The 288,358-nt window shown below is 40.1% G+C and overlaps 9 protein-coding genes and 1 long non-coding RNA gene across 23 annotated transcripts; 5 read left to right on the top strand and 5 right to left on the bottom strand.

The window, feature by feature from the left end:
• Positions 1-7,650: 7,650 nt before the first annotated feature.
• LOC115774822 (structural maintenance of chromosomes protein 6) lies at positions 7,651-23,376 on the bottom strand. 4 transcript variants are annotated; one of them, XM_030722247.1, is made up of 27 exons: positions 23,295-23,376; positions 22,771-22,902; positions 22,470-22,599; positions 21,828-21,933; positions 21,468-21,604; positions 21,196-21,257; positions 20,348-20,428; positions 19,401-19,502; positions 19,156-19,275; positions 18,936-19,034; positions 18,647-18,793; positions 16,397-16,485; positions 16,126-16,290; positions 15,813-15,991; positions 15,353-15,554; positions 14,699-14,813; positions 13,738-13,898; positions 13,414-13,549; positions 12,896-12,976; positions 12,419-12,589; positions 11,176-11,313; positions 10,838-10,983; positions 10,550-10,675; positions 9,450-9,555; positions 9,078-9,230; positions 8,773-8,870; positions 7,651-8,633 (listed from the first exon to the last, which is right to left on the bottom strand). In XM_030722247.1, exons 2-27 carry the CDS (start codon positions 22,882-22,884, stop codon positions 8,537-8,539), a joined length of 3,261 nt encoding a protein of 1,086 aa, XP_030578107.1. In that variant the 5' UTR covers positions 22,885-22,902; positions 23,295-23,376; the 3' UTR covers positions 7,651-8,536. The 4 variants fall into 4 exon arrangements, 3 of the variants coding, with proteins under 3 accessions (XP_030578107.1, XP_030578110.1, XP_030578109.1); XM_030722250.1 differs by lacking the exons at positions 22,470-22,599; positions 22,771-22,902; positions 23,295-23,376 and having other exon boundaries at positions 21,391-21,599; positions 21,828-21,922; XR_004019213.1 differs by lacking the exons at positions 7,651-8,633; positions 8,773-8,870; positions 9,078-9,230 and having other exon boundaries at positions 10,891-10,983.
• Positions 23,377-24,682: 1,306 nt separating this feature from the next.
• LOC115774155 (uncharacterized) lies at positions 24,683-29,611 on the top strand. The gene is made up of 3 exons (XR_004019168.1): positions 24,683-24,819; positions 27,548-27,641; positions 27,771-29,611. It is a non-coding gene; the product is annotated as an uncharacterized LOC115774155 (long non-coding RNA).
• On the bottom strand, positions 25,262-39,218 carry ak9 (adenylate kinase 9). Of its 7 annotated transcripts, none has more exons than XM_030721270.1 (37): positions 38,926-39,218; positions 38,665-38,762; positions 38,182-38,245; positions 38,054-38,106; positions 37,850-37,946; positions 37,568-37,680; positions 37,264-37,425; positions 36,549-36,674; positions 36,088-36,162; positions 35,842-35,943; positions 35,554-35,693; positions 35,146-35,468; positions 34,902-34,922; positions 33,798-33,916; positions 33,350-33,485; positions 33,130-33,226; positions 32,965-33,029; positions 32,819-32,878; positions 31,515-31,709; positions 31,048-31,184; positions 30,691-30,894; positions 30,339-30,608; positions 30,114-30,232; positions 29,674-29,893; positions 29,475-29,528; positions 29,168-29,374; positions 28,796-29,014; positions 28,404-28,620; positions 28,117-28,318; positions 27,764-27,910; positions 27,381-27,598; positions 27,035-27,231; positions 26,714-26,883; positions 26,347-26,445; positions 26,080-26,182; positions 25,866-25,980; positions 25,262-25,644 (listed from the first exon to the last, which is right to left on the bottom strand). In XM_030721270.1, the coding sequence occupies exons 2-37, from the start codon at positions 38,755-38,757 to the stop codon at positions 25,421-25,423; spliced, it is 5,163 nt and encodes a 1,720-aa protein (XP_030577130.1). In that variant the 5' UTR covers positions 38,758-38,762; positions 38,926-39,218; the 3' UTR covers positions 25,262-25,420. The 7 variants fall into 7 exon arrangements, with proteins under 7 accessions (XP_030577130.1, XP_030577132.1, XP_030577129.1 ...); XM_030721272.1 differs by having other exon boundaries at positions 30,333-30,608; positions 38,054-38,064; XM_030721269.1 differs by having other exon boundaries at positions 30,333-30,608; positions 38,926-39,217.
• On the top strand, positions 39,082-98,935 carry fig4a (FIG4 phosphoinositide 5-phosphatase a). Of its 2 annotated transcripts, none has more exons than XM_030721277.1 (24): positions 39,082-39,468; positions 39,569-39,694; positions 42,508-42,606; positions 43,461-43,584; positions 47,185-47,341; positions 48,684-48,734; positions 49,476-49,639; positions 51,096-51,224; positions 52,931-53,031; positions 53,713-53,875; positions 56,183-56,280; positions 59,946-60,079; positions 62,727-62,843; positions 65,398-65,443; positions 65,955-66,103; positions 66,771-66,937; positions 71,702-71,840; positions 73,774-73,832; positions 75,791-75,938; positions 76,079-76,162; positions 79,202-79,397; positions 85,804-85,892; positions 89,528-89,602; positions 97,895-98,935. In XM_030721277.1, exons 2-24 carry the CDS (start codon positions 39,632-39,634, stop codon positions 98,070-98,072), a joined length of 2,730 nt encoding a protein of 909 aa, XP_030577137.1. In that variant the 5' UTR covers positions 39,082-39,468; positions 39,569-39,631; the 3' UTR covers positions 98,073-98,935. The 2 variants fall into 2 exon arrangements, with proteins under 2 accessions (XP_030577137.1, XP_030577136.1); XM_030721276.1 differs by having other exon boundaries at positions 79,199-79,397.
• Positions 98,936-106,940: 8,005 nt separating this feature from the next.
• On the top strand, positions 106,941-109,506 carry gpr6 (G protein-coupled receptor 6). Its single transcript, XM_030722164.1, has 2 exons — positions 106,941-107,122; positions 108,003-109,506. Exon 2 carries the CDS (start codon positions 108,031-108,033, stop codon positions 109,036-109,038), a length of 1,008 nt encoding a protein of 335 aa, XP_030578024.1. The 5' UTR covers positions 106,941-107,122; positions 108,003-108,030; the 3' UTR covers positions 109,039-109,506.
• A 22,892-nt stretch (positions 109,507-132,398) lies between these two features.
• On the bottom strand, positions 132,399-135,423 carry ccdc167 (coiled-coil domain containing 167). The gene is made up of 4 exons (XM_030721570.1): positions 135,252-135,423; positions 134,990-135,084; positions 133,745-133,797; positions 132,399-133,241 (listed from the first exon to the last, which is right to left on the bottom strand). Exons 1-4 carry the CDS (start codon positions 135,300-135,302, stop codon positions 133,123-133,125), a joined length of 318 nt encoding a protein of 105 aa, XP_030577430.1. The 5' UTR covers positions 135,303-135,423; the 3' UTR covers positions 132,399-133,122.
• An 87-nt stretch (positions 135,424-135,510) lies between these two features.
• On the top strand, positions 135,511-148,636 carry kif25 (kinesin family member 25). Of its 2 annotated transcripts, none has more exons than XM_030721568.1 (15): positions 135,511-135,816; positions 135,923-136,024; positions 137,921-138,037; positions 139,222-139,363; positions 140,731-140,834; positions 140,934-141,019; positions 141,100-141,133; positions 141,223-141,290; positions 141,383-141,457; positions 141,633-141,779; positions 141,917-142,090; positions 146,823-146,977; positions 147,066-147,311; positions 147,435-147,590; positions 147,770-148,636. In XM_030721568.1, the coding sequence occupies exons 1-15, from the start codon at positions 135,748-135,750 to the stop codon at positions 147,919-147,921; spliced, it is 1,827 nt and encodes a 608-aa protein (XP_030577428.1). In that variant the 5' UTR covers positions 135,511-135,747; the 3' UTR covers positions 147,922-148,636. The 2 variants fall into 2 exon arrangements, with proteins under 2 accessions (XP_030577428.1, XP_030577429.1); XM_030721569.1 differs by having other exon boundaries at positions 135,923-135,988; positions 147,770-148,635.
• Positions 148,637-150,618: 1,982 nt separating this feature from the next.
• Positions 150,619-221,112, bottom strand: wasf1 (WASP family member 1). 2 transcript variants are annotated; one of them, XM_030721148.1, is made up of 11 exons: positions 220,621-221,112; positions 191,439-191,593; positions 190,296-190,430; positions 178,273-178,426; positions 174,489-174,606; positions 163,773-163,856; positions 160,404-160,460; positions 159,565-159,728; positions 156,655-156,834; positions 153,111-153,676; positions 150,619-152,266 (listed from the first exon to the last, which is right to left on the bottom strand). In XM_030721148.1, the coding sequence occupies exons 2-11, from the start codon at positions 191,569-191,571 to the stop codon at positions 152,109-152,111; spliced, it is 1,749 nt and encodes a 582-aa protein (XP_030577008.1). In that variant the 5' UTR covers positions 191,572-191,593; positions 220,621-221,112; the 3' UTR covers positions 150,619-152,108. The 2 variants fall into 2 exon arrangements, with proteins under 2 accessions (XP_030577008.1, XP_030577007.1); XM_030721147.1 differs by lacking the exon at positions 163,773-163,856 and having other exon boundaries at positions 150,620-152,266; positions 220,621-221,048.
• Positions 221,113-221,132: 20 nt separating this feature from the next.
• Positions 221,133-241,177, top strand: cdc40 (cell division cycle 40 homolog (S. cerevisiae)). 2 transcript variants are annotated; one of them, XM_030721146.1, is made up of 16 exons: positions 221,133-221,236; positions 221,495-221,730; positions 222,178-222,264; positions 223,951-224,080; positions 224,171-224,257; positions 224,373-224,512; positions 224,955-225,051; positions 225,334-225,473; positions 226,389-226,463; positions 226,639-226,684; positions 228,187-228,288; positions 229,260-229,375; positions 230,462-230,595; positions 233,589-233,665; positions 239,840-239,984; positions 240,608-241,177. In XM_030721146.1, the coding sequence occupies exons 2-16, from the start codon at positions 221,539-221,541 to the stop codon at positions 240,783-240,785; spliced, it is 1,746 nt and encodes a 581-aa protein (XP_030577006.1). In that variant the 5' UTR covers positions 221,133-221,236; positions 221,495-221,538; the 3' UTR covers positions 240,786-241,177. The 2 variants fall into 2 exon arrangements, with proteins under 2 accessions (XP_030577006.1, XP_030577005.1); XM_030721145.1 differs by lacking the exon at positions 221,133-221,236 and having other exon boundaries at positions 221,250-221,730.
• Positions 241,178-241,228: 51 nt separating this feature from the next.
• On the bottom strand, positions 241,229-281,830 carry mettl24 (methyltransferase like 24). The gene is made up of 5 exons (XM_030720918.1): positions 281,037-281,830; positions 262,364-262,462; positions 256,253-256,386; positions 248,913-249,138; positions 241,229-242,688 (listed from the first exon to the last, which is right to left on the bottom strand). Exons 1-5 carry the CDS (start codon positions 281,376-281,378, stop codon positions 242,347-242,349), a joined length of 1,143 nt encoding a protein of 380 aa, XP_030576778.1. The 5' UTR covers positions 281,379-281,830; the 3' UTR covers positions 241,229-242,346.
• Between the last annotated feature and the right edge of the window lie 6,528 nt (positions 281,831-288,358).

The following is a 288,358-nucleotide window of genomic DNA, read 5'->3' as shown; positions in this document are numbered from 1 at the left end:
TTATTTCAAGACCAGTCAAGACCACAGCTGTGGAAATATCACTAAATTGCCAGAATACTGTCCAATTTATTTGTTAACATCTTTGCTTTTATTGGATGCAAAACGTACTGATTCAAATCCAACAAAGATTGCGCTCCTCTGCCTCTCAAAGGAGCGCACCTCACAGACTCCGCCCCGGCTAGGTCGCTGCTATTATCGCTGCTTACGCCTGTATCATTTCACCGCAGTTTGCAATCTACCACAGAGCACGGACAGTTTCATTCACAGTGTGTACGTTTGATCTCACTATGGTCACGCGTGTGCTGCATAAATCGAAATAACAACCGGCATGAACACGAAGAGAAGTAAGAGGGAAAATGAAGATCAAAGGAAAATTTCAGGCTTCCGATTCAACAAAAAAATCCCAGCATGAAAGGTAAATACCAACCTTCATGTATTTTGATACACAAACTAAAAATTTATGCAAGTTTTAGGGCTGCAACGATTCTTGGAATAACGCAATTCGATTATTAAAAATCCTCGACACAAATTTGTTGCTTTGATGTTTGGTTTCAGCTCTGCAGCTCAGGTGTCTCCGTGTAAGCGGAGCATTTCCAAAAAAACCAAAAACGACCCTTTAACACGAGTGGATCGCTGAGATGTTTTTTCACGCCCCCACTTCTCTGTGCTGTGAGTGCGCATGTTTGAATGTGCGCGTGTTGTGCAGAGGATGTCAGCTGTTATTTTTTTCTTTACGTCAGCTGTAGCCACCAGAACAGATCAATAACCACAGTGTACTGGGGAAAGGGGGGGCTGCCATTAGCACTAGCAATCGTTCGGTGCCCCCCCCACCCCCTTCAGTACAGAGGGGCTTCGTCAAAATGTTTTTATCAACCACCTGATCAGCAACATGAAGCAAAGAGAACTTTGTAGCTGCTCCATCCACCCTGTTTGTTTCACGCAGAGAAACATCTGCAGTACGGAAGTTAAAATATGCTGATGAATTGTTAAAATGAAAAATTATTTCTTATCCAATTACTTGATTAACTGACGGAGTAATCAACTGAATACTTGTTTACTAAAATAATTGATAGTTGCAGCCCTACTTGTATTCAGAAAGCCATAGTCAAACATTAGTTTTCAGCACCAGTAGAGCTATGAGAGGCCTTCAAGAATAAAATACTACAGTTCCCAGCAAGATGTCACTTCCTATTGTTGCATTAAAAACGTGATAGTTTATGCTCACAATATGGTGGCTGATATTCAAATGTAGGAAATGCTATTAGCAGCCGAGGAATCTGGATTATGTTTTTGTTGTGTATTTTTTTATGTGATTTCTGCAAACACAGTGGAAGGAAACGGCACTCTGGGACACATTAAATGCGTGATGTATAAATGTAACTTTTCTGGATTATATGCAAAAATGATCATTCTATCAATCTAATAAAGCCTGATTTATAGTTCTGCATTGATCCTTTGTGTATAACTGAAAATCCTCTCTGAAGCAAACCTGACATGCACCTCGAGAAATGTAACTACACGTCCAAAAAAACTGATTACTGCTTTCTGGTTATGTCTTAGGCCCCATCACTCAATTAACAAGTGGGAGCGGCATTTGGTGGTTAGTATTAGCTTACTAATTAGCATTAGCGTTAGCGCTGGGGTGAGAAATATTTCTTGCCAGAACCCTGAAGTTACCATGCCCACCACCAATGGTAACAGCAGAGAAGTAAGTAAGTTGTTTCTCCGCCATTAGTACATTGAGCTAGTGGTGGTCAGATTGATCCTGATATCGATAATATGGATGCCAACGTTGGTATTGGTATTGATCAATATCAGTGTGATGAGATCGATACTTTGGCTTCAGTTTCTCTCCTGTATGCAGCGCTGCGGTTTCATCAAAGATGCGAGCTGACTGTCTAAGTGTCGCTCCTGTCACAGCACAGAGCACTTTGCTCCTCCCCTCCCCACAGTGTTTTGTTATACTGTCATGTGATGCATAACATATTTTATTTGGGAAAAAAAAAGGATTTTGCTATGAAACATTTAAATCAAATTTAAATGTAAATTTGTAGAAAATTAGTGAATGAAGGGACATTTTTTATAAAAATTTTTTATTATACTTTCTGAAAAATCTACCTGGAAAAAAGTTTGCATTTGTTCTTGAGTGATGATTTTGTACACTTAATTTATGAAAAAAAATTCCAGACATCAATGTATGGGGAAAATTGTTTTATTCTATTGTTTCAGAACAATAACTTTTATTTTGATAAAGTATTTTCTACTTACATATAAACTTTGCCCAATTCTATCCTGGGTTTTAACTAATTAATGATCCAAAGGAAAAAAATCTCAAACCAGTTAAACTTCATGGAAATTCTTCATAATTATTAAAAAGTATTGGTATCAGTATCGGTGATAATGGCCCTGTGGCATAGGATCGATACCAAATCTTGAAGTGTCGCACACAACTACATTGAGCAGCATACACCAGGAGTGATTGACAGTGCTAAGACCCTCCTCCTGGCTCTGACTGGTTGTTTTTGACTGGGAGATGTTCAGGGAGGAGGTGGAGGAGCTTCATTTTTTTCACAGATTATCGGTCTCATACTGTCTGACATGGTGACAGTTTTAACAAATATGTAAAAACCAGATATTTTATAAAAGTTACATCCTGCAGCTTTAATCTGTATAAGATTAAAGGCTTTAGTTCTTACTGTTGATGAGTGTTTGCCATTTTTTCAGTTTTACACATTTAGCTATGTGGTTTTGAAAAAGCACCCATTTTTACAAAGGTTGTTGGTTTAAAAACAACACAACTTTATGCATAGTTTATGAAAGGCAGAGAATAGTTAAGACTATTGTGATGAACTATGAATAATTGTTTTACATTCTGTGATAAATGATGGAAGTCACCCAGGAGTATTAAATAAAGATGGTTATATTTATTTGAGCTGTGAGTTTTTAATATCAGGGTAATTTTATGGGAATGCGGATCTTTCAGATCAATTTGAGAAGTGATTTTGATCATGTTTCACATTTTATTGTGTCATGTAGTGTCAGGCACTGGTCTTGGTCTTGTCTCGGTCTCGCCCCCCCTCGGTCTTGGTCTCGACTGGTCTCGGACCCTAAAAGTCTTGGTCTTGTCTCGGTCTCGATACCCTCTGGTCTTGGTCTTGTCTCGGTCTCGGGTTAGGTGGTCTTGACTACAACACTAGAGATCGGTCTCGAGACCGCTTCTTGATGGTCTCGGTCTTGTCATGGACTCGGACCTTGCGGATTTTATTTCAAGACCAGTCAAGACCACAGCTCTGAAAATATCACTAAATTGCCAGAATATTGTCCAATTTATTTGTTAACATCTTTGCTTTTATTGGATGCAAACGTACCGATTCCAATCCAACAAAGATTGCGCTCCTCTGCCTCTCAAAGGAGCGCACCTCGCAGACTCCGCCCCGGCACCGCGGTCAAGACGGCTCACTTGACCGCGGTGCCCCGGCTAGGTCGCCGCTATTATCGCTGCTTACGTCTGTATCATTTCACCGCAGTTTGCAATCTACCACAGAGCACCGACAGTTTCATTCACAGTGTGTACGTTTGATCTCACTATTGGTATTTACCAACCTTCATGTATTTTGATACACAAACTAAAAATTTAATGCAAGTTTTAGGGCTGCAACGATTCTTGGAGTACCTCAATTCAATTATTAAAAATCCTCGACACAAATTTGTTGCTTTGATGTTTCGTTTCAACTCTGCAGCTCAGGTGTCTCCGTGTAAGCGGAGCATTTCCTCCACGTTAGTTCTCCATCGCTGTAACGGATTCCCGTCATTTGGAAAAAACAAAACAAAACAAAAACGACCCTTTAACACGAGTGGATCGCTGAGATGTTTTTCCACGCCCCTACTTCTCTGTCATGTGAGTGCGCATGTTTGAATGTGCGTGCGTGTGTTGTGCAGAGGATGTCAGCTGTTATTTTTTCTGTATGTCAGCTGTAACCACCAGAACAGACCTATAACCACAGTGTACTGCGGAAAGTGCCATTAGCACTAGCAATGTTCAGAGAAACATCTGAACGAATATGCTGATGTTAAAATGAAAAATTATTTCTTATCCAATTACTTGATTAATTGACGGAGTAATCAATTGAATACTTGATTACTAAAATAATTGATAGTTGCAGCCCTACTTGTATTCAGAAAGCCATAGTCAAACATTAGTTTTCAGCACCAGTAGAGCTGTGAGAGGCCTTCAAGAATAAAATAACTACAGTTCCCAGCAAGATGTCACTTCCTATTGTTGCATTCAAAAGTGATAGTTTATGCTCACAACATGGTGGCTGATATTCAAATGTAGGAAATGCTTTTAGCAGCTGATTGTTAAAAAATCTGGATTATGTTTTTGTTGTGTATGTTTTTTAATGTGATGATATATAAATATAACTTTTCTGGATTATATGCAAAAATTATCATTCTATCAATCTAATAAGGCCTGATTTAGAGTTCTGCAATTAACAAGTGGGAGCGGCATTTAGCGGTTAGCATTAGCTTACTAATTAGCATTAGCGTTAGCGCTGGGGTGAGAAATATTTCTTGCTAGAACCCTGAAGTTACCATGGCCACCACCAATGGTAACTGCAGAGAAGTAAGTAAGTTGTTTCCGCCATTAGTACATTGAGCTAGTGGTGGGCAGATCGATCCTAATATCGATAATATGGATGCCAACACTGGTATTGGTATTGATCAATATCAGTGTAATGAGATCGATACTTTGGCTTCAGTTTCTCTCCTGTATGCAGCGCTGCGGTTTCATCAAAGATGCGAGCTGACTGTCTAAGTGTCGCTCCTGCCACAGCACAGAGCACTTTGCTCCTCCCCTCCCCACAGTGTTTTGTTATGTGACGCATAACATATTTTATTTAGGGAAAAAAAAAGGATTTTGCTATGAAACATTTAAAGCAAATTTTAATTTAAATTTGTAGAAAATTAGTGAATGAAGGGACATTTTTTATAATACTTTCTGAACGATCTACCTGGAAAAAAAGTTTGCATTTGTTCTTGAGTGATGATTTTGTACACTTAATTTATATAAAAAAAAAATCCAGACATCAATGTATGGGGAAAAATGTTTTGTTAATGTTCTATTGTTTCAGAACAATAACTTTTATTTTGATAAAGTATTTTCTACTTACATATAAACTTTGCCCATTTCTATCCTGGGTTTTAACTAATTAATGATCCAAAGGAAAAAAATCTCAAACCAGTTAAACTTCATGGAAATTCTTCTTAATTATTAAAAAGTATTGGTATCAGTATCGGTGATAATGGCCCTGTGTTTACTTGGCATAGGATCGATACCAAATCTTGAAGTACATTGAGCCCCATACACGAGGAGTGATTGACAGTGCTAAGACCCTCCTCCTGGCTCTGATTGGTTGTTTTTGACTGGGAGCGATTCAGGGAGGAGGTGGAGGAGCTCCATTTTTTTCGCAGATTATCGGTCTCATACTGTCTGACATGGTGACAGTTTTAACAAATATGTAAAAACCAGATTTTTTATAAAAGTTACATCCTGCAGCTTTAATCTGTATAAGATTAAAGGCTTTAGTTCTTACTGTTGATGAGTGTTTGCCATTTTTTTCAGTTTTACACATTTAGCTATGTGGTTTTGAAAAAGCACCCATTTTTACAAAGATTGTTGGTTTAAAAACAACACAACTTTATGCATTGTTTATGAAAGGCAGAGAAAAGTTAAGACTATTGTGATGAACTATGAATAACTGTTTTACATTCTGTGATAAATGATGGAAGTCACCCAGGAGTATTAAATAAAGATGGTTATATTTATTTGAGCTGTGAGTGTTTTGATATCAGGATGATTTTATGGGAATGTGGATCTTTCAGATCAATTTGAGAAGTGATTTTGATCATGTTTCACATTTTATTGGGTCATGTAGCGTCAGGCACTGGTCTTGGTCTTGTCTCGGTCTCGCCCTCCCTCGGTTTTGGTCTCGACTGGTCTTGGACCCTAAAAGTCCTGGTCTTGTCTCGGTCTCGATACACTCTGGTCTTGGTCTTGCCTCGGTCTCGGGTTAGGTGGTCTTGACTACAACACTACCTGTGGAGAAGAAACTGTTCCTGAACCAAGATGTCTGGATTTTGAGGGATCTCTATCCTTTTCCAGTGGGTAGTAGTTGGAAGAAATGTGCGGAAACCTTGATATTTGCCGCTCGGCAATGGCATCGTGAGCTGGCGATAACATTAAGGGAGAGCAGGGGGGTGGCTGATCATTTTTTGCGTGGCCTTGATGACATCCTGTAACACTGTCTGCAGCAGCGCAACCAGCATGCCACACTGTGACTCCCTGAGTGGGGATGCTCTCGATGGCAGCATAGTAAAAGGCCAGCAGCAGTTCACTGTTGAGTTTGTTTTCCTAAGTACTCCCAGCGGCACAAATGTGGCAATAAGAGGAAATAAACAGGCTTTTCCAACAGTAAGGTTTACTGCTAAGAAGCATTTTTACAACAAAGATATAACTGACAAACAGAAATTTCCTTATTTTTTTTGTGCAAAGTATATTGTACTCCCTCTTCTGTGTTTTCTATCAGCCTTGAATTACAATGCACTTGAGTCAGCACCTGACATTTTAAAATATGATTTCTCAATACAGTATAAAAGATGGCATCCAGGTTTAAAAAGTGAAGCCAAAGCAGAAATTACTTAAGCCTGAATTAATATTAACAGCCACAGGGGGGCAATACATCTGATCCCAGAAAGACTTCTGGTCCTCTAAGTCTGAATAAAGGATCTCAGGCTTGACCTCAGTAAACACTTTCTTGATGAGTTTATGAGCTCAGTCACTAATTTCAGGTCATACTGAATGAAACATTCAGTCCATTTTTTTAAGTTTTTGGTGCTTCTGAGTGTCAGAAAGGAGGATCGTTCAGGGTACACTTGCTGGCTAATAACTTGTGATTGTCAGGTTGCCAGTGAGTGTGAGGTTTCACAACCCGCTGGAGAAGGCAGAAGCGTTCAGCTCAAGGATCAAAAAGCAGGACTTCACACATCTACAGTCATCTTTTATAGTCTGTGCTCATAAAACTAGTGCATTGCAAAAAATTTAAATAAATCTGAATATTTTGACAAAATTCAATTTTAGCTCACCCGCCCCAAACGACTTATGAGTTCATACAATTGCAAGCCGTCTGACCATCGCTGCAATTCAAGAATTGCTCCTCCTACAGTTTTGATAAGCTTTGCACACAATGATCCATTTTTTTTTTTTATGACTGTGCTACTGCTGGCTGAAGACAGAGTTAGCAGAGATGCAGAAGGCATGTTTGGAGGCAACAAGAGTGAAGGAAATGTGGGAGTTTGGCATGGGTGAAGGACAGCAGAGGGTTGGTCAAATGGAGGTGGGAGAAAAGGAGGCAAATTATGAACTGTGGCGCCCCCTAAGGGGAGCAGCTGAAAAAAAGATTAATTCTTTAATTACAGCTAAAAATGTGTTACGAGGTCATCGTGACCTTAAAACTTTGTATGTTGACATTTGTGCTAAATTGGAAGAAACTGCCTCAGGGTGTGTCTGCATACTGCGTTCATGAGATAATCATGGACAACTTAAAAAAGTCACAACTGTTGTCTGAAACTGATTTATAAAAATATCTTTAATTATTATATTGATCAACAGGGTACCAGTCCAAGTGTCAGTGGAGGTGAGGGATTATCCCTAAAATATTCAAATAAATCCTGGGAAACCTGTCAGTCAATAGATATTACAATATACATAATATAGGCAAACAACAATGAGTGATGGGCAAACCCATACAGGGTGTACACACCTCTGGCTTTGTGTCAGCTGAAATGGGTTCCAGCCCACCACTCATTACCACACACCCCCCGCAACCTTATGGACAGAGGCAGCATAATATAAATCCAAATGATCATTATTACTTGACACAGCATCAACCATCAAAGAAACCTTTAGGAAGACACTTTTTTTTTTTTTTTTTAAATTATCAAAGAGGTGCTCAAAATTCTGACACTGCCAACTTTGTTTTAGGTTTCTTTAGCAGCACCTTGATACGCTTGCTTGGATCAAGCAAACCTGAGATAGAAAAAGCCTCCATGAAGCTCCATGTGCTTAAGAAAAAAAAAATAATAATGCTCCCATCAAAAAAATAAATAAACCCCTTTTAACTGCATTTAATTAAAAAAAAAATCTCCTGCCATTTACTCCCTCAATGTGCCAATTTTCAAGTCCTTTAAGTTATTTTTGCAGTTGGTATAAAAACACTCCCTCCCTATACAGAGTGAATTGTATTTACATTTTACCATCTGAATTCAGTGTTGGAGAGCAAACATTTGACAAACAGCACAAAATTGAACAATTATTCTTATTTACATGAACAGATCTGAGGCTTCGCAAAACTGAAGCTCAGCTGATAAGTAAGGAAGAGTATGTGACTGAACGCCTTCACTATTAAAAACACTTTCGAAGGTCTCAGCGTTTCAGAGGCACGTGATGGTCCTATTCTGTTAAACAGAGTTAGCAAGATTATTGGTCCTCGTCTTGACTTCTCTGTGAGTTCCTCTGGCCACGATCTGGATCTTTGAGGCGGAGGATGCGAATGATACTACTCTCTGGAAGAGAACTTTAAAAAAAAAAAAAAAAATTTATAATGTGGATGCTGAAACTACAGTGAGCAAGTCAATAAATCACATCTGGGTGGTCTAGCTGCTGTAATATACAAATACTGTATACAAATACACAGCGGTTGTGTCAGTGGTTACCTCATGTTCTGGGGGGTTAGGAAAATGAACTGTCTGTAGCGCTGACTGGCTGCCACCTTCAGCATCATGTCCATAGATATCCTCCTGTTCACCATGTCCTATTTAAACAGAACACCAAAGCACAATGTTATCTTTAAATAAGGCCAAACCCAGCGGGACAGTTTTGCAGTTGTAATGAATTGTTGCATATTATCTGTCTCCTAATCATTTGTTGTTTTTACTGATGATTATCTCAGTTTGCAATATCCACACACCCGTGATCTCAACATAAACAGTATCATATTAAGATGTAAACATTGTATTACCATGTAAACATCAAACTCATCAAGACAGCGGAAAGGCGCCTCTGTGATGGCCCAAAGAGAGAGGACAAAACAAACAGTGGAAAAAGAGCGCTCGCCCCCGGACAGGGAGCGCATGTCACTCAAGTCAGCCTTGTTTCCTTGGCCTGGCTGCACCTATAACATAATCATAAGAATTCTGAGTGAAAAAAAAAAATTTTTAAATTACATTTCATTTACTGAAGATTTCAGTAACAAATACAAATACAATTTGTCTTTTCATTGATAAACTAGTGCCTATAGGATAAATTAATAGTAATCAAAAACCTTTAGACAGCTGAATGCAAATTTGAGGCTGTAGTGTCCTCCTTACTGATAAATGAAAAAAGTGCTTACGGAGATTGAGAGGGTTTCATTCTTGTGGTCAAAGGTCATACTTCCACTGTAGCCTCTCTGGGCAAGCATGCTGTCAAAGTAGTATTTACAGCGGGCTGACAGAAACCTAAAACACCAAGAGAGATAGAGAAAAGCCATCAAATAAGTGCACCTTCAAAAATATAGTACCTTTACACATAGGCGTCCAAAGGACCTGTAGGGGTATTTCACTAATATACGAGGCTGCCTCCTGAAAGTACAAGTTTTGAAGAATCAGTCAAAGTATAGAAACAACTAAGAAAGAAAAAAAGTGAGGAATAATCTTCCGGTGTACCTGTTTCTCTTTCACCCATATGCTTTTCTGTGCATATTTGGGCCATATATTGTACATTAGGGAGGATAGATAAGGCTACCATAATGGCAGGCTCCTCTGCCACCCAACAGCGAAGTAATCAGTTATTAGTGATGCCACAGAGGGACTATGAAGCAAACTGCCCAACCCTACCCTGTGCTTCGTACCTCACATTCACGCTGCGATAAACACATCAGGATCAATTCAGGGTCACTATCTTGCGCAACAATACTGCAGACTGGAACAGCCAGGGATTGAGCCACCAACCTTCCAACAGGTAGATGACCTGCTTTACCTCCTGAGCTACAGCCAACCCTTTTTTTAAGTACATGAACTTGAAGTACTTGAAAGTTTTAAGTTGTACATATGGAAGGGATCATGTATTTTGTAGTGGGCAATGTTGTTAACTTGATTTCAAGGTTTCAGTTATTTAAGTATTCATGTTATTTCAAGTATAAAAAAAAAAAAAAGTATAATTTGAATAGTTCAAATTATGAGATCAAACCAAGTGTTAAACCAAGTCACACGACCGAGGTTAAACCAAGTGTTGGCTTTCACGTGTAAGCAAACACTTGGTTTAAAAAGCAAACAAAAAAGAACAAGTTTCTCTTATTAAACTAGACAAAAAACAATTTCCTAATTCAGAAGCTGTAGTCTTAACATTTTCACTCACTAGAGGTAATTTAATCAACTATTTACTTCCTATCAAGTTGCACAAGTAGTATACCACTGCTAAATGAAAGCAACGAGCTGTAGATTCACCACTTGCCTCCTGAGCTCAGCGTATGCCTGGAGTCTGTGGTTCATAACACTGTCGAGGCTTTTGATGAAGCTGTTGAGGTTCTTCATTTGCTGCGTCATGTTCTTGTAGCTCTCCAGAGCCTCATGGTACTGCCTAAATGTGGGACAGAGACGAGTGAAAAAGGAAAGAGAAGCAGTTGCTTTACAGTGTAGAGGTAGTACGGCAGTTCGAAAACTGTGCACATACAGCAATTTATAGAAGAATCAGTGAAATTATGTCAATAACACATCGTCATCTGAAGTGAGGGTTGAATACTTCACAATCTCCTCGCGGTCCCCCTGCTGTTCCTTCTGGGAAGTGATCTTAACTTTGAGACGGCTGATCTCACTGTCCAGGCTCTTGGCTGACCGGCGGCTTTCCACACGTTCCAGACAGATCTCTTTGGCTTTGGCCACTGAGGTCTGAGTGCGGCACAGTGAAACAAACCAGTATTTTAGCCACTAAATGCACAAGACACAGTTCCTTAATAAACTGTCATTTAACTCCTAAAACCAAAGCACATCCATCTGATGAAAAAAACAATCTTCATTGCACAGCCTAGAACTTGCTTTTAGTGCTTGAACACCTTAACCTTAAGCCGTCTTAACTCATACCTCATACTCCTTCTCTTTGCTTTTAAGGTTGGCTTCAAGAGTCTGGATGCTGCGGAGATGGGCACTGCGTTTCTCATCATAGTGTCTCTTGTGATGCTTGCATTTTATCACCTCCTGGTCAGTTTTACTGAGATCCTCCTGTATCAGGAGAAAGCAAAAAATCAACTATAAACACATGAACAGAGCCAGGAGCCACACATTAGGGATGTAAAGTAATGTACTTGCATTTACATAGTACTTTTCTACTGACCACTCAAAACACACTAGACTACTCACATTAAGGAATACAGAGGAACAAACAGAAAAAAAATTCTTCATGAAGTTCAAGTTTGGTTTCATGCTTCAGGGCTCTAAAAGGGTGTTAATTGTGAGGTAAATTTAAAGTAATCACAATATTGAAAGTACAGGGTTAAAGGAAAAAAACTTGTGGCAAGTCAGGGATCTCATTTAAAGAATTATGTAAAAGGGAATGCAAGACTTCTACAATGAAGCAGCTGTTTAGACTGACAAATACCCTGTATTTCTATACAGCTAATGTATTTAAGGAAGAGTAAAATTTAACTTGACTGTGTGTGCATTGGATGATACAGGACCATGACTAAAACAATTCAGATACTCAGAAAAGCACATTCATACATTTTTGGATTGAATTAAGTCCAGCATTCTCGATATCCTCTTATTTCTCTTATCCACCTTATTTCTTGACTTTACTTTGGACTGTCTCAAACAAAAGCTTTTACAAGAATATATGACTATAAGCAGTACATTTGTATATTAAAATTAAAACCTGAAAGATAGCAAACAGTGTCAACACTCTCACCACCACAACGTAGAATTACAGTAATCCCTCACTTATAGTGGGTGTTACCTTCCAGGACCACCTGCGATAAGTGAAAATCCGCGAAGTAGGGACGCTATATTTATTTTAATACTTATACATTATTTTAGTAGTTATACACTATTTTAAGGTTTTATAAACCCTCCCCACACACTTCTATACCAAATATATACATTATTGTACAACACGTACTACACATGTGAAGAACGAGTACCGCAAAAACCCACGAAACAGCGAAAATACTGCAATAAATATTTTACACTAATATCGCTGCGAAACAGCAAGTCCGCGAAAAGCGAACCGCGAAGTAGCGAGGGATTACTGTAAACCTTTAAGGTTTTATTTTATTTGATTGACCGGATACCTCATGATTCAGGAACTGAAGGGTCTCTTTTCTCTTATTACCTTGACTGAATCAGCTTCCTCTGCGATAGTGTTGATGCGCTCCTTGTGTTGCTTGTATTCCTGCTCTGCCGTTTCATAAGAGGCCTTGAGTTCAGCCATCTGGGCTCGTGCCTCATCGCACTCAGCATGCTTGGATGTGATCTTAGCAATAATCTCCTGGAGATCCTCCTCCTGTTGTGAATTAGAGATAACCATGTGCCATAAGAGTATATCTGGCTGATATAAGATGCAAAGCTACAATATGTACAAACCCAATTCCACAAAAGTTGGGTTGCTCCATTTAAACACTGGATTTATTTTTATGTTCTACTATATATAAAATGTGGGTTCATTAGATTTGCAAATCACATTATATTTTAAATTACATTTTACACAGCATCCCAACTTTTCTGGAACTGGAATTATATATGTACTAATATCAGTACAAGTGAGTATCTTTTCATAGACATGGGAAAACACATGATGTTTTGTACAAACCAGAGGCCTGAGGTCCTCTGACTGAGGCTCTTCAACATTTTGTAGGTCTGTGAGCTCTAGCTGCAAATTTGTAGCCTTTTCCTGGAAGAAATACACAGGCTTTGTTAACAAATTAATTTTGTATTTTAATCAGACAACTTTCTTCTTTTTCTAAAGACTGAACTATCTTGTCCTAAATTAACTGAAATAAGTCAGTCATTCTATAATGCTTTAAACTATAAGATATGATTAAAAATCTTCTTAATTAAAACTGAAAATCCAAAAGAAACCTATAAAATCAAAATGACTGAGTGTATGCATATTTAAATATACATATTTATTTTAATATATATATATATATATATATATATATATATATATATATATATATATATATATATATATATATATATATATAGAGAGAGAGAGAGAGAGAGAGAGAGAGAGAGAGAGAGAGAGAGAGAGAGAGAGAGAGAGAGAGAGAGAGAGAGAGAGAGAGAGAGAGAGAGAGAGAGAGAGAGAGAGAGAGAGAGAGTTACTTTAGTAGTCTTCTGCTCTACATGGGCTCTTCTTAGTAGCCCCTCATTTTGTCTGATGTCTTCATCCAACTTCCTCATCTGTTGCTGGAAGAGCATTGCGTGAGCTTTCTGGTTTTCCAGCTCCCTCTGTAAGTGTCTGAGGGCAAATAAAGGGACCAGGAGAGGCAAAAATGGATTGACACGGACAGAATATATACAGTAAAAGTATAAAGAGGACAAAAGAACAGTTTTCATATGTACAATCTGCCTGTGTTTTAATTTCAGCCAATTAATTTTTCAACTTTTACACTTTTGTTTTTATATTTTTTAACATCAGACACATACCTGATCTCCTCCTCAACATCTCCTGAGAGATAGTTGGCTCTGGTCTGCTCAGCAGCATAATTACGGTTAGTAAAGATCTGATCGCCATCCTTAGAGAAAGCATGGATGCAGTTTGGGGGAGGACTTTTGCCCTGCATCACTCTCCGAGCCTCTGTTCGATTCTACACACAAGGAAAACATGTCAATATAACACAAAGTCCGAACGCCTAAATACTGTTCAGAAGGTAAATTATAAGATCCAAAATCTCTTTTATGGTGTCTAAAGTCTGACTCCACATCAAGAATCTGTCAAATTTTCATATACAACTATAAATAATGGACATAGTGAATATTTAGAGGCTTTCAAATTATATGTCTCTGCAAATTTTAAGCAGTTGAGGTTTAAGCAGATTTGTGGCAATGACCACACTGACTCCACTACACAAAAAGGTCAGATTCCTTGACTTGTATAATTTTCATTGAAACAAAACATTTACATGACACTCGGGAGGTTTAAGTGAATCAACTTGCAGCCATTAACCAACTGTTAACCAGTTATACATACAGCTGTGTGCTTCATTTCCAATAGAACTTTGCTGGAATTGAAGAAAATTGAAATATTTTAACTACTGGCCAACAACTTTTGGACACAACTGTATATACCAGCATAAAAATTAATAAGCTGACTTAATTAATAAGCAGTATAAAACATGAATATGGTCTGGCAATCCAGGTCACAATACAGAGAAGACAAGATCATGGATAAACTTAGAGACCTGCACAGCTGATTCTTTAAGGTGTGATGACATGCTAAAGGTCTTTCAGAGTTTAAATAAAGTAAACGTTATTTAAAGTACAGCTTACCTTATAGTACATCATATACAAAAGACATGTCTAACCACTCTGCTGAATATTTGCATCTATGACTACATTCAGTATTGTGTGTTCTCAGGATTCCTCTTGTGAAAAAGTTGTGCTTTACCTTAATAAGCAGAATGCTCTCTATGCCCTTCTGATCGATCAGGCAGTTGGCCACAACTGGGTCCTCGATTTCTAGAGCCTGAAGCACGGAGGGGTAGTTCGGGTGATTGACAGCTCTGCCACAAAAGACAAAACAAACAAAAACTATTTTTGATTAAAGAGTTTCAGATATAATTGTAATAAAGGAACAATTTACACAAAATAAATCTTTATCATACTGTCACTGTCACTTAAGTAAGGCGATCAAGAACCCCTCATTACTGGATGCACCAACTCATTCTTTATAGAAGGATGCATTCAAACTGAATCTTTTTTGCACAATTAAAAGAGTGATCAAAAAAAAAAATTATACATACATATACATATATTTCTGGAGCCTATCCCAGCTGACATGGGGCGAGAAGCAGGGTACACCCTGTACAGTTCGCTGGCCTATCGCAGGGCCAACACAGAGAGAGACAGACAACCATCCACACTCACATTCACACCTATCGGGAATTAACCTAACCCCAGTAAGTGCATGTCTTTGGAATGTGGGAGGAAACGGGAGTACCCAAAGAAAACCCACGCAGACATGGGAGAACATGCAAACTCCACACAGAGAGAGACCTGAGCCAAGGTGGAATCGAACCCTATATTAAATCTCTATACTCACCTTTTTCGCGTATCATGAACTTGTTGGAGGAAGTTGCTAGTTATGATAGCAGGTCTGCGACCTCCTTGAAGCACTTTGGCCATGAGGCCCTGCAGAACCTTCTCATCTTCATAGTTGTCACAAGTGAAGGCAAGCAGCTGGCCTTTAAGACATACTTCTACAGCAAGGGCGAGCTCTGGGTCCTTCAGGCTAATTAGGAAACCTGTAAAAGAGAAAGAAAGTTAAAAGTTTATTTTTGTCACACATGTTGCACTTGGTTAGGCTTTAGAAACAGGTGCTGGAAAGAAAAAAAAAAAAAAGGAAAAAAAAAAATAGTTTTACAACATGACTGTATGTTCAGCATGCAAGGAATAAAACAACAGGGAAAAGTGTACTGTAATTTGTTTTTCATTATGCCATATGATTAATGGTTCAAATGGCTGATTGCATACACTTTCACCTGTGCATAACTGGCTCTTACCCAAAGGTCCACGAGGCCTGTGCTTGAACAGGCCTTTTCTGTGAGTGTCCTGAATGGCATTAAGCAGCGCAGGCATCTGCTCTCCAAAACGCCGAAGCCGATTGGAGCGGCTGCTCTCCATTGTCTGCAGGTTCCTTTTGTTGACTTCAATGGACTTCTGGAGACCCTCCTGCTCTCGCCTGATAAATGGAGATGTAAAATATATTTTCTAGAGAATAACATTTTCTTCTTTACTATGCAATTAAGCTACCTTAGAAGCAGCAATTATTGGTTATGCATTTACAATTTATTTTACTTTGGAGCATTTCTCTACCTCATCTTTCCTTGTTCTTCTTTGGTGCGACAAATGGCATGCTGATACTGGTCAATCTGCTGGCCCAGAGTAGAGATCTGATGGTTCAGGTTTTCCAGCTCAGCCTGAATCTGCTCAATCCGTTCCGCCCTGGCTTTACTCTCTGCTCCTGTTTTCTGACTGATGCTAGGGGTAAGACAAGAAGAAAAAAAAAATTGATGATGAAAGAGAGCAAAGGAAAATATAATTTCAGCCTGAATGTAATGCAAAAGACAACAAAATGACATGAAACCTCAGCTTGAGATCTTTTATCCTTGACAACAGCTGAATTTTGTCCTTTTCCAGGTCCCTCAGGTTGACTTTGCATCTGTGGACTGTGACCTGATGTGCACACATGAAGAATGAAACATTTACAGAGCTGATCTACAAGCATCACAATCATAACTGTAATTTTAAACAAACTTGCACTTAATTATACAGTATGAGACAGGAAATATGTACTCCCATGCATTCACTGTTGATGACAAAAATACAGATCAGAAGGCAAATCAGAAGATGGAAAGCCACGGTGCCTGTTAAGGATCACAAATGCAATTGCTACTGCACATACTACTCAACACTATAAACTAAGCATCATGCCACTTAACAAAAAACACAAAGCAGCTCACATATCTCCATGACATTTCCACATACTTGCATAAAATCATGAAGTACTTATACAAAAAAAAAAAAAAAAATGAATGAGCCGACTGTCAGAAATCTACCTTATGGTAAGATGAAGAGGAAATGGTGTTTCACTCATTTAGACGTTCTACATTTGGCCTGGAAAAAGAGTTTGCTGCTCTATAAAAAGCCCTCTGTAAAGCTAGGACATTTTACTAGTCATCACTGATTGAAGAAAATAAGAACCTTCAGCACTTTAACCTTAACTAGTAATGACCTCATGAATTTCTTCATTAATAAAATTCTAATCATTAGAAAATATTCATAACCATCTCCCAGACATATCTTTGTATACAGATACTTTCAATATTTCTGATATTTAGACTCTTTCTCTCTGATTTATCTTTATCTAATAGACTTCACTTCTTCACTCACTAAAGTTAATTATGGAGTTCCACAGGGTTCCATGCTAGGACCAATTCTATTTACATCATACATGCTTCGCTTAGGCAGTATTATTAGAAAGCACTGCATATCCAATCTCATTGTACATTCTGTATAATGACAATAAAGGCATTCCATTCTATACATTTTCACTGTTATGCTGATGATACTCAGCTTTATCTATCCTTGAAGCCAGATGACGCACATCAATTAGTTAAACTGCAGGATTGTCTTTAAGACATAAAGGCCTGGATGACCTCTAATTTCCTGCTTCTAAATTCAGATAAAACTGAAGTCAGCCCTACAAATCTTAGAAACACAGTCTAACCGGATATTTACTCCGGATGGCATTACCTTGTTCTCCACTAACACTGTGAGGAATCTTGGAGTAATTTTTATCAGTTTATGTCCTTCAATGTGCATATTAATCAAATGTGTAGGACTATTTTCAAGCATTTGCACAATTCTAAAATTAGAAACATCCTTTCTCAGAGTGATGCTGAAAAGCTAATTCATGCATTTATTACTGGACTACTGTAATTAATTACTATTAGGCTGTCCTAAAAGCCCCCTGAAAAGCCTTCAACTTAGTGAAAATGCTGCAGTGCGAGTACTGACAAGGACTAGAAAGAGAGCATATTTCTCCCATATTGGCTTCTCTTCATTGGCTCCCTGTTAAATCCAGAATTTAATTTAAAGTCCTTCTTCTTACATACAAGGCTTTGAATAGGGCCCCAGGCCCCACCTTATCTTAAATACCTCATAGTAACCCATCACTCCAACAGAGCACTTCGCTCTCAGACTGCTGACTTACTTGCGGTTCCTAGGATACTTAAAAATATAGAATGGAAGGCAGAGCCGTCAGCTTTCAGGCCCCTCTTCTGTGGAACCAGCTCCCAGTCTGGATTCGGGAGACAGACACCCTCTCTAGTTTAAAGACTAAGCTTAAAACTTTCCTTTTTGATTAAGCTCAGTTAGGGCTGGATCAGGTGACCCCCAAACCCTCCCCCTTTGTTACGCTGCAATAGGCCTAGGCTGCTGGGGGGTTCTCATGATGCAGCGATGAGTGTTTTTTTCATTTGCCTCTTTTTTATACACCACTCTGCATTTAATCATCAGTTAATATTAATCTCTGGCTCTCTTCCACACCATGTCTTTTATCTCCTCTCCCTCCTCCCACCCCCAACAGGTCACAGCAGATGACTGCCCCTCTCTGAGCCTGGTTCAGTTGGAGGTTTTTTTCCTGTTAAAGGGAGTTTTTCCTTCCCACTGTCATCAAGTGCTTGCTCATAGGGAGTTGTTTTGATTGTTCGGTTTTCTCTGTAATTATTGTAGGGTCTTTACCTTACAATATAAAGTGCCTTGAGGTGACTATTGGCTCTATATAAATAAAGATTAATTGAAAAATCGGTTAATGCACTGTTTGAACTCTCACCTCACTGGACTTTAAGCGGGTGTTGCATTTCTGTGCCTCAGCCTTGAGCTCAGCACATTTAGGCTGGAGCTCCTGGACTTGCTGGGTGATACCCTCCAGCTGTTCCTGAATCTGTTTGTATTTCTTCTCTGCATCCTCGACCTTATTCTGCATGATCAAAGAGGTTTAGGGTTCAAAGGTTAGAAAATGGACAAAACTGTAGTAGTAATAATTTTCAGTTACCCTAAAAGCACACACCATTATTTAACATCCAAGCTGTGTTATATGGTGATTTCGTGGAGTTTCATACCTTCCATTCATTCACTTTCTCGTCATATTTCTCTGTGGAATGTCTGTCTGCCTGCAGCTTCTCCTTCATTGGCTCTAGTTCCTTCTCCATCTCAGTCACCTGCAACATTCATACAGGCATTAACATTTATACAAGTGATCTTAACTAAGTAGGCAAAAAGGAAATGGTGGAGTAGGTAAAAAAGCTGTGGGAAGTTTCAGTTGGAGGAAAATGATCTCACCAAAGCCCAAGCCATCTGCTTCTGCAACTCCTCCAGCTTGGTGTGCATTTCATCAAGTGAAGCTAAGCTCCTGTAACGGTCCTCTTTCTCCAGGTACTTCCGTTTGAGGTCTTTCAAGCACTGGTACAAATAGAATGAACACAAATTAATATTAAAGATGTGTTAAAATAGAGCTTAGCTGTGCAATGTGAATAAAAGGTTAAAAATCCAATAAATGTGTTAATATCAGCTAAACAAATGCATACTTCACTGTGTTGCTCAACTTTATCCTCTGTGAGATGCTTGGTGGTTTTAATGTAGATAAAGTCTTCTCTCATCTGTTCCAACTGGGTGGCTTTCATAAAAAACTGTGCAAAAGAAATTTTGAGATCAAAGAAAACCTTGGTTCATCTATAGGCAACAGCTAGCAAAACAATACTAAGAAACATATTCAAACCAGAGGGTGGTACTTTAAGATAAGGAGCATGCTAACAAGATAATCAAGCAGGTGTAGGGTTTGCTATCTTACCAATCAAAACAAAACTACAACTTAGGCTGCCAACAGTATAATCAGTTATGCAAGTATGTGATCAGAAATCGAGGTTTGATATGATGCAAAATTACAGAATCCCAAATGTACCACAAGAATGACTGCACCAAATCCCTTACACTCCAAATCTAATCTCTAAGTGATATCAGCACTAGATTAGAATCTTTAGGCAAGGGAAAAGATATTTGGTGCTGGAAGCTACTGACCAATCACATTGGGCAGGCTTTGGATGCATGCAGGTAAGGGAGTCTGTGTGAAAAACAGGAGAGGGACTGCATTTTGGGGGGGGGGGGGGGGGAATCGGAAAACTTTTTTATTAGCCCCCTTTTCCCAAAAAAATTATATGTATTTGAAAATAATGACTAGAAGATGGAACAGGAAGTGTTGGCCTGTTGGTTTATACCAACTGGCTACACCGGAAGCCCTACAAATAGGCCAATCCCACAGAGGCTGAGTAATCAAACCAGCCTATTGTTTTCTAGACTGCTCCAAACCAAAAAAATGTCTACTTCATGGTGGCACCAGAACAGATTTCACTGCCTCGACAGAAATATGTCATAAGTAACTTAAATAAAACTGTACAAATTTCCTGGTAATCTGTGGAGTGGTTTGTGTTCAGTTCAGCTGCTGCATAGCTTAAATATATAATTACTCTGAACTAACCTTATACTTGTCTCCCTCTCCTTTAGAGTGCAGGAAGTATTTGCTCATTTCCTGAGTGAGAACTGACACAGGATTGTTGACCTTTAGGAGAAAACAAATTAATAAGCGTCACAGTAACACAGGTTTAAAAGGTCCTTACATGATCCACTTTTCAACAAGTTGTCCCCAGAATTTGTTGCTCAAGTTTCAGTTCAAAAAATGTGATTTTACAGATAAATACAGCTGAAATCACAGCATAGCCAAAGGTGCAGTTTAACCATTACGTCAATGACACAGCAGCTCATCTTGCTTTTTATGTTTTCTTGTCACTAGTTGGCTGTATGGCACAAGCTAATAAGAATTAAAATGGCACAAGCTAATAAGAATTAAAATCCAATGAGAGCAAAAAAAAGATTGGACCTTGAGCACATTTTGGGTGATGACCTATTGAGGGATCATCATGTCTAAGTTTGATCAAATTCTGCCCAAAGGGAAGAGTAACAATTATTATTAGACATGGACAGACGATGGCATAAACTCCCTGATCCTTCAGCTGGATGAGCTAAAAATCAGGATCGGGGTGTAGGTGGGCAGTGTTGGGCTCAGCACATTTTCTGTGCACAGGCTGTGTGCAATTCTATGTTGATTAAGCATTTTTGTGCTTTGCCAATACTTTATGATTACAAAAAAAAAAGCCCCACAAAACTGCCATTTTGTATTAAAGTATTAAATACTTCTTGGAAGTCTATCTAAATGTCCCATGTGTTACCTGACCCAGCTTTACCCTGTGGTGGGAGGTTGCACAACAGTCTTTGTAAACAGGAGTTATATAATATGATCTTTGTAGGAAGAAGACCTGCATCTCATACCTGAATATTGAAATTGTCCAGAATAGAAATCAGCTCTTCTTTTTTGGTCGAGATTAGCTGACCTGTAAGAGGAAAAAAATTAATTCTGTTCGTGAACTTTATTCTCACTTCAGATTTGCTGAACTGCAAAAAGTGATTCTTTTTCCTTCCTTGTCTTTCTATCTTTATTTTAAATCAGTGGGAAACTATACTTACTTTTGGAAAATTTACTGCAAGTAGTTGCATGAATCTGTAGGAAATTTGCAAACACCTTAGGGTTTTTTTTTTTTTACCTGATCTGCTTCTCAGTTTATATGTTCTAATCCCATCACGAGTTAGCCTTAGATCTACAATAATAGCTGGACCATACACTTCCGGTTTGTAAGCATCCCTTCCTTTGTTACGCAAGGTGATAGAAACATCAGCTGAACTGAGGAGAGAGAAATGCACATTATGAGTCAGATACTTAAAAAAAAAATTACTTTTGAAAGTGACACTTTTACATTTTTGATATACTCCCATCACAAAAGGGGAGAAAACAGATACACTATAGGTTTGAAGAATTAAGAAGAAAATTGGCCCTGATTTTGGAGGCTCTCGCTGGGGATGGAAAGAGTGAAAGAATTTATGCCTAAAGTAACTTATCAGTTCACCTTTCTCCTTCCTTCACGAAACCCCTGAGGGATGATCCTCTGTTTGTAGCCTGGGCATTCCCGCCTAAGGCAACTATGAGAGCTGTAAGAACGGCGCTCTTTCCACCTGTCACAAAACAGTTTGCACAAAAAAATTAAATACACAGGACACTGTAATAAACAAAGGTTTATGGAAGATAACTGCTGACTTTCCACTTCACATTTCAAGCTATAACACAAGCTTTATTGCCACATGAATAATAAATGCAACCATGCATCTTAAAAACATAGATTTGGAAAGCCAAGCATTGATCCTGTCATATAAAGAATGACATTTGCAGACACACCTGTGTTCTTAACAACACTAGAAAAGTATATACTCAACATGTGGCAGAAAGCACCAACGCTAAAAAGAGAGTAAAAGTTTGCTGTGGAAGATCTGTGTAAAGCTCAAAACCAACTATCAAAGAGTTTGTTGAGTTTTTCTGCAAAGACTAAGCATTGATATAAGCCTTTACAGGCGCATTATAGTACACTATTAATACCTTTTGAACAAAATGTAAATTTAACTTCACACTACAGCTAGAGCCTGCACTGGTGGATTTAAAAGCCAGGTTACATCTCCAGTCTGTAATACCCCACCAGTTAAGCTGTTATACTCACTTCCATTGTTGCCCACAACAAAGTTGACATTGGAGCCAAAGGTAAACGGGCCAAGGAGCGAGTGGCACATAAAATTCTTCAGTGTGATGCTTTCTACAATCCCAGCATCGCTCACCACCTCAGCAACACACTGCAAATACAAAAAAGTGATTTCTGTCAGTGACTGCAACAGACACAACACACTATATGACAAATAGGTAGCCACACTGTGGGCTTCTGTCCTTCGCATTCTCAAATAATTAAATAAGAAACATTATAAAGAAATAAACAAGTAGGGATTCACTGCGTGACAGAAACATACATTACTCAGAGACGAATCTTCCTGGTCACTGTCAGCAGCATTTTCACCTTCATTCAGAGATCTGGATCGCTTTTGGGGATTTTCATTGACGGGGGTGCTTTTCCTTTTAGACATCGTAGACACCCCGCGTTGCTTTAAGGGTAAAAAAAGATAGTGAAAGAAAAAACACACACACACACACACACACACACCTACATAAAAGAACTGCTAGCAAAGTTGGGCATCTATTTAAACTGCCAACAGCAGCTCTACAGCGAAATTCCACTGTCACGTCGGTTACTATTTAACGGACGGTCACTTTCAAAGTAATTCCCGCAGGCTAAACCGCGACAGGAATCCCTTATTAACTTGTTAGAAAGTTAGACACGTTACAGAACTAGCTTAGCTGGCTAACTAAGGCTACATGCTAAACAGAAAGTCAACGATTATCTATCCAAACGTCAGTTAAGTTTGCTGAGGTTAGTTTTGCGGCGTCATAAGTAAATCAAAGTGTCAGTATGGTAATTTGCGGAGTGACAGCTTACCTGCTTTGCAATACCCGCACTCACACACAACTGATGGGAACGACCACTAACCCGGCTATCGAATTCGCGCCCGCTATCCGCTTTGAAATCTCGCGTGAATGCGCGAGACAGAGCAATAACAGCAGCTGTTAAAAACTAAAAGTAAAACTGAAAATTAGAAATAATTTTAACAAAAGCGCCCATTAAAATAAAGAAAGCAACATGTGAGAGTAATTTAAATAAAAAGAAAAATAGTTGTAATAATTCGTTACTTTACGTAACGACGTTTTAAAATGAATGACAATCTAATCAGACACACGCTACTGCTTTAGATGAACCCTTTTCGCAGTCGTAGTTCTCATTGCTGTTAATCGATGCAAGCACACTGGAAACTGCTGCAGTTTTCCCAGCATCCTTGGGCGTGGTTTTCCGTCAGATGCTTCGTTCCTGTTTTCAGGTGATTTTCAGGTGCAAATGTCTTTACTTATTTAAACGAAACACACACACACACACACACGCAAAACAGGCAGCTCAACGTTTACTAGAATATAACGCAATGATACTTTCAGGTTATTCTCATTATATATCATTCCTCCCAAATGAATTCATATATATAGGCCTTATTTTTTGTCTCTGCAGTTCTTTGTATTTGCCTGCTTCCAGTCTGGAGTCAGAGTCCGTTGCATTCATGCAGTCACGTGTAACACGTGTAACATGATAACCTCTCAAAACACCCTCTGCAAACAGACTGTGAAAATAGATGTGTGAGTATTCTTCCAGTGTGGGTACTGTTGTTCTTGTATGCATGTACTGCTCAGACAGATGCTCCAAATTTCGTTTAACACCCGTATAATGACAAATAACTGCATTCTATTCTTGACACATTGGCTCCCATGGGGGCAGTGCAACTTGATTTTGGAAAAAAAAAAAAAGGAATTGAAAGATAAAAACTGAAACTGGCATTGAATAAATAAATAAAAAGTGACAAACCTGCACTGGAACATAAAATGCAAAGATTAAACCATGCAAAGCCTTAAATAAAAAAATGTGTTTACAGTTTCTTTTTACTGCTGTGGCACTTTTTGTTTTGGGCGTGTGTGTGAGGAGCTGAGAGGCAGGGCTTCACGAGTACCTCATCGACAATTTGCATATAATTTGCATCCCGAGACCCGTCTTAATTGAACTGCGTTGTAATGGATGTTTAGAGTTCAGGTGGAACTCCTAAACAGCATGTTAGCCCCCCCCCCGGCATCACTTGAAGCTGGACTACTTTAAAGAAGTTCACTCTTAACTAGCTCATTAGTTGCACACACATTTGACTGAAAGCTGCAGGAGCAGGAAGAAATGTTGGCTTTCCTGCGATGCTCTTTCCCCCTAGGAGTCAGGGGCCGGAGCTCCTGCTCTTGCACAAGGCTTTGTAAAAGTGCTGACACAAAATATTCAGCAGCCAAAAATCGCAGGATACCAAAGTCCAATCCAGATTCATGAAGGATTACTTCAACTGACTGCTGGGTTTGAAAAGAGGAGAGATTCCCGATACATAATGGTGAGTCATAACTAGTTACTAATTTTGCTGTATATAAATATGGAGCATCTGACCTAGTTTGTCTCAGTGACACCTTATAGAATTGACTCAATGTGAAGTTTGTTTTTCAATGTCTCTTTTTTCACTTTTAGTTTTTATCTTTCAATGACATTTTTTAATAACAAAATCAAGTATCACTGTTCTGGCCCCACAGGTTCCCTGCCTCCCTTCTTTTTTTTCTTTTATTTTTATTCTTCTTTTTATGCATGTGATCTTCCCAGTATCTACATCCCCTGCTCCCCTTTCTTAAATCAGCAACTATAACTGCTACCTATTCATAACTGTGTGAAGCCCATAGCTGACAAACTAAAATCTGATAAAAGAAAAGACATTGATAATGTATACACACATCACACAAAATCAAATGATCTCTTGTTGAATGTTAAATTTATTTCAACTCAGGAAAAAGTGCCTGCATGGCTGAAGTTCAGGGTGAAAAATCATCTTCAGATAATTAAAGATGCTTTATCAGTAGCATAAACTTTTAAAGAAGTCACTTCAAAATTATTTATAATTTGTTGACAGATCATAACATCATGTAAAGTACAGAGACAGGCTGTAATCAAAAGTGCACATCAGGCTGCACACCATTAGCTCCTGGCACATCTCCTAAGGCCAGGAACCTGTTCAGCTTGAACTCAAAGTCAATTGGGCGTTCACTGGGCGGCCTGTAGTTCCCCCTCATGGCCGTGCTCAGGTAAGGAATGAGCGCACAGTTCTCTTCAAATGAGGCCAGCTTCTTTTTGTACATCTGGCGAACGTGGTCTGTACTCTTGTGGTTGAATGCTATTAAAATGTAAAACTTAAATTATTTCTGAAGTAGAAGAAACACAGTGCTGGAAACATATAGGAAATCTTAATATATGAATGAAGTATATGGTACATAGTAAACCTTGCCTTAGGAAAAAAAAAGGTGCAGAATGCACATAAAATCCTTACCAGTAAACTTAAAGAGCCTAATGATTCATATAAGATATTTTATTAAGGCCTAAGGATAATGTTCTTACCTTTCAAATACAAGGCCACATAGTGGAGAGCTGATCTTTGTAAACTGAGATAAGGGTGCTTTGGTTTGAGACACCCGACAGCTGTCATGGCCTTGATCACTGCTACTGCCACACCCTTAAAAAACACAAACCAGTACGGTCGATATCACGGCAAAACACTGAAACATCTCAGCATACAGGACTATACTGCAATATGTGTGACTGAGTGTCTAACCTGTTCCAGGTAGCCCAGTGTTGGAAGGGAGGTGAGAGGTACAGGCTCACAAAGAGGAGGAACTTTAATGGGGAGCTTTTGGGCCCAGTAGGTTTCAGGAGTCCTTAAATAAATAACACCAAATTTCCAGTAAACAGACCAAAGGTTTACACACCACCACACTGTCTTTATGAGTGCAGCTGAAAGCAAAAGTGATGCAAATGATGATTTTTAAAACAAAAACATAAAAAAAGGCACATAAGTTTCAAATATACAAAGAAATAGCACCTCATGAACTTGTCCCGTTTCTCCTTTGTCTCAAAAATGTAGATTCTTTCTTTGTATTCCACAGCATATTCCATCTTTCCACGAACTAGAGCTTCATACCTAAGGACAAATAAGACTTCCATATGAAAAGTCTAAGTCTTTTCAACATATTGTGATGGAACAAAGTGTTCAATTTTTAAATGCTCCAAAACAGTCTGTTTTGGAGCTTATTTACATCTTTTCTCATCTGACGCCATAGTGATTAATATTGTATCTATCAAAATAACAATATTTGAGTTGTAACTTGAAGAAAACCACAAAGAAGTCTGTTAACTTTTTTTTTTTTTTTAGCATTTTGAAACATACAGTAACTAAATGAATAATGTACCTCTGGTTTCCATCCAGGTAAGTAACAGGACAGAAGCCCTTCATCTCAACTTGCTGTGGGAACCTGTTCTTCACCTGAATCTCAGTCAGCTTCCTTGGTAGGAGGTGGGGTTGTGGAAGGGTGTGCGGGCAGCCAGGTGTCACAAATTGATCAGGTGTCAACAGGAATGTCTGTGATTGCAAAAGCAAGATTAAAAAAAAATAAAAAAATCAGATAATCTTCGAGTTACAGTTTTCAGGGTTGAATGCCTTCCCATACTCCTTACCCGTGAATCTGTATCTGTGTGCAAAAAACTTACAAGTAAAGTTCCAAGAAACTGACCTCTAAATGACTTTCATCACACATCTTGTAGTAGTGTCCCCTGTACTCAGCTGCATGAGTCAATGCTGCAGTTTCTGAGCTGTCCACCAGGTGGTGATGGAGGGCCATGCAGACAGGGCAGTACTGGCCAAACTCTCCAAGCCGGCAATCCAACTCGTTGGGTGTGATGCACAGCCTGTTGATGCAGGCTGCTTGCCCTGGTTAAATCATTGTGCATGGGGTATGCACATATAAAAAGTTTAGCCATTGAGTTTGAGAGCAAATAATCCATTTTATTTGGTCACAACCAGTCTTGCTGAGTTGATTGCTGGGGAAATGTATCATCTTACACTCTTCTAGCACTTACCCCTCTGTATCCTCTCCAGGTAAGTGTGAATATATTTCATGCTGATGCTGACCTCCTTTATCATTCTGTCCCAGATCCACCATTTGCTTTTGAGTCCATCAAGGAGCAACCAGTTCTGATATTGTTGTTGGAAGTAATGCCTTACATGCACCACCTCCTTCTTGTAGCAGGAATTACAAATGTGGAGGATCTCAGAGCTGTCGTGCATCAAGTGAGGCCTACAGTGGAAGAAGAAAGGAGAAAAGAGACACATTTTATTATGTATGTTATGATTATTATGTATGTATTATGATTGATGGATCATAATCAGCTGGCAGACTTATGTTTTCTGCAAAAATAACAGTTAAATTGCCATTATAGTTATTTGTTGTGTGTTCTCTGACTTGTTAGGCCTCATTTTGTCTGCAAGGCCTCTCTTCAGCACCTCCACTATGTCCAGCTCAAGCTCAACTACTATCATGGGGATGATGCTCCGAGACCCCATCAGTTCAGCCTGCTTAAGGGTCATCGGAAACCCATCAAGCACATATCTGAAATGCCAAACATATCATACCATAGTTGATATTGCCTTTACATATATAATCAAACCAACAATAATAGAGTACAAGAACTATGTAAAGTATATAGTTCTTGTCTTGAAACACCAAAATGTATTGCAGAGATTAATTTAGGATCTTATCCAACCTTGAGTTTTGCTAAATATTAACACATAAATGTGACAAACCCTTCGTCTTACCCTCGTGTGCTACAGACTGAGTTCATCAGTGCCACCTCCAGACACTGAATGGCCAGTTCATCAGGCACAACAAGGCCTTGGAAGAGATACCCTCGCATCTGTTTAGCCAGATCAGTGTGCTCCTGTGTGTCCAGCACCGTACGCATAACGCTACCAATGGACAGCCGAGCCAAGCCAAATTTCCGAGCAAACATCTGTGCCACTGGACAAACAGAAACAGAAAAAGCTAAAGAAATGAAGACAGTAAATAAAAGAAAATTTTTGTTTTCAGCTGTCATGTGTCTTACCAGTGGTTTTTCCAGATTTTGGAGGTCCAGTGACTGCTATTTTAACAGGAAGTGACGGGGTGGGCTTGGGCTGCTGAAGGTACTTTAAGGGATTGAGCATAAATGTGTTACAGTTCTCCTTAGATGCAAAGAAGTAGATATACTGATGGAAGATCAGGGGATGTGTTGTACTGAAGGGCCACTGCAGAGGCTGGATCAGGTCTCTTTCTTTGTATAGCTGTAAGTTGGGGAATGTGCAAGGTTAAAAAAAAAATGTTAGTGTATTTTATGAAGGAAATTATATGTTGTTTTTCTGTCAACATGTCTGCACAAAGCGAGAGACAAGGAATACTCATTAAAGCACTTTTTTGGAACTAACAGAAATACAGCTGACATTCCTAAACCTTGCCTACCTTGATGGGGTCCAGACAGCCAAAGGCGCTGAAGAACTTGAAAGAGGAGAGCAGAAGCTTATGTGCCAGGCTGTAGGGGATGGGGTGGCATTTTTGGAAGAGTGACTCCCTGTTGGTCAACAAAGGCTTGATTTTGTTGAGCAGCTGATGCTGAACAATGCAGAGTTTGTGAGAAGCATTGATGTCCATTCTGGGTATATTCTGTTCACCTAGGAGTTCCTAATGATAGAACAGAACAAAGCAGCATTATGTGGGCATACAATACAGCTACTTATATTGTAAAATCAAACTACTTTATAGTACAGGTCTTGTTCTAAATATGAAATACAAATAGAAAGGGCCATGGTGCATGTTTGTTTGGTGTATTTGTACCATCACAGTACTAAGGTTGGTCTCATGTGCCACAAAACGCTCTTGTATTCCTATGGCCAGCCTCTCAGTAGCTAATTCCTCAGTCTCCTCATTGTCCATGCCATCATCCTCTTCTGCAGGAAATTCCTCCTCCAGCAGGGCCTCTATCATCTCTATGTCTGCAGGTTCACCCTCTTTGTCATCTTCTGTGGCATCTTGAAAACTGAACTGTTTTGTTAGCAAATACAAAATAGAAGGGAGAAGTTGAATGCGAATGCAAATGGGATAATCGGGGCGTGATGAATTTGCTTGCTTTTTTAATGGTTGCCTTTGGGTCTTGCTCTGCCATGAGTTCAGCCTTCCTCTTGGAAATAGCCTCCTCCTGAATTAAAAAGATTACTATCAATGTGTCAGATCCTCACATAATTAACATTTGTCAAGACAGACAGCAAGACTGATGCTTCTTGGGAGAAAAATAAACACAATTACTAAAACTGTTGCATAATTGTCTTTTTTTTTTTTTTTACCCGTTTTTTTTTATGCAGGTCATGGAGGAGTTTCAACTGTGATTCACGTTCTTTTTGGCGCTCACGCCAAATCTCCAGGTATTTTGGCAACAGACGGTTCTGAACATCCTCAACATCCACTTCCATGACTACCACAACATCAGGGAAAAGCTGTTGTTTCAACATGTACTGCACCTCCTCCGGATCATGAGGAAAGCCCTCCAAAATAAAACCTGTAGACCTAGAAAGTAGATCATCTTGAGTTAAAGAAAAATAAAAAGCAACACCACCAAATTAAGAATTCAATCTTTTTACACTGTTGATGGATTTTTTTTTTCCAATTGGAAGAAAAACAAAACTAGTTAGCTGTTAGCTGCCCTCCAGCTAACTGGTTTCTAAGGATAGCTCTGAGAGAGACAGCCAATAGGCAGAATACAAGCAACCATTTGTGTAATAAATACTTGTATGGTTCACGTTTCCAGTATGGTGCAACAACCATGTCCAAAATCTTTGGATGCAGAGGATCTCCTTCGGATAGGTAGGCTTTGATGGCCATTTCTTCCTCAGTCAGTGCTTCTTGCTATAGTCAGATAAATATACAGAAAAATACCCAGAAATTCAGAACCTACAAAGAAGTATCGTAACAGACTGTGCTAGAAGGAAATTGTATTGAAGCTGACCTCCACCTCATTGATGTTTGTAGAGGGATCCTCTGGCTCCTTCTTATCTTCTGCCTCAGCTTCTATTATTTTGATCTTCAAGTCTTCAGAATAATCTTCTAAGAACATTAACTCATCAGCATCAAGTATCCGCGTCTTTGTCTTAGCCATGATGAGCATTTGGAGCTGCTCCCTGAACTGAATATGGAAGAGCCCGAGCTGCTGTGCAAGCCACTTCCCATGAGTTGTCTTGCCTGAGCCTCTGCTGCCGAGCAAAAAGATCCGCAGGGCAGGAGGCTTGAATGGAAAAGGAACAAAGAATGTGTAAGGGAAGTTTAGTTCAAAATTTGTTATTTTCTCTTTTAATGCCATCTTGTACCTTGAGAGGTTCAGTCTGCGCAATATATTGTTCAGGATTTTGAAGAAAGGAATCCCTTGCTTCTAAGCTGGAAAAGCAGTAGGTCTTCTCACGATACTTGGCTGCAATTTCATTCGTACAGGGCCATAGGACATTATGGTCTTTTAAGGCAACAGGGCAGAAATGATGTGTGTCACCTAAGAATCTTTTGGCTGTTGTGTTTCCCTGCATTAAGAACATGAGATGGTTTCAAAGGTTTGCTTGCCTTAGTAATACCTGTCAACAAAGCAGTAAGGTCTTTATCTTCAGTCGCTACAATTTTAAATAGCATTTTAAACAAGTAGATTATAAAGTGGAAAGACTCCATAGTTTACAGACTTCATTTTCTTCCTCTGGGGGATAATCTTCATCGCTGCCTTCCTCTGCTCTCTCCAGCTGATCTAAGGCCTCTGTATCCTCTGTGTCTTTTTCCATGTCCTCCTCAGATAACTCCCAGGACACATACTGAAAGGGTTCTGAAGATCACAAATGAGAGCTAAAGATTAGATTGGAATTTTTTAGTAGAATATCTCATGATCTTATGTTCCTCTGTCAGTTAAAAAAATGGGACTTGGGTCACTAAATATCAATTAATTTATTTTTTTTCCTAAAATGAATGTCTAAAAATACTACTGCCCTACTCATTAGTTTGTAGTTCCTTTATTCAACAACACCAAGGATGGTAGTAATGAATGCCATTGTCAGTAACATTAAATATTTGTCTCAGTATTTTTGATTTTTTTTGTTTTCGAGGAGCACACATTTTTAATACAACAGTGATTTGGTCTGCATAGCTTTACACTCACTGTCCATCTGCTGGATCATATCTTGAAGCAGGTTCTCCGGGCTTTTCCTTCCAATCTCCAAAGTACAGTGGGTTACTGTTAAACCAGATTGCATTTTCTCCCATTCACTCACAAACTGTTGCAATTGCAGTTTATACTCATTCATCTCGGGGCCATCTGGATATCCCAACTCCGAATAATCGTGTACTACCACTGCTGCTCGGAGCACACAAAGAGAAATAGGGAGAGAGAGAGAGACAGACAGTGAGAGAAAGAATGCTAATGCTACTTTAGTTGGGTTTGCATACAATGTATATACAGTATATACACTGATCAAGCATAACATTATGACCGCTGACAGATGAAATGAATAACACTGATTACCTCTCCATTGTGCCACCTGTTAGGGAGCAAGCGAACATCCCATCCTCAAAGTTGATGTGTCAGAAGCAGAAAAAATGGACAAGTACAAAGATTTGAGCAAGTTTGACACGGGCCAAATTATGATGGCACCTCCAAAACTGCAGCGCTTGAGGGGTGTTCCCGGTCTGCAATGGTCAGGATTATCAAGTGGTCCAAGGAAGAGGACAGCAAGGTTAGCACTGTGCCTCACAGCGAGGAGGTCTGGGTTTGAGTCCACCTTTGCATATTCTCCCTGTATTTGCATGTGTTTTCTCGATTTCCTCCCACAGTCCAAAGACATGCAGTTACTGGGGTTAGGTTAATTGGTTCTAAATTGCCCATAGGCGTGAATGTGAGTGGTTGTCTGTCTCTCTGTGTTGGCCTTGCGACAGGCTGGTAACCTGTACAGGGTGTACCCTATAACAGCTGGGATAGGCTCCAGGCCCCCTGCAACCCTGAATAAGATAAGTGGAAGAGAATGGATGAATGGATGGATGGACGAATGGATGGTCCAAGTAAGGAACAGTGGTGAACCAGTGAAAGGGTCATGGACAGCCAAGGATCACTGATGCACGTGGGGGAGCAAAGGCTGGCCCATGTGGTCCGAGCTACTGTCACCCAAACTGGCGAAAAAGTCAATGCTGGCGCAGAATACAGAGTGCAGCAAAAAGGGGACAACACAATCCCAAGCAGGCGGTCAATGTTATGGCTGATCGATGTAGTTTGCAAATACAAAAAAACCTGTGATTTTGATAGAAAATTTGCATCTTTATTGTGAAATATACAGTCACAATTTCAATGCGGCAACATTCTTGTCCACTGTAAGCTTGATGGGAAACCACCTGGATCTCATACTCTTTTTCTCTCTTTCGCCAAGTTGTTTTTTTGATTTGACAAACAGCATGTTCTTGTTGTAATGTTACCTTCTTTTTGTATTGTGTTAGGATTTGCAGGGCTGGTGGTTTTAGATTGTTTAGGAGCTTCTGAAAACAAAATACAATAAAAAATTATATTGATTGCATTGGTCATGTTTAAGGAGAATATATAGAAGAGATAAAGGATGTCATACCATTAGTTTCTTCCACAACTGTTTCAAGATTTGATTGCACCTCTGATTCTTGCTCCTTTTGAGTTCTAAAATAGAGAGAACAGAGGCACGAAAACAAATGTTACATGAAAAATCCAACTCAGAGGCAACAAAAAAATTTCACAGCATCATTGGATCTGCACTTACAAGAGTTCTGCCTCGTTCTGAGACCGTTCATCCTCTAATCTCATCCTTACAGCTTTGTTCACACTTTCCTTATTTGTCTCATAAAGTCTCCTCAAAACTGCTCAATGAAAAGTGAATTAATGAGAGTGTAAAAAGCACCAAAGTGTATGCACAAACACTGAAGAAGTCAAAGAGTAAAATGCAAATGTAGGATTTAACTTTATATGTTTGTGCCTCATACCCTGGTGTCCATCACTGTCTGTGAGACAGAAGAAGATTTCTGGCAGGAGTCCAGCTTGCTGTAAAGCACCCATCTGAGAACGGTTCTTGGGAAAGTTGTCAAGCACCCATCCAGTCACCTCCTCCTCCTCTTCGATCTATAACATCAAACTTTTTTTCAGTTAAGTTGGTTTAGCATTATATCACAGTATTTACTATGTGTGTGAATGTCTCAGTGTCATGTTTGTCTCTTTGTATGTTTGATTTAGTGTTGTTTGTTGTACAGTGTAAGTCAACGATTTTCTGCAAATAAAAAAAAAAAAATCTAACAGTCTCAAATAAAGTTGCAGAAACAATTGTTGTGTGCCATTATTAATATAAATACATGAATGCATATGGAAACATGCTAACCGCTCAGGACTGAAAAGTCAGTGTAAATGCTGCCACCTGGTTTTAAATCTTTAACATACCTTTTTTACACGCTTCTCTAGTACATCAGTATACAAGTCAAAAGAAGCTGTACTCGATTGTTTTGCTTTCTCCACAGCACTAAGGACCATGGCTTGCACTTCTGGGTGATCCCCGGTAACTGAAAACAGCAAAAATAATATAATTTTACATACAAATACAATTTAGTCATGTCCAGTATGCTACATTATCCTTCACAGTGAGCCCCAAAATATTAGGACACAACAAGGTATGGTTTCACTGCATACAGTCATGATAAAAGTACACCTTCCAATTCTAAGGTTGTATGTATCAGGACATAATAAAATCACACCCAAACGTACACCCCATGATTTAATAGCTTGTAGAGATATTTTAGCAGCAAAATGAAGCAATAGTTTTCTGTATGACTCACTGCGGTTTGCGAGCATTTGTTTATGTACAGCTCTCTTAAGGACCCACTACAGCACTGAAATCGGGGTTGAGGTCTGGACTTTGACTGGACCCCTGCAGCACTTTGATTCTTCTCGTTTTCTCAAATGTAGCTCTTGGGGTATTTTGCAGTTTCTCTGAGCATTCCACAGTCTGACCTTGTGGTGAATTTGCTGGGTTGTCCACTCCTGGTAAGATTGGCAACTGTCTTGAATGTTTTTCACTTGTGAATAATCTTTCTTACTGTAAATGACAGACTTCAAATTCTTTGGAAGTGTTGTTATAACCCTTTCCCAAACTTTAAGTTGATGTTGATGTCTTTCCTTGTTGGCATTGTGTTAGGGTACACCTGAATGCTCCAGAGTAAAAAACTGCCAAAATTCCCACTTTTATAGAGGTGCTCACACTTGATTTCCATCACCTGGCTGCTACTTATGCTCTTAATTCCTGTGGAAGTAGTAAGGGTGTACTTAATTTCTCACACACTGCTCCTGTAATTTGGCTTAGATTTGGTTAAATAAATAAATAATTAGACAGTATGCCACATTTTGTAGTTAATGTGAGATTGTATTTACCTAATTTTAAGAACTGCTAAGGACCAGAATATTTTTTTATTACGTCCTGATATGTAAAACCGTAATTGACAGAGGGTGTTCTTTCTTTTTCACATGACTGAAAGTATTTTAACATCTTACCTTCTATGGAGCTGGTTTCATCTGATTAAAAAAATTATAGGACATTAATTCTCTGTATGACAATAGCAGTCACTTGTTCAACAGTGGGTACAAATAATGCTCTATGCTATATAGTACGTTGGCCTATTATATACAGAAATAACACACTTAGTAATACTTAGTAATAGTGTATTGTTGTCTATCAGTATATCATATATAGTTCCATCCGTCATAATCCAAAAAATATCAACAAGGCTCAACTTGCCTGAATTTTCTCCACCATCTTCCTTCATCTTCATCTTGATTTTCTCTATTGCAGCCTGTGTTGTCTCTTCTTTAATTTTCTCAGTCCTCTCCTGTTCAACCTTGACCAAAACTGGCTGCAACATTTCCTCCATGTCAATTACCACTGCGTTATAGTGCTGCGCTAGAAGCTTACATAAGGTGCTCTTTCCTGCAAGAGAAGGCCCAATGATGGAAACTCTGCAGGGTAACCTCGGCATTGGAGGTAGCAGGTAAGGGCGAGGGTTTGTGACAAACTTATGGTATGCCTCCTCTGATGAAAGGATGTACAGCTTGTCCTGGAAACTATGCAGTGGTTGAGATAAGAGTTGGTTAACATTGCCATTGGATAGATTTCTCATCTGAAAATAGCTTACAAAAGACCACTTACCCCACACCAAATTCTGGTTTCCCAGGAATGACCTTGCCCTCTTTCAAAGCAACAGGGCAGGTTCTGCCCCAGCGGCTCCTTCTCCACCTAAAGCCAGGAACCACAATCCTGGAGGAGGACATAATTCTCAGTAGGTCCTCCTGAAAAAAAACAGATGGTCTCAATGTTAAAGCAAATCTAGATACTACATTAGGGACTGACTCAGTGAAGGGAGTATTCTTTTCAATGTACTCTATACATTCACATTCACTTATTGTGTATTGAAATTAAACATGAAGAATTCCAGACCGTGCTAACATCCTCTGGCAATTCTTCATCCTCAGCCTGGCGGAGGAGGATTGGAATAGGGACAGGATTTATTGCCAAAGTTTCGAGACGTGACATAACAGACTAGAAGCAAAAAAACTCTAATTAGTTTACAGATTACATGCTCAAACACACACTTTACACAGGTAGCACTTCTGCACCACACTAACATTGCCTTCTAACTGATTTATTTGTTGAAGACGATTCATTTCTTGCTCTTAACTTTACCAAGTGCAACTCTTCTGTTTTATTATTTCCATCCAACTCCAACAGATAGAGGGGGTTGTGGTTTGTCATGTAGTCCTGAAAAAAATACCAATTAATATACCTTTCGATCTGTGTTTTTTTGGAATTAATTCTTATAATAATAATAATAATTATTATTATTATTATTATTACACTCCAACACTTATCTTTAGTGAATATTACCAAATTTCAAAAGCCCTTAAACTCTGCCTTTTGAGTCAGAATAATTTGGTATGTTCACTGTCCTTTGATATAAACTTACAGGTCAAACAGAAGCAGTATCCACCAAATCACTGATTCAAATACAAAGTTTAAAAGGACTATGAAATTTGGCTGACTGCACCATTGTATAATGAGCCTGGTGACACAATAAAACAAATATAACTTTTTAGTATGTCAGTAGGGGGTGACTTTAATGACTGCTCTGGGTCTGGGCAACTCACCTCCAGAGGTCGGAGCATGTTCTCCTTGTACATGTTGATTCGAACAAAAGCATTTCTAGCCAAAAACTCTGGTGTCCACACCAATCTATCAACAGTCTCCCTCGAGAGTTCCTCCTCCTCCTCCACCTGAAAGAAAAAAAAACTAAACAGTTTACTAACAGGGAAATCAAAGCCTGCGGTGATAACAACTTGATCTCCTGGAAAAAGAAGGTTAGCTGAAATAAAAACAGTCCCCTAAAAATTCAAAACCCAAATCCAAAAATTTACCATATGGATAAAAAGAAATGTAACTGCTATTAGCCACTGGAAAAAAAAAATTCAAATGAACATTTAGGACACTTAAGATAGAAACTAGAGCAATAGCCTTATTGACCCAGGCACAAAGTATCTACTGGATAAATATCCCACAGCGTATAATATTTATCCTCCTACCCCAACCCATGTACATGAGTACAAATAATTCTGGGTCTTGATACTTGCAGGCTAGTTTGTTCAGAGCTGCCTTGACAGTAAGGACAGCACTTCTGATTAAATTCATTTTTTGTCATTTTAAAGTCCTGTACCTGCACCCCAACAGAATCAGTGGATTTTGGGGTTGACTGGCATCATTTTCTATTGTAAGCAACAACAAAAGGTGGGGGTAAACTGACAGAGTTATGATTTTGCATATTTCATGATCACTCAGTGACAAGAGTTATTTTCCCTGAAGTCATACCTGCTCCTCCACTTCCTCAACATCTTCTACATCCTGATTCTTGTTCTTCTTCTCCTTGCTGTACACCTCTTCATGCTCCCATTGATCCCTGTTGTAAAACTGCCCTGTCTCTGGGTCCTGCTTCAGACCAGACAGCCTCTGGACAAGGTCCTTGTCTGCACACTGGTGAAGCGTATTTAGTATATAATCAAATCAGTAACATGCTGTCAAATCTTTTTTTATAAATGACTAATTTACAACATTAAACTATGCAAAACAAAAGCCTGAACGGAATGGACAGCTCCAAATAGAGACTGACAGTAACCTTGATGTTGATAATGAAGTCAGGGGCTAGCTTGAGGTTTTTGATCAGTTCAATCTGCTCATTAATCTTCAGACACTCTTCTGACATGAACGGCAGGCAGCTCAGTACATAACCTGTATCAAAACATGTGAATTCTCAAACAGTGCAGACCTTATCATATAAAACATATCACTCATCTTATTTTACATTCAATCACACACTGCAAGGAACATTGACTGTGAAACTTGTTTTGCGTGCATAGTCACTGTATGGAATGTAATTAAATGAAGTCTTATATTTTACCATAGTGCTCCACATCTGGTGAGTTTATTTTGGCAAGAATCAGCTTCAGCACCATATCCTCTGGTACAGTTTTTCCCTCAGACAGTATGTTCAAAAGCTAAAATTAGCAAAGTGCAACTTAAAGTTTCTAATGGATGTAAAGAACATACAAAAACACATCAGAGGAACAAAGGACTGATTTTCAGATAATACAGAATATGTTACCTCCTGGCCCTCTTTTGTTCCATTTTTTATGTGTGTGTTGAGAAGATTGGTATCTGAAAGATTGTAAAAGCAGCTGAGAAATAAGAAAAATCATGTACATACACATCACAGGTTAAAAAGGTACTCACCATCAATCAGGATACACCTCCAGGACTCTGCAATTTTTTTGGCCAAGGTGGATTTGCCAACACCCTGCCACGAAGTGCATATAGAGGAACTGGGTCACATGATTTGGGAAGTATTAAAAAAATTATTTGCTATTGTTTGGGTATGCACTTGTTTTGGTGGAAGCACTCTGCATGATGTCCATGATTGTGGAATGCAGCTTAAGACATAGAACTTTCTCTAAGAGTTGTGTCCAGCAATTATAAGTTTAGCCTAAAGTTGATTTGCTATTAAACTTTATTGTGTGTATGTGTGTGTGTTTAATTGCATGTTATTCATTGCCTTTCCTCTTTTTTGCCATGCACATCTGACTCATTCACACACAGAACTGTGCATACTCTCTTATGGAGGCATACAACTACATAGCTACATACATAACTTAAACAAATAACTACATTTCACTTTGTATTTCTACACTGTGTGGCATGTTAATATAGACGGATTACCGGTCTTCCAACGATGATGAAGCAGGTGGGTTTAGCAAGAAGTCTCTCTCTTTCGGCTTCATTTTCTATCAGGTTGTCCACTAAAGTATCCATTTAACCTACGTGAACACACAGAAATATAAATGTAAACGTTAGAGACATTTTCGAGCTATCAGTTTATTATCGTATTGTCCACAAACTTCGGCAAACTACGGTGCTTAATGTTACCTGGTAAATATGGAAAAGATTAACGTTGTCAAACTTCTATTAAAGTTTACTTACTGTTACTTTTGGGCGTCCCTTTATTCTGTTTTATGTGCTAATAGTTCTTAATGCATTTATTCATTAGCGTTACAATAATCAAGCTAGCCAAAGACAAGTGGTTACCATGACAACTTGCAAACAAAGGGCTAGTTTCTTAAGCGCTAGCTAATGCTGTCGTTAGATTTGAGGATTGACATTGTGTTTGTTTGTTTGTTTTAATAAATTCAGGAGCAGTTATAAACGGTGAAGCCATTGTCGCGTCCAAAACATAACTGCAAAGAGGAAAAGTGATCAATTTAATAATCGCATTTTCAGTCCTTCGAGCTTTTTGACTCTGCGAGGCACCGTATGAGCCTAGCCAAGTCGTTCATGACAGTCACCTGACTAAAACAAATTCAACCAAAATGCTAACGGAGTACGCCGGGCACAATGAGTACAGATGCAGTTTTTAATAGTTGTTAAATGAAATGTTTAAAATACTCGTTTGACAGCTAGAGGAGATGCATATTATCATCAGTGGAGACCATCTGTGGGTAATGATTCTAGCTAGGTAGATTACTGGTGAGTGATGTTTGCTAGGAGGTACTGAGAGAAAAGATAGTCTTTTTGTATCTTATGTGAAGTAATAGATTTAAATGTTGTTTTCACTTTCGCTCTGTAGTTCTCCTGTGGCCTCTTCCAGACTGTGACTGTTGAAGAACACAGGAATTAAAAAAAAACAACAATGCCTCAATCAGCGGCTATCATCAGTGGGATCCAGCGAATGGTTCTGTACGAGACCAGAGCAGTAAGTCCTTACATGAACCCTTATTATCACCATTTCATCATAAAGGCCAATTCACCTGGATAGGTTACACCTACAAGCAGCAAATGCTTTAAACTGCACTACATTTCAATTTTGTTTAGCTTCCTTTTTGGGCCTCCTGATGCTGACTGCTAATGGAGTAAGATTAATTAGTCCATACTGCAGTACTGTGCAAAAGTCTTGAGACACCCCTCATTTCTTTACAGTTTGCTAGGAAAGGCAAAGTCAGTGATTTTGATTTTTACTATTTTAATGAGCTTGAAGTTCCATATCTGGTTTATTCTTCAACAGAGCCTGAACTCTCTTAGGCAAGCTTTCTTATAATTTCTTTCTGTAGTCTTCAGGAATAGTTCTCCAGGATTCTTTAAGGACATTCCATAGCTCTTCTGGATGTTGGTTGCCTGTTGTTGTGTTGTGGTTTGTTGCACTGAGCTTTGATAATGTTGAGGTCCGGGTTCTGGGGAGGTCAACCCATGACTAAGTGTTGTGCGTTCTTTTATCCAGGTATGCGTTTACTGCCTCAGCAGTGTGTTTAGCATCATTATAATGCTGAAAAATAAACCCGTTACAATCAGATGCTTTCCAGATGGATCAAAATTTGGCAGTACTTTTCTGTGTTTATGATTCCATCAATTTTGACAAGATCCCTAACACCACTGGCTGAAATGCAGCCCCAAACCACGACAGAGCCTCTACTGTGTTTTACAGATGGTTGTAGACACTCACTGTTGTACTTGTCTCCTGGTCTCCTGTATGTATTTGAACCAAAATGTTCAAATTTGGATTTATCACGCCATCAGATCTGTTGCCACTGACTTACAGTCCAGTGTGTAATTTGGCATGTCTCTGCCTTTTCTTCCTGTTTCACTTCCGTAAGAATGGCTTCTTGACAGCCACTCTTCCACTGAGACCATTTCTGACGAGGCTGCAGGGAACAGTAAATGGATTAATTGAAGGGCCAGCTGTATCTCTCAGGTCCTTTGTCAGGTGTTAGGGAATTTTTTTCCTATTTCCTAAGGACATGACTTTCAGATACTGTTCATCAGCTATAGATATTTTTTAGGCCTGCCACTTCTTTGTGGTCCAGTTGTCCAGTTTTACTAATTTCTTTTAAGGATACAATGAAATATCCAAGTTTTTGGCTAATAGCTCTTTAGGAATCACTTTGTTAGTGCAAAAATAATATTTTATGCCTGTCAAACTGTCAAACAATCTTTGGCAGTTTTCATATATTCCAGGAGAGAAAAGGGGAACAAATGTGTTTTTGTAACAGGCTCGCAAGTGTCTGTTATATGTAGACACTACACTGGTTCATCCCTTGAGTTAGGTTCCTTTTTATGCTTGAATGTTTTTATAGTTCAATGTTAAGTGCCTTAACAAACAAACAAAAACCCCAAGTTTTGCTCAGTACTGTACTTAAGACAAACATGCTTACTGTTAAAACCCAATAAGGAAAATGCTCAAAGATTCATAAAACTACATTGCTTCATTTTATTTTTTGCCTCTAATACACATTAATGTCACCATGTCTTTCTCATCCTTGGTATAAGTTCCTGTTAAATACACAGTGGCACAACTATTCATTTAAGACAACTAAAATCCATTACCTTTTTTTAAAAAGTGTTATCTAGTCACTCATACCAATAATCCATACATAATCTGTGTTAATATTAAAAATGGTGGGATGTTGGGTGTGTGTGTACACTAGATGGCAGCAAAAGCTGTTAGTGATCAGTTAACTATACCAGACATCAGGACCTGACATCCATGAGGTCAGGTCAATTTGGCAGTCAATTTGATTTTTTTTTTGTTGTTGGTGTTTTTCTGCTAATTTCTTTACTGCGCATATATTGTAATATAATACCTTTTTAATAATCACAGTGGGGATGTGTGACATTTTCAGTTCCTGGTGCATTTCAACAACTATGATCACTCCTATGCTAAAATGTGTGTGCAAACAGTTTTTTGTTGGCTGTGCTCACGAGTCACATACATTTAGACAATAAGGCAAGAAAACATTTGTCACAGTTGAGTTAGAATTTTTTATTGACGGTGGACACACAGGCTTTCTGTGACAGACAAAGAGGGTTAAATTAGATGCTGGGAAGTGTGGAACAGGACAAAAATTGCTCTAATGGTTGCTGACTGTACTGATACAGGATGTTCCAATTTAGCACTCTTTAGTGGACTGAAAATCTTAAGCCATTTTGCAACCCTGAATGAGAAAAGTAATGACCTGAAAGAAACATGTAAGGAAGACACACATCTTGACAAAAGAACATTACAGTGTAACCTGTGATCAAATATGTGCTGTGCCTGCATGTGCTCTGGACTGTATGCACCTTATTCTAATCTCTTTTCTCATGTATTTTTAAGATATTTACTTTAGTTGAATACATACTTGAATGTAATTTCACAAACTTCTGACACATGACACATTGAGTCTTACTTGGGTTATTTGCTGAAGAAGTAAAATGTTTCATTATAGAAAAAAAAAAAAACCTGGTGCTTTAATGCAGGAATCTGGTTTGTCATTGCGTTAATTCTGTGTCTATTAAATACATATCTTCTCCTGGGTGAATTCTAATGTGTTGTTCTCTCAGAATTGGTTAAAGTCTGAACTTAATGTCATCTAGGACAATGCTGCAGTCCACAAATTATGGAGTCTTGCATTCAGTCTTCTGCAGTATATGTACTTATTAACACAAGCTCCTGTGAAAGCTTAATTGCAATGTGTGATAATCAGCACCAAATGCATGAAATCCCTCAGTGTATTTGTCATTTGTCTTTTCCAGAGGTATTTTTTGGTAGGGAGCAACGATGCACAAACCAAATATCGAGTCCTAAAGATTGACCGCACAGAACCCAGGGACCTCGTCATAATTGACGATAAGGTAAGCTCCGAGTCTCAACGAGTGCATTTTTAATGTATATGCTTATGTAATACAGCACAACACGCCTGGGGAGAAATTGTACAATCACTCACCCCGTGCCAAGTGTGCTGCTGATGACGACTTGGCTGATGGGCGCTGGGTGCGCTCCTTTTCTTCTCCACTTCTTATTACCAGGATCTATGAGCTGCTCTTTTTGATTAGTTTGGTTGTATTGTGGGTAATTATCCTTCTGATGTGATTATTATAAAGCATCCATTACTAAATATTCATCACCCCGCAGTCTCATTCCTGAAGATATTGGAGTGTGTTCTTAGAACTCCTTAAATTCTGTTTTTTTTCACAAAGTGAAAGAATAAGAATTGCAGAATAATGCATTGAAAATAAATACATACTCTAGCATGCAGTACACAGTACATTACTGCTCTTCTCTTTGGGGTCTGTGTTAATTGTAAAGTTTATTATGTAAATGAGATGAAGTTTCTTGCAGATAAAGTGCATGCAAAGCTACTTTTTAGTCTTTAAACATTTCAAAAACAATTTGGAATGCAGCAGATCTATTTTTGGACTAATTGGCCTGACTGGCACTCAATCTAATCCCTTTTGTAGAAATTTTGGCCCATTGATTAAACAAGGGCTGGTATTCATTTACCTGTTATTGCACAGAAAGAATCATTAGTCGTCCCCTAGTGACAGATTTAAGTAACTTTTGTTAGAACATAGCTTTACTTACTTTAGATGGAAATCAGATTGGATTTCATGACAAATTAATACATAAACTTTATAAACTCTTCATCAAATGCATATTTAATACAGTACATGCATGCATGTGTATATGTTTTTGTTTTGTTCTGCAGCATGTGTATAATCAGCAAGAGGTGAAGGAGTTGCTGGGCCGCCTGGACCTGGGCAACCGCACTAAGATTGGTCAGAAGGGTTCCTCAGGCCTGTCCAGGGCTGTCACAGCTTTTGGCATCGTGGGTGAGTATACTTCCTCCACTTTGCAAAGCAACCATGATTGCAGTGCAAAATAATGTCAGAATGTACCACACATCCATAGCTGCATGTGTTGGCCTAGTTTTTCCTTTTTAAGTGCCAAAAAAGAACACCTGGCAATCTGTTGCACATCACTGTAATAGTTCAGATTTTTCACGTGTTTTCTGTCATTCTTTTCTTACATGTGCAACATGTTTAGAAAAAAAATGTAATTAATTCAAATTTTTTTCAAAATTGGCTTTATTTTTTCAATATTTTATGTAATAGTGTAGTATGCTGCCTAAAATGAATAACTTTTTAACACCTTTAAGAATGTTTAATTGGGGACAAAACTTAAAGGAAAACTTCTGTGAAATAGCAAAATCATTATTAATCTGCAACAATAAAATCTCATCATCTTTTGTGTTTTGTACCTTGTCCCACAGGCCTGATTACAAATTTAGACAATCGTAATCTCTCTTTTTTTTTTTAAAGCAGTCATAATATATCTTTTCTTTGTGGGATTCCAAACAGTTGAATGCAGATGACTCTCATTTTCTCAAGTCAGCCTAGTTCTGTTTGCCCACGCCACAAAAGACAAGGCACTGTGTGTTAGAAGTTTTGGTCCACAAGTAGCTACTCCATGCTTTATGTTACTTATATTTTGTGTTGACAGAACAGACAGTGGATGGATTTATTCCCATAACAACAGTAATGATTTCCTCAGGGCCCTTTGTTGGGTTACTGAGTCTAAACAATTTGTCTTTCACAGGAGTGCACATTTGTGAGAACGTGTCTGCAGTAGTTACCCTTTAAAATGTTCAGGCCGATCTCTCGTCGTGGTTAAGTCATTTATTACATATTCCAATGTCATACGCAGCACATCATTTTCACAAAAAAGAAGAAAATAAAACACAGCTACAAATTAGTATTTAGTTCAGGTGAAATAGTTTGGTTACAGGCTCAGCAGAGAGATAAGAATATAATTTGTTCCACAAACACACAGTCCCAAGAAATATTGCTGTGACTGCATTTCAAGGGACCTTATTAAACATGTGTATAATGTCACTTATGGTGCAACATGCCTTCTTCTATATTAACTAGAAACAGTGAAAGTGCATCAGTGACCTGTACCAGATATAATCTGTGGTGGTTTATAATTTACTAAAGGCTATGTCTCAGATAATGATGGGAAAGCTCCACTTAGTGCTAACAGTAAAAGCATGCATCATGTACAGTATTTGAACTATTTCTGCAGGACAAAAACTAAAACAACTTCTGGTAAATGTTGAAAAGTAGAAATTCTAATCTTTTTAAAGTATTTTTTTCATTATGCATTGAAAACATTTTCCATATGTTATTTGAGGTAAAGGTCACACCTGCATATGCATATAATAACAAAACTGGACTAAAAGTAAGTTGTTACATTTTTAATTAAGTCAGCCATTAAACAAATATTACAAAGGTCTCAGAGACTGTTACTGAACCCACAGTAACCATGTTGCTTTGCAGTCCTGATTCTTGTTTCTTGTGGATTGCCAGCCCAAAGATTGCTGTGTGTCCATCCTGGTCTTTGCAGCAATGATGCGTACGCTGCTGTGAAGTGATGTGTGTGTGACACAGTTTTCACATGCAAAACCACAGACTAAACTCTGTTGTGGTGACATTGTGTGGTGCTTTCCAAATATAGGAGCATGTAAAAAATATGCACTTTTTAATGGGTTACAGCAGATCAATACCAGGACATGCTCCCTAGTAAAATGGACCGAACAGCACTGGCACTTTTAGTTACGCTATCAAGTCCAAATCTGACCAAATAAACTTGAAGACCTAAATAAGAGTAATAAAAATCTGCAACAATGCATGGAGCTCTGATAAGCTGCCAGTGCTCATGTGCTAGTTTTTAGCAGTTTAGCATGATTGCTAATTATTAGCAGTTAATGAATAGTGCAGCGGAGTTAGTTTTTACAAGTGATTGGCCAATAATCAGTGCTAAAAATTTGCCCTGATGATTTTCGATAGGAAATCGGGAAATTACCAAAGTTATGATTTCTTTTTTTGGTGAGCATTTCCATTTCCTGCTAAGGAAGACAAAAAAAAGTTGCCAGTTGTTGGCCTGAGGTTACGGATTGGTCTGTCATGCTGACACAGACAGATTCTCTGTCATCTGCTTGAATAATCTTCGTTCACAAGCCGTCAATTTGCAATTATGTAATAAAAGTGTGATGCAGCCATGTAGGGTACACTGTGTATTCTAACAGGCCCCTTTCCCGGTAGCTTACTTATTGCAGTATATAATGAATATGATTACTGTAAGTATATTTTTATTTGCAGATTTTGTCAGTCTGACCCATCTGCTCCAGGAAGAAAGACAGTACACTAATACAGGAATACAGGAAATCACTTCTAATACTGGAAGAGAGCTGCACAAGTGTTGTTTGCTCTTACGCAGGGTTATTGCTTCTCAGTCATTATGCAGTTAGAAACAAAACAAAAAACTTAAAATTTGGACACATTAGCTCATCGTTCCATTAAACCTGTCACACGAATGCCTATGAATGAGCTTGGCTTACTTTACAGCCAATTCCACAGTGTGATTAAAGATGACATTAAGTTGTGTAAATGTAATTATATCAAACGTTTTACCTATTTAAATATTTCCTGTGAGATCTTCTCTCTTTTGAGTTGATGAAACTGAATATTTTTGGTTAAAATACTGCAGTATTTTGCAGATTAAGTACACCCCACTTCAAAGTGTAACTTCAGTGTACATACTGTGTTGTTTGTGTCTACTGTATGCTGCGTCCAAAGTGGATGTCGGGCCAAAAATATTTGAGTTGGCTTAATAAGCAATTAGGTGAATGCTAATCAGTTATTACATATAGCGTGTAATCAAAATATTTACACACTGAGGTCACAGCTTTGTGTTTTTGAAAGATCCTTCTGGAACCACAGGAGACATTAAACAACTGTTCTCGAGGCCTGAGTAGCACTCTTGACCTCGTCTCTGTATTTGTAGATTTGTCTTTGTACCTGGAGACAGAATTTGAACCTCATTAGCTTCACAAGCCACCTGACAGGATAATGGCATTGAAGTATCTGTGCTAGTAGTCCAAATGTAAGAGTGCTCTTTAATCAGCTGTAAAATTGCTTCTGTGATTCACAATTCATCCGTTAACCAATTAGTTGTAATAGTAATTTTGTAATAAAAGGGAGGTATAGTTCTAGCAGGCACGCTGACATAAACTGTTTTTCTTTGTAAGACATTAAAAACATACAGACGTTATTTTCTAAATGTCACAGATGGAAAAAAAAAAAAAAAAAAAAGCTCATCTGAAGCTGAAAGCAAATCACTGACTATGTTTAGCACAGTATTTTCTGGGTCAAATTTTCAGAGAGTAAATAGAGCAAATTACATGGTTAACGTTGTGAAATATGACATACATACATTCACGATTCACAACTGCCAGTGGAGCTATTCGCTCGTTTGCACTGTCAAAGCTGCCGCTGATTTGCTGGCAACATTAAAGTTGACCTACAAATCAACTTGTTTTGAGCTCCTAAAATGTATTTAATAAGATTTCAGATTTGCCTTCTTTTTGTTAGGGTTTGTACGATTCCTTGAGGGGTACTACATCGTGTTGATCACGAAGCCCAGAAAGATGGCTGATATTGGTGGCCACTCCATCTACAAAATTGAAGACACCACCATGATCTACATCCCCAATGACTCGGTCAGGGTAACACACCCTGATGAAGCAAGGTATTGTGTTACTCAATGTCCCATCACCCACATTTGCTCTCACTTACACGCATACTTTAATTTTATGCTGAACCTGAACTGAAGTTGTGACATTTTACCTCTTTTAAACTGGACAGAAACCACTAAAAATCACATAAATCTGGCTTTATTTATATATATAAACATCAGTCAGAAAAGGTGCAGTCAGCTCCAGCTTCAATCTGTAGTGATAGACACCCAGATTCCAGGGTAGCAGGACTGAGTACAACCCTGAAATAAGCTAAGCTTAGAAGCAAAAATAACAAACTCAAGGCTGACTCTATTCTGCTGTGTAAGGCTGGCACCCACAGTTGTATTCCAGGCAAAAATAGTACTGCAATACACAATGTGACAAACAAAAATCAAACACAAAGGCAGACTCATCTACTAGAAGTGGAAAAGGACTCAAAAGCTTTTCTAATAGTGTTTTAAAATCCAGCAAATATACACAGGTACACAGTTTTAGTGTGAAAACAATATTTGCCCACTGAACCTTGAATGTGGAAGAAGTATCAGTTATTTATAAACTAAAACAAAATCCACAATTATTTTAAAAGTCTGGCAAATATGAAAAAATAGGAAAATAGCTTAAAGAATATTGATAAATTCATTGTTACATAATGGTATTCCCATTTTTATACTAATCTGGTTGCCACTAGTCAAGTGGCAACAAGAGTTCTCTTTGATTCATGAGTCTAATTTTCATCTGAGACTGGAAAAGTACTACTTAGCAGTCATCTTTAAACACTCTAGAGCCCTTATTTGGGTAGTTATTTTGAACTATTATCAAAGTTAACTTCAAGTATAGCACCATCAGTCAAATCTGATTAAAAAAAAAAAAAAAACACTTAAGAAATTTGCTGACTTTGCCCTAATATAAAGTTTTAAAAGTCTTTTTTCCCCCACCTCCACCTTTGCTGTTGCAGAATTCTCCCATACGTTTCAATTCAGGAGTACCATATGTCTGTCTTAAAATGACAAATCACAAGTCCAGTTTCAGATCAAGAATCTATGCAAACATGATAATGGTGTGTGTGTGTGTGTGTGTGTGTGTGTGTATATATATATATATATATATATATATATATATATATATATATATATATATATATATATATATATATATATATAATAAAACCAATTGGTAATAATTGTTTTATTACAGTGCTGTTTACAGATGAAAAAATCCTACTTTCCATGCAGTGTAGCTAACTGCGAATTGCTGGATTAGCAGATTAAAAATGAATGCCAGTTTGAAACAGTCTGAATCACGTTTTCTGTCTAGTCAGATGCATGTTTGACTGACTGAGATGTCCTCTTACAGGTATGTGAGGATCTTTCAGAATGTGGACCTTTCAAGCAACTTCTACTTCAGGTAAGACAGGTTCTCAGTCCAAAATCTCAATGACAGAAGAAAGTGACTTTTGAGAGCCAGCTTTTTTTTTTTTTTTTTTTTTTTTTTTCCAACCAGTATTGGGACTTTTATTTTCTGTTTTGACTTTTACATTTAATTGTAAGACTGATGTACCCATCAACACATCAACAGTGCACACTTAAGAGTCTTTAAATTTGTATATTGTTTAAAAAAAGCCAGGTTTTCTTTTTCTTTTTTGGTTACATTTTACACACGTGCCACACAACATACAAAAGATGTCACACACCAGAAGGCTGAACACGTGTGGTGATGCTTTGCTTTGCTCGAAGGCTAAAACATCTAAAAACGTTACTGATTTCTTTGACCTTCATTTTCTTCTTTCTTGTCTGGCCAGTGTGGCCTTGGTTGGGATAAGATGTCTGCACATGGCCTGGAGATTTCATTTAAAGTTATGAATCATTTCATCACAGTTTATGCAGAGGTTTTACAGTATGAAATATGACAATGAGGAAAAATATCTCCTGATTTCATTTTGAGTCCAAATGCATATTCAAAACTAAACTTTTTTTAAACACTAATACAGTCGCTGAAAAAATACAGAATATGCTGTCTTCATATTTTACATTAAAAAGTTTACTTTCAAATCATTGCATACTGTTTTATTTACATGTGGAAAAAAGTATTGGAGTCTGCAGCACAGACTGTACTTGTTTCATATGACTTTGCTTTTGTGCTCTGCAGTTACAGCTATGACCTGAGCCACTCGCTGCAGTACAACCTGACTTTGCTGCAGAGACCTTATGAGCAATGGTCTTCAGCAGATTCCTCCACTGAGGAAGAGGTACACACACAGAGCAAGCAGGACAGCTTTGACATCTTTGAAGATGAGGGTTTGCCTACACAAGGTGAGAGGAAGTTTATCAATATTTCTTCCATTTTTTTTGTTCATTGTACCAGCTTGGCAGACAGTTCAGCAGGAGCCCCAAACTGTGCTTTCAGTTAGGAGATAAAACATTGTGTTGTAACTGAATTACACACAGTGACAGCAATAGTTTGTTAGATTTAAAATCCACTGTGATTTTGTACAGAGATAAAATTACATAAATTGCATTCTTGTCCAACAGTCAGTAGGCTGAAAAAGCAAAATAAACCTATTAGAGAGAGACAGCAAAAACTTTAGGAGTGGCCAAGTCAACAATCTAGTACATTCTTAAAAGAATGAATTTACAATACCAAAAGGCCTGAAAGACAATTAAAGTGGATGATGGCAGAATTATTCCATGTTTAAGAAAAACAGCTTCACAACATTTAAAGCCAGGAACACTCTCGAGGAGGTAGACATATCATGTTCAGAGGCTACAATCAAGAGATGCCTTCACGAATGGAAATACAGAGAGTTTACAACAAGGTGCAAATCACCTGTTATACTTAAGAAGAAGTCCAGATTAGACTTTTCCAGAAAACATCTAAAAGATCCTGAGAAGGATACCAAGATTAAACTGTACCAGAGTGATGGGAAGAGAAAAGTATGGAGAAGGAGAGAAAACAGCTCATGACCTGAAGCATACCACATTATCTGTCAAACAGGAGGGAATGTTATGGCATGGGCATGTATGGCTGCCAGTGGAAACAGGCCACTAGTGTTTATTGATGATGCGACTGCTTACAGAAGTAGCAGGATGAATTGTTAAGTGTACAGGGCTATATTCTCTGCTCAGATTCAGCCAAATACTACAAAACTGATTGGATACAGTGCAAATGGATAATGACCCAGTGCATACTACAAAGGCAACCCAAGAGTTTCTGAAGGCAGCAAAATGGGATACTCTTCAATGGCCAAGTTAGTCACCTGATCTCAACCCAATTCACTTATTAAATCCAAAAGACCCACAAGCAAGCAGTAACTAGAGGTGACTGCAGTAAAGACTTTGCAGACCATCGCAAGAGAGGAAACGCAGCATTTGGTGATGTCCATTGGATTTCATCCAAATATTAAAAACTTATAGTCATTTTTTTCCCAATTAGTTTTGAGACTCTAAAAATCAGTGCTTGGTATAAAAATGTACAATTCCTACACAGTTAATGCAAAAGTTTTGCATTGACTGCTCACCATTGTAGAAAACAAGACAATGTCAGCATAATTTAACTTTTTTTTTTTTTTTTAATGCCAATTAAAAGTTAAAAGTCACTGTTATGTTTGAGAAATACTTTTTACTTTCTCTGACAGAAGATTTGTGCCATTTATGATGTGTTTTGTTTTTCAAATTTTTTTTTTTTTTGGTCATTTTCTCCTTTGCAACTGATAAACTTGATGGTTTCCAGTCCAGCAAATGATTCGGTGTTCTTATTTTCTCCCCACAGTGGTTTATGGTCTTCACAACGAGCCGTATTACAAATATGTGTGGAACGGGAAGCTCCTGGAGCAAGTCAAAAATATAGTACATCGTGACTGGCTCATGTATATAATCCATGGCTTTTGTGGTCAGTCCAGTATCCTTTGAGCATCAACTGTTTGGACTTCATAGAATTGTTTGCCTGTTGCTTTTTCAATTGCCATGACCCATTTTCTATGCTTTTTATGAGAAATTTAAAAGAATGCACAAAACGTTACATCATACTGTGTTGAGACTTTGGCTGCATCTGTCAGCACCGATCATTTTAAATAATCAGACACAAGATGAGCATGCAGCTGCACTACGAGCAGTCCGAGGGAGACGGAAACATTGCAAAAATGTCTTTGATTTTCTTTTTCCCCCTTTTTGTCACAATCAAAGGAACAGGGAACTGCAGTCATGTTTTAACAGTAAAGGAGTGCTTATTTGAAAAATTAAGTGAATAGCTGATTACTTGAAGTGTGAATTGTGTGTGTGTGTGTGTGTGTGTCTGGTGGGGGGGTTTAACAACAAAAAAGTTTGTAATGTTTTACACCCAGTGCTACAGTCGGCTCGTGTTTCTTCAGCTCTCACATTGTTATCCTTTGTTGATACTCCTCGTCTCTCAGCCTCAGCCCCACTTGTTGAACTGTGTTCAGCCCCCACCAGATCACGTGGATTGCACTGTGAGAGAGACTGTGTGATTCATCATGAAACTGCAGAAGCAATTATTTTGTTTTTAGGGATTTAACAAAGCAAATATCAGAGTGTATCAGGTATGCAAACACAGGCACTTGCAGAATCTCTCTGCCTGTTATCTCCAGGGAGAAACCACATTGTGCATATTAAATAGATGAGTTACACGTGCTTCTTTTTGGAGACGTGCCTATCTTGTGTATGAATATTTTTTCGGATTTTTTTTTTTTTTGCTTTATGTCTTTCATTTCAGTCCCTCAGTACCATTTTCTTTGAAGTTTTGACTGCAGACCAGGAAATTGTCTCTACATTAATAACTTGTTTTGTTTTTTTGTTTTTTTAGTGATATTGATTCATGGGTAACCGGTGCAGAGGGGCTTTGCGCTTGCCTGCCTCTGATTTATAAGGGTAAAAGTCTGCCTCAGGTTCAGCTTCAGATTTTAGTAATTTACCATTGTGTCTCTTTAAGCAATGTAAAATATGTTTCCTTTTCGCTGTTCATCCAAAAAAAAAAAAAAAGCCCCCTCATTGATATTAATGCATATTCAATACGCACATACTTTCAAAACCAGATTTTGTATTTTATGTATTTGGCTAAGGTCTGCGCGTCTTCTACAGATAAACACAGAAGTGCAATAACCTAATATGCACTTTGCAATCAGGGCTGCCACCAACTGTCGTCTCCCTTTTTAGATGGCGTGCTGCCACCATGACAGCGTGTGGGTGTTTTGAGTTTATAAAATTCCTGGAAATTGTTTGGCATTCAGTCCTCCTTTCTGAGCCGATGAAAGGCCCATTGGGTGCATTGAGAGGAGACTCAGCAGATAGGGAATACGCAAAAGCAAAGCTAAAAAAGAAATGCAGTGGTTTAATCAAGAACTTTACATAAGGTTTCTTAGTCTGTTAATGACAGAATATTGGTACTGATGGGATAATCATAAGATCGGAAATAAATATAATCACAATTTTTTTTTTTTTTTCCTTCTTTCATGTTCAAACTAAAAGTGACTATCATCACTAAGAGCCAATGTGAGAGCACGGCTGGTGTGAAAGAAAAAACTACTCCAAAGATGACAGTGAATTTTGTGTTTGTTTCCACTTTATTCCTCCTTTACCCAACACCTGCAGAACTTCTGATCTACGGCCGACCGGTTCACATCACCCTGATTGCCAGGCGCTCCAGCAAATTTGCTGGGACCCGTTTCCTCAAAAGGGGAGCCAACTGCGAGGTACAGCAGTTGCCAGGGTAACAGGGGAGAGCAGATAGTGGAGAGTGGCCTAAGGGCCACCAGACTCAGGTTGATCCCAGGGGGTTAATTGGACACACTTCCTGTTTTTGGAGTGGGTATGAGTGTCTTTGAGGGCCTCTTGACCAATGTAGTTTTTCTCATTCTCTTTGGACTACAACACTGGGATAAGGTTGTGCATACTATTCAGTGTTCTGCTATTGTGGGAAAAAAATTACAAATACAGTAACATTTATATTTAACATCAAAACAACAAAAATATAGCATTTCCTTGTGATGTTCTTTTGTCTGTGGGAAATGTTTCAATGAGGGTGACATGTTTGGTTTTCCAGATATGTTAAAAAAAATAAAAAATAAGGCAGCAATTTCCAGTATTTACTATTCACATGACTGTAGTAGAAGGTGTTTAAGAATGAGGAAGGTAATTGCAGGCCTAATGTTAGAAATTACACATTCATTTTTGAAATGTTTACCATGTGAAAGGTGAAGTTCCTTTGATCCCAAACATACTGCTGACACCTGAACATATTGAAGCAGTGTGGAATCATCTCGATAGAGCACAGAACAAAAACCAGCCAAACACCCATAAGAAAGCTTGCCTAAGATATTGCTTTTTTAACATTTCTTCTTTGCTTTTTCTCGTTCTTTGCTTTGTTTTTTCAGGGGGATGTGGCTAATGAGGTAGAGACCGAACAGATCGTCCATGATGCCTCAGTTACGTCTTTCACAGCAGGAAGTTACTCCTCATATGTCCAAGTACGAGGCTCCGTCCCGCTCTACTGGTCCCAGGACATTTCCACCATGATGCCAAAACCCCCAATACGATGTAAGAGTTCTTGCTTTACACTTTAAATCTGTCTGTACATCAGCAGCTTTGTTTGTTTTTAGAAATATTAGGCTGAGATGGATAAGTGGGAGAAGATGGATGGATCTGTAATGTGGTGTATTTTATATTGGGTTTGTCTTTTTGCTGCTTTAGAAGAAAGATATTGAAGAAAATCTATATTAAAATAAGAGAATATACATAGAGTATACCCAGGCTATTCTTTTTAACTACTGGCAAGAAGATAGAAAAATAAGAAGTCTGTGAAGGCAGGATGGCCCCTTTTGGCTTTCATCTTTGTATCCACCCTGTTTCATTATAAGCAGGATAAAAACACAAAACCATGGCCAGAGGGAGGTGATTAGGTACCTGAGCCTGTCAGTGAGGACAGCTCTGTGTGTGTGTGTGTGTGTGTGTGTGTGTGTGTGTGTGTGTGTGTGTGTGTGTGTAGACTGGTGTTTGCATGTGTACAATGCCCGTATTAGATTCTAATCTTTTTTTTCCCTTTGGTTTGCCCTTTTAATTCATCCTCAGGTGACATTTACCTGTGTAAGATAGACACAGAGCATGTCCCTGAGATCCCTCAGTGTGTCATCTTCGCTCATCGTCCTGCTTCCACTTTGATCCTTAAAGACGGTCCTTATCTGACATTTCCTAAATGTTGCCCAAACCTTCCACCATCAGTTTAACATTCAGTCTGTTTATGTATGTTAACACAGTTTTCTCTGTGCATGACATACTTTCTACTCTCCATCATATTTTTGCCTCAGCTGACAATAATTTGTCATTAATTATCAGATAATTGATCTGAGTCTAAATCTCACCAGGACACCAGAATGGTTTGGCTCTAGTCAAATCTTGGAAGACTTGAAATGGTCTGGAAAGCTTTCAAATGGACTCCTTATATTGGATAATTTTTCTTATTAAATAAATGACCAGATATGACATTTTTGTCACATATTTTTACTTTAGTTACTTTTAGGACCTGCGTGGAAATCAGTTGATGATTTAGTTTGTATTTATGCAGAAATTCAAAAGCAATCACAAACTTCCGAGCCCCGCTGTGCTAGCTGAATCTAGGTCAGCAATGTAGCTAAGAGACAGACTGAGCTCAGTGTTTGTGCATGCAGAGCACAGACATCCATATTACACAGGTCATCACCCTGTGCCCCATCTCTGATATATGCCAGGACTCATTGTTACATAATTATGTCCTTCTTAAGGAGGTGACCTTAACTGGTGACTTTCCTTCACCGTCACTGCCATTATCCAAACTCCCTTCCCAAGGTGCTTAAGCGCTTTACATAAACTCATCCTCTGAGATGTGAGCACTGGAGAATGTGATTATTATGTGGTTTTAGAGTGAAGCTGAAAAATATGACAATTAATTTTTCAGTTCTGAAATGCAAGCAGCTATGTGGGATGAACTGCAACACAATCTGACCTGTTTCCTTAAGTCTATTTTCTGGCAGCCTCGCTAGTTCAGTTTGGCAACAGGTGTGCAGGTGTGGGGTGCCAATGAGTGGCAAGTGGAGGCAGTAAATGTCTTGTTTTTTTTTTGTTTTTTTAAATAATGACTAGAAAATTGAAAATGCATGAAACACTGAAAAGTGAGCCAGACCAAAGGCTCAGTATGGTGTTAAAGCTTGCAGTCTGTTATGACACTTAGTCATGTGGAAAGGTTTTAAACTCAAAAAGAAAAATAAGGATGCTTTCAAAAATACTCAGAGTACTTTGTTTTTAGGATAAGACTACATGAAAATTGCACTGAAATCTAATCAGTACTCGGTGTGACCACCTCAGGCTTTTAAAGATGCGGTGCTGAACAAATGTATTAGACCACCTGTTATAAAAACAAAAAGAATTTCAAAAACTTGTTTCAAACTAGAAATTCTATTCTTATTTATCAGGCATGTAATAACCTGAATTCACGTTTTTATACCCAAATTTGAGCTGATGCACTGGACTTTTTGGAGATGCCGGAAATTAACCAATCCTAATATTCAACCTCTAAAACTTATTTTCATCATCCCCCTGCAAATGTGATGACACGTTCTCCTTTTGCATCTATTATTAATAATTAATATTTTTATAAACACATGTAGAATTAGGCTTGGTCTTAATTGTTTGTGTCCCTTCTTGTAATTTGTTGCAGGAATACTTCTTAGTATTATTATTTTTAAGTTATTTCTCATGACTTTTGTTGTACTTTTTGGTTTACATTCATGCTGTAGAAGGACTTAAGGGCCAATCAGATGCCTCCATGATACTGTTGCAGGATGGATAAAAAATTTTTTCCTCATTTTGTAGTGGACCAAGCTGACCCATACGCCCATATAGCAGGCCTCCATTTTGACCAGATGCTGCAGCGGTTTGGTTCACCCATCATCATCCTCAACCTTGTCAAGGTAACAGACTTCTAGGAAAAGGGGGAGTCATTTCCAGCGCTGAAATGAGTATTCTAAAATGTGTTTAATGACATGATTATACATTCATTCAGTGATAAACCCACTTGCATGCTATTTACATAAAAACACTCAGAATCTTGTGATATAATTAAAATCACACCACGTTACTGTTATGCAAGTATCTAGACTTAATTATTATTTAAATGACTATTTGATTATAGTTGTGAATTAATTATTAGGCTTTTTCCAGAGTGCTACAATTACTTAACACTTTCCGCCTTCTCTAGGACACATCTGCAGTCTGATGCTTCCAGAAAAGCAATGCAATAAAGAATTGGCCTAATGCCTTACAGGGAGGGAGCTACTTAGATACCCAGCTCTTCTTCTTCTTCTGTTACCCTATCTGCATTCTATTTTCTGTATATATGTTACTAAAAATTGACAGAGACAAAAATGGCATTCTAATGTGGGGATTATATATGCAACAGACAAATGTATTTGCATGAAATATACCTTACCTGTGAGATCACTCAAGAGGGAGCTATTTAAAATTATATAGTGCAATGTACAAATTTCTAATTTGTCAAGCACTCTGATATCAGGGTGTAGGGTGTTGCTGTGGAGCCATTATAGTCACAAGAGATTTTTCTGAGTGCTTGCTGATTACAAGCAGCTGAAAAGCTGCCTTGAATATTGATCTCCTTCTGCATTGTTCTGGAAACACGAGCGCACCTGTGATTAAAGGGAGCATTTCATCACACACCAGCACATTTGCAAAGATCGACCTACTGCAGCTTTCACCATATTATGCCTTCACATTATATTGCTGGGAAATTACCGTAAATCATTTAAACTGCTCGCAAGATGATTACGTTTAATAATAAATTATGAAGATAATAAATGCTTTAGCTTGTTCCGTATTGCATTTTTATCCTTTTGTGCAGCACTGTTAGTTTATGTTGGGCACACTGCCCACTACTCCGCGGCTTGGGTCTCCAGCTCACGTTGTCACTCACAAGGGGAGCTGTGAGATGAGGGACCAATCATAGACCTCAGAGGTGTGCACAAGCTGCAGCCATGTGATATTCGCAGACTGGGGGGAACAAAGGAGGGGACCCCCTGCTAATACAACACCCCCTCGAGATTATCCCAGAGACAGAAAGAGGAAGGAAATGGCATTTAACCATAAAACCCACTGCCATCAATCCCTTAATGGAGGTGACATGGGCCATGCTGGTGCTGCAAACTCTGTAATATGTGCATTATTTTGGCCTGGGCTAATGCATGTATCTCACTGTGTAAGAAAGGAGGAGTAAAGGCGCACATGGCCAAGCATGTGAATGACTTGAATGTTCTGGATAACTTTCACTCTCTACACTTAGATTTAAATATATATATGTTTTATTAATTTTAAAGTAATTTGGACTAGCTCCTTTTTCTTTTCTTTTTTTCTTTTTTTTTTTTTTGGAAATGGGAAAATGAAAAAATGAGAAGAAAGGATGCAGAAGAACATGACACAAACCATTAAACCATTGTTTCCCCTATGGTAAAATATCCATCTATATTATCACAGTGTTCATTTACGTCACTTAAAACGTCACTGAGAAGCCCACGCCTGTACGTTCACGTGTCTGCGTGACTGTTTTTATGTTATCATTCATGATCTGCGGCTGCACTTGTGCACACCTCAACATTATTGTGGCCGCCTTTTTTTTTTTTTTAAAGCTTGTTTATACTTATGAACAATACAAGTCTGCCTTTCTGAGTGTGTGTTCACGTGCGCCGCACTTGTAGAATCTCGTCTGTTTTCAGAAAGTGTGACTGAGAGTGTGTACATGTGTGCCTGTATGACGCTCTCTGCTGAATGGCCGAGGAAATGTGCTGGTAATTTGACTGGTTTGTGAGGTGCTTTGCCACTGCTGGATATTTGAATGGTGATGTGAGCTGCTAAATGATGCGTCCAAGCTGATTATCGCCCCGGGTGATCAGTCATAAAGCCACAGTGGCGTTTATGTGGAAATAGCTTAATGGGTAGTGTGACTGCAGATCACATAGGACTATGAGTTCATGTATTGTAGTTGACAAAGAATAATTACTTTGATTTTTTTTTTTTTAACTTACTCATTAGCGCAACTTTAGATGCAAGGCTTATAATTTTTATAATGTTGCTCCCCCACGTTTGCTCACAAAAAGTAGTTTGACTGAAAATTGTGTGGCTGAACATAAAAAATTGCTTGATGGTCATTTTATTAGGTGTGACTATTCAACTGCTCATTAACAAATATCTAATCAGCCAATCACATGGCAGCAACATGCATTTAGAGACAGTTGGGATGACCTGCTGAAGTTCAAGCATAAAATCAGAAAGGGGAAGAAAGGTGATTTAAATTACTTTGAATGTGACATGTGGCAAAATCTACTGGGATTTTGCCGCACAACCGTCTTTAGGGCTCACAGAGACCTGTCTGGAAAATAAATATCCAGGGAACAGCAGCTCTCTGGGTCAAAATGCCTTTTTCATGCCAGACGTCACAGGAGAATGACCTGACTGCTTCCAGCTAATAGAAGGTAAACAGTTACTTACTAGCAGATTGCTTCAGTTGTCCATAATTTGCATGAAAGTGGCCACTTGTCTGAAAACACTCGACATTTACTTTCCGAGCTGTAGTGAAACTTAAAGTGTGACTAGAGATGGCGAACGTTCAAAGTAAAAGTTGTGCCTTACCAATGCAACCGACACATTTAATTTACTTTGAAGGCAAACGTTCTTTGTTTGCTTCACACTCTTCACAGTTTCTCTTCCGTTTGGCAAGTAGTTTGTGAGTGTCTGCAGACAAGTTAAATATAACATGGCATTTGTTCATGTCAGTGTGCTTTCATGTTCTGTTTAAGCTTGTGCAGCTGTAGTTGAGGTAAAGGGAGAAAATGCTTTTTAAATCTTATTTTGGACAAAATCACTAATCTTTTTTTTTTTTTTTTAAATCAGTTTTATGACCCAATGTTGAAATTAGACGGAAGCTTCAAGATGACTGCCGACTTGCTGCTAGAAGGACTTTGGCTTTTTGTTTTTTCCATTGTGGGCTTATTTCTTACAGTTTATTTTTATTGTTTTAAAAGATTTCGTTTTACGTTGCATCTCCATACACACAGATATTTTTTAAACAGTGATTTTCTACTTTCATTTTGGAAAATATTTCTGTCCACATGAAAATGCAAAAAACAAAGGCAAATGCTGTCAAGAGCAATGTGTGGCGATATATCCCTTACCATGTAGAAATTGTAGCCAACCACAAGCCGACAAAGACGGAATCTTTGTTTTCCTTGTCCACATGTAAACACATAAACAGAATTTCTAAAATTCTTCAGCCTGGTATTTTTAGTGTCCAAAAATGCAGTTTATATGTCAACAAAATGAAAAAGCTACTCTGCTCAGAGCCTGTAAATTATATTTTGCAGCTTTGTTGTCTGTGAGGTCACTGTGTAGAAGACATAACTTGATCTTGATGAATACTTCAAAGAAAAACAGAGTCTGTTACTTGTCTGACTACATCCTTATAGAACCTTTTCAGACAACTGGGATACTATTATAACTGTACATCAAGGCCGCCTTAATGTTTGTTGCTCTTTGATCAGTCATATGTGTACATCTTTTTGTTGTGCTATAGAAACGTGAAAAAAGGAAACATGAGAAGATTCTGAGTGAAGAGCTGTACCGTGCTGTGGGAAATTTGAATCAGTTCCTCCCTCCCGACCACTACATAGACTATATCGCTTGGGACATGGCCCGCTACACCAAGAGGTATTGACAAAAAATTGTGAGCCATAGTTTCTTTAAGATGCAGTTTTGTTGTAATTTTACCATCACAATAACAAGCTTACTTTGTGTAATGTACTTACTCACATCATGGTCAGATGTGAGTAAGTACATTACATGAAGAGAAAATTTACCTTTTTTGTTTCAGTTGGAGAAGAGGCTTTGGACAAGTTTGTATAGTAGTCAAGTGTCAAAGTGACTATAATCACATGTCCATCCTATTCTTGTGAATATGATAGATCAGGAACAGCGCAAGACAATTTCATCATACAGTCATGTGAAAAAGAGTTTTTCACAGAGCTATCTCTGTAGTCCTATAAAAAAACTAAGTACTAAATACACCCTGTAGTATCTTGTAAAACCTGCATTTAATAGCAATAACCTGAAATACCTCTCCACGAGTTGCCACATGGTGGAGGGGTTTGTGTGTATCAGGTATCCCAGGGGCTATATTGTCTGGTGGCTTTTGCCCCCTGGTGCTGTATGGCTCATTTGCAGTGTGTCAAGCGGTGTCCAGGGACGGCGGTTCTGGTGTCTTTTTCCGGCTATTGAAGCTGGCGATTGGGACATGGAACTTCACCTCCCTGGTGAGGAAGCAGCCTCAGCTAGTGCATGAGGTTGAGAGATACTGGCTAGATATAGTTGGGCTGGACCCAGAGTCCGGCCCTTCCTGGAGAGGGGCCGGACTCTGTTCCAGTCTGGAGTTGCCCTCAGTGACAGGCGGCAGGCTAGAGTGGATATCCTTGCTTGTATCCCCTCAGCTTGTTGCCTGTACGTCAGAGTTTTTACCGTTGGACAAGACGGTTGTTTCCCTGTGCTTTCGGGCCAGGGAATGAGTCCTCACTGTCATTTGTGTTTATGTGCCGAATGACAGTTCACACTAGCCAGTCTTCTTGGAGTCACTGGGTGGGGTGCTTGAAACTGGAAAGAGACTGGAAACAAGGGGGACGACTCACCAATCACTAGGGGCTAGCTCACTAAGGTAGTTAAACAACTCCTTGGTGGCAAGGCCCCTGGGGTGGGTGAGATTTGCCCTGGGATTCTAAAGGCTCTTGAATGTTTTAGGGTTGTCTTGGTTGACACACCTGCAGTGGCACATGGAAATCTGGGGCACTGCCTCTGAATTGACAAACTGGGGCATTGGTTCCCAGTTTTAAGAAGGGGTACTGGAAGGTGTACACAGACTATACGGGGATCACACTCCTCAGCCTCCCTGGGGCTGCCCTTTGTCACAGATTGTGTACATAATTTTTATGGACAGAATTTCTAGGCATAGACAGGTGGCAGAAGGCGTCCACCTTGGTAGCCTCAGAATCTCATCTTTGCTTTTCGCGGATGTTGTGGTCTAGTTCGTTTCATCAGGTGGTGGCCTCCAGCTTGCAGTGGAACAGTTAGCAGCCGAGTGTGAAGCAGTGGGTATGGGAATTACCACCTCCAACTCTGAGGCCATGGTTCTCAGCTAGAAATGGGTGGGTTGTCCACTCTGGGTCAAGGATGAGTTGCTGCCCCAAGTGGAGGAGTTTAAGTATGTCAGGGTCTTGTTCACAGGTGATGGGAGAGGGGAGAAAGAGATTAACAGATGGAGTGGGTCCCCAGCTGCAGTGATGTGGATGCTCTCTCAGCATCTCTCAAAATTCCTCTCACATTGATGTGGAGGAATTTTGGCCTACCCTTCTTTGTAATGTTAGTTCACTTCATTGAGCTTTGCAGGCATTCATTTTTATAGAGCTCTCTTTGGGTCTCATTATGTCATTTCAATCAGGCTGAGGTCTGGACTTGCAACACCTCGATTCTTTTTTTTTCCCCGGCCATTCTGTTGTAAATTTGGTGATGTGCTTGGGATCGTTTTCCTTTTGCATGACCTAATTTCGGCCAAACTTTAGCTATCAGACAGATAGCATCACATTTGACTCTAGAATACTTTGGTATACAGAGCAATTAATAGTCAAATCAGTGACTGCAAAGTGACCAGGTCCTGCAGCTGCAAAACAAGCTGTCTCTTTGCTAATTGTACTGTTGTGAACTTTAACATTTAACATGCACACACTCGTCTTTTTCACGTGACTGTATATGGCACGAACATTTACTTAAATCCTAGGAAGCACAGATTCAATTACGGTATTCAAAGATCAAGGTCAGCGTGACCTTCCAAAACATATTTTTTGGGTATAACTTGAGAATTAATTTATTAATTATTCCGATATTGTACACAAAAGTACAAAAGGAGAAAGTGATGATGTTCAATATCTAAAGAGTTAATGGTCAAAACCAGACAGACATGTTGACTGGTAAGCTTGACTGGCACAGGGATATAACCATGATGCAGTAATTCTATTTGTAGGCCTGACGTGTTCCTTATATGTGGGCTGTCTGAAGAATGAAGACCAACATCTAGAATGCTCTGAATCAGCTCTGACTTAAAATACTGATAGTATAAATGTTCTCATTGTTTTTGATATTTTCATATTGGCATTTTAACTTAAGCACTGTTTTGATCAAAGTAGAGAAATTCAAAATTCCAGGGACTTAGATATATAATTGTTAAATGAACTGCTCAGGGTCATCCATTTTTTTAATTAATCATTCTGTATCAAGTTAAACGACATTTCCAATTTGTCTCTTTCTGTCTTAGCAAGTTGTTCAATGTTCTGGACCGTCTGAGTATGATAGCAGAGAATGTGGTCAAGCGAACAGGTTTCTTCATGAATCGCTCTGACTTCTACTGTCACACCCTCAGACCAGATGACAGGTGAGACTTTTCTTATCCTATGCAATTGCTCTATTTTTCCCTTGAAGACAGAGGAGGCTGAAACAAACAATGCTGCTGGGCAAGATTTAAAACTTTCAGTCACCTGCCTTGTCCAAAACAAACACATCTGTTATTGTTTTAGAGTTGAATTTGAAGCAGATCGATAACAAAATGACAGCAGGTAGAATGGTATACATCAGTGATATGACAAAAGCTGTAAGAAAAGGAAACCACAGTACTGTCTTTTCCAGATTTACATATCAGATGTTTTCCAAAACTTAGTGTATTATCAAGTTTTGTATTTTTACATATTCAGATCACGCTTATCGACACTACTTGATTTTGAAAATCTCCACATATGAATTCTTAATGGAAATTATGCCTGATGGCAGTTGTATTTCACTGAAATTTCTGCTAACGAGCTGAGTAGATTGCCATCCATGTACGTAGTGCCCGGCTCTTCTACTGTCTGGATGATTTAATCACTTTTAAACAGCATTTCCATTCGGTTACATAACCCAACGACCATGCCACAGCACATATTTATTACCCTTTCTTTCGTATTACGCAAGCTATCACACTTTCTTTGTTTTATGCACTCATACACACAGCCTCATGCTCCCAAGTACAGACACAAACACAACCCTGACAGGTGTTTTTTTTGTACAAATAATCAGGTATGACACCTATAGCATTCATCACATGCAGGAATTAGGCCATGTATAATGAAGATATCTAGAAAAATTTGATGGCGCGGCCTTGTCCTTGTCAGTACATGTTTGTCTGAAGTCTCAGTCTTGCTGCATTCAGGTGTACTTTGATGTATACTGTAGCTACAGCTCCTTATTGATTTTAAATGGGTCATAGAGTTTATTCAAAGGTGAGATAAATTTGTTTTAAAACTTCCTCATCAGTATCCACAGTTTATAAGGAGAAGTTTGGAATTACCAAGGTTTCTGTATTGATTGATTTCTGCTCACTGTTATACAATTTATTCTGCCTTTCTTCACAGAGTGATTTTTGTTCTTTATTTGCAGTTTTTCACTTTAAAAAGAAAGTGTTGAATGAGAGTGGTGATTTCAATTGAAATGGAAAAAGAAAAAGACAGAACCCAAAGTTAGAAGTTCAGTATATGACTGCTAAAGTTTCACCTAAAATTAAATATTTGTCATACACTTACAGAGAGACAGGTCAGGTTGAGCTGAATTAGAGAGGCAAGGTTGCGATGGTTTGGACATGGTGCAGAGGAGCAATAATGGATATACTGGACAAAGGAAGATGGAGCTGCCAGGCAGGAAAAAAAGAGGAAGATCTCTGAGGAAGTTTATGAATATAATGCAGGACATGCAGAGCGTTGATGTGACAGAAGACAATGCTAGAGATAGAGTGAGATTGAGTTAGATGATCTGCTGTGGCAGAAGGAGGAGAAGAAGAAGAAGGCCAAACAAGTAGATATTAGAATGACCACTTTATTTGGTATACCTACTCAACTGCTCTTTAACACAAATATCTAATCAGCCAATCACATGGCAGCAACTCTATGCATTTAGTCATGTAGACATGGTGAAGATGGCCTGCCAAAGTTCAAACTGAGCATCAGAGTGGGGGAAGAAAGGTGATTTAAATAATTTTGAATGCGCCATGACTGTTGGTGCCAGATGGGATGGTCTGAGTATTTCTGAAACTGCTGATCTACTAGGACCAATAGAGGAAATATCCAGTGAGTGGCAGTTCTCTGGGTGAATGTGCCTGTTTGATGCCAGAGGTCAGAAGAGAATGGCCAGACTTCTTTCAGCTGATAGGAAGGCAACAGTAATTCAAATAACCACTCTTTACAACCAGGGTATGCAGGAGAGCATTTCTGAATGCAGATGATCAGTAGAAGACCATACCTGGTGCCACTCCTGTCAGCTAATTGAGTCTTGATTTTGCTGCGTCATTCAGATGGTAGGGTCAGAATCTGGAATAAACATGAAGGCATGGATCGATCCTGCCTTGTATCAGTGGTTCAGTGGTTACTTTTTTGGCACATGTTGGGACCCTTAGTATCACAGCCTATCTGAATATTCTTGCGGCAGTGTCCATCTCTTTATACTTACAGTATACCTGTCTGCTTTTAGCAGGACAATGCACTATATCATTTCAGTCTAATAGAACACCTTTGTGAGTGGGAGATTTGCATCATGCATGTGCTGCTAACAAATCTGCAGCAACAAAGTGTAAAGTAATAGCCAGCAGCTGGATAGTTCATAGTTTAAATGTGAACATGACTTCCATGTTTCATCTCTGGGTGTCTGCTGAACATTTCTTTCTGTACTTGCACTCCTGATGGGGTTGAAGGGTGGGGTTTATTGTGTCAGGGTGTCTTTGCAGTGTATGCATCCATTCCTTAATGATGACTGCCATTGTGATGACAGTTATAATTGCAATTTCACCATACTGAACATGGAAAAGGTGATAAAATGTTCTTGCAGATGAATAGTATTGAAATATGTAAGCTTGCTTTGTTTCCAGTAGTTTATTGACTTGAGTAAATTAAATTACATTTTTACAGGTGGGGAGATGTAGGTGGACACATAACATCCACTGGGCGACTGCAGGTATGTCTGTTGCAGCTTTTTACATATGAATGTAAAAATGTAGCATAATAAAGGAAACTGTTTATTATCATAATAATGATGACTTTATGTATAGCACAGTTCATGCAGCAAAGCAATTCAAACTGTTTTACAACAATAAAAGTAAACAAATAAGGGGAAATGAAATACAAATAATAGAAAGAGCAAAGAAATGGCTTCTTTTATAATTATTTGTAAAATACTGTGCATTCAAAACTGCTACAAAACAGGGCAGAGTTTTTATGGAAAGCTCACAAACAGTGGTCTTATTTGAATCATACATGTGTTTTCTTAAGAAGAGATCATTAAACTACTAAAGTACCTTAAGTATTTTCCACAGCTGAAATAAGGACAAAATATTTTAAGGCAGGGCAATTTGAAAGGTATTACTTATTCTGTTAACCTAAGATCTGCTCACCTGTAGTCTAACGAAAGGACCCACTTGCTGTAGTTTTTAAAGCCAGATTCTTTCTTCTTGTTGCTCGATATGTAGATTGGTGTGTTGCGGACCAACTGTGTGGATTGTCTTGACCGGACCAATACCGCCCAGTTCATGGTGGGCAAATGCGCTCTGGCCTATCAGCTTTATGCGCTGGGAATGATTGACAAGCCCAAGCTCCAGTTTGATACTGACTGTGTGAGGTAAAGTATAATTTACTCCCAATTATGTATTTTTTTTCACGTGTTTTTGTAGGGTGGGGTGGGGAGCTTCCATAGCAAATGAATTTGTGCTTTTAATTATGCAACAGAAATGATTGAATATGTGCCTGAAAATCTAATATCCATGCTAATGTAAACTTTATCATTTTCATTTATATACATCCCCAATGGCAGAAGCAAATACGACAGTTATTCCAACCCTTTATCCCAGTGTTTGCGGCACTAAATTCAATATTCACAAACACTCCTCAGTGTACTTTCTTTTATTGCATCTGTCCAGTTTTGCTTGAAACTGCTTTTTAAAGCTCTATTTTTCTCTGTCTGAAGACAGCACGAGCTGCAGTCAGTACATCAAGGAGAGCAAGAATCTGTCACATGCTTGACTTGAGGCGTTCTCACAAGCAACGTGAATGCCTCACACTAACACCACTTAATATGACTCATAGCTTTTTAGTAGTTAATCACTGTCACACACATACAAAGAATCAAGCACAAAACAAACATCCAATCATCTGTGGTATTTTTAATTTCTGTTTTTTTTCACCATCTTTGCAAATAACAATCCTTCCAAACTCACTGAAATAATAAAACAATCACAATTTTTTTTTTTGAGTTGATGTGTATTTTTTTTTTCTTTTGTTGGGTTCAGGTTGTTTGAGGAGCTGTACGAGGACCATGGAGACACATTATCCCTGCAGTATGGTGGCTCTCAGCTGGTTCACAGGGTCAAGACTTATCGCAAGATCGCACCCTGGACACAGCACTCAAAGGATATCATGCAAACACTGTCACGTTACTACAGCAATGCTTTCTCAGGTGTGGAAATCTTTTTTCCCTTCCATTTTATCCTCAGCTATACTCTATATTCAACTTAATCTAACCTTATGTCCCAGGTGCCCATAGAAACAAGCTCAAGCTGTACACACATGTATAGATTATACTCATACAGTGCATCCAGGCAGTATGCAGTATGGAGAAACTTGCGCTCTATTATATAAATGTGCAGCTTGTGATAAACCTGAGTTTAAAAAAAGTCTAAATACTAAGAATTCCATTTCTGCCATTACTTGAAAAATTTATGAACTTTTTTGCGTAAACATGTCAGTCAAATTACATTTTATTATTAGAGCATATGATGTGTAATTAAAAAGTTCTGTGTATCCTTCTAGAAAAAATAAAAACACTGAGCTGATTTTAATTTACTGATTTTCCCCTTTAAGATAGTCTCCTTGTGCAGCTCTGGACCACTTCCAGTGCAGCTGATGTTTCTAAATCATTCCATGGAAGTCCCAGTCTGACCAGTTGTACTCATTCATCTGTGACGTGTGCACGTTCCACCTTGAACACTGCAGATTCTTCTACTGAAAAGTGCTTTTTGGTCTCTGGGTACTATTTTTTTTTTTGTTTGTTTTTTTTTAGCCACTGCGGCTTTATTTGCAGTAGAGGAGAGACAGGAAATTAGGGAAAGATACAGGGGAAAACACGTGGGCAAATTGGCGACACCTGCGCTGCCCGCACGCAATGTGGCATATGTATGTGGCCGCCACCCGGGTGGCCCCTATCTGGGTACTATTTGGAGACCAAGTTTGAGGTCCACAGTGAAATCACAGAAGTTGCCCAGAGGCACTTTGAACAGAACATCGGACAAATGTGAATTGGGTCACAAAACTTGCTGATCATACCACGTACACAGTCAGAACAAACAACTTCACCTCAGCACTGTCACCACAAACACATCATACCAACTGCCAAGCACGGTGGTGGAGGAGTGAAGACTTGCGCTTTCTTTGCAGTCACAGGACCTGGGCACCTTGCAGTCATTAAGCTGACCATGAACTCCTCTGTGTACAAGTACTCTAGAGTCAGATGTGAGGCCATCTGTCCCACAACTAAAGCTTGGTTGAAATTGAGTTATGCAACAGGACAATGACCTCAAGCAAATCTATAACAGAATGGCTGAAAAAGAAAAGAATCAGGGAGTTGCAAGGATCCAAAGTCCAGACCTGAACCCCTCTGAAATGTTGTGACAGGATCCTAAGAGAGCTGTCCATAAATAAATGCCTGCAAACTTCAATGAACTGAAACATTGTAAAGAAAAGTGGGCCAAAATTCCTCAGAAAATAGAAAGCAATTAATTCAAGTTACTGCTGCTAGTCCTGAGAAAACCCTATTTTTCACAACTGTATTTTGTAGTTGATTTCTAATATTGTTAATTTGAGATATTTTTTGATTGCTGCCAGTTTGCAGACATGATATAATTACCTAGCAATTACTGATAAAAGTGGCTTTACAATATCAGCAATTCAGATTTTGTAATAATTGACACGCTAGCGTGTAGTTACAAGCAGTGTATCTAAAAATCTTAATGGGTTTACAAAAGCAGTGACTGCCTGACTGAAGAAGATTTTGTACTGTGTCTTTAGCCTTGAGTAACACAACTGCGCTACTTGACCTACGGCGTTGATCTCATCATCGATGCGTTGCTTTTGATTTAATTTTGAAAAATTCAATCAGCAGTTGGTTCCTGAGAAGAGCAGGTTGTTTATTCACAGTCCGAACGAGAGGCTCACGTAATGCAGTACCACAGATAGCCAGAGACCATCACTGGTACAAAATGCATGATCTGCAAACTCAACAATCCCATGACCTGTATCAGGTAATAAGATATGACTCCCTGTTGGGACTTAAGAAGACTAGATAAGGACAAAAAAGCCAAAATGCCTTGTAGTCTGAGGACTGTCTGGATTGTACTGTCAACCTGCCCCTCTAAAAAAGGGCACAACCATTATCACAGATTTACACATGGTTATGCGTTTCCATGTTCTTGCAGACTAGCTTGTGCTAAATTGGTAAAGGGTAATTCTAGCCTTGTGTTCGCAGTCATTTCTAAAGATGTTAACCCTTCAAAAAACAACAGTATCCCTCCATAATAAGTTCTCCAATTAATGGTGCTCACGCAAATAAGTATCTTGTATATATTTCTTTATTATATGTGTGGGAAATACAATTATACTGTAAATGACATATACTTTTATATCATAGGCAAGCACTGTGACACTGTGTTCCCCTTGGCTCACACATACATTTTATACACATTGTCATCTAGTACATATGCAATGCAGCTTTTAAGTGGTTGAAGCAGTATGACCTAATGCTTATTAAGACAAATTAACAGACATGTTTGGCAGAATATGTATCACCTTCCTTTCATTCATAATGCATCCCCGGAAAAAAGGCTTTTTGTGAATGTTGCACGTGTATATTACGTTCACAGATCACTATTAACTCGTATCTTGTGATACATTAGATAAATCTCAGGGCAAAAAATAATTAGAGAATAGTCTTGGTGGCAGGCTTTAATAAAACCCAGTTTAGTTCCTAATTATCCAACGTGCACGTGGCTTCATGGTCGGGGAGGGTGGATTAAATAGCACTAAACTGGGCAATGTACAAAGCACGTGCCACATGCTGAGTACACAAACGCTGACAGAGATTATGTAAGTACACACTTATAGCCAAAATGTTGTAGCATAGTGGTTAGAGTTTCTACTGATATGTCTGTATGAGTCAGCCTTACTTAGATGTTAATTCAGTAACTTCTCAGTGCTGCTCTTTTCTTCTCTCAGTGAAGAGCTGGTGAAGTTTTGTGGTAAATCAGATTTAATTCTAAATCAGGTTCATGTCACATACATTTTTGATCTGTAATCTTCTGTATAGGAACCACAGTAATCTATAAACTAACATTTTATTTTAACCAAAGCACAGTTGACTCAAAACACAAAAGTTAAAATATAGAACACAATACAAGATTGAAAAGGTGACTTGCCACAATAGTCATTTAATCATTAGAACTTCTTCCTGAGCATCTCTTCTCCAGTGTTTGGACTTTGATTGGTTGATTTTGTGATTTGAATAATGATGACTGTATGTACAGTACTGTGCAAAAGTCTTGAGCCACCCTTCTTTTTCTTTTTGATATTTTGTTTATAAGGAGCCAGACTTTCTTATTGTTTCTAAAGTGGTCTTGAGCAATACTTCTCCAGACTTTCTGAAGGCTGTCTAAGTTTTTCTTTGGACACTGGCTGCTTTTTCACTCATCTTTAGTATGTTGTGCCTAGGGCTGGGCAATATGGACCAAAAAGAATATCTCGATAATATTTTTTAGCTGAATGGCGATATACGATATATATCTTGATATTTTTTCTTCCCAAAAGGTATAAACAAAAAGGCACTTCTGACTCAAAGCTACATGTCCCAAATGTCACATGTGGCACTTTTATTAACATTCAGTTAACATGAGAAATTGCTCAAAAAATAAACTATTGGCATATTTAAATAGTAATGCTCCTCAAATTACTGCTTTTTTCCCTCTGTAACAAAAGACTCACAGCTGTGCTATTGAAATGTAAACAGAAAAGATATAGAGCAAAAATAGCAAAAAGGTCACTTATTCTTTAAAAGGCCAGTTTCCAGTGAAGTAGACTTCACCAAAGTGCTTCCTCCTGTGTGTTTATTTTTGTTACTAGCAGCTGTTGCAAAAATGCATAAATAAAAAAACAAATAAAAAAACTGATTCCCAAAGCACTATTAATTGAAAACTTGGCATATCTCATCATGGTGTGCAGTGTGTCCTTAAAAATTTTTAAACTGGACAAGTGAAGGACAAAAGAAGTGGTAGGCCTAAAACAAACTATCTACAGTATCTGAAAGCCATGTCCTTATGGAATAGGAAAAAAATAAAAGATGCATTTTCCACTTCAATTCGATTTCAGTTTCATTTATACAGTGTAAAGCCAAAGCATAACAACTGTCACCTCAAGGCACTTTATATCGTAAGCTAAAGACCCTACAATTATAGAGAGAAAACCCCAACAGTCAGCAACTCGTGATGAACAACTTTGAGACAATGGGAAGCAAAAACTCCCTTTTAACAGGAAGAAACCTCTGGTAGAACCAGGCTCAAGGAGGGGCAGCCATCTGCTTCGACTGGTTGGGGGTGAGTTTAGTTGATCCATCTACTGTTCACTGAAGCCTCATCAGAAATGGTCTCACTGGAAGAGATCACTTAGCTGCACCCTCATTTTAAATCTTTCATTCAAACTTTATTTAAGAATGAAAAAAAAAAAAACGTGTTTCTACATTGATAGTGGATCAGTTGGGTCCTGTGTGTCATGCTTATTTCAGTGCATCCCATTGATACTCATTTGAAATGATGTATATATTTTGGGATGTTAGGAGGTTGGAGAGCCAATCAAAACTTGGGTTTGGGCTCTTTTCCATTTATGAGCAGTGTTTGTGATGTTGTGGTTCTGCTCAGAGAGGCTGATGCCAATAGAAATTGCTATGGAAGGGGGTTAGTTTGGTCTGGAAGTCAGTTTAGGTGGGTGGTACAAATTAAAATATCACCCATAAGAATATCAGGACCTATCGTTTCCCAGCAGAACTTCACCTGTCAGTGGTTTTAATGTCATGGCTGAATGGTGCATAATCCCATCTCTTGACCAAGTGTTGTAATCATCATACCATTTACACTGTTTTACTGTTTCTTTTGCTATTCATGTGTCCATTTCTCTCATCCAGATGCTGACAGACAAGATTCAATCAACTTGTTCCTCCAAGTTTACCAGCCATCAGAGTCAAAGCCACACCTGTGGGAGCTTCCCACAGACTTCTATCTGCATCAGACGAGCACCATGGCCATTCCCCAAGACAGACGGAGGTAACCGATCACCCTAAATGCACCAACCAAAAAAAGTACCATCTACTTTACGCAAACATACAACATGTGAATATATCAAAGCAAACAAAGATGCTTTTGATTATTTTTTAATCTTTGGAAGTTTTTGTGTGTTTGCGGTTTGTGCTGATTGAATAGCTCAGTGGGAAATCTCTCACAAATAATTGCTGTTTTTTTATGTGTTGTTTTTTTAAACACAGGCTTTATTTTCTCTGTCTTGAGTGCTGAGCTTGTTCACATGAATGTGGGTAGATCTTTTTTTGTGGTTGGAGCTTTGACCCACAACAGTTAATTAAATGCAGTTATATGGTACTCTTGAGTTGAGCTTTATGGTTTCCCACCACAGTATCTGCACAGTATCTGTGTGTTTCTACACACTTTACTATTAGTTTGCAGTTGCTTTATTCTTCTTCACTTATATGAGAAATCTGAACTCTTTCTCCCATTTATATTTGACCTTATTATAATAATTGATTCCTGTAAAAAAAAAACAAAAAAAAAAAAAAAACTTTTTTGTAGCATTCACATGTGATGCTCTTTAACAGTACTTTGGTATCAGAAATAGAATATAAGAGACATTACACAAACATTAACAGAGAAATGCTTAAGAACCAGAAAAACAAAAGGCCCCCAAACAGTAAAAAAGACACATGCTTCAAGCTGATGCTTAGGGGGAGTAATCAGTTTGTTATAGATAAGCATCAATATCACAGAGAAAGATGTTCAAAGCTGTTGTAATGCTTATTCTAGCTATTGTACCACTTAATGAAATTTTCATATATTTTCTGTTGACAAATTATCCCTTTTAAATTTTGAATATGTTGCCAGTTTATCCAAATAATTCATATTTTGAAATCTAAAGATTTCTGAGATGTGAGGACCTGCTGGGCGAGGCTGGCTGCTCCACCATCCTCATCCCAGGGAGAACAGCCTTATCTCAGTAATTAGTCTCCTTGTAATTATCCTAGTAGTAATTTAACACTGGCACTGCTGTCTGTAGTGTTTTGAAATGATAGAATTTCTACTGGAAGATAAAATTTGATCTGGCAGATGGAATATTACAGTTCTTCCTGCCAGTTTGTATTGTGGTAATGTTGGGTTTTATATTGTATTGGACAGCATGAGATTGCATCTGTGAAATCTGAGATGTTATACATGTGAGATATTATTGCCTTTAACTTGATATATGATAAAATGATAAAAGGCCTACATACTTAAAGAAAACATTTTCTTTTTTCATGTATTTCTGTTTTTTTTTTTAAATTGTGTTTGCATTTTTATTCTTTATTTTGCTTCCCCTTAGAGCCAACAGACATATGTATGTGCATGCACACGTCTCTATAACCTGTTATTTGTTCATGCAGTGTTGTCTGTCCAAGCTGATGTCCTTCAAATTTCACAATCACTGTCCTACTTATGATCCAGTGATGACTTTATTTCACTTCATGTTTTGGCCCAGAGTGATTTTGTGCTTGTTATTTCTGTGCATATGTGTGAGGGTGTATTCATTCTGGTTGCTTCACATTGTCTTGATGCTTACATAAAAGCAGACCCAATTTTCTTTTTTCAGGCCACGAGTTTATGTGGCTACAATGGGCCAAAGTAGCTCAGTCATTATTCCAAGAAATTAGCATTGATGCTACTAAATTCAATTCAGCTTTCACACTTTGCACTTTTGCTCTCAAAATGGCGTAAGAAGCACATCGCACAGTAAACCAGATCATCGTAAGAGCGCTCGCTCAAATTGCTCACATTGAATAAAAGTTTGATGTATTCAGGAGCCATTCAGTAGGTGGTCCAGCCAAACCAATTTTACAAATGTAGGTTAAGTCCCAGGAGTGACAAGTTCAGACTGAAAAGTACACCTCATCTTCGCGAAGGTTTTAATACTTTTGTGTATCTTATCTGTTTATAGCTACACACTCTGGTGGTCAGAGGGAATCCTGTCCTATCTTCCTGTCCCTTATGATGAAGGTATTGTCAATGTATTTAATAATTTTAGCAGTAAAAAGCAAAACCATTTATGAAGCACATTTAAATCTCCTGTTAGAAGAACAACTGTCACTGTCTTTGTCTGTCAATACTTAGCTTATTCCTCAGCCCATCTTTGATTCTTCCCAAACCCATGGCAACAACTCACAAATAAAAAGGCTTAACAATTTTCTGAACATCATCATTTTGGCAAACATTAATCAAACAGCAGTAATTGTATATTTGCTGGTTATTATTATTGGTCAGAAATAACTGCAAAATACGCTATATTGCCAGAAGTATTTGCTCGTCTGCCTTCACGCGTATGAACTTGAGTGACATCCCATTCTTAATCCATAGGGTTTAACATGATGTCTGCCCACCCTTTGCAGCTATAACAGCTTCAACTCTTCAGGGAAGACTTTCCACAAAGTTTAGGAGTGTTTATGGGAATTTTTGACCATTCTTCCAGAATTGCATTTGTGAAGTCAGACACTGATGCTGGATGAGAAGGCCTGGCTCACAGTCTCCGCTCTAATTCATCCCAAAGATGTTCTGTTGGGTTGAGGTCAGGACTCTGTGCAGGCCAGTCAAGTTCTTCCACACTAAACTTGCTCATCCATGTCTGTAGCCCCTTAACTGGCAAGGGCCCGGTGACGGGCCGTTTGTAGTCCCTTTTATATGGCAGGCTAGACCCTCCCATTTTTATTGACACGTCATTCGGCCAATCATGTAACTGGCTGCACCAAATCACCTGACAAAGCTACGTGACGCCCTCTGAGTATTATTGGCTCTGGGAAACCCATTTCTTAACATGATTGGCCGAATGAGGTGTCAGTCAAAATGGGCGGGTCTAGCCTGCCATATAAATGCACTTCATTCGGCCCGCGGACCAGACGCAGCCAGTTAATAGGCTATGAAATGGGTTGTTCAGAGCCAATAATAACCAGAGGGTGTAATGTAGTTTTTGTCAGGTGATTTTTTTGCTGCCAGTTAAGGGGTTAATGGACCTTGCTTTGTGCATTGTGCACAGTCATGTTGGAACAGGAGGGGGCCATCCCCAAACTGTTCCCACAAAATTGGGAGCATGAAATTGTCCAAAATGTCCTGTTTCTTTCATTGGAACTAAGGGGCCGAGCCCAACTCTTGAAACAGCCCCACAAGATAACCCCCCCACCAAATTTTACACTTGGCACAATGCAGTCAGACAAGTATAGTTCTCCAGGGAACTGCCAAACCGAGACTCATCCATTGGATTGCTTCTCCATCTGGAAATTGCCAGATGGAGAAGCGCAATTTGTCACTCCAGAGAACACATGTCCCCTGCTTTAGAGTCCAGTGGCAGCATACTTTACACCACTGCATCCAACACTTTGCATGGTGCTTGGTGATGTAAGGTTGGATGCAGCTGCCTGGCCATGGAAACCCATTCCATGAAGCTCTATATGTACTGTTCTTGAGCTAATCTGAAAGCCACAAGACGTTTGGAGGTCTGTAGCGATCGACTCTGCAGAAGGTTGCTGACCTCTGCGCACTATGTGCTTCAGCATCCGCTGACCCCACTCTGTGATTTTATGTGGCTTTGCTGTAATTCCCAATCACTTTCAGTTTGTTGTAATATCACTAACAGTTAACTGTGGAGTATTTAGTAGTGTGGAAATTTCATGACTGGACTTGTTGCACAAGTGGCATCTTATCACGGTACCACACTGGAATTCACTGAGCTCCTGAGAGCAACCCATTCTTTGACAAATGTTTGTAGAAGCAGTCTGCATGCCTAGGTGCTTGGTTTTATTTACCTTTGGTCATGGAAGTGATTGAAACACATGAATTCAATGATTTGGATGGGCGAGTGAATACTTTTGGTAAAATAGTTCAGCTCTGCAGACCAGTCTATATATTCCACAAACTACATATCAGTGTTTTGATGTTTTTTTTTCTCCATTCCTCTGTTCATGCAGTGCCCTGTGAGGACAATATGAAGAAGGTTAGAGTGAAGAGAGTAAACGGCTTTGACGAGAGTATTGACATTTACACAGAATTCTTCAAACCGTATGAACTCACCTCTTTCGATGAGATGTTCTGCATCGCCATGACCAAGTCTGCAAGGTGTATATACAAACGTACATAAGACTCTAATTGTGGTGATGAGACATGTCTCTGATGAGCAGTGTAATTTAAATTTATTAGCAGTTACTGTTATACAGGATGTCAACTAATAGCTTTCCTTCTAATTTGTGGTCATATAGGGAATTTATGCCTAAGACTGTGGGAGTGGATCCGAGCCCATTCACAGTCCGGAAGCCAGAGGAAACTGGGAAATCAGTGCTGGGGTGAGTGCAGCTCAACCATGTACATGTCGACCTTTGTGGTGTTTTGGTAGCTTTTTATTTATTTATTTTTATTCATTTATTTTTATGTAATAAATCAATCCCATGTCACTGTGCCCTCATACACACAGCTTTATTTAAACTCTGTGTGGTGTAACCACAAGCAGTGTTCCGTCCTTTCAGCATTTTTTGGTTGGAAAAACATCTTTAAAATTGAACCATTTATGAACCATTTATGTATTAATATATTTTACCAAATAAATATGTATACACACAGCTAGAAAAAAAAAAGACTAATGCAAAACTTCCCCTTATAAACCTCATGTGCTTTTAATTATCTTCACTGGACTGCAGCAAAACCCTCTAGCACGAAATGTTGACAGAAATATCTTTATTTTTGATGTACTGTAATCTATCAATCTAAATTGATTCATTCCTTTTGCATCTTTTACTCTGAAATTTAATTATAGTGCCAATGTTTTTTAATTGTAGCTCTTAATTTTAAGCTAGTCTTCAGCCAATTGCTGAATTAATTTGACTGTGTAGGTTATTTTAGTTTTAGTTCTGTTATATACATATGCATTGCTAAAAACCACTAAAAAACATAAAAATAGAAAAAAACATAAAAACCCTTTAGGTTGCAGAGCTGATAACATCTTGCAATTGTAAGAAATAATAGCCTAAGACGTTTGCCTTACAATCTACATACTTAACCATATCCCAAGTCTGGTTGTGTTCTTCAGATAGTTTTCTATATACACTGCTCAAAAAAATTAAAGGAAAAAAAATCATGCTGGATATCTATACTGATATGGACTGGGTAATTTGTTAAGAAGGAAAGGATGCCACATTGTTTGATGGAAATGAAAATTATCAACCTACAGAGAATTGAAAGACACCCTGAAAATCACAGTGAAAAAATGATGCAGCAGGTTAGTCCATTTTGTTGAAATTTCATTGCAGCAATGCAAAACGGTACTCAGTAGTTTGTATGGCCGCCACATGCTTGTATGCATGCCTGACAATGATGGGGCATGCTCCGAATGAGACAATGGATGGTGTCCTGGGGGATCTCCTCCCAGATCTGGACCAGAGCATCACTGAACTCCTGGACTCTTGGATGATTTAGGGCAGGTGAGCATGGGATCCAGTCAATGGTGTCAATTCCTTCATCTTCCAGGAACTGCCTGCATATTCTTGGCACATGAGAATGGGCATTGTTGTGCAACAGGAGGAACCCAAGACCCACTGCACCAGGGTAGTGTCTGACAATGGGTCCAAGGATTTCATCCCAATATTTAATGGCAGTCAGGGTGCCGTTGCCTAACCACACAGAGTAGAGGTCTGTGTGTTCCTCCATGGATATGGCTCCCCAGTCCATCATTGAATCGCCACCAAACCAGTCATGCTGAACAATGTTACAGGCAGCATAACGTTCTCCACTGCTTTTCTAGACCATTTCATGCCTCTTACATATGCTCAGGGTGAACCTGCATTCATCTGTGAAAAGTACAGGGCACCAGTCGTGAACCTGACAGTTTTAGTATACCAGTCGGGTTCCGCAGTGCTGGGCAGTGAGCACAGGGCCCTCTAGAGGATGTCGGGCCCTCAGGTCACCCTCATGAAGTCTGTTTCTGATTGTCTAGACAAAGACATTCACACCAGTGACCTGTTGGAGGTTATTTTGTAGGGCTCTGGCAGTGCTTAGCAGATACTGGAGCTACTGATGGCTTAAGGACATTCTATGGCATTGTCCAGCTTTCCTAGAGTAACTGCCTGTCTCCTGAAATCTCCTCCATGCTCTTGAGGCTGTGCTGGGAGACGCTGCAAACCTTCTGGCAGTGACACATATTGATGTGCCATCCCGGAGAAGTTTGACTACTTGTGCAACCTCTGCAGGGTCCATGCATCTTTGTGAACTTTGTGTGTTCACTCTCAGAGAGGAGCTTCTACACATGTCTGTGAGTGTGCTTGGGAGTATTTGCCTGCACAGCTGTGCATGTGAAATGGACTGGCTCATACATGAGGCTGACTAGCTGGTCACCAGTCAGGGCCAAAAATGCTGGAAATTAGCTGATTCCGGTCCGTGGTCAGTTTATTTGTGCATCTCTGAAATAATTATCAGAAATTATTCAAGGTTTTTTGTTTTTTTTTTGGTAAATCTGCGACTTAGCAGTGGCTTAACTAAGTCTTAAACTCCTAAGTCTTTCAGGAAATCTCATTTTGCCTTGAGTAAGGTTAGGCATGCTTTGAGGGACAGCTCTCTCTTTGCCATTAACAAATATCTCAACTGTTTTCCTTTGGACTAGAAGAGGAATGAGTCAGCTGACTGGTCAATTAGTTTATCAACATACAAATAATTGCTAACTCAATTTTTTATTATTAAATGCTCTCAAACGTCCGATCTTTTCCATTTCTGCTTAATACCGACATGACAATAATCACCATCAGATGAAAACAAAAGTAAAAAAAAAATCCACAAACGGCATCTACATATAAATTATTTCACTTATTTTCATTAGATGCTGTCCACAACTGTTAATTTAAAAAAAAAGCTGCTTGCAAAAAGAGGCAAACATGGGTTGTGTTTGAACAAGCAAGCCTTTAGGAAACGGGAGAGGGAAGTGTGGACGGATCACGAATTATCTCAGACAGATTCTGAAGTGAGTAACACAAGCTGTTCTTGACAGAGGTAGAAAACACAGAGCCTCAGAAGGACAATAGTTGCAGAATCCTCTTTCTGTAGAAAGATTATGGGCTCAAACTCTTCCTGCTGTTGGGGACCAGAAAGTTTGTTTCAGTTGCATGTTTAGCCACATTCCTTCAGGGAGACATTGTGGAAGAACATGGTGCAGTTTCTGCTCTGATGAGTCATTATGTGTTCCTTAAAATGATCACGGTTCTGCTGCTCGACTAAATTCAGTAAAATTATGCCAGGTGTAATACATACAAATGCAAACTTTGTGTACAAAATATGATAGATACTTGTATGTGTTTGTTCATATGTTGATCTCTGTGCACGTGTGTGGATATTGGCAGCAGCAAGAGCAGTAAAGAGGAGACGGTACTCCAACGGAAGACTGCAGCCAGCGCACCTCCTCCTCCGAGCGAGGAGGCCATCTCTAGCACATCGGAGGATGACTCCGAGGAAGACCGTGATGATGAGGGGTCTGTGTCTCAACGATCCACCCCGATCAAACTGCTAACGGAGTCTGGAGAGAGTGTTCGCACACAGGAGGTATCATCGCGCACACACACACACACACACACACACAATGAGAATTCAGATGCCCAAATAATCTTTATTGAAGCTATCAGATTTGAATTTGTGGATCTTGTCAAACAAATCAAAAATTATTTCACTTCTGAGTACTCTATTAGTGTTTAATAAGAAGTGAAAATAGCATCCTACCAGATAATATCCTCTAGCAATTCAAGGATACATTATGATGTCTAAAGACCTCCCAGCAATTCTCATCTCAGTTTAGGCTGGGTTGCTAACTGCTTATATTTTAGGCCTCAAATGCATTTTGCATTCCAATTTGAGTATGTCACCCTGATTGTATTCTCTCTCGCCCACCTCCCTTAAATCTCCCAGAAGAAATTAGTTCTTTGTTTCGGTTTGCGTCAGATAGAAGAGCAGACGTCACCTTAATCAGTCTCAGTGATAGAGCAGAGGCTCTGAATGGTGTGTGTATTTATGCCAATGCTAGTTGCAATGAATTGTGGTTGTTATACAGTTTCCTCTGTCATCTGGTTGCTTACAAATCTGCTGCTGCTACTATGCTTTTCAAAGGAAACCAATGAATCCTGCATAATTCCACTTGTTTTTATTTTGGTTTGCTTGGTTCTATACATGTGGTTTTTTTGCCCCGGCCTAGGGGAAACCAGAGTGTAACACAAACATGACTCCCCTGCTCCTAAGGAAGGGCCCAGTGCTAAAGCGAGGTTTGCTGTCCCAGATAGAATAGTTTATTTTATCTCTAGAGGTAGAAAATATCAGTGTGGGCACAGCTATGACAATAATAATAATAATAATAATACATTTTATTTGTAAGCACCTTTCATGACACCCAAGGACACTTTACAGGGGTTAAAAAAAAAACAAATCACAAAAAGCACAAACAGAAACTAAAATGACCAAAGGAACTAAAGCAAGTATGCAATCTTGAACAGGTAAGTTTTGAGTCGTGATTTGAAAATATGGAGAGTCAATATTGTGAATGCCAGGTGGAAGAGAGTTCCACAGCTGGGGAGTAGAGTGGGAGAAAGCTCTGTTCCCCATGGTACTGAGGCGGGCAGAGGGCATAGTAAGGCGGATAGAAGAGGAAGACCAGAGGGTGCAGGAGGAGGAGGTGATGTGAAGAAGTTTGGCTAGATAAGGAGGGGCAAGGTTGTGGATGGCCGTGAATGTGTACAGGAGGATTTTGAAATTAATTCTGAATTTAACTGGGAGCCAGTGGAGTTGCTGTAGGACTTGAGTGATGTGGTGGGGGGGGGTTTGCTAATAATGAAATTGGCTGAGTTTTGAACCATTTGAAGCTTCTGGAGGGATTTGTGAGGGAGGCCAAATAAAAGAGCGTTACAGTAATCAGTATGGGAGGTAACAAGACTATGAACAAGGATGGAGGTGGTATACAGGGAGAGGGAGAGGTGGAGACGATTTATGTTTCATAGGTGGAAATATGCAGACCGGGTAATATTATTGACATGAGAGTGGAAAGCTAGAGTGCTGTCAATGATGACACCCAGACTCTTAATCTGAAGGGAGGGGAAAACTGAGGAGCTGTCAATTGAGAGGGAGAAACTGCCAACTTTGGATAAGGTGGATTTTGTTCCGACAAGGAGGAACTCAGTTTTGAGGTGTTTGAGGTGAACCATGATTTGATTTCAGATAAGCATGTGGAGAGGGAGGAGGTAGGTTTGGTGGATAAGTAGAGCTGGGTGTCATCCGCAAAGCAATGGAAATGGATGCTGAATTTGCAGAAGATATTGCCAAGGGGAAGAAGGTAAGTGATAAAAAGGAGGGGTCCCAGGACAGAGCCTTGAGGCACACCTGAAGTTATGGAGGGGAAAGGAAACAAAACTAGCTTACCTAGCACCATGAAAATCCAAAAGAAAATACAGGCCTCTTACCGACCTCCCTAGCTCCCTAGGAGCAAAGGCATTAAAAGAAAAAGGCTTCCCACCCCTACAGCTACAGGGCTATTTTTATAGAGAAAGATATTTACAATAGTTACAAAAATAACTAATCTAGCTCTTCTAGATGCCAAATACTTTAACACACAACAATGTGTACTTATACAGACTTGTTGGAAACAGGAAGTAGGCAGGAGGCCAGCCAGACTTGACTTAATCAAAACACAGAAGAAAAATGAACAGCTCCACCTGCAGATATGGAGGAGCAAGCACAATTCATAACAGTGTAACATGATAGTGTTAAACCTTTGTGAACCTTTTTGAAGTTAGATCCTCAATGGTCCCTTTGGGGGGAGAATGTGGGACATGTGCTGTAGGATTTTGTCTGCTTTTATAACATAATGTGATATGTGGTCGCCTGCAGAGTTTTAGCTTGCTTTAATTTTTTGATGGCTAATTCAGCTATCTCTGTTGGTTTCTTGGTAAGGTTGGTGTTGAGGTCTAAATCAGCTTCTAAAATGTGCTCACACAGTGAAATTCCACTTGAGTCAAAAATAGGAATAATCTGTGTTCAACTGGTGATTGCACTGAATTTCTTTTGCATTAGGCAACCAACTCCAAGTAGTTAGTTGGAGACCAATTAGTCACCCACAGGTTGCGGATGTTGCATTTTTGACTGGAAAGAAACTGCACAGGTTGGAGGCAACGTAACTTCAAATAGTCAAGGTCTGACTCAGACTGACTGCAACCACTTTCAGATAAACTGGCAAAGGTTTGCAAATAACTACCATTCAATTCATAAACACAGTTTGACAACACATTGCCATCAGTCAGTCAGCCTGATGAGTGCAACACGTCTACATCGCATCTCTTTGCAATATGGACTCAACTCAACTGGTTGCCAACAGGTTGATTTCTAGTTATGTTCCTGTATATAATGCAACTACATCCCTATTTGTGGATGAATTTCTTTTTCAGATCCACGAGGTTCTGACTGGACTATGAATTGAAGTAGTTAATGTGAATTTCTGTTTAATATCAATTTTTATTGCGAGTGGTCACAGTCCTGGTCACCGTCATTGAAGCAACCATTTCAAAGACAGTGAGAATGGAAGTTCATTGGACACAATAATTGTGCTTGTGCCACTGTCTCCAACCATTGTTTACCCTAGTGTGACTGTAGCATTAATGCGAAGGATTTTAAGGGATCAATTGATCTGTAAATTATCTCTTGCTATAATAGTTGCATCTTTGGATCTCATTGTGGAAAGGTGCTGCATCTTCTTTCCATGCAGCAGTAGAACTTGGGAGTGAGTGAGGCTTGCAGATACAAATATTTTCATTGAATATTTTCTCAGTGTGATTCTGATGAACAGAAAACTGTTTTTTGCTACTTTCTGAAAGGACACGTGTCTGTATATACTTCATCATATGCAGTAAAGTGTGCATAGTGTGTGTGTAGCAAACTTGTCTATATTGGTATCTGTTTCATGCCCCAAGGGGACTGGTTGCACGTTTTCATCCCCCATTGACCCAGATTCTCTATAACCACAGTGAGACCAAGCACATTAATCAGCACAGGTAGAGTAGGTCAGTGTGCCAACAGGACGGATGAACCAGATCACTACATCCTCTTAGAATCTCTGTTTATAAGAAATCACTTTTATCATGCATAAAGGAGCCACCGGTGACTGTTGGTTTCATAGTCATTATAGTGGCTTTGTTACAGTCACTGTTTACAGTCATCATGAGATCAGCAGGAGTGTGTTGACTGTATGCATTTTAGTCCTCTGTCCTAATTTTTAAAGATGACTGATTGAAGTCACAATCTCGAGTGCTTTGGTGGCTGTTGAATTAACAGCGTGGTGTTCCTGAAGAGACTTTTTTTTTGTTTTGCTATGGTGATAAAGATGTCTCTTCATTTTCATGTTAGCTAGAGGTGTCAGAGATTAATTGTTGATAGTAGAATTTTTCACGTAACCCTCAGTCTGGGCTTACTACTGATTTATAATTCAGTAAAGGTCTTGGCACGTTAGACTGCTTTTGTAAAAAGTCTCAGTTGTCTGCAAGGTCTCATTGCTTACCTCATTATTGTTAGGAGAAGACAGCATTTTTAGTTTGGCTGTTTCAAAGAAAAAGTCGAGGTATTGTCATAGCCTTGGCATCGGAGATGTCGCCAATACTGGCAGAGTCTGCTCCACAAAAAAATTTAACGTTGGCCATAACTCGAGAACAGTGTTCAAATTTACACCATACATGCATGTACTAAAAATCCCGAATCTGGGCAGCTGTGACCTAAAGGTAAAGGTTAGAGGTCAAATTTTTTGAAAATCTTGTGAAAGCCATAACTCCAGAACAATCTCACCTAGAATGTTCAAATTAACACCATAGATCCATAATTAAACTTCACACACTTGTTCATTGACCATCTATAATGGCACTTACTTACTTCACTTACACTTTTACACACACACACACACACACACACACACACACACACACACACACACACACACACACACACACACACACACACACACACACACAAATCCAAAAGAGCCAACCTTTGTGCTCTTGTTTTGGTTAATCATCCTGGCATATGCAATAGAAATATCTGTACCACTCATGATATAGATGCATGTTGGGGGTACCAGAAATAGTTTTTGATACATAGAGAAAATTTGAAGCACTGAATTCACAATACTATTTTACCAAAAAACCAAAACAAACAAAAAAACACCTTTGTGTGATTTAGCTTTGCAGAGGGAATGCACAAGAGAAATATCTTGAAGGCTATTTGGTCTTCAGAGTTGAAAGCAAAAGCACTCCCTCTTTCTCCATCTATTTATCCTCCTGATTTATGATGTATTTTCCCTGGGTTTTCTGCCTGTCTTCTCGTGGCAATGAGCAATGAGCTGGTCATGAATATTTTGGGCTGGACAGCTTGCTCACGTGTTGGGTGCACACAGTCACTCTCATGCATCTCGTGTTGCTGCCTGCGAGCCTGTCCCTGAGAATGGATTGCCAGGGTGCCAGCACAAGACACAACTGTTGAAATATTTAAACATCAGATCATTATTACGTTTACCATGTAATTACACATGCTCATTTAGTATTCCACCTCGATATGAGCGTGCATGTGCTTGATGGATTTACAATGTGTGTTGCTGTTCAAGCAGATATGTGCTTGCACGCCACGCTCTGTGCACTGCATGAAGGTGTGTATGCTGCAGTCGGTGTTTACGAATCCCTTTGTAATCTTTGAACAGGGCTCTGTGTATTATTGTGATCTTGTGTGTGTTCACAGCTGCTGTTTCCTGGACATGGTCCTGGTTACACCCTGGGTAATTCTCCCCTCCCTGCAGCTCGGATCAATACAGTTACTCAGAAAATTGAAAGCTTTATGTTGAGCATATTACTGCAATGCCGGAAAAGAGAGAACAGTGGCATAGCTGACTCTTTTCATGCCAGTCTTGTATATGCTGTTACATAACAGGTCTTTATCTTTTCTATTGAGACTATAGGTAGAATCAAATGTTAAATTCACCCCGACAAATCAGAATTTGCCAACAAAATACTTTTTTCTTTTTTTTTTTTTCCCCTGAGGACATTTTGAATAATCAGGAGGGTGATGCAAACATATGTTAAATCTCATTAAAAATATTGATAAGTTAATCTGAACTGCAACTGTTATATGACTGCAGACAGATATTCAAATTTTGAAAACAGGAAGGATTTTAGACGATATGATAAACTACCTTGTTGTGTTTTCCAGGTTTTAATCATTTATTTATCAAGATTAAAACGTGTCGCACAATTCTGCTGCATCTACCGTTAGGATTGTGTGGGAGGCAATTTTCAGGTTCTTTAATAAAATTAATTAACTTGAGCATAGCCACAAGATTGGGGGTGCTTGGTTACAGTTTAGTTGTATTTATATAGCACCGCTTCACAACAATAGTCATCTAAAGGGGTTTTATATTGTAAAGAAAAGACCCTACAAAAATTGATGATGCGTTCATAACTATATTTTCAGACTTACTCTTCTCTCTGAATTAAGGATACTGTTTTCAGTTGCTGTTTAGTTTTTAAACATTTTATTTATTTATTTAATTTCAGTGTTACATTGCAAACTTGATGCCCTGTTGCCTCTCAGATGAAATCTGCCCTGATCTGTCAGCTTGAACCAGTTTGACCTTTTTATTATGCTCTTCTGTTTATTATGATTATTATATCTCAACAGACTCTGAACACTATGTGACAGATCCCCAGGAGGGCATGTCCCTAAGCATGAAAGAACATGAAAGCGCGTTACCAGACACCAACAATCAAATTACTTTTGAAGTTGCTAAGATTAACCTCCTTTCGCCATTCTAATTACTGAATCAGCTGAGGAGAAGCAGCTGAACCCGATGACCTTGTCTATATGATTTTATAAGTTCAAGTTGAGTTTTCTGTCTTGTTCACATGCATGTGTATGTTTTTTGTGTCTCTTATCTCTTCAGGAGGTCCATCAGCAGCACATGTCAAAAGAGCCTTATGGACTCAATCTGGCTGAGTTTCCTTCTGAGGACGACCTATTCATTTACCAAAGGTAAATCTGAGCTACTAATAACATATAAGGAATGAGAAATATAACAACATCTACTAACATACATTTGGGAGCCAATATAAACCCATCATATCAGCGCAGCCATAAATTATATTTTGATAAAGATACTAATCTTGAGTTTAAACTCACACGGTCTGAGAAATTTTACTAGTAACTTTGAGATGTCCAGCCATTCTTCAAAAACCCATTGGCGTAACTTTAAAACAAACTGGTAATTATCATTTTTCCCAGTCAAGCATCTTTTGCTATACCAAGTAGTATTTGATGCCTAAACCTAACCTCCTCCTTCTTTCAGCTGTTCCCTTTAGGGGTCACAACAGGGTCATCTGCGTCCATCTCACTTTATCTTAGCATCTTCATTTTTCACATATACATCCATTGTCCAATATATCCACTGTCCCTCCTTTGCACATGTCCAAACCATCTCAGCCTTTTCCTCTCTAACTCTCCAAAACACTCAGTCTTGCAACCGGGTGCAGTAAACTCGCAGTGTCATTGACGTCTCACAGTCAGTCGCTGTCTTCAAAGCAGTTTTGGTGCTTTGAAGGCAATAAAACGGCAATAAGACAGAGTCAGTCTTCTTTCAGTTTGCAGTCAAATGGGGTCAAGTTACAGTATATGCAATCTAACTGGTGAAAATCGCCAATCTGTTGTAATGTGTTGCCAATCTGTTGAAGTGTACATACACAGAAGTTCACATTAACTGCTTATATTCAGGGTCCAACTAGGGCCCCACGGATTTGAACAGAAATTCATCCACAAATAATTTTTGCAGGACGGTGATTTAACTGCAAAATGACATAGGTGCTTGGCAACCTTGCTTTTATATAGGACTATAATCAGTTGGCAACCAGTTGAGTCAAATCGCCTATGGCAAAGAGACATGCCCAAACCAGTAGCCCTCATCAGCGCAGACTGGCTCAGACTGACTGCAGTGTGTTGGCAGTCTGTCTGCTTTTATAAAATGCATAATTATTTGCAAACCTTTGCTAATGAGAGTGATTACAGTCAGTCCAAGTTGGAACAAGTCACACAGGTGATGTGTGCAGTCACCTCAACTGAAAATAAGTGTGCAGCACCCTCAACCTCTGATTGTCGCTACCACAGTCAGTGGCCAATTGCATTAAAAAAATTCAGTGCTGTTACCGGGCAACCACCAATTTTTCCTGGTCACAAGGAGGTTGCTGCCCTATTTTTATTCTAGCCATAAGTTGACCTTATGTTGCTAACATGTTAAAGTAAAAATCTTTACCTTTACCTAATTTACTATTTTAGCATCAACATCAGAAGCACAGTTGAGCGTAATGAGAACTTCTTTGCTTCTTCAGAACATATGTCAAAAATATTGAACCATCTGATATTTTCATCTTCAGATACCGCTCAATGAAGATAATAAGATCTTTTGAAGTACAGTTTATCCTGAAGGGGCCACTGAATATTATCAGTCAACCTGACACAACCCGATGAATAGATTTATGGTCTGTTCTACAGTTCGCTTTGTATTGTATATCTAGCAGATTTATTGTGTCACATTGAAGCAAATGCCCGTAAATGAAAAAGCTCCAGCCTTATTTTCTGATGGAAAAAAAAAAGAAAATAAATTCTTTCATTTTATTGTTATTGACAATTCATACAGTGTTCAAGACAGAGGGGCAGAACAGGCAGTCACTCCCTCAGGGTGATATAGGTCATCCTGAAAACAGACATCAACCCTGCTGTGTTTATCACGCCTCTGACCTCACTACTCTTTCTTCACTTTTCCCTTCCCTCTCTTTTCTTTATATCCTATTTCATTTTGTTCTTTCTCCCTGTTTGCTGCCAACGCTGATTAGGACACAGTGAATAGCCATCACCAGGCTTTGAATCTGAACATAACTGTCTGTTCTTAGTAAGCATACAGCATGTTTCATACAGAATGAGCATTTGATTAAGCTTTAATAGCCTTTTCTCTCACACTGCTGTCCTAAACCCACAGAGAATAACTGGTGTAGAACTTTAGTTAGATGGTAGGTGTTTGTTTTTTTTTTTCTTTGAAGGAACCTTTGCTGTTCATAGATTGAGGGTACTTTATAATTTAGAAAAGACAATGTGATTGTAGACCTCAAACATACTTCAAAGCATTGCAAGAACTACTTGAAGAGCATAAAACACCAATGAGAGCTGGTGCTTCACAGACAAATGACCTGAAACCCATTGAAAAAATAGGAATCCACATTTTGAAACTGAGAAAGACAAGAAGAAGATTTTTGGAACATTGTCTAATCATGTTGTCAGATGAGGTTTTGCACAAATTAGTGGAGCCCACATGAGCTCAGATTGAAACTTTAAATTTCTTCCAGTTTATCAAAAATATTTGCTGAACAGTCCTTACCCTTTAAGATACATTACCATCTTTCCTTTCTTTCTTCTCCTTCTGCTGTCTTTGGGAAAGACCTTCAGAAACCCTGGAGAACTACTGCTCAAGACCACTTTAAAAATTAACAAGAAATGAGAGGTGCCTCATGACTGGAAGCGTCACACAGCCCTATGTAAACAAAAGACGGTGACAGTGCAGAGTTTCGCTTTCAGCACTTTGGTAGAGAAATGAAATGCGTTATACATGACAGAAACGAAAACAAAAAAACAGCTTCAACAGATCAGACTGACGTGCAAACATCGGACATTTGCATCTTAAACATCAGGAACGACTCTCATGTTGTGAGTGTATCCTTGTGCTCAATGAAGAGAAAAATATCACCAGATGAAATGAACTGAAAGACTGATATGAGCAGACATGCCAAAATTGATGACTGCATACATTTTAAATAAATATATTACATTTAAATGTAGCTTTGCTCATGGATTTGTGCAAATGTAACAATAAATAAAATATCTAAAAGTGGCTTTTAAAGATAAACCAATGCAAGATTCACATGTCCTGACCTGCCCCCCCTTTTTTTTCTGTAAATGAATGCAGTAAGGTGGTGTAAATAATGAAAGATGTTTTTTTTTTTTTTAATTACTAAATGATTTGTTTTGCTAACATCTTCTGTGACTTAGGTCTGCATTCTATCTCATCTCACTTCGATGGCAGTCACAGTTATATTGGGTGATTGAAGCAGGGGAATAAACCTTTAAAAAAAAATCCAAATTGTGGTGAAGAATGTTGTTCATATCCTTCTACTATAGTGGCACATAATGAGAAAGAAATTGCATTCATTATTGAAGCTGGAAGTTGAAACTGCTCCAAAGATGGTAGCTGCAGCCAGAGCTCTGCTAATCAGTGCATTAATATTAAAAATCATAAGCAACAGCCAGAGGGGGACTCTCAGCGGTTGCATATTATTGAGTCTTTGTGAGAGAAAAATGACCTACAGGGAAATTTGTGATTTGATGATGATGTGATCTAAATATTAGCGATCTCAACAGACATGTTGAACACAGAAGACAATATGAAGCCTTAAATTGAAAGGGTTCTGCACAGCCATAACGACCCTATTACAAATTAGGTTATTTGAATCGTTCTACTCATGATGAAGAGGTAAGAAGCATGTGGAAGAGATACAAACCTACACTCCTGGCTTATTTTGGCGAAATATTATTCATTATCTGTATTATGTTTTCTTTTTTCCCTGCAGGTTTGCTCACTTGGGCGAGAGCCAGCACAGAGTGGAGAGAAGTGAACACATAAACCCGGCAAACATCATCTGTCTGTGAGTAAAACATACAACAAATTAATAGGAAAAAAAAAAAAAAAAGCCACATGTACTCAAACTCAATAAACCTCGCTCACGTGTAATGTAAGGCATTGTAATCTTGGTTCGTGGTTGTAAATTGACCCTTTTATAAAGCACTCAACATTTCCACTAGCCTTGGGACAAAGATTGCACTACTAAGTGGTCTCCAGTGAGGCTTCTAGTTGTGCACTGTTTAATTGTCATGTGCTGTAAGTAATAATTCTTCACGTCTTTGCATCAACGTTATTTCCCAGTCAGTCCACTCTTTACCATAGAAGGTGGTTATTTTTTTATTTTATTTTTTTTCCCCTCAGTCAGATTCAAAGTTTAACCACACGTGTGATGGCAATGTGCAGCCATGGAAATGCACAAGATGTTTAGTCATGCTGGCTTTCTTTTAAACTGTAAGGCAGAGAAGTACACACACACACACACACACACACACACACACAGCAGTTCAGAAACAAATTCCTCCTCTACATGTACTCCAGTATTAATTCAGCACAAAAACTCCTATTCTAAAAATGACCAATTTATCTTTTTAACCATTTTTTATGGATTAAACAAACTGGATTAAACAGACTTGTTAATTTGTGATTATTAGAGATGCTGGCAGGCAGAGTCCATGCTAACTGCCTGCTGGCTGTTCTCTCAGGTATTGAGCTGAACTCTCCAAAGCAAATTTGGGCATTTCCTAATATATTGAAGTAGTTATTTAAAGATTCTTCTTCATGTATTTATGTTTCCTATTTGACACGTCTGGCATCTCACAGGGAAATGTTGCACTTTTTTACTCCACAAGATTAATTTTTTGTATTTAAAATTTTACATATAGTCAGTCAGTCAGTCAGAATACTTTATTGATCCCAAAGGGAAATTACTACTGTTACAGCTGCAACCGTTTCATTTAAACGAGTAAACCTAAAACACAATAACATACACTAAAGGCATAAAAGTATAAAGACTAAAGAGATATTTTGACTATATACACATCTAAATCTATACACATATGAAAATTGTGAGTGCAAAAATTTTTAAATAGGTGTCATTATATATATATGCACAGTCCTTTTTTGTACAATGTATAAGTGTATGTACAATGTACAATGTATATAGTGTATGTACAATGTATATGGAAATTTAAACAATTTTATGTACAATTGAATACTGATAAATGAATGACACTGATGAACCACAATGTCACCTATTAAGGGAGGAGTTATAGAGTCTGATGGCCACAGGTAGAAATGACCTCCTGTGGCGCTCTGTGGTGCATTTTGGTGGGATGAGTCTTGCACTGAATGTGCTCCTGTTTCCCATCACTGTGTTGTAGAGTGGGTGGGAGCCATTGTTCATAATGGCCTGCAGCTTAGACAGCATCCTCCTCTCCGACACTGCCATAAGCGAATCCAGCTCCACTCCCACCACATCACTGGCTTTGTGGATCAGTTTATTGAGTCTGTTGGCGTCTGCCGCCCTCAGTCTGCTGCCCCAGCATGCAACAGCATAGAGGATGGCACTCGCCACCACAGACTCATAGAAGATCCTGAGCATAGTCCGGCAGATGTTGAAGGACCTCAGGCGTCTCAGAAAATAGAGGCGACTTTGGCCCTTCCTGTACAGGGCATCAGTGTTCTTAGCCCAGTCCAGTTTGTTGTCAATGTGTACTCCCAGATATTTGTAGTCCTCAACGGTGTCCACACTGACCCCTCCGATGGACATAGGGGCCACCGGTGCCTTGTCTTTCCTCAAGTCCACCACCAGTTCCTTTGTCTTTGTCACGTTGAGCTCTAGATGGTTCCACTTGCACCATGTGACAAAGTCCTTCACTGTCCTGATAGATGCAGTGTTTGCTTTAAAATTGATGGAGAAGTACAGTGAAGGTCAGAAGAAGTTGCAATATGTCTTTGTGGAGAGAAAACATATTATAGGATACCAAGAGAGGAGCTGTGGTAATGTATGAGGAAGTATGTGATGAAGGACAAGAGAGGAGTCTTCACAAGGGTGGACTTTTGTCTGGGATTGACTCTTCTTGTTGACAGATGAGGTCAGAATGGAGTCTCTGTGGACTATGATGTTTGCAGATGATATGATCTGTGGTGAGAGTAGGGAGCAGGTGGAAGAGGTGGAGGTATTCACTGGAGGGAAGAGGAATAAAAGTCAGTAGAAAAAGACAGAATGCATGTGTGTGAATGAGAGGGAGACGGGTGGAAAGGTGAAGTTGCGAGGAGTAGAGGTAGTGAAGATAGATGAGTTTTAAATACCTGCAGTTTATGGATGGACTGAAAGACATGCAAAGGGTTGGTGTAACAGAAGAGGATGCTGGGGATTGGGTAAAAGGGAGGCAGATCCTTAAAGGGAGTAGCCAGAAGAAGATATCCAAAAGATTTGATGAGTTAATTTAATAAAGATGCACTCCATTAAATTTAATTTGTCAAATAATAACCTAGTTCAGGGGTCGGCAACCTGCGGCTCCGGAGCCGCATGCGGCTCATCCAGGCTTAATCTGGGGCTCTGTGCGGCTCGCGGAAGTAAAGTATCCAGTTGAAGTGCATTTTATTTTTCTCAGTCCGGTTTTTGTTGTAGTTTTAAATTGGAACATTAGTGTGATCTTGAAATATTAAAATAAAATCATTTTATTTATTTATTTTAGTTTCTCAATATATGTGTCACTCGCGGTAACCGGTAGCGGCTACCGGCTTCCGCTAGTATTTGCGGCTTTTCCGTGTAAACGGGGTTTAAATGGCTCTTTCCGGATTATGGGTTGCCGACCCCTGAACTAGTTAAAACTAGATCCACTTATGCCAGTCATAGCAGTCAAATGTGGCCTCCTCTTTGTGCATTGCTACTATAGCATTGCGCAAGTTTCCTTATAATAGTGTCTTCATGTTGCAGTGTTATGAATCTGTAACCTGAACCAGAAGTAGTGGTTGTATTCTTTTGCTATAAAAATACATTTTGATAGCCAGATGGATGGAATGAAGCGAAAAACTGCAGAAGTAGGATACAAATTTCACAAACGAGTTTTCTTTGTCTTGTGCTACGCATTATTGTGTGAATGCATGGGTGGGGGAGGTGAGGAAGATCATGAATGTGACTCATTATCATTGCTAGTAATTTCCTAGAAAACCAGATTGTTTGCTATTCGGGGGAAGAAAGTTTGAAGGTCATGTGGAATTAAAGAGAAAAGAAAAAGGTCACTTACAGAAGAACTTATTCAGGTTAACAAAGATACGGGAGGGGATAGTAAATTAGAAAGAGGAGAGATAGGGAATTGGTATTAGGATAAAAGAGGTGAAAGAAAGTGCATTTATTAGATGCATTCAGTAGACTGAGTCTCAGTACGGTATAATGGAGCTAAACCCTCCAGTCCAGGAGAAGATATGAAAAAAGCTGAACTCCTCCTGGGAAACCATCTTCAGACATTGAAGTACAAAGTTATTTTTTCACTACACATTCTTGTATGTGTTCTGGGTTTTAAGAGTTCTCCAAAATTTGGCAGCAGGAGATTGTAAAAATGTTGCCCAGTCTGATGAATCTCGATTTCTGCTACCACATTCAGATGTCAGAATTTGGAGTTAAGAACGTGAAAGCATGGACCCATTCTGCCTTGTATCAACAGTTCAGGCTGCTGCTGGTGTTGTAATGGTGATAGGGATATTTCCCTTAAATCACTTCAAACTGGTTTCACTGCACTCAAATATCCTCCACAGTCACCTCATCTCAATCAAATAGAGCACCTTTGGGACGTGTTGGAACAGGAGATTCACATCGTGTGTGCAGCCGATAAAACTGAAGTAACTGTGTGTCACTATCATGTCAATATGGACCAAACTCTCTGAGGAGTGTTTCCAGCACTTTGTTGAATCTATGCCATGAAGAATTAGCACAGTCCTGGAGGCAAACGAGGGTCCATCCCTGCACTGGCAAGTTGTACTTAAAATAGTGTCCAGTGAGTGTATATTAGAAAATCTATTAATCCTAGCAAGAAGTTATAATTTCAGTTTAATAGATGGGTGTAGAAGAAAGACTAAGAGTCTGCAGCAATTCCAGGAACTCTGACTGTACCATAGGCTGTAGATGCAAGCATCTATGCTAACCCTATTCACTAAATTATTATAGACATTTCAGTAAAAGTCAATGGATTTAAGATGGTAATGTAACAACAGGCTCAACTTTTGTGGACCTGTTGTGCCATGCTGTCAATGTGAATGAAAAGTGATTATACATACACCTATGTTAAAAATAGTTCCTTTTAAATTAAACTTACAGCAAAACTTGGAGGACCTTTAAAGAAATCTGTATTTTCACGCTTCAGTGTGCGAACTATGGTCTTTTTAGTGTAAAATATTTAAATGTGATAGTTTCTTATACACACAATTTCTTATAGAACACGTGTATTTTGTCTCACAAAGGTGGCAGAAGTATCAACATTTTCTTTTAGGGGAAATCTCTTTCAGCAGGGAGTCAAACCTTGTCATCCTTGTTGTCTTTTTCGCTCTGCCTTTTTCCTCACCCTTCATCTCTCTGGCCTATCAGTAGTCCGTGCAACCATTGTTGTCATCCTCGTGTCAGGTCCACAGGGTGCTACAGGTGTGTCTGTTGTTGTGCAACAGTGCTATTCTAAGATGTTACGGCACCCCAAACGTGTTGTCACTGTTAGGAACCTTTTAGTTTGTCACCTCCCTCTATGTTCCTCCATTGATCCATCAGGCACAGCCAAAGATGACTCAAGTGACAGAGATAAAAATGGAAAAGAAATGAATAGTGTGGCCCATTCCTGTTGAGAAACATCAGTGAGGTGTAGAGATTAATGCCCCTCTTTTCTTTCTCTGCTCTCCTCTCACCCCAGCTGGTCTGGGCCGATGGCTGCCCACCATGAATCTGGTTGTCTGAGGTTTCTTCACATTAAATGGGACTCTTTCTTCCTCACTAAGGCCTAGTGTCACTCAAGAACAGATTGTTGAATTTCTGTCTTCAGTATTGGAAGATCTTGACCTTATGCTTTGATTATACTCCCCTGTAGACATGGACAACTGAAAACCTGTTGGCTGAGTAGTCATTCCTGTTGTACATCTTTGATTATTAGGGCCATTAAATGTTTAAAAAAAGGAGGAGGGGGTCAGAGGAAAACTTTTAGAACATTTTTTTTTTTTACAAAAAAAAAAAATAGAATATTTAAAAAAAAAGGGGGGGGGGTGCAAATTTAAGACACACACACACACACACACACACACACACACACACACACACACACACACACACACACACACACACACACACAGGATGCCCCAAGAGGTGCAGTTACCTTCTCTAGGTCCACAAATGTCTACACGGGTTGGGCAAACACCCATGCAACCTTGCACAGCCTTCAGAGGATAAAAAGCTGGTCCAGTATTTGATGACAGGGACAAAAACCAAATTGTTCCTCCTGGAACTAAGATTCGACTAACGGAAGGACTCTCCTCACCCAGGCAAACTTTCCAGTGGAGCCTGAGGAATGGGATTCCTCTTAAAATGGAGCACACCTCCCACTTCTCCCTTCTTGAAAAGGGGGACCACTGCCCTCTTCTGCCATTCCATTCCTGTCCCTGTCAACCAGGACAACCCTACAACATCCAGAGGCTTAAGGAACTCTGGGTAAATCTCATCTACCCCAAGAGCCTGGCCAACTGGAGAGCTCTTTGTCTATTTTGGTGACCTCAGCCATGGTGATGGACAAGTAATTGCCCTCGTCTTGCTTCCACTACAGAATGCGTGTCTGTGGGATTGATGAGATCCTCGAAATATTTTTTTCACCCACTTGACTATATCCTCAGTTGAGGTCAGCAGCTCTTCATCTCCACTGTATAGAGTGTGAACAGAAAGCTGCTTCCTCTTTCTGAGTTGCCTGATGAATTCCTAGAATTTTCTTGAGGCCGAATGGTAGTCTCACTCCATGGTTTCACCAAACTCCTCCCACACGCAAGATTTTGCTTCAGCTGCTGCCAGAGCTGCATTCCGCTTAGTCTGTCGGTACCTACCAGCCAACTCCAAAGTCCCAAAAGCCAAGCAAGCTCAATAGTACTTCTTCAGCTTGACGGCTTCCCACACCTCCAACATCCATCATCTGGCCAGAGGGTTCCCACCACAATATGCCCGTAGCACCATACAGTTGCTTCGGCAGTGGAGGTGTAGAATGTGGTCCACTCAGATTTAAATATCCCCAGCCACCCTTGGAATGCTGTCAAAGTTCTGCCAGAGGTGGGAATTTTTAGATCACCTCAATAGACATTCCCAGTGCACCCTCATTACAGATTTACCTATACCAGGCCTGTCCAACATCCTCCCCCGGCACCTGATCCAACACACCACCAAGTGGTTATCAGTTGACGAGTCTGCTCCTCTCTTTACTGAAGTATCCAAGACACTTAGGGAAAGGTTATGCTCGAACATGGTGTTTGTTATGGACAGACGTTAGTACAGAAGACCAACAACAAAACATGGCTCGGGTTCAGATTGGGCAGGTTGTTCCTTCCAGTCATACCCTTCCAGGTCACACTGTCATTGCCCATGGGAGCATTGAAATCCCCCAGTAAGATAATGGAGTTCCCAGCAGGTGCACCTTCAAGTCAGACCCGTTCTCTTAATCAAAGGCACAGGGAAGCAACCCTCTCGTCCAGCAGGGAAAACCAAGCTGAGAAGATACAAGTATACCCACCCATGCCTGGTGTTTCTCACTGAGGGTGACACTAGAGTGGGACTGAGTCCAGCCCCTCTCCAGAAGACTGGTTCCAGAGCCCAGGCTGTCTGTTGAGGCGAGCCTGACTATATCTAGCTGGTATTTCTCAGCCTCAGGTTAATTTGTCACCAGAGAGATGATGTTCCACCTCTCAGGTTCTATAGTCAGAATTGTCAGCCTGCGGATTGGACCACCAGGCCTTCCGCCCCAGCCACCACATAATGCACAGAGCACTGGACCTCTACGCCTCCTCCTGCAAGTGGTGGTCCCACAAGTGGGCGGGCCCATGTAGTGCTTTTGGGCTATGCCCATCCAGGTCCCTTGAGCTAAGTCCCAGCCACCAGGTGTTCTCCTGCAAACAACCAACATCAGGCCTGGCTCCAGGATGGGGCCTCGGTAACCCTATCTTGGGCAGAGTAGCAAGGTATTTTGATTGATTGATTGATTGATTTTTTGTGATCCTAGAGACCCTACCAGGGGCAGACTGCTGCTGACAGAATAGCTCTTGGGATCATGCAGGCATGGAAACCTGGAAACAGGCATGGAAACAAATGTTAAAAAAAATGGTCAGACAAAAACTGGTTATGAGGAAATACTATTTAATTTTCACTTTAACAGCAGGACATCATTTAATTCTTCTAATTTAAAAAATGCCCCAAACTAATCATATTTACATTTTTACACAGGATGGCAGTGTCAACATCAACAGGATATTTGCATGTGTTATGTGTTGGGCAATAACCTGTGAATAGCGATGGATTGTGGTTTCTCATACATTAAAAAAAAGCATATATGATTTATGATGAATGAATACTTCAGACATGAGTTATTTTCAACATTTTGCAATCACTTTATCATCAATTTAATTGGGATTGTCTTAGATGTCATCTTCTTTTCAAACAGGAGCACAACATTTTAAGGAGTAGTGTCTAGTCCAAATTTCATAAACAAAATTTGTGATTTGTTTATTAAACTTGGCCTCAAGATCATTTTTACCTCCAGGACTACTGACTATTCTGTATATCAAGGACTCTTACACAGCGGCCTTGGGGAAAAACAAAACAAAACAAAAAAACATTCCCTCTATGGCTACAGACGGCCTCCACAATGATGACTTGAGTTCATAATTTATCTCAAGGCTTTCGAGCGCCTCTGCTGCGGTTTTGAAAACCATCATGAGGCAGGTGCCATTTGAAATGCAGCCATGTGTCTAAACAGCCTCTCACCCGAGCCTCAGCTGCTGCTGCAGTGCCTAACTGAATAGATGACTTGACAAGCACGCAGTTGATAATTTACCCCGAAGATGGTTAGACATGCTTTAAAGTCCAGTTTCTGGAAAATATGAGTAATACTGCTGTAAAAGCACTCGTCTTCACCCTCCTCGTGTTGTTTCCACCTCTCAGCAGCAGTTTACTGTGGTTTGTTGGCTCAAACAAACAGGTTTCTACCTCTTGTTCTTCCGCCTCCACGTGGTTTGTCTAAAGTTAATATTTATGTTGCTCCACCATTCATACACTCTTCTCTCCCATTGTCCTTTTTCTTCTTAGAGAGCCAGTGTCCCGCTTCCCAGAGGACAGCATCTACGCAGTTTCTCCTCCACAGGTGGACAGAGATAGCCGGGATGTGTTTGAGAGCCATGTGATGACCGGTCAGGGCCAGGTGAGGGCATTATGCAGAGAGGACATGTTGATGTACAGGGAGTACATTAAAAACAGATACATGTAAGACACAGATAGCACAGACTGGCTCACTGTTACCAGTATGAATGGCAAGTATGATAAGCTGCTAAAGATGTTTCATCTTCAAGAATCATGTTTTTTGTTGCTCTAAACAAGTGTAAAAGAAATTTTCCTTGTATTAGAAAATTATGTGTATTTTTTTTTCTATGGTAGAGGCTGCCAATAACAAAGATAACAGCACATGAAAAACTTGTATGCCGTATATTTGGACAAAATTATGTCTGAAGAGAGTTTCATATGAAAATCTTCTTCTTTTTTTTAATAGCATACCCTTTATTTTTTTGTTGTTGTTGTAAAACAGTCAATTAAAAATGAAGTATTTTGAGTCTTATATTTGTTATTCCAACCTGTGTACACACCTTAAATATACCTTGTTTTACTCTGGATGGACTTTCTCAAAATTTGGGCTTTAGACAATTTAAACACAAAATCTTCATCACATACTGGAGTTTGGGGGTTTAAAAGATTCAGGCATTTACAGTATAAGCCCGGGAACGATTCTAAGTTTGTTGTCATACTATATAATGTCAGGACCTCTACTCCTTGATATTTGTTTTTATTAGTTATCTTAAGGAATTTCTCCTCCTCAGATGTGCTTTGTTTCTTTTGTTAAACAATTTTTATCACTTGAGCTTTAAAATGTTTAAAATTATTTAAGTTTTTTTTTCTCATGTATTGAAGAGCTCACTGGTTAATTTAAATTAAAATGTTGCTAACTGTATAAAATTACAACGTATAGCTTGATATTTGTTTTGTTTTTTGTTTTTTTTTCAGCTCTCACCACCAGTTTACAAATTTGCACACTAATTTATTTTGCATAAATGCTTAGATCAGGTAATTACTGTGTACACTGGCTCTACAATAAAATTTTATTCAGAAACAAAGTGTGGCAGGTTCGTGTGCTCTTGTCTACAGTACAGATCTCTGCTCGTTTTTTTACTTTCCCACTTTTTCCACTGGATGTCAGAGCTTTTCTTCACATCTTTCTTCACTATTTGTACATGTAAAAACTACAGTACTGTGTAAAAGTGGTCTTGAGCAATAGTTCTCCAGGCTTTCTAAAGGTATTTCAAACTATTTCTTCGGACACTGGCTGCTTTTTAATTTTTTTTCAGTCCAGTCCTTGTACCTGACCATTTTCACAGGAATTTTTCTTTTGTTTGTTAAGCAGCTTAATACTGACCTGTGAATCATTCAAGCTTACAAAAAGGCACCTAACTCAGGGGATGAACCAGTGTCTTCTTCAAAAGAAGAACTGTCAGGCCTTAAAAAAACTACCTACAGCATATGAACAGTATCTGAAAGTCATGTCCTTAAGTAGTAAAAAAAAAATCCGGCAAAGACCTGACACAGGACCTGACAGAGGCATCTGGCCCTTCAGTTATTCCATCTACTGTGCACTGAAGCCTCATCAGAAATGGTCTCAGTGGAAGAATGGCTAGAAGCTCTTCTTAAGGAAAAGTTTAATAGTACAAACTCCTTTTTTGCCTTATATGCATGCATGTTTCAACAAATCTCTGCACCTGTTTCCCATTTTTCTACCAAAACTTTAAAGAAATAATGGGTTGTTCAAGAGTTTTGCACACTACTGCAAATCTTGTTCCATTCATGTGGCCTTTATGAGTGTTCCCACTCTACTGACTTTCTCTGTCCTTTTTCACCCATTATTCTCCACCTTTGCTTTTTTTTTTCCTGTGTCACACTTGGTTTTCTCTCTGCTCACACTCTTTTAGTGCTCAGCCTTTAACTGCAGGGGTCAAAAGATGGCAAATGTGATGAAGACTGATTTCCCAGCAATGCACATACACATTCAGCCAATGTACTGACTGGCCACTGGTCTCCGCATCACTGCCTCGTGAGTCTGTGAATGGGGGAGGAGGTGCTGGCTGTCTCAGCATGTGATGTGGCAAAGAAATCGAAGGAATTAAAGAAGATTTTTTTTTTCTTTTTGCTATATTTAAAAAAAAACTCAGAAGAGGAGGAGGAGAGTAAAAATGTGTCATCCATCTTCAATATCGTCAAACCTTGCACCATTGTGGACTTGTTAAATACTGCAGTACATATATTACAACATACTACAATTATCTCTGATGCAGTCCAATGATGGCACATCCAACCTTCCAGCAGACTCAGGTGGCTCTTCCAATTCATTTCACATTGTTGGTGGTTGCCTTCATGTGACTGCAAGAGGAATGTAAAGGATGCTTTGTCCTTACCTGCAATTCTCCAATGTCAGAGTTTACTAAGAAGTTAGTTATTTCTGATGCCAAACTTATACACTGAACTTTTCTTGTGCTGAGCATTGTGTTCTTCATAAAAGTGCATAAAGATTCTACATTCTCTGAACTTCTTAGTTTTACAAACTTGTAATTCAAGGCCAACAGATATGTGAAGGCTTTATATGTGCAGCAGTACACTTGAGCAAGGAACACATCCTGGGCAGGCATGTTTTTTTTTTTTTTTTTTTAAAGGCTCTTATTTGAATCCATTTAGCTTTTAAAATGAAATTCTTGTTTGTTGCTTTGTTAAAAGTCTGTGAATATAACATGTTTCTCAATTGAGACGTTTTTCAGCTAAATGTCTCCTGCTTCACTGTAAGTTAATCCTAAGTGTACGTGCAGTGCAGGATTTAACTTTCCACATTACACAAGTCCAACATGCCCTTTGGACTATAGACTGTATAAAAAAATGGACATCACAGTTTGACATTTTTGCCGTCGCTATCTTGGCCTTTTTGAGATTCGACATGACCAAATATCTACACAAAAGGGCCATGGGGAGTTGTTAGTAGCAACCTTCAGACCTGGAAAAAATGAAGCCAATGTACAATGCAATTCCTCTAATGGCAACTAGAGGCTGGCTCCAGAAGCATAAATGTGCAATGCACAACTAAACAGTGTTAAAAAGCTTGATATGAGTTTTGGTCTCTTTGGATTATTTCCCTCTCCATAATAACTTTTCAATGGGTAACTTTTAAAACATAAATCATCTCTATTTTGAGTCACTGAGCTGGACTTTTCAGCTGTGTAATAACAACACTGGTCACTTTATTAGGTACACCTTTCTAGTTCCTGGTTGGACCCCCTTTTGACTTCAGAGCTGCTTTAATTCTTCACGGCATGAATTCATAGATCCTCAGAGATGTTTGGTTCATATTGACATTACAGCATAGTATACAGTTGCTGCACATTTATTATTCAAATCTCCTGTTCCACCACATTTCAAAGGCTTTCTTCTGGACTGAGATCATACTGTGGAAGTAATGAGAGGTTATTTGAGTTACTGTTGCCTTTCTATCAGCTTGAAGCAGTCCGGCCATCCTTCTCTGACCTCAACAAGCCATTTTCACCAAGAGAACTGCTACTCACTGGGTATTTCCTCTTTTTTGGACCATTTTCCATAAACTCTAGATATTCTTGTGTGGGAAAACCCCAGTAGATCAGCAGTTTCTCAAAAACTCATACCAGTCTATCTGATACAAACAACTGTGACATGTTCATTGTCACTTAAATCACCTTTCTTCTCCATTGTGTGTTACTCCTTGTAACACACTGACCAGTGGCAGCTGTCACAATTTCATCAAGCACTTGTGTTTGATGACAATAAAGGTTTCTGATTTTGATGGTTTGAACTTGAACAGGTTGCCTTGACCATGTGCCTAAATGCACTGAGCTGCTGCCATGTGATTGGCTGATTAGATATTTGCATTAATGAATGCAAAATGTAATTATGGTTAAAAAAAAAATGAATGCAATGATTTGTAAATCTCACAAAGCTATATTTTATTAATAGTCGGACACAGAAAACATATCAGATATTCAACCAATTTTGAGAAAAAAGAAATAAGTTCCTTTTAAATTTGATGGAACCAACACATCAGCAGTCCTTAAACATCTGGGAACTGAGCAGAGCAGCTGCTGGACTTTTTGTCCCATTCTTGTCTGACAGGATTCTAGCTCAGATTTATTTCTGAGAAACTCTGCCTCTCTAAGATGCTCTTTTTATGCCCAATCATGTCACTGACCTGTTGCCAGTTAACCTAATTAGCTGCAAAATGTTCCTCCAGCTGTTTCTTTTTAGTACCATTTATTTTTCCAGCGTTTTGTTGCTCCCATGTTGCCGCCATCAAATTCAAAATAAACTAATTTTTTTCATGAAATAGTCAAATGTTTCAATTTTAGCACGTAGCATGTTTTCTGTGTTCTATTTTGAATAAAATATATGCTTGTGAGATTGTTAAATCATTGCATTAGGTTTTGTTTACTTTTGACAAAGCAACCCAACTTTGTTGGAATTGGGATTATATTAAAACTGACCCCATTTTCAGCTGTTACAAAGGTGGGAATTATCTGTAGACACAAAAAGCAGCCTCACCAATATTGTGGAGCTGTTCATCACTCCAGCACAAGATAAAATGGTAAAGGTCTGACTTGACTTCTTACCCACAGGACTGGGTGTTTACCTTTAGTTTTCTCATAGCACTTTGCCTTCAATTCTGATTGTAGGTGAGCTCAAAGACTTTAATTATCAGCAGAAGAATATAAAATTTGCCCCCTACTGTTAGAACACTTTAAAAAAAAAAAAAAAAGGAGCAGTCTGACTTATGGTTTAATGCAGTGTTTACAATTCATCTGATTAGGACCATTAGCAACAAGTAATTACCAATACATGAAGGTCACGCTGACACCTTCAGAGAAACAGGTACAGAACAGTGGGTCAGACATATTTATCTGGCATGTGTGTGATTTTGTTTGAGTTAGAGGATGTGAGTAAAGGTTGTATCTGTTTTTCCTTGTCAGAAGTAGGTCAAGTTTATGAGTAAATTGAGGTGTTACATCCCTGCGGCGTCTCCTTTCATCTGTCACAGTTTTATCTCCATTTTCCATCACCGCCTCACCTCCTACCTCCATTTTTCTCCCCCCAAATGAAATCAGCCTTTTAAACCACAACTCATTTAAATTTAAATTTCCTTTGTTATTGACCTTTCCTCATCTTTTCTCTTTCTTTTCCTCAGCTCCCTTCACATGATGTAAATGAATATGATTGTGAGGGTCTTACACTGAGGATTGAGTCACTGCACCTATGTGTTTGTGTATGTACGAGCACGTGAGAGCAGGAGCGTGATCTCTAAAATGACAGTGCGGCTGTTAGTGTCCGGGAGCAGGGGGCTGCCCACAGTTAACATGTTTCCTGAAAGGAGCTGTTTTGAAGGCCTTTTATGTAAAGCCCTGTTTTTCCCCCCGTGTTTTTATGTCCCTAATAGCAGGTGTCTCATTACACTGAAACCTCTCAGCACACACTGGGTGGAGGTGGGGTTGGGGGGGTAGGTGAATAAAAGCATGTAGCCACTGATTTTTTTTTTTGAGAAACCTATTCCTGGTAATTATTCCAAAATAGACCAAAGGTTTAGCTGTTTGATGCCTATATCCATGGCATTTCAATTATTATTATTATTATTGTTTTGGGGGAAGGGGGGGGGGGGGGTTGTAGGCAGAGAAAATAATCCAAAATTATTTTGAGATTTTTTTTTTTTTTTTTGGTCCCATGTGTTGTTGGATATCTGCCTAGGTTTTTGACATGAGTCACTAGGCACTTCATGTGACTGCTTAGCTTATGAATGAGAACAACCCCCCTTCAGCCCCCAGTCCACTGACAAAAGGTGGCCAAACAGCTGTTGCCTGGAAACCAAAACTGGTTACCATATTGCTGTGCTGTGCTGCCATGAATCTTCCCCTGTTTTCCTGTTTGTCTATTGTCATTTGTTTTTTAGTTGAAGTGTAAGACATATATGCATGAATATCTCAGTTGGCTAAAATTCAAAACATTGATTCAGTTTTGTAAAAAACATTGCCAACTGGAAGTCTAATTTCTGTCTCACTGTTTTTTTAAATGTTTTATTCATTTGGATTGCCATGATCCTGGGGTTGACCCACTGTTGTGGGGTTTGGGACTTTTAAGTTTTGGTGTTATATTCATCAGTTTCTTCCTTAGGTTGCTTATGGTGTAGATTCTTTACTGTTGTGTTCCTCTATTTAGTTATTCTCAGTCTAGGACATTTGAGTTTGCTGTGCTGTCCTTTGTTAAATAATTCTTTATTGTGATTTGCTATGTTCTGGAGTTCAGGTTTCCCTGCCCTTTCCTATTTAGTTATTGTCTGGCTCTGTACCCTGCTCAGGTGTCATCTCGGTCTTTATGTGTTTGTATTCCTGTGTGCTTCTCCGTGTTTTGTCAAGTCATGTTTGGTCACTTCCTGTTTTATTTTGACAGTCTCTTGTTCCATGTGCTTTCTGTTCAGTTTTGCTTCTCTTGTGTCATTAGACTAATTTGGCTCACCTGTTCTTCCCTGCTGTTGCCACTCTCCCTAAGGACCTTGTGTGTATTTAAACCCTCAGTCCTTCTCTGTTCGTTGTTGTCCTTGTTACCTGCAAGCTGTGTGCGTCCTTGTTTTACATTTCCCATTTGAGAGCCAAGGTTTTGTGTTTTGAGCTTCATTCCTGCCTTGGAATTGGGGTTTTTGTGTTTTTGGACTTTAAGACTCAGCATTAAAGCTCATTTAAGTTCAGTTACGTCTCACACATCCTGTATTTGGGTCCAACCCTGCCTGCTACACAGTGACACTCTGACATGGATGGTGTTCAGTTTCAACTAGTTCTTTATTTGTTGCTGTTTCAAAATGTAAGAAGTGGAACATTTTAAGATATGATGGGGGGGCAATGTATACAGAAAAATCACAATAACTGTTATTTCTTATCTAAATACTTCTAACAGGCTGCAGAAGCATGTAACCGATGAAATGTTAGAGGTAAATAAATCTATCAAAATAAAACAAAAATGTGAGAAAATTCAAATTTATGAATGATCAAAAAGCACCAAGTAAGAACAGTGCTGTCAGTACCTGTAACAGTACAGTACTGCATAATGTTTCATTCCAACTTTTGCCCAACACACCAAATCACACCCATTGTGTAAAAATGTTGTGTGTCTACAGTATGTGACTTTTAAGCAGGGCACACAGTACTCAGAGAAACTCATCTAACTGAGAAGGATCTGTTTGTGCTATAAACACACATACACGCACACAAGATGCTGAACTGAGATGGTAAATCTACCATCCCTGCACTACAGACCCCAAGAATCTGGCAGAACAACAAAAATAAGGTGGTTTGCCTTCATTTGTTTAAGCTTATAATTGTCAAATTCAAATGTTTTAAGATTTTTGAATTTGCCATATGTAAATGCTGATTATAGTTAAATGAAACAGCTTTTAAGTCAGCTCAAATATTTTCATACGTGCCATGGATTAGTGGAAGAAAAGAAAGACAACTGGCCTGCCTGCAGTCCAGACCTTTCACCAACTGAAAAAACTCAACACATCATGAGATAAAAAATAAAACAAAGAAGACCCAAGAGATGGAAATGAGCATAAGGTGAGCATTTAATGGCTGAATGGTCCAAAAACAGAAATCAAAACCAGGGAATGCAAATACCCAGGAACCACTTGGAATAATTATACAGGGAACTCAGGGAGTGGAAACACATGGCTATGTGGGGCAACTTGAGAAAGGACAAGGGGAAACTGAGACAGTATATACAAAAGATAATGAGAGACAGGGGAGACAGGTGAGGAACACAGCAGGAAGAAATCAAGGATGATGAGACAAGGGAAGTAAACTTAAAATAAACTTAAAGCAAGATGAATAACAATCAAAATAAACCAGGAAGCAACAAGACACCAAACACCAAAAACAGAGACTAACAACATACAGGGAACACAGGAGAGGCAGGAAAAAATGAAATATAAACAATGTCATAATCAGGAACTAAAGACCCAGGAACAAATACACTTAGGAAAAAAATTAAGCAATTGTAAACACAATTATTATTTTTTTATTTACATTTTACACAGCACTCCACGTTTTTCAGAATTGGGTTTATATAGAGGAATAAAAGGTGCAAAATTATCTGCAAAATAGGTCATTTTGACAAACAGATGAGGGTTTTAATCAGTGTCTGGAGAGGAACTTTAAGTCCATTACAATACATTAGCTTGCTAATGGGCAGCAGGAGTTAGCTGGTGAGGTGCTTGTTTTGGCCAATGCCTGGAGCTTACAGCAGAACCTATAGTTGACTTTACCCTGACCACAACTCACATCTACATTGTAGGGCCTGCAGGCTTAATCACTGCCTAGGCAACCAGCTCACAACATAGTCTACGTGGTTTTTTCCTGGGTTACAAAGAATGATTGGATCATATGCTCACAGTTTTTCCAGATTAACATCAAAGTCCCAGAGGCCCAAGGACAGAGGATGCAAAGGATGCTGTGGCCAGAGGGAAAGAGTTCTAATGATGTCAATAAATAAATAGAAGTAAATTTGATTGTAAATCCAGACAAGGTCTCTTAGTTAGGCAAATTTAAATTTAAATTTAAATAAACATTGTTTCATTTGATTAAAAAATATTACAACAACAGATTTTGGATTGGCAGATTTTAAAAGTCAAGGTAATTAAAATTCAACTGAGTAACTTTAATGGCTTATTACAATGATAATTTATAGCAGAAGCCTATTTAGAGGAAATGCAAATATATTTTATATTAGCTTTGAAGTTAGTTACATCTCAGGGAGGTATCACTAAGTTAAGAAGGGTTATCTCAGGTTAGGATAGCATGCAAGAACCTACAGGAGGATGAGAGAAATGCAAAGTCTCTCTCTCTCTCTCTCTCTCGCTCTCTGCCGTGACGTTACTCCGTTTTAAAGCCACCCTCGATCGTCCCCTCCGGTCCTCCTCCTCCTCGCATTCACCTTCCTCACAGAGCTCAACACCAGCCAATGCTTCACAGCACTCATACCCTGCATGTCTATCCCATGCGTGGGAAGCACAGCAAAATCGAGGGATTCACTTGAGAGGGTCCAAAGACGCGATCGAGGAAAACGGGGAAATCGTTTCATCATTATAATATTGTTGAGTTTACCTTTCGGGCGAGCGGCTCCTCCTTTCAGCGAGAATCTCACATCACACTGATTTTTGTCACTGTGGTAAGTGTTCTTTTCAGAAATTGTGTGTGTGGGGGGGGGATTACTATTGCTTAGAGGACACAGCTAGAGCATCACTTTTTATTATTAAAAGGTTAAAGAATTTGTATAATTATGTAGTTATTAAGCACTATAGATAAACTAATTGTCATAAAAGTATAAATGCTCCAAACTTGGAAGTGATTGCATAGATGGCGTTTGTCTGTAGTTTTTTACGGTAAGAGTTGCTGTGATTTCAGCACCACGGAGAGCTCTTAGTGCAGCTTTAGTGTTACTTTAAAAAGAAAAAATTTACCCAAGACAAAGTGTACAGTTACTTTACAGCGTTTAGCATTATTTATTTTAATTTTTTAATTATCAGCTATTTTTTTAACCGATAGACTGGGCATTGGATCATTCAAAATTATCACTGATTTTATATATGATTATTTTTCCCCTTGAATTATGCATTTAATATGTGAAAATAAATAGAAGTCGGCTCCTAGAAGACGGCAAGTCTGTCGATCAAAAAAAATAAAAAAACTGATCACTCTATATACTATCAAGTATCTAGAGGGTGGACTGTCTAACAAATGATCATCCAATCATTTCTAGGATGACCCTAAAATTGCCTTAAGATTTTTTTTTTTCCATTTATTGCAGGTGTTACAGGTTCAAATTACTTTTTTCGTGTGCTGAACATTTGTATATTTCAATAACATAAATTTCACTTAAAGAAGGTTTAAACTTTGTAAGCAAAGTTACTGTTCCATCTCCATTGTGCTGTAATGTAACAAGACCTGTCCTCTGGTCTCCTTAAAAATAACGCCAGCTAAAAGGCACATTCACCTTGAAACATCTCGTTTCCATTAACAAAGCAATCTTCTTGTTCTTCTGTTGCCAGCAGGACAGAGCAACGGCATCGTGGAGCTATGAACAAGTCGCTAGTGGTGAACGACTCTTCTGCAACTCCTTTGGCTGGAGAAGCTCTCCCGTGGATAGAGGCTGAGTCTTTGGACAACAACGGCAGTCTGGAATTCTCCACTGCCGCGTTAGATTTCCCTATCAACCCGTGGGACATCATGCTCTGCATGTCAGGCACTGTCATCGCCTGTGAGAACGCCATAGTGGTAGCAATCATCTTCTACACACCCACGCTGAGGACTCCCATGTTTGTGCTGATCGGGAGCCTGGCCACAGCCGACCTGCTGGCTGGCATGGGATTAATCCTGAACTTTGTGTTTCAGTATGTGATCTCCTCTGAGACTATCAGTCTTATTACTGTAGGCTTTTTAGTGGCCTCTTTCACTGCATCCATTAGCAGCCTTTTAGCCATCACTGTAGACCGTTACTTCTCTCTCTACAATGCCCTGACATACTTCTCAGAGAAGACACTGCAGTACGTTCACCTGATGTTAGTGGGCACCTGGGGGGTGTCACTGTTCCTGGGCTTGCTGCCAGTTCTCGGCTGGAACTGCTTGGACGAGCCGGCCTCCTGCAGCATTGTCCGCCCTCTGACCCGGAGCAACGTCATGCTCTTGGCAACCTCCTTCTTCGCCATCTTTGTACTTATGCTGACCCTTTACTTCAAGATCTGCAAGATTGTGTGCCACCACGCCCACCAGATTGCCCTCCAACAGCACTTTTTTGCCACTTCGCATTACGTCGCCACCAAGAAAGGGGTGTCCACTTTGGCCATCATCTTGGGGACTTTTGGTGCCAGCTGGCTTCCCTTCGCCATCTACTGTCTTGTGGGTGAGAGAGAGTATCCATCAGTGTACACCTATGCCACGCTGCTGCCAGCCACCTACAACTCCATGATCAACCCCATCATCTACGCCTACAGAAACACAGAGATCCAGCGCTCCATCTACATGCTTCTCTGTGGCTGCTTTCAAGCCAATGGGTCCTACCGGTCCAGGTCCCCAAGTGAAGTCTAAAAAGGTGCTACAGCTTAGTGTGTGTGTGTGTGTGTGTGTGTGTGTGTGTGTGTGTGTGTGTGTGTGTGTGTGTGTGTGTGTTTGTGTGTGTGTGTGTGTGTGTGAGAGAGAGAGAGAGAGAGAGAGAGAGAGAAAGAGAGAGAGAAAAAGCGCATGTGTGTGTTAAAGGCCGAGCAAAAAGACAAACCCAGTAATCATCGACAATCTGCTTACAGTTGACAGTGAATGCTTTACAAAAAAAGCAGGTGTGATGCTAGAAATGTGTCTGTCATGCATACTGTATCTGCACTTTACTAGCCTATGTCTCAACACAAGTTAGGGGGAGAGTTTGGAAATGCTGTGAACAAGAACGTTTGTTTTTTTTTTTAAAAAAAGATTAAACAAACCTGTGAATGTACTTAAGTGAAAAAAGGAATGGAAATCTTGCACTTTATTCAGTGTTTTTTCAAATGCCAAAGCAGTATTGTATAGCTCTTAATGTGTTTAAGCATTTGAACCTGTGAGTACCTTGTGCCATTTTTCTATTTTGTATTGTATTGTCTTTGATGTCCATTTTGTACAAGAGGAATAAAGGGATAAAATCAAGTTGTGGCTCCAGTATGTGATCTATATTGCTGCACATGCCCTTGAAGTGTATTACATGTGACTTTTTCTTTTCTTTTGTTTTTTACATCCTAGTACCATCCAAGTACCTTACGCCATGCCTAGACACATATGAACACTTTTTGCTCAGTCTTTGTGTATCATGTAAGTGTGCTTTGGAGACATGAAAACGTGCCATGTAATCAGTGGTACTTAGCAGTTCTGATTGCCTCCCCTTCAGGTTTAGCAGGTGAAATGTAAAGCTGTAGAGGTCAAATTCATGTAATTTACTAGCCTCTGTGTAACAGCCTCTGCTGTCCCTGGTATATGATTGCATTGCAAAGATATGATGCACTCTGTCCTGCAAGTACAGGAAATGAGAAAAGTTGTCTGGGCCTTATCTCGTTTCATTCCATCGACACCTCTGGTAATGATTCAAGAATAAAGCACACGTGTTCGTGTGTGTGACAAAGTGAGAAGAGGAATCATAATGAGTCTGTGTCACCTGTTCTATTAAGACAGAGTGAACCTGGCAGCCTGTGCAGCTGTAAATGCAGCCGTTTATCTGCCAGGCTGTTTAAACAGGTGGTGGTTGAGGCTTTCAGAGTGCCTCACAGGAATGAAGATACCTTTGAAGACCAGGAGACTTAAAGGAGCACTTGAACTTTTCTCCTCTCTTTCACCATCTGTTTTTTTCAACATCCCATTCCTACACAATACTTTACATTCTTTCTCTTTCTTATTTATAAATACAATATATAAATAATATATATATATATATATATATATATATATATATATATATATATATATATATATATATATATATATATATATATATATATATTGTATCATGCAAAACCCTGCTTTAACTTACTGCTTGACAAACTGTATGAAGTTGGTGAAACCTTCTTTAATGATGGTGTCAAATATTAAGGAGAAATCCACATGTACAGTTAAAAGTACTTGAGAAAAGATGAGATGATTAGAAGATTAGAGCTGTGGAACATATGGAACTCTCTTGAGCATTGTAGGTACTAACTCGTACCTGTAGAAGATGCTTGAAATCTCTGAAACTTCATGTCACACTGAGCCTCACCTGCCAGGAGACCTAGGGCACCTCCGCCACATCAGTAGTGCTCAGGTTTCAATGCCTGCAGATAGTTGACACCTTCAGATGGATTCTCAACAAATCCTCTGCAACAATTACTCTTCTTCTCAGAAGCCTCAAGAAGCCCAGACTGTACAACAAGATCTCAGTGAATGTCTACAGGAGCACCATCCTCACATGCTGTATTTCTGTGCCATGTGGCATCATTTATAGTACAAGATGCTATACAATAGCATTTATTATATATGTTTTATTTATTGCTTACATTTACTTCCATAACTCATGAACAAACCATGGTTCCCATTAAGAGTCATACTCATGCACGCATTCTATCTTAGCAGGGGTTTGTCCTCAACACATGTCAGCACAGGTGAATATTTCTCTGTGTGCCTTTCAAGCTTGCTCCTCCTGAAATTGTGCAGAAGATGATGACCTAATGGCAGCAGCTTTACCTGCCTCTAATGCTTTAGTGCTGGTATAGTGCCGGCCTGAGATATGTGAGCAATGTTCAGTGGGGCTGAGGATCTGGAAAACATAGAGTTAGCACATTTACAATGACAGCAGTAATTGGATGCTGACTTTCACACTTCATCTTAAGAGGTACTGCTACATTGAGAAAGATTAAGACTAGAAACATTTTCTGTATGATTACTTTATTTGAATTAGTTTTCTTGATACTTGGTTATAGAGAAAATAACAACTCTGTGCAGTTACTTTTATGCAGTATTTCTTTTGACTGAGAATTGGACTCCCTTGCTGACATTCATAGGTCCTGTATAGTGTGCTTATTTTCACGACTCTTATTTTGTCTCAACTTTAACAGTGACTGCTCTAAAAGCTGTAGAGCCTTCAGTCAGTTTAGGCCTGATCACAAAGTGGGGTAAAGGTGACGGATGCTGAGCGCCACTAATGCGCTGTATGAAGAGGACTGGCCACTTTGAGAGCAGGAGGTGTTTGTTCAACTTGTTTTTTTCTCTACCTTAACAGCTGTTGCTTTTGGTCACCCACCAAATCAGGCAACCACCTGTTTGTTCACAGGGCTCCTAAAGTAAACCTGTGCCAACAGTCTAAAAGCACTCATACACTTTTCAGACCTTACATTTCTAAAATGTCACAATTCTAATGTCTGGCTGGCAGGCAAAGTGAATTCTGATGGAAAGATATTCAGATTTGTTTATTTTAAATTCTCATGTTTCTGTATTAAAGGTCTTTTTTCATGAGACAACAACAACAGCACAAAATAAACTTGTGATGCTCAGAGTTCATTCTTCTTCTTAGAAACAGTGATTAACAAAACAGTCTGAACTTGAAGTCTTTTTAGTAGCTGTTCCAGAGTTTTCTATCATATAATACAGTCCAGGTTTTCCCAGTTAAAGAAGTTTAGATGTTCAAATATTAATGTGTTGAACACTTATTTCATCCATCCATTCACTTCCGCTTATCCTGTTCAGGGTCGCGGGGGGGCTGGAGCCTATCCCAGCTACATAGGGCGAGAGGCAGGGTACACCCTGTATGGGTCGCCAGCTTGTTGCCGGGCCAACACGGAAAGACAGACAACCATCCCGTGGGGGACCGAGTCAAAAACAAGAGGAGTCACAGGAAATATTAGAAAAATAGGGTTTTTTATTTTAACCCCAAAAAATTTAAATTACAAAATACTGAGCTCATAAAAGTGGTCAAAGAAACAAAACTGAACTCAGGCAAACAATATGAACAAAAACCACTCACTGCACAAACAAAAGGGGTACACAGGGGTACAGTATATATGCTGGCTGATCAGACCATTAACACACAATAGGGGTAACTAAACAGAACACACCAAACACCACAATACAGCTAAGTTTGTTAATATACTAAATACAACAACCCCCCCCCCCCCCCCCCCCCCCTCCTCAAAAAGCAAAATCTTAAAGCTCCCAAATACAAATATTCACTTAAATGGAAAAGCTTTATTTAACTAAAGAAACTCTAAGTCCCTCCCCTCTACAGGAACTGGTGGTGCAGTCCAATTTGTCCATCACGTTCAGGTGTGGTCAGCCCTGGCCAACATGTTTTGTCAGGCAACTCCCAAGGATCACAGCAGATAAGTACCGGTAAAAAAACCAAAAATAATTATGAGCATAAACAAAAATAAACCATGGGTTGAGAAAAATACAAGTGAACTAAATGTGTGTGCTTACAAATAGAACAAATGCATTTAAACCAACCAATTTATTGCAAACTAAAATGATGGTGTTTGTATGAATAGTGCATAAGGGAGTTACTGACATTGATGGAGTGTGGCCATAGGTTTGGCCATCACACATCCACACCTATGGGCAATTTAGAGTAGCCAATTAACATAACCCCAGTAAGTGACTTATCTTCATGAGATTAGATGCAACTATGTGAATATTGTTCCTGTCTCACAATGGTAAAGAATCCTTTTAGAAAATCCTGGATTCAGGTTGTGATCCAGATCACCACCACAAAAATGTAATCAATTGTTCCTTGTACCACCCCCAACAACAGCAGTTAAATTTTTTTCTGTCTGCTTATCTTCTACTCCACTGTCCAGCTTGTGTGGTAGTGGACACTTTATTTTAGTTTGTTCCTCCCCTCTTGCCAATGCTCCTGTTAAATGAATCCTCCCTGTGCCAAGGGTTTAATCTTGCCTGCTTGCTGAACTTTATCAGTCCTTCTGCTAGCCTCCCCAGGCTCTGAACTCCTGTCTCTCTACATGCTCTACCTGAGTTAACTCTGTTCCACCACAACTACCTTCAATCACTCCATTTATTGCAAAAGCTCAGCTTTGTCTGCCTTCAATTTTATCTTTTCTCATCTTTCACAGTAAACCCTCAACTTGGCACATTTCTTGACTGTCTCTTTGCAGTTTCTGGGTTTAATTTTTGCAAAGACCAAAATAACCACTGATCCCAGTGTGTTATATATCGTTACTTTGCATTAGTTGTTATATAGATTTATTTTTCTTATCCTGGTGCATGACAGTGCAGTGGTTAGCACTGTTGCTTGCCTCACAGCAAGAAGGGCCTGGGTTAAAATCCACCATCTGGACAAAGACCTGCGGTTAGTGGGGTTAGGTCAATTGGTGATTCTAAGCTGGCTGTAGGTGTGAATGGTTGTCTGTCTCTATGTATTAGCCCTGCAACAGGCTAGCGACCTGTTGGGGTGTAACCTGCCTCGCACCCTATGGCAGCAGGGATAGGCTTATCCTGAAGAGGATAAGTAAAAGGAAATTGATGGATGTCATAGTGTGAAGAATATGTGTTTATCAATGTGTTATTATTTTATCCATCCTGTTCAGGGTCACCGTGCACGGGGGGCTGGAGCCTATCCCAGCTGTCATAGGGCATGGTACACCCTGTACAGCTCACCAGCCTGTCACAGGACTAACACAGAGAGACAGACAACCATTCACACCTATGGGCAATTTAGAATCACCAATTAACCTAACCCCAGTAACTACAAGTCTTTGGAGAGTGGGAGAAAACCAGAATACCCGGAGAAAACCCACATAGACACGGGGAGAACATGCAAACTCCACACAGAAAGGCCTGGGCCAAGGTGGATTTAAACCCAGACCTTCTAGATGTGAGGCAACAGTGCTAACCACCACACCACCATGCTGCCTGTTTCACTTTTTTGTTCCATTTGTAAGAATCTGTTGCTACCGTTTTACACAGTACATTCGAATACACAACTATAAAAGTGAGTCTTTCTTTTTAAAAATATACCAGATTGTTGATTTAGTCACTCCTACAGTTTTTTCTGTCTTTCTCTGACAGGTTTATTTGAGTTTGTCAGCCTAATGATGGCCTCCCTCGCTTGCACTGACATTTACTTGAGCCTTAAAATTACTGTGAAAAGCTATAAAATACAAATTCAACACAATAAGTCAACTACAGAGATCATGTCTGCTTCATTTGTCATGAAATAAGAGACCATGAAACTGCTTGTCAGTCATTTCTCCATTTAATTTTGAGCCTATGGTGGACTGTGTATAAAAATGTCTGTAATTCATCAACAGTTTAAGCCAAATGTCTGTAAAACCCACTGAATTAAAGCAGAAAGTCTGCACTGCAATTCAATCTTAATTGTTTGATTTCCAGTCCATTGTGGTGGTGTACAGAGGCAAAACTATGAAAACTGTGTTTATGGACCTAACTGTAGCTTCTGTCATCACGACAGGTAGCTCATGCAGCATTTTCAGGTAAAATTGTAAATTAAAAGTCATGCAAAACATTTCTCGATATCCAGTACTGTCACCCCTCATCTTTTTTTTTTTTAATATTTTGCTAGGAAAATAAGACATATGTTCAATGATTTACTAAAGCATCTATTTGCATTCAAAAATGTCATCAGTGTCACCACTGACTGAAATGCAGCCCCAAACTATGACAGAGCCTCCATCGTGCTTTACAGATGGCTGTAGACACTCTCTGCTGTACCTGTCTCCTGATATACTCCATGCATACTGACAATGAGTTTCAAATTTGGATTCATCACTAGATCAGACCTGCTGCCAGTGATTCAGTCCAGTTATTGTGTAATGTGGCATACCTCAGGTCACCTTGAGTCAGCTCCCTTTTTATACTTAAATGATCCATAGGTGTTTAAGTAACAAAAATAAAAGGTTACTCAAAATGTTTGCACAGTACTGTAAATGTGCACTCTTTATTGTTTTCAGAGAGTAATACTGATGCACTAAAATTCACCCATGCCCTTTCACTTAAGTATTACATCCATGTGACCCAATACAGGCTGGCAGAAGTGTTTGAATTATGTAATGCTTGATCCCTGCAGACCTGCGCAGCTCTTTGGGCAATTACCAAAGTACACAGTCAACTGATTCCTTCATTAATAATATTAATCACAGTGGTGTAGCAAATGTTCCCCATAGAAACATTGCTATTACTGAGTTAGGCATTAGCTTGATGGAAAATGCTTCAGTTTTATTGACTGTGTAATCACACAAACTGTTTATTTTCCCTTCCCCCTCTGGCTTGTCTTTTCATTTTTATTCTTATGTTATTAAAGATTTTATTATAATTTTTTCATCTCAATACATACATTGAACAAAATAAAACTTCAATGGACAATATACCCAACTTAAAAACAGCTTATACTGTAGCAGGTCAGAGTGAATGAGAGGGACTAACATCAAAGTGAAGAAACATGTTTTAGAACGTGAGCTTTTACATAGTAATATATGAATATATATATTTGCCTGCTTACCCATGTAGCGTTGAACATGTATTCAAAAACCATATGTATATTGAATAACGAAAGGGCAGCAATATCAGTGGGATAATTTGGCATCTGCCTGTACATGGTTGTCTATCTCTTATATGCTGATAATGTAATCCCAGGCCCTTATGGATTCTTCAGTGCAGGCCGAACACACACATCCAATAATAAAAGGGTGCAGGAACAAAAACAGTTACATTAGAAGAAGAAAGTCCGCACACCAGAGTGCTCCTGGTGTGCGGACTTATAGATTCTTCCTCATCATTGTTAATCCTTGCCAGCATACGTTCGTAAGCAGCAACCTCTACCAAAATTTCCAGCAATTTTTTGATGTCTGGAGGCACATTACTCTTCCATATTCTGAGTATTGTCCGAACCGCTGTGATTGTTCCTACTGATAGGATCTTGTGGTAAAATTTAGGCAGTCTTGGTACATCTGTTTGATCCCCTAATACATATAATCTTGGTGATAGGGGAATTACCACACCAAGCCATCTACTCAGATGGTCCAGGACCTTCTCCCAAAATGGGTGAATCAATTTACATTCCCAATTAAGTGTAGGAATGTTCTGGTGTCGGCTCGACACTTCCAGCATATCCCATCTCTCATCAAACCCATTATATGTAGTTTGGAGGGAGTAAAATAAAATCTGTGAATTAACTTATATTGGATAAGTTTCCCTTTTGCCTCTCTTATGAGTTTTCCTGTATTTGATAAGATTTTTCACCAGTCTTCTTTACTGAAATCGCAGCCCAGGTCTTTCTGCCAAACACTCCTCATATTATCAGAGATATTTTCTCGCATACCATTAAATGTTCTGTAAAATGAGGCAGCTCTGTGCAGTGTGTTGGGGCCATCCAGCATTTGCATGAGTGCATTCCCATTGTAATTAAAGTTTCCTTTTGTAAAACAATCTCTCAACTGAAACTACTTCCAAAAATTTTTATATTCCAAACCGAACTCTTGCATAATATGATCAAATCAAGCAAACACTCCCTCCACATAGAGATCACTAATCCTGCGTATTCATTTTGCAAACCATTGATTCCAGCATATTTTTTTTTTTTTCCCAATTTGCACCGCAGTGTTGTGCCAGACAGGAGAGTATGGTTATCTTAAGTGAGAAATGCCATACATCTTATGAATCTCCCCATTCTTTGAGCTATAAGAGATTGCGTCAAGAGGTTCAGATGGGTTGGTCAATTCCCATTCGATCTCAGTCCACCTCAGTTCACTATCCAGTCCCTTCCAGTGTTTTACTAATCTGGACATTTCAAATGATAAATTGTATATGCGTACATTGGGTAATCCCATACCTCCCTCTTCTTTTGGTGACCACATCTTTCTGATATTAATTTAATTTTTAATTTTTTATTTATTTGGGACAATGCACATTAATAAAACAATCAATACTTAGTACAGATTGTAAATGAGCCAGATTATAGCATATTTGCTAATTTGCATCTGTAGTCCCTAGGCAGAAGGACAAACAACAGAAAACATCATGAATATACAATAGTAGTAAAAGACAACACATTGACAAACATTAAAACAATATACAAATGGAAAAAGAAAAAGGAAGAAAAAAAAAAATAAAATAAAATAAAATAAAAATGAAAATCAGTGAAAGTGCGAACATGTCTGGGAACTTTTAATGAACTGCTTAAGGTGCTTTTTAAAAGTACTGTAAGTGGAGCATTCTCTGATGTTAGTCGGTACAGTATTCCAGAAATGACCCCCTCTGACTGACAGAACCGTTTGTCCAAAGGTTGTTTTTCTACGGGGGATCTCAAGGTCTCCTCTGGAAGAGGCTCTGGTGCCAAAACCTCGGTCAGTTCTTGATTTAATGTATGTTGAAAGTGGAAGTGGAGCTAGTCCATGAAGAACTTTATAGATCAAGCAGCTATTTTTAAATTTAATAAAATTTTCAAAATTGAGCATATTGTATTTTTCCAAAATATTACACTGATGATATGATAAGGGCTTTTGATCAAGGATTTTTATAGCCTTTTTAAATAATATTTCTATTGGTTTTAAGAACGTATCTCCAGTGAGTGACCAAGATGTAATGCAATAATCTATATGTGATAATATCATTGAATGTAGAAAAACCTTAGCTGAAATAATTGTCATTGATGGTCTAATTTGTTTGAAGTTATTTACATTAAATTTAATTATGCTTGCTGTAAGTTTTATATGTTTTTTAAAAGACAGTGTGGGATCCAGTGTGACCCCAAGGTACCTGAAATCCTGCACAAGATCAAGCTCTTCGCCCCCCAGGAACACACTAGACCGCTCCAGTTTTATAGGTTTTTTTGTAAACATCATTGTAACTGTTTTTTTCTTATTCAGCAGTAAGGAGGACTGAAGGAGCCAGTGTTGTATATTCTCCAAGGCTAATGTGAGGATTGAAGATGCTTCCTGAGGACTTTTTGCAGGTGTAAAAATAACAGCATCATCAGCATACATTTGGAAGTGGACACTTTGACACACATTTGGCAAATCATTTATATACAAAGAAAACAGGACTGGTCCCAAAATCGAGCCCTGGGGAACCCCTGCTGGACAGTCAAGGTATGACGACATTGTGCCCCTGACAGACACAGACTGTCTCCTGTTGGATAAATAAGATTGAAACCAAGCTAATGCATCTTCGGCAAAGTTAAAATAAGTCAGTTTGGACAGAAGGACCTGATGGTCCACTGTATCAAATGCCTTCTTTAAATCTAGAAAGACTGCACCAACACAGGTGGTTTTATCGAGCAGGGATTTCACTGTTTCTATAAGGACACAATTTGCCGTCTCTGTGGAATGATGCTGGCGAAACCCGAACTGCATGGGGTGCAGAAGAGAATGGTGGCTGAGATGTTTGTTCAGCAGCTTGGCAATCCATTTTTCTGCAACCTTAGAAACAACAGGGAGGATGCTAATGGGACGATAGTTAGAAATATTTGATTTGTCTCCTGATTTAAAAATTGGTGAGACTATGGCAGCCTTCCAACTTGCTGGGACTGTTGCCATTCTGATGGATAAATTTATCAGATGTGTTATTGGACAAACCAGTGCATCTTTGTGTGTTTTTAAAAAGTGTGTGTCAAGCCCGTATGCATCTTTAGTTTTTGAAGCCCTCATTGATTGAATTATACTAGCGACTTCCATATCTGTAATTTGATCTAATCTAAAAAGAGGCTGTCCAGAGTCATTAGAATTGCAAACTGTCTCTGACTGACTAAACATATGTCTTATTTCATCAATAGACTTAATGAAAAAGTTATTGAACTCAGTTGCTAATTCTTTTGGATTAATCAACAACTTGTTATTAACTTTTATTTCCAATCTATCATTGATCATTTTATGTTCCTTACCTATCAGTTTATTTATGTTTTGCCATATGATTTTGACGTTTCCATTAGCACCTTTGATTACATCCAGAAAGAAATTTGCTTTGGCTTTACGTAGTGCATTAGTAGTTTTATTCCTCATGGAAGTAAATCTTTGCCTATCAACAGTCAACCCAGTTTTCAAAGAGGTTTTAAGCAAAATGTCTCTTTCTTTCATAAGTTTTTTACAGTAGTTAATCCTCCGTCTCTTTTTATCCCATAAAAAGTCTTTGACAAATCTATAATATTGTTTAATGAGTGCGGTGCAATAGTAACTGGTAGCATCCTGGATACTGTATGTAATTGAATTGTGGTGCAACCACCATTTTAATAACATTAATTTTACCCCACATTGTGAGCTTCAGTTTTCCCCATTTATCTAGGTTCATCTTTATTTTTTGAAGAAGAGGCTCCATATTCAAAGACATTATATCATCAAGGTTTGTATTCAAATTGATGCCCAGATACTTCATGTTTGACCGTGAGAATTTAAAGCCATATTTAGTGACATCTGTCTTTTCATATTTAGATGAATTTAGATGAAAAAGTGGCCGTAACTTCTGATCTTACTCTCCAATGGGAGCTTGGTGATTGTTAAACACACTTGCAAAGACTATATTACGTGGGAAAGCAAAGACAATCCCCACGCAACTGGAGAAAAGCTTTCTTTAACGTAAATTAATGTCACTTGTGTCTTTGTGTACGTGTGGAAGCACATGCTTGCAGAAGGCTGTACAGTATGAGTGTGCTTGTTAGTAGCCTGGCACCACCCAGAAATTGCCATGGGTAAATTACCAGATTGCCCGTGGGTGAGTGCACATGTGCTGCATGTATGCTGTCTGCATTCTGCGCTGTACATTGTGCATGCATGCTGTGTGAAGGAGCTTAAATGAACAAGAGTGTATTCAGGAAGGAGACACCAGCTCTAAATCTCTGCCTTCTCAGAATAACACTACGTGACGTGTTGAGTGTAACTAAGGGACATTTTTCAAGGTACAATGAGCTTCGTAGTAAGTGTTGTGGACACTCAGCAACTGTTTAACATTTAAGCTTTGTACCTGCAGCACCTAATAATGTTGACTCAAGAAGTTGCACACATAAAAAGTACTAAATGTCCCCTATGAATATATGATCCTTGCAATATTTATAAATAGATGAGATCACATTTCAGAGAATCAAACATTTCCGCTTGACTGAAATATTATCTCATGATCAGTTTTAGGTTTTGATCACAGTTTCTTTTTTTCAGAGTTGAATATTACAGCATCTGTCTGAAACCCATGAACAATAACAAACGTTTCTCTCTACATCAGTGTGCAGCCTCTAAAATGATATGTGTTACGTGGCTGCAAGATCTTTGTTTCAACAAAAAAACAGCCTTTTTTATGCATCAATTAAATGCAGAGACATTCATAGGTCAGAGTATTATCTAACTCATGGGCTACCCCCTGAGTGTCATAAAGTCATAAAGAAATGTCTTTAAATATTTAAAGACACTGAAGACCAATTAGTTGAGCTATCAGCCACGAAAAAAGGACCCTGAAACTGAAACAACAAAAGGAAGAAAGGAATATGGAGCTGCCAAGCAGTAGGAGAAGAGGAAGACCACTGGGAAAATGTAGTGAAGGAGGACATGTGGAAGGTTGGTGTAACAGAGGGGATGCTAGGGATAGGGTGAGATGGAGGCAGATGAGCCGATGTGGCGACCCCTAAATGGAGCAGCCAAAAGATGAAGAAGAAGAAGAACTGACAGTATATGATATAATGTTGTTATCGGAGGGGGCAACATGAAAATACAAGCTTTGCTGTACAACATAGAGATGGAGGAGGCTGTTATCCAACCTGCCTGCTCTGTAAAAGAAGAGAAGCTGGAAAGAAATGATGCTGCATAACATTTGTTTGTGATTTGCTGCTGAGAATGAGGAAACAGAGAAGGAGAAAAATGTGATTGTTTGGTTTAAAAGAGAAAATTACTGTGTGAAGCAACCAATAAAAGATCATGCACCTTTTAGCTATAACTCAACTCCAGGTTTAAGCTTAATTTCCATAGTACGATCAAATTGAACAAAGCATTATCTCAGTTATGCTGCTCAATTATGTAAACATGCCAGGGGCTCAGCTATGTTCTAAACTGGATATGTCCAGCATAAATATGTATTTCTACCCAGTTCATTACAGCGATTCAAGCAAGATGATAAAGTATAATGCGGGGAAAAAAGTCTTTAATACATTCCAGGTCAATTTGTCCTCGAGATATGAGACTAGTTAAGAAGGTAGTTCATACTTCTAAGGCCGAATGTGTGGATTTTGGTTGTGGTGGCAGCCACTTCTCTCTCTGTCGAATACTTCTGTGGATCCAGCTCTCATTTACTCACACCTTTCATCCTGCCCCATTAACCTGCCATCAGCTTACCTTGTCTGACATTCGCATCTTCTCCCTCACACTCAGTGAACCTTCCTACCCCAGAGTAGCCATCATAGCCTTCCAGCTTAATTCTTCAAACACATTTCTGTGACACACTAACTCACCCCATCAACATGATTACACCCATCATCGTCCTGACTTCGCTTTTACTTGCCTCTGCTCTCATCTTCTTTTTCAACATGAACTAATTACTTATTAGGAGATATGTCACCACTATGAGCACAGAGATGATGACTAACAGAAATTAAGTATAGGGGGATATATTTAGCCATGCAGATGTAGATTTCAGGAATATGACATATTATTTTCTGGGCATGATGACTCAGCTCACAGTGATTACCTGCTTTTAAGGATGGTAATTTGCAAGAAATGTGCTTCTAATACTTTTACATGTCACTCAGGAGCAGTGGTGGTGCTAGCCTGTTTGGCACCCTGGGCGAGCAACCCCCCCCATAGCGATCGCTGCAGCAGCGCCTACCACACTACTCCACTTGGGGGGTAATGAGCGCCCTCTGCCTGCTGTGTGGTGCATGTAGCTTTCTGCCATGGTCTGACAGACAGGTTTTAACAGAAGGTACCCCCCACCATCACAGGCACACTCAGAATTTCTTTTAAATTTTTATTTGAAAAAACATGGAAGAAACTGAAATATTATTATAAACAAACATAACAAAAAAACAAAAACAAACTGTAATACCGGGTAAGTTAAAAGTATAACACACAAATAAAAAATAAATAATGTAGAAATATATACAAAAAATATATAAAATAAAAATATTACTGTAAACAAACTGTAATACTTTTTTTTTTTTTTAATTTTAACTTTTTTCTTTTTCCTAAACTGTGCACCTGGTGGCTTTGACCTTTTCCTTTCCATCTTCCGGAATTTGCACTGAAGCGGAATAGGTTATCACCTCCACCCATCCCCAGGGTTGCCAGATCTGGCTGACAGTTGCGAGCCCAACACAACAAAACCTCCACTGAAACTCGTGTTAATAGCATTTAAATATACACAGCTTTTCACCTTTTTCAGGTTTTTAGGAAGTTTTTATTGGAAAATTATATATCTGTATAATTTTATAATTATATAGATATATCTATATAATTTTCCAGCCCAGTGTGTTCACAAGCTGCCCAATCTGGCAACACTGCACCATCCACTAACATTTGTCCAAACCGTCTAGATTTGTATTTGTGTTATTTTTTTCATCAGGATTCAGGTTCACACAAATACTGTGAATTAATGACCATATTTACAGTATTATAAATGAAATGTACTTTATGTTATTGTGTTCATTCTAGATGTTTATTCATTCTAGGTGTTTATTCATTCTAGGCTCAGCAACCGAGACAAGAGAATCCCCCATCTGCCCCTTTCCTTCTGTTACAACCTGTCTGTCAGACCATGGCATAAAGCTACATGCACCACACAGCAGGCAGAGGGCGCCCATTACCCCCCAAGTGGAGTAGTGCGGTAGGTGCTGCTGCGGAGATCGCAATGCGTTGGGGGGAGGGGGGGCGGTCATGCCGCCCTAAATGAGAAGCCGCCCTGGGCGGCTGACCATGTCACCCATATCAGGAACCTCCACTGGTCAGGAGTTGTTCCATCCATCCATCCATCCATCCATCCATCCATCCATCCAGTATTTCAGTTCAGTTTGAGTTGAACCAATCAAATCTCAGAGCAAAAATTTTGGATAAACCTAGAAACACTGAGTCATATTCTTACAATCACCCTTATTTTTATTGACATCTCAGGTTGCATAATCTGTTGAATAAGCTGTTGTTGGAATACTTTTACTTTTTTAAATTTATTTATTTTACCCTGAAAGAAGGTTAAAAAAAAAAACATATAGGTGTGTGTTTCTTCCAGTGGTCCAGCTCACTTGAGATTGAATCGGGCCAGATGTATAGTGTGTAAAATGACCACAAGCTGGCGACACTTCTTAAGGTGATGACAGCTTTGCAAATAAATATTTTATAAGCAAAACATATCAGCTGATAAAACGAGATGCTTTGATACAAATTAAAGAATTCAAACGTCTTTAAAATAGGCTTTGCTTTGCTAAACTGCACAAGAGTGAAATTATGTTCTAATTTTCTCCATTGTTACAATAGCAGATGTTTATACTACACACAGCTAAAAATTCAAATAATGAGGAGTGCATGCACAAATAATCATTGTGAGCCGGGGATTCTTGGTTTCAGACTGTTTTTAGTGTTATGGTGTCATGGAGAGCACATATCCTTGAGTGGTCATCTCAGGCACAAAGGAGCTGCTCCTCCAACCCGCTGTTCAAACCTTCTGTTTGTGAGGGCAGCTATAAAGGTTTGTTTCAAACAGCAGATAAGTGGAGGGGCTGCGTGGCTGCAATAAGGCACAATATAAAATAAATAATGATTATTTTGTATTGTAAATTAATTTGAATGCCTGTTTAGTTATAGGCGTAGATGTGAGTGTGAGTCTGTCTAATAACATAAACTGACTTTAGGTGAACTGGCCAAAAGAGACAGTGAACAAGAAAACTTACGTAATGACATCTGACCTGGGTGTAGACCTGTAGTGGGTTAGCTCAAACATCATACCACTTTAGAAACAAAAGAACTCAAAGTGACGTCTGGCATTTTCATGCTCAAATAGACATATTTGAATTATTTCATTATTTTGTAAGTCATGTACTTCCATGACTTTGAGGCCACTTAATACGCTGTGGCATGAAATAGGGAAGCGAACATAAGGTCACTCGCTGACCGTGCAGGAGGAGTCAACAGGAGCTGAATGTACAGCACACGGTGACAGCTGGTCAAAGGTAAGCCTGTTTCATGGTAAATGCATTTTTGGTTTTTATGTTATTTTTTTTTTCCTAATTCAATAAATTGTTATCTATTTTTTTTTTTTTTAAAAAGCAATAATATCAAACACAACATGAAATTGAATATTCAAAGTTATTCAGGGACCATAATCACCTTTAAACCCCACAGACGTGTTGCATAATGGGCATGTTTACATTTGTTTTATCTGGGGTTGAGAGAATCAGTGTGCGTAGGTCTGGCGAGGACTGAGTCGGTGATAATAGACAGCGTAGGAGGGAGGCCACACACAATTATTTGCTGAGCTGTCCTCCATTTGAAATGAAAGGTCTGCCTTCTGTACCAAAAAGCCATGAGTAAATAATTAATTTCTTGGTTAGGTGTGGTTATCTTTTGTAGTTTTCCTGTCACTAATGCTATGAAGTGACTAATACAAGCAAGTAACAGATCTTAAGTCTTCTCTACATGGAAAAAAGAAAAAACCCAAAAAACAAACAGCACTCAATTTGCTTCCTGACTGGGAAACAAATCCCCCTGTTTTTCCAGAAATACTCACCGGAGCATCAAATTTGTTTTCATCCGTGGCTCAAAATAGCCCCTAACAAAGGCACAATTTACTCCTGTTTGAGCAATGTTTGCTAGAAAACTTTATATAAAGAAAGTATATGGGGCAAATAAGGTGGAAAAGTTGAAGAATACTTTTGGATGGGCTAAGAATTTATTTTTTTTTTTTTTAAATGATGGGACAGGAATAGAAGTGACTACTTCTGATAGATAGGCTTATAAAAAATTATTATAATGATTTAAAAAATCTGGTAAAATAAACAAAAACATTTCACATGTAAACATAATGAAATGCTTTTGCTAAAGTGAAGTGATTTTGCATTTTCACCATAAATATTAAACATGGAGATTATTTCTTTGAGATAAAGACATTGTTACAATCCACAGATAGCTGCTACATATCTAAGAAAGGTCATAATGATTTCCTTTGATCACAGGAGCAAGGCTCCTCCGTGAATCGCCACCTTATCTTGGTGGAGGGGTTTGTGTGTCCCAGTGATCCAGGAGCTATGTTGCCCGGGGGTTTGTCCCCCTGGTAGGATCTCCCATGGCAAACTGATCCTGGGTGAGGGTCCAGACAAAGAGCAGTTCAGAAGACCCCTACGTTTGTAACAACAAAGGAACAGCATGCCCTGGGCTCTGGAACCAGTCTCCTGGAGAAGGGCTGGACTCTGTTCCAGTCTGGAGTTGCCCTCGGTGAGAGGCAGTGAGCTGGGGTGGGTATTCTTGTATCCCCCGGCTTGCTGCCTGTACGTTGGAGTTTTCACCGGTGGACGAGAGGGTTGTTTCCCTGCACCTTCGGGCCGGGGAATGGGTCCTGACTGTTGTTTGCGCTTATGCGCCGAATGTTCAGAGTACCCACCCTTTTTGGAGTAGCTGGGCGGGGTGCTGGAGAGTGCTCCATCTGGTGACTCTATAGTCTTGCTGGGAGACTTCAACGCTCACGTGGGCAATGACAGTGAGACCTGGAGGGGCGTGATTGGGAGGAACGGCCTGCCCGATCTGAACACGAATGGTGTTTTGTTATTGGACTTCTGTACAAACCACAGTTTGTCCATAACGAACACCATGTTCGAACATAAGGATGTTCATAAGTGCACATGGCACCAGGACACCCTAGGTCGCAAGTCAATGATCGATTTTGTAATCGTATCATCAGATCTGCGGCCGTATGTTCTGGACACTCAGGTGAAGAGAGGAGCTGAGCTGTCAACTGATCACCTGGTGGTGAGTTGGATCAGGTGGCAGGGGAAGATGCTGGACAGACCTGGCTCACCTAAACGTATTGTGAGGGTGCGCTGGGAACGCCTGGCAGAAGCCCCAGTCTGGGAGATCTTCAACTCCCACCTCCGGCAGAACTTTGACAGCATTTTGAGGAAGGCTGAGGACATTGAGTCTGAATGGACCATGTTCCGCACCTCCATTGTTGAGGCTGCTGCTCAGAGCTGTGGCTGCAAGGTGGTTGGTGCCTGTCGTGATGGTAACCCCTGAACCAGTTGGTGGTCACCGGAGGTGAAGGGAGCCATCAAGCTGAAGAAAGAGTCCTATCGGGCTTGGTTAGCCTGTGGGACTCCGGAGGCAGCTGACAGGTATCGGTAGGCCATCGGAATGCAGCTCGGGCAGCGGCCGAAGCAAAAACTCGGGTGTGGGAGGAGTTCGGTGAGGCTATGGAAGAAGACTTTCGGTCGGCATCGAAGTGATTCTGGCAAACCGTCAGACGACTCAGGAGGGGAAAGCAGTGCTTCACTCACATGGTTTATAGTGCAGGTGGGGTGCTGCTGACTTCAACTGAGGCTACAGTCGGACGGTGGAAGGAATACTTCGAGGACCTCCTGAATCCCACTGACACTCCTTCTGTAGTGGAAGCAGAGTCTGGGGATGAGGGAGATGACTTGACCATCACTGGGGGTGAGGTCACTGAGGCAGTTAAACAACTCCTTGGTGGCAGGGCCCCTGGGGTGGATGAGATTTACCCTGAGTTCCTGAAGGCTCTGGATGTTGTAGGGCTGTCTTGGTTGACACGCCTCTGCAACATCGCGTGGATATCTGGGGCAGTGCCATTGGATTGGCAGACCGGGGCCGTGGTCCCCATCTTTAAGAAGGGAGACCAGAGGGTGTGCTCCATCTTTCAGGGATCACACTCCTCAGCCTCCCCGGTAAGGTCTATGCCAGGGTGCTGGAAAGGAGGATCCATCCGTTAGTCGAACCTCGGATCCAGGAGGAACAATGCGGTTTTCGTCCTGGTCACAGAACACTGGACCAGCTCTTTATCCTCTCAAGGATATTTGAGTGGGTGTGGGAGTTTGCCCAACCAGTCTACATGTGCTTTGTGGACTTGGAGAAAGCATTCGACTGTGTCCCTCGAGGTATCCTGTGGGAGGTCCTGCGGGAGTATGGGGTGTCTGGCCCGTTGTTGCGTGCCATTCAGTCTCTGTACAACCGCAGTGAGAGTTTGGTCCGTATAGTCGGTAATAAGTCGGATTCATTTCCTGTGGGTGTTGGACTCCGTCAGGGCTGCCCTTTGTCACCGATTCTGTTCATAATTTTTATGGACAGAATTTCTAGGCGTAGCCAGGTGGCGGAGATGATGCGGTCCTGTTGGCTTCATCAGGGGGTGGCCTCCAGCTTGCAGTGGAACGGTTCGAAGCCGAATGTGAAGCGGCTGGCATGAGAATCAGCACCTCTAAGTCTGAGGCCATGGTCCTCAGCCGGAAAAGGGTGGAGTGCCCTCTCCGGCTCAGGAACGAGTTCTTGCCCCAAGTGGAGGAGTTCAAGTATCTTGGGGTCTTGTTCACGAGTGATGGGAGAAGGGAGCGGGAGATCAACAGACAGATCGGGGCTGCTTCTGCATTGATGTGGACGCTGCACCGGTCTGTCATGGTGAAGAGGGAGCTTAGTGTAAAAGCAAAGCTCTCGATTTACCGGTTGATCAACGTTCCTACCCTCACCTATGGTCACGAGCTTTGGGTAGTGACCGAAAGAATAAGATTGCGAATACAAGCGGCAGAAATGAGTTTCTTTCGAAGGGTGGCTGGCCTCTCCCTTAGAGATAAGGTGAGGAGTGCAGCCATCCGGGAGGGGCTCAGAGTAGAGCCGCTGCTCCTCCACATTGAAAGGAGCCAGTTGAGGTGGCTCGGGCATCTGATTAGGATGCCTCCTGGCTGACTCTTGGGTGAGGTGTTCCGCGCATGTCCCACCCCCCGTGGAAGACCCAGGACACGCTGGGGAGATTATATCTCTCGGCTGGCCTGGGAACGCCTTGGGGTCCCTCCGGATGAGCTGGAGGAGGTGGCTGGGGAGAGGGAAGCCTGGGCTTCTCTGCTTAGGCTTCTGCCCCCGCAACCTGGCCCCGGATAAGCGGAAGAGAATGGATGGATGGATGGCACAGGAGCAAGGTGAATCTTATCTCACTTCTTTACTGTACTATAGCAAAGATGGAAAAGCATGCCTATTCCTTACTTAGGTCACACTGATGTAAAATGAACATTCTCCCCAGAGTGCACTGAAAACTACAAGAATTTTGAAGCTGGTGAAATGCGTCCATAAGCGCCTAGAAATAAGCATGTCTCAAAAATACCACACTGTGATTGATCACAGTTGTGTCATAACTGTAAATTAACATTTGGGACATACACCCATCAGGAATAATGTTATGACCATTGACAGATGAGGTGAATCACACTGATTAACTCTTCATCATGGCACCTGTTAGTGGGTGGGATATATTTGGGAGCAAGTGAACATTTTGTCGTCAAAGTTGATGTACCCAGTAAGGGTGCTCATGCTGACCCGTCTGTTGCCGAAAGTGCCAACAGTGGGCACGAGAGCATCTGAACTGGACCACGGAGCAATTGAAGAAGACGGCCTGGTCTGATGAGTTCTGTTTTCTTTTAGATTACGTGGCTGGCCAGGTGTATGATGCATGTGCATCGCTTACCTGGATAACACCTGGCACCAGGATGCACTATTGGAAGAAAGCAAGCTGGCGGAGGCAGTGCAATGCTTTGGCCAATGTTCTGCTGGGAAACCTTGGGTCCTGCCATCTATGTGGATGTTACTTTGACACATACCACCTACCTAAGCATTGTTACAGACCATGTGCAACCATGTTCCCTGATGGCTGTGCCTCTTTCAGCAGGATAAAGCGCCCTGCCACAAAACCAAAGTGATTCAGGAATGGTTTGAGGAGCACAATGAGTTTGAGGTGATGACTTGGCCTCCAAATATGCCTTGACAGTGTAAAGAAATGCTATTTAATGTATAAAACTGAATATTCATTGTGGTTTAATTAGTTCTGCTTACTTTCTTCTTTTTCATCTTTACTATTTTTGCTCTTTTTTAACATAGCCCTCTGTTCAGTGTAGAAATAATATACTGTAATGCAGATAGTGATAGTGATAATAAAAATCACAAACATCTAAACTTCAGCTTAGGACTCTTCAGCTGCCAAAAAGCTTTTTAAAATTTTGACTTTTCCTCAATGATTGAAATCAGTTGTGGAGAGCCTCTGAAAATAACTGTGTGGGCCACAGTGGAAAAAGTATGGAAAGTATTTAGACATCGAATTTGGATGCAAACTTCCCTCAGAGCTATTCTAATAAGCATCGTATCAAACTCTTTGCTGGGCACGACAGAACCTCGGTTGCGTTTGGGCTTTCTTTGGAGTGGACTATCTAAAGTGGTATGCAAAAAATTTGGGCACCCCTGATAATTTTCATGATTTTCATGATTTTTTGGACCATTCTTCTTTACAAAACATCTCCAGTTCAGTCAGGTTTGATGGTTTCCATACAAGGACAGCCTGCTTTAAATCACACCACAGATTTTCAATAATATTCAGGTCTGGGGCCTGAGATGGCCATTTCAGAACGTTGTACTTGTTCCTCTGCATGAATGCCTCAGTAGATTTTGAGCAGTGTTTAGTGTCGTTGTCTGGTTGAAGTATCCAGCCCCGGCGCAACTTCAACTTTGTCACTGATTCTTGAACATTGTTCTTAAGAATCTGCTGATATTGACTGGAATCCATGTAACCCTCAACTTTAACAAGATTCCCAGTACCTGCACTGGCCACACAGCCCCACAGCACGATGGAACCACCACCAAATTTTATTGTGGGTAGCAAGTGTTTGTCTTGGAATGCTGTGTTCCTTTTCCACCATGCATACCGCCCGTTGTTATGTCCAAATAACTCAATTTTAGTTTTGTATACTTATTCCAAAATGAAGCTGGCTTGTCCAAATGTGCTTCAGCAGACCTCAAGCGACTCTGTTTGTGTGCAGAAAAGGCTTCTTCTGCATTACTTTCCCATACAGCCTCTCCTTGTGCAAAGTGCGCTGAATAGTTGAACGATGCACAGAGACACCATCTGCAGCAAGATGATGTTGTGGGTCTTTGGAGCTGGTCTGTGGGTTGACTATGACTGTTCTCACCATCCTTCGCCTCTGCCTATCTGAGATTTTTCTTGGCCTGCCACTTCAAGCCTTAACTAGAACTGTGCCCGTGGTCTTCCATTTCCTCACTATGTTCCTCACAGTGGAAACTGACAGCTGAAATCTCTGAGAGAGCTGTTTGTATCCGTCCCCTAAAACGTGATGTTGAACAATCTTTGTTTTCAGCTCATTTGAGAGTTGTTTTGAGGCTCCCATGTTGCCACTCTTCAGAGAAGATGCAAAGAGGAGAAACACTTGCAACTGGCCAACTTAACCCTTTCTCATAATTGGCTTCGCCTCTGTATGTAGGTCAAGGGTCAATGAGCTTACAAAACAAATTTTGTGTTCCAATAATTAGTGCTAAAGGTATTCAAATCAATAAAATGACAAAGGTGCCCAAACTTATGCACCTGCTTAATTTTGTTTAAATAATTATTGCACAGTTTCTGTAAATCCTATAAACTTCATTTCACTTCTCAAATATCACTGTGTTCGTCTGCTATATGATATATTTAACTGAAATTGCTGATCCGAACAACCAATGATTTATAAAGGAAAATCATAAAAATTATCACGGGTGCCCAAACTTTTGCATACCACTGTATAGTATGTCTTTATAAAGAATGTGTTACTGGTGTTAGTGCTGGTGCAGAACCATTTCACACTTGACCTTGTGTGGATTAGAAAAAAACTGAAATAAATGAAAACTTGTGCATCCCATTCGCATTTTTTAAAGTCATTAAAGATGTATGTTGTACAGTCATTCCACCCTGGAAAAAGTAGTTCAAATAAATCATTAACGCCTAAAATTACCATCAAATTTATGCCTGTGATGATAGTGGTGGCCAGAAGTTTACATACTGTGTGTCTACTTGCTGACTACTATAATGCTCTGATTTCTTCTTGCCACAAAACAAACTACAGACACTACTTTGTTGGTTTTAGTCCCAAATGAGATTATTGCTGAATAATACAGACTTAACAGGTGGCAATAAGGATCAGAAACTGCAGAAACAAGAAGGCTGCTATAATTATTACATTCTCAGAACCAGAGGAAGGACTTAAGACTTTTTAAATCAGACTTCCACCCCTGTGCCACAAAAAGAATGGCTGTGTGAAAAATGTCTATCTCTATCTCCACTAACAATATGTTTCCTGAAAATATAATGCCTTCTGTACCTGTGAAATTAGATAAAAAGTCCTACACAGCATGCTCCCAGAATATGTTAAATCTTCGGTTGCATCATTTTTTTGGTCTAGTCTGTTATTTTCAGGAAGAACAAATAAATTCCAATTATCAAAAAACCAAAAAAAAAAAAAAAAGAAAAAAAAAACCGAGCCTCAAATAAAACTCTCACTAAACGAAAGCTATTTGTTTTAAAATACCCAAGCACTGTAAATAATACATCTAAAAGTAAACGACATGCATCCAAAATTAAGCATTTTAAATATGAATTAAAAACACAAATGGCAAAAAAACCCCAACATATCGATTATATATATATAAAAAAATAATTCTCAGACCATAACTTTGTTCTTTTAAATATAATTATACATTTATGAGCATGTTGGCTTTTTTGAAAGAGCTGTACAATAGGTGTATGACCAGCATGAGTATCGATTAAAAAAAGGGGGGGGGGGGTCTTCAGGCTCTGCCTTTGTGTAAATGACAACGCAAAGAGTACATGCATCAAATATTTTCATGCACCTAACTACACAAACACTCTGTGTACCATGCATCACACACTTACTTAAATGACTGAAAAGCAGACTTGGTTGGCACCAATTGAAGCATCTGACACATACAAAATACAGCAACTCTATGGTGGTTTATTCTGAGCAGGATGGTGCATTTCATGAGTTCCCAGGCAGAATTTTCAACTCCGAACTTCCAACTCGGAAAGTCAGAGCAGCCCCATCAACCCCGACTTGCCAATCCAAGATGGCGGCGGCGCACGTACAAAGTAAAACTTGCAATCTGTCGTACTACCAATGTATATTTATGACTCGCTAAATAAACCACACACGGAGCACTGAACATGCTGCAGCAAACAAAACAAAACAAAAACAAATCCTGTTTTTCCTTGCTTTTCTGACTTTCCCACTGGAACACACTCAACTCGGGACTGACGTCACTCCCAGCTCCTACATCCGAATTCCGAGACAAATGGAAAGCAGCATAAGGCAAACATTATGATGAAAAGTGTTACAAGTGTATAAATGACCAATACATGAAGGTATAATCAGAAGCCTTTTTCTTTGTCAGTCCAGATAAGCCCACGTGAAATGAGAATAAGATTGACAGATATATGATAAGCTGCAAAAATGAAGTTTCAAATAAGAAAATCCAGGTGTGCTGTTAATGAAGCCGGGATAGGTTCTGACCAGAAGACTTCAAAACAACACCATCTGGATGCAGAACAGTGGCATTTCATCCATATAACTGCTGGGTCATTTTCATGTGTTCATAACCATATCCTCGTACCAACATGGCTCTTGAAGAACAATATGTCCCTTTGAGGCTCTGGGTGATTTTATGACTCGTCTGCATTGTAGAAAAACCCATAGTAGAAGAGAGCGCTGACAGCCAGCAGAGCGACTGACAGCAACATGTTCCTCCGGTTTTCGCCTCGTAACATCTCCAGCTCCTTGTCTAGAAAAACAAGAGAGACACTGTGTAAAATGTGTGGCAGCCATCACTTTCTATTTATTTTGAGTCCTCAGGCAGGAGCAAAACCAGCAAATGAGCTCTAATGACATGCTGAAGAAGGCTGGGGCCAGCCTACAACATACTAAAATCATTTCTATTTTTGATGTGGGAAATCTGGCATAGTGAACACAAGTCAGAAGACAAATATTTTATATACTATATTCAAAAAGCATTGCATTCTTCAATTTGTTACATCTTCCATGAATAAATCATTTTAATTTCTCCTGCTACCTGTTTAAAATACATCTCCTGGGGCCACTAATTATGACATGTCCATTAGTATGCTAATCAGTTTGCCTATTAACCCTGTAGTGAAAAATGATTATGTGGTCATGTAGTTCTTTCCTGAGCCTGTTAATTTACTGAGTAAATATTTCAAATACTCAAGACAAGTAATAATACACATTGAATACACATGTATAGGAATGTTAAGTATCTAGGCTCACCTAGCTTTTGCACCCTCTCATTCATGATTGTCATTTCATCCTCCAGGTCTTGTCTGCGGAAAAGAGGAGAAATTAGGGAGAACAGCTAGGGAGATCCCAACAGCACTGTTAGGAAAGTTATTTCTTTATTTATTTTTAATCTCTGCTGAAGTGGCAAAAGATGGGTTTTGTCTCCCTACATAAAGGCTGTCAAAGTTCCCAGAAGAGCCACACAGACATGCAAAACTACCACAAAACAGCCACAAACAGACAAACAAACACAGCAAAGATATGCAAAAGCAAATCCAAAGGACCCCCCCCCCCCCCCACACACACACACACACACACACAAATTTGCCAAGTGAAGAGTCTCAAAGTGATGTAAAATGTCCACACATAACAAAAGTATCAGTGTGGCAGAAAGGCACCGTTGCAGCAACTCAGTTTGTGAAATGTTCTCTCTCCTAGTTATTCCACAATCAACTGTAAGTGGTGCGACTGCAAAGCGGAAGAATTTAGGAACCACAGCAACTCAGCCACAAAGTTGCAGACCACGTAAAGTTACAGAACAAGGTTGCTGAGTGCTGAGGCACATAGTGAGTAAAAGTCACGAACTCTCTGCTGACTCAGTAGCAGCAGAGTTCCAAACCTCCTCTGGCATTAACATCAGCACAAAAACTGTGCACCAGGAGCTTCATGGTATGGGTTTTCATGGCTGAGCAGCTCCCGTAGGTTTGTGTAGGTGGCCCAGTACTTTTGTCTGTGTAGGGTATATGCAAAATGAGCCCCAGACACACTGAGACACAAAGTATCCAACTTTACAGTAAGCCCACTTCTCATGTTGGATACATAGTTAAGAAAACGGAAGGAATACTGTGGGAAGGAGGGCACACTTTGGGCATTTCTTAATTTGTGTTCCCTGCCATAAAATATACAGTACTGAAAAAAGATTTTAGCATGTACCAGTTTTATACAGACACATGCAATCAATGGATCAGAGGTGGGCAAATTATTTAACCAAGGGGCCACATGTGAAACTGGGACTGCTGTGAATAGCTGCACCAATAAGCTTATAAAGACATAAAATTAATATTGAGCAGAATTGAGTTCCTTGAAAACCCAGGGGGAGGTGTAGCAACCACATTTTATATATAGTTTATTACGCAAATGACAACAACAGCAACACAATAAGTCATGACATGAGTGCGCAGTGTCTTTCATGGGGGGTCGTGGGGGTTACAGCGCCATCATCTCATCCAGCCTCACCTCTGCTTCTCAGAGAGCCTCTCCTTCCTGCTCCTGAACTCCGCCCTCTCCAGGTTGTCTTGGCAACGCACCCGCTGCTCCTCCAAGCGGTCAATCTGCAGCATTTTACAGGTGCGACACGCGGAGAGGTCAACATACAAGAGACAGAGGCAGCGAGTACAGGGACTGAATTATAAGAATGTACCCAGGGAAAGCTATAGCACCTATCAGACTAAGCAGAGAGCTAGCTGGGAAATGTGAGAAAACAGCTAAAACGCCGTACCTCTGAGGCGACGCTGATTTTGTCTCGTCTTTTCTCTTTCAGCCTTGCCATGTTGTCACCAAACCCGAGAGCCACAGTGCAGTGAAACCTCTGGCTGACTATGCGGAACTGTTTTTTTTTTTTTCTTCTTCGTAATGTTTACCTCTTCCTTTTGGCGAATCGCTCCACAGAGGGTTTTGCTGCCCTCTGTCGGTGCAATGTGACAAACACATGGCCGCACAAATAAAAGTTACACCTGAAGGGAGATGTAAAACATTTTAAACGAGCTGCCGTGCTTATATCACAATAAAACAGTTATTGTTTTCAAGCCAGTCTGAAGGCAACATACTGTAACCGACACCTTACAAACACAGACAGGTAAGCAGAAATGAGAGAGCTGCCGCTGATCGTTACTAATCCGATTATATGACCTGAGAGGACACGACATGATCAGCTGAGAAAGAAAAGGGACGAGGCCAGACAAGCCGCTCTATACTTGCTTCCTTACTTCTAGAAAATGCCTCTCTTTATAAACCGAGACCAAATATTTGCACATCAGGTACACCTGCTGGAGCACAAATTAAGGGTGAGTCACTGAATTTATTAGGTTTTTAAAATTTTACAGGTTACTTAACATGAGCTGCACAAACTGCATGCAAAATCCATTAGGACACCAATTTTCTGTGTTTCAGAGTAAAGAGGAGAGAATACTTGAACTGGAGACAGAGAATGCCCTTCTTCATTTAAGATTTGCAGAGGTGAGAAGATCATCTTTGCCTAAAGCGGAATTCTTGGTAATTTTTTTCTGTGTTATGGTTTTCACGGACCTCAAGAATAGCTTTTGTGTGTATGATTGGATTTGCATTTTCCTTATTTCTTCTTTTTTGAATGGTTTTTAGTGCCGGTGGGTGTTGGAGTGTGCCTGTGCTTCAGTCACTTGCCTTAAATGCATGAGGTTTATTGCCCCTTATACTTACTCTGTGTGTGGGAACATTTGAATCAATTTCCCTTTGGGTGGTTAACTGCATGTGTGTCTAAAAGGGAAGAAATCTTCTGGTGGATTTTGAAAATCAACATTTAGCCTTAAAATTAAAATAAATCAAATCTAAATCCATATGAGCTGCTGCTGAGTTAGTTGCAAACCAACCCGTCTCTTAAAAAAAATTCTGTTGCAGTGTTGTGTGTATAATGGAGCATAATCTTCCCATCAAGCTGTTCTGTTTGTTACTCATAATTTAGTAACAAATTAGAGGCAAATGACTATCACCCCCTCCACTGTACTTTGCAGATTACTTGCTCTGCCAGGCCTTTACTGCAGCCACCTTCAGTTGCTGCTTGTTTGTGGGGCTTTCTGCCTTCAGTTTTGTATTTAATAACTGAAAAGCATTCTTTGTTGGTTGGGATCAGGTGACCGAGTGACCACTGTGAAGTGCTATCTGATCAGTTTTGTAGTATTTGGCTGAATCTGAGCAGAGACTATAGCCCTGCACACTTGACAATTCATCCTGCTACTTCTATAAGCAGTCTCATCAATAAACACTAGTGACCTAGTTCCGCTGGCAGCCACACGTGCCTATGCAATAACATTGCCTCCTGGTTTCAGCCTAGTGGTAGCCTCCCTCACTTGCATTGACATCTCTTTGAGCCTTATACTTAAAAATACAAAGAAGAGGTATAAAATATAAATGTCTGAATAATTTTAATCAGATATTATGTCTGCTTCATTTGTTATGAAATAATAAGGGAACGGGCCTCACTTGCCAGACAATTACCCAATTAATTTTCACCCTCTGAAAATGGGTGACTGTGTATAAAAAACTGTATAACTGTAATTCCTAACAGTTAATGGAAAAAGCTTTGTAAAACCCCTTGAATTAAAGCTGAAAGCCTGCACTTTGCATTTTAATTATTTGCTTTATAATCCACCATGGTGGTGTGCAGAGGCAAAACTACAAAAATTGTCTTTGTCCAATAAATCACTTTTCTTTAAAGGTCACAGAGAGCAAAAGAGCTCCAGAGCCACAGGGTTGAGACCCCCAGACTGTACTACAAGATAAAATAATTACAAATAAATTTACATTTTAAGATAGTAGTAGCATATAAGTAAGTAGAGTGTGCAAATCAAAAGTAGCAAGTGTGCTATGCATTGCCCCTCTTAGGGTAAGTCTTAGGTGAGTCATGACATATTTTAATTGCAGTGGGTTGGAAAGATTTTCTTTATCTCTCCTTATTACAGCTGAGTTGAAGGAGGCTCTTACTGAAAACATTAGATCATGCAGGGGATGTGATGTGTTGTCTGTTATGTTAAGCAGCTTTTGCAACATTCTCCTTTCAATAACTGACTCTAGGGGCTCCAGTGAAGCCTCCACCACAGACCCACCCTTCTTGATCAGCTCGTTAAGCTTCGTAGTGCCTCTGGCTGTGTTACTGCAAAGAAAGCTGAACTCTAAACAGCAGACTGGTTAAAAAAAAATGTGTACACACAAGATCTAGGTTAAAAATCAAGCAAAAGTAAAATAATGCTGGAAAACCAGAAAAGAAGAATATTACATTCTGGTTTGCTTGCTTTTTTAAATTTTCAAATTAAAGGTCACTGGAAAATATGTTGTCACCAGAATCATTTCATTTCTTTTCTTTTTTCTGTGTCAGATAATATGGTGACTCACATTTGCGTGTTTGATTATTTTCAGTGTTTGGGTAGACAGCGCCATGAAGAGGAAACCAAGGCTCTGCCCCATCATCAGCTCCAGAGTGATACACAGAAGATAACTCAGTCAGCCCTCATCAAGCTCCTCTCAGGGCTTCGGGTAAAAATACATTGAGATGTGTGTTTATACAGTGCATCACAAAAGTGTGTACACCCCTCACATTTCTGCAGATATTTAAATATATCTCTTCATGGGACAACACTGACAAAATGACACTTTGACACAGTGAAAAGTAGCCTGTGTGCAGCTTATATAACAGGCTAAGGCAGAGAGAAGACAAATGCAATGATGGGCTGCAGTGGTATATAAACAGTGAGGAGTGAACAGAGGTGAGTGGATAAGTGCTTAATTAATTACAGTGGTCCAACCCAGAAGTAAAAAAAACAATGTACTTGTCTTTCAGAATCACTCTGAGACAGGATGTTTCTAATATTAGAGATATTGCATAAATGAAAGAAACAGTCATACATATTTGTTTAATGTGCACACTGCAGGACATAACCTGGTCAAAAACACCTCCAGGGTTTCCTACTGTGTTGCTGGAGGTCAAATTAATGTCATCCAGAGTAAGGGTTTGGTTAGGCACCATGTATCTAAGATTTTCAGGACCAATTATAATAACAACTTCAGTTTTGTCTGAATTTAGAAGAAGAAAATTATGGGACATCCAGGCCTTTATGTTTTTAAGACATGCCTGTTTATCTAAACTGTGTGTCATCTGGTTTCAGGTTTAGATATAGCTATGCATCATCTGCATAGCAATGAAAATGTATCCAGTGTTTTTTTGTTTTTTTTTTTAATAATACTGCTTAAGGGAAGCATGTATAATTTAAACAGTATTGGTCCTAGCACAAAACCCTGTGGAACTCCATGACTAACTTTTGTGTGTGAAGAAAACTCCCCATTGAAATGCACACATTGGAGTCTATTAGATAGATGTGTTTTAAACCGCTGCAATGCATTTCCTTTAATACAAACAGTCTATTCTTATCTTTGTATTATATTATTGTGATCAACAGTATCAAACACTGCACTGAGGTCATAAGAAGGTCATTCGTAACCTTCACTATTGCTCAAACACTCCTCAAACAGACCACTCCTCTGCAAATGATCAGTTAGCTGTTTGACAACTATTCTTTTAAGAATTTTTGAAATGAGGAAGACTGGAGATTGGTCTATAATTAGCTAAGGCAGCTGGATCAAGTACAGGATATGTGTATGTATAGTAAGGAAGCCTATATTTAAACACACCCTTCATCTGTCCTCTCTTGTGTTTGTGGCAGGCTGTGAAGCAGGACCTGAGTGAAATATTTTCAGTGTGTGTGAGCTTTGCCACTGAGTTGGAGGAGCAGAGCAAGCAGCTCCTGGAGAAAGTAGAGCAAGCCAGCTCTTGTCTGAATGGCCACAGTGAAGATGAGTTTCAGAGTAAGTATCTGAATGGAACTTCAGGTTAGCATAAATGAAGTATCTTCATCATCTCCTGGAGGTTACAGCGATTAGATTTGGTGTTTTGAATGCATTTTGGGTCAAAATGTGGGGATGTCCTTGGATCCTGGTTTGGTGTAGTGAGCTGAAGCAGTGGAGCCATTAGAGGAGCAGCATCATTAAGCATGTAGATTCTGCCTTTATGACTGAATTTAATGGATTAAAAGTTCACCTAAAATGATTTTTGAGACTGACAATCCCAGGATTCAGAAGTTTAAAATGTTAAAAATTAGTCATCATTATTTATTTATGTTCTTTTGGAAGTTGCAAGTACAAACAAAATATGCAAGAATCTGTCAAATCAGGAATCCTTTGGCATGACTGGTGATAATTGGGTTGAACACAGATGGGAAGAAAAATCCTGGTGCTGTTACACATTTTTAATATCCTGGCTGTGAAAATAATATTTTTGATTAAACATTAGCACCCAGAAGTACATGAATGCCTTTATATTTTTGTCTTAAACTGTACATTAGTGTCAGTTTTCTGAGACAGTATCCTTTAAATTAAAGTTCAGATAGTCAGTTAATTTTCTCAAGGCTTCCACAATGAAGTATTGTTTCAAATACTGTTTAATCACACAGACAAAGTTGTGGCCATTCACAGTTCATTTCATAATAACTGTCTCAGCCTGACGTGTGTGAATGCAGCCGTTTGCTGCCAGGTGTGTGTGTGTGTGTGTGTCCTGGGACTTGGCCTGAATTTAAAGATTTACAGATGACCGTTGCTCCGGAGTTGATAGTTACACAGATGGCCTTTCATTCACGTTACTTAAAATAGTTGTAGTTGCAAGTTTGAGACTGCTTACGGCTGAAGCTGAGTCATACAAATGATCCAAAGCACAGCATCAAATCTACAACACAATGACTGAAAAAAAGACTTAAGGTGTTGCAATGACCAGTCAAAGTCCAGACCTCAACCTGACTGAAATGCTGTGAATGGATCTTAAGAGAGTTGTGCATAAACAAATGCCCACAAACCTCAAATAAAACTGAACTTAAGCAAAAGAAGAGTCAGATTGCTCCACAATGATGTGAGACACTGATAAAATCAGAGATAAAACAGCTTACTTCAAGTTACTATGGCTAAAAGTGACTATAGAAACTATGGTGATTTCATGGGGTCTACTTAGTTTTTTTACACACTGCTTTTGCATTTTGGCTTAAGTTTTATTAAATAAATGACACAGTGTAATGCTGGTGTTGTATATGACTGTATATACTGCTAAAAAGAGAGTAAATATTTGTGTGAAACACTGAACCTCGGTTATGGCAGAAGAATGCTTACTGACAACACTTCGCTCCCAGATTTGCAGGCTCGTGTTGCAGCCCTGGAGCGCTCTCTGGAGGAGGAAAGGGAGAATTGCAGGGCAGAGAGGCAGAAGAGGAAAGAACTTCACAACATGCTGGTGGTAGGGAGAGAGGCTTTTCTGACAGCAGTGTTAAATCACTGAATAAAAAAGAGAGAGCTGTAATAAACCCTTTAATCTCTGATGTTTAATTTACTGCAGGAGCTCAGAGGGAACATTAGGGTTCACTGTAGGGTGCGTCCAGTTCTTCCCTTTGACCACACTGAGTCCTCCACTTCTGGATCAGGGTGGGTCAACACACAATGCAACATGAATGGACATGTTAAAAATAAGAAAAGTTGAGATAACCCAGTGTTTTCTCTATCAGGTCATCAGAGGAAGTAATCCACGCAATCAGTGATGTGAGTTTTGCCGACTCTTGCGAATGATTTTCGTTGATTGCTGCGCACCTGCTTTTGTATCCTCACTTTAACTCCTCCTCTCATTTCAGGACACAGTGATGGTGAATTGCATGAAGGCGGGGATGCTGGTGCAAAATAAAATGTTTGAGTTTGAGAGGTAAAACAAAATGTTGACATTGTAATGCAGTGGCTAGCATTTCTCAGAATTTTTTTAATTTTTTTTTTAACTGTGATGTGCACTCGTTTCAGGGTGCACGGACCGGAGGATTCCCAGGATGCTGTGTTTGAAGAAGTCAAGTCACTTCTCACATCTCTGCTGGATGGGTGAGCATGAAACAATCTGAAAAAAAAAGAACACTATAATGAGTCAAATGTTATTCAGATGAATTAATGTAACTGTCTTCATTTAATACTCTGGTGCATGGAACAAATTGAGCAGCATAATATGACTGCATGGTTTCAGCATTAATTGAATGTCGACTTCCTTCCTGCCTTTCAGCTATAATGTGTGTATCATGGCATATGGGCAAACAGGCAGTGGAAAGACTCACACCATGATGGGATCCCAGTTCCTGGACGAGCTCTCAGGGACACAGCAGGAGGCACAGCAGGGTATTATCCCTAAGGCTGCTGCTGAGCTCTTTTGGTGAGGGGGGGGAAAAAGGGCTTATTTGTATGTGTTTCTCAAAATGTCTGGCATCTAACAATAAGAAATGTTTACGACATCTGTTCAGTAGTTTGATCCATCAGAAAACATGATTTCTGTTACCATGTTATACCCAGGCTGATCTCTGAGAAGCCAGCAGAAAGTCACACAGTAGAAGTGTCAGTTTTGGAAGTGTACAACAATGAGGTGTTTGACCTGCTGGCCAGAGATGAAAGGAACGCCGCTGGCCAGCGCCGGGACGTCATCACCACTGCCTCTGGTGCCAGCCAGGTCCCCTCCCTCACATATGAGTGAGTAGAGCCAGAGCTGAGGTGCAGCAGTTCTTATGTGTGCTTTTGTATGAGTGTTCTACATACTATAAGAGCAACTACACTGCTAGTTTTGTGACCGTGGACTTTGTTTTTAGAGGCCATGGCTTTTGACAAAAGCCCCAAGACCAGTGCAATGTTAAAAGAGGGCATGTGTACTGTTGGGCCCACATGGAATTACCAGTTGTCCTCCTCTGTTTTTTTTTTCAGGCTTTATTTATTTGGTTTCTGATTACGCAGACAGGAATTCTGCTCTCGGCCACGTTTCTGGTTGTAGTGGGCAGAGGAAAGAAGCTCAGCCCACTCTATGCTATTTGCTCTGAACTAATTTACACACACAAGCTTATGAAGCTTTAAAAAGATAAGGAGCCAGAAATTCTGCTCTGAATTGAATAGTGGTGAAAATGGAGCTTAAGGAAAGCAAAAGTGAAAGACAAATGACTCCCGATGAGTGCTGATGTTGCTCCCAACTCTGAAAAGTTTTTAGCTTTAGCAACTTTATAAGGCTGTGAAACAACTTGATTTTTTTTCCATCTGCAGTTGGCAAAAATTGAATAATTTGATCCCAAGAATGCCAATAACTACTTTTTTATTTATTGGCTACATGAAATTCTGTCTAAAATGAGTGATGCTCTAATAGCAGGAGACACAGTGTGGAGGTAAAGAACATCCTAAGGTCAGCCAAAAAGCATTACTGCTTCACAGCAGTTTGCCTTCGCCAACCAAACAAACCCACATTTTCATTTTTCCCATTAATATGAGTTGTACCTCATCTAAACAGACCTTTAGGTTGTTGTTTGTGTTTGTGAGGTCATTTTTAATATGCGACATAGAGATTTGCCCCCTCCCTTATTTAGTTTTTTTTTTTTGCATATTTTTCACACTTACCTGTTTCAGATCATCAAACAATTTTTAATATTAGACAAAGTTAACATGAATAGCTACAAAATGCAGTTTTTAAATTATTATTTAATTTATTTAAAAAAAAAAAAAAAAAAAAAAGCTTTCCAAACCTGCCTGATCCCGTGTGAAAAAATTAACTGCTCCCTGAACCTAATAGCTGACTGTGTCATCCTTGGCAGCAAGAACTGCAATCAAGTGTTTGTGATAACTGGCAGTGAGTCTTTCACGTCACTGTGGAGGAATTTTGGCCCACTCTTCTTTGCAGAATTGTTTTAATTCGGCCACATTGGAGGGTTTTCTAGCATGAATGACCTATTTAAGGTCATGCCAAAACATTTAAATCTGATTTGTGTCCAGACTTTGACGAGGTCGCTCCGAAACCTTCATTTTGTTTTTGTTTTGAGCTGTTGAGCTTCAGGGCATGAACTGATGGACAGACATTCTCCTTCAGGATTTTCTGGTAGAGGCCGAATTCATGATTCATTTACAGCAAGTTGTCCTGAAGCAGCAAAGCAGCCCCAGACCATCACACTACCACCAACATGTTTGACTGTTGATCTGATGTTCTTTTTATGAAATGCTGTTAGTTTTATACCAGATGTAACGGGACTCAGACTTTCCAAAAAGTCCAATTTTTGTCTCATCAGTCCACAGAATATTTTCCCAGAAGTCTTGGGGATCATCAAGCTGTTTTTGGCAAAATTTAATGTGAGATTTGTGTTCTTTTTTGGTCAGCAGTGGTTTTCTCCTTGAACTCTCCCATGGATGTCATTTTTGCCCAGTCTCTTTCTTATTGTTGAATCATGAACTCTGACCTTAACTGAGGCAAGTGAGGCCTGCAGTTCTTTAGATGTTGTTCTGGGTTCTTTTGTGACATCCTGGGTGAGTCACTGTGCTCTTGGAGTAATTTTGGTAGACTGGCCACTTCTGGGAAGGTTTACCACTGTTCCAAGTTTTCTCCATTTGTGGATAATGACTTTCACTGTGGTTCACTGGAGTCCCAAATCGTTAGAAATGGTTTTTAACCCTTTCCAGACTGATAGATATTAGTATTATTTATTTATTTTTTAGATTGTGGCATGATGTGTTGCATTTTGAGATCTTTTAGCCTACTTCACTTTGTCAGACAGGTTCTATTTAAGTGGGTTCTTGATTCAGCAGGTCTGGCAGTAATCAAGCCTGAGTATGGTTAGTGAACTCAGCTTAAAAAAAAATGCGGTACCCTCTCACCCACACTTGGTGTCCAAAGAAGTTCTGTGTGTGTGCGCATGAATGTGTGACAGTCATATGTGTGAGTATGAATATATGATTTGTGTGTGTGTGTGTGGTGCATTTGTGTGTGTGTGTGTGTGGTGCATTTGTGTGTGTGTGTATGGTGCATGTGTGTGCGTGTGTGTGTGTGTGTGTGTGGTGCATGTGTGTGCGTGTGTGTGTGTGTGGTACGTGTGTGTGCGTGTGTGTGCGTATGTATGTGTGTGGTACATGTGTGTGTGTGTGTGTGTGTGTGTGTGTGTGCATGTGTGTGAGTGTATGGACAGCAGGGCCTGGGCCTGTGGTTCACTGAGCCTTGGCACCTGTGGGACATGGTTGCGGAGGTTGGGAGTCCCCCCTCCCTATCACTCCCTATCGCTTCCTGCTGCTTCCTGCTGGTTGCCACTGCTTCCCCTGGAGTGTCGGGTGCCCGTGGGTCCCGGGGTTCGCGGCTGGATGTCTTGGCGTGGTTCTTGGCCCGCTCCCTTGGCGGTTGTGGCCTGGGGGTGGCTCGGGCCTCTTTGGCGTGGGGGGGGCTCTGCTGGGTGTCGGGCGGTTCTCGGGCGCCTGGGGCCCTGGGGCCGCATTCGCGGCTCGTGCGGGGGATGCCGGCCCGCGGCGGGGGTTGGCTGCTCAGTGCCTCTGGCTGTCTGGACTCTTGCCGTTTGGCCGTGGGGGGGTCCGTCTGGGGTCTCCCTCCTTCCTCCTCTGGGGTGTGTGCGCAGTTGCCATCGGGATGTGTGGCCTCTCGTCTTCTGATGTCCTGGTGGGCCGTGGATAGGCCGCGTCCCCTGGGTCCTTTCCCGTTCGCCTCTGGATCACGAGGGGCAGGATTGCAGTTTCTTGCCTCCATTGGTGAGTACGTTCCATGACAGAGGCACATACACACATTACTTGCAAGCAACAGCAGGATTATGTGTGTGTTTGGGTGTATGCGTATGTGTGTGCAGGTGTAGATATGTGGATATCATTCTTTGATTATTCTTTTCTCACCTTTGTTTTGTTTTTGTTTTTCTTTCTCACTCCTTTTTGTACCCTTTCCTTTCTGCCTGTCACGCCTGGTATAAATAAATAAAATAAAATCAAAATACAAACTAAATACATGCTAACAAGAGTAGCCTATTGTAAAACTTAAAGAGCTATTCTTGGAAAAGCAAATATGTTTGGTACACCAGCGTATTCGGATCATATTCTGAGTGCGAAAACTGCCAGACATGACAGGCTAAAAAAAAAAAAAAAAAAAAAAAAATGCGGTTAATCACAGTTAATTCTTGATTTATGAAGGGATGGAAATTACTCTTTCGCACAGGGCCAGGTAGATTTGGAGAGCTTTTTTTCCCCTTAATAAATGAAATCATCATTTAAAAACTGCATTTTGTATTTGCTCGGGTTATCTTTGGGACCAGCTCACTACAGAGGTTGTCTTTGGCTATAATGCAAGAATTCATATGCTATTATGACAACATCCATCTGTCCATCAATTTTCTTAACCCATTATGGGGAGAACATACAGGCTCCACCTAGAAAGGTCCCAGGCACCCAGGAGGTTTGCACTAGGACCCTTCTTTCTTGCTTTGAGGCAGTAGTGTTAACAACCACATCACTGCACCACTCAATTATGACATTTCACACATATTAAGGTAAATACAATATATGCAGACAAAGACCTCCTCTACAGCAAGCTGGCATCTGGCAAGAGAACAGCAGGCAGCCCTCAGCTGTGCTACAGAGATGTCTCCAAGTGGGACACGAAGCCCCTGGGAATCAACAAGCAGAGTCCTGGGAAGACCTCACAGCTGATCACCCAAAGTGGAGAGGCACACTGAAGCAGCACCTCAAGTTCAGAGAGGAAACACTCCAGAAAGGAGCAGCGGACAAGCGAACCGAGATTGCCATTCCCACATTGGCCTCATCAGCCACAAACAACACTGCAAAAACAACAATAACAACAACAGAACTGCAAGGGAAATTGGAGCACCCCTGGTAGAGGCCTACCGTGAGCCAAATCACAGCAAATTTGATCTTTGACCATCAAATTGCAATCAGTTCATTTTTTGAGTCTAAGTGAGCTTTTATGCCAAGAGGAAAAGGGGCCAGCTGAAGCTAATATATTAAGAAAGTGGAACTTTGCAAAGAAGTTTGATTTGATTGCAGACGGCAGTGAAGTTAAATAAAGAGGTCTTTGCTCATCTAGAAGTGTGATGTTTTAAGAGTAAATGAAGCAAAAAAATTTTTTAACAAGCAGAACATTAAGGTCACCTTTTAAAGTCAATCATGACTTTTAGCTGTGGTTTTCTCCACATTACTTCTTCTAGTGTTCCACAATTTAATTAGCTCGATGGAGAGTGTGACTGACTTGTGCTGGGGAGGCATATAATGTGATTTTTCACTTGGTTAAATTTATAAAATGTGATGTGGTTGAAAGCAGCGCTGTGGCGAAAGTCAAAACAGTTAGACTCCACAGAGCAAAGAAGAGCTGCAAATTTGGCTGATAATATATTACAGAAATCTAAAAATATAATTCCTTTTTTTTTAAGTACTGTCCCTGTATGTTTTGCAGGCCTGTGAATAATGCCGCCGAGGTGATGCAGATTATTAGCAGCGTTCAGAAGCTCAGGGCTCACTGTCCCACCCTGGTCCACACCGACTCATCACGCTCTCACCTCATTGTCACCCTCATGGTTTCCTCCAAGAGCCCCAATGCAGTGGCCCTGGGTGAGATGCATTCCTGAGAACTCATCAAGCACCGCTGACTGACCGTTCACACGATCCTGCATTGTAACCCTTTCACTCTTCCATTCAGCCCGCAGGCTACAGAGTGCCAAGATGGACATGCGGCGCTCCACCCAGAAGGAGTGGTGGAGTCCACGTTGTCGCCGTGCCAACCTCACCACCCGCAACTCATCCGACGAACTCTCTGCAAGTCCCGCGTCCTCTCCTTGTTCGACCCCTTCCCTTTCCCCCTGCCCCTCCCCGCGGAACAGCATCTCAGAGACGCCATTCAGGACAAAGCTTCAGCTGGTGGACCTGGCTGGTAGCGAGTGTGTTGGTAGGTGCTCTGTGGTGGAGGATGATTACTTGTTTTAACCTTTATTTAACTCCAGATAGTAAAACCTAACTAATGGGTGGTCACAGAACAGATTAAGTAACCGGTCATGTAAATGTGTGCCAGGTATGTCTGGAGTTTCAGGTGCAGCTCTCTGGGAGTCATCGTGTATAAACCGCAGTCTCTCGGCTCTCTTTGATGTCCTGGGAGCTCTGGCTGAACACAGACCACACGTCCCTTACAGGAACAGCAAACTCACTCATCTGCTGCAGGATGCCATAGGTGAGTCACACCGTTTATTCTTTTTAAGCCCAGTGACTCAAGATTTCCATGTTTGCATCCTCTGGGAAAGATTAACTCAGCTCCACAATAATGTAATCCAGTGCTGGAATCCAGTGCAAGGAAAGGAAAGGAAAAAAAACGTGTCTTCAACCTTTTGCACCTCTCATTTCATCCACCAGGTGGTGATGCCAAGCTGCTAGTGATGCTCTGTGTCTCCCCCACCCAGCGCTTCATCACGGAGTCCCTGCAATCTCTTGGTTTTGGGACGCGGGCACGCCAGGTCCAAAAGGAGCCGCCCCGAAGAAAAAATAACAGCCTCAAAGTTAAGTAAGAAAGCAAAGGAAGAACTGCAGCACAGATCCTTTATGAGTCATTGCAACAGAAAGAAAGGTGAGGATGAGGGTTACAAAAAGAAGCAGATCATCCATGCTCACGATGAGGTATTTTTGTATGATAGTATTAAGAACTTCATACTAGCCTTAACCAGCGTAAGAGGATCTTCATTGCAGTTATTGGATGTTGTGTTACTTTGTGTTGGACGCTCAGATTGCAGATCATGCTTTACCCCTCCCATAATACCAGTTTCCTTAATAACTGTACAAGCATCTTTCAAGTAACATACATATTTATACATTTAAGTAGAATTAAAAGTCTGAATGTTTTCTGAAAGTGCTGATCCTTTGTAATACTGCGTGCAATGAAATTCTTGCAATGCATGTGTAGTTCATGATATACAAACTTAATAACTATGAGAATATTTTATTGGTACTTTATTAATTTTAGTCTACATTGCAGCTAAAGTATAAAAACATAGCAGCAGTAAACAGAACTGTACTGTATGTCACAAAAGCTTCTTGAGTCCTAATATATTCTCATGCTTCACCTTCTCTTTTTTTCCCAGCGTTTATGTTTATACCATATTTATGGGAATCACACGCTTTTTGGTTACATGTTAAAAATCTTTCAGAAGCTACAATAAAATAGAAAAATGTGTCAGTATTAGAAATAAACAGATGATATGCATTTTTTTTGTATTAGTCTTTTCTTGAGAAAAATGTGCTGAAAACATATAAATAAAAAACCAAACAAAAACAAATGTGTCATATACAAATATACAGGTTATGATGGGTAATTTTTCCACTAAGCTCTCACCTCTGTGTGGATAACGGGGAGGAATCCACGCACACACACAGGTAGGAAGCTGTAAAGTTATTAGTCCAGTGTGGCGTAATGCATCATTGTGATAATAAAGTACACACCCTACTGATTATTTGCAAATGCAATTTCAGGTATTTTGACTGCATTCTAATGTTGGGAAGAAAAATCACACAATTCCCTCCAAAGTGAAGCAGTTGGACATCTTCCCAGCTCGAATAGAATACCACACTGTATCTGGTAATTAAATCTCTTTTTCATCAGCTCCCCTTAGTTACACACACACACTCACACTTATTAATAAGGCCTCCTCCTACCAGCATGCTGCAAACTGCGATGTGACGTTCTTGTTTTGATTCTCTAATCCATGCAGTCCCAAAGCTGGCATATTTTGAGGCACATGTGCCACCCTGACAGGAACCCTGAAATGCCTAAAGTGGTTTTTTTTTTTTTGCTGCAGGCTTAGACGATAAAGAGTGACAGAAGAAAAAAATATATAAATATGACTGGAACAGGAGTGAGAAGATAATAAACACAGAAACTATGGGAGCATTTAGGGAGACAACAGAGGAAAGGAGAAGTGGGAATGAGACGAGAGAAATGGCAATGGGAAGTGCATGAAACTGAACTTTAACCTTCTCTCTTTTTCTGCATGTAAGGAAATCAAGGACAGTTTCTAATTGGGATGACTTTTTGTAGAGCATTCCAGATGTGGATAATTTGTGGAAATTCGTGAAAATTCTCCTTAGATAAACTCCTGGGAGGTCATCTTCACACATGGATTAAGGAAATTAGACCTCTCCAGTTAAGGAAAAATGTGTATTCCCCAACCGGTTGGTAAGTGTTTGCTGGAGGTTGCAAGTGGTCACTGTGAAATTTGCTGCTGAATTCCCAGTCATGCTCTTCAGACAGCATACTGTCGGTTCACACGATGCTATTCAGATTTTTTTTAAAAAGTTAACATGGCTCTAACTGCAATCCGCTTCATTTGGTAATCCATCCTCTTCCACTGGAGCCTATCCCAGCTGTCATGGTGTGAGAGGCAGGGTACACGCTGGACAGGTCGCCAGCCTGTCGCAAGGCCAACACAGAGAGACAGACAACCATTCACACCTATGGGCAATTTAGAATCACCAATTAACTCCACTGACTGCATGTCTTTGGACTGTGGGAGGAAGCCGGAGTACCCAGAGGAGAACATGCAAACTCCACACAGAAAGGCCTTGTTCATTTGTTACTGCTGGAGAAAAATAACTCAGTTAATGGTGTGCTTTTATTTTGAAATAAAAGTAAAATGATGGTGGAGAGCTTCAGCTGAAGTTTAGCAATCAGCCTTTTGATTTGGGTCATGTGAACTGGAAATATTTCTTTCAATCCACCTGAACTGGCAGTACCTTCTGCTCACAATATCCCAAATTAAATTTGAGTTGGCTTTTTTTTTTTTTTTTTTTTTAAATGAACAGGTATTTGTAGCTTTTTTCATTATATTAAAGAATTTAATTCATGTCATGTAATTGTAACAGCAAAATTGTGCCAGTGCCCTTAATGAAAAGGGACTGTTCAGCGTTCACTTGGATGTGATCCAGTTGCATGCGAATAAATCTGCACTTTTGCAGGTTTGAGTTTAGGGACTGCTGCTCGTATTATTATCATTTTTAATCTGTTTAGCACATTGTGAAATCCTGGCTTGTGTGCAACCAGTAATCAAATCAAGCTAACTCAGTTATCCTTTTCCAAAGAACAGGGCTCAGATCAGGCAAACTCAACAACAACAACAACAACAAACCCTGAAACATAACATTAGATTTTTATTAATTCAAGCAAACTGTTACAGTCAACAGTTACATAAGTTACATGGTATACAGTATTGATCTAATCTTTATTTTTTTTTCCTTTTTCTTTTCAAACCAGCCCCCCCCCCCCAAACATAGAAACAGCGAATTCATACAAGCGCAGGCAAGTAAGTAGTAACAGCACAATACATTCATCAACTCAACAATACGTTTTGTACGAACAATAAGGCAAATAGAAGGAAAAAAAAATTAAAAATCAAACAAACAGAAAAAGGATGGCAGACATTTTCTTTCAAATGAGCCAAAACAAGGCAGAATGTAAGCTTCTCCTCTACGCCTCAAACGGCAGTACTACGCAGAGCTGTAGTCCCAAACGAGGTAAGGCTTCCCGTTAGTGAGCAGTTACACAGTAAGGGGGGATCTGAGGGAAAAGCTGCCATCCCTGACGTTGACTGGTTTGCATCTGGTGTCAGTCAGATTCCCAAAAACTCAGGTTTCCTCTGTACACTGTATATATATATATATATTTTAAATCAGGAACACTAAGAGAGGCAGGAATTCTGATGTTTATCTACAGCATCAAATTGCTTCCAGTGTCCATTTCTGCGGCAAAGAGCGTGAGAAAATGAAGGGAGCTCAATATAAACAATGGCTTAGTGTTTTTCTTTGACATTGCCTGATGTCAACGATAGCAGACGTGGCTCCTCTGAACTCGGAGCAGGCAGAGAAGCTCAATCTCTAGGCATACATTTCCCTGGGGTAAAGGTTAAATGTAAGTGGATGGATAAGCACACATGTGACCAAAGTAGCCATATGTTTCCCCATCTTCATTTCAACCATACAACAATTATCACATGACACAGCAACACAATCTTTTGCTTGTCCTTAGTGGTAAAGTCATTCCTGATAACAAAACAAAACAAAACAAAAAAAAGGGGGGGGGGGGGGGGACCTAGCTGGTGGTCAGTGTTGGATACTACTGGCCTGTTAACACAAATGTTTCAGTTGTATTAGGTAAATAAAAGATGATTAAAATAAAGCAGCATTCACTCAATGCCATGTTCAGCCACCAGGTGGCAAAACTTTATTGGAGAACTAAAGATAGATGCAACATGCCTTCATTTGTTCTTTTCATCTTTTTTTTTTCTTTTTAAAACATCAAAGCACAGGTAAGAAACGAAAACAAGTGGCTCTTCAAAAACGTTATCTTCATGTAGAACAATAGTAAACATAAGGGATTTCATCACAAGAAATCCAGCAGAAACAAAACTGTGGTAGGTGCAGCAAAGAATGAAATAGACCAAAAAGACCCCCAAAAAACACACCTACTGTTGGAACACTAGAAAGACCGACAAAGGTGACGTGGAGATCCTCCACCGAACACAAACCACAACAAGACAAAGATATGACGAGATATAAACAAAAAAGAAACAAAAAGCATGAGAGGAAAAGTGGTCGGTAACCGTGTTTCACTTTTTGATGTTGAGGTGTGGAGTGCAGGGGTGGGGTACTGCTGGAGGGTGGGGCGCCTCCACCCTCAGAGTATTCCCTCTGTTCTCCCTCGCCACCGTCATTCCATCCAGTCTCCTTCGTCGAACTCGGACTCGTCCTCGGAGTCGGAGTATTCCACGGCGATGCGGCGTGACAGGATGGTGGCCACATCATTACCCACTCGCTCATGCTTAGCCTCTTGTTCTCGCTGCTCCTCCACTTTTCGCAGCTGTATGCCTGCAGCAGGGAAATTGAGAAAGAGGATGTTTGCAATGATCAAATATCACGGCTCCTGAAACTCCTGATAAACTAAGGTTACACAGAACAGCTGTAATGAAGCAAAATGAACCCAACTTAGCCATAGCTGAGCATTCATCTTGCTTAACACGTTAAACACAGGCATCCGATTTAATCCATCTGCATAAAGCTGGATAAATCGCTTTCTATCATACATATAGTGTTACAACATGGGGATGCTCATATTATACAAGGCCAAATAAGGTGGTATTTCTAACAAGGCTTCACACTGTTCTAAACGATCAGTTTCAGACCATTTTTTCTACTCTTGCCTCTGAATGTTGTCAGTGAGGGCAGATATCTTTAATTTGGTCATCTCAGACACACAACTCTGGCTGTGAGCACAGCAGCCCTGCTCTCCTGCTGTTCAAATCTGTTTGCAGGGGAACTCAATCAGAAGAAAGTTGGTTTAAAAGGAGGGGTAAGAGAGCTAAAATGGCTTGTTTCATACAGAAGATGAAACTGAGTGGCTGCACCAAGGTCCAAGGAATACCTAAACTGAATCATGCAAAGCTACTCTAATAAAGACATTTTGGAGCTGGAAATGAGCATAATGGGAGGTAAACAAAAGAGTGAGATCTTCAAATTTCTTTCACGGTCTTCTTTTACGGCTTTACAAAAATCCAGTTCTAATGTACGACAAGAAAAAGCAGCAAATTTTGGAGGGAGTTTTTCTTCAAGAAAGGCATCACAGAATCTTTTCAAGATGTAGAGGCTACTATGAAAATCTGGCCACAACACAATTTAAAATAACTTCTTGCACATGCATTTGCAAACATGTCACCTTTTCTGATAGCCTCCAACAGGACGCTGCGTGCATCGCTGATGGGTGGCAGATTGGCTGGATGGTGCCTCTTGGTCCCCACATCGTGGACGGTGTGGGGAGGAGGGGAGGCCATGGCTCCTGCTGAGGGGAAGGCCGGCACAGGTGGCGGCGCTGATGGACAGGGTGATGAGCTCCGTGCTCCTGGGAGGGGCAGAGGAGGTGGTGGTGGGGGAGGAGGCAGGATGCTGCTGTCTGACTGAGTCCCAGGGCCTGCAGATGGACCTTTGTCCAGGACCTGCTGGAGACGAGCCGGGGATAAGGAGGGGAGGGGAGGCGCCACAGGTGGAGGGGCTGGGTGGAGCACTCCAGGGGCTATCTGGAGGGGAGCAGGGGGAGGTGGGATGGCTGGGGGGTGCTGCTGGACTGGTAGAGGAGGAATAGGAGGAGGAGTGCCCCGCAAGCCTGTGCAGGGTAAGGGTGGAGGAGGAGGAGGCAGAGGAGGAGGCGGAGGAGGAGTGCTGGAGTTGTGCCCTGCTGTCCGGGCTGGAGACTGGGGTCTGCTGTCGGAAAAACCAGAACTGGAGCTGGAGGGGAGAAGAAACACAAATGTGGTTGACAATCTGGCCTTTTTCCACTTAGGTAGACTATCATTATAGGCCTTTTATATAAAATAAATCCTCTCAAAGCACCCACCAAAACACTTTGTGTAGACATATACTTTACTTAAATATACCTGACAGCATTAGTTACTAGTTATTTTTTAAATTAATATTTTGACCTCTAAAATGTATGATAGGCTTCAATTAAATTGTATATAGAGGTAGAGCTAATGGTTTGCAAACATGCCAAAATATTATGGTTTCATGCTTTCCTTTAGTAATGTTGACAATTAAGAGATTTGGGCTTCTGTTCGGATAATACAGACATACACTCACCGGCCACTTATGCCACGGTATACCTGTTCAACTGCTCGTTAACACAAATATATGATCAGCCGATCACATGGCGGAAACTCAGTGCATTTAGGCATGTAAATGTGACCTGCTGAAGTTCAGTCCAAGCATCAAAATAGGGAAGAACGGTAATTTAAACAACTTTGAAGTGGCACCAGATGGGCTGGTCTGAGTATTCCAGAAACTATGGATTTACTGGGATTTTCCCAAAAAACCATCTCTAGGGTTTAAAAAAAAAAAAAAAAAAAAGAGTGAGAGGGAGAGAGAGAGAGAAAATATCGAGTAGCACTTCTCAATGTGAAAATGTTGTCTTGATGTCTGAGGAGAATGGCCCAAAGGAGACTTCTTCAGGCTGATGGGAAGGCAACAGTAACTCAAATGCCACCTGTTACAACCCAAAAACATCTTTGAACACACAACACATTGAACCTTGAAGCAGATGGGCTACAGCAACAGAAGACCACACCGTGTGCCACTCCCGTCAGCTAACAGCAGTAAAGTGAGGCTACAGCTCACTCAAACTCACCAAAATTGGACACTGGAAAACTGAAAAAATGTTGCCTGGTCTGGTGAGTGTCAATTTCTGCCACACCATTCAGAGGGTAGGGTCAAAATTTGGTGGAAATAACACGAAAGCATGGATCCATCCTCCTTTGTATCAATGGTTCAGGCTACTGGTGGTGTAATGGTAAGGGGGATATTTTCTTGGCACACCCCTTGGTACCAACTAAGCATTGTTTAAATGACACAGCCAAAGTGAGTACTGTTGCTGATCATGTCAATCCTTTTATGACCACAGTGTACCCATCTATGATGGATGCTTCCAGCAGGATAACGCCCCATGTCATGAAGCCCAAATCATCAAGCTGGTTTCCTGAGCAAGACAATGAGCTCACTGTACTCAAATGGCCTCCACAGTCACCAGGGCTCGAGCAAAATCTGTGAGGCACCTTGTTGAATCTATGCTTTTCATCACAGATTAAAAAAAAAATAAATTTTTTTTAATTTTTTCAGACATTTGTGAATCTCATTTAGGACATTAGCAGGGATGTAGTTTAACAAAAAGCATTAAACAAGCAGCTCCTTCAAGTCCCAAATTGACCCATTTTGCTCCACCACCTTTTCCGACGCTCACAGTGACATCAGCTGCTTGACAACAAAACAGCAGAATAGAGCGTTCCACTTGACGGACACAATCTACCACCAGGCTTTGTATTTTCCATATTACACTTGCTATGAAGCTAATTAGCTTCACACTGCAATACGAGAACAAAGCTGCTTCTTTATTTCCACGACCTGCACCTTTAGCCTCAGCCTATCAGAACCTCATCATGTGTAATCATCAAGATTTTTGTTTTAAAAAGAGTCAGCTGGAAGAAAAAAATTTCTAAATCTGTCTCCAACAACTGCACGTGTGCCGAGTGAAAATGGAAAGCCTGACAATTGTAACAACAGTAACTCTGTCTAGTCACAAGAGGCGAATGTCAACAACTGAGTTTGTTTTGTTCAACAAAATCAAATTCTTATCTTTTCAATTAAAAATGTGCAGCGGCGCATCAGAAGCAGCTGCTGGGAGTGTGGACGTAACCGTACCTACAGTAGCTTTGTAAAACTGCAGTGCTGTCACAGACGCGTGGATAGAGTGATGAAGCCATTTCTACTTGAATGTCAGCACATTAAATTAGAGGTTAAAGATCCCTGAGCATCACACAGGATGCTGAACCTGCGTGGGTAGGTAAACCACTAACCAGGACAACACAGAGGGCAATGTGTCCACAATCAGTTTTCCTCCTATGGAGAAAACTGCTCTGCAGAGAAAAAAAAAAAGGCACAGCAAGAGACAAGACAAGAGGTAGGAAAAAAAATAAAGTGCGGAGTGCTTCCTCTCAGGACAGCTACTTAATGTGCTGCACTAAAGCAAAGTTTTCAGAGGAGGTGAAGTGAGGAAATGAGATCCTACGGAACATAATGATGAGAACTTGTAAAATGGTTAAAAAAAAAACCAAAAACAAAAAAAACAGCAAGACACCAGAATTAAAGGTCAGAAAAACTAAAAGTAAATACAAGAGCAAGAGGAGAAGACAGATGCAAGGGCAAGTGCGAATAAAAAAAAAATCAATGGGATATTTCTCTGGTGTTTCCTTAATCATTCCCTCTGATCTCTTCATCCTTAAAAAAAAAAAAAAAACAGTTTCATAAGCGGCCAATGTGTGCAGCAGAAAAACAACCTGTAATATGTTCAGTGGCCTTAACACACTACTGATCCTGCCCTTCACCAAGCCTCTTTTCTTTTTACTCAGTCTTTGTTCCACAAACTCTCAAACCATGTAGCACTCCATCACATGTTTTTCTTTTGTGGTCCATCAGCAAGAAAATCTGCAGAATCAGTAATTGAAGGCCACTCTCTATGTGATGAATGTGTATGAGGAAAGGAGATAAACAAGGCAAAGTGTGTGTGCATGTGGAATAGTAGTTATAGTTAATTCTTTAGAATTGTTATAATCTGCTTGAAGCACCTATTTCCTTTTTACATGTAGGTGAGACAGCAAACAGAGCTAGAGTAACAGAGTAAAAACTGAGGCTGTTCAGTATGATGTCTCCTGTCCCACCTGATCACAGAAGGTGGCTTAATCTCTCCCAGTGGGTGCATAGGAGGTGGTGGCGGTGGAGGGTCATGGGGTCGGGAATACATTCTGTCCCCTGTACGGCTGAGCAGCTCGTTCATCTGGGTGTAGGGCAGCGCCGCCAGGGAGAAGGGCCCGTCCAAATGCTCCATGTACAAATGAGTCCTGAGCAGAGAAACAGGTTTTATTTTCACTCATTTAATCACATCATGTTCGGTTCAGCTGGCTTTAATTTGGATTTAGTGACTCTTGTGTCATACAGTGTTGTGGGTTCTCTGCACCTAGAATTCTTACCTGCACGAAGCTGTTTATCTATCAGAACTTAAATCATGTCAAGTAAAAAGAACCTCACATATTCTTGGGCAGTAAAGATGCTTTACATAGAACAGATGCATGTTTCTCAGCCATTTTACCATGTGCTGATACTGTAGGTTAAAAAAAAAGAAGAAAAAAAAAACCCAACTTGTACTAATTTTCTATACAATGGAGTTTTTGATCCAACACACACAGCTCTAAGACCTTTAGCTGTGCAGAAACTTTGAGGTAATTCAAGAGTACTGTGCAAAGGTCTTGAGGCACCCCTGATTTCTTTAAGTGCTGTCTTTAAGGTGCATTGATTTGTTGAAACATACATGGAAAAACAGTATATAAGTCAGGTATATGCAGTATATATGTTTGTATGATTCTAATGAGTTTGAAAGTAATATTTGGTATGACCATCTTCAACACAGCCTGAACTCTCTGAGGCAGCTTTCTTGTCATTTCTTTAAGTAGTCTTTAGGAACAGTTCTCCAGGCTTCTTGAAGGACATTCAGAACTCTTCTTTGGATGTTGGCTGACTTTTGTTCCGTTCTCTGTCACGATGATAACAAACTGCTTTCAGTAATGTTGAGGTCTGGGCTCATGGGAGGCCAATCCATGACTGATACTGTTCCATTGTGTGCTTTTCTATCCAGGTTTTTTTTTACTACATGGGCAGTGTGTTTGGGATCATTGTCATGCTGAAAAATGAAGCCATTGCCAATCAGATGCTATACAGATGGTATTGCATGGTGAATCAAAATCTGACAGTACAATGTGGTGTTCATAATTCCATCAATTTTGAGAAGATCTTCAACACCAGTGGCTGAAATGCAGCCCCAACAGACCACAACAGAGCCTCCACCATGTTTTACAGATGGCTGCAGATCATTTATACAACACATCCTGACCTCCGCTGCACGTGCTGATGACTTGAACCAAAAATGTCAAATTTGGATTCATGACTCTGTAAGACCTGTTGGCACTAATTTTCTCTCCAGTTCTTGTGTAATTTGGCATACTTCAGCCTTTTTTCCCCGTTTCACTTAAGAATGGCTTCTTAACAGCCACCCTCCCACTGAGACCATTTCTGATGAGGCTTCAGGGAACAGCAGATGGACCAACTGAACAGTAAAGATGCATCTCTCAGGTCCCAGCTTTGCTGGATTCCCCTATTTCTTCACAACATGTTTTTCAGCTACTGTTCATCTGCTGTAGATTTTTTTTTTTTTTTTAGGCTTCTTCTTTTGTCCCCCACTTGTCCAGTTTCCTCAATTTTTTTTTAAAAGGGCACATTGCACACCATGCTGAGATATGGCAGGTTTTTGCTAATAGCTCTTTGTGAATCACCTTTTTCGTGCAAAAATTGTATTTTATGCCTGTCAAACCATTTTATGTTTGGCATTTTTCATAGATTCAGCTAAAGAAATGTGAACAAATGCTGTGTTTTTGTGATAGGCTGCTAGTAAAGTGCCTAAAGATACAATTTTCATTGGTTCTTTGGTTCATACTTTGAGTTAGGTGCCTTTTTTCAGCTTGAATGACTCATAGGTCAGTGTTTAAGTGGCTTAACAAACAAAAACACATTTGAAAATGGTCAGGTACAAGAACTGTACTGAAAATGAGTGAAAAAACAAGAAAAACTTTGAAAGACCTTCAGAAAGCCTGGAGAATAATTGTGCAAGACCACTTTAAAAAATTAGAAGAAAGTCTGTCTCATTGGAAGAAAAATCTAAAGAAATGAGAGGTGGCTTGTGACATTTGCACAGTATTGTATGAACTTAAAGGTCATGTGTATGTTTTCTTCTGGCCATCAGAAAGATCTGGTCACACAATATACATCAACTAAATTTAAATTCAAAATATGTAAAACAATATTAATAAAAACAAGAATAGTAAAAGACAGCTCTTTTACTAAAAGGCATGGCACTTTTGATGAAGAGTAAATGCATTCTCACAGGCCACAAAAGTCCATATTTCCATTTCCAAGAATGAATTTCTGCTACAGTAATTCTGTTGATGCTGTTGTCACGGTCTAGGTGAGTGCCCATCAGAAGACACTGTTGCTATTTGTCCACAACATCGTAAATCAAACACTGACAACCACATCTTTGGTCCGACACTGTGGGATCTATTTACTTGAAATCCATTCTCATCAATGCTTGCAGAAAAGATTTTGTGTCAGCCATCCACGATACTGACAGATCCAACAAAACCACCAATTTGCATAAAATCTTTTCTTATTAATCACATTGACTGGCAGGGAAATTACTGAACATGAGTGGCACTCCAGCTTTGAGGCACAATAAAAGCAATCACAACTGTGAAGGACCTTAATCATCCCTTTTGTGGCTGCATTTCCCCAGTGCCAGTGAAGTGTAAATTGCAAGAAGCGATTCTCTGTGGACTGGACGCAATTTATTTTTGTACATACGAGTGATTACATCCTGCTGATGAATCAGTTTTTATCAAGTTTGTTCTTTTAAATTAGATTTTTGGCTCTCAGGATGTAATATGCATGTTACTTCCACCACTTGATACCTGACTAACTAGCACCAGCAAGTCTCGCTTGACGACGCAGCCGCCTTCACTCACCTGTTGTCGTGATAACCTGCAGATCCGTTGGCCTCTCTGTGTTTGTCTTCAGGTAAATCCTGGGCGAGCTCTGCCCCTAGTGCCAGTTTCTGCCACTCCTTCTTGCGATCGTGAGGTGCTCGCGGTACCTTTTCCGGCTCGTGCGGACGGTCTATCGCCTTCAGCTTCAGTAGAGGAGGCGATGATGGTGACGGGGATGGAGGGGGAAGGAATAGTTTAAAGGAATAATGGGAAGTGGTGGATGAATCAATGAGAGGTGTTTTGGGGGTGACAACAAAGATGACAGAGAGAAAGGAAATGAGCGGGAGAGAAAATATAAGATTAGCAATGAAACATAAAACAGATGAAGAACTGTTACACACTTAAACAACAGGTAGAGCTTGAAAATTACAGTCAGATTTATTTTTATAGGAGTAGAAAGACACACACACAAATCCAAAACTTAATACATGTTCCAGAGCGTCAATTTATTTTACAGGTGCCACATAAATATCAACCTACCACACCAGTCTTAACAACATCTGTGATCTTAAACTCAAAAGCAGATTTTTAAAGGAGGAGTGCTTCACAGAAAACACTGCATCATACAAGCTTGGGAACAGGGAGTGCTCATTGACTGACCAAATCAAATCACAGTAAATATCTTTTCTAAAGCTTGAAAGTCAATAAAGAAAGAGGCAATATTTTGTGATAATCTCATGTCCATCATCAAACAGCAATCCCTGACTCCCAGACTTCAGCATGACTGATTTGCAACACAGGAAAGAAACAGCAGCAAGCTGCTGAGGTAGAATTCATTTTTTTTTTTTTAATCAAATAATCGCTGTTTTTTCACATACCTGCCCTGGAAGGTCTAAGTACCTATAGACCTGATCATACATGCGGGGGTCCTGCAACTACAAGAACAAAAACAAAAACCACAAGAGAAGCACCAGGGGTGAGGGGAGGGGGTTCAAAATAATCAACACTGCACAGGATTGAGCACAGCAGCGCTGCACACAGTCAACAGGGACAAAAACAGAGTGGGCGGTGAGAAGTAGGACAAAAGGGAAAGGGGGAAAAAAAAAAAGTGCTGTTAAACAGAAAATGACAACGTGCACAACGCTGGGGACGTCACAATGCAGGGAGGACGCAATGGCACGCACAGTCCAGCGCAACGCTCACAGACACGGTAAAAATAACAGAGCGCTGCTTCATCCCAAACAGACAGACTAAGGTAGAAAGGGAGAGATCTCACTAGAATGGGGGGAGTGAAAGAAAGTGTGTTTGTACATGTGATGCACAGCAACAGCCCACACTAGAGAATGACATGCAAAACACAGAAATGCGCGCACACACACACACGCGCGCATGCGCACACACACGCTAGCCAACTCAAAATAATGAGATAGATTATATTAAAGAAGGGCAATAAAACATAAAGGGGTTTTTCACAGTTCAGCTAAATATAAAGATATGCATGAAAACACTGTACAGTCTTTAGTCAACTTTACCACCTTAAAATATGCATTCATGTAAAAAAAATATTCAATGCTAACATAAACAACTGTAATAAAAGCAAACTTATAAACTTTTTGGACATTTTAAGGCTGAAACTGATTTAGCCTGTATTTTTGTTGATCAGCAGATCCCCCAAAATGTCTTAAGCCAACGGTGAGTTTGATGTGAGACATTATATGTCTGCTTTCTAACTTCCTACGGCACTCAGCCCGTTTGCTTTTATTAAGGACGTGCATGTAAATCTTCACAAATATATTTAGAATCACTTCAAATAAGACAATTTACAACACATGGTGATATTCAGTTTCTATGGTATCAAACAATTATTGTAATACTATATCTAACTGCAGAAATACTAAATAGAGGTGTATGTGTGTGTGTGTGTGTGTGTGTGTGTGTGTGTGTGTGTGTATTCTTTCCAGCCTGCAACACTGATATGCCATTAAAACCAATACTAATCAATTTCTTTTATGTCACACAGATCCTCAAGGCTTGCCTACCCTTCTCAGTCAATAAGTGTGTGTGTGCGCTCAGATGAAACATGTTGGGTGATACGTTGCATGTTGTGGACAGCATCTCCTCTAGTTTGGCTAAATGATACTGATTTTGTCCTTCCACTGCCGCGGCCGGACCGCTGAGAGAATAAATTCCAACTTTAATGCACATCGATTATGTTCTGAATCATCGTGGCCTATTATCCCTGATGAGGTATCGACTGAGGAAAAGCCTCTCCGCTTAAACACACACATTCAGACACACAACCGCCTTCTGCTCTGCTTCAACACATTAATATATCTTCACTAAAAGTTTATTATTTATTAGGTAGTCAAGGCCTTCTACCATGTCCAAACTGCACTGAGCCTCTAAAATTCAGCTGCATTCTCCAATATCAATCCAATGATTAGTTTTCCTCTTCCTAAACTCTGGCTTCCTGAAACATTTTTAGTTTTACTCTCTTGGCATTATATAAAGAAACATTAAAGAACACCTAATATAATAAAAATAAGCTTATGTACTATAAAACTCCTCTTGTGTTTATAGGCTATTATGACAGATTTTTTTTCTTGTTTTAATAATATGAGCACAAGGGGTTACAGGAAAGACAGGTGGCACTCAATTGTATAGTGTCAGACAAACCATCCATCAAATACAGCATCAGAGTGATGGCTTTAATGCTGTCGTGCAGCAATCAGTGTGACAATAAGTTTTTGTTAATGGGAAAGAAGAGATTAAACAGTGTTTGTACAAGAGGAAAATGAGAGAGAGCATTTCTCTGTGTGTGTGTGTGTGTGGGGGGGGGGGGGGGTCACAGCTGTTATATATGTACCGGTAGCTAATTTTCAGCGTGCTGTGTGCCTCCGCTAGGTTGTCATCTTTCATCTGAACGGACTGGTACTGGCAGAGGAAGTGCTGCTGTGTAAGCACAGTGTGTTTATGAGTGTGTGCGCAACACAGCAGTTATAGATTTATTTTATATACAGAATGTGTTCCTGTGTGCGCACCTGTGCTCATATGGGCAGACACACTACAGGTATGTGCTGCCATTCGTGTGTAGAGTTCTGTTTCCATGTTTAAATTGACAGACTCAGCAGAACTGGTGCTATGTAAACACCCCCCCACACGGCGGCCCACAGAGACATTCAACCACTGGGCCATTTCACTGCTGACAATAACACTAACCATTCACAATGTGCACACATAGCTGCTGCTGATAAAATAAACCATTTGACAATTACAAAAATTCAGATTCATTAATAAAATATCTAATACAGAATCACTTGTATTGCAGATCCTTAATGAAGCCTTGTGTAAATATAGAAATAACGTCCTAGCATGTGAAGAAGGCTGAAAAATAGCATGAAACATGAAAGGTTATTGCTACCTTTACTGCAAACATCTTCCCGTATATTACAGTCATATATGTCGTATATGCTATTGTAACAATCCAGGCAGAAGACGTCCCACTTTATATGTGCTTCAGTGTTAGTTTGACCAAACCACAAATCAAAAGACGTGCAGGTGAGCCAAAAGCATTACCAGCTACCAAACAGGTATGTTACTGCTCTGAGTTGTCTTGCTGTTAGTATAGTGTATTCTCTGGGCTCTATCCCAAATTCCTTATTTTCACGGTGTGCGCTGACACACACACACACACACACACACACACACACACACACACACACACACACACACACACACACACACACACACACACACACACACACACACACACGTATGGCTAGAAATTAATATTTAAACTCAAACAATACACATTTTTTTCATGTTGTGCTGAGATTTCCTTGTTTGCTGAGAAACACACTGCAACATCTTTTTTAAAGCTTGCAGTTTGATGTGTTAAAGCCACAAGTGTATGCATTTAAAATACACGTAAACACAGGCTACGTTTAAAATTGAATTTCTGTCTTTGTAACAGAGTAAGACTTTTTTTTTTTTGTTTGTTTTATAGCTTGCTGGTAGAAGGTACTAAACGTCAAGTTTAGGGATAAATCCTTTACCCCTTAAATAGAACTGGGATGCAGGTAAGTGTTAGTGGGTTGTTAGTGACGGGCTGGAGGTGAGCAGCTCACTTGCCCAAAGCAAACCAGAAGGGGAGTGGAAAGTGAGAGGAGAGAGAAGGCTGCAAGCCATTACAATGGGGAGCAGATGCTCTGGTGGGGGTGGAAAAAGGACAAGGGAGAAGTTCTTACCTCTGGGGGAGTAAGGGAGGGAGGAGGGGTTTCAGAGAGGACTCTTATAAGGCTCTTGGGACACACAAGATAAGGCATTTCCAGCTGCACAGAGTTAGATAAAGATTCAGAAAAGAATGTAAAGCAAAGGTAGAGAAGACTGAAGACCGTGGGAGCCAGATCCCAAAGAGGGATTTCTGAAATTTTCTTGGAGACTGACACATAATTCTACTGCGCTGTCACCATCATTTTTACTGTTAAAATATTTCTTTACTGTCTTCATGTGGCTTTCCATAGCATTATCGCTTAAATCAAAATTGAAAGTTGCTATAATTAAACCAAAAAAGCTATCCAAGCTATAAATGGACTGTAGATAAGTTCCTATAAATATAGATTGTGGTATAAGGAAAGAATACTGTACTGTCTGCTGTCCTACCTCTTGCGCATTAGCCATTGTTGCTACTGCACTAACAACAGTAACAAGCCATTAAACCTGAAACAGCTGCACTAGCTTGCAACAAGCCGTAAGAACAACAGAAGGAGCTGTAGTGTTATGAGGCAGGTGGCTGAAATATGTGTTGAGTTAAAGGTGCAGATGTCTTCTATAAATCTACAGGAGTTTGACAGAAATTATATTGGAAATCAGCGGTTTTTCATACTGGTTCCCTAAAGCAAAGCATCCGAAGAGTTACAGCTCTCTAGCATGTATGCAACAGTGACTGCAATGTCATTTCAGAGTTCTTATATTTACTCACGAGGACTTAAACTTCCTGTGAACCTGCTCAAAACAGTCATTAATCTGCGGCTGGTGAGCAAAAAAGTGTAGGCTAGCATTTGAGTACATTTTCAGTGGATATATAAAATTTATACTTCAGGTTTTTTAAAAACTATAAATATATCAAGTCATTTAAAGCATACTTCTCAAATCCTGTAAAAAAAAAAAAAAGAAAAAAAAAGGAGCCATTCCAGGCCCACTCAGAGAGCATGAACAAATGCTAGAACTGCCCACTATTAAATCAACAGACACCCACTGATGGGAGCCATGTGACAATTTCAAAAACAAAAAGCAAAAACATTTATTTCTGCTTAAAGAGAAGTATTTAAAATTGGAGGAAGGAAAAAAAAAATTCATATATTTCTACCGGAGTCATGAGTGCTTTAATAAGACAGGAATAGTAGAGGAAGAGCAAAGGGGATTCAGATGCTAGAGATCTCAATGCCTAGTGGACCCAAACACTGATCTCAAAGAGAAATACAAATGGTTTCTGTCTCTCTCTCTCTATTCCTTTTCTTCTCATTCGGTGGGACTTTCACCCTCTGCTTCCTCTGACTAGCTCAGCACATAGTCTGCTGCTAATCCACTGAGGCTAACACAGAGGCTAATGAGATTAGGACATTGCAGGTTTCTTCCCCTCCTCTGTGCTGCTTTTCACAGTTTGGTAAATGTGGTTTCAGTCCAATGATTTGTGATGTGACGTATGAAAAATGAAGTATGAAGATAGTTTGGAAATGAATAAGATGAAATACAGTGCTGTAAAAAAGTATTTTCCCCTGCCCAATTCTTTTTTTTTTTTTTTTTTTTTTTACATATTTGTCACACTTACATGTTTCAGATTCAATTCAGTTTAATTTTATTTATATAGTGCCAAATCATAACAAACAGTCACCTCAAGGCACTTGATTATCAAACTTTAATATTAGACAAAGATAACTCGAGTAAATGCGGTTTTTAAATTATGATTTCATTTACTGAGGGGAAAAAAAAAAAAAAAAAGCTATCCAAAGCTACCTGGCCCCGTGTAAAAAAATAATTGCCCCCTAAACCTAATAACTGGCTGTGCCACCCTTGGCAGTAAGAGCTGCAATCAAGCATTTGTGATAACTGGCAGTAAGTCTTTCACATCACTGTGGAGGAATTTTGGCCCACTCTTCTCTGCAGAATTGTTTTAATTCAGCCACATTGGAGGGTTTTCCAGCATGAATGGCCTGTTTAAGATGATGCCAAAGCAGTTCCTTAAATGCTGTTCTGGGTTATTTTGTGACCTCCCTGGATGAATTGTCGATGGGCTATTGGAGTACTTTTGGTAGGTCGGCTGCTTTAGATTACTGCATGATGTGTTGCTTTGTGAGATCTTTGAGCCTTCTGCACTTTGTCACACAGGTTCTGTGAATGCGATTTCTCGAGTCATCAGTGTCTGGCAGTAATGAGGCCTGGGTGTGGCTAGTGAAAGTGAACTCAGCTTTCCAAAAAAATTTTAGTTAATCACAGTTAATTCATGATTCAAGAAGGGATGGAAATTACATTTCCAGCTAGGTTTGGAAAGCCGTTTTCCCTTAATAAATGAAATCATCAATTAAAAACCGCATTTTGTATTTACTCTGGTTATTTTTGACTAATATTAAAATCTGTGAGTGACTAATACCAAAAAAAAAAAAAAAAAAGAGGCAAATACCTTTTCACAGCACTGTTTATAATAAAGTGCAGTAATTCCACTTTTTCTGGTTAAACATTTATCTGATAAAAGAAAATAATATGTTATTATCACACTTTACCTCTGTGTTCAGTTTTCAGACAGTTTTTAAGCTTTCAGGCCATTTCTATGTTGCTAATTTTAATTTCTTCAGCTTGCACATACTGTTTCCACTTTTTACACTAACGTGAATGTGTTTCACTTGTAATGAACTTCTTTGAATTTTAATTCTTTCATTTAACTTCTTCTTTATTGCTTCATTGATCACTCTTAATAACAACCCTAACAAAGGGGAGTCTATTCTAGCACTGACATTTTGAAAAAAGGAAACATCAAGGTTGTTTAAGAAACTGACCATTTAGTTCAATAACTATCAGCAATGTCACTGAAAAGGAGACCTATTATTTAAGATTCATGTTTGATGCTAATATTCCTTTCCTTATTCTGGTCACTTGTCCTTGTTGTTACTTTGCTCGAGGAGTTATTCAGTCTCAGCCTTCAATATCCTGAGCTGTATGCGATTCCTTTCATTTCTTTGTGGTCTATGAAGGAATGTAGAAAGGACCTAAACTCAGTCTCTATTTGAAAGCTACACCAATTCAGAATACCCAGCATCCAGTCTATGTAATCGAAAGTCTTCTGTTTAAATAGTATCTGTGACAGCAAACTTCTAAATGACTGTTTACTAACTTTCTGTGTGGATTATGGTTCACTCACACTAGAGTAAAAATAGGATGGCAACCTTGTTGTAACGAGGAATAATTGGTGGTTGCCTGGTGACCATGTTGAATTTTTTTTTGCATTTGGGGAGTTGTGGTGACCACTTTAGATCGCATGGCCTCCCACAGCACAGGTCGCCTTGTGCAATTAACCTCCAAACAATCGCGGTCTGACTCAGACTGACTGCAGTCACTCTCAGGCAGATTGGTGAAGGTTTGCAAGCAGCTGCCATTGAATTTATAAACACATTGCTGATATGTCACAATCAATCTGAGGCAGTCTGTTTGCAATAGGGGACTCGACTTGCATGGTTGTCTGCTGGTTCCATTCTGGTTTCCTATATCAAAGCAAGAATCTTGATGAACAAAGTCGCTTTGAAGACAGCAACTGACTCCAAGTGGTTGCAGACCTTGTCCCCATCTTTGAAGAGGCAATGAAATCATAGACTCATTGCACATGCTCGCATAATTTATTGCAAGTTCTGTTTTAAAAAAGAAACAAGTTTAAGTTTTTTTTTTCTTTACAGTATAACCGTATCTGCTGTTCCAGGTGCGTTTATTTAAAATAATGGTGTTCACACCAGTTGGCCAATCAGAAACATGCTCAGGTCTAAAGCCGTCCATTTCTCACAAGAAAAGCAATTTCTGTGTATAGTGTTATGTTTCTAAATGTATTTTTGCAGCACTGAAGCCAGTTTTAGCCTTATTCTCTAAGCTGCACTTGCAGTTTTAAATGATGTAAAAAACCAAATAAAAAATTAAAGCCGCAAGCGGCGATGAGCGGGCCCTCGCACCCGGCGCGCGTCGACCCCTGGCGCGCTCCAGCCGAGCCGCGCGTCGACCCGTGGCACGCACCAGCCGAACCGCGCTCGGAGGTTCTCGCAGACGAGAGAGTAGCTGGCTCACCCGGCTGCTGACGGCTCAGCAGGCTAGCCGTACTCCGCGTCGATCGTGTCCCGCTTCCACTAGGTGGCGTCGGTGAGTGCCCACTAATTAATATGTCACAATGCTCTATGTAATGCCTGCAGCCATCAATGAAACTGTAATGACCATAGGATGATGAGTATCAGTGTCCTACTGATTTCCTGTTGCCACTAGGTGGCGTTATGAGTGTGAAACAAAGCTGATAGAGGGGTGTGTCCAGTCTCCCTTACCCTCCCATTAAGCCTGTGAAGTTCGAGGCAGATCGGACAATGTATGTCAGAGATGTAACAATTTGGTGCACTGTGGTATATGAGTAAAATCCCACATTTAGAGGGTTGCTACGGCAACACCGTTCAATATTCTACAAAACCATGAATATCTTTTGATGGGCTACTTGTGTAGATGATCTGGAGCCATTTTGGTGTGACTGGATGAAAAGCTGTAGTAGAAGATGATTCAAATAGCAGGCCTGAAAAATGTGAAAAGTGCTGCAAAAATGACACCTTAATTAGAACATGTCAGGCTTCCTGTTGGATTTCGGCTATCGGTCCAAGAGACTTTTTTGTGCGTCTTAGGATGTTACTTCAGCATGCACGATTTCAGGTACACAGACCAAGCACTGCCCTGGGGCTGATGTTTAGAACCTATCTGGGCCTGAAATGGAAAAAAAGTCCAAATTCAGAGGGTTGCTACGGCAACACCGTTCAATATTCTACAAAACCATGAATATCTGTTGATGGGCTACTTGTGTGGATGATCTGGAGCCATTTTGGTCTCACTGGGTCAAATGCCCTAGGAGGAGTTGAGGCAAAAAGGCCTGAAAAAGGCGAAAAATGCTGCAAAAATGAAACTTTAAAGTGAACGTGGCTGACTTCCTGTTGGGTTTCGGCTATCGGTCCAAGAGACTTTTTTGTAGATGTTAGCATCTTACATCAGCAGGCACATTTTCAGATACACAGAGAAAGCACAGCCCAGGGGCTGATGTTTAGAATATCTGTGAATTTGAAATTGAAAAAAGTCCAAATTCAGAGGGTTGCCATGGAAACACCGTTCAATATTCTACAAAACCATGAATAACTTTTGATGGGCTACTTGTGTAGATGATCTGGAGCCAATTTGGTGTCAGTGGGTGAAATGCCCTAGGACAAGTTCGTTCAAATAGCAGGCGTGGAAATCGCAAAAATTGACACCTTCAATTGAAGATGGCCGACTTCCTGTAGGGTTTGGGGTATGGGTCCAAGAGACTTTTTTGTACGTCTTAGTATGTTACATGAGCCTGTACATTTTCATACATGTAGATAAAACGTTGCTCCGGGGCTACTCAAAAAACTTGCTATTTTAAGATATTCCGAGCTGCCACTAGGCGGCGCTCTACCGTTTATGGACTTTTTGCATATGAGTGTGTTCAGGACAGGGTGCTTATCACACCACTGAAGTTTGAGCCAGATTGGGCAAGTTGGGTTTGAGTTACAGCCATTTTTGTGTTCATGGCGAATCATCGAACTTTGCCGTCCCATAAGGGTCACGCCCATTTGTCAAAAACTCACAGTTTTGAAAACACAGTAAGTCCAACTTCTTAAGGCTTTCCAGGTGAAATTTGAGATGGTTCTGCTAAACCACCTTGGAGCTGGACCTCCAAGTGTAAAATATGACATTTCCTGTTCCCACTAGGTGGCGCTGCGACTGATATTAAATATTGTCATATGTATGTGTTCAGGGGGGCACCCTCATCCTACTGGAGAAGTTTGATGCACATTGGATCATGTAGGTATGAATGAGAGGCAATCAAAATTTCATGGCGAATGATCAAAGTTCAAAGGGGCATAAGGACCCCTCCCCCTTGGCAAAAACTCACCATTTTCGAGATTTAGATTCCCCTGGGGGTGTAGGTTAGACAAACCAAATATGAAGATGATAACGTCTAAAACCTCTGAGTTATTAGGAAAAGTGTGAGGGCTGCAAATCGCCAAATTTGCATAATTAATTCAAAATGGCGGACTTCCTGTTGGGTTTAGGGCATGGCTCCAAGAGGATTTTTTGTGCGCCTGGACATGATATACATGTGTATGAAGTTTCATTCATGTACGTGAAACACAGCGGTGGGGCTCCAGTTTAGGGGGCGCTAGCGAGCCATTTGGGCGCGCCCTTGCCCGAGCCCATTAAAATACTTAAATTTTCACCAGGTGTGACGCATGTGCCAAGTTTCATGAGTTTTTGAATATGATAAAGCCCCCAAAAAGCCAATTCATTTGCCTGAATAATAAAAATAATAATAATAATTAAAACCGCAAGCGGTGATATCGGGCCCTCGCACTCCGCGCGCGTCGACCTGTGGCGCTCGTCGACCCGTGCTGCACTCGGAGGTTTTGTGATCGTGATGGGTCTCTAGAAAGTTGAATTCTTTTATAGGAAAAGGTATCTTTTGCTCTCGGCATAGACGCAATGGAATATTTGGGGGTGTGGTCACGGCTCCAGCATGCAAAATAGGGCATGGGTCTGATTGACTTTTTTGATGGGCTGTTTGTCTAGATGATGTGGAGCCAATTTGGTCTCACTGGGTGAAATGCCCTAGGAGGAGTTCATTCAAATAGCAGGCCTGAAAATGGCAAAAATTGACACTTTCAATTGAAGATGCTGGACTTCCTGTAGGGTTTGGAGTATGGCTCCAAGAGACTTTTTTGTATGTCTTAGGATGTTACATGAGTGTGCAAAATTTCAGAGCTGTAGATAAAATGTAACTCAGGGGCTAGCTAAAAAACATGGTATATTATGATATTTAAAGCTGCCAGTAGGGGGCGCTCTAACGTTTATGGACTTTATGCATGTCAATGTGTTCAGGGCAGGAGGCTTATCAAATAGATGAGGATTTTGTAAGGAATGGTGAAAGATATTTCATGTATTTCAGAGCAAAACTAATTCTGTGGACGGTCATACAAATTTTCATTTGCTTCTGTAGGGGGCGCTATTGCGCCTACAGTCTTGAATCTGTAGTTATGGATTCAGCCTGGGTGTGTACATGAGTGATTAAATTTTCAGCCTGATCAGACAAAGCATGTGCGAACAAGTGCACAAAAAATTTTGGTGGTGAGGGAGAAAAACGAAGGCCAAATTTAATGGGCTGGTGTGACAAGGCCGTTTAATATTTTTTAAAGATTTCCACAATAATTGATGGGCTACTTGTGTAGATGATCTGGAGCCAATTTGGTGTCAGTGGGTGAAATGCCCTAGGACGAGTTCGTTCAAATAGCAGGCGTGGAAATCGCAAAAATTGACACCTTCAATTGAAGATGGCCGACTTCCTGTAGGGTTTGGGGTAGGGGTCCAAGAGACTTTTTTGTACGTCTTAGGATGTTACATGAGCCTGTACATTTTCATACATGTAGATAAAACGTAGCTCCGGGGCTACTCAAAAAACATGCTATTTTAAGATATTCCGAGCTGCCACTAGGCGGCGCTCTAACGTTTATGGACTTTATGCATATGAATGTGTTCAGGGCAGCATGCTTATCACACCACTGAAGTTTGAGCCAGATTGAGCAAGTTGGCTTTGAGTTACAGCCATTTTTGTGTTCATGGCGAATCATCGAACTTTGCCGTCCCATAAGGGTCACGCCCTTTTGTCAAAAAGTCACAGTTTTAAAAACACAGTAAGTCCAAGTTCTTAAGGCTTTCCAGGTGAAATTTGAGATGGTTCTGCTAAACCACCTTGGAGCTGGACCTCCAAGTGTAAAATATGACATTTCCTGTTCCCACTAGGTGGCGCTGCGACTGATATTAAATATTGTCATATGTATGTGTTCAGGGGGGCACCCTCATCCTACTGGAGAAGTTTGATGCACATTGGATCATGTAGGTATGAATGAGAGGCAATCAAATTTTCATGGCGAATGATCAAAGTTCAAAGGGGCATAAGGACCCCTCCCCCTTGGCAAAAACTCACCATTTTCGAGATTTAGATTCCCCTGGGGGTGTAGGTTAGACAAACCAAATATGAAGATGATAACGTCTAAAACCTCTGAGTTATTAGAAAAAGTGTGAGGGCTGCAAATCGCCAAATTTGCATAATTAATTCAAAATGGCGGACTTCCTGTTGGGTTTAGGGCATGGCTCCAAGAGGATTTTTTGTGCGCCTGGACATGATATACATGTGTATGAAGTTTCATTCATGTACGTGAAACACAGCGGTGGGGCTCCAGTTTAGGGGGCGCTAGCGAGCCATTTGGGCGCGCCCTTGCCCGAGCCCATTAAAATACTTAAATTTTCACCAGGTGTGACGCATGTGCAAAGTTTCATGAGTTTTTGAATATGATAAAGCCCCCAAAAAGCCAATTCATTTGCCTGAATAATAATAATAATAATAATAAAAAAAAAAAAAAAAAAATAATAATAATAAACGAAGCAATTACAATAGGGCCTTCGCACAGTTCGTGCTCGGGCCCTAAATATATAATTCAAACTGTTAGGTGGGCGTACTTACAAAGATTTTATAAGGCCAATGAATAGCTTATAAGGGTTGAGTGCTTTCTATGTTAGGATAAATTATCTATAGATAAGATAAGTAGATAGATAATAGAATAATTGTTTGCAGCTTGTAAGGAGGAAAAAATAAAAACAATAAATAAATAAAGTTCCCATATAAAACTGATGCTCATAAGTGAAGGCCAAACATTTTAGAAGATCTCTAAAAGCTCTAGAGAACTTCTTACTATCTACACACAGCCCAAAATTATGGTCTGTTCCACGAGCCACCTCTGTAACCCTGAAAACCCAGGGTTAAACCTGAAGCTACCCTGCTAATCCCCAAGTCCTGCTTCGTAGCACGGGCATCTGGAATCCTGCCTGTCATGGCAAAAAATGTTTTGGCAGCCAATCTTGGAGTCACGATGACAGGGAGGTGGTGTGGCCTCACAGCCCCCAAAACCGCAGCTGCAAAGTATCATTGTCCATGGAAATTTCTTTTTTATGCATTTGAGTATGCATTTATTCCTGTGTGTATCTGTTTTTGCATGTGTGTGCATGTGTGTGTGTCCTAATAGAAAAAAAATGCTATTATCAGAAAAAAATAATTAGAAGTTGAGGAGCAAAGGGCTCTGCAATCTTCTGAATTTTCTTGTGAAATTATAAGATGGAGTACCAATAGTAAACATAATTACAGCTACAAATGCACAAGCGCACACACACACTGAACACCATGACTGAGAGGCCCATTAAGATGATGCGGCAGAGCCACTCAATCAGCAAAGTGATGAAGTGTAAAAGGTATCAAAGATCTACACCCCGAATTTATGTGTATACATGTGAGTGTGTGCAGAGCTCTCTTTTCTCTATCCTTCATCTTTTCAATGAGTGATTCTGCATACTTCCAGCACACCCACACACACTTATCTGAGCCATGTTTGTCCTGTTCCTCAATCTGACCATTTATCCAGCAGGATGGTTACACAAACCACCAAATATGTTTGTGTAATACCTCCATTCCTACATATATCCAGTTCTCCCTGTGAATGTCTTTAAGGCCTTTCCATGGGGTCTGTCTAAGTGCCAATGCGGTGAGAAGGAAACGAACATGGCTTTACAAGCTGAGCCCACCCGGAGCTTTAATTAGAAGGAAATCATTGGAATGAGCTCTGGCTGCAAGCGGTCATATCAACCTAACCCTCTGGAGCAAATAAGGTCTACCTACTCTTACATGTTGTAGCTCTCTGTTTCATTTACTGCTTAGAAAAAAAAAATGTGCACGCAGACTACCAAACAACCACAAATATCACTAGAGTTCCTCTTACTCTCTCAATCCTCCAACTAATTCTCAGCAAAACTTTGTCCTCTCTGCGTCATTCCCACAATCATTAAAAACCTCATAACCAGCAAATTATATCCTCGGTGTTCACATAAATGCTCAGTGGAAAATCTCTCCTTACTCCTCAGCGACATGATTGTAATGAGCTTTGATTGACTGCGAGAGGGCAAAATGGGGAGCATGCACTGCTTCCCACGCAGGAAAATGCAAGCTGGTGCTGATTAGAACTCCTGGTGCTGAGGGTGGGAAACCCCTCAGTTTGAGTGGGGGTGGGGGGTGGTCATAACTCAGCACTTGGCGGGGGAGCTGGACTCACCAAACCTACTTAATTTAATTTGTCTGTGTAAATTAAATACATAACATAAATAAATAATATCAGTTTGCAAATGCTTATAGATATTCCTCATGAGGCTACGGGTGACTGTTTATTTGTGCAGAGGAAGAGACATGATGCACAATGCAGGGGTAACTGAAGACCAGATGCTCCCATTAATTAGATGTAATGATCACACAAGCAATAACTAAGAGGGTTGACAGAGGCAGGAATTTATAATCTATGAGTGGTGACTAATTGACTCATTTGGATGTGTGATATGAAGCCAGACCTCTGAATCTATTAGTGAATCACCCTGTCAGTTTATTCAAATAGGACAGATCAATCTGTATCTGTGAAGCCTCTTCACTCTTCGCCTTCATGTGTTTCTGCTTGGTAACCTGCACATGCTACTGCTCATCATAAACACCTCCGGCAGCACACTTGTAAACTGCTGTGTGAAAAAGTAAAAATGAAGCAAATTCTCAGTGCTTTTAATCCTTCTGGACTTACCTTCTGTTTCCGCCTCTCCTTCCTCTTGTCCTCTGTGTCCTGAAGCATCTTTTCTCTCCACAGGTCAAAGAAATACGATGGATTGGTGTAGAACTTTAGACCTTCCTTTCCATCATCTCTGTAGATGAGCAAAAGAAACCGAGGAATCTGATTACATTGTGGTTGAAATTCTTCATTAGCAACTTTGAAATTAAAGTCCACGTTTTCTCCTCTAAAACCAAACTGCAGTATATAACCTTTCATTTAAATAAAAAAAAGAAACACGGGTCCATTGTTGCATAAGCATCTACTGCAGCTAATTTTATTTTCATTTTCAATAAATCTGCTCATTACTAACTGGATTACACATTTGATCAATTAAAACAAGATGACACTTTCTAATGTTTTGTTTCCCCTCATGTAACTTTAAAACAACACGAGTCTAATTAAAGCTGAATATTCTAACATTTAAGCAGCTAAAAGACAAAACTGTTTTGGCATCCTCTCTGTGACCCAAATATCAAAATACTTGCAGATTTTATTTTTATGCCTACTGAATAATTGTTTCAGCGCTTCACAGTGTAGGCTGGCAAGAGGAGGAGGAGGCAACAAAAAGTCATTATTGTGATTTCTTTGCTATTTTTTTGTTTTATAAAGAGTTTCTTTAAATGCAGGAGCTGCGGAAGTTGGACGTCACTGAAAATGGAGAGCGGGGGGGGGGGGGTGGGGGGGGGGGGGGTGAAAGAGGAGGGTTATGTTTGTCGACTCCTGCTCCTGCCTGTCTTTGTCTCAGTTTCTCACAACAAGAATATCTGTTTAGCATTTGTCATGAGTAATAACTAATGGAGTGTGTTATCAATCATTCATATTCAATTCTGACTCTCGTTCTGAATTCCTCAGTGACATTACAGAAGCCTTCGTGGCTGCTGGTCACTGTGGGAGATCAGTGCTGTGATTACAGGGAGGGAAATGAAACGAGTCTTCTGACAGATGCAGGTAGTTATCGCATAACATCATTTCCTCTTGACAAGGAAGTTATCATACACAGATGCCCCCAACATGCTGCTTGGAAATCCTGTTTCATATCAGTATGGGGTTCGACTAATTTACCCTGCTTATGTCTCTCACTTCGAAATTCCAAATATCTTTAACAAATGTTTAAATCATCAGTCCAAAATATTTAAAATATCTGCACGCTGGCAGTAAACCTCAGGAAAAAGCCGGGCTCAGCACGGATGTCAGCTGAGGCCATTCAGCACTTCTAACTTGAACCTATGAGAAGTTGCCTTCACCCACTGTTGCCCATGCCTAGGGAGTCAATTATTTGGCAATGTCACAGATAAGAGCAAGAACACAGAACATGAAAAAGCAAAGCTTCAGAAGGCAAGAGGGGAAAGTTTAATGATATGCAACACAACAAAGGGAAGAAAATAGAATTCAACAACGGGATAAGGCAAGGATGAAGAGCGAGCTTTGGTAGTGCGCGCTGCAGGTACTCTTTGAGAGTTTGAGTAAATTATTATGCCTGGTATTTTTTTTTGTGTAGTTGAGGCGTATGCTTATGTTGTGTATGAGAAAGAGAAGATGTGTTCAAGGTGGATTTAAGCATGAGGAAGTATCCTAGGGAGCCTTGCAGTGCTGTGTCTAGGAGTGGAGAGGAAGGAAGAAAGGGAGAGGAAAAAAGTAAAGGGGGGGGGGGCAGAAGAGGATTAGAAGCAAAGGAGAAGGAAGGGCAAGAGGAGGAGTGAGAAATTTAACAGCAAAGCAACCCAAAAGATCAAAATATGGCTAGATTTAATGAATTAATCAGAAGAGTGAAATCACAATCTTAATCATCCAGCCAGTGCTGATGACACACACACACACACACACACAGACACACACACAGACACACACACAGCTCCAAATGAAAACTGAAGGGGATGTAAATTAAAATTCAGTTGGATTACGGTCATTAAAATGAGCAGAACAAGCTGCATTTCAACCTCTTTTAATCCAGTGATTTTTTTTTGGGTCCCACTTCATTTTAATAGCACTTGTCCCCTTAGGAAGGGTCAAGAAACACTCGTATTGAGATTTTAGACTGACGTGTTAGATAGCACACGTCATCATCATCATCATCATCAACAAAACACCAAATAAAGGAATATATTTTGGAAGAATGGTTTCCATCTCTAAAGCAGAGTTTCAGAGACTTGCAGAACCAATGCCAAGGCACTGATTCCAGAAGGCATGCAACATATGGTGGCCCAACGCTTTACTAAAACATGTAAAAGTTTTTTTTTTTTTTATTAGCTGTCCATCTGTATATGCGCCTCTCTCTCACAGGGGCACACTATCACAGAAACTGTTCTCCATATAATGGTAGGTAACTAAATAACTACTGGGCCATGTGCTCAAGGCTGCCCCATCAGTACCTGGAGAGAAGTTATTTTGTCAAACATTAGCAGTTAATCTGTCCAAATAATAAATGAAAATTTGTTTTCAGCTAGTATGAATGGACTGGTTCTTACATAGTGCTTTTCTACTCTATATGAGAACTTTATACAGCATGTCTTCATTCACCAACTCACACACCCATTCATCCAAGCACTTTTTTCCACATCTAAGTACTTTCTATATAACATTTGCACACATATTCATGATGAATGCATCGGGAGCAACTCGGGGTTCAGTACCTTGCCCAAGGTACTTGGGCATGCATACTGAAGCAGCCAGTACTTGAACCACCAACCTTCCAGTCAGTAGAAGACGTGCTCTACTGCTTGAGCCACAGCCACCCCGTGCAAAGCGAGCACTTAGTGAGTGAGGCAGATACCCACACCTTTCTCTCCCTTAGTCTGGGAAATGTCAAGGCCCATAGGTTAAAAGCACACCAGTGACAAGCCTGGTATAACATAGCCTACTCCTGCACCTCTCTCCATACAGTGTGTGTGCATGTCTCTATAAGCACATCCACCAATAAAGAGATTATGCTTGGCTTTTAACCTTTTCCAAGTGGCCCTGTCAGGGGGAAAGCATTAGATGGAGAAGGAGGAGAAAAGGTGAGTGAAGAGTGAGAAAAAAAAGAAAAAGAAATAGGCAGCAAGGTGAGAAGGTCATGAAACAAAAGAGGGGAGGTGCTACACAGCACAACTTTTTATGGATTATTCATCTTTAAATGCCTCCCTTGACCGCTCTCCTTTCCCACATTTCCCAAGAACCAAGAGAGACACTGGGCATCAAAGTGTGACAAGCCTGCTAATAAAATTAAAAATGTGGGTGCTTTTTAATTGAACTTTAAAGGCTTAAAATGCATGCAAAAAAAATGTGCAGACACACTAGCTCGCTCTGTGTGGTGTGAGTATCACTGTCTTGCTTAATGAAAGCTTTTATAACGGTGGACACAAACGTAATACAAGCAAACGGGCCGAATGAAAGCTCTAATTGAAGGCCATTTGGGTACTTTTTGTTGACAAAGTGGGGTGCAATCAGACTCTTCTGGTGCCCATCAATAAAATACGAGCGTATTAATATTTTCCACGCTCCAGAGAGTGAAAACAGGAAAAAAAGAAAACAAAAAACTAAATGGGTAAACGTCCAGTGATGTTAGGAAATGGGCTGCTATTCATGGGAAACACGCAGTTATTGGAAATTTCAGGTTTCCATTCAAAAACAGGAACAATGCTTTCACTATGCCATTTCCAGAATACCAAGTTAGAAACTTAGTATAATTAAAAAAAAAAAATAAATCCAACAGAATAGAACCATTTAGCATGATTTGCAAAAAACATTGCAGAATGGATGAAACTGGCTGGAGTCAGACCTGTAGGGTGTGAGGATGTTGAGCGGTGGGGGCTGCTCGCAGGTTTGGTACGTCTCCTGCAGTGGGACAGGCAGAGACGTGCGATCAAACAGCTGCTGGTCCTGAATGGTAGAACTCCTGAAGGCCTTCCTCATGGTAATGTCCTGAAGAGACACTGGGGAAGGAGGGACAAATGCAGAAAAGAGAAAAGAGGGGAGGAAAGCAGAACTTGTAATTATTAAATCAGACTCTTTGTGGAGCATCTGCTATATGTATGTTTGCTACCAGTGTGACTGACAGAAGGCGAGAAGGCATTTTAAGACTAATGCTTGCTGCTTTTTGACTGTACCTGCCGAACGATGTTCAAAAAACCCCCAAAAAACAACAACAAAAAAAAGAAATAAACAAAACAAAAAACACACATGTACCAATCAACAGGCTTCTCATGTCACTGATGAAAACAATAATTACCATCTGGTTCCGTCTCATCATTATCATCATCATCACTGTGACATCATCAATCACACTGTCACGATCAGCATAACAGAAGACTAAACCTATTAGAAACCACTAATCATCCTCCCTCGGGCTAACGCTACATTGCTGTCCTAATTGGTTGTCTTCAATTCCCCTAAAGTAAACAATAACATGATGAACAAGATAAGATAGGCTAGGCCAAGCTAAGGTCGTCTCTCAGAAGCTGTAGAAATGATTGCTCTTCTTTCATCCGGGAATAACTGACATTTTCAGAGGGCAGAAAAATAACAGAAGAAAATCAATGCTGTACAGATGAAGCTCACAGAAAAACAGGTTGGAGAAAGCGCTAAAGGGAAGACGGGAAAAAACCCACAACTAGACCAATGCTAACCCTCAATCTGGTAAAAAAAAAAAAAAAAAGAAAAAAAAAGAGCCTTGGAAAGAAATCTAGAACGTTGCAACCAGATCTGAATTATAGACGAGGGAGTGACAAATGGATGCACTTTAATGCTGCCCAGAAGAAGCTTGAAAAAGCCACATCATGACAGACACAATAGAATCAACATATAACCTAAAAACACTGTAAGGAAATCACTTATAAGCCAACAGTCATTTAACCATTTTCTTAGCAAAATGAGACAAAGCCTAGAAAGAGTCTACTACACTGATTCAATCTTCTACATTGCAGCAGTGCAGCTGGATAATGACTTCCACAGACTGTCAGTGTTGTGACATACCAGCCACCTGAGGCACTGAAGTATCATTATGAACAAACACCATGAGGGAGCTGAGCTTTGGTGAGTAACACTCTGCAAGAGAGATAGGAGGCCGTAGAATGCAAGCGGGAGATAATAAAACGACTTGGACACACCAGAGCCAGTATAATGGCAGCAGGGGACAGACAGAGAGAGAGAAAAGATGTACCAACAGTAAAACAAAGAGCAGCAGCTGACATAAAAGAACCATTCACAAGAAATACTGACAAAGAAACAGTGAAAAGAAAGGAAAATTGAAGACGGGGAAGACATAAAACTAACATGGGAATGTGCAGGCAGAGAGAGAGAGAGAGAGAGAGGGAGAGGAGAGAGAGAGGAGAGAGAGAGAGAGAGAGAGAGAGAGAGAGAGAGAGAGAGAGAGAAAGAGAGAGAGAGAGAGAGAGAGAGAGAGAGAGAGAGAGAGAGAGAGAGAGAGAGAGACAAAGAGATACATAAACACATCAAGTAGGATTTTAATAAGAAAAACAGAAAATATCCCACAGAAACCCAGGACACAGAGAAGCGCAGTAACCTGAGCAGAGCCCGAGGGTGGATTAAGCTTCAAAGACAGCACAAGGGAGAAGCTTTAACAGCCATTTATATAAGATACACATACATAGAAGGAAAAAAATTAAACATACTGCACACAGCATTTTGTTCTAAGTTAAACAGAAATAGCTACAAGATGACACTGGGGTGGTTGATCTGTCTTCTGTGTCTTCCTGACTACAAGATTTATGGAAAGCTACATGCAACTTTAAATGTGCACCTGACAACTTTGTGCATAGTTTCAACCATAATTCCTGTTGTTTATGATAACATACTACTTGTGATACACCAAAATACCTACATATCAGCCAAATATCATAATAGTCAATATCATACCTGCTGACTGGCTTTGGCCTATTAGTAAATAAGATGAGTATTAGTAAAGCTAGTGGCCGAAGTTTGAAATGTTCAAAAGGCAGCATGATGAAGAGCTGAGGTTATATTTGAAAATGAAGACATTTCCTGATGTTTCCTGCCACGAAAGTGTGAATAAATTGCCACAATAACATAAAAATATCTTCACTGCCAGCGGTTATCAGACAAATGATTTCCTCAGAATCAGGCCACGAGTTCACATCCCTACATGCTACAGAAACCTTACAGTGATACACAAAATCTTTGTTCATTTGCCCACAAAATCCTCCTACACGATCTGGAGTCAACCAGTCAAAACTGGCACACGAGTACATCTTGTGCCCCTGAAGGTTCTTATCTATATCAGACATTATAAGCCATCATGTTGTCTAGCAACCACCTACCAGCAGGTTAAAATGATCCATTTGTGGCATTTATGCAACACCTTATAAAAGCATCGTATCATTTTCATTTCATGTCAATAACGTCTAATTTATAGCTACGAAACTTGAATGATGCATGATATATTATAATGTAATCATGTTGCCTAGCAACCACATACAGATGTGCTATAAAGCAGCCAATTTGTAGCATTTATGTGCATATAACACCTTAGAAAAATATTGTATAATTTCAATTTCATGACAATAATGTCTCATTTATGTCCAGAAAACTTGAATTATGCATGACATAATATGACGCAATCAAGTTGCCTAGCAACAAACTAAGAATGGACTAAAAATCACAGCCCAAACAATACCATAGCACAGGCATGTGCTAGTTACTGAAATGTGGGAACAATGCAGCAATGTTAGACTTGATGTACTGGAACACTGAACACAACTATGGTAGTATGACTCAAAGCTGGAAGTCAGTCTGTAAACTTTATGGATATTTAGAATTTACAGGCTTAACACTTAACTTTTTTTATTTAAATATGTCTGACTTGTGGGATTTTTTTCCATGTCTATAATATTTTTGCCTGCCTGCTAGTTTGCAGCGATGCTGCAGCCATCAGCCTTCACAAATCTCCAGAGCTAGAAAGAACCCAAACTGAAAAAGAGCTTAATCCTTTAAGATTGTAACTTGCGCTTGTGCTGGGGGTGTAATAGCATAAACTTCAGTAGCTCCTAGATCAGACACACCAGGGATGATAAGGGCAAAAATCAAAGTCAAAACCACAGTGGCATGACAATTTGACTGCCCACAGTGATCAGAGAAGAGAAATGCCAGAGAAAATTGTAGGAGTAATGTTGAGATCTAAGAAATTAAAGTACATTTTTCTCTAGTTGAAAAGAGAGGAGGTAAGGGATACAGACGTGGGAAGGGTTATGAACATTAAAATGATATTTTATTCTTTTATACTTTAGTGATCCCCGTAGGGCATTTCACTTTTTTGCACTGCCCCTGTTCCACAGGAAGGTTGGGCTGAAAGTCAGGAAAGTGCACTGTGAGCTGATGCCAGTACTCTCCCACTCACTGCTTACAAATGTACAGAACAGACCCACAGAGAGGATTCTTATAGACACACAGCACCCTGTGAGAGCCAGGTGTAAGCGCTGGTCAAAAGGTGAGTGCCAATTTGGCGTTGTTGTATGTTGAGCGAGGCCACTGTGCCCTGCTGCCCCTGTGAATTAAGAGAAGTGCATGAGGCTGTCAGATGGTGTGACAAGTAGGTGCAAAAGCGACAAATAAAGAGAGAGGCAAAGAGAGAGGCAGCACACAAGTCTGTGCCAGGACTCATTTGATGAAGCGAGAGGTGGCCATAAACCTCTACCAAGCAATACTGAAGCTTCAGAGCAGCTTACTACACTAATCAATGCGGGCAGGCACACACACAAGGCACGCAAACGCACACGCGCAGATGGATATCTTAACATGATCTTTTACATCCTAATTGCAAAATGTCATTTATTCAGCTGAACTACCAATTAGATCCATTTAGCAAAGACATTCAGCTAATGAGAAAAATGTGAGTGTACGTGTTGGTGAATGAATGAGTAAATTAGTGACAGATAGTGCGTGCGTGCGTGTGTGTGTGTATATACACATACGTCTATCTCATCTGAGTTTCCAGCATAGGGATTGAGGGCATTTTGGCCAGTCCTCACTTTCTGACACACCTTCAAAGAACTGTTTGAGGGTTAAGATTTGGTTTTAGGGTTCATGTAGGGATTGGGATATGGGGTCCTTGCAGAGACATAAGTGTGTGTGCACAGGCATTAGGTCAAGCAGCACCAGGTGCAGCAGCAACAGCCTCTGATCTCAGGATGTGAAGCTTCTTATCAGTAAGCCAGTGCTGGAAAGTTTATCTCTATCCCTCATATCTTTCTCTTAGACAGATAGCATCTGGCTAAAACACTTCAGCTAAAGAGAGGTGAGGAAGTTCTTGTTGCTCGCACAACCCTGCCCTCAGCTCCCCTCCTAGTTTCAGAAAAATTATGTTTTCCCCCTTTCTTCATTTCATCCCCTATCTCATAGAGATGCAGCCCTACACGCAGCAATACTAGATAAGAAAAGTCACAGGCCAAGCTGTCGTTTAGTATGCAGGCATGTCTCCCTCCGCTGTTGTACTTCAATGCAAATGTTGCCCTATATTTTTCCTTCTGCACACTTCATCTTGCAACCCCGAATCACTCTTTCCTTTCCCTGATTCAGTTTTTGCTCCATCTCTTCCCATAAGCTTCATTGTTTGTCCTCTGTCTTTCATTTTGTCCTCTCCTCTACTGAAATTTATTGAGAAGTTCTTTCATTTGCATAGAAAACCCTCATAAATGACAAGTGTTATGCACAGCTTTAGAGTAAACAGGGTGAGTCTTGTACTGCAGTGAGACAGACTGTTGCAGAAGAAGAAGAAGGGGAAAAAGATACATAAAGTGCATGCCAGCCATCTGAAATTCGTACTGGGACATAGTGTTAGTATTCGCAACTGCACTGTCAACTACTGTGTACTAAGAAGAAAGTATAAACTGTTGGGAGTCACCTTATCATTTTGGGGTTGACTTTGCTAGGCTCTCATCACAGCTGCTTGCTAGTCATCACCCATAATGCTTTTGGGTGTACAAATGATGCTTCTGCTTCATCGCCTGAGTCTGCCTGAAGAAGGTTTTGTCACATGGCCATGTCTCACTGGTTGCCAAATGGCAGGGCAGACCAGAAAGGGCATCTAGTGCAACAAATAAAATGTCTGACAAATAAAAATACTTCATTATAAAGTATTTATACAAAAACATCATAAAATGTAAACACTGACATGAAAGCAGATTTGCACCACTGGCAAAAATCTGCGGTAAATGGTTGATGGGTTTGTCAGTGTGCTCTCATGCGACCAAATTATTATTCAGGGAATCGCCAGTTTAACTTCCATAAGGAAAAAAGTGCATTAATAATATCTATTTATTTATAATCCATTTAGAATTATAGGGCTAGTCGGTATAGTGTATTCGGTGAACATCTGCATCACAGATTTTTTTGTTTTTGTTTTTTTATGAGTAATTTCAGAGCTAATCCCTGTGGTACATTTGATTCCAGAAAACTACAATAGCATAATATTAAATTATAAAGCAATGGTAAAGTGCATATATCACTCACGGGAACATTTGCCTGGATTATTGCTGTACTTATTTTCGTTTTTTTTTATTAACTTTTTACCTACTGAGGGCCAGCACTTTTGCTTCCCTGTAAGCTGTAAGCTCTTATTCAGATCATCTGATAGGATGGTCAAAATTCATCATCAAACCATCCATCCTGCCATCCACCCATCCATCAATCATCCATCCATCCATCCATCCATCCATATCCACTTATCCAATTTAGGGTCACGGTGGGGCTCTAGCCTATTCCAGCTGTCATGGGTGAGAGGTGGGGTTGCAGGATTAACACGGAGAGCCTGACAACTATCATCCTCACATTCACACCTATGGCCAATATAGGGTCACCAATTAACCTAGCAAGCAAGTCCTTTGACTGTGGGAGGAAGCCAGAGTACCCACAGAGAGCACACACATACACAGTCATCATTCAATCTCCACACAGAAACCCACGACCTTCTTAATGTATGCCAAGAAATGCCACACGTGGGGGAAATATCATATGAACACAAATATCATATGAACACATGAGAAAAGAAAAGCACAAGACCCACCGCTGATGGGGATATCTTCCCACGATGAATGAAAATATAAAATTATGGCCATGAGTCATCCCTGACCAACATGATAGACATTGTTCAGCCAATCAGAAGTTGGCATCACAGGCTAATCAATAAGGCTGCAGCCTAGAGTGATACATTTTTACCGAGAAATTTGGGATTCCACAGTTTCTCACTATCTAGCTACTGCCTGCTTTTCAGTGGACCTACTGTAGGTCAGTTGCTACTAGATATGGGGAGTCCCCAGTTTCTCAATTTCAGCAGGTATAGCCAATCACACAGCACAATATGATCACATCACAATATGATCACGCTGAAATCCTCTGTGTTGATTACCCTCCACTTCAGATAAATACAGCCAAAGTGTACAAAGGGTAAAATCCAAGAATATGAATATTGTGTTGTACATCTTTGAAGAGTAAAGAACACATAGGCCAAATTTCATGGCTCAACTCTACAAACTGGAAAGGTAAAACCTCATGGATAGACACCCGCACAGACCGTATGACGACAATATCTTTCCGCTTTATTTTGCGCGGGACTCATTCTGAACATTAGTTTCTGCTGTGGATCTCAGGGATGTGTGTACTATAGATCTGACTATTTGGAATGCTAAACACCTTTAAGCACATGCTTCATCTTACCACGTCAGTCCTTCCACTCACAACAAAAAACAGAAATAATCAGTAACAAATGAGAGTTTCAGAGAAAAGACTTTACCCTTAAAAAATTGTTTTGTGACATTATGGTCTACCTTTATACAGTCTGTACGCATGTACTGCTTTCTAAAGATAAAAAATATGAGAAAAGATCAAGGGCACGAGCAAGAAAAGTGATGTAACAGAGAGAGAGAGGAGTCAGGGAGGGTTAATAAGCAACTGCAAGCAAAAAAAAAAAAAACTGCACTAAAAACAGAGAAAAGCAAATATTAAACAATCAAAATGACAGATGAGGCATGTAGAAAAGAAAAGAAATCTGGTGCTAGATGAAATAAAATCCACGTATAAAAGTAAACTGATCGGAAGGACTAATAGAGAAAGTGAGAATCACGATAAGACAGTACATAAAGAAACAAAGTGCACAGGGACTTGGGGTGGCTTTGTGGCCTTCCATAATGGCCCACAGCCAGTGCAATGATATAACGGGGCCATTAAATAGGGGATACAGGCCATTAGTTTGGCTGGATACAGTGATAGGGAGAAGAGAGCCTGACAGCACACAAATAGCATCGATGCAAGATGGAGGAAGAGCAGAGATCAATCAGAGAGATGAGCGTGAAGAGGACAACAGAGACAGAGGGGTGCAGGGGGCAGTGCAGAGAGAAGAAAAAAAGGGGTGTGGCACGTGAGGTCTAAAGGGCAGAGTACCCTTTGAAAGGCCTGCAGGGTGTGGGCAAACTATGAGAGTGTGTATGAGACTGAACATACTGTATATAAATTGATGTGATAAAACCTTTTTGACCTCAACCACCGCACCAGCATCTGCATCGCATACATCACTCTGGTCATCCCTCCATCTCACATCTGCAACCTTCAGCCAAACTTCTTTCAAGTCACCCACTGTCCTACACCATGTTTCCTTAACTGGCAAAACTCATCTGAGTCACTAAGAGCTCCGTAGGCACATACACACAGATAAAACAGGATGTGAATGCACTTCACAAGTATTATTAAACTCACATTTGCCATCTGCTGTGTGCAAATGGTTTAAATTTAGCCAATGGGTGTAAAAAATACCAATTGTGATTCGGTGAAAGGTGCTAATCTAACAAAACCCAAGCATCCCATCTTTTTTATTTATTTTTTTATTTTTTTAAGTACAGCTATGACATCATTAAGATAACAGGACTTGAACCAAACCTTTAGTTAAACAATAAATGAGCTGGATAGAGACACTTTTTAAATAAAGGTAGTCATTTACTATATATCTGGTGCAGATTATGCACATTAGCAGATATCTTTATTATGATACATTATGCCTACCACATTATATATATATCTGCAATGTTTCCCTCATGAAGTTGCCTTGTCATTAACCATGACACTTCTGGTAACAGTAATTTTTTTTCCCCCATACACCTTTTTATTGTTTAAACCTCAGATCAAATAGATTGCAATAAAAACAGTTATGGATGTGATGACCACTAAAAACTTGAACATTTGAATAGGGACAATTTAATATTTAACATTTATATTAAAATCTTATAATAATTTTGGCAATATTGATTATGCATACCACAGGTTAATTGGTGAAAGGTGTGAATGTAAGTGTGAGTGGTTGTCTGTCTCTCTGTGTACCCTGCCTCTGGCTCTATGATAGCTGGGATAGGCTCCAGCCCCCTTGCGACACTGAAAAGGATAGGCGGAAGAGAATGGATGTATGGATGGACATTTAAAATATCAACATTCAATATGACCATATTTTGGCCATGAATCACAACTACACTATGTGTGCACTAAGTTCAATAGCACCATGAAAAGGTTTTAAATAGTCTCACAGAAACTTGTTGTGGTTTTGTGGACAGCATCTGTAAAATAAGAGTGCACTCCTCTCTCCTCTATCTTGCCTGTGCCCCATCCTCCACCCTATCTTTATCCCTTCACTGTCCTGATTTATGGTCCCATCCCTTTGTGCACTCATTCCCCTCTCCTTCACACCTCCTTCTCATGGAAACCACAGACACACGCACACACCATATTACAAGGCAAGCCATATGCTTACTCTAAAAGCATATACACTTGTATAGTGGTGTGTGTTTGACCATAAATGGATGAAGAAAGGAGGGTATGGTAGATGCTGGGTGGCGTTTACAAGAAACAAACTCTTTGCTAAAACACTCCCACTCCTTGGCAGTAAAAGCATACTAGGTTACTTCACTAATCATTAATGAATATATAAGGAGAGAACGGTACGTGTGGACTTTTTCATTCAAAGACAACTTCCTTTGGTAATAAATGAATGTTGAGGAGTTGAACTGAGTGGGAAATCTCTGTAACCTGCAGAGTAGGGTTTAATCCCGGGATCCGGGATTCCCGGGAAATGCGATCAGAACCATTTCCCGTTTCCCGGGAAACGTTAGACGGGAAACCGGGAAAAAAGTCGCGCGCGTCGATTTGACTTTCAGAAAGAAAAGAAAGCTTCAGAATGTTAAATTTAAGGAAATATTGAGAGAAGGGTTCGTTTAATGCGAAAAGCATTACTCTTCATTTCAGGCACGTTCAGCCTCCGTTTAAGGCTTCAGCCTTCATCTAAAGCGTTTTAATAGAGGTATTACACAGTTGTACTTTTTTCCTCTTTAATTTGTTGAAATCGTAGGCAATGTGTTTACCCTAAGGTATTTTGTATTATATAATTTTATATTATTATATATTGTTATATTGCATTATATAGCCTATAAAATATGCCTGCCCTGAACAATAAAGAAATATCTGTTTAACTTCGAGTGTTTCTTTTCCTCGTTTGCAGCCGCTTACTAACAATCATGAATTAGGATACGGGCCTAATGTGTGAAGAAATGATCATGAAATAGATTGCTTTAACATATTTTGCTTTTTAAATGGAGTTGAGTAAAATGTATATTTTTTAGGCTATAAGGATTGGCCAGTTTTTCAATAGACGATTCACAGCGAACCTACTTTAACCCTCAGACACGGTGTTATAAATTTGCTGTTGCCAGAATGGCAATGACCAAGTCGTAGTGCATTACTCGAGGCCCTGTGTTATGTCATATTATAGTGTAGTACGGTAGTTAACTTTTCAATGACTGTTACAGCGTTCCACTGGTGGAGATATAGCGCAACAGATGTCGCCACGACAGCGTGGCTGAGCCTTTATCAATGCTGTGTGGAGATGAACCGTATTGTTTTGCACCAGCAGTTGTAAAATATCTTGGTATAATTCCATGTACAATGGAGGAATATTCGAATTATATTTGTTAAGGGAGTGTTGAGGAACGACACAACACCGCATAGCTCGAGCACTCAAATGTCCAGATGTAGGTTTTATTGCGTTAATCAAGCCGACGTTGCCCCCTACTGGGCATAACAGGACATAGCTGGAAAGCTACCTCTACAATATCACAATAGGTTAAGGCCGACACAGGCTACAGAAGGCCTAATTAAAATAAAAAAATAAATAAACTTTTTCCCGGGATTCCCGGGAAATGGCTCGTCATTTCCCGGGATTTGATTCATGTCATTTTCGGGAAAAATATTAAACCCTACTGCAGAGGAGGCCATTTCAACCTGGCCCAGAAAATTCTGCGGTACAATCTTTTTACACTTGACTGGTTTTTGCTGCAGTGGCCTGTATTATGCACCCATTCCTCTATCCTTCCATCTTTCTTACTCTCCACCCCTCCAACTCTCCCCCACTACCACCACACACTTAAACTGCAACTGAGCTGATTCTTATCCATTGTCTTTGAGGCCAATACTTTGGGCTAAAAGGGAATAAGTCAGGCTAATATGTGAGGGGAGATAAGACCATGGACCACATGCACAGATGCAGACAACGAATAAAGACAAAATTGTAATCACATATAATCTGTTCTATCACAGTAATATCATATGAATATAAGCTAATCTTTTGCTAAAGCAATACAAACATTGGCTTTGTTGTTGTTTGGGTATTTCCCAAAGTAAATCCATTTAAATGTGTACCTAAAATAATAAATATTAATGCTTTATTCTCTGCAGGCTAAGCCAGTGAACCTTGTGAGCAGTAGAAAAGACGCAGCAGTAGGTGTTAGCGCATAAATGTTTGCCCTCCAACCTCTGCATTATAACATGGGCGCACTTCCCAGCAAAGAACTGCACAACAGGCTTCTACAATTAGATCACTTGCAATTACTCAATTAGCACAGATACTATATGCGGACAGGCTGAGGATACAGGCTGCAGAGAGAATGGGAAACTGGTTGAGAGGAGATGAAGGAAAAGGTGGAAATGCAGCAGAAAAAGCAGAGTTAAAAGTAATTCAGTTAGTGCTGAGGTATCATTACATGCATGGGAAAAGAAAGAGACCAAAGGGAAGATGTGAAATGAGCAGTCTACTGCTATCTGTTACTCATCTGTATTTAAAATAAAAATCTATAACTCTGCACAAAATAAGAAACAATTCATTGCCTTGTAAAAAGCCTCTGCTTGCATTCACAGAAAAGTTAGAGGGCATGAGTACAAATGAGTGAGCATTTTACTGTCTCTGTCAGTGACAAGGAAGGAGCTGGAGTAGCATTGTGCAAAGCCGTAAACACACTGCTAGCCCACGGGAAATCGATATAGTGCCTTGGAGCGTGCTATTATATGTCTATGATTCTCTCCTCTTTTACTTTGCACTGCATTCCCCACTAGATACTCCATCGTGTCATCCTGCCTCCCCCTTCTCAGGATAACCTGGATTACCTGACAGTCCCAAGATTATCACATTCCATTTTTTGTTATTGCTAACAGACGTTCCACCCTGACCTTAGATCAAATTTCTCCTCGCAAAAAAGTGCCTTTATTGGGTAAAGGAGCATGCAGCCATTGTGAACCCCTGACACAGTGATTCTAATACAGGTCTGGGTTTTGACCACTGGGGTTGGAAAATGTCAAAAATGTTGTTTAACACTGCAGATGCAGCTTCGTCATGTCGCACGATTACACAAGCGCAGTGGTTTAGCTACAGACACAAGAATGAAAGTAAGAGAAGGAAAATAAGTAAATAATTTTAAAAAGAATGGGATGAGCTGTGTAAATCTGTGTGGGTACAACACTCACATTCCTCCTCTTTGGGGTCCAGCTGTGTGACACTGATGGAGAGGCGGTCCACGCGCTCCTGCAGGGAGTTGACCCGGAAAGAGAACGAGTGTGCCTCATTGAAGAGCTCTCCGAAGAGGTCCTCTGCATATTTACCTAGGCACATATGTAATTGAAGAATACTGAGATTCAAAAAAAAAAAAAGTGTTGAAATGGACTGAGTAAAATGATCAAATATATTTATTTTAACCCTGTAATGCCAAGCGTATCATATCCGATACATTCAAAAAATTCAGTGGATTCCCTCTTGGTCTATGCTCCACTGCTCCACCAAGCTTCACGAAATTTGCCACGGCAGTTTTTGCGTAGTTCTGCTGACAGACATATGTCCTACCTCTGCCTCAGCTGTGCACTTAATGATAGTGAGGGAAACACTGCCTCAGTGGTGAAGGTGGAAATCCTTTGGGGACATAATGATTCTGGCTGACTGCTCTAACAGAGATGTAAGTACAGTCGTGTGATACAGAAATTTAATTTAAAAAAGAAAAAGAAAAAAGGTGCAGATTAAGTTGGAAAGATAAAACAGTTACTTTTCGCCAACATTTTCTTTATGATAATACATTTCTGTTAGGTTCTCTCATACTTCAGTGTACATCCCAGTTTCTGCCCTGCTAGATGTAGGCAGTGCTTTTACATGATCAACCACCATTTATTCTTTTGCAGTGAATTTGTTTTTTAGCTTCTATAAAATGAAATGGATTCATGTCCTGGCCTGTGAGTCATAAACATATGCTGCAATATGCAAAATGCTTTGTCAAACTTCCCAGCACAAATCAATATATCACAATTTGTCAAACAAAATATACTGCAAATGAGATGATTTACACTGAAGCATATTCAGAGATTTTCTTGCTTTTGTACATACTACATAAACTAGAACTAGAATTGTTTAGTGCAAACATCTCAAAACCTTGAACTATAAAACTACCTCAAATGCCATCAATAAAAAAATGACCAATTTAGCAAATTTAATAACAAACAGTGAAAATATTTAAAGGTGTTGTGTATGTATAGTAAATGTGCTGTGTCCATTTAAATTATGAAAGAATGTGTGTGTGTGTGTGTGTGTGTGTGTCTGTACACGAGTGTCCTCAGGTTACTGACTGAGGCTGCTGAGCTGGCGGATGACGTTGGCCAAGGAGATGTTAGTCACACACTCCAGCTCATTCTTGATGTTTCTTGGCAGCACCGTGTGGCACAGGTGCCTTGGCTCGATGGTACGCTTCACCAGCGGCATCCTTCTGCTGTGAAACCGCTACCTACAGAAGCCAGATAGAGGAGGAAGACAGAGGGGAAAAAAAAAAAACCTTCAGTGAATCCATTCTTGTTATAGTGCTGCTTTTGCTATTTATTACACCACCGAATCATGTTAGCACAAAAACTAGGGAAATTTGTGTTTGGTTAATTATTTCTTTGCTGTAACAATGCTTCTTGGCGATAATTCTTATAAGGTTGGAAAGCCTGTTTATTTCCCCTTAAATGCTGCCACATTTGTAAGGACAACATTTGTGGGTTGAGCAGCAGAGCTGAGTATGTGGGCTGCACTCGTGAAAAACTTGCCAAATCTTCTCTGCCAATGCCAAGCAGCTTATTCTGCTATTGACTCTTGTTTGGTGTCGTTTATTGGTTTGGATGATTGAAGTCTGAAGAAACAGGACATACTGGCAATTTAACTGTTTATTCATTTAACAAACAGGGGCCTCAGTAGAATGTGAAAGAACCATACACAGCCAGGCTGGGCACAACCCACAAACTCAACTCTGCTGCTCAGTCCTTACAAATGTGGCACCATTTAAGGGGAAATAAACAGGTTTTCTAACCGCATAAGATTTATCGCCAACAGCAAAGAAATAACAACAGAAACACAAATTTCCTTAATTTTTGTGCCAAGTTTCAGAAGAGGTACCGAAAATGCTAACTTCACTCACACCAGGACTGTTTGAGAATGGGAGGGAGAGGGAGAGAGATGGGTTGTAGGGTGAAAAAGGACACATATAGAAAGGGAAATGAATGTGAAAAAGTTATACAGGCTCTTAAGTAATACAAAAATATAGAAAAAAAGGACACAAGTAATGTTTTGACATTGCCAGTAGCCATGATGCCTCATCTGTTTCACTGACGTTGGCCTGTCTTGTTCTTTTCATCATGCATAGCCTGTATAACACACCTCAGCACTTTGTCTGCCCACTCAGCCATGCTAATGGCATTAAGGCTGCACTGAGAGCTGCTAAGTATCAGATCTCCTCCTCTCAAACTAACAGAAAAAAAAAAAACAGGGACAGCTGGGCAAAACCACAGAAGACACAGCAACGAGGAAGAACAAAGAATATGCTCACTACTGTTTCACTTGAAACACCCTTTCACCTCCAAACGCATAAGAGAGGTGTTTGGTAGTACAAAGGTCTGAGCCTTTACCAGAGACATGGAGTATGCTTAAAGTTCACTATGCTTAAAGTTCACTGTGTTCATCTTGGTTTGTCTTAGAGTCTAAGATTTAGACGCTGAACATAACCTGCCAGTGAGCAGGTTTTCTTCCACAAACTAACCCCCACCCCCCTGCTGCACCTGAACCAGCTGTCTGACACTCTTAATTTCCTCATTAATACATTCACTATCAAAGCACCTAGTATTACTTCACAGAAGTTTATATCTTTACAAATGCTGACATCCCAATTAGATGCTTGACTTAGACAGTTTATTATTCATTATAAACTGCTCAGGAAAAAAATTAAAGGAACACTTTGAAACAAAATTGGATCTCAATGAGTCTAAACCAGTCAATGGTATCCATTCCTTTATTCTCAAGGAACACTACATTTCCTGGTTTCTATTTTTTTGGTCAGAGACATTTACACCAGTGGCCTGCTTGAAGTCATTTTGTAGCTCTGGCTGTGCTCATCCTGCTCCTTCTTGCACAAAAGGAGCAGATACCAGACCTGCTGATGGCTTAAGGACCTTCTACACCCCTGTCCAGCTATCCCAAAAAAAAAAAAAAAAAAGCCAGTCTCCTACAATCTCCTCCATGCTCTTGACACTGTGCTGGGAGACACAGCAAACCTTCTGGCTACTGCATGAATTGATGTGCAATCCTGGAGGAGTTGAACTACCTGTGCAACCTCTGTAGGGTGCAGGTATTGCCTCATGCTAGTAGCAAAATTAGTGAGAGGGAAAAAAAAAAAGTCAGAAAAAGATGAGGAGGGAAAAATGTCAGTGGCTTCCACCAGTAAAACCATTCCTGTTGGGGACTGTCTCATTGTTGCCCCTCTAGTGCACCTCTCTGCTACCAGATCAATGTCACAGAAGTGTAACTGACTTGATGCTATACTCTGATTATATATATTTAGAAGTTAAAATGTCTGAAGTTACCCAATTATTTATATATATATATATATATATATATATATATATATATATATATATATATATTCGTGTAACATCAGACATTTTAACTTAAAATGTGGAGGTGAAATAATGAACAACAGAGTGTTCACTGAACTTTTTAAGTTTATAAGAAAAAAAATCTAATTAGCAGACTTCCAATTAACTTTTGTTAGACAGTTAAAAACTCACAAGACACCTTTTTCACAGGTTGTCTTTGTGCTGACTGCAGTACAAAACGGCTTCAAAGTCACTGGGCTGCGAGTTCTCCATAATAATTGAAGGGAGAAAAAAAACTTGTTAAACTGAGAAAATGTATTAAAAAAAAAAAAGTCAGTCTGTCTGTAACAATTGTCTGTCTGGCTGAACAGCTGATTCAGCTTATCTTCAGTTCATTGAACTTGTTTATTTTTCCAGATTCATTCAGATTAACTCAGTGGGTTTTATAATTTCACAACTCATAATGACTTTTAATAGCTCATCAAGTGCAGCTAATGTGCCTTTTCAAATAAGCCCAGATACTCCAAAGAAGCTCAAACCACCTTTTTTACAATGTTCCTTTACAGAGACATGAGAAGCCTTGAAGACGGAGAGATGAGTGCCCCGGGGGGTGGGATAGGAGTGAGTGAGAAGGGTAAACAGTTTCGACTTATTTAATTTCATTTTGCTTTCCTGTTTATCAGCCCGTTTCTCACTGAACCCCTCTAATATGTTGAATATCTAAAATCGAAAGACATTTACTGTTCACATAAATTAATTAAAGAGAAATGTCATCGATTTCTGATATGAAAACTGCATAACAGGTGGAGTGTTTCTAAAAGAGAAGCACATGCCTCATGCTCTAAAGAGTTTCAGATGAGGAATGCGATGAGCGATGCAGCTTAATTTTAAGAAAAAAAAAGACTAAATTAATGTTAAAATTACAAATAATACTGTTTTGTACATTAAAGGAAATGTTTCACAATTTGGAAAACACGCTTCATTTTCTTTACAAAGCTGCCAACGGCTTTGCATAACACAAAGACTGTAAAACTAGGAGAGAGGCATGATCTGCCCAACTCTATCAACACCTCTAAGCCTCTTAGTAATTAATTAATTAATTAATATTTTATGCTTCATTTGCTTAATCTGTACAAAGTTTAAAAACCTCAGAGGACTATTTTGCTGGCGACTAGGTGCTGAATTAATTGGGTTAGGTTTGATCCAGTTGTCTGACAGCCAGTAGAATCTAAATAAAATGAGTTAAGTGTATATTCAAAATGTGACATTTTTCATATGAGAATATAGTTTGATATCTCTTTCTCTCAGAAATGTGTTTTTTAAGATGATCTTCCTGCATTCTGCTTTAGATAGTGCTGGGCCCACTTGTTAAAGGTCAACATAGTAACAGCTGGCAAGTGGTTTTGGTATTCTTAAGACATCTGGAGTCTGTGAGAAGTGCTCATTGTGTCAAGAGTTGTTCCCAGTGAGGAGGGGATGATGTGTATGTGTACACTTTTGGTGAGTGATGCAGAGTCTGCTGGAGGAAATAAAAAGATCTCTAGAGTAGAGGATCTCTTGTTATTTTAGTGGTGGGCAGAGATTGGCACCATGTTTGGGTTTGTGTCATTTTAACATCACTTCCGCACTTCACTTGAACCATTTCAGCAATGGATAAAAAGAGGTGCATGTTCAAATTTTTTCCTTTTATGGGCACTGATGCTCCCATTTAAGATGCTTCAGAGATGAATCACCTCAGCACAGTCTTTTACTGGACCCTCTCGCTCCCTTCTAACCAGCCACAGCCGGGACACATTCTGGTCCAACATTTCTATGGTTACAGCCAAGAATTCTGGTTATTCCTCAGTGAAGAAGCAATTCTAAAAATATAGTGGGCTATTAAAAACTTCAGACGCTAATCACTATCCGTGCCTGTCAGTTGGTCCATCTGAGCACCTGATCTCTGTGTCATTTCACATACTAGTCACAGAGGAAGTCATGCTGGTCAAGCCCTCTTTCTTTTTATTTTTTTTTTTTACTATATGTGTTGATTTCCTTTAATGCTTGTTTTCATTCCCACCTTAATTTCATAGTTGTTATACACAATTATAGTACTGTATATGACATTTTTTGCCATGCTAGTGGATGGCAATGTTGGGCTACTGATATTTTGGCTGGTTAAGTGGAAAAACCTCAAGAGCCTTTGGAAGAATTGCAACAATATTTAAAAAGATAATGATATAATACTGGTTTTCTGATAACGTTAGGACTTTTAACGTGCTTTATTTTATTTATGTGAATATGTGCAACCCAACCCATGCATCAGTTGGTCAGTATTATGACAGATATATTGGTATTAGTGTATGCAATGTCCAGTACTTGAAGAGGAAAAGATTTTATTCAAATTTATTGTTTTATACCTACATTACAGATTTCAAAATGATGCTCAAAAATTTAATGATTCTATTTCAAAGCAGTCTGAATGCTGTCAGAACACATTCAGACTATCTACAGCCTGGATTCAAAAACTTGCTTTAAATTACAGAGTCTGGTTTTGGAATCCAAAAGTCATTTCAGCACACTTATCCTGACTCAAATTGTCATCTCCAACTACGATTGCTCATTGATCAGCATTTCATGTCTAAAGCTTGTTACATTCAAACAATGATTGCTACACAGATGTGCGCTAAATGGTTCAGTGCAGGAGAACTGGCTAATAACCTGGCAGCTTCCTTATTATCCACAGAGTCACAGATTTATGATGTAGCCTACAGATTTTATTCTGAGATGATGATAAAGCCACCATGCCCAGTGTTTCCTGTCTCTGTCCTATTATATTAAATATAATCATATAGGACTGGTCAAATGTTTTCGCCACCCCTCATTTCTTTATATTTTGCTTTCAAGGAGCCAGGCTTTCTTGTAATTTTTCAAAGTTGTCTTGAGCAATAGTTCTCCAGACTTTCTGAAGGTCTTACAAAGTTTTTCTTTGGACCGTGGCTGCGTTTTCACTCATTTTCAGTCCAGTCACAAAAGAGGCACCTAACTCAAGGAAGGAACCAGTGTTGTGTCTACACATACATGTAAGAGACAATTTAGCAAAGAACCAATTTTAAATTGTATCCTTAGGCACTTTTTTACCAGCCTGTCAGAAAAAACACATAATTTGTTTCCCTTTTAGTTCAGTCTATGAAAAAGTCCACAGTTAGAGAGTTATAAAATAGTACTTTTGCACCAACAAGGTGATTCCTAAAAGAGCTATTAGCTGAAAACCTGTCTACACAGCATTAAAGCATCTGATTGACAGCTACCTCATTTTTCGGCATGACAATGATCCCAAACACACTGCCAATGAACACCTGGGTAGAAAAACACACATTGGAACACTATCAGTCATGGATTGGCCTCCCTACAGCTTGGACATCAACATTACTGAAGCAGTGTGGGATCATCTTGACAGAGAATGAAACAAAAGGCAGCCAACATCCAAAGAAGAGCTTTGAATGTCCTTCAAGAAGCCTGGAGAACTATTCCTGAAGACTACTTGAAGAAATCACTAGAAAGCTTGTCTAAGAGGTCAGGCAGTGTTGAAGAATAAAGATGGTCAAATATTAACTTTTTAAGCTCGTTAGAATTGTACAAACGCTGTTCTCACCTGTATATTTACATTAAATAAACCAGTACAGGTAAGTTTGTGGGCCAAGTCCCTATATGATTGCATTTTGTTTTTATTAACCTTACTTCTACCTAATCATAAAAGTTATTTTTGAAGCTGACAGAGAGCAGGTTTGTTTAAAGGGGGAATTAAAAGCAAACAGTGATGGAATATTAAGCTTCCACAAAGCAGTGAAATAAAGATGAAAATGGAAGAAACAAACAATTTTAGGCAGAGGTGGGAGGCTTGTGCACAGTGTGCACAATCACAATATTAATACTTTTATTTTTATTGGCCTTTTTAAACAAGTACGGCATGGCTGACAGACTTGATGATGATCATACCAAAAACAAAGCAGCAGTGGATAAAAGCAAACCACATAAAAAGCATAAAGATATAGGTAGTAGGCGATACTGATCCTTCTTGGTGTGGGCATTTCAAATAGTAGATGCAAACAGTCCTTTGGTCTCAAATTGAGATTTATGAATGATTTAAAAAAAACAAACAAACAAAAAAAAACACCCTGCTCAAAGATTATGGTCAAACTGAAGAAGCTTTGTGTTTCAAAGTCACCTCCAATACCAAAATCAAAGTCAATGAAGAAATTCACTTTTCTCATCTAGCTTTAATCTCGTTTTGCAGTGAACGCAAACAGAAGAAGTGCTGGTGTGTAGATCTAGTACAGGCGAGCAAGGTTTCTGCATTAACTTAATATAAGTTGGCACATCATTAGTAAGTAAACACAGTTAACTTTGCATTGCCTTGCTTTTCAGTCAGTGTCTTGCCACAGTGCATAAGCTCAGATCGTGATGAATGACTGCAGCATACAGTACATTTCCTGCCTGCCGAATGGATATGAAATAATTTAAGACTGCTGTCCATGATCGAGGAAAATATTCTCTACACAAGCCCACACATGATTACTCACACACTGCAAGCACACACTTTCATTCTGCATTTGTACACTAAGGTTTCTGTTTACATGATAATCTAAGTATATGACAGCTTTATTTCTATCAGATTTTCTTATTATAGATAGGTTTCCATGAGAAATTAGTCAGATATATAATCTTGGTTGTGACCAAGAGATGTAATGGGAAAATGTCAGAGACAAAAACAAAGACGGGACAAACTGCAAGGAACTAAGCTCAACCCTATTTAAATTTGGAAAACTAACAGAACTATAAACAGTGTCCTGCATGAGTTAAGGGGTCACACTAGAGTAAAAATCGGACGGCAACCTCCTTGTGACTAGGAAATGGTGGTGGTTGCCTGGAGATTACATTGGAAGTAGTTGCAGCAACTAAATGTTCACCCAGGCACTGAGCATGCAACACCCTCAATCTCTGGGTGACCACTTTTGAACGCAAGGCACTTGCAGACTGCAGACTCTCAGTCAGACTGGTGAAGCTTTACAAAGAGCCATCTAATTTACAAACAGACAAATTGCTAAAATGTTGTAATCCCTCTGAGCCAGTCTATAATGATGAGTGCAACTCGTCTCTTTGTAACTGGGGACTCGACTCAACTGGTTGCCTGCTGGTTCTATTCCTACAGAAGAGCAAAGCCATCCTGCAGCAACTACATCACTATTTGTGGATGAATTTTTGTTTCAAATCAATGAGGTTTTGGCTAGACTCTGAATGTAAGTAGTTAATGTGAATTTCTCTGAATGCTGACGGCCTATTTATTGCACTTGCAATATTATCACAAATAGGCTGCATGTGATTGCCTACATGATCCCATTCAACCACAAACCAATAGCAGACTGAATCCATCTTATTGCCGTTTTATCGCCGTATTGATGCACCAAACTCACTTTGGAGATAGCCACTGACTGCGAGTGGTTGCAGACCTTGTCCCCATCTACAAAGCAACCATTTCAAAGGCAATGAGATCACAAGTTTATTGCAGACAGTTGCAGTAATTTGGGTTCTGCTGCAGTCTCTAAGCACTGTTTTCCCTAGTGTGACTGCAGCATCAGTAATATTCACATTGAGCCAAAAAATTTAAAGCTGATTATACTCTGGAGTATGGAGACACCACGGCTGAGTAGTCACTCTTGTTATAGTTCTTTAAAGTCTGCTTGAAGTCCGCCTGTAGGGCACATGTGTAGTTGGTGCACTGTAGAGTAAAGACTCAGCAAATGAGTCAGTGTGGATGTTTGCTCAGAGACTTGCACTCACTAAAATATGTTACATCACCTGGGTCCAAGCAGACCCTTGAAAAACGCCTGTGTTAATGACAAACCACCAAAAAGGAGATTTACTGGAACACACACCAAAAAAAAAAAAAAAAAGTGTTCCACAACCTGATAAACACGGGATGTTCATCATAAATGGTTAATCTCATGAAATGATTTAAGCATTTTCAAATACAACACATTCGACTGTCTGCATTTTGTGGGATAAAATACTACTATAGGAATAAGGATATATTTTGCCTCGAGGAGATGGTTGTCATGAAACTGAGAGACAAAAATAGTAAGTTCAAGAGAACATATTTCAAATTGGGAAGTGTAGTTGATATGAAATAAACTTTATGATCTAGGGATTTCTCTGCTTCAGATCCAGCTTTTGTGGGGGGGGTGGGGCATAAGCACAATAAATTATAAAAAGTAAAATAATAGAATTATCTTAGGTTTTGTTTGAGTCACTTTTATAGCACATTATCAAAGTATCCAAAGAATTTTGACACAAGGCATTAATGAACCTCTAGTGATTATTCTTAGATTTTTGACAATGTCACGCAATAGCTGTTGAATGAAAGAAAAGTATGTAGATGACAAAACTGGCGGGGCTAACATTTAAAATCTCACACTGCTCCATATTCTCTGTTATCTTGATTCAATCAGGAAAAGACTGGATAGATTTTTTCTCTATTGTCCGCTTATCATAGTTTTTTCTGCCTTAAAAAAAAAACTGCCAGTAAAACAGAGGAAGCCCACCCCTGCAGGCCACTAAAGTATGAAATCATTAGGGATGGTTATTGCACAAAAACATATTTAACATTCCTGTGATTTCTCTTCCTTTACATTTTATTTCCAGCTACTCTACAGGCTAGCCATTCTCTGGCAGCACACCCCTTGCCACTCTGCTACTACTTTTATGGCTCATTCATCTTGGGGGGGGGGGGGGGGGGGGGTGCTTCCAGCTGTCACCTATCACCATGGCAACGGCTGCAGTGGGATGTCATCGGTCACTTTATGACAGCTCACGTGAGACAGGGGGCAGGGAAAGGAAAGCGGACCAGTTGGTTGAGAAGCCAATGGGTCAAGATCACAGTGACACATCGCAACAACGATAGCACTTGATGAATAAATGCAATATGAGTGGGAGATCGGGGATTGCTCATCCATTGTGCACAGGCACAAAGCGGGGTGAGGGATGGCACATGCCAGGAGAGAGCAAGGGGCCTCGACTGGTGCAGTTCATTGCACCCGGAACAATACGTCCAACTAAAGGCTCTAATGAATCCTAATGGAGTATTTACTCACTCACACTGCAGCACAATATAGCTCCCGACCCCTCAGTGTGGAGCTGGTCAAGGGCCTTTTATGTGGAGTGTTTTCAGAGCTGCCAGAATTCTGATACATCATTAGATACAATAGGAGTGGATACAAACATTAAGTATTTCCTGTTGATTTGTATGTGTTTATAAATTATACAAGAAATTTCAAATGGATACAAAGAAACAGACACCTCAGATAAAACATCATTTGCATCCGTATAAAAAAGACACAATAAATATTCAGCAATTTGTCAAGCCCTAGCTTGCCATTAGTAGCTGTCTCAGAGTAGTTGGGGGGGGGGCAAGGAAGCTGGTTAAAACTGAAAGCAAATTGCTTGAGCCTCAAGAGAAATCTCGTCATTAAGTGATGTAAAATTCATGGCCTGAACTCTGATTTTCCTGCTGGATCACCATGAAACAGAATCCAACACAAGTCAAATAAAAAAGTCTGGTTCTATGTACGAGCTCATGCATGGATTCAAATTTCCACACAAAATGCAATTTCCTACTTCACCCACAAGCATACCAACCTAAGTATGAAGAAAAGGAAAAATATGGATGCTATTTGTTACAAAGATTTTTTTTTTTTCACAGTTAATTTCCAGTATCCAGTAGTACAATACAACTGAACTATCATGAACTTGTTAGAAGGTAAGAAAAGATGGATAAATAAAATGAAATGAATTATTCATTCATGTTCATTTCATTTTTGCTAAACCTAACACTTCCTTATGACATAATGAGCATCCTTGGAACTGTAGTGTGCACTGTAACAGCATTGTATCAAGTAAAATCCAAAAGGTGTTTGATTGAACAGCTTTGTAAATGCACAATCAATATACTAAATTCAACTTTTACATTTCCAGTCTTCAAAAAAAGATGCCATGTCTAAGGTATTTCTGAAGTAACGAAATTCAGCGCTTCTTGATATCTCTCAAGAGTGCGATTACAAATTGAACATCAAAATAAGAAACTGCATCAATAGTGGTTTCTCTAGATGTTGACATCCTGTCACCTGTGGGGGGTCAGCAATTTAGCTGCTGCAAAAGGCCCAGGTGAGCTTTAAATGCTGTGCTATTTAGTAACTCAGGCATTTAGTATAAGTTACTCCAGGAACTGGTGTGACAGGGCCAAAAGGGCTTACTCTTAAGTTAAATCGCACATAATCTGGCATTCTAAATCCATCGTAACAGTAATACCATTTGCACCATCTGTAAGTGCAAGCCTTTTTCTTCCTACAAATGGACATACAGGTTCCATCTCATCAGAAGTATGAAAGTAATATTTCTATCTGTTGGTCAGATTAACGCAGATGAATCATTTCCAAAAACAGCAATTTGCTGTATACTGGAACTCCGCCGGTCAAGGCACCATCTTACACAGGAAGTCCTTTCACTTTTTTCTTACTCTGCTTTTGGTTGTTTATCATCAAGTGGGACTGCTTGTGCTGACTGTACAGCACTATTATTTCTGTGTCAGTGAAATCTCACTCTTTTTTACACTGATCCCTCACAGTTGGTGCAAATTAAAAATGACAAATGAGCAAGACAGAGTTTGCTGCTAGGCAACAGCCATAATGACGTGTCCATTCAAGTGAATGTGCATCGCTAAGACCAGGTGTATTTAAACCTAGCCTCAAGTTTGTGCTCTTAACAGGTAGGCCAGGGTCAGTAAAGATCAGTTACTGCAACCACCCCCAGGACTTATAACTGAGCCTTAAAGCAAAATACATACACTGTAATGTGTTTGATTCTTAAAAGCCACATTGATCTTCCAGCTTAAAGAGTAAGATTCTCTGTCAAATTAGCCTGAACATTCTGTCCTTTGTTGAGCGACTCTGGGAACATGCACTACAACTGTAGTATTGGACTTCGTTATGAACTAAGAACAGCTGCAAACATAATACATGGGCATGCAATCAGTGAAGCTGGCAGAGCTGCAGCAGCCAATGGCGCAGGGTTAGGAGATCAAACTGGCAAAGCTTAATAACAGCTGGTTTAAATCAGTAATGCAGATTTGCAGTGCAGGACAGTTACCACAGTTCATTTTCCAAAGACAACATAGGAGACTAAAACGAAACTAAGCACAGTCAAGCTCAAAATCTATCAACAGGTCTGCTTCTTCCTTGTTCCTGTTTTTAAACAGCTGCAGGGGTTAACAGGAACAATACTATGTCTGACTCGTCATCTTTCTTATTCTAATGAGGCAGATATAAATTTTTAAATGCCATTTGTTCTTTTTCATAAGCACCCGTGACTGAAATTGTCTCTACAATACATTTTAAAGCAGCAGCACTTTCTTGTGGCTACAAGTAAGCCAGAAGGCACAGGGATGGTACAAAAAGACTGAGCTTTTTGGAATCAGTGATAAAATACTGAAAGAAAGATGGCTTAATGCTAAAATCAATACCACTGAGGCTTTATTAGGTGACCCACCTCAAGTCAGGCACCACCCCTTCACCAGAGTTTAGAGGCTTTAATATGCTTCAAACAAAGGGCTCATCAGTTTATCGAACAGCATTAAACTCGACTGTTGGTGTTAAGAGGCTGCTTCAGACAATTTTTGTGACTCTGAAACAGACAATCCAGCGACCCTGATGCAAGGTGCCTACAGACCTATATGATGAGTGTCACTTCAAGCATACCCCTATATTAATGCTTTGCTGCAGTGGGTGGGAACAGACTGTCATGTCTGACAGATGAGGAGAGTAGCCAGAGCAGCCATCCCTGGTGCATATGTACAAAACGTAACAAAACACACAAATATCCTGAACATGCTGCGATTTTCTGACAGCTACCTGCGAGACCGGTGGAGTTTCTCATCAAAGCTGTATGCAAATAGCGGTCCCATATCACAACAATAACCTCACACGTGCATCAGCCCCTGCTCCCCACCCCCATTCCTCAACCCACCCATCACAGCAGATCACGTTGGCAGAATATATCATGGCATGTGCCATTGTGTCATCCTCCCAATTAAAATTCTGTATCAGCAGACCCGCCCCCCAGGGGTGAGTTGTCACCTTGCAGGCCCTCACCAGCATGGTGCTATAACACACAGACACATAGAGACCTCTTGTTGTCAGGCTAAAAATACACCTGCAGCACCAGTGCTGTCAGTTTTGGCTCAGACAGCTATGCTAACTAGGTTTGCTGGTAGTGGGAAACTTTAGAGTGCTTGTGGCAAGGGATAAAGGAAGATAATAAGCTTATTTCCTCGACTCAATAACTGAATTTCTGGCTGCACCATTTCTCATGTTATCCTTTTTGATATGCTGTCTTATTTGCAGATAAACAAAGGCTTTTCCTCTGCAGTGGTGCAAACTTTTTATTTCAAACTGAAGACTTCCTTGTTTGTTTTCCCTCATCCGAACTCAGCAGTTTGGGCACTGGGATCAAGTCTGTGGACATTTTTCATGTACACATTAGTCAGAAAGAGGCCCCCATCAGGCAGAGGTGTTAAGCACAGCAGTCATTTAGCATTATGCCGTGCATATCCTTTTGATCAAAGTAAGCATCTTGGAACACTGGCACTTGGATTGTACACAGGTACTCAGATGGCACAGATCCATTGGCTGGCTGCCTTTCAGAGCTGTTATAATGTTGCCTGGCAGCTGTGAGCAAGTTTCAAGAGTTGCTTAAGACAACAAACAACAAACATACACCAATGGCATTTTAAAAAAAAAATAAAACCTGCTTTCATCTGATATAACATTAAACTGATTGTGAATATTTAGCTAATAATTAATGATAAATTGAATCAATCATAAATCATTTCTGATCATAACTGAATACATACATACATACACCTAAAAAAACTGCAGATCTCATCGTTTCACTGATTTTGGCATGTACTACTCCCTTTAAGAAACCTATTATAGGAACTGCTGTTTTGCAATCACCCATTCTCACACACACACACACACACACACACACACACTCATGCTGCCATGCAAGTTGCTCGCCTGCCAATGATGCAATTAAAGGGAACCCGCTCTAAAGCCTCTGTCACGGCCGCCCCTAGAGGACAGCAAAGAACTTAAACGTTCCCATCATCAAGTGTTTCCTGTGTGTGAGCCAATGAAAAGAAGTCACTGACTCAACAGTGAGTGTCTGTCCACTGCTCTTTACATTCAAAACATCATCAATGATGAACCTTACACTGAGTGAGCGTTTGGACACAGGCCACATTGTGTTTGGTTACATAGATTTGATGCCTTCAGGCATTCATTTAGCAAACGTGCTTTATCCTACTGTAAGACGTGCACGACTAAATATTCATGGACATCTGTGTGCCAGCATCAATGAGTAAAGTGTCTGATGAACAAACAGACTCAAAGAAGTTTATCTGCTGAGTGCACAGAAACCCACTGGTATGAATAATGAAAGCCCGCTGCTCAATAATAAATGTCTGCATGCTTGCACTGTGCAGCTGTGCTTGTTTGGCCTGTGAGGCAAATTTCATTAAACTAACTCCCTTGCTGTTCATACAGACGTGAAGGACATGCACACATACTTACCACAACAGCAACCCCTGTCAGCTTAAACAACAAAAAACACTAACATTAAAACAGAACAACAACGAAACAAACAAACAAACAAAAAGAATCACCAAAAAGCAAGTGCGTGTGCAAATTTATAGACCAAAAGGCAGAGCAGTAATATTTGATCCAGCTGAGAGGGCAAAATAAATAAAGCATGACTATTTAACTTTTGCAACTTTCTGTTCACTCTCCCATGTTTTAGACATTAGAATAAAAGTCATTTAACCAATTTTTTTCCCCTCGCTACCTTAATTTTGATTGACTACTTACTGATGCCACATCATCTGTCTGGATGGTTTGCACACTTCCCTGCATTCTGCTGACAGCGGTCACTGCTGCAGACCTGGACCTTTGCTGAACAGTGACAGTAATCTTTCAATGTGATGTTTGTTTCATCAAAGTGTTAGCTGGATAAGTTACAGGACTTCTTTAAGACTAGCCTCTTTAAAGTTTCTATGGAAGTATCTTCTTTTACTTTAAAGCATTCACCAGCACATTTGCCCAAACTGGCAATGATTTAAAAATTTAATTCCCACAAAACAATGACATAAAACCGTAACCAATGCCTAGCATGAGCTGTTGTTTTATGCTTTGCCAGTGCAGCTCATGTTAAAAAAGAAACGCTTGATCAGAAAGACCCAACTGTCACCAAAACACACAGCTGACTACTTTTGGCCCTCAGTGTTCAGTGTGGTTGTCACATTTTGATACACTGCTGTGGGGTAAAGTCTGACAGCCCTTGGAGGTCCCCTTACGGGCTAAGGAGCCATGTGGCTGTGTGTCATGCCATTTCATGAGTTGCATGTCTGACTGCAGTGAGTATGTCACAGTAAACAACCTTTAGCCAAAACATAGTCATCCAAACAACTTCAATCTTGACATTGCGCTTCCTCAGATCCAAAGCAATTCAGACGCCAAGTGAGAAATGGACTAGCTGTGGAGAAAAGGGAAGAACAGAGAGTCACACATACAACAGATTCTTGGTTTACTAGATTACTGGTCAAATAAAGCAGATGCCCCCTGCGGTTCAGAAACCCAGCTGCCGCTTTATTTCTTTTCAGCGTGTCATTGTAGGGCCGAGGCTTATTCTTTTCTTCTCTAGTGTCGGTCACATTCTTTTTGTGACTTTTTGAACTCTTCTTCTTACATGTAACACTAAACACTTAAGTCATCTTCCTTTTATGTTTTACAGTTGCTGACAATTAAATGACTCATTACTGGTAGACTCTCCTATAGCGGTGTCCTTGATGTGTTTGTTTTTGCATCAGAGTCTTTGTGCACGATTTTCTGAATGGGAGAACAAGATTCTGTCTCGCTCTCTCTCAAATGGCACATCCAAATCTCTTTAGAAAAACAAAATTAGTAAAAAAAAAAAAAAATGTAGTGCATTAGTTTTATTATTTAGAAAGCTAATCTTTATTAACTAGAAAGAATTATTTATTGTGCGTCACATAAGCAATAGTTTCCCTTTAAATAAGAAAAGCATGCTAAATGAGTCATTCTGTTCACCCCATCTTCTCAATTTGTAGTCGATACAAATTGAGAAGCATGTGTCACTAAAGAAGTGGTTCCCAAAGTCAAGAGTGCTGCAGCCCACTTAAAAATCCAAAAATCCCAATACACCCGTTTCTCTAGCAAAATATGAAGAAATGAGAGGTGACTCAAAGCCTTTGCACAGTACTACTATACCATACAAATCTTTTTTTATATCTATGTGCCCTTTTTAAGGTATTTTCTTTATGCATAAAATTAGGTGGAGGTTCATGTCTCAAGAAGAACCCTAACTTCTGTTGCAAGTTTACAAAGTTTCTGAGCTCCTGTGCAGAGATAGACATTGACCAGACAAAGAGAGAAAGGGGGGATTATAATGTGGGCTGAGAGAAAGGGTAAGCTTGCAACAGTGTAAAAAAAACCAAAAAACCAGCGTGGGTGGCATTAAGGGAAAAGGAGAGAGAGATCATCTTTTCCTCATTGAGATCAATGCCTGAGTCCACAACACGGGCTCTGTGTTCCAGGGCAGGGAGACACGATAAATAAGAGAGGATTTCTACTGGAGAGTAAAAGCTAATATTTCATTGATACAGCAATTTTTCTCATATATTGCAGTACAGTCGGCACTGGGATTCAGTACTGTACAATGTACAGTTTCACATTCATTTGACGGAAGTAAATACCCAGAGGGGAACATGTCAAAAGCACTTATTCGGAGAATGAAGTGACATGAATCACAATATATGGCACCCTGTTATGCTGCGCCTGCGCCTTAAGCACTCACATTTTCATAATGATCACTTCATCACACCTCTATCCATCCACCTAGCTCTGGTGCAAAAAGTACAAATTCAGCACACTGTAGATGAACTGTTCTCCTGTCAATTCCCTTTGATCTACATCTAAGAGTGACTCATGGTCTGAGACTAAAAAGAAGGTGGTGTTAAAGTCTAGTGATACAGCTTCGAGGCAAAGTGTATTTCAGTCTCTCCTGCACTGCTGCCTTGTGTACAGCAAGAAAAGTTTAAATAAGGACAAAAAAGAAAAAGAAAAAAGAATCTTTAACTTGATGTAACTTATAAACTTCATAAATTATTTATTTATATTATTTTTAAAAAAAAAACAAGTTCCACATTGTTTCCTCATGCAAACCTTTCTGTGCAAGTGTCAAACCGGATACACATATATACACACGCACACACACACGAGGCACGCCTACAGTGAACCATCGTGTTTGTGAAAACAACAATAGCAGCATCAATTTAAGACCATTCAGTGAACCCAGTGGCATTTGGCAGCAACTGTGAGGTGGTTATACGAGAGAGGCAAGAGGGAAATCAGGACGGATTTGTGGGCTAAACTGGGCCGATCAGACAGTGCCCAGGGCAGCTGTGCAAACCTCTCATAGGCTGTCTCTTGTGCCTGTGTGCAATGTCACAGTTTGTATCTGTGCATGAGAGATGATTCTGGGAGTACAGTGCCTGCAGACCAGGACAGTGATGGTTAGCAAAGGTGCCCTTGCTGTGAGGAGGCCTAAGGCAGCACCAGTTGGTAGAGAACAGCAGGCCTGACCACTGGGATGATATCAAGTGCTCGTTTAAGCAAGCTCTAACTGATTCCGCCAAATGTAACATTTTCTAATGATACAATTCACAAGCCATGAGCTGTATTCTAATTTTGTCCATACTGTAGCATGACAAACCCTGGACTGTCAACTAGGGCTGTGCCACATCATATAAATTTTTATGTCCTATAAAAGTGTCATATTGTGATATCAATGATATAGCAATGCCATGCATTTACGTTCTCTAGTGTGCGCAACAAGGAGACAAGCCCAGGCATGTCTGAGAGCAGCACGCAAACCTCCAATGACGATTAAGTACCGGAAAATGGAGCTACTTCAACAACCTCCAACAGGTCACAAAACTGAATATGTAAGAAAGCTCGTCCTGCTAAAGGTGGAAACAATAACATTTTTTTCACCACCTGAGGCAAAAATCTTTGCCTCGAGTACAGCCAGGCTATGAAGGTATGCAGGGAGGAGATCGTAGCAGGTAGAGGTCTGTGAACCAAAAGTAAACAAATAGCTCAACCAAGCATCACTAGAACACGTGTTTCAGTTTTATTATGTGACAATATTGTGCAGGCTGCTGTTGAGTTACAAGGTTAAGTTTAGTTAAACTAAAGTGTAAAGCAGTCATGCAATACTTTTGGTTAAAATTTCCAGGGAAAACACTACCAAGGCTACTTTTGAGCTTACACTTGACTTTTATTTGGCAAAAATCTCTATAACACAATGTATTTCTCAAGTTGATCACTGCTGACTTGCATTTGTGTAAATGAGAGGCAGGGTGACAACTGCCACACGGGTCGGTACGACTTGGGTCGAACATTAATTGAGCGGTCTGAAAGTGCAGCTAGTTAATGATTAAAACAGGTGTAGTACAAAGTAATATTATAAACCTTTGTATCAAATGCATATTTTGAACTTCAAAAATTATCTCTTAGGCAAGCAGGCAGCGTCTGGTTACTGCCCTCTAAGCCTTTTTCCATATATAGAAACAGTTTGCTCATTAGGGGTCAAAAGGTCACCTGCAGGCATTTTATGACCTGCATCTCTTGACATCTCATGACCACCACACTGGCTTCCTCCACCTCACACACACATACTTAATCCTGGACACAACGCTTTAAAATCCCCCCGCAAGGCAAAATGGTAGGTGAACATTCTCTGCATGCAAATGCAAAGAAAACCAGGGTGGGAGGAAAGGATGAATTTCTATAGAAAGAAAAAGAAGATAGAAAAGATAAAATGTGTTCTAACAGGCTTGTATTAACAGCATTATAGAAGATCTGACTCAATTAAGGCTTTGGTCATTCACTTACTCTGCCATTAGACTGAATAATGATAAAGACACTGATTCCCCAGGCCTGCCAGGCAGTTTTTCTAAGCAGTGAGAAGACATTTTTACATTGTGGCAGACTGTTACTTAAGGTGTCTGCATGATTCAATTCACTATATTTAGATGAGTACTGTGTGCAAGTGGGTCCAGAGACTCAATACAGTCTTCCATCTGCATCCTCACACACACACACATACACACACACACACTCCAGTCATCCATATAGATTTGATCATTAGATCAAAAAAAGCAAATGCAGTTTCTTGTCTCTAGAGGAGGCGATACGGGTGACAATGGGACTGAGATGAGGGAGACAAAGCACCTCTTGGTCCCTTTTCTCCCTCTTTCTTTTGGCTGTCACCAGGCATTGTGAGGTCCTCTGCTCGTCTCCAATCGGCATGTCTTGAAAGGGAAACAAAATCCAATTCTTCCTACAAGTAGAAAGCTCCTGACTTGCGTATTCTCTCTACATGGTTGCCTCTATTTTTTTTCCCTCTTCTTATCGGTGGGCATATTTCAAGCCCCCAATCTCCTCAGTGGTATTAAGTGAGGCTTGCGTGCGTGTATGTGTATGTGTGTGTCTCTGTCTGTCTGTCTACACAGGCACAAGTAACAGAATAAGAAAGAGACAGAATCTATAGTAACTGTTATCTCTGCTCCCACACGATTCTTTATCTATTATGGTCGGTCAAACTTTGGCTTGTCTGCCGTCCCCCTCATCACCGCACCCCTGAGAGAGTGTGTGTGTGTTAGGATATCTGAGACATCATGCCCTTGTCAATCATAGTCACTACTGCATCCGACAACCCAGAGCTCTCTCTGCCCCTCTGCTACTAGATAAGCACTTCTTAAGCTTGCTCATAGTCCACCTCTTCCCATTTCCCACACATAAGGGCCCTTCACTTTCCAAACACAGAAGTGTCTTCAGACCCTGAATGGTTATACAGTAGGTACTACAGGGAGCCCCTTTGTCCGACTAAGTTTGTATACTCTGCATATATTAGAACTCATAACTCTAACCGCTTAAGCTCAGTCTTAGGAACAAGGTTCTTTAAACTCCAGAAAATATTTTAGTGATTTTTTTGACCCAAATCAGTTTTGGGCATCTGCATGCAGTAAGACATCCAAGTTAACACTATTTCGACAGCGCTTCAGTGACTGCAGCTCCCTGTTTGGTATTTCTCTAGAGATGCACCATCGATTAGCCCGAGACCACAATCTAGCAACCTCGATATAAGGAAAAGATTAAAGCAGTTCCAAGGAAAAATATGGAGACAAGTGTCAAAGAGAAAAGGGTGGATGTACTGTTATCTGGGGATTTTATAAACATACTGGAAAATGGTGAAAATAAATTATATTTGGTTTTTTAATATAAATCTGTTACACCTGCTTTTGTTTGGTAATTTTAAATGTCAGGTAAAGGTGGGTGTACAGCAACTCATTTTCATTTAATTATTTGCGCCTCTTTTCAGCAGCAGAGCACTTTATTTTCAGATGTTTAAACGAGAAGATTCTGTAACTTAATGCAGTTTGGAGGAAACTGTAAAGTTTCATCATTTCTTTTATTATGAAAGTAAGATTCTGCATTGAAGAAAACATTATTTTTTGCTTGTATATGCTACCAGTTATAGAGGCCAAGAAAATTGCAGTCAGTGCATCTCTTTAATTTGCATCTTTTTGTTGGATATTAAAGAAATAGAAGTAGCAGTAAATGAATCTGAGATGTTGCAGTTGTAATCATTTAGCTATTAGGATGATCAAAAAACCTTAATTTTGAAGCATGATAAATCCAAAGTTGACAGAGTCGCAACAGCCAAATACCAAAAGAGAAACAACTCACCAAGTAAGCATGTAAGTGTTAATGAAAGTGATTAAATCAGTTATTCTTTAAAATAAAACCCTAATGGTAATACAGAGGCAATACAAACTAATCTTTTAAATTACAGAACTTGAATGAATTAAATAGCTCAATTAGCTGAAAATAATCTGCAAATATTTTTTTAATACGTGACGCATTGGGAAATTTTTATTTAAAGCTCCAGGCTACATCTGCCCTGCTCCTTCTGCTTCCTCTCTGTTACTGAACTGTAATGTTAACTTTCCTTGAACCCACTTTAAATCTGCTCAATCCTTCAGACACAACGATGATGTCCAACTACGACATAATGCTGACCACAAAACGGGCAGTCATCATTGGCCTCACTAAAGCAGTCGGCACTGAATGTGCTGTTCCCGCTTATGTAAAGTAGGACACGACAGAGAGGAATATAATATACATATGTGAGGAGTGAGTGAGATAGGAAACACACAGGAAGCTTGTAATGAAGAAGGCGAGACAAACAAGTAAAAAAAAGAAAAAGAAAAAAAGAAGCACTAGAGCAGTCCCAGTGCCAAGGCCAGGTCTGTCTGTCAGCACCTATCTGTCTTCCTGAGGCTCAGCTATGCAAACCAGGCTCCTGCCTCAAGACGCCGCTAGCATTTATATAACCAAACACACTAAAGTGAAATGGCTCTTTGACCTTATCCTACACTTCAGAAAGGAACTATGTGGGTTGCCTCTTTACTCTTTAGATGGAGGAGGATGGGCTTTCCTCCAGGCAGCTCATGCCAAGCTCATCCAAACACTGGTCTGGCATTTAACCAGCTATAAGGCTGATTAAGCAAACAAAGATAAGCATTATCTGGTGATTTTGTGTATGTCATAATCTGCATTTCAGAAGGGAGTGCTAGGACTGACAGAAAATCTGCACCAAATTTAATACTCAGAGAGACCCCTATCACCCACCATCCCAGCAATCCCCCCTCCCCTTCTTGACATTTTGGATTGCTTTAGGACCTAAACACCTCTGAATAACCTTACCTGCAACCAACAGCCCCATTATACTGCAGTCCAGATGCCACTATTTGCAGGACTAACCGTCCCAGGTCATCGTGGATATTTCGTGCATTCTGTATACAGCCCTGTGACTGTTTCTAAATGTGATCATTGTGCTACTGAATTTGAATTTACACCTTGTACCAACAGGTTGGAATGAAGACACAGAAACTCTTTTACACTGAGAGTAAAATTTCTGGTGGCAACATAAATAATATCCTCCTCTAAGCGCCTTTTCGCTTACCAAACTTTGGACCTGGCAAAGCACACCTGTGGCACACAGTCAGGGCCAGATTTACTGAGTAATTTTCTCTTTGTTTCAGACTCTATTTGAGATTCTGTCTCCAGATATACGCTATGTTATTGCATATTATTTATCAAACTGGTCCACTAGCCTGAACACCTGTCATATGGGGTGTACAATGCATGTACACCCCATATGACAAGATGAAGTGAACCCATTCATCTCATTTACAGTTGCAGATTTTAATTCTCAGACACTGCTAGAGTGGCTTTGCATGATCCACAGGTCAAAGTAATAATTTATCTTATCCTGGGCCTTTCCAGTGCATTCCCTCAGTTCATCCACTATCTGAAACAAACTGTTCTAGCGCCTCTCCCTTTGACGCCACCCTGTCTTAAAGTCAACTTGATTCTGATTGGATGCGCCTCACAAACAAAATGTTTGAACAGAAGGTGGGTGGGGGTATTGCAATCAGAGCCAGAGCTGTTTGCCTCAGATTATCCTGTTAACCTGAGCTTTTAACTCACTAAAATTATGCATGCAGATGCTGCCCTCATCACATGAAACTTTGGCTATGACAGGTAGCCTTTAAGGTCTTTAAAGAGCCCTTATTCATATTATTAGATTTCCGGGGGGGTGTGGTGTGCTAATATGACACCCCAGTGTGGTTTTGTCAGTATAATAAGACATACAGTCAGGATTCAGCTTTAAAATGTGCATTTATACATGTTTAAATGATGGATCTCCTGGTGCCACATTTATTGCACTTTATTGTTGCTGGGATGCGATGGAAATGTAATCAACAGACAAAGTCATTTTGAATAGAAATGCATTATGTACCGATAAAGTTAGACGGCAATGGAACTGTCAACCGGCCAGGTGCAGCCCGACAAACACAATTAACATTTCTCTTCAGCAGGAACAGAGAAGCATTTCCTGCCATGGTGAAATTTCAGTTTTTTAGTGTTCTACCATAATCTATTATGCCATTCACTATATTAATGTTGTGGAACTAGAACACATTAGAGGTTTCAGCTTAAAGTACCGACTGAAATAACTGTCATCAGTATTCTTTTTTCCCACAGTCCTATTTGCATTTTGTGTTCTCAGCTCAAACTAATTCTGTGTTGGGCAGTCCACAGCCATCAGTGTCCTCCTTCATAAAAACAGTGCAGTAGTAAGTGGTTATGTCATGCAGATGACAGTTCACAGTTACAGCTCACTGGCTGATTGGTTACACTCTGACCTCTGAGGCAATGAATCACATTCACACGTCGGCCATCTTGTGGTCCACTCAACAGCACTAAATGTTTCAAAAAAAAAAAAAGAAAGAAAAAAATGCAAGATGTGTGTGATGTCATATATGATACACAAGTATTCGCAGGAGCAAAAAAAAAAAAAAACACACACACTGATCCCCCATTGCTCTAATAAAGCTAGAGCTAGAGCTAATAAACAATACATATTGGCAATACCAGTCTAGAAACATAACAGTCATCTACAGATGTACCACATCTAATGTATATGAACACAGAAGAGTTTTCCCTTTCTTACATAACAGTAGCCTAGACATGCTCTTAGCTGTGGGCATGTGTCTATAAATGAAAGACAGTTATGTAAGAGACTGCTGCATCTCAGACCATTCGCATGGCTTGACAATTAAAATGACTTTGATTCAGCATCATATCAGTGACATTTTAACATACTTTAGACAGGGCTGACAGTAGATAACCACAATCAGTAACCACTTCTCTGCCTTTGCTTTTCCTCTGAGAAAACAGGGAAACTACAGTATATAGGACTCTACTGAAGCAAAACCTCCCCACTCTGACTGCCTATCCTACAACTAGTAACAAATTCCTAACATCCATCTGACCCCTGCTCTGGAACAGTAATTTGTGCTGGAGGACTGACAGAACAGCTTTATGATAAGAATCTATAAAAAAGATGAAGCGGTTACTGAATAAGACAGTTTAGAGGAGGTTTCTTGAAAAGGATTTAATTGAATTTGGCATTTGCTGCTAACCATCAGAGACAAAGGAAAGGCGAGCTTGCCTCCACTTCCGCTCGCCCCATCTGAGAGGGAAGAACAGCTTACCCTCAGCCTCTGCTGGGCTTCCATCCAGTGCAAATCAGACAAGCCTTGTACTTGGGCCTCATGCAAATCAAAGCAGCACTGGATCCTTGCTGTGAGCTGTAAATGAACAGCCAAATATTGGCTCCTAATTGAAGGCAGCAGTTGTCTGTGTGCACAGGCACCCCTGCTGTGAAACAGTGGACAAACACATTGGAGGTGTACACTAAGGTTACTGCTCCACTTGTTCTCCTTCCCTTTTCACACCACTTTCCTCTGCTCCATTTTGCATTTTTTATTAGCCATGGCTGTGTTGTTGTCCTCTTTTAAAGACTGCCATTTTTTATAACATTTGCAATTTTAAGGCATTTTATAGCAATACTACTTTACAACAAATGTGACAATCTTCAGCGTAACAACAATAATCTTGAGCTAGATATAAACTAAAGAAATTGTGTGATAATGTGCCTGAGAGAAAATCTCATCTGCGACTTTTGACTCTAACCCTTTAATGTCTTTTCCTCACTACTTCTCATCCACCTATCCAGCACAGGGAGAGAAACAGAAGAAAAATGAGTGCTTATGAAAATCCTGATGAAAATTCAGTGCATCTGTAATTGAACACAGACGTACCAAGTCTTGACAAGAGAGATTCAAGCTGTGGCTGTGATAAAGGTGCTTCTCCTTTCCATTTTCCAGTCTCCATCAGTCATCGCACATGATCACAATGACCAGGGCATCAGCCATTCCAGCTCAATAAGAACCAATCAGCGAGATGGGTGAAAATAGGAGACTGAAGATACAGCCGAAATCAAGACAGGAAAAGAGCACACATATTCAAAATGAGAACGAGATGGGGGAAAAAACGAAAGAGATTATATTTTTATTCTGTGCTGCACATTATTGTTGAGATCGCTGCTTTGCCTAACTTTGAATATTCAAATGCATTCAAATATGCACATGCTCTAAGTGCAGCTGAGGAGATCGTTTTGAAGTCAGGAGGCAGCATCTAGTAATGATAACAAACAAGGCAAAAAATAAATGGTGACCTAAATGGGAAAAGCAACTTACAGTTTAACTGCTTTGCTAATATAAACACCAAGAAAACCCTAACGCTGGATGTGATATATACACAAATACAAAAGGCATAACACTGTCAGTGTTTGAGCCAAAAGCTCCCAGGAAAAGCCGCATATCCAGTTCGCTCCTATAGCAGATGAAGCCTACATTGTGCTGAGAAAGGGATCGGACTACGTTTACCTTCCAAACATACACCTGACACCAGGGGAGTGGCTTCAACAGCCCACAGTTTGCCCCATTGTGTAGCTCACTTTGGCTTTCAGCTGACAGAATAAGCCAGGTCAGTCACGGGACACCATGGTGCTCCATTTCCCAAATGGGTGGCTACTATGACAAATCGAGGGGGATTCTTTATTAAATCTGGAGCATGTGAGCCCAAGCCTTCAACCTTTTTTCCCTTTTGTTTTTATTTATTTATATTTTTTTAATCAGCTCTGTACCATAGACTGCTAAGAAAGCACGAACATACCCTTTCTATTCCCCAAGCTGCATCCGACAGATATGACACGCAGCCTCAACTCAAGACAAATCCTTTCTAAAAACTCGTCAGAGCCTTAAGTGATGTGGTGAATGAGAGAACTCTCGCATATGTTTAAACACTGTGCAGCTGTGGCAGCAAGGGTGTGCTGTTCAGATATACCGAAGGCAAACAGACTGAAGAGAATAGCAGCTCGTGCTACATTCAGCTTGAGATAGAGGGAAGACAGATGAAAGGTGGTTAAAGATGGAAAGGGGTACCCTTAAATTCAGTTGGAATATCTTTCTTTTTGCCCTCTTGACAGCGCCTGAGGGACAATCAGGCAGGTCTTTTTCAAAGTTACACTGTCAACTCTCAGAGAGCCTGTCAACACCCTCTCCTCCCCTGGGTGAAGATAAAAGAGAGAGGCCGAAGAGCCAGAATGGCTACTATGCAAGAGATGAGAAAAAAAAGATGAAATAAGACATTATATAGCAATTTTTTAAGCCTACAGTTCAAGTTATGATGCTCTGTGATCAAAACGTAAACATTTGGGAGATCTAAAAAGTCTTTTTTCCCCACTAAAAGTAATTTCAGTTTTTCTGGAAATGACGTTCTACCTTCGTTCCACAGTGAGATCTTTTAAAGAAAGCAAAATGCTATAGCGTTATCTTCCATGAGGCAAAACATTTAGTTCTGGGGTCAGGGTAAGGCACAGTGTGACAACTCCTGCCCCTGGAGTTAGAGAGAGGACTGGATTAAGACATGCAAGAAAAGGAAAAAAAAAAAAAAACACAAGGGGAGAATTAGGACAGCATCCCCTACTAAAAAAAACAAACAAAAAAGTTTACAAGAGAAGGTTAAAGAAATACAGAGAGGCAGTTGGTATAAAATCCTTGGAGGTGGTGAAGGCAGTACTAGTAAGACACAAGGCGGACCAGTCAGTCAAGCTTAGCCGTGCACTGGTGTCTCTCTGTCAGACCAGTTCACACTGCAGACAGAAGCAGCATTATAGAGCTGTGGGGCTGGCCAAGAAGAACAATAGCTCCTGTGTGCCGGGCCCTCTGGAGGATCCTAACAGCTGGGAGATAGGAGGGCTGTCTGTAGCTCAACTAAATGGCACGTAAGCGGGCATTACACATGAGACACACAGACACACACACACACTTTTGCTCTCTCTGCCTTTCCCAGAATCCCTAGCCCACCTTCCTCCCACTTCCTCTTCATGCCAGGCACCCATCACTCACTTAACTCTCATCTTTTCCCCTCCTTTCTCTTTCTACATGCTCTTTCCTTATGACCCATGTCATTCTGCGTCCTTCTATCACCCCACTGAGGAGAAAGACAAAAAAAAAAGAAAAAGACAGCAAAAGAGAAAGAGATATTCTTGCTAGCATGAGAAAGCCAGAAACTGGCAGAAGATCAGAGCACTGTCAACAAATAATAGACTTCCAGAAGCCTTCACAGGAGGCTGTTCAATCACGAGGGCCTATGAAACACATTTAAAAAAAAAAAAAAAAAAAGCATGAAAAGTGCAAACTCTGATGAAATGCCACCCCTCACGGCAAAAAGTTCACAAACAGCATAAGATAAAATGGCAATAGGCTCAGTTCTATTCTGGGAAGACACCTGTAGCAGAACTGAGCGCCTATTTTATAGATTCATATATCAAAGAGCAGGTAACAGAGCCTTCAACTGTATATTTTTCACCCCTGCATAATGTTTTGTACAAGTTCAAAAATGCGGCACATATAACGTAAAGGTCACAAAATCATCCATTTAAAAAAAAAAAAGTCACCTTAAACTGAACTACTGCCTAATGTCTGGACCACAACAGGCATCCTTTAGGACATGTCCACTTCAGCAGGACTGAATCTGACCTGGATTATGTCCTGAAGCCAGCTCTGAATCCAACAATATGGCAAATGGTGCCTACGTGATCCTTCTGACTTATTATGAAAGCTAGCCTATAGTTCTTAGTCACACGATAGTTTGGATGCCACTCAGGCAGGCTGGAAAAAAAAAAAAAAAAAAAAAAAAAAAAAAAAAAAAAAAATATATATATATATATATATATATATATATATATATATATATATATATATATATAATTTTTTTTGTTTGTTTGTTTGTTTGTTTTTACACACAAAAGAAATCTTCAAAAAACATCCATTCATCCAGCACCAGGGCTGATGTTGGTGACATTCACTGCACTACTCTAAATTTCACATTACATGTAGCTGCAAAGAACAAGACTGAAGGAGTCTTTCCCTTGAATTTGAACTCTTCAGTTCCAGCCATCATAGAGCACCATCGCAGATCTTCCTGGCTCAGAGAGTCCTTTTCGGGTGGAGCTGGGTGGGTATTCTTTGATTGTGGCCTAAATGTTTTTTGGAGGGGGGGGGGCTCATCAAATGTTTTCCTGCGCAGGAAAAATTTCTGACACTGACATTAAAGCTTGCGCCAAGAAAATAAACAGCCATCTTCCTAATGGCTAAAAAACATAAACCAGAATAAAGATGACAATTACAAACATAAACCACCATCCTCTGAACGGAGGGACTGCAAACATTATGTGTTTGATGTGAGCTAATTTTGTATGACAAGCAAATATTTAGAGCCATGATCTAGGGTCATCTGGAATAAGTCTGTACATCAATATTTGTACATCAATACAATATTTTCTCTATCTGTATTAATTATTAATGCAGCCTCTGATCAAATCAAGGAATTAAATCTTATTTATGCATTTCACTATATCACGGTCAAGGCAGTGTGAGCGTAAAGAGCTCTGCATTTGTTGATTTGGACAAGATGTCTAGCCTTTTGGGATAAATAGCTGATACTAAATGGTGAGGTTAAGAAAAAATCCTAAGTAACATGATTAATTTCCTGCACATCACATGTACACCCTAGTACACACTAGAAGCAGCATGCACAGTAGCATACATGGATTTTTATCAATGGCTCTGCAGCTGATGTTTCTAAAGGTGATTCATTCATCATCAACCACAGAGCTGAGCCCACATTTTCACTACAGGCTGTTCTTTCCTTTACTATTGCATTTTAAAGAGGCAAGCCATGAAATACGCTGCTCGCCTCACAGCAGGCAATCCTTACCTGCAGCATCTTAGGACCCAACTCTCAGTTTGTTTTAACTGGACACGCTGCAGAAAAATACGCTCACTTTGATGAACTGCAAGAACCCACATTAGCTGGCCTCGCGTATATCAAAGCGCACCTTCGTGTTGTCACAACATATAAAAGCTGATCACTGCTCAGCAGTCACAAAACGACAATGCCCCTCGTGCCCACTTTTCTTGTTGCACTTGAAGTAGTACAAAGAAGGTTTCGGATTTCACACAGCATGATTTTCACTGGGCTGAAGGCTTACCATCCCCCCATGACTGCAAACGAAGCTGGCTGGAATAGACCCCAACCCCTGTCCTCCTCCTCTGCCTCGAAGATGCGAGTCAATGCATTCTTATAAAATTAACTGCCGGTACCCGCGGTTCCCCTTAATCATACTGTAGCAAACTGAAACTCCACAAGCCCACTAATAAATAAAACACATTATAGATCAAATGTCTTTTTTTTTAATGTATTCACATTAAATGATTTGCGGAGCATTGCAAATATTTGCTTTCTGCAATCTCACTAGTATGATATTCTCTTTCAGACTCAGTATGTAAAGACGCTGCAGCGGGATCTCATGCAGATGTGGAGCGGCAATTTATCACCCAGCAGTCCCGTTACTAATTTCTCCTTCAGTCATTCACAAATAAGAATACTACTAGGCTACTTTGTGGGATTTTGAGCACTTTGGCAGCCTAGCGTTGTTTTCATAGCCACATTTGTCAACTGTACACCGGGTTAACGTGGGAGTCAGTGATGGCCAGGCAGTTTTGAATTACTAAGACCGTTATTAGTCAAGCAGCTCCAGTTTAAGTCTAATGTTACAACACGGCGACTGGCTTTTAAGGCAATAAGTTGCTGCTGTGTGATCATCTGCAATAATATAACGTTGCTAAAGTCTTTTTTTTCCAGTTAAAATCTGACTGCAGTGCACAATTAAATATATATATATATATATTTACCTGATACGTTTGCTTTAAAAAAATCCTCTTATTTTTCACTCCATCTTTACTGAGCAGCGGAGTGTGCCACCGTGTCCAAGAATTTAAATCCCCGGGTCGGATCCATGGTCGTACTGTCTCTGTAATCAAATGTACTCCTGCTGGAAGAGGCGGCGGCGGAGAGGAATCCGGCCACTTTTTTCCAAAGGGATTCTTTAGGTAGTTGTTGGTAAAATTGGCATTACAGCTAGTCCGATTAAGCTTACAAAAGGTTTGGTATCATAAAATCTCTTTGAGTTTTACCCATATGCGGTATATATTTTATTTACGAAGGAGCTAGTGTAAAATTACGTTTACCGACAAGAAAATATCCCCATTGAAATTGGTCATAATGGTACGTACCACTCTATTGTTGGGGCGCGAGAAAACGTCCCATGCTGCTGATGTGTACTCGTGGGAGGCTCGTGCGCGTTCGCAGTATTGGCTCGTTATCTCAAACGTTACTCTTCAAAAAATATCACACAATTAATGGATATTTTCCCCACACGATTTAAACATCACATCGACAGTTTATTTTGAATAACGGAATATTGCCGTTTTAATATCGGGTCACATTTGAGAGGCGTGGGCCTTTTTGGTAGTTTTGCTTGAAATGATTTACATCAAAAAACGATTAGCAAAGTAACTAACTGTACCGCGAGCTTTCGAAGCTCACCTAAATTAATAATATAGCCAAATGAAGTATTTCATTTATGGATGTCTTAAAAATATAAATAAATATATTCAATAATTAAATTATATTTAATAATACTGTCTAAAGTATGCACGGTGCAATGCTATAAATCTATAAGTTCTTAGAAGATTATTATCTATATTGTTTTATTCTTTCTACAAGGGAAGTACCGCCCTTCTGGTTCCGCTACATTCACAACATCCAAGATGTCTGCCGCCATTTCGTCCCTCGTTTCGTACGGGAGCGATTCCGATTCAGAAAATGAGCCTGAAACTAATACGAGTGCCGAGAAAGTGAACCCAGTGGATCCGGACGCTACGGCTCACCTTAAACCGTTGCAGTCTGGATGCACAATGTCTTTGGCTGTTTTAAATTCTGCTCCGGAGGTCGCTGTTAAGGTAAGCTAAGCTAAACAGCTAACGGTAACCTCACTTAATAGGCTGTTGAGAGTACCTAGAGCTTACTTATTTGTTGTGTAGGTAATAATAAATGCTATTACAATTACAATGGAAAGGGGAAAGTTAAAATTAGTAGTGACTAATTCTCTAAAATCACCCATTTGTTGTTGTAGTACTTAGCGGGAAAGATTCCGCTAAGTCGTGTTGTATTTTCGTTTTACTTTACCGTTGGTCGGAGATTAACTCGAGTAAATTCTTTAAAATGTATACGCTAATTGCGCTATGTAGCTAAAGATTTAACTACAAGTATCTTACACTATACTACTTAGATCCCCTGTATGCTTGTATTAAACAAAGCATGAGAATTACCAACTTCGGGGATTGTGTTACTTGTCAAACCGTCAACCAAAAGAGTCTGTTTGCTCATTGTTTATGTTCTGACGTTAGGAGTCTGTTGAGACTGGCACACATCTGGACCCTTCTCTGAAAGAAGTCACTTATAACCCAACATTTGAAACCATGTTTGCACCCGAGGTAAGTCTGTACATTTGTGGATATAACTTTGAACTGGGTCGCACACATACAGTACTAGTTAAACTTTGGGCACACTCACCCATTGATATGAGTGTGTGTGGCACTAGTGTCTATTATTGGCGTATTTAACAGAAATAACTTGTGTAATCAGCTTGCTAAAAGTTTTGACCACGCTTCTCTGTAAATTCACTTCACTCAAAAGTTTTCTTCCATATTGCCGCCTGTTTCAAATCCCCCTGCAACAGTTTAGTTGCACTGAGATCTGAGTCACTGGTCTGTTTCCTACTGTGCTTAGCATTTTTAGATATGATGCCGAATTTGTAATTGAATTGGTCCAGTTCCCAAGTTGCTAAACCAATCCAAAATATCATATGTGTAGAACACAGAAAAGATCTGGTCTTGTTGTTATATAGTCATTGGCAAACTGTAGTTTTTCAGTGATTGGCAGACAAGCCTCTAATACATATCAAATGTGTGCAGTTTCTCTCTGATTGTTGATGCTTGCAGTTTAATACCAAGAGTTTTTAAAGTAACCTGCAGATCCTGTGACTCAATTTTATGTTTTGGAGAGTGCTTTTGCGTAAAATGGTCTGCTCTATGATAATTTTATTGGTACTCATTTAAAACACATGCCATATATAGGCTATTTTCCTTACACTGGAATCATTTCTCTCAAATAATGGATGTTAATTTGAATCCTTTGCCATACCCAGGGGTCACAACACATAAGATGTCTGCAGTCTTTGGAGAGTGTTTAGCTCTTTTTACAATGATACCCCAGTCTGCTAGCACAGAGAACACCCAATCTGAAATAAAAGGAAGGTTTTTTAGAAGACCTGTCTTAATATTTAAGTCAGTTTAATTTTGGAGCACATCTTAAAGCAACGCGTATTAAACTGCACACTTTACAGAGATTACATAACCAGATAATGTGAGTGGTGATTAAATAAATGAGTTAAAATAAGCAAAGATGTAAAAGCATACAATTCCCGGGTAAAATAATAAAACACAAGAGCAGTTTCCAAAGTATATAAGTAAAAGCAGTGAATAAAATACAGTTGACATATATCAACTTAAGATCAAAAGAGGATCACTTCTGATTTTAATAGCAAATAAAATCATCTTTAAATTAATTCAGTACTTTACTGGTAATCTAGCTAAGAACGACCCATGCATGAGACTATGGTTCTTTTATTTTGGTAGCAGTGAAGGGTCTCACTGAAGCAGCTGTAGGCAAAGAACCTAGTAATTCCTGCAGAAAGAGAAGTCTTATAGTCATTGTTATAGTCTATTTTTTCAGATTGTTAAGCGATAGGAGTGAAATGTATGAATCAGAATATGTATTGTTTTTGAAGTTTATTCATGTTATTCATGACTGTTGTATTACCTGTGTTGCCAGCCTGAGTATCCTATCTTATTCATTTCATTATTTATGTGAAACAAATATTTATGTCTGCTTAACTGCTGATTGTCCCTTAAAATAAGAAAGAGCTCTATTTATTTATTGTTCCTTCCATCCATCAATCTGACTACTGGTACATGGATCACAGTGTCAGTTGTTTTTGATGTTGTGCTTTTTAAGAGCTAAATCAACGAGAGGGCCTGTACAATAAAAGTTGTTCCTTGTAAATACCCACAAAAGTTTTTCTGTAGCATTGTTAATAATTTTGTATTCTTTCTTCATAGTTTGGACCAATGAACCCTTTTAAAACCCAGCAGATGGCTGCCCCCAGGAACATGTTATCTGGCTATGCAGAACCAGCACATGTCAATGATTTTATGTTTGAACAGCAAAGGAGGACCTTCTCCTCATATGGTAAGCCCAGTGATTTGTGTTTGGATGATGCAGTGTATTGATGCTGTTTAAATGTTAATGGGTTTACAATTCTCTCTGCTTTGATAAAAGGTTATGCTTTAGATCCGTCTGTTAGCACGCACGAAGCATCCTCTAATAACTACGTTGGTGCCGTGGAAGAGGCTGAGAAACATAAAGGTAATCATTGTTTATATATTTGTATGTTAAAATCTACTGATATGTTCAAAGAACTCTTCAGCTATTTAGTTTAGGGGAAGTTTGTAATTCTAATACCATATGGCTTCTCCTACAGGGCTGACTGTTTTTGAGAGTGGCCATAAGAAGTCACAGAGGAGGAAAAAGGTCAAAGGTGGAGATGCAGGAGAAATTGACAATTTTCTTGGACCATGGGCAAAATATGCAGATGAGAAAGATGTGGCCAAGCCAACAGAGGTAATCTTGGCTGCTTCTCCACATAATTAACTGATTTGTTACTTGTTATCCTGAAAGGCAGTCTATTCGTGGCTTTTTCACATGTTCACATCAAACTGTGCTTTTTTTTATGCGCATTGACTGAATATTTATCAGCAATCCATAAAATAATTTTCCTGTATTACCTAACAGTCCCTTTTTGCAAGGTGATACAATGTAATATATTTAGTCAAAAGTTAGTTCTCTAGTTGTGTACTGGACTTGTATACACAGAGCAGGGCAGATGCTAGTTGTGAGCTCATGTGCTCACACACATCTTTTATCAGACCTGAGTCATCCCCTTTATGCCAGTACACACATTTAAGATTAAACCCACTTCAGTTTACCATTCTTGTCTTCATAATTATATAAAAAACAATAAGTGTTAAGTAATCCCCTGGTTGTAAATGTTGTTATTGTACAGGAGGAGCAGAAAGAGCTGGATGAGATTACAGCCAAGAGGCAGAAGAAGGGAAGAAATGAGGAAGATGCTCCTGCAGAAGAGAAAACTATTCTTCATGGTAGGTTTTCTCTAAATTTGATTGTCTTTGGCAATTAGTGGCATGATCAAAAAGGCAGCCTAATTATTTGAATTTTTAAATTATATTTTGTGCTGTGAGCTGATTGTAAACAAAGCCCGGAAACAGCAGTTGGTAAACGTGTTTCAACCCATTTCACAAAGTCTATTCATTCCTGTTCTCAAGTTTGTATCATATCATGCAGTGTTCCTTTGCCCAGCATAGATCCAGTTACTGCAGGATTCTTTTACATCACATTTAGTCTCCTTTTGTTCTCTCCTGCAGTTAAAGACATGTATGATTACCAGGGCAGGTCGTATCTCCACGTCCCACAGGATGTGGGCATCAATCTCCGTTCTGCGGATGTTCCAGACAAATGTTACTTGCCTAAGAAACAGATTCATGTCTGGTCTGGACACACCAAGGTCAGTATGAAAGTACAGATTTCAGTTTGACCAATATTCATTTTAATGATTTTGAAAGCAGTGTAACATAGGCATTTGTGTATACGTATTTCATTATGCAGTCCTTCTAAGAATGTCTGAGAGAATCCATAAAAACCTCCTAGGTATTTCTGAATACAGTGATAACACATGCATCCACTAGCAGCTGCTTGTCTCTGACATATCAGAGATTATTTTTGTTTGATTCCAAACTATGTCTTTAGAATTCGGATATAAAGCAAACACTGGGTTATTCCAAGAAAGATGTGATTCAAGTGTCTGATCTGCCAGTGCGCTTCAGGGAGAGAGAAATCACTCAAGTTTTAAATTGGCTCCTATCTGCTTTGTGCAGGAAGTTGCAGCCTTCAGAGTCTAATTTGAATACAAAGAAGTTTGAAAAGATAATAATTGTGTGGAAGTGCCGATGTCGAGATAATAGTTGGAGGGTGGCCTGTGTGGTGTCACCAAAGTTTTGTGACATTTTTTTTTTTTAAAGTTTAGTATGTTACAGAAAATCAGGAACATTTTTCATCAACTGTTATAGAATTAGGATAGTCTGTACACGTGCTGTCCTACATGCATGATTCAGCAGATGTGTCCACTTAAAAGTTTCAATAGCCTCGCCATGTCTACATGATTTCAAGTCAACGTGTATGTGAGATGCATTGCAGCTTTTTCCTTCAGCTAGATTATTTTTCACTACTTTAACCTGGAGTTAAAAAAATATGGAAAAGGCACAAAAATGTACCCGTGAGGACACTGGCAGACAAGCACAGTGTCAAAATTTGCAAAACAGCTTGCCTTTCACTATAGCAATAAGCTGTAGCAGTGACTAGCATACTCAAGATAAAGAGATACTTGGTTAAATGTCAATATCTCGTTATGGTTATCTTCTAGGGTGTCAGTGCAATCCGATTATTTCCAAGCTCTGGTCATCTGCTGCTCTCCTGCTCCATGGACTGCAAGATCAAGGTAAATAATAATGGCAAGGTCTCTGGTGGTGGTGGGGTGTGTCATTTCTATGATTTTTATGACACTAAAGTAGTCTGATGCAGTGTATTCTAAATACTACAAAGTACACAACTTTTTGTTTCCAAAACGTGCTTCTTTTGTAGCTGCTTAAATCTGTATTTTCTTGTCTTCACAGCTGTGGGAGGTGTACGGTGAGAGGAGATGTCTTCGTACTTTTATTGGTAAGTGTGGAAAGTACTCATCTAATATCAAAACAAAATTGTACTTTTTGATATGGCAAGTATTGCTATTGGTTTAATAATTTGTTGTATAATTGTGTAATTTATCTCTTAAGTAAATTCTTTTTTAAACAGTCATGGATCATCAGCAAAGATGCTGACATTAAAATTTGCTCAAGGTACGAAATGGGCTCAGCCTTTTGGGAAATACAAAGCAGTGACAGATTGTGAGCTCAGCATTACTGGAGGACTAATGACATGTCTGCTGGCCGCTGACAGAGTGTGGGGATTTTGGATTTTTTAAAATATATAGGTATATGTGTATTTGGGGTCTGGGGGCAGGTTAGGCTAATGCATGCAGAATTCTCTTACACTGTTCCTAGAGACAGCACGCTGTCAGAATAGAGATTGTTTGCAGCTATGGTTCTGCTTGTCAGCTCCTTCACCGACTATGCATAATTCAGCAGCTCAGAGGCCAAGGGGAATGAGGGCAAGGGAGGGCACAAGACACGATAAGATACAGAAAGAGAGAACACAGTTTAGGAGTGAATAAACTGACAGAGATTGACTAGCTTAGAAAGTAGTGAGCAGGCTAAGCAGTAGAGCCACATGTGTTAGAGGTTTATGGCTATGGTTTGTTGTGGACCGAGCCCTCAAACCGATCATATTCATATTTTCTACAAGAGCATAAAAGATTTCTGATTTTTTTTTTTCTCTTGACGTGTTTTCTCTTGGTTTTCTTGAGATGCATAAGAATTTCTAAAATAAAAAAAATAATATGAGGTGTGAGCCACAGTTTTTTTTAATTTAATTTTATTTGTTTGTATTTCTCTTCTAAATTTTGTGTGCTTTTGTATGTTATCTGTAATCAAATCATGCATTGCACACAGTTGTCTGGTGATGTCGCCTGTCATAATCACCAAACTAAGCAGTGATCAGCACTTGCTTGCTTATGTGTGCCCTGCTTTCAGTAGTGTCAATAGCAGCAGCATGTCTGTTCTTACATGGGCACACATCATCAAGGCTCTCTGCCGCTGCGGCGTTGCCTTTGGTCTGTCAGTAGTGCCGGGTTAGAGCAGGCATGCAGGCAAGTGCTTAACCTCAGTGGGCTCTCTTATTGCCGTGGAAACCGTAGAGCCCTGATTAAAGCCAATTTCAACAGGGGAGGTCCTCTCATCACCTGCACTGTATGAGGTGGAAAAAACCAGAGTTGCATAGATTGATATTAGGAGGAGAATAAAAACAGCAAAGTTTTTTTTTTTTTTTTTTTTTTTTTAAACCAGGATCATTTCAGGATTCCATTTTCTTTCATCTCCCAGATTCCGCTTCATCTCCCTTCTGCAGTATACTTCATTCGCCTAACCAGACTTCACATTTCTCAGATGACTTTAGTATCAAAGGATGACATCTGGGGTAGACTTGTTAACAAGACTGGGAAATGCGGGAAAGTGATAGGACATATTTATTTGTCAGTAATACATGTGTGTTTTCTCTGTGTGCGTTAGGTCACAGCAAAGCTGTGCGAGACATTTGTTTCAACAACAGTGGGACTCAGTTCCTCAGCGCTGCATATGACCGCTACCTTAAACTGTGGGACTCTGAGACAGGTAGGTGGGCCGCTTTATGTTGCATATACAGCCCCTTCTGGCTCTTAAAATGGCTGAATCAAAATAACTTCAATAAGATTTTCTTTAAATGTCTTGATGGTGGCGCACTGAAGAATCAGTTCAGCATTTTAACTGCTTTCATTCTGGAAGTAATAATTAGATGATAAAACATTTTCTCTGCATAACATTTCTGTTTTCCAAGTCCAAGCTTTTCCTCAAATAGACTTGAATATAATAGATAATTCAAGATGAATGAACTCAGTTTATAGACTTTGACTCTGCTTTGGATTGCCTCTTGTCTTACACGTCTTTAGTGTGGGGGTTAAGTCTTCTAGTAAAACCAAACTAGTGTTAGTCTCCTTTATCTGCATCCATGTGAACTGTCTCTAAAAGTTAGGCCTGTTGCTTCCCTTTTAAACCCATTTTGCTCATCCATGACATTTTTACCCCTTTCAGCTCAAGAATGCCGCTCCAGCAGAGGGCAGAAAAGCATTAAATCCCCCACTTGTTGATAGCAGTGGAGAAGACATCCAAATGCGATGTTGCTGAGCTGATTTGCTCCAGTTAGAATTTGTCAAATGAAAAACATTCCTTTTTTTTTTTGGTTGTTGTTGTTGTTTTATTGTAGCCAAGATTGTTTCTCCCTGTAGCTCCTGCTGCAGGAGTAATATAAAAAGGATGCAATTTTAGCACATAAGTACCTCTTGGTTTTTTTCAGTTATTGCAGTTTCCTGTTTTCTTGGTTGTAGCAGTAGCCAGAGCGCCATTCCTGTGGTGATTCACCTCTGCTGAATGAACACTAGGAAATTTTCTGTTACAGCTGAGTTGTCACCACCTGCAGGGATATAGAGCATACAGCATTGAAAGTTGTAGAGTGTGTCCTTAAATTTTAAACAACATTAGTGTGCCTTTGTGAAGAGCCACTGTGGATTATTCTGGAGCTCTGACTTTCAATTTTCTTTCCACCACAGGCCAGTGTATCTCCCACTTCTCCAACAGGAAGGTACCATACTGTGTCAAGTTCAACCCAGACGAGGACAAACAGAACCTTTTTGTGGCCGGCATGTCAGATAAGAAGATTGTCCAGGTAAAGTCGGCCATTTCTCCACTGCAAGAATAAGTTGATCATGTTGAGCAAGCAGGTGCACACATGAATTTCTGTTTACTCCCTGTGCCTGCAGGACCATGAAATATACTCCTGTCTCATCCTCCAGCACTAGTGTGTATAGTTGTGTGGGAGTTGTAAGAGGTTCAGTGGCTGACAGGACTAGAGCAACTCATTAATCACAGGCAGCATTAGGGTAAACAAGAGATGAAGGAAAGAGAACAATATGTGATAAAAGTAGGAAATTCATAAATACACCATCACACTATCATATTTTTAGAACAAGTAATCCTGAACCTCTCAACATGCTGAAAGGCCAGATCAAGTGGGATATGATTTTTATAGTCCACATTTCAGAGGCATGGAGTTCTGGGAATCTCCAGAAAGACATTTTTCTTTCTGGGCATTCTCGAATAGAAAAAAAAATTGTCTTGTAATTGTCAGTCACAATCTGGCGCAATAATCAGGGTTAGCGTTAAATCATGCAGGCCTCCTTTGGGTTATGAGAACAGATGGCTGCTCACCCCAAGGGTTATATTTAAAAAAAAAAAAAAAAGAAAAAAAAAAAGAGCACAAATGGAATTGGATGTAATTGGAAGCCATCGAACAAACATGCTTTCTTTTTTTCTTTTTCTTTTCTTTTTTTTTTGTATTTGTTTGTTGCCCCTGGAGGGGGTTTCTGTGTGGTTGCCTTTTCTATTTTAATGTGTGCATGCTGTTTTCTCTCAAAATATTAATGTTTAAGACTGAGGCCTGTTTGATTGCTAATCGCTGTGATTATATTAAGGCAGTTAAAAAGGTTCATAACATTGCTACAGTTTATAGCCACTCTCATAGGGAGTTTCCCACAGTGAGCCATATTTTTTTTTTTTTTTTGCACTGCAACTGAGACAAGCTGTATTTATTTTGGTAATCAGTGCTCCACACGAATATAGCAATGCGCAGTGAGACAAGTTTTGGAAAGATTGTGAATTCATTTTAATATTCCACTTTTTTGACTTGTGAGATACATTTGTTTACCTCACTTCGGTCTCTTGTGCCTTCTGTGCCTCTTTGTGTCTCTAAAAGTGGGACATCAGGACGGGCGAGGTGGTTCAGGAGTACGATCGTCACCTGGGCGCCGTCAACACCATCACCTTTGTTGACGAGAATCGTCGGTTTGTCAGCACATCAGACGACAAGAGCCTTCGAGTTTGGGAGTGGTAAGTAGAGAGTGCAGCCCGAACTACTTATGCCATATTTGAAACTTGAGACTGCTGTGCTGTAGTTTTTGCTGCTATTCCTCCAAGCAAGTCATATAATCCCCCTCCCTAATACTCTGTGTTTAATAACAGAAGACTGTAGCTGAGCTTGGAGAAATCAATCAACAATATGAATGTAACGCAAGGAAGAAGTGAACTAATGTGGACTATAATTAAAAACTAAACAATCAAGAGTTACAGACAGCTGGGTATTCAGTGTAATTTTGAGGTATGCAAGTATTAGCTGTGGTTATTTTGCTTTGTTATAGCCTTGTTAAGACGCACCTTGGGAACTTCAAGTGCTTTTATATATTATCTGTCTTCTGTAATAAGGTGTCCGGGAGCAGGCACTGTGGATACAGATAATAGTGTTTTACGTGCCGCCTTCTGACCAAGATGTATATTTGCACTGCCCCCTAATCTTTTCAGTAGCTGTTAATAAGAGGAGTAGACACCAACAAACCTCTAGACAGCCTTGTCTTGGACAGTTCACCCTAAGCGGCTCTGTGAAATAGCCTCTGCCACAGATTAGCTTTTTTACAACCCTCAGTTACACAGGAACCCCCCCCCCTTTCCCTGAGGTATTCTTGTATACTGACAATACTCTACCAATAAGCCCTGTAAGCTTGGGCTAAGTTGTAAATACAAGTACAACTGAATAATAACCAAAAGTATTTGAATGAAATGGTTTAGGATGTATATGTGCTGGGATGACTGGCAGGTTTAAATCCCACCTTAAGGAATGTTGAAACAAAACATGAATATGAATTTTAATAACAAAATTAAAATGTCTTTATTTCTTATTTGTAATTGTTTGGACAATCAGGAGACCACCAGGAAGGGTTTGTACATTGGCCGGGGTGTCCTGTCGCAGTAAACAAACTCTGATATTTGCTGTTCATAGATAATAAATATTTAAAAAACGCAGATAAACAAAGGTTTCCATGGAATGCTGGAAGGGAAGGTTTTACATCAAGGACAGCCATTTGTGTTTAGATTATTTTATTTTCCCCCTGTCAAAACTTCTTCATGAGCGTTAACTGTTAAAAAAAAAAAAAAAACTTTTTTGCATGCTTTACATCAGAATTAAACATAGACACAACAAGAAGCTAAAGAATTAAATCCCGAGTCTACTTTGTACACTCTTAGGAAGAGAGGCTCCCATGAGCTTTTTTTAGTGCAGTGTGGGAGTGAGCGGGCAAGTGGTATGTCAGGCCAAAAAGTGACTTGATGGTCCCTCTTTCTCCCACGGATACCACCTGGCTCTGGCTTTGGCTAATCCCCCCCCCCACTCCCCCTGTGGGAGCTGTTACAGAGCAGAATTAGGCTGAATTTACAAGAACAGTCTCATGTTGCCAGAATAGAAGTGGAGTCTTGCAGAGACGGGCATGTTGAGAGCACAGAATAGACCGTGAGGCAGCAAATCCACAAGCCATTCACGTCATAGTGAAAACACCTACATGCAGTTTAAATTCTATCCACGCTTTCACACACAGTGTTCCCGGGGTGACTACTTTATCTATAGCAGAGGTTTGTCATCAGGAGAGTCTGTGAATGCTTTCGAGGAGGATTAGAATTGATTCAAAATGTACCACACTGCACCAACAAGGGGAATTAACTCTTGATCATAAAGACATCATGTAGAGCGATGAAGCCCCAAGGGACACTTGGGATGATGATAAATTGAGTGAGAAAAGGATAGAGGGGGATAAAAGTGGTGGAGACAGTGGAAGCATATTGTAAGAATCACTCAGGATGGGTGAAGAACTGCTGCATCCTTCAAGAACTTGATTTCATCTTTATTTTTAGGGTGCACTTTAAAAAAAAAACACTGATTTTCTAGAAGCATTCAGTTTTTCCCAGTTGTAATGATGCTACCAAATCAGAATATTCTTGCCCTATTTTAAAAGGAAAAAAATTAATTAGAACTGTCAGTGCTAATTTAGTTTTTTGAAACCCTCCAGATCTTCCTTATTTTCAAATAAACCTATAATAAACTGCATTATATTATAGAAAATTTTCAGGCTGAAATCAAATCTCAAATTCAGACTCACTGATGTTAGTAAAGTTCATATATGAACCATATATTGTTTGCGTCATTATCCAATGTGATCAACATGAAACACAACAAACCGCAGCTTCTTTAATGTCCCTAACATATAGATAAATATAGATATATTTCTGGAGTTTGGTTTGGCTTGTCTACAGACGCTGGCTTGAATACAAACAGAAGCTCCTTAATCTCTGGCCGTGTGGCATGTATGAATTCAGTTGGTTTTAATGTCAACGAGGCTACATTTCTCTTTTGTCGTCTTCAGTCTTCCAAAAAAAAAAAAAAAAAAAAAAAACCTTTGTTTTGTATCTGTGCAAACACAGCAAACACTTGGCTCCAGCTGTCACCAGTCACAGAAAAAACAAGGATGTGGTTTTCATAATGCTAATAGTAAGCTGAGTTCAGGACTTCTTTATTTTACAGCAAGTCCCTTAGGACTCAGCAAATTGGCATGCTGTCATCCTGACAGACACACATACATGCACTGTACATTTGAATGATCTTCAAACAACTTAAGATCAAATAACCAAGTTTCATATTGCTCCCCGAGCGGAGAGACATACCAAAGCATAAAAGAACAGCGAGGCCGGGTGAAGGAGCAAAGGAGGGTTTCATAAATAATTGGTGGCTGGTACAGCATCAAAAGCATCCTTCAGATTACATGGATTTATTTACTTACTGTAGCTGTAATGGCGATAGAGCCATTATTTTCACCTTAGCTCTTTTTTCTCTAGTAAATAAGCATTTTTGAGCTGGCAAAAGCACCTTCAGTGTCAAACAAACAACAGCTTTGTCAGTGTTTTCCTGTAGAGCTCTTATTGCTAAGGGGCTTCTCAGGTTGCTCTCTCATCCACTGTTTAACCAATCTTCAAGTGTACTCAGTGTTTTGTTCCTTTTTCAGGGACATCCCTGTGGACTTTAAGTACATTGCTGAGCCCAGTATGCACTCCATGCCAGCTGTGACACTCTCTCCCAATGGTGAGTAGACTAATCATGGCCAAACACTCACAAACGCAGTCAAGAGCAGGCAACTTGAGGGAGCATAAACCTGCATTTCCACGTGCAAATAGATTCAAAACTTCTGAGATTTGCCATTGCTCAGACAAATGGGGGGAAAAACGATATTCTTGATGCAGGAAGTTAATTGTATGTAGAGATGTCTGCTTGCCATGAGATCCAGATTTTTCTTTTTAACAATACATGTCAGCTATATAAATCCAGTCTATTTCCAGTTCTATTTTTAGCTCCAGTCATCACAAATAGTTGATTTAACTGTTAAACAATAAAACTATTTGGACACATAAACTACTTAAAGTTTATAGATTGATGGCATTACAACAGCAAGTAGTCAAAACAAATTTATTTTTAAGAAGTGCACAAGCACACTTGCCAGTCAGTATACAGTCATGTGAGACATAAAGCTTTCACAGGACTCTATGCAGCCCTGAGGAAATGTAAGTACTCCCTATGATCGAATAGCTGGTAGAACCACCTTTATTGTTTTTTGTATGATTTTTATCACTGTCTCACATCATTGTGGAAGAATTTTGGTCCACTCTTCTTTACAATGTTATTTCAGTTCTTTGATGTTTGTGGGCGTGTGTTTATGCATAGCTGTCGTACGGTCCCTCCACAGCATTTCAGTTGGGTTCGTGTCTGGACTTTGACTGTGCCATTGCAACACCTTGATTGTTTTCTTGTTCAGCCATTCTGTTGTAGATTTTCTGCTGTGCTTGGGATCATTGTCCTGTTGCATGAGTTAATTTTGGTCAAGCTTTCGCTGTTGGACAGATGGCCTCACATTTGACTCTAGAATACTTTGGTATGCAGAGGAGTTCACGCTTAACATAATTACTGCAAGGTACCCAGGTCTCGTGGCAAAACAAACCCAAATCATCACCCCTCCACCACTGTGCTTGACAGTTGGTTTGAGGTATTTGCGCTGATATTCTGTGTTTGGTTTTCACCCAACATGCTGCTGTACATTATGGCCAAACATCTCCACTTTGATCTCGTCTGTCCAAAGAGGCATTGTTCCAGAAGGCTGTGCAGCCATGTTCATTTGCTAATCGAGGCCTGCAGAGCCTGAGATGTAGCTTGCGCTTTTTGCAGTTTATTCCCAGACTGTTGATTTCTGGGAAGATTGGTCACTGTTTTGAATGTTTTCAACTTGTGACTAATCTTTCTCACTGTAGAATTATGGACTTCAAATTGTGTGGAAATAACCTTATAACCCTTCTAAGAATGATGTGCAGAAACAGTTGGTTCTCTAAGGTCATTGCTGATGTCTTTCCTTCTTGGAACACACATCTGAACGCTCCAGACCATCCACCTGCTTTTATCGAGCTGGTCACTCTTGCTGATGATCAGTTAATCAAACGCATTTGATTAGTAGCATCTTCCTGCTGCCCTGGGTGTACTTGATTTTTCACAAGGCTCCTATGAAAACGTTTTTCCACGACTGTATTTCCCAAAAAGAAAATTGTTAGGTTCTAAAGCAATAAAACAACATCTATAGTTCAAATGAACAATTTTAAATGCAAAAATAAATAATCAGTATGGTAATGTCAAATACAGTAAGACATAAAATAAAATAGCTTTTACTCCGTCCTCTTGGAATTTTTTCTTGTCAGTAGGAAGCCAAAAAAAAAGCAAAAAGAGCAGTTCTGACAGTGATCTATCTCCTGAATGAGGTAAATTTGTTGTGTGATCAGGTGCATGTGTTTCTTGTGCATGTGTGTGTCTGCGTTTGTAAGTGAATGCTCCAGTATGTGTGTTTGTAAGGGTTTACACAAGCATAAATAAAAGCACGCATATCAAGATTCTTAGAACTGCGGTTTGTCCTGTGCTTTGATGCAACGTTTCCTGCTGCAGAAAACAGACATTCTGATGATGGTGTAAATGATAAAAATTAATGTTAATAATTCAGTTTCCAACCCAACAGCCCCAGGCTCAGAGTTTTACTGGCGCCATGTATATTTTTATACATGGGGAGGGGGCTTTTATTTTATATTTTTAAAAATTAATGTTTTATTTATATTTTATATGAATCTAAATCTGGAAAATGTTTCTAAAGCCTTGAAATGAATGCGGTCTAGTTCACCTCATTCACCCCTTTAGACTCACCCGTGTTTGCTGCAGGTATCGCTGCCAAATAAAGTAGGATGGCTGCCAACAGCCTTCAGTAAGCTCCATCCATCCATTCGACTAAGGTAACAGTTCATCTGCATATTTTATTTTAACTTCTATAGCTTTACTGTAGATTTTCCGCTGTGGATGTGAGCAGGTACAAAGTGCTCTCTTCTTCACGCTGGAGCTTGTTGAACAGGGGCCTTGATGAAGGGCTCCTCCAGTTTTTTCCCAGTAAAGGTTTTAATGGTGATTACAGGAACAAGCACTGCTGTTTTGGATGCTACAAAAATATTGTTTCACCACACCCGAGCTCACCGTCTCAGTAACAGTTCCACCTCTCTGTGCTTTGCCGTGTGTGTGTGTGTAGACACACTCCAGCTCCACATTAAACTATGACAGCATCATCTTGACTGCTACGTTGTGTTATCAGTCCTTTTGTTGAAAAACTGGGGCCTACAAAGGCTTAATGTTGTCATACTTTTTATTCACACACATGCTCCTAAATACGTTTCTATTGCAAGTCTATTTTTAGTAAACAATTGTGGGTGAAACACATGCGCTTACATGGTGACACCTGAACGCTACTGATACGTGGATTACATGAAACATCGAAGCAAAAAAATTGCATGAAGGATTTTTTTTTTTTTTTTTTTTTTAATAATCAAATATAATGAATTGTTGGAGCCCTAAACTCAACCAGTTTCTTTAAAAGCTGTATTTCTCTATGTTTTAGCCAGCTAAGCTTTCACTTCATTCATAGTAGAGCTTTGAGGAGCTTTTCTTTGAGATTTTTCATAGGTGCTCGCTGAGATTTAGGTTAGGGCTGTAGGACGCCCATTTTGTCCTGGGCAGCACATGTTTTCAACAGGCAGTAGGTGTTTTTGGATCAGTGCCGAATTTTCCATTTTTGTTGCTCTACAATACCTTTACTATGCCCTCATGCAGTCCAATAAAATTTCAGATCAATGTCACCCTGTGATATCCATCTACCCATTAATTTTCTTAGCTGGGGTCGATGGTACCTGTAGTGTAAATAAGAAGCTACAGCCATGAAATGGTTATGTTAGCTTAATGGAAAGACTGAAAGAAGAGGGAAATGGATGGCTTTGCTTTTCTAATGTTAAAGAGTGTGTGTGTGTGTGTATATATGTATATATATAGACAGACAGACATGTTTTATTTTTTTTTTTTTTTAAATTCCTTGGGGTTCGTTTTCACTAGATAATTACACCTAGTTAAAAAAAATTCTAGAGTGGCAAAAATGGGAGCAGGCAATATAGCCTCAAAATGATATCACAGTATTTCAAGGAAATTTGTAATAATTATATTTATGACGGTATAGAAAACCAAAACGCTAAGCAGTGTTTTATCAGTGATTGCAGCTTGCAGGCAGCAGCATTTATTAGTGCAAACAAACTAAAGGGCATCTTTCATGAATTTTTTTCCCAATGAACTACTGCCATTGATGAAAGACTACCTAATTTGGAGAGTAAGCAGCAGCATTATAGTGTAATAGCAGTGACGCAGCCTAAGTCAAATGTAGCCACAAACGTAGCCTAGGTGGTGTTTTCCCTGGAAATTTTAAGTATAAAATAACTGCTTAACACTTTAGTTTAACAGTAACTAAAGTAACTTAACCTTGTAACTCTTCAAGAGCCTGCACAATATTGTCACGTAATAAAATAGAAAAATATTTTCTACTTGGGATGTTGTATCTTGGGTCAAACTTTTTAACCAGCTTAAAGCACCATGTAACTGACTTGGTAATTTCCATCCACCCGTTGCTCTTCCTGTCATATGGAGTCTAACCAGCAAGTGTTCCAGCGATGCCCAGTTGAGACAGTTCTTTACTTTTGGGTTGCACATCACCAGCTGCTAGCATCTTCTCCTTGAGTGCCTTCATAGTCTGGTTGTACTCAATGGTGCGTTTTGCCTAAGTTTGTTGTTTTCACCTTTAGCAGAAATGGTTTTCTTGCATATTTTGCAAAGTCTTTTTTGTTGGATGTCTGACTTCTTGTAGCCAAACTACTTCTATACTACTGATGTAGCTCCCTTTTTAGGTACTGAATCTTCATCGAAGGCTGACACACTACTCTGGCTCTCTTGTTATAGGGAAGTAAACACATGACGTCCCTACATCATTGATATCACAGTCTGGCACTTTTTTATGATGTAAAAATTTATGCTGTTATTATTGCGGATGGTATTATGTGGCACAGCCCCATCACATAACCTTCTATAAAACCACATTTAAATGCTTAATAATTTCATTTCTTGTGAAATTTAACAAATGAAGCATAAGTTGTTAATGCCTGCCTGTTAGTAAAGCATTAACATTGGTTGGTAGTCACCCGTTTACTGTTTTACAGGTCAGGCTGGTTTCCCTTCCTCTCTCCTATGCTCCCAGTTTTACCATGCATGTTTGACTATGTGCTATACCAGGGATCCTCAAATCCAGGCTTTGAGGTCCAGCGTCCTGCAGCTTTTAGATGTGCCCGTGATCCAACACACCTGAATCAAATGGTTGAATTACCTCCTCATTATGCAGTCAAGTTCTCCAGAGTCCTGCTAATGACTTCTAAATCTGACTCAGGTGTGTTGAAGCAGAGACACATCTAAAAGGTGCAGGACACTGGACCTCGAGGCCTGGATTTGAGGATCCCTGTGCTATACCCTGTGTGAAGGAGAAAAAAAAAAAACCTAAGACGATTTCACCCCATCCCTGCATATTACTCTACCACTTTGTATCCATGGAAACATTTCCATTGTAATTCATGTAATATCTCTGTAGGCAACCTACAAAAGCATTTTTGCCCTCATTTGTTCTTTTCCTTTCTACCAATTTTTTCCCCTGTTTTTTTTTTTTTTTTCCCTGCTTATGTTCTCTTTTTACTTGCTTTCTTCCTTTGGGCAATGTTCATATTTGTTCCAACGTGGTTTGTTTATCTTTAGCATGTGAATAATGAATGAGCTCTCAGTGGGAGACCATTCAGTCTTCTCTCAAGCCTAAATGGCACCCAGCCCCACTTGGCACCATAACTACAGTATCTTCCCTTTTTTCCTGCTCTGCCGCATCTCTTTTCATTTAAACTAAACACACAGAGCTCTAGTGCGCTGGTAAAATTGGTGAAGTTGTTTTCATTTTCCTACACTTATTGTTTTTGACATTTGTTGAAAAGTTTGCTGGGGGTGGTGTAAAAAGAGGACACACACCAGCACTACATCTCTTTCTTATATCACATTAATAATTTCCATCATGAACCCTTGAAAAAGTGCAGAGAATCATATAATGCTTTGATACTAAAGCACTGCCTCTCACCACCGTGCAGTAATGTTGAAACTGTTGGATTGTCAGGAGCTGAAATGCTCTGTACAGCAGATCTCTGCTGAGCAGCCACTGATGCAAAACCTCTTTTTATTTTACCCTAAATTGCTTCAATTTTTCCAATTCACTGACGGCAGAATGATGAGTTCATGCCCTTTTCAAAGGGCTGTCCACTTGAATCCAAATTCCCAGTTTTGCTGTTTTGAAGAATTTTGTCCATGAGGTAGTTTCTGCCATTTACTGTGTACCTGCTGTTAAGCATCTAGTTAATGTCCCTCTAGATCACAGTTGTTGCACTGTCAGATTTAGTGCATGCTAGCAGTGGCAGGAAGCATTGAAATACCCCATCAAAGATACAAGAGGCTGTTTTTTAAACACTTTGCATTGGAATCATGCAAATTAGTTGAACTAATGAGCTAATAAGCAATTTAAATTTTTTTGGGACAACTTTTAAAAATTCTAAGCATTTGAATTTTAAAGTTACTTCTGCTAATCCAAACTTCTGTATAATTACCTTAAAATGTCCAAAATGTTGAATTCTATAATGCAGAATGTTTTTGTTTTTTTTGAGTTTTTTTTTTTCTCGTAAGAAACTTCTATCATGTCATCAAAGGGATAATGAGGTGCTGTGCAGCAGAGTTAGTTTTTGCCTCCTCACGTTTTTTTTTCTTCTTTTTTTTTCTTTTCTTTCTTAGGTAAATGGCTTGCCTGTCAGTCCATGGATAACCAGATTTTGATCTTTGGAGCCCAAAACCGCTTCAGGCTAAACAAAAAGAAAGTCTTCAAAGGTCACATGGTAGCTGGCTATGCATGCCAAGTGGACTTCTCTCCAGACATGAGGTAAGCCTTCACAATGTAACTCTGAAGGGTAATTTTAATCTGATAGAAGTCAAAAGTAGAGATGCTCAAAGCTCAGTAATAATTTATAATATTCCACTAATAACAACTGGACAGTACTCCAGAATGAAAATGAATGAAAACATAATAGTGTTTAGTAAGTCTACTTATAAGTAGAGAAGCAAAAGAAAATTATCGATAGTGCAATGGGCAAATTAAAAAGGGGGCCCAAATGCTGCATTGTACAGATGATCAGTATATTCAGATACCTTTACTTGCATCCTGTAAGCTGTGTCTCATCCTATGCTTTGAAGTGCTTCCAGTTGATGAAGCACTGTTGGCAAAAAGTACAGCCATCACAAGGAGAGCTAACCAGGGCAGTCCATCGCTGTATTTTTAGCCAAAACAGCCATTAAGACCCATTTTTGTCCCTCTTCTCACCCACCACCACCCACAACTGTGAGCAGGTGCCCTCACTTCCTTTCAGTATCCATGGCAATATTGCAACCCCTTCCTAGACTAAGTACCGAAAATTCCGACTCCCACCTTTTGGCTGCTGAAGTGGAGACCGAAGTGATTCTTTTTTTCAGCCAGGTGCTAATTCTGAAACTCTTTCTTTCTACCAGTTATGTGGTGTCAGGAGATGCGGATGGAAAGCTGAACATTTGGGACTGGAAAACCACCAAGCTTTATCACAGGATCAAGGCTCATGACAAGGTGTGCATCAGCGCCCTGTGGCATCCGCATGAAACCTCCAAGGTCATCACCTGTGGCTGGGATGGACAGATAAAACTCTGGGATTAGATCTGTCCTTGAGGAAGGGGTTTCTGGAAATAATGGGCATGACCTAACTGGTTCAATAAAAATAAAGGGGCTGATTGTCCCATGGACTGGAATTGTTTTGGCGTTAAAGTCAAAGGACTGGTATCCAGTCTGATTGTAGAGGTGTATTTTTTTGTACCCTGTAAGAGATCAAAATACTTACTCTGTAATATCTGTACAAACATGAACTTTTAAGAAATGTTCCTACTGCTGAAAAAGCATTAGAGGGGGTACCTTCGTATTTTTAAAATGTGTTTTTTGCCATTCTATTTTGCATTGTCCTGGTAGTATACCTTTGATATTTTTGGTTTAAAAAAATATATTCTCTGTTTTCAGTTGTATGGCCATCCCTTTGTGGAAATAAACATTCTGAAAATTCCCTTTAAAAATGAAGCAGTGTTTCCTTGAAAAAAGACCCCAAAAGGATTTATTCTTTCAACTCAGAATCATGAGAAATCCAATTCAGTTCATCATCAAAAGGTTTGGAAATTACAATAACTGAATAATGTGTTATTTTTATTTTTTAAGTGCTACATTTTCAGACTGTTGGCAGTGTTGTAGTGCTGCAGAGACAATGGAGTAAAGCCAGTTAACACAAGAAAACTGATGGAGGAAAGAAACAGACCCATTGTGCACCTGAATTGTTCTTTTCTATTTTAACCCCAGAAACAATGGAATTATATATGTTTTACTGTTACTTGCATAAATGCCCACCTTTGAATAGCCAACAAGCACACTCTGTACTAGTGTACAGTCCCATTTATCACATTATTGTCATATTTGACAATGCATGGAAACTACTACTTCACATCCTCCTTAAAATATTCACTCAGTGTCAGTGACCCTGTAACACTGTATCCACTTCCTTGAATTCATAATTTATCTCTGGACCTCTGCTGTTTACTGTCAGGTAGGATCGTCTGGCTATGGGCCAGGCTTAGATAGGATCTTGATGATTGTGACTGTGACTCAGAGGCTTGCCTGCAGCCAGTAACACAGCCACTATGAGGTAGAACACAGACCCTCTGGAGGCAATTACGCTGCCTACTTGGCTGAGGTCATCACAGGCCAGCAGAGGAAGACCAGAAGGTTAAGTAGGAGCAGGATTTTTTTCTTTTTTTTTTTTTTTCCCCTTTACCCCTCACCCTAAAAAGGCTGATGGGGTATTGTCACCCCGCCCGGCAGGCAGGCAGACAACTTTCAGCTTTGAGAACACAATACCTCAGGAATGATGTGACCTAGGATGTTCAAATTCACACCATAGATGCATCTACTAAAGATGAATCTTGGTGACCTTGACCTTAGGTAAAGGTCAGAGGTCAAGATCTACTGAGACCTGGTAATTATGTGTTCTAGAACATGTGCTTCCAGGGGATTTTGTGCCACCTCAAGATTCTACTGCCAGGAGGCTGCGGGGTAGCACTAACAGCAGACAGTATTTAGTACAAAGGTCAGGCCAGATGAGAACAGTGTGTTTGAGAACTCTAGAAAGTCCATGTTAAACATTCAGATCTTCAGTTATCAGTTATAGTCAATATAACAGTTATTTATTTTTATCTGGCTTCCCTAAGGGTTTCCACTGCGTGTTCACCCAGCTCAAGGTGTAAGCACTGCTGGCATTAAGAACATTCTTATGTAGAAAGAGGTGAGGTTTGGCAGGGTCGCTGTGGACATGGAAGAGGTTGAAGTTGGAGTGTTCAAGCTCCTTCAGCAGGCTGTACCAGTACCGCACCACAGATGGCTCATCGCCTCCCACCTCAAAGCCTGCCCAGTGCAGGTGAAGCTCCAGCAGCAGCTGTCCCACTGAGTCCAGGACTCCTTCGAGGATCAAATTTTCCAAAATCTTCCATTCTGCACTCTCCATATCTGCTTTCAGTACATCCACCTAAAGCAGAAAAGGAACGAAAACTTTTGATTTAAATGTCTTACATGTGTCAGTGTTTTTGAATGCAAAAGCTATCAAAAGATGAAAAGGAGTAAGGGAAGCTTGGTTTTGTTCTGCTCTATTGATGTTGGTGATGGATTGAGTGAAAGAGCAGCCTGACAAGGCTTGCTGTGATAGAGCAGAGAGGAAATGCTTCAGAAGATGAATGTTAATAGCACCCTTAGGTCATACTCGTGTAAGGACATTCATGCATGCTCAAAGTTTCATGCATATCCTCAGGACAGTGGGCTTCCTCTTAGGTTTAACATAGCAGATTGCTAAAGATGTCCACTGACCTTTATGGGGTCAAAGTACGTTTATGTCATTTAGGCTTACCAATATCTCATCATTTTCTCTGGAAGTGCATCATGTAGCCATAATTAATAGTGCAAAGACTTTAGAAGATTAATTAACCAAAGAAAATATCAGGGATTAATGCATTAAAAATTTAAAATATAAAAGCTTCTATGCTTTTTTTTTTTTTTTTTTTTGTAGGAAATGCTAACATTTCTTGCGCTAAACTGAGAATGTCTGGCGGCGCGGCAGTGAATATATTAAACTGGCTGTGAAATTCTTCTCCAGTTGATAAATTTGCAACACCACAATATTCCCAGACCTCATTAGTGGAACTGAGCAGGCTTCAAAAACAGCTATCTGTGGCAAAATGTTGTCCTCTATCCTCCCCATCATTTCCCCACACTCCCACATGCAGAAATATGTTGTTTAATTGGACAGAAACCTTGTGATGAGAAAATGATCAGACATCACTGAAAAGGAATTGTTCCATTAATCTCTAATGAGAGTGCCTATCTGCTTATGTGTGTGTACATTGTAGTGCGTTTTAAGCATTGCAGCTGATCACACAGCTTCATTCTATTTGTTGTAATTTTTCTCCCCCCATGGCCTTCACATAAATTGCCTTTTTTGCCTCTCTGGTCCCTGATCCAGAGATGCCAATCTCAGCTGTCTGCAGGAGAGATCGCAAGTTCTGGTAAGACTCCCGAGTAGAACCCATATGGTGTTAGAGCTTGCATTGCTGTGAGGAGTTTGCTATGCTAAATGGTCCTTAACTATGTTGGAAGGAACCAACTGTTTCCTGGTGTTTCAGAAGCACAGTGAGGTGTTTTATCTGTGCCGGCAAATCAAATCAAAAAGCATGAATTTCTGTGGCTGTCTTCTAAAATTATTTTGAGAAGTCAGGATTAGATTAGAGACACACACACACAAAAGCGCAAACCAAAATTGACTTTGCAATAATGAAGCTGATCAGCCTCCACAGACAATTTTCTGTCAAATGACTTTGCACACTGTGAAATTCCTGCCCTCCCTAACAGAGATATTAATGTGAGACTGCCGTTAAATGGTTTTACCCAATGGGCAAAGAGTTCCTCTCCTCCTAGTGAGTCATAATGCATGTGATTATTTCTGTACAGCATTAGGCTGCGCATTGGAACAAATTTTGATAAAAAGTTGTCTGAGTCTTTGTAAACAAACGAGCTTGCTGATTTAAGAGAACAACTGGAAAGTGGAACTTTACATTTGGGCTTGTTGACTGACCTGAAATATATTTATTTGAGATAAATCCTAGATATTATCCAGACTTTATTTTTTCTTTTATTGCACGCACTTGGCTTTGTCAGAATAATGCAATTGACCAGCCAAACAGGACAGCCTGCCTAAACTTATGAGTGTCACGTTATTTCTGTATTTATTTTGGTGTGCTGTCTAAGCACAAGAAGCACCGTCTTTGTCAAAAGATTATTAGATGTAACTTTTTTCTGCTTAGCCTAATTAAATTCTGTATAGTAGTATCTCTGGGTAGTGTTATGCAATTACTGCCATGATCAATTGTCCAATATTCAGTTTTTTCGCTAAACGAGATGTGACTTCCTGCTACTGACATTTGCCCCCGTTGTGACAGTGTGTGCTGTCTCAGCTGGTCACTGCAGCTCCGTGAATGAGTCATCTCTGTGGTTTTTAACCGTCGCAGATAAGAAGTGCTGCACAAATGCATATTTTGACCTTTCAGAGCGACTGCGTTTCTTGATTGCTGCCTTTCCTGTCGCAGAGGATTGGAGGAGAAACAGTTCTGCTGCCGATGCTGCTGCTGCTTGCTCCTCCGGCACACTGTGTACTCACATTAAAACCTCATTACAAGGATGCGTGCGTGGCTCTGCATTTAAAACAGGTGAGGTCTGTTATCTATAACACAGCATGGTGTACAAACCCACCCACATGTACTGTAAACATGCCAGCCTTTACTTGTTCGTATCTTGTCAGACACCGACATCTTCATATCTTTCCAAATAGCTTATATGATCCAGTGTTTGCTTCTTACCGCAGAAAAGGATTTAACAACTCAAACTGCTCAGCTTAAATCAGCTAAAGGAGAGGGCCTGTGTCTATACAAGGCATTCTGCTTTAGTCTAATTTAAATTTAGTCTTTATTTTGTTTGTTTGTTTGTTTTTATAAAAAATAAGCCCACCTAGCAGCCAGTATATTGACTGAAATGTTCACTTAATTCCAGGAGAGAAGTTTGGAGGAATAAACAACATTATGCTTTGCTTTTCATAGTCTCAACAGTGGTGATGCAAAAAATAGATTTTGTCCTTGGGGGGTGGCATCAATAGAGGTGCTCTGTAAAGTTCATGTCAAAAAAGGATCACCTCCGTGTAACACAGGCACTTTGTCCTGAGGCTGGTACTGGATGAAACCAGTGGAAGCCTAAATTTCATGATTTCATCTTTTTTTTTTTTTTTTTTTAATACCAGTGAAATTAAAAGAAAACAAATAAACAGAAACTTAGGATTCAAACTCGAGGCTGGATTCAAAATGCATCTTGAGTGTTTGGATTACGAGTGGACAGCTGGGACACATTGCTGTTTACACCTGCGTCTGTCACGCCACCAAGGTGTCCAGATGCCCACTTGCGTTCAGATTTCATTACTGTCTATGTCACATCTACCTGTCACCAGAAAAAGCAGCACAATTGTTCAGAAAGGTCCAGAAAAACAAACAAAATGCTACAAGAAGCTATATATATGCATTCCCTCTTGATATTGGCAGGATCAAGCCACGTGTGAAGGGCAAAAGGGAGCAGATGAAACAGGGCCACCACACCCTGCACTGATGACATATTTTCCTGTTATATGTCCCTGTGGAGGACACATCAGCACACATGACTGTTTACACTGCACCCATATCTACCCAAAGATAGATGCCTGAAGCAAGTGTAAGCAGGGTCTGTGGGGTAGGATTTGACTTATAGCGTAGCATCAAAAAGCACACTGTAGCAGCCAGTACTGCAGAGAAGTTACACCCCTCAGCAGCAGCACATACACAGAGCAATTTCTGCTGGGATTTTTCACATTTTTCAACGAAAGAGTCTTCCGTTGAAACAATGTTTCAACTTCACTGTGTCTTCATGAGTCAAAAAACTCTGAGCAGTTGAATTAATCAGTGCACTTTAGTCCCTCCTGTCCTTTGAAAGTTTGTTGTCCTCAAGCTGAGAAGCACCTGATTCAGCTGCGTTTTGCTGGAAGGTGTATGCAGGGCCCTGCTTTATATTTTTAAGGCAAACCTCTCAGGTATTTGAATCTTCTCCTGAACTCAGACTGGGGATATTTCATGTGTTAGGCTAATGTGTAAACCACTACACTACCATGAAGCCACTTATACCTATGGCTGCTCTAACTAGAAATAGGAGGATAAGTATCAGGCTATTCATTTACCAAACTGAATGCTCTGTCTTTAATTAATATTTGTAACTGTAACTAGTAAAGCTACCTTGTGTTGTGGAGATATTACAACAAGAGAGCCTGATGCCTTTAAATCATGATTTAATTACCCCTTTAGAGAAGCTTCCTTGACCTTGAATTACCATTCAGCCTGTTCCTATTCAGGCATGTTTGCTGGATCTATAATTGCATTTATTAGTATGCATGCTAACAATGGGCTTGGTGCATGTGTTTATGATTGATTGTGAATGCAGATCCCTATCTGATGAGGTGAAACACAAACCCTGAGGGGATCTGGAGAGGTAATACATACAGCACGGTAATATTTGCAAGAAAAAATATATATGTGAAGATATTCACCTGGAGTTTGAGACAGACAACAGAGGAATTAATCACGATGAGCTATTTTATGTTAAGGTGCACAGGAGCAGACCTGTGTTTGCTTGTAGCATATGAATAATGATGACACAGTAAGAAATGAACACTTTCATTATGCTTAAGGCAGTTTTATAGCACAATCTACAACCATTCATCCATTTTCTTCTTCTTTTCCAATTCAGGGTTGCGAGCAGGCAACTGCTTGGGGCCCCTGACCATTGAGGGGCCCCTGAGGGCTGACAAGCTTGCAGTGCCAGTAGGAGAGACCTAATCTCCTAGTGAGGAAGGGCATGGGGGTGGGGGTCATTCTTTTTAACCAAACTGAATGATAGCACTGAAAGCCACTCAATGAAAATTAAGTGTTTTCCTTCTGAGAGTGAAAAAAGAAAGAAAATAAAAGAATACTCAGCCTTCCTGGGTAGGTCTATGCCAGGGTGCTGGAGAAGAGAGTTCGTCCATTAGTTCAACCTCAGATTTAGGAGGAACAATGTGGTTTTCATCCTGGTCACTGAGCGCTGGACCAGCTATTTGTCCTCTGGAGGATATTTGAGCATACATGGGAGCTTGCCTAACAAGTCTACATGTGTTATGTGGAAAAGGAGAAGGCATTTGACTGCATCTCTGGAGGTATCCTGTGCTATGTGTTTCAGGAGTATGGGGTGTCTGGCTCATTGTTGCAAGCCATTCAGTTCCTGCACAACCTTTGCAAGTGTCTGTATTGCCGCAATAAGTTGGACTTATTCCTGGTGGATGCTGGACTCTGCCAGGGCTGCCCTGTGTAACCAGTTCTATTCACAATATTAATGGACAGAATTTCTAGGTGGAACAAAGTAGCAGAAGGCTTTCACTTTGGTGGCCTCAGAATCTCATCTCTGCTTTTTTGCAGATGACGAGGTTCTGTTGGCTTCATGAGGTGGTGGCTTCCAGCTTGCACTGGAGCGGTTCACAACTGAGTGTGAAGCAGAGGGAATGAGAATTAGCAGCTCTAAGTCTGAGGCCCTGGTCCTTAGAAAAGGCTGGATTGCCCACTCAGGGTCAGGGACGAGTTGTTGCCTCAAGTGGAGAAGTTTAAATATCTTGGGGTCTTGTTCATGAGTGAGGGAAGTAGGGAGTGGGAGATTGACAGATGGACTGGGGCCGTGGCTGTAGTGATGCGGATGTTGCACTGGTTCATTGTGGAGAGCGAGAGACCTGAGTGTAAAAGCTAGTCAATCTACATCGCTACGCTCACCTATAGTCACGAGCTTTGGGTACTGACCGAAAGAACGAGATCATGGATACAAGCGGCAGAAATGAGCTTTCTCCAAAGGGTGGCTGGCCTCTTCCTTAGAGATAGGGTGAGGAGTTCAGTCACATGAGAGCAGCCCAGGGAAGAGCCACTACTCCTCCACATCACAAGGAGCCAGCTGAGGTGGTTCTGGCATCTGACAAGGATGCATCCTGGGTGAAGTGTCCCAGGCATGTCCTACTGGGAGTAGGCCCTGGGGAAGACCCAGGACATGCTGGAGAGAATATATCTCTCTGCTGGCCTGGGAATGCCTTGGTATTACCCTGGATAAGCTAGAGTAGGTGGATGGGGACAGGGAGGTCTGGGCTTCTCTGCTTAGGCTGCTGCCCCTGCAGTCTGGCCCCAGACAAGCAGAAGAAAATGGATGGATGGATGGATGGATGGATGGATGGATGGATGGATGGATGGATGGATGGATAAAAGAGAAATAGGAGAAAAGGCAAGGATAGCAGTAAGTGGAGCAGATAACTATTAAATATAATGCTAAATAACTAAATGCTGCTAGTCTAACCTTAACTTTGGGGGGAAGCAGGGCACTACAGCCAATTTAGAATGGGAGGGAGCTGAATTACCAAGAGAGAACCCCTGCAGACACAGGGACAGCATGCAAACTCCACACAGAAAGGCCCCAGCCTGGATTTAAACCCAGAACCTTGTTGCAGTAAGCTGACAGTGCTAACCACCACACTATCATGCCACCTGCAGAATCTGCAGCAGAATTTATTTATTTACTGTGACCATGCCTTTACAGAGCCTCTGAGGCGCACTCTCTAACTCTTACCTCTCTGTGTCCAAAGTCATTAAGTATGGTGGCTAGTTTCTTTGTGTTGGCATACTGACGCTGGGCAACAACGGCCGGGCTGGGATCCCTCCAATCTACAGAAAGGCGATGAAGCCACATTTCAGCTTGCTGCAGGTGAGGCTGCTTAAGGCTGGGATCAAAACAGTGGACCTCACATCCCAACCGGGCGAGAGAACTTTCCAGGGACCAGTCAGCCACTCCTAACCTGGAACATGCAGATAGGGAGTGTAAGAAATGTTGCAAGAAATGTGTCCCATGAGGTTCCTCATGGGACAAATGAAAACTGTGTGGTATTAGTGGCCCAAATTAAAAGCCAGTATTTAAACTCAAGAACATTAATCCTTTGGGCTATGAATATCTGTACAAAATTGTATGGCAACTAGTTATTTCAGTCCATAGAATCACACCCCTTTTGCACATTTTTATGGAAGTCAATGTTTGGTACAAGTACAGAAAGTCAGATATGAAAACACAGGTGTTGAAAATTTCAAATGTTCCAAATGGGCCTCAGACACTAAATCATATGCACCAACCAAGCTGAGAATTATGTGCATGGTGTATGGTCTTGCACGCCTGTTCAGAGGTTCTGGCAGAAGATATGTGAAGACTTATCCACATGGTTTAATTGCGGTATCCCAACCTCAACCAAACTGTGCATTTTAGGTGATGTGTGTGAATTAGATATGGAAGCAAATACGTCACATTTAGTTCTTACTGCCTTATGCATCACTAAGAAAACTATCTTCATGAATTGAAAATCAAAAACTGATTTATATATTACTCACTATAGGAATTTACTTTAAGATCACATTAGTCTGGTGAGAATGTCTGCCAACTCAAAAAACCAATTGGATGGATCTCTGGTCCCCACTGATCAATTCCATTACTTAGTGGGGGTGATCAGCTGTAGTCTTGTCTCATTGTGTGCCTGGCAGGTGGCTGGGGGCAGGCCGGGGGGTTTCAGGTGTCTGATGGCTCTTGGACTGGGGGTCTGTGGCTGCCGTTTTGTGATGTCTATGTGCGGGCCCTGGTTGGTGGTGGTGGGGGCTTGGGTGGATGCTCTTATGCTCTTGGGGTGTGAGGGCTGGGATGCCTGTGGTGGTGGATGCTGGCCCCGGGCCGTATGGCCGGCCTCCTCTGCATTGGTCGGGGTGCAGGGTCTGGGGCCCTTGCGCCCAGGGTCGCCCGTTTCCTGGTGGGGGTCCTTTTCTGCACCAGGGGGGGGCTGTGCCTCCTCAGGTGCACCACCATGTGGGGTGGGTTGGGCCACGTCAGGATGTCTGGTCAACATTCTGAGATTCTGGGGTCCCCACTGATCCTGTGGGGGGGGTGGGGGTGGGGCCATTCAGATGAGGGAGCGACAGTTTCCCACAAAGGGCAAGGTGGTCCTGGACCCAGGCCCACTGTGTATGGGTGTGGGTGTTGATGTGATGTTTGTTGTTGTCTTCTGTGTGTGTCATGTATGTCGTGTGTGTGTCTTGTGTGTGTCATGTGTGTCATGTTTGTGTCATGTTTGTCTAAGGTGTGGGTGAGGGGGTGCCAGCCAGGAGTGAGGTGGGGCTCTGGGGTGTGGCCGCTTCAGTGATTATGTCTGTGTCTCTCCACTTTTAACAGCACTGTAGCTTTCACACAGTCATAATCATTCTTCCCACTACATACACTCACACACACCAGCACATATACTCAACATGTTAGGTGGGAGGAGGGGATGGGCTGGTCTTCCCGCACTCCGGTTTCCTGCACCCTGCCTGGGGTGGGGTCTGGCTAGTGGTTCGGGACTCGGTCGGCTGCTTCCCAGGGTTGCCGCTGGCTCTGCGCTTATACCCACTCGTCCACACTTCGTGTCCATGTAAGGTCTGCATGGGTGTGCATCAGCGTGTGACTGGTGGCTTACTGAGCCTTGGCCCCTGTGGGTCGTGTCACCTGGGAGGGGCAACTCCCAGGTGACACAACCCACTGATCGTTGCTGTCTCCCCTGGGATGTGGGTGCCTGTGGGTCCCGGGGTGTGTGGCCAGATGGCCTGCTCCCTTGGGGGTTTTGGCGTGGGGGTGTCTTGGGCCTCTCTCAGGGCCTCGTTCTCGGCTTGTGCTGGGGGGGCTGGCCTGCGGGGGGGGGCTGCTCATTGCCTCTGGCTCTCTGGAGCTCTTGCCTTTTGACCGTGGGAGCTCCGTCTAGGGTCTTCCTCCTTCCTCCTCTAGGGTGTGCTTGTGGATGTCATTGAGATGTGTGGCCGCAGGTCTCCTGACCTCCAGGTGGGCTGTGGATGGCCCGGGTCCCCTGGGTCTTTCCCTGTTTACCTCTAGATCCTGGGGACATGGTTGCAGCCTCTCACCCTCATTATTGAGTATGCTTCATGACATAGACACACACATACATTAAAACATAACACAGCAATAGTGTGTGTGTGTGTGTGTGTGTGTGTGTGTATGTGTGTGTGTGTGTGTGTGTGTGTATATATATATATATGTATATATATATATATATATATGTGTGTGTGTGTGTGTGTGTGTGTGTGTCTGTGTGTCTGTGTCTGTGTATATGTATATGTATATGTATATGTATATGTATATGTGTATATATGTAGACCTAGGTCTGTCCCCTTATTTGTTCTGCCCCCCCCCCCCCCCCCCCCCCCCCCACACACACACACACACACACACAAAACACAACAAATATTAACAAGAGTAGCCTATAGAGAACTTATAGAGCTCTTCTTGTGAAAGCAGATATGTTTGGTACAATAATGCATTCAGATCATGATTCCATTTGCAAAAACTGCCAGATATGACAGGCTTAAAAAAAAAATTCAAATGGTACCCAGCCTTAGACTGAGAGGGATGGATGTATGAATGCAGCTGTATAACTTCAATACATCTTAATCTCGTGTTTGCTGGGTTGGATTTCATGGGAAATTGGTTGTCAGCTAAAAATAAAACCATCGTCTGTATTGTTGCCCTACCATTTGATATCACCAGGGTCAAGTGATTACAAGCACAGAACAGGATGAAGGCCTTCTTTTGTATTCCAGTGATCTAAAACTTTAAAAATGTGCTCTGAAAAGCCGCTAAAGAGAAAGCATTTGATCAAAGACCCAATGATCTTCTGTGTGGCATAAAACAACACCTTAGCCAGTCGTTAACACATGTCAAATGCGACAGAGCGAATAAAACTGATAAAAGGATACAGGTAGGATAACACCACGGAATCACTATGATCTTACTCGGCCTACTAGCCAGAAAAAAAAAATCAATAATTCAAACAAAGGGAATAAAGGTTTTGGCCAGGAGATTCTTGATGCTTCTGCTTCTCTCTCTCATGTCTCTTTTGTTTCATGTTTCTCTCCTTTGCTCTCCACCTCCACATCTCTTTCCTACAAGTGGCCTGCTTCTCCATTTTAAAATGTGTAAATCTAAGTAGAGTGACATGTTCCCTTGCGTTTCTGTCTCTTTCATGGTTTCCCTCCCTTCTCCCCCCCCTGCTTTCCCACCAACCTCTCTCACGGCTGTTCACCCCTCCCTTCTCTAATTCCACAATTTTCTCCTTTTCTTCCTGTCTCTGTCTCTGCATTCCCCTGTGTCTTGTTTGCGCTGTGGCTGTATTCTCTAATTGTGGCAAAGGGAGTACATTTCACAGAACGCATCTTTTACAGATGAGGCGCCAGGTCCCCAAATGCATCCCACCAGCAGAAAGATGAGAAATGAGCATATGTGAGGGATTGAGATGCAACTAGATGTCTCTTTTTACAGCACTAAATATTTCATTGAGAGTTTCTCACTCTCTGGTGAGGTTTGGGGGTGGCTGAGAATCACTGCAGCAACACTACAGCGATAAGGGATTACTCACTGAGTGGCAGAAGCAAAGCAGGGAGTCACAGTGCATCACATGCCCTTCAGAATAACAATGCTCATGAAGGAGGGTCTCCACTAGGTCTCTCATGAGACCACAGAGTGCAGGAGGGGGAACACTCTGGATGGATGGGTACATAAATGTGTGTGCTGTAGAAGGAAATTTACTTCAGATGTGTGGCTTGTAGAGGTTATGAGGAGAGGGCTGTTGACATAACCAGATATGAAGATCTGTGAATGTTCACATTCTTGGTCACAAACTCCCAGAGGATTGTAAATGTAATAAAGAGCTGAATTAGCAGACAAACAAACACACAAACAAAAAACCCTAAAAGCAACACACAAGAGACCAATGACTATCAAAATAAAACAGGAAGTAACAGAACAGAGAAAAACCCAACACAGAGACAAAGACTTGACAAGATACAAGGGACCATGAGAGTGGTGGGGGTGGGGTGGGGGTTAGGGGTTAGGGATCAAGTTTGAACCAGTTTCAAGGAACAGAAATTGTTTCTGCACTTTATGTGTAAGTTCAGCATCACTTCACACTACTGTCTGCTTGAATTTTGCTTATGGCTAAAAATGAGACAGGATCACCTGAGAGAACAAAGTTTTACCTGTGAAATTAAACAACAGTAATGATTTGTTTGATACCTGTGATGATAATCCAGGCACAGCAAACGTTTCTCAAAAGCAATTTTTTTCAGTATGTTACAGGAAACCCACAGGTGTAAATAATGAAATTAACAATGCTTTTGCTGCTTCAATTTCAGGTTCACAGTCACGCATGTGGATTACCGGATCACTCAAATAAAATGACTCCATCACTGATTTATTATTAAAAAACACATAGAAACTGCTGTGCCTACCTGTTAAGTCAAAATGGAATTTATGTTTTTTTGTTACAAAGAGAAAACCAATGGAGTTAAAAAATGAAGCCAAAGTGCCAAACACTGCAATTTGTCCAGCGGTCTCTACAGCCTAATTTCCCCATTTGTGACCACAGTATTGGCAGTAAGCTTTTTATAACTTACCCATTTAATATTTATTAAGGGTTCAGGTTATTATTAATAGGGATGAAGCTACTTTGACAGGTTGCTGCCAGCACAGGAAGCTGTATCCAGACTAGATTTCTCCAAATGCACTGATTTGGACCTCTGAACCTCTTAATGGTGTTTGTAGCTTATGTCATGGTCCTGGGCCTTTTGCCCAGCATTTTTTGTTTTTGTTATTTAATATTCTCGTTTGCATGATGTTGTGCTTCTAGTTTGGTTTCTAGTTTGAATTCCTTGTTTTATTATTGGTTGCGGATTATTTGCTGTTTAAAGTTGAGCAGTTGTTTTGTTTTTCGGTGTTATTCCTCTGTCTTTGCATCAAGCTCATGGGTTTCAGTCCTGGGCTCTGTCTCGCAACTTCCTGTTTTATTTTGGTGTGCCTTTGTTCCTTGTGTGGTGTGTTTAGTTTTGCTTCCCAGCTGTTTCCTGTCATCTCATTACCCTTTGTGTATTTATTGCCTTAGTTTTCCTCTAAGTACTCTAAGTATTAACATTGTTGCCCACCTAGCAGCATCACACACGCCCATGCTTATGGTAAAAGTCAAACAGCATATTTAAAAACACCGGAACTTGACCCCAAGTGCTTTGCTGTGGAGGCAGATGGATTAAGAATACAGCTATATGGGAATATACAGAGCAAGGAGTACAGGTTTAAACAAAGCCTGCTTTAATTTGAGCACAATGTGGGATGTTTTTATAACAGTGGAAAAGGTGGATAATTGGTCTTTCATGTGGAAAAACATCCTGCGCCCCCCCCCCCTCCCCATACTAATATGGGACAGACCAATCAGCAAACAGCTGCTCATCCTGCCCAGGCACAGCCATCCGTGGCTCGTTGCATATCATGCAAATGAGCTGTATCAGCTGCACACGCATCAAAAAACACACAAAAGTGTGTGTATAATGTGCTGAGTTCAAAGGCACATATACAGTAGAGGCATTCTAAAAGCATTTGCTGTTTCCATTAAATCCAGTTTTGTCTTCTGCAGTTTCTACAGAGAGAAACTCTCCTGAGAGTAGGATACCTGGCAAAGAGTCAAGAGTTTGACCAAGGAGTAAATGTGTGTGTGTGTGTGTGTGTGTGTGTGTGTGTGTGTGTGTGTGTGTGTGTGTGTGTGTGTGTGTGTGTGTAACAAATGTAGGTCAGATAGGGGACATGGGGAGGAACTTAGCAGTCTCAATTTACTCTAACGCCAAGATTTTAGGAAGTTTTCTTTTGTTAATTGCAAAGTTTTTGTTTTTTTAATCGAATTTCTTTTTTTTTTTTTTTTAGGTCAGCTCACTGTTATTGCATTAGCCAGAGTTGAAGGGTGACTTAGTGTAAATTGAATTAATTCCAGAGGTATTAAGGGATCAGTTAGATAGGAAGAAAAATAGCCAAGCAGCTTTCACTGACTCGAAAAATTAGGGCTGAGTCACATTTTCCAAGCTGATATTCAAGTCAAATGTCAAAATGTTTGCATAAATCCCTGCGATGTTTAATAAAATTCATTTTACTTTTGCATGTCCATGTAGCTTGTCTGCAGGAGTGCCCTTCCAGTCTGCCAGAGGACATAAGATATGTTTTTTCTCCTGTCTATTTGGCCTCTGACACCATTTTAACCCCCCTGCCCCTCCTGCCACTCTCCCATATCAGTATCTGTGCCTCGCCCGGCTCAATGCTGGCACACCTGTGCTGTCTCTCAGCGGTCAAATTAATAAGCTCTCTCTCCCTGCAGAAAAATCCCATCACCTCAGTACATCAGGGCAGAATCAGGCTGAGCTGATCCACAGCACAAAGCCACCTGGGAGTGAATGACACCCCAGTCTTAAGAAGGTCAAACACCTTGGTGGTCTGGCTGACTGAAGTCAGGGTTACTTGCCAGCCCAGTTAAAGGAAGCAGAGGTGGAGTGGCTGTAATGTTTGCACACTAATAAAAGACCTACTTTTACCCACAGTTTGGAGTTAACTCAACAAACTAAGAAAATTGTCCACAGTGAGAGTATAAATGCACAAAGAGCAAATCAATGTAATTGCCATCTGGTTTGCAAAAATGCAGGTGAAAGAGTTAAGACAAATACATTTCCAGTATCAAAAAATACACCCAGTGTGCAATTAGTCATGGAGGACATGAAAAGTTGAGACTAACAAGGAAAATGTATTTCATTTATTGTGTGTAAAAATAAACTACCATTATGATAAAGAATACATTTTACATTTTGATGGGTGAACAAGGAGATATCTTACAGCCTGTCACAGAACCAGATGTTCTAAATTGTTTCATCTGCAGATAATTCAGTCACTGTTTTTGTGTAAGCAACTACAGTTGAGTCCATTCACTATACACTATACACTGGGCATTTCCTTGTTAAGGGTTAAGACAATGCTAATCTGGCAAAACCAAGGTTATGTGTGAGTGTCCAACAGTCTATACCCACCCAAAAGAGTACACCCTGCAGTGTTTGCTCTGTACCCTGTGGATCAGGTTATAATTGGGATCCAGGCACACAGCCCATGACCCAGTGGATCCTTTCCGGTCTGCTTTCTTGCCTCGTAATGATGCGCATGATACCTGGACACACATACACGTGAACACAAAGCAGCACGTATTAACAATCATTTTCTGGCAACAACGAGCAGAACATATTGTCAAGACAGCCATGTTATCTCATATTATGGGAGTCATGTATTGCAAAAAAGGAGGACATTTAAATAGGAACCGAATGACAGAAAAACTTGCTTTACTGATTTTACCTGCCAGCAAATAAGAGTGGGAGGATTTACAACTTGCTGTGAACCACACAGACTCTGCAAAGCAAATGTTCCTGTACACTGAGCATTCAAGACCACCTGTACTATTTGGATATTGATGTACAAATCCATGTACTGTGTGTGTGTGTATTGTACAGCGCATATGAACGTGAACTATGATCTGGGCAGTGAGTTTGTGGTGAGATAAATTCTGCTCTGAGCTGCTGGGCATTTCATGTGCGAGTGTTTTTCTCTTCAACAGCATTACTCCAACCAAACAAATGAGTTTAAAGTATATTGAGCATTAAATTTAGTGTGGTTTCTTTCTATAACCCAGACTGGGCAGTGTGTGTGTGTGTGTGTGTGTGTGTGTGTGCGTGCGTGTGTGTGTGTTTCTGTGTTGAACTACAGCTCATTATGATGCACAGCTGCTGCTGATGCACTGCCAAGTGTCACTGGGTTGGCAGAAAGATACTAAACAAAAGGAGGTTTAGGTATACATTCTGAATGCACTTTATATCCTTCATGTGTGATTAAGATTTTACTCCTTTAATTCAACAACTTTGATTCAGTACAAAGTAACCTTTCAGCTAGGTTTGGAAATGTTACACTTTATATTTTTCAGCCTTAAAAATATAACTTTCATAATCACCAACCTAAAATTCAAGGATCAACACATTTATTTGTGTTTATAAAAAGTATAAGCTTGCAAAAGCTCTATACATACACCTGTATATACATGCCAGCACAGTACATTGGTTTTGTCTTGTACTGCTGTAATTTCACAAGTGATTAGCTCGCACTGTTTGCTTACTTTGAAAGCAAACAGTCTCCACACTTTCTGACTACCACTTAGCGGTCTGTTTGCAGACAAGTTGGCATCTTTTATGCAAACTATGAAAATCTGCTAGCTAATAAAGCAATCACAAGGAGGTTGTTGGTACAGCACCCTCTTTGTGACCAGTTTCACCCAGCACATTGAATGCACATTTTTCCCTAGTGACCAAAAATTGACAGGAGGTTGCTAAGCAGTTTCTAGGCCTTTGCGAAATGAATTCTGATTGTGTGGAACTCCATGGAAAAATGAGTTTTCATATCCCTCGACTGATGACTTCAAGTTCCTATATAAGCAAGCATTAATAGCGCTTTGAGTGCTCATACTGAGTAGAAAAGCGCTATATAAGAGCTAGTCCATTGTTCTTTGGTTTCTCAGTCAATCCATTGCTTGGTTTCAAAACATAGCATATCTAAAACACTCTTCACAACAGCACCTCACCAACTAGACGGTGACAGCACAGCGACTATGTCCATCTTTAATTTACAGTCTATGGTATGGGTGAATGAGACATGCATTGTAAAGTGCTTTGTAGAACCTAAATAAGGTAAAAAGACACTATAAATGTGCAGAACATTTACAGTCCAAAATGTTTACAGCCAAGTGAATGTGTAAGAAGACATAGAAGGATGGCAAAAATACTTTCCAAAAGTTTTCAGAAACTGAGTGGGGAAAAAAAAGAGTGCTGTGTCCCAGCCTCTTATAAAACCACCTATTGTTCATAAAATAATAGAAATTTACATCTGAAACTGTTCATTAGCTGTGTTTACATTCGCAGCATTCCCTTTTTAGTGAGCTGGATTTGTACAGTTTCAAAAGAACCTCTTAGGCATAGTTTCTTGCAGTGGCTTTTGTATAAACCGCTCATTTTAATGAGATCATTCGGTGACAGGTCAGGCAGGAAGGAACCAACTGAATCAAGTGCAGTGTCACCATCTGACAAAAGATAAAAGTCACCCGATGCGTCTTTGTTGCTCTCCATTTAAATGAATTTTTAAATCTGGAATGTTCTCCATTGTGTCAGTCACTGCTAATGTGTTCAAGTTGAAAGCATTTATCTGCATACAATGCACGGTGGGAAATGAAATGCAAAATCACTCCTGATTATTTTGGCACTTCACATCTAAAGAAATATCAGTGACACTGAGCTGCTGAGAGCTGAACAATGCTACAAAGAACGCTGAGCTATAAAAATCGAGAACATTCACGGAACGTAAATTACTGTGAATTGACGAGTTCGTTCCTATTGTTGATAAGCTAATTGGAAACCCTGCTACTGAACTATTATTTTATGCGATTATTATTTTTGAGTCATAGAATTACAAACTCTTATCTGTGCGTGAACACATGAAAGCTGCCTGAAACTGGTATTGATTGGCCAGTTGTGTCGCAGGCCATCTCTCTTAGTAACAGTTCCACCAGGCACCGTGTCAGTCAGCATTACAGCAGAGGATGCTGCTATCCCCACACCAGCTCCCTCCACCCTCGCCTGTCACTGTCAATGACAGACAGTTCCCTTCCACAGCTCCTCACAAACACACACTTGTACACACACGCTCATACAGTCTTTCTCTCTGTTCTTGTCCTTGTCCCTTCCTTCCTCATACACAAATACCCACAAGTGCCTGAACAAACACACACACACACACACACACACACATACACACGTGTGCGCACTCACATCCCAGCACTAATTCATTATGAACTGAATTTCTGCTTTGTGAAAGATAGACTGAGCGATGCTTAGTCATTTGGAGAGGGGTACTCTGTGTTCTGGCTATCTTGTGTGAGGGAGAAAAGAAAAAGATAAGATGCTGATTTATCTCCAAGCCAATTTATTGCAATTTAAAAAAAACAAACAAAAAAAAAATCACATGAATTCAAAAATTGTCAGATTCTTTTTGACAGTGAAAATGAAATCATGTCTTTGAATTATCTCCATAAGAGGGATAAAGGTGCAGAATTCCAGGCTTTTTCTTTTTCCCTTTATTATTATTATTATTATTATTGTTATGATGATGCAAAACATCTTCATTGATTTGTAGTAATTACTACTGATACAGTCCAAGGAGCAAATCACAACATGTCATTGATTAGATCTAAATAGAGGGGCTGTGAGCTCCATCTGTATGGTAATCAATAGAATAATGAATTAGGTACGCGCTGGCAGAGCAAGAAAAATGTTTTGGCTGAGCTGAATGTGAAAGAGGTACCAGTGTAGCTCAATCATGGGCTAGGAGATGCAGACTTGCTCTAATATAATATACAAACTGTCAAAATGATGTGCCTTATGGCTTAACTACTTTTATTTTTCCTCAAACTGTAATTTTAGTGTTGCATTCAGTGTCTGGTTAATCTTTGCTTTGAGTACTGAAAATGTGAATAAAAGTTTAAGATGATGATTGACGGTGCTTGCATTGCAACATTAAGCACAGCCAATTTTGCAGCATCTTAAGCACGATATTGTATTTTGTTCATTTGTTGCATTGTCCTATTTAATGCTCACCAGATGACATAGAGTCACAATTACAATCTATAAGAAAATTAAAATAATGCGTTCAACCAGTGGCATGTGGTGACTTTTACAGAGAGGCAAGCAAGTAAATGAATTTTGCTCAACTCTGTATGGACATGTTCACCTTTCTACGTACACACCGTCCTGGCTAAAGAATTGTAAAATATTATTACTTCTATTGTTATCATCAAAATGTTTACCATTATCTGACAATAACAAGTGCTGCAGGATATTTCTTTTCAGAACTATTCCTTTAGTAAAAGTAGCAATACCACACTATGAAAACACCTAATTACACATAAAACTATTCACCCATCCATTCTCAGGGCTAATACAGAAAGACAGACAACCATTCACACTCACATGTATGGGCAATTTAGAATCACCAATTAACCTAACCCCAGTAACTGCATGTCTTTGGACTGTGGGAAGAAACCAGAGTAACCGGAGAAAACCCACACAAACACTAGGAGAAAATGCAAACTCCACACAGAAAGACCCTGGCCAAGGTGGAATTGAACCTAGGACCTTCTTAGTTGGTTAGCAGCAGTGCTAAACACTGTGCTTACCCCACGTAAAATAATGTTATTGGCAAATTGTACATAAAGGATCAGGAGTAAAAGTACTTACTAAAAATAAAAAAAATATTCCCTATGAGTGTCATAAGGAACAATATGCATCATAGTCTATAAAAATCATGTTGATCCTGTTGAATTAATAGCTTTTGCCATTCTGGACATGGCAAGAATAGATGCATTAAAAACTTCTTCAAGTTGCACTTTTTTCTGTGACTATCGCTGGCTCTGCTTCCACACAATGCTACGCCCCCCCCCCCCCCCCCCCAAAAAAAAAACAAAAAACAAAAAACAAAAAAACAAAAAACAAAAAAACAAAAAAAAAACCCAAAAACACAAAAAGCAGTGGTGTTCAGTTACGGGCAAGTACTGATTGCCTTGCCTTGCTTGCCCCAACAGTGCACCACTGCTTTCAGTGTTTTTTTTGTTTTGTTTTTTTACTTTATTGATCCCACAACATAGTCTACAATTAATAAGTAATAAAGTTAAAGTAAAAGTGCCACAGGTACATAGTGAGGGCCTTATACTATGGGGTAGTGCAAAATAATTTTAGATATACAACAGTGCTAAAAAAACAAGAAAATAATGAAATTAGTTAAAGAAAAGTAATAGTAAGTCTGACAGTGCAAGAAAGATGTGAAAATTGCATTAATAAATAATATGTACTCTATGAATCTGAGAAGTTACAAGATTTAATTCAGAAATATGTATGTGAACTCCTGTGCCTGTCAGGTGTGTTCACCTGCCTGTAGAATAACAAGCATTCCGTTATTATATAGTTTTATATAGAGGATTTCATGAAGCATTCTTTATGGCAGCCGGGTTGAATCAGTCTGAAGGAGAAGGAGCTTTGCTGCCTCAGTAGTGTGGAGTGGAGCGGATGAGGTGGGTTGTCCATGATGGAAAGCAGTTTGTTCAGTGAGCTCCGGTCCCTCACTGACTCAAATGCCTCCAGTTTCTGGCCAGTGATGGTTCCAGCTTTATGAATCAGTTTGTTGATCCCGCTGGCACTGATGCTGTCCCCCTGGCCCAGTAGACAACAGCAAGGTAGATGGCACTAGCTACCACAGAAGATCTCCAACATCTTGCTGCACACATTAAAGGATCTGAGCTTCCTCAGAGAGTAGAGTCTGCTCATCCCCTTCTTGTACACAGCATTCAGTCATTCAGGTGAATACCCAAGTACCATGGAGCTGTCCACTGTTTCCACCTCCTCACCCATGATGTTAATGGGACTTGTCACTGTTTTTTTCTTGTGGAAGTCAACCACCATCTCTTTTGTCTTGCTGGCATTCAGAAGGAGGTGATTCCTGCCAGACCACTCCACAAAACTCCTCACCAGCTCCCTGTACTCAGAATCCTGCCCACCCGTAATACATCCAAACACTGCAGTGTCAAGATACTGTCTACAAGTGAAAAGCTTGAACCAGAACACAATGAGCATAATGCAACATACAGATGGGAAATGGCTAGCCTCAGTCTAAATAGGTCTGCCAGCTTTTCTAAAGCTTACTAATTTGTATTTTTAGCTTTATTTGCTTAATTTGAAGGTTGTAGTTTTAAGGAATACAGTAGTTGCAGCATGTAATTTAGCTAATTGATACAAATTTCTATAAAACACTTTTGTTTTGCAGCCTTTTTAAGTTATCAAATTTAATCCTTGTTCATATGGTATATATACTGTACTTTTTTATTGCATACATTAACGTGTTCTAGCCCAACTGTTTCCCAGCATTATGACATGAATGATCTTATAGGCTTAACCTGTCAATGGTTTTAATGTTGTGGTTAGTTGACATTTTAAATACTTGAACTAAAACAAATAAATACAAATAAATGTAGGTACAATGAAATAGTAAAAAAAAATGCTCACTTGTGGAGTTGTGATGTAGCTGAGGAACCTTTTAGCTTCATCCTCCAGTGACTGACTCTCACTGGCCCAGGGCTCCAGGTCTATATGCCACCGTGGAGTCTGAATAGGGGAACACATACATACATATTCAGTCACAAAAAAAGTAACATTAAAATAAGAAACTCACTAACTTCAAAGTAGGCCACTCACAAGAAATCCAGTGCAAGGACAACAATGAAGACAGCTTTATTCTTTCAGGTATTATAACCCTCTTGTGTATAGCCACTGATGGAATTAGGTCACAGTGTGCTGTGAGGAACACCCCCCCCCCCCCCCCCCCCCCAACACACACACACACACACACACACACACACACTCACACACACACGCACACACACACACACACACACACACACACACATGTTAGTGACAAACTACTAAAGTTCATTTCAGTTGTTATTTTAGTAAAATGTGGACTGCTAGCCTATTTACTTGTGTGCATCCTGTGCTGGAAGGTACAGATTAAAAAAAATCTACTGTAGAAAGTTCAGCTGTGTTTGAGAGTGGAAATATAAGATCATAAATCCCTTCATCAGCTGACTTTAGCAGCTCTGTGCTGCATTCCTGAAACGTGGCAGAACCCAGCTTTAAACCCTGCTTCAGTTCTACAGGAATGCGCCTGTTTATGATTAGAGGCGAGATGAAGAGTAGGCAGTACAGACAGAGAGGGATGCAGACAGAGCTGTGATGATGTATTTGCTGCTCGTACAATCATTTCTTGGGTCAAACACCACGGCCAAGTGTTCATTAGCAGCCCTAGAATAAATTATCTGCTGTTATTTTATGAGTGCAAGTCCCTGCCTAGGGCGCTCCAGTGTATGGGCACTGCAGCTTATTTAATCATTTCCCATGAATGTGCAAATTAGATCAGTTTGGCTTTGCTAAAAAAACTCATGTTTAGGTTTGTTCTTGTGGACACGTGGTTGTTTTCACAATTCCGTGTCTTTTTTCCCTCTTCTCATGGTTACTGTTAGCTCAGTAAAAAGGGCTTCATAGCTAAGACATTAAACTTTATCTAGTGGAGCATTTTCAATAACTGTGTTTTCATCCTCATTGCACATGTACACACACTAGTGCATACATGTATACAAAAAAACGTATAGTCTAAACAGTATAGTTCTTTTCCTTGACTTCTTATTGGCCTTTGCATAAACTCACAGCACTCTGCTAATACATTATCTGACAGCACCATATGTGTTATTTTCTTCTCCAGTGAGGCAGATCCTAGACCTGCCAACACACACACAAAATCTGCTGTTGCTTTAATGGCTGCAGAACTTGATCCACACGACACTAGTCGGTGTTTGGCATTCAGCCTTCAATCGATTTGCAGAGTGTCAAAACATCTGAATGCTTGCCTTGCCTCAACTCTTCCCTTCGTCTCTCTGGCTCCTTTCACACCTTGGCTTCTATTTTCTTTTCTCTCTCTGTCATCAAACATCCTGTTTCTCCTTTCATTGCCTGTTTATCCTTTCTTTTTCTAACATCCTGCTGCTGCATTGATTGTCTGTTTTCTTTCCCTCTTTCTGCTGTTCTCTGTCTCTGGCTTAATCAACATAGTTGAAAAGACACTCAGTACCCATATACTCTCACCGGCCGCTTTGTTAGGTACAACAGTTTGACCGCTTGTTAACGCAAATATCTAATGAGCCAGTCACATAGCAACAGCTCAGTGTATTTAGGCACGTAGACATGGTCAAAACAACTTGCTGAAGTTTAAACTGAGCATCAGAATTGGGGAAAACTAAAAACAGGAAACTGAGGCTACAGATCGCGGGTCCACCAAAATTGGACAATAGAAGATTGGAAAAATGTTGCCTGTTTAGATGAGTCTCGATTTCTGCTGTGATATCCAGATGGTAGGGTCAGAATTTGGTATAAATAACATGAAAGCAAGGATCCATCCTGCTTTGTATTAAAGGGTCAGGCTGCTGCTGGTGGTGTAACGGTGTGGGGGATATATTATTTTTTGGCACACTTTGGGCCCCATCGGATCAACCGAGCATCACTAAAATGCCACGGCCTTACTGAGTATTGCCGCTAACCATATCCATCCCTAAAATTGTCCACATGTTAACATTTCCACTCAGATAAAGAAAAATGCAATAACGCGAAATTATTATTTAAAAATAGAGAGAACTATATTTTCCAAGTAATAGCTACTGTATGTGATGGATTTACATAATTTACATGTTTTTTCAAAGTATTGTTTTTAAAATCTTCATAATGTGAATGGATCCCAGTCATGGAAGAAATCATTGGCTGACAGATTTTATTGCGCATTATGAGATAGCTTTGATGGCTACAGTAGCAATTATGAGTGACAGGTTGAAGTTTTGGAAAGTCAAGGTAGGTTGTCATACTGAGATTAAACCACTGGTAAAGCAGAGATCAATTAACAACTCTGAAGTGTCTTGAACACAGACTGTTTTATTTGTGATCTTTACCTGAAGACAAAACATCATTGGAAATATGCTTCAGGTTCTATGCTTATTTAATATCAGAAGCTATGAGTGTTAATATTAATTATGGTGTCTTTCTTTTGATTTTCAGCTCTGACTGAAGCTCTGGAGTATTTGTTGTTCAATTCCCTCCATAAAATTTTGATTCAGGCCACAAAGCAAAAATCTCTCTGGCACACCCCCCAGCCTGACAAACGGTCCCTGACAAAAAGAAGAAAATAAAATGCCACTTCTAATCAACATTGTTCCTAAACTGCAGTACTGAAGCCAGTGAGGTTTTATAGAGACAGAGAAACTGCATCTGAAGCACATTTACACGTGTACAAATAACATCTACCTTTCTGCATCCTGGGGACTCCCAGAGCTCTTTGTCTGTGAGCTGCCCTTTTCATCTCCTTACCCGGTCCTCCCTGAACAACTCAGCTGTCAGGCCCCATACATCACCCGGTTGGTACAGGTTGGGACTGGGCTACTGATCAGAGGGCAGATATCTGGGACAATGAACTCTCTGGGAGGTTGCAGTATGTGCTGTACGCTGCGGTTGAATAGGGATGGAAAAGTAAAAGGACAATGGGAGCTTCCAAAGCACTCACGCGAGCACAACTCAACATTTTACAGTAGAGAAGAAATGGAAATATTTGGAAGCGTTTGTCAAGGCAGGAGATGTGCATCAATAATTTCCAGTCTACTTTAAGACTTTGTGGCAGCGTTGACCTGGAGTTGTCAGACTGACTTGCACAAAGCAACTTTAAATCTAGTGTGTCTGTACTTTCCTCTAAAGTTGAAATGATTTTTCCCTTAATGTGAAATTAAATTCACACTGCATAAATTCCCTTTATGCAACAACAGGTTTAAAAAGTGCAAGTTAGAGACTGCGTGTGTTTATGCTATGCATACCTATCAGGAGTTTTTTTTCCTAACCAGTGATTATTGCTGAGCAGTGATGCGATTAGTGTTAAACTATGTGTTCAGTCAAGCAACAACAAGTCATCAGCACCTAAGGGACAACACTGGTAGACGCACAGAACATCACTCATCAACTGTGCAGCCTTAATCCTGCAAAATTAGACATTGTATTCGGCAAGATCGTTTAGGGTCGTTGCCTTTACATGAATGACATGGTCAGTGGGAATTAATTAAACTACAGTGGGTTCATTAAACTGCCGAACAACTGCACACGAACATTTGAAAAAGCATATCTGTTGAGGAAAGCAGCAGCCAAAATACAATTACAGTGTCAGATTAAGTGTGTGTACTGAGTGAGGTTGAAGCATCAGGTGAATTGGAAGTGCTGAAAACACTTAAAGATTCAGTTTTACCCTCAAGCACTGAAATGAGTGGAAATGTCTGTGTAAGTGTAAGTGATGAATTAAGGTTGAAGGGTGAGTTAGACTGGAGGAGCTGAAAGAAATTAGTGTCAGTTCAAGTGTGTCAGCCAAACTTTACCGGTGGAATGACGGCAGGAACTCTAAAGCTTTCTGGAGGAAATGCATGTAGGCTCGCCGCTGAATGTGTTAATGCGAAAATATGGAATGGTCAAATTTCTCAAAATGTGTGGCAGCTGAAATTGGAATAAAGAAGTATATATGACATTAAATACAAATGATGACAGAGACTGCGTGTCAATTTAGGTGTGAGAGCTCAGTTAAATTGAAGTATCACCTCAATTAAACTCCCAATGAAATACTGGAAGAAGTGCTGAAATGTGCTTCAGTTTAAGCTTAGGGAGAAGAATGAAGCTGAAGTGCAAATGCTGAGACAAGCAGAAGTATCAGCTCAACTGAAGTGCTAAAAAATCCAGCTGAAGTTTGGACGCTTCTACACAAACAAAACATTATGATGATCCTTGAAGTCAGAACTAAAATATACAGTATATGCAGCAAACACACAGCTTCTTTCACACTTTATTGTTCATTTTTGATTTTCTCAACACAAAATGCCAGAAAATGTTCAGATAAAACTCCACGTTTGCCCGGCAGGGAGGAAAACCAAACCCTGGTATGGAAAATTTGCATCCCGTTACATCTGGAATAGCATTTCATAAAAAAGAACATCAGACCAACAGTCAAACACGGTGGTGGTAGTGTGATGGTCTGGGGCTGCTTTGCCTCTTCAGGATGACTTGCTGTTACTGATAGAACCAAGAATTCTGCTCTTTACCAGAAAATCCAGAAGGAGAAAGTCCAGCTATCAGTTCATGCCCTGAAGCTCAAGCGCACTCAGGTTATGCAGCGGACAGTGATCCAAAACACATCAGCAAGTCCACCTCTAACCTAGTCAAAGCCTGATTAAGATACTTTGGCATGACCTTTAATAGGACATTCATGCTCAAAAACCTTCCATTGTGGCTGAATTACAACAATTCTGCTATGGAGAGTGGGCCAAAATTCCTCCACAGCCATCTGAAAGACTCACTGCCAGTTATCACAAACACTTAATTGCAGTTCTTGCTACCAAAGGTGGCACAGCCAGTTATTAGGTTTAGAGGCCGTTAGTTTTCCACATAGTGCCAGGTAGGTTTGGATAACTTTCTTCCCTTAATAAATGAAATCATCGTTTAAAAACTGCATTTTGTTTTTACTTGGGTTATCTTTGCCTAATTTTAAAATTTTATGGATAAGCTGAAGCATTGGGTAAATAAATGCACAAACTAAGAAATCAGGAAGCGGGCAAATACTTTTTCACAGCACTGTAAATATTAGCAGCATTAAAATTTGAGGGGTTTTTCCTTTCCTTCCTTCAGCATTAAAAAAAAATAAAAAAATCAACCAAATGTGGAATTTGCCCTTCTCCACAGCCTGTATAGAGTTGGGTGTGTTATTGGATCTGTGCCTCTCAGCCTGGGTGTGAGAGAGGTGTGAGCAGCCAGGCCAAGCATGAATAATCCCTCAGGGATAACAGGATGGATGGATGAACAAGAGATGACTGGATAAAGCAAGACAGGATTGTCTGAAGGTGGGAAAGAAGAATGGAGAAGAGGGAGGTAAACACACAAAAGGAAAAAGAAATAAAAATGGATGAGTTACATGTCCTTTTTTGTGTGTTACACTAAGAATAAATTGTATGGCACAATTGCTGCTTGAGTAAACAAATTCTCATTAGTATATCAAATGTCATGCAGGACCAAGCCACAGGTGAGTTGGGTCTGCCTATTTGGAAAACATAAGGTGTCAGAGGAAATGCTGCCAAGTCAATACTATCCACTGGTAAACTGCCAGGGTGGCTGAGTGTCAGACCTGCTGCTCATTTTCAGCAATTGCTCTCATCAGAGTCCAGACACTTCAGAAAAATACCACCAGGCTGTACAGTTAGGAGGTCAAAGCTTTTAGTTCAACAGCATGTGGAATGTTTTTTAACACTATGAACTGTCCTAAAGTACAAAAATGGTCTTTGACAAGGTGTATTTTCCTGACAGCTTGGACAAAAACTCAACAGCATCCAATGCCAAACGAAGGTCAGGATGTAAAATGGGCAAATGGGCAGACGGAGAAGTTGCGGTTCAATGAAACAGCTGGTGGCTGATTCACATCAACCTCCCTCCGTTTTCAAGTGGGCGATGAACCCAGGTGTGAGATCATATCTGAGATTCACATCCCAGAGGCTTGTGCTAATGTGATTCAGGGAAAATGCGGAAAGATTCAGATTTTTAACTGTGGAGCTGTGAACCTTGGTGCAATGCAAAACGTATCACAAGAAAAGGCTTTTATTGCTTTGAAAACAAAATCTGCATAATTAAAAACAGCAGAGTTTCTACTGTAGACCAACAAACCTACATAATACATGACTTCACTAGTATTTATGAGACAGTGATAGTAATGTGAAAAAGTCTTTGCCCCTTTCCTGATTTCTTATGTTATTGCATATTTACATGTTTCAGATCATCAAAAATAAATAAATAAATAAATAATAATATTAGACAAAGATAACCCAAGTAAATACAAAATGCAGTTTTTAAATGATGATTTTATTTATTAAGGGAAATAAGCTATCCAAGCCTAACTTGGCCCTATATGAAAAAGTAATTAAACCTAATAGCTGGTTTGAGTCTTTCAAATTGCTGTGGAGGAATTTTGGCCCAGTCTTTGCAGATTTTCTTTTAATTCAACCACACTGGAGGGTTTTTGAGCAGGAACAGCTTGTTTGAGGGCATGCCAAAACATCTCAATCATATATGTCCAGACTTTTACTAGGCTGCTCCAAAGCCTTCATTTAGGTTTTTTTTTCATTTGTTTGTTTGTTTGTTTGTTTTGAGCCATTCAGAGGTGGCCTTGTTGGTGTGTTTTGGATCCTTGTCGTGCTGCATAACAAGAGTGTGTTTGAGCTTCATGGCATTGAACTGATGGACAGACATTCTCCTTCAGGATTTTCTGGTAGAGAGCAGAATTCATGGTTCCATCAATTACAGGAGGTTGTCAAGGTCCCTAAACAGCAAAGCAGCCCCAGACCATCACACTACCACCACCGTGTTTGACTGTTCATCTGATGTTCATTTTATGAAATGCTGTGTTAATTTTACACCAGATGCAATGGGACTCAAACCTTCCAAAAAGTTCCGCTTTTGTCTTGCCACAGAATATTTTCCCAGAAGTCTTGGGGATCATCAAGACGTTTTTTGGCAAGTGAGAGTCGAGCCTTTGTGTTCTTGTTGGTCAGCAGTAGTTTTCTCCTTGGAACTCTCCCATGGATGCCATTTTTGCCCAGTCTCTTTCTTATTGTTGAATCATGAACTCTGGGCTTAACTGAGGCAAGTGAGGCCTGCAGTTCTTTAGATGTTGTTCTGGGGTCTTCTGTGACATCCTGGGTGAGTCACTGTGCTCTTGGAGTAATTTTGATAGACTGGCCACTTCTGGGAAGGTTTACCACTGTTCCAAGTTTTCTCCATTTGTGGATAATGGCTCTCACCGTGGTTCACTGGAGTCCCAAAGCCTTAGAAAATGGTTTTGTAACCTTTCCAGACTGACAGATATCAGTGACTTTGTTTCTCAGCTGTTTCTTTAGATTATGGCAGATTCTGTGTTGCTTTTTGAGATCTTTTGGCCTACTTTGTCAGATCGGTCCTGTTTAAGTGTTTTCTTGATTCCACAGATCTGGCAGTAATTGGTACTTTTTCACAGCACTGCACCTTGACATTTGCTACATAATAAAGAAGAATGAACTCTTAGTGTCTTCCATACACAGCAATACTGTTCATACTAATTAAAATGAAACAAATGGACTGTGTATATCATTGTGATCACATGGTTATAGATGGTAAATATGTAAATTAGCAGATCCAGTGTGGTGGTTGTGAGTTAAGATTAAGCCAATGAGAGTTCCACTGTTAAACTCTGGCTATCTTATGTGTATTGCTGCCTTTGATGTAATGGTCAGCTCAGATTCCATAGAGTACCCATGCTATATACTTGTTACTTAAAATAGCAGAAGAAAGAGACAGACAAAATTATTATATTAAGAGCAAAATCAGGCATCTATTTACAGAACTGATAGTCTTTCAATACAACGTGACTGTTCTGCATGGTATATAGAGGATAATCTCAAAGAATGATCCTTACTAAGCTCTATCATTCTGACTAATCTGGGATATTGTGAGACTTGGATATAGACCATATACAGCCGTCTCTACTTCCTGCAGTGTCATCTCTATTCCTCTGGCAGGCCCAGCTCATCGGCCAATTCCAGCTCACTGCCAGCGTACAGTGAAAGACAGGGAGGGTATAACAGAATTAAAGTGGAGGATTACACTGATCTTTTTTAATAAAGGCAGTAATCTCAGAAGACTCGAGCCTTCATCTCGAAGGCAGAGGAAGCCCGCAGAGGAGTGGAGGGCTACATGAGGAGGAGGGTTGAAGGAAAGTGTTTGTATGAGTGAAGAAGAGAAAGCAAGAAATTGGAGGCTGAGGCACAGATGGTGAGGAGGGAAGATGAAGATCGTCCTGCTATCTCCTTTCTCATTTGCAGCAGAGGTCTATGAAACCCACATCTGGAACGCATTTACTGTAAAAGAGAGATTGTAAGAATTGTGTGGGTGAGAGAGAGCGCAAGAGACCAAACTGGAAGACAATGCACACGGTCTCAGAAAATTAGCATTTCATCTTCTCAATAATATTTGACTTTGAGGTTTTGCATTTATGCTTGACACAGTATTACATCACAGATAATGCTGCTGGCAGCAGAATTATCTGCCCACGTGCTGTAGATCAAAGCTGACTGAATACCGGCACACGTCCATTTTGACTCTGCAATTTGTCATCAGCTACATGGCAGAAGCATTTTGTGTCCATCTAGTTTAAATCAAAGCGGTACTTAAGTGTTTTGCTAGTGAAGAGCTGCATTTTCATTTTTACCAATGCATCACTAACACACTGCACTGGATATGGAGAAATAACATAGCAGGAGGCCAAATGACAGAAATGAAACTTAATTAGTTGAATAAAGCATCAATTCATCAAGTCATAAAAAGGACAGGATATTTTCCTTTAAGTGGCAGGCAACAAGCCTGAAAAACATATCAAGAACGCTGTTGTGATTGTTGACCATTTTCAGCTCAATATTAGCAACACTGAGGATAAGTAAGGATAAAGCGAGACACTCCACAACAAGAGCATGTCGCTCTGTCATTAAGCCCAGTGTTTTACAAAGCCGCGGTGGTTGTTAAGGAAAGGAAAGGCAGCGGTGTCTGACTTCTTTTGATAGATTCCTATCAGCCATTTGTGGTTTCCAGTCAACAGTCAGCACATCCAGCAGGCTAACAAGCTGCTCTTATCAGGAAAAAATCTGAACACCATCCTTCCTCTTTCACGTGCACACATGCACGCAGGCGCACACATTTGAGACCTGTGTGTGGTTTGTGCAGTCCTTTGGCTTGTCATGACACGTGCCATTAACTTATATCCCAATAGAACTGGCTGTTGCCTTGGAAACGCCTTCCAGTCACATCATGGTGACTTCACTCATGCATGGATTCATAAACACGCTGAGCTATAGGTGCCCCCATTGCAGCATGGACCTCAATATTTTTTATGCAGCTATTTCACATAGTTGCAACTTTGACAGGAAAAAAAAAGAAAAAAAGACTGACACTGCTGAAAATACCGTGTCTTCTGTTTCGATCATGTTGTGTTTGAATTGGGCCCTCTTGGCCAGCATCTTAGGAGACAGATGGGGCCTTATTGTTTGCAGTTAGAATCTCTTGTGTGTGCATGTGTGTGTGAGAGGCGAGCTTCCTGGACAATATCCTAGATATGAGATTTGTGTTTGATGTCTAGTTGGGAAGAGCAGAGGGAGCATGCTGAGCACCATATGACACTTTCTTCCTAAGATGGAGCTGAAAAAAACAGGCAGACTGACAGTCAGACAGACACAGGGAGGCAGCAGTTTCCACTCTTGGCTAGTTCTCATTTTCTTTCTTCCCTTTTTGTCTTTTTGTCTGCTTGTGTCTTTCATGTAAATTATTATGTTACAGAAATTGAAAAAGATGGCAAGGGGGTGCGTATCTTAGCTATATGTCATACACTACTGGGCAAACGTCTTGAGTCACCCCTCATTTCTTCTATTCTCTGTCAAGATGATACCACACTGCTTCAATAATGTAGAGGTCCCGATTCTGGGGAGGTCAACAGATGACTGATAGGGTCCCATTGTGTGTTTTCTATCCAGGTATGCGGTTACTGCATTGGTAGTGCGTTTGGGATCAAAAGCCATCTTTTTGAGAATGGCTTTTTCACAAGCACCGTTCTACTGACACAGTTCTAATGAGGCTTTGGTGAACAGTAGATGGATCAACTGAAGGTTCAGATGCATCGCTCAGGTTCTGCCTTCATCTGTCTGCCTTCATCTGCCTGCCTTCATCTGCCTGCCTTCATCTGCCTGCCCCTTCTTTTGTTCTCCACTTGCACAGTTTCCACAGTTCTTTTTTAAGGACACACTGCACATCATGCTGAGATATGCCAAGTATTTAGTTAATAGCTCTTTGGGAATCAGCTTGTTGGTGTAAAAATGCTATTTTATGTCTGTCAGACAATACTAACTTTGACATTTTTGATAGATTCAGCTAATGAAATAGAAAGACTTTGCAATTCTGCAACAGGCTGCTAGTAACAAAGTGCTTAAAACAATTTAAGATTGTTTCTTTGCTAAGCTGCCTGTTGCATATGTGCAGACGCAGCTCTGGTTCATCCCTTGAGTTAGGTGTCTTTTTTATGCTGAAATGATTCACTGTTACAGAGTGAAAGACTTACAGGCAGAAATATCCTGTCCAAACACCGTTTTAAAGGAGTCTTGAAGCAACTGTGGGCTCTTTAAATGATCGTTCCTAAGGTTCATTGGCCTTCTCTGTTGCTTTTGTGGCTAAGTGGTATCTGTTGTCTTTGCAACCAGATGCATTTAAGCATGATGTTACTGAAATTTCAGCTTCATTAACAAGCCTGAGGCTTTCTTGCTGACACTCTAAGCACTGTTAGCTTGAAAGCAGCATTCATTCATTGTGCATGTGTTTATAGATGGGCACTGAAGGTGAGTAGCAAAATTTGGGAGTGAGGGTGTCCAGTTTCAGAGGTCAATGCACTTATTCATATCAGCTTGGATGGAGGCTGAGAACTTTCTGGAATGTTCCAGACAAGTCTGAAGGCAGTATTGTGCGCTCAAGACGATGGACTTGACAGTCTGACACTGAACCCCCCCCCCCAAAGTGGGTGTCTTTGTGTGATGGCAGCTAGCTCACACAGCAGACTCACTGTAATACAAAGTGCACTGAGTAGCTTGTGATTTTCCTCCAGCAACATGTGGTTTGAGGTTGGGTTTGTACAGAGTAGCACATTTACAAGTTGAGATTCAAGGCTCCCAGCTGTTATCTCAAAAGTCTGACAACTAAAAAGAGTATAAATATATTCTTGGCTCCACCACGACTATGTGTTCTTAGTGTTTCTCATGGTTAACACCCCCCCTAAAAAAGTTCTTGGTCATGAAAATGAAATAGTCATATTTCTGTAAACTTTGAAGAAAATGGATGATTGATTATCTGAAAGGTCCCTTTGTGCTCTCCCCTACATAACTTGGCACGACCCCCCCGGCAGCTTGTTTTCTTTTGGTTGGACTTGGATACTAATCTCATACAGAGAAAATAAAGCTAAGTGCCTGTCTAGAGCTGTTTATTTCTCCAGGGTAGATGGTAATATCTGCATAATATCCACTGCAATGTCACTGCAGTGAAATGATCCAAACGTTTAGAAAATCAAATGGTCTGTATGTCTAAACATGTTTACTGCCTTTTTCTGATTTCTTCTGCCTGCAGTTACTGCATACCTGGCTATGCAGCCTGCTTGTGAGGTGCTTGTGATCCTGCTGTAAAAGTGGATAACCCTGCTCCTGCTGTTGCCTAAGAACGATCATTTACAGGAAGCAGGTTTTGCACTCAATGTGGCCAATGCAATCCTAAAACACTATACTAGCATGCTTGCAAGTTTCATCTGTTTGACAGCAAATCCTGCATGCTTTCTGTGGAGTTTATTGTTTGGAGCCATTTGTTTGCATTCATTTGCCTTGGCTTCACAATCTTGCCTGACTTGCGTGATTCAGATGCGTTCACGGGTTACTGAATGTAAACTGATGGAAAAACATGCCAGTTTGATCCATTTGTAATTAAATCCACAGTATACTAAAGTGTGCAAAATGGGAAGGGGTCTGGTTGCTTTGTGGAGTGACTCTAGGTGAAAATAGTGTGTGCATAACCTTTATTCGCTGCATTATTTATGCACAGTTCGTGTGCAGAATCGTGTGGCAAATGTGTTATTTTTAAAAGTGATGCAGACTCGATGCTCACTTTAATGGAGTACACTGTGATGTAATGCAATGGAGTTTGTAGCAAACGCGCTAAAAACATACCAAGCATGACCGGTATGGTCCTTTAAACCTTCTTAGACTGTGCAGGCTTTGCACACCGGCTTTGCAATGCTTTTGTCTATATTTCTATTTATTTCTGGTGGGTGTACCAGACTAGCTCTGTATTTACATTTCAGTCGCTTGAGTGACTGAAGACAGAAATAAACCTCTCTTACTAAAGAGAAGAAAATATACAGTGACTAAGCAAATTTTTTTAAGCTCCTGTGTTACAAATTCAGTCTTTAAATGGCTGGTTTTGTGGAGTTCACATCGGGTTATAAATAGTTCAACTGCAGCATACATTGTTGCTAATGGATATGGAATTTTTAGCTCAAGACCAGGCAGGTGATGTACCAGCACTTGAGTTCTTGTGACTCCCTGGTTCCCCAGAAGTCTCAGCTGGTGCTTAAGGGTGGCTGTGACCTGACTCGAGTCACACCTTTGGGATTACAGAAGTCAACCTCTCTCTTTCTTTTCAACAGTCCCTTTCCTCATTCTCTTGTTGCTGAGCCAGGTCTTTTGGTTTTCCGAGACACGAGGAGGGTCATCGGGTTTCTGCTTTAGAAATTCTGGCGGGGCCTGATACTGCCTGGCAGAGGTTAGAGCAGGACTGCATTTTCTGTTCTCGCTTTATCCTAAAACTGAAATAATCAATGCTGAAGAACATGGTCTTTATTGACAATGGAGCTGTCACCCATTTGAACAAAAGTAATTAAAAATTGCTTTGCAAATAGATGAATTTGTGTCTCAGCTAATTAAAAGAATCATTTGAATAAAACTGGAGACTCTTTGGCTTGTTGGTTATTCTTTAAATATTCTAATCAAAAGTTTTAAAGCCTAATAGTGTTTATTCTATCCCCACAGGCAACATACAAGCTTCTAGTTTGTATTTTTGATCATCTTTCATTAATGGTTTTAGTGGTTTGAATTACTCGTGCCAGAAAAGACTGATATGTTTATCACTGTTTATTGTCTCTTGCATTTGTAAATGGATTCATTTTGACTCTAGGCTGCAGACAATAGGAATTAGAATTTGGAGAATTTGTCTGTTGTTTTCAGTTGAGAGTTTGAGCAGTCCCCTAATATAAAAATAGATAAAAGACAGATGCATTGGTAATATAATCTGTCACTGGATGATAATTTTTGCTGGATGTTATTGTATTTCATAGTATAAAGTCTTCTAAAATGAAAAGCGAATCCATGGTGTTCGCTCATGATCTACTGTATTTACAGCCTGCCTGTGGGCTTTGAGGTTCAGTGTGTTTGACATGTGAATGGCAGCTGGCTTATCTACGAGCAGCGGCTGAATGATGCCGCCACAGAATTCCCGTATAAAAGCTTTACAGTTCCCACACTCTCAAAATACATTCACACTGTGAAATGGGACAAAGCGGGTAGGGAACGGAGACCTGAGAAGATGGATATGAAGTGACTTCCTGTACTTGTGGCAATTTATGATGTATAGTCTGTTTCTATATGATTTTTGAGATGTTTTTGACTTCTTTCAATGTTAGGTGATGGTGAGAGTTGCACTACAGAGAGTAATAACAATTAATAATCGCTTTTTGTTTTGACAGGAAGCATTTGGACTGAGTAGAAAGTATGGGCTTAAATCAATGAAAGTTGCTCTAAGCACAGATTTCTTCCCCTCGCCGCATAGCAAAGTTGTTGACTGAAACTGCTTCATTGTATCAAGAGTTATGAATATGATGCGTCCTGTTGTTGCCACTGAGCTTAAAGGCTTTCTAAGCAGAGTGCAGACGACCAAAAATAATGGCAAGTATACACTTTGTATTTGTATAAATTCTATTTAATTATCCATTTTCCTCAGTATGAAGTGTCTTAATGTGACACAACTGAAAACTTGATATTGTCAGTGTGACTGTATTAACATTTCTATATAACATACAAACATATTTTTATGCTTGTACACTTTCACTAATAAAAAAAAAAGATTCACCACAACATCACTCCTTGGCAGGAAGAATCCTGAGATGGGCAGACAGTCTACATTTATCATTGTACTGTTGACTATACTGTACATTTATTTATGTACAGCAAAGACAGAATTAACACGTTGTTCACTAGTAGTGCGCCTGAGCTGTTACATGCAAAGACAGAATGCTTGTGTGGTGTCTATCAAAAGAAAAAATCACACATTCATGTGTTTCATCTTCTGGATTTAACATATGCAGATATTGTGGAAAACAAAAGCCAAACAGCCCACCCTCATTTTTGCAGGTACTTACAGAAGGCCTTAGGCTGACACTGAGTAACAGGATGAGTATGCACTGGGCAGGTCAAAAGTCTAATATGGGCCAACACAGAGGCATAGATAAACATTGACACTGACATCCACAACTGTGGACAAAAGCATTGGGCCACGCATGTTAATCTTCAGGTGTTTTCAGTCCCATTGCCACAGATTTATAAAATCAAGCACCTAGCCATGCATTCTGCCTTTACAAACATTTGTAAAGTCATTCTCAAGCTTGAGCATGGCGCTGTAATGGGATGCCACCATTGCAACAAGTCAGTTTGTGAAATTTCTTCCCTCCTAAATATTCCCATTGTAAGTGGTGTTACAAAATGGCAAGCTTTTAGGAATCTCAGCACTTCCTCTGGCATCAACATCAGCACAAAACTGTGCCCGGGAAGTTCATGGCCTTGGCTTTCATGGCTGAACAGCTCCTGTATGTGTAATGTGTGATCCAGTACTTTTGTCCATATAGTGTATGACATTATATCATCATACTACCCCCTCATTCTGCCAGTTACAGAATAAAACTGGGATGGTGGCCACAGTCACCATTACACCTGTTACACCTGTTGTCCAGAGCTGTGTAATTGTACACGTTTTGTCAGAAACCTTCCAACCTAATTATGATAACACTATACATTGTTGAGTGGCAGCAGAATCAGCATAGGAACAATAGTTGCTTAAATTAGCATATATAATATGGTGACTTCTCGTGACTTTGCAAGCCGCCAGCATTTCAGCTTGAGAGATGGAAGTGCGTTGGAGTGTGTAGGTTATGCATTTTGTATGTGCGTCATTGTGAGAAAAGGCCAGCAGTCTGTTTATTGCTGTTAAAGTCAGGAGGCTGAGTCATCAGAGCCTGTCGTGTTTGCTTTCCTCTTTCATTCTCTCTTTAGCCCTTTTCAAGACATGGGATACGTAACATTGCTATCTCCGTAAGTGTGTTAAAGTGACAGCACTCTGCCATTCAGACACTGGTTTTCTGTGCTTCTCTCTCCAACCCTGCTGCTGCTGTTGTTTTTGTCCAACACATTTTTATGTCTCTCTATAATTTACCAACTCACCCCTCTACTCTTTTCCCAGTGGGGAAGAAAGCCTGCACAAGGAAAATGATTTAAGAAGATGCACATGCGGGTTTTTTAATGTGGATGTCTGACGGCCAAGAGATTACATTTCCTTTAGATTGGTTATAAAACAGACCCAGGGGCTCTCTCTCTCATCCACACTCATACATGCACAGTTTATTAAGGGAGACAGAATTTGTCATCAACAGTCTGTTATTCAAGTAAGCAACCTTTCCTACCACCCCCCACCCCCCTTGAATGAGCTTTAAAACGAGATTTGCCTTTTCTAATGACTCCTTGCTTCATCTTGCTCAGAAAATGCCTCAAAGCTGAAAATCTTTAACTTCTGGCATTTTCAAAGTGTAGCAAAGATGACAGATCAGCGAGTGCTGTGTTTATGAAGCGGTGACACTTAAGTTGTTGGTATGCAGTAAAAATGTCATCGGCTACGCAGCTAATGTGAAAGTGAAAACATTCTGTATTGATTTGCCCAGACAGCTTTATACAGATATTTCCATATATCTGTATATCATTTAGCCCTAATTGCTAAATGCAGACTTTATTTCGTTCTTCATTCATCTTATTTTAAATATAAAATCCTCACCAATTCAACTTTGCAAAGCAGCTCCTAAAAAAAACTGCCAGATCTTATGTATTTTTGATTATCTGGATGACACCTTGTTTGTCCATCCATCCATTTTCTTTACTGCTTGTCCAATTCAGTGTCACAGCAGGGGGCTGGAGTCTATCCAGGCAGGTGATGTCTGTTCAGTTCACTAGTTAACCTAACGTGCATGTCTTTGGACAACAAGATGAAGCCAGAGTACTTTAAGAGAACTGGGGCATCCACCCCAGCTGGCCCGGTGGATTTGAACCCAGGACTTTCTTTCTGTGAGGTAACGATGTTAACCACTGCACCCCTGTGCAGCCTGTAGCATTTTCAGCAGCTCTTTAACAGATTTTATAATTTGAGCATAACTCCTAACACTCAGTCTAGCTTTATCATAGTTCCTCTCCTCAGAATGAGTTTCATTACTGCAGCGTTAATTTACAGCTCTGAATACTGTCTCAAATACATGCTATTAATCGTCTGGTCACGACCGTTTGGTTTCATAAGTTGCCTGTGAGATGGATGTGGTCACGTCCCCGTCTTTTATGTAATTCTTGAAGATCATCCAGTCATATAAAGAAGTATAAGAGTGCAATTATCTTTACTATAGATGTAATTATTACTTTTATAGAACATTAAACAGGTTTTACTTTTATTAACAGCAGCTCACAAGCAGATAAAAGTGAGAATGAAACCAGTTCTGTTTCCGGTAAGTGTAAAGCTTAGATATTTGCATAATACTTATATGTTGATACTCTAAACAGTTATTTTGCAGTCATCATAATCAACACCAAAACTGGATAACAGACAATAAAAATATGAAAAGGTTATATTAAGGTTACATTAGGTTTTAAAATGTAATTTTCCTCTGTGCTTCTAGGAAACATCAGCCTGTGCTTTTCATCCTGCCCTCCAATAATTGAGCTTCCACAGGAGAATTTCCTTAAGTTCTTCCATTGCTATTCATCAAGGTCGCTGGAGAAGTCCTTGTCATCTTCCTTGCAGAACAGCAGCCTGCAGCTTTCCAGCCCATTATTTTTATCTGTGATGCATGAATATGTTCAGGGGGGAGAAGAAAGCAGCGTGCGAGCAAGGGGAGCGAGAGAGAGAAGTTAAAGAAAAGGAGAGAACGTAAGAGAACGATGGGTTTAGAAGTGGGAGGTGAGTCTGAAGTTTTAAAGTGATTCAGACAGCAGAGATGAGAAAGCAAAACGAGGATGAGAGGGACAAGGTAACATGACAGAGCAAAGGAGTTAGCGCGCATCTTTGAGATGAGAGCTGAAAGGGAGAAAAATGGGGAGTAGGTAGGGAGGAGGAGAGAGAGCCAAATAGCAGCAGCACATGACACAGAAATTTTTATCGGGGCACCTCCAGGGCATCTTAAGAGACAAATTCTATGTTAAAAATTAGGCGGCGTGAGCATATGGTGCTATGTAATATTGATGGTGCACAAGTGCCTATCTCAAGGCATGTGATGATAGCCCTGCAGTGATTTTCATGGCATTTAAAACTCTTGCGCTGGTCCTCCTTTGTCTCTAGTTTAGGTCATTAAAGATTTAAAGACAAAGGCGAAGAAGCATTTATTACCCCAAAGTAACAGAATGGGGAACTAAAGTGGAGAGGAAGAAGCTCATTGAGGGCAAGAACAGTGAATACCTGTGTGTGTGCGCATGTGTGTGTGTGTGTGTGTGTGTGTGTGTGTGGGAAGGTTGACAGAAATTGGCAGTGAAAGGGGAACAAAAGGAAGAATGATGGATGGGAAGATCAAATGACAACATGAAGGCAGCAGTGAAGAGCAGAGATGAATCAAAGAGGAATGCATGAAATGCATTAAGAGACAGCAAAAGGGAGGGAAGTGGAGGGTTGTTAAGCTGCTGCGCTAGCACACCCTTTATGGGTCACGGGGTCAAGCTTCTGGAGTTTATGCATGTGTGTGTTTGAGTGTGTGAAAAGCCATGTTTGCTCCAAAAGACACAACATGAACTGTCCTTTGTTAGACTTGACTGTATTAGATTTACAGCTGATGCATTAGGAGAGTGTTTCATTTGTATTTGTGTGTTAGGCCTACACCCGCTAACTTGTCCCAAAACAATAAATGCCGGCAGTCCTGTAGTGCCAGAAGTCTGAGTGGCAAACCCAAACCCCCTTCTTTGACGTCAAAGCATTTCTGGGGCACTTGTTGAACATGCATTGATTCTGCTGCCTGTTCTTCCATCATCATCCTCCTGGGATTTACTGAGCTTTAATTCAATGCTCCCGAGTTTCTCTGTCTTCCGCACCACTGATCTAGGATCAGGTAATCTTACAACAATCTTAAACACAACAATTAGGAGCCAAGAGGTCAGCGGTATATTAAACATACCTTTCTGTGTAGTCGAAGAGAAGGGCAGCATTGTGGTGAGGGGCCTTCTCTGTCTTCCTCCGTCTTCCTAACCAGACTGTCCTTCTTCAGTTTGCGAACATAAGAAATTCTCCTTTTAACGCTTCTGCCCAGCTCCTCTGCTTCTTCTGCAGAGGCCTGTTTCATTCTGCTCTGTTGACCCCATTTCTGATTAGATTTGGTTGGACCTCCTAAAGCCAAGGGTGCTGAGGTACCCTGCCAACCTCTCTCCAGGTAAATATGAATGCACACACACACTGCAGTGAGCAGAATGCCCAAACGCAGCAGCAATCCCAGAGTGAGTCGCTCTCTGCCCATGTCCATCCACTGTTTTGTCCTCCTTGTCTCTCTGGCTCACCTTAGTCCAGTGCCTCAACTCAGAGTTTCAGTTTGATTGCTTCTTCTATCCCATTTTGACTCTCTTTGTGGTCAAGGAGCTCTTCTCTTCTCTTCTCTTCTCTTCTCTTCTCTTCTCTTCTCTTCTCTTCTCTTCTTCTCTTCTCTTCTCTTCTCTTCTCTTCTCTTCCTTCTCTTCTCTTCTCTTCTCTTCTCTTCTCTTCTCTTCTCTTCTCTTCTCTTCTCTTCTCTTCTCTTCTCCAGACGTTTGTTTCAAGGCTAGAATCCACCACTAGACCAACACCGGTAAGTTAATGAAAGGCAAACAATTCAAGAACACCTTTGCTCATCAACCAACACATACACATGCACATGCACATTTGTGCGCCCTAGCCTGCATGACTGTGTGCATGTTACTGCTGAGGGCTCTGCAAACTGAGTCTGCGCCACCCTTTTGAAAACTTTGGAAAACTCCCTCCTCACACTTGTAAGTCTCTCTCTCTCGCTCTCTTTTTTTTAACCTAAACACACACGCCCCCTTAATTTGCTTTCTTTTTCTTTCGGTGAGGCTCACATCACACACACACACACACACACACACACACACACACACACACACACACACACACACACACACACACACACACACACACACACACACACACACACACACACCAATCTGTTGCTCTGCCCCCTCCTTGGTGCTGCTTCTCCCACCCAGCAGAATCTCGTGTTACTGTGTAACTCCGGTTATGGGCTGGGTCTCCTGCTCCATAACGGGGCCATGCAGGTCTTCCTCTCAGCATCTGTTGGCTCTCTCTGGATACAACGGCCACATTCATGCACAAATGAAAGTTTAAGGGCGTATGAATGCAAACATTCATACGCAAACATTTTGTCGGAAGCTTTCATTTCTAATAATCTTTTTCTTTTTCTATTTAAAGTACTTCTTATCTGCAGTATCAAAGAAAAAACATCACATATTGTTCTTTAATTTTATTTGTGTATGCTATGGTGTTTCTTTAAGTGCTATAAAAATTCCTCAATGATTTTTTTCTGTTATAGCAAGAAGAGCAACTCTCCTTTAAGTATAAGCAATCCTCTAAATACCAGCTTTGGCACAGTGGGCAATTACAGTGAATCAAATAAATTCTATCTGGAGAACCAGAGACGATGAAGGATGCCAGTTACAATAACACAATCTCTGCTGCCACCTTGTGGTTAATTCACAATAGCTGCATATGGCATTGATTACAACACAATATGAGTATGTAAAAGTCTTGTGATTTGGTCATCCAGCATGCAGAAATTTTAACATTATGCATTGAAACACAGGTTGGAACACAGGTATTAAACACACAGCAAAACCAATGTTTCTTTTGTGGTTTTTGAGAAACAGAAAAACCTCTCTGCAGACAGTGTTATACATATTGTAATGATTGGTCAAAATCAGTTGCCACATGGAATGCATTTATATCTGGCTGCCACCCCCTTTTTTTTTCTCCTCTCCTCTCCTCCACCAAAACAGGGTCCAGAGAGAGGTCATTTAAACTTTATCTACTTACATCTACTTCTAAAGCAATGTCTCAATGGGAGACTAGTTCTCATAGATGGATGAAACAAAGGCAAAAGTGGCTGCTGGGAAAATTTGATATTGGCAAGGCTTAAAACAACACAATAAGCTCTAAGAGGGAGAGAGTAAATCCAAAAAAAGGCTCATAGTTGCTGTAGAAATGATTAATTATAGATTACAAAAGGAAGATCCAGAAATGAAAATCTCTTTACACATTTAGAAAACCTGTCCAGGTTACTTGCAGGTGGAATTCACTCAATGGTGTTTTGTAAACAGCAGCTGCTCTGATATCTGCAGTGGTGTATGCAGGTTTCATAACACACAATGCAGAAAAACTAGAGCAAACTGGATTAACACAGGCTAATCTGCACTGTAAAATCAATGTGGGTTTTTTGTTTGTGGTCTGGATGAATGTACTGATGTCTGGATGAATGTACTGATGTCTGGATGAATGTACTGAGGTTTTGCACAGTGGGAAGCAGCCAGTTGTGTCAGAAAGAGGTGAAGGCTACTGTGTGTTTACTTTCAACTGGGGTCCAAAATGCCCCCCCACCCACACATATATACACATATACATATGTGTGTGCGTGTGTGTGTAAAGCAGTTAAAGTTAGCAACATTTCATACACTGGATTAAACTCCACTGATCACCATCAACACTGCACTGGAATAACATAGCCTGAAGGCAAAAGGTTATAATATATAAGCTATACATGTTTTACAGTTTGTAGCTTCCACGCCATATTAACACCACAGCCTCATATGTGGTGACAGGACTTTCTGATTTACAGCCATCTGTTTGTGTCATAACTTTGTCTCCTTTTATGTAAGACAATCACATTTGTAAAGAGCAGTTGGCATAAATGTAACATGCAGCCTTGCTAATAATGTGTCAATTACTTGTTAATGTTTAAATGTTAAACCTGATGATTTTCGAAGCAGAGCTGCTGGTAATTTCACGGTAACACGCTGTTATACAAATTGCCACAGTCAGCATGTACAAGGTATTTCAATTATCCTTCCTCCTTTTATTTCCCAAATGAGGAGGTGGAGGGAAAACAAGTCAGTGTGATGGCAAAAGCAAACGCTGTTTGCTAACATTAGCCTGCTTCTTAAACCAGGCAAAGACCCCACACTCCCATCCAGCTACAGGCCAATCTCTCTCATTAATGTAGATCTTAAAATAATTTGCAAAGCCCTTGCCCAAAAGATTAGAAAGTATTACTCCATTTATTGTACATCCAGATCAAACAGGCTTTATCAAGGGTCGGCACTCAGCCAATAATACACGTCGACTGATAATATAATAGACTATTGTTCTATTAACAAATTAGAGACGACAATCGTGTCTTTAGATCAGAGAAAGCATTTGATCGGGTAAATTGGAAATTCTTACTAGCAGTTCTGCAAAAATTTTGGATTCGGTTCATCCTTTATAAACTGGATCAGAACACTACACAGCTCTCCGAATGCGCGTGTTAGGACAAATGATCTCATTTCACAAAGTTTCAGTCTGCAGAGGGGGCACTTAGGCAGGGCTGCCCACTCTCTCCCTCTCTTTTTGTAATTTCATTGAGCCGCTAGCAGCAGCAATCCGTCAAAATGCAAATATTAAAGGGATTCAAACTGAAAATATGGACCATAAACTTAGCCTTTATGCTGATGATGTATTACTTTTCCTTGGGAATTCACAAGGCTCTCTTTTGAAGACTATCACACTGATAGATAAGTTCTCATCTATATCTGATTACTCTATCAATTGGAGTAAATCAACAGTTTTTGCCTCTGAATTGTAATTTCCAGAGAACCTCTAGGACCCCACTAAAGTCAGGAAATATTAGATATTTAGGCATAAATTTTTCCGCCAGGCTCTCAGACTTGGTACGATTAATCATATCCCCTTATTAAAAACAATAGAGGATGATCTCACACGTTGGAACAGTTTACCTATATCACTTATGGGGAGAGTTGCTGCCATTAAAATGATGGTTTTAACCAAAAATTAATTATCTATTTTCATTGATCCCTAATAAACCTTCTATTCCTTGGTTCAAGTCACTAGATTCAAACATCTCAAAATTTTTATGGAAAAACAAACCGTCAAGAATAAGCTAAAAACTTTACAAAAGCCAAAACACAGTGGAGGTCTAGAATTACCAAACTTTTATTACTATTTCTTAAGCAGTAGATTGCAGTATATTTCAAAGTGGATCAAATCCAATTCATTAGACAACCCATGGCTGGATCTAGAACAGGCGTTTTGTGGAAAAATAAAAATCTCAGATTTACCTTTCATTAGTTCCAGTAATTAAACATCATAACTGCTATAAAGTCCTTAGTATAATACCTCTCTGACAGCCTGGTGGGAATTTTTAAAAATAACTAAGTCTTCACTCATCCCCTGTAAACTAACACCCATTTGGACAATCCAGATATTTGTCAGAAAAAGAAAATGCTGAATTTTCCGTTATGGCGTGATAAGGGTATAAATAACTTAGAACATATTATCCAAGATGGAAATTTATCACGTTCCAAGAACTTATATCAAAATATAGAATTGGCAACGGTAGATTTCTGGAATATCAACAAGTTAAGTCCGTCCTACAGGGAAGATTTAACCTTAATCAATTGAATCTAGAAATGCCTACTTGGGTAACAGAATTTCTTAACCTCTGTACCCCAAAATTGCTATCAAAATTATATAAATTATTAATAAAAACTGATGATTCAGTTTCCCTCCCAATTACAAAATGGGAGCGTGATCTTTCTGTCAACCTGGATCAAAATTTTATGGACAGAAATATGTTTAAATATCTTCAAAATGACTAAAAGACCCCAAGTACAACTTGTACAATATAAGATTCTCCATAGAACATACTACACTGGACAAAAGGATGTTCCAAATGGCCTTACACACTCAAACATATGCACCCACTGTACAAGCAATTCAGAGGATAATCATCTACAACGCTCTGTGGTCTTGTGTACCAGTTCAAGATTTTGGCAGAGGATTTGTGAAGATCTATCCACATGGTTTAGCTGTCATATCCCAACTTCCCCCAGACTATGCATCTTAGGTGATGTCAGTGAATTAATTATGGAGTTAAATATATCACACATAGTTCTTACTGCCTTGTGCATCGCTAAGAAGATGATCCTCATGAACTGGAAGACAAAAAATAAACTATGTATTACTCAGTACAGAAATTTATTAGTAGATCATGTTAGTTTAGAGAGAATGTCTGCTTCTTCTAAAAACAAATTGGAGGAATTTGACTCTCTTTGGTTCCCACTGCTCAGCTCCATTACTTAGTGGGGGTGGTGGGCTGCGGGCTCTGCTCCTGATGTGCTTTGTGGGGGGGTGGGGGGGGACTCCGGGGGCCTGGGTAGCTGGTAGCCTCCTGGGGCTGGGGTCCTGGGGCGACCTTCTGGTGATGTCTGTGTGCCTGTCCTGGTTGATGGTGGTGGGGGCTTGGATGGTGCTGCCTTCGGTCCTGGGGTGTGGGCGGGGTGCTTGGGGGGTGGTGCCGGCCCTCGGTCGGTTGGCTGGTCTTCCTGTATGGCTTGGGGGCTGGGGTCTGGGGCCCCGGCACTGGGGCCGCGCCGGCTCCCGGTGGGCCCCCCTGGCGCGGGGGGGGCCTCTGCTGTCCCGGCCGCGCCGCCGGGTGGGGTGGGTTGGCCTGACGTCGGGATGTCCGGTCTAACGCTTTTGGGGCCCTGGGGTGCCTGCATTGCAGGGGGGTGGGGTGGGGGATGGGGCCGCGGTGGGGTGGTTGGGGGGGACTGGGCACTGCATTTCCATGCCCAGGCCAGTATGGCCGGTCGCCTGTTTGTGTCTATTGTTGCGTGAATGGGCATCTAGGAGGAGCGGGCCGCCCTCTGCGGGGGGGGCGAGGGCGCCAACCTCGGGTGCTGCAGTGCTCCGGGATGCTGTCACCGCGGCCCCGGGCTCACCTCCCCCTGCCCTGTGCTGGGGTGTGGGAGGTCGGGGTTAAGGTTTAATATTTTTTCCCGAAAATGACATGAATCAAATCCCGGGAAATGACGAGCCATTTCCCGGGAATCCCGGGAAAAAGTTTATTTATTTTTTATTTTAATTAGGCCTTCTGTAGCCTCAGACCCGTCGCTATGGGGCGGGCCCTGGGGGGCCGTGCCCGCCCACTGATACGCTTGGGCCCGCCCTGGCCCGCCAACCAGCCAGATCACTAATCAAGCTAATAATAGTGGTGCCCCCCCTGTTGGATTTCATAAGCCCCCTTAAGAGTGAGATCTGGCGACGGGACTGTGTAAGCCTGTGTCGGCCTTAACCTATTGTGATATTGTAGAGGTAGCTTTCCAGCTATGTCCTGTTATGCCCAGTAGGGGGCAACGTCGGCTTGATTAACGCAATAAAACCTACATCTGGACATTCGAGTGCTCGAGCTATGCGGTGTTGTATCGTTCCTCAACACTCCCTTAACAAATATAATTCGAATATTCCTCCATTGTACATGGAATTATAACAAGCTATTTTACAACTGCTGGTGCAAAACAATACGGTTCATCTCCACAGCATTGATAAAGGCTCAGCCACGCTGTCGTGGCGACATCTGTTGCGCTATATCTCCACCAGTGGAACGCTGTAATAGTCACTGAAAAGTTAACTACCGTACTACACTATAATATGGCATAACACAGGGCCTTGAGTAATGCACTACGACTTGGTCATTGCCATTCTGGCAACAGCAAATTTATAACACCGTGTCTGAGGGTTAAAGTAGGTTCGCTGTGATCGTCTTTTGAAAAACTGGCCGATCCTTATAGCCTAAAAAAATATACATTTTACTCAACTCCATTTTAAAAGCGAAATATGTTAAAGCAATCTATTTCATGATAATTTCTTCACACATTAGGCCCGTATCCTAATTCATGATTGTTAGTAAGCGGCTGCAAACGAGGAAAGAAACACTCGAAGTTAAACAGATATTTCTTTATTGTTCAGGGCAGGCATATTTTATAGGCTATAATGCAATATAACAATATATAATATAAAATTATATAATACAAAATACCTTAGGGTAAACACATTGCCTACGATTTCAACAAATTAAAGAGGAAAAAAGTACAACTGTGTAATACCTCTATTAAAACGCTTGAGATGAAGGCTGAAGCCTTAAACGGAGGCTGAACGTGCCTGAAATGAAGAGTAATGCTTTTCGCATTAAACGAACCCTTCTCTCAATATTTCCTTAAATTTAACATTCTGAAGCTTCTTTTCTTTCTGAAAGTCAAATCGACGCGCGCGACTTTTTCCTTCCCGGTTTCCCGTCTAACGTTTCCCGGGAAACGGGAAATGGTTCTGATCGCATTTCCCGGGAATCCCGGATCCCGGGATTAAACCCTAGTCGGGGTGCCT

The sequence above is a fragment of the Archocentrus centrarchus genome, chromosome 24 (assembly GCF_007364275.1).
Source record: "Archocentrus centrarchus isolate MPI-CPG fArcCen1 chromosome 24, fArcCen1, whole genome shotgun sequence".
Classification (NCBI taxonomy): Eukaryota; Metazoa; Chordata; class Actinopteri; order Cichliformes; family Cichlidae; genus Archocentrus; species Archocentrus centrarchus.
This window is presented reverse-complemented; position numbering and strand designations above follow the sequence as displayed.

Excerpts from the sequence above, each read along its gene's own strand:
- LOC115774822 (XM_030722247.1), bottom strand. The coding sequence starts at position 22,884 with ATGTCTAAAAGGAAAAGCACCCCCGTCAATGAAAATCCCCAAAAGCGA. Across the intron at positions 14,814-15,352 it reads GTTCATGATACGCGAAAAAG|AGCTGTCAATCACCCGAACT; the intron begins GTGAGTATAGAG and ends CTTTTGTGGCAG. Across the intron at positions 8,871-9,077 it reads ATGAGTTTGATGTTTACATG|GACATGGTGAACAGGAGGAT; the intron begins GTAATACAATGT and ends CTGTTTAAATAG.
- gpr6 (XM_030722164.1), top strand. The coding sequence starts at position 108,031 with ATGAACAAGTCGCTAGTGGTGAACGACTCTTCTGCAACTCCTTTGGCT.
- kif25 (XM_030721568.1), top strand. The coding sequence starts at position 135,748 with ATGCCTCTCTTTATAAACCGAGACCAAATATTTGCACATCAGGTACAC. Across the intron at positions 141,291-141,382 it reads AAAATGTTTGAGTTTGAGAG|GGTGCACGGACCGGAGGATT; the intron begins GTAAAACAAAAT and ends CACTCGTTTCAG. Across the intron at positions 141,780-141,916 it reads GCTGCTGCTGAGCTCTTTTG|GCTGATCTCTGAGAAGCCAG; the intron begins GTGAGGGGGGGG and ends TGTTATACCCAG.
- fig4a (XM_030721276.1), top strand. The coding sequence starts at position 39,632 with ATGCCTCAATCAGCGGCTATCATCAGTGGGATCCAGCGAATGGTTCTG. Across the intron at positions 53,876-56,182 it reads GCCAAAACCCCCAATACGAT|TGGACCAAGCTGACCCATAC; the intron begins GTAAGAGTTCTT and ends CTCATTTTGTAG. Across the intron at positions 62,844-65,397 it reads ACCCTCAGACCAGATGACAG|GTGGGGAGATGTAGGTGGAC; the intron begins GTGAGACTTTTC and ends ACATTTTTACAG.
- mettl24 (XM_030720918.1), bottom strand. The coding sequence starts at position 281,378 with ATGGACATGGGCAGAGAGCGACTCACTCTGGGATTGCTGCTGCGTTTG. Across the intron at positions 262,463-281,036 it reads CTCTTCGACTACACAGAAAG|ACTCCACGGTGGCATATAGA; the intron begins GTATGTTTAATA and ends TCCCCTATTCAG. Across the intron at positions 256,387-262,363 it reads GCTACATCACAACTCCACAA|GTATCATGCGCATCATTACG; the intron begins GTGAGCATTTTT and ends ATGTGTGTCCAG.
- ccdc167 (XM_030721570.1), bottom strand. The coding sequence starts at position 135,302 with ATGGCAAGGCTGAAAGAGAAAAGACGAGACAAAATCAGCGTCGCCTCA. Across the intron at positions 135,085-135,251 it reads AAATCAGCGTCGCCTCAGAG|ATTGACCGCTTGGAGGAGCA; the intron begins GTACGGCGTTTT and ends AAAATGCTGCAG. Across the intron at positions 133,798-134,989 it reads AGGCTCTCTGAGAAGCAGAG|ACAAGACCTGGAGGATGAAA; the intron begins GTGAGGCTGGAT and ends TCTTTTCCGCAG.
- ak9 (XM_030721269.1), bottom strand. The coding sequence starts at position 38,757 with ATGGATACTTTAGTGGACAACCTGATAGAAAATGAAGCCGAAAGAGAG. Across the intron at positions 37,681-37,849 it reads ACCAGATGTGGAGCACTATG|GTTATGTACTGAGCTGCCTG; the intron begins GTAAAATATAAG and ends GTTTTGATACAG. Across the intron at positions 35,469-35,553 it reads AAACCAGAATTTGGTGTGGG|TTTCCAGGACAAGCTGTACA; the intron begins GTAAGTGGTCTT and ends ACCACTGCATAG.
- wasf1 (XM_030721148.1), bottom strand. The coding sequence starts at position 191,571 with ATGCCGCTGGTGAAGCGTACCATCGAGCCAAGGCACCTGTGCCACACG. Across the intron at positions 156,835-159,564 it reads GCAGGTTATCACGACAACAG|GACTCATTTGTACATGGAGC; the intron begins GTGAGTGAAGGC and ends TTCTCTGCTCAG. Across the intron at positions 153,677-156,654 it reads AAGCCACCTTCTGTGATCAG|CTCCAGTTCTGGTTTTTCCG; the intron begins GTGGGACAGGAG and ends TCTCCCCTCCAG.
- cdc40 (XM_030721146.1), top strand. The coding sequence starts at position 221,539 with ATGTCTGCCGCCATTTCGTCCCTCGTTTCGTACGGGAGCGATTCCGAT. Across the intron at positions 222,265-223,950 it reads AAACCATGTTTGCACCCGAG|TTTGGACCAATGAACCCTTT; the intron begins GTAAGTCTGTAC and ends CTTTCTTCATAG. Across the intron at positions 224,513-224,954 it reads ATGTGGCCAAGCCAACAGAG|GAGGAGCAGAAAGAGCTGGA; the intron begins GTAATCTTGGCT and ends GTTATTGTACAG.